Source organism: Talpa europaea, assembly GCF_964194135.1.
Source record: "Talpa europaea genome assembly, chromosome: 10".
Taxonomy (NCBI): Eukaryota; Metazoa; Chordata; class Mammalia; order Eulipotyphla; family Talpidae; genus Talpa; species Talpa europaea.
In genome coordinates this window covers 111,514,980-111,791,318 of record NC_140077.1, presented here as the reverse complement: position 1 = coordinate 111,791,318, position 276,339 = coordinate 111,514,980, and the positions used below count along the sequence as shown (strand labels likewise).

General features: G+C 47.5%; 2 protein-coding genes across 4 annotated transcripts; both read right to left on the bottom strand.

Moving 5' to 3' along the window:
• Window positions 1–16,266: 16,266 nt before the first annotated feature.
• TBC1D9 (TBC1 domain family member 9) lies at window positions 16,267–84,028 on the bottom strand (the record flags this gene model as incomplete). 2 transcript variants are annotated; one of them, XM_084244963.1, is made up of 21 exons in its annotated part: window positions 16,267–16,977; window positions 18,076–18,179; window positions 18,274–18,348; window positions 18,844–18,930; window positions 19,759–19,824; window positions 21,158–21,398; window positions 22,112–22,180; window positions 22,334–22,432; window positions 28,556–28,685; window positions 28,985–29,270; window positions 31,173–31,290; window positions 33,408–33,622; window positions 35,016–35,166; window positions 35,398–35,568; window positions 36,362–36,568; window positions 40,206–40,413; window positions 41,226–41,487; window positions 41,910–42,138; window positions 48,005–48,123; window positions 52,873–52,983; window positions 83,902–84,028. In XM_084244963.1, the coding sequence occupies 21 exons, from the start codon at window positions 84,026–84,028 to the stop codon at window positions 16,267–16,269; spliced, it is 3,786 nt and encodes a 1,261-aa protein (XP_084101089.1). The 2 variants fall into 2 exon arrangements, with proteins under 2 accessions (XP_084101089.1, XP_084101090.1); XM_084244964.1 differs by lacking the exons at window positions 40,206–40,413; window positions 41,226–41,487; window positions 41,910–42,138.
• Window positions 84,029–125,756: 41,728 nt separating this feature from the next.
• Window positions 125,757–248,840, bottom strand: RNF150 (ring finger protein 150; the record flags this gene model as incomplete). 2 transcript variants are annotated; one of them, XM_084244789.1, is made up of 7 exons in its annotated part: window positions 125,757–125,939; window positions 142,908–143,130; window positions 147,562–147,658; window positions 166,604–166,686; window positions 167,551–167,622; window positions 171,025–171,275; window positions 248,360–248,840. In XM_084244789.1, 7 exons carry the CDS (start codon window positions 248,838–248,840, stop codon window positions 125,824–125,826), a joined length of 1,323 nt encoding a protein of 440 aa, XP_084100915.1. In that variant the 3' UTR covers window positions 125,757–125,823. The 2 variants fall into 2 exon arrangements, with proteins under 2 accessions (XP_084100915.1, XP_084100916.1); XM_084244790.1 differs by having other exon boundaries at window positions 142,920–143,130.
• Window positions 248,841–276,339: the final 27,499 nt, after the last annotated feature.

Here is a 276,339-nt window from a genome sequence, read left to right as displayed (position 1 = left end):
CGAGGGAACACTGGGGCGCTCCTCTTAATCTTCTGACTCCACGGAGCCCTGCAGCCCCTGACTTTCCTTTGCTCTCCTTTAACTTCTCCTGTCTCCTTTCCAGCCGAGTTCAGATGGAAAGTGCCCAGGCAGGAACCAAGAACACTCTGAACTTTTAAAAGAAATAGTATTTCATGAGAACTTTTTTTTTGTGGGAGCTTGTCAAATGAGCTAGCGGTCACACCACAGGGCCCCAAGGGAGCTGCATTCCTCATCACCCAGGCCCGGTTCCCCTAGGTGGGGTTAGCTCAAAGTCTGTGTCCAAAAACCTAGAGATAAGCGTAAGTGAAGAGTCGCTGTGCTAGAGAGCAGGCAGTTTCCCAAGCACTGTTGTTACAGAGTGAGCTCTCCCTGCCCCCTTTAATCCCCTCCTTAGGGTGCCCTGTGGAGGGACATGCAGGCCTTGGCTCCAGGCGCCTCTGCTGTCCCCTCCTCTGGGACCCTGTCCTGTCCTCTTACCCGGCTTCTGCCTCCATCCAGGTACAACTACCCCAGTCGGGACTATCACCGAGATGAAAGTGCGTACATTGTACGAAAAAGTAAAATGATGTAAAAATACATATATTACAGGACTCTTAGTTTTCAGAAAAAAAAAATAAAAATAAAAGCACGACCCCAGTTGGCTGGCTCCTGACCTGCAGGGATAAACCCCACTGGTGATGGGGCTTTGCTCCGAGAGGAGGCACTTTCCCGACTGTCCTGGTTAAAGATGGATTTTGAATGTTCATGTAGTTTTTCCAGGGGCCTTCATATTCCTTTTGAAAATTATGGAGGGAAGTCACGGGAAACCAGAGCAAGAGAAAAGGGAGCGGACCTGGCTCCGGTTCCTCCCAGAGAAGCCAGGGTGCTGGGGGACGACAGCCTCAGCACGTCAGGCGCTGCTGTGCTCGACTCTGAGCTGAGCCCCCAAAGGGCCCAGGAGAGTGAGATGGGAAGCCCCAAGAGAAGCCCCTCCAAACTCTCGACAAGAAAAGGCTGTGCGCAGACGACACCTCAGAAGAGGACAGAACCGAAGAAAAATGTGCTGTGTTTGGCTCTGGCCTCACTGTCACCCCCCGGAGAGCAGCTGGGGTGCAGTGGCCGGGCTGTGGGGCTTGGTGAAAGTGGGGCAGCGTGAACCCCCAACCCAAGCCTATCCGGGGCCACTGTGTCAGAGATGCAACTTCCCTGAGCCGTCGCTCTGAAGGGGCTCCGGGTGGCCACTGACACCCTCCCCCGGGGCGCGGACACGGGAGTAGCCACCCTGGACTCCAGATAATCCCGCTCGCCAGCGAACACCATCACGTGATTCCGGATGAGGACGTGAGAGACGAGTACAGGCAGCCAGTCAGGTACAGGATGCCCCAAGCACCAAGCCCAGGTGCCCCAAGTCCATTTATCAATCTGATTGAGAAACAATCAGTTGAAGCCAGGGTGCCCCCAGCACGGTAACTCGCTGCTGCTGCAGTGGGCCCGAGCTGTGCGGGAAGATGGGCCAAGAAACCCGGGAGACCCCACGGGCCCCACCCATCAGCCAGAGACACAACCCCAAGACACCCAGCGGCTGAACCCCGACTCCTGGCCCCCTAGACCCACATAAACACCTGCTTTTTGCCCCCTCGGTGGCTACCCGCTTGCAACCCCTCTCAGCTCAGAGAGCTTTCCTGTCCTTCCTCTTATTTGTCAGTAAATCTCTTGCTTTGCTTCCTGATTCTGGTCTCGATGTTGAATTCTCTCCTCGCAAGATGAGCGCTGAGAGAGGCCCCGGGGGTCTCCAGGCCCCCAGACTGGATTTATTTCCACCCACACTGGGGGGACAAAATCATCATCCAGCATCCCTCCGCAATTCGTGACCCGTAAACTGTGAGGTCCACGAAAGGCAGTTGTTTCAGGCTCGCGCCGGAGGGCTGGACGCCAGGCTAACTGTCTCTTGCCCTTTCTTCAAGGGCAAAGTGCGAGTGTGGAGTTGGTACAGAGGGGGGTGTAGAACTTTGGGATGTAGGCTAGGAAAATATTCACAGTAGCTCTTTGAAGAAGAAGCAGGATCACTAAAAGTTCTATTGTTTTCATAAGAAAGTGTTCGCAAGTTTTAAAGGCAGAGTAGGACCATCGGGGTGGGAGTCGGATGTGGGGGGGGGGGGTCAAGGAAAGTGACTGGAAGGGAAGGAACCAAGGGAATGATCTGTCACAAGGCCGGAAAGGTGGCGTCCAAAGCAGACTGCACAGGTGGGGAGAGGAGCCGTAGCGGAGAGGGCCGTGTACGTGGACCAGAGAACAGGGGTCCTCTGAGAAGGCGCATCTGGCTGCTGCCCACATGCTGGGAGGGAGACCCCCTTCTCCAGCACAGAGTGGGCTCGGCGCGGTGGTGACTGAGCCCGGAGATGCTCTCCAGGCGGCCACTGAGCGTCAGGAAAGAAGCCGAAATCAAACGCCTAGTTCCGGAGCCCTTGGGAGGTCACAGGAGTTCAAGATTCGGAAAATGACTCTGGATTCCAAGGAGCAGGTTACCTCACCCTTACAGAGGGGCTGGAAAGTAGGGGAAAGTTTGCCTCAGGTTGGAGAGAACAGTAGGGGAGAGGGTGGCATCCCCAGAGGGCCCGATTTCTGCTCTTCTGGCACAAAGAAGAAGCGAAGAGGTAAAGAATAGGTCACTGCGAGCAAGGGCGATGGACTGTGTGATGTGGCCAGGAGGCAGCCTGTGCGTGCACCGAGCTTCCTCTTTGCAAACTGATTGCGGCGTTGACAGTGCACTTGCTCCAACTGTGACCAGCCAGAGGCCGCTGAGCAGGGTCCTCCTTTAGCTGATCAGAGTAGCGGCGCTTTGCGTTTGAACAGTGTTCTGCTCTGCCCACCTCTCCCTGCTAGCCCCCGGGGGGAAACATCATGTGGTGATACACACAATGTGCAAATGGCAGCTACAAAAGAAGGAAGGTTACCGAGATAAGCCAAATTTAAATTATGACAATAGCAAAAGGTTTAGAACATTTTCTATGTTTCTGGTTTATAACAAATTATTTAAGATAATTTTAAAGTTTATTCATTTTTTCAGCTTAATGATGTATAAGTGATAAACTTTTAAGATATATATATATATAGAGAGAGAGAGAGAGAGAGAGAAGGTTAGCATTAAAAAAAGAGTGGACATAGTATCACTAACAATTCTCTATCTTTCACCTAATAAATTATTATGTGGTCCCAACCAGCATTATAATTAGTTTAATGTGTACATATGCATTATAAATGTAGCACTATAAATATAAACAGATTATGAATATGGTAATAACAAATTGTGGCTGTTGAAAACTGATTGTCTTAATAGCATTGCTGTATTTATGGTGGTGTTATAAATTTGCACAGTTCTTTGGAAAATGATTTGTCTGCATCAAGCATGGTTATACATCAGGATATGGTCCCTAGGATAATTAGCCAAAATATGAAAAAAAAAATCCCATGTGGAATGATGCTTATATGCTTTAGTGTGTGTGACAGCAGCTTAGTGGCAGTGCTGCATGCTTTGGGATTAGGTGTGCATGTGTGGGTTGGCCTGAAGACCCATGGGTGAGACCAGTAGCCCATACGTGTCAACTGGAATGAATTCATATAGGCAGAAAGGAAAGTCCCTTGGCCATAGGGAAAGAGCAGGGAGAGAGCAGGAGGGGGTGTTCCTAGTCTAGCCCAGCCAGGAGGGAAAGATGCTGTGTCAAATTCTGTGTCAAGGAGAAACTATTTCATGTCTATTCAGATGCAGGTGGTACAGTAGTGTGGTTAAGAGAACAGCAGACCCTTGTTTAAATTCTGTCCTAAAGCCTTACCAGCCAGTTGAGTTGGATAAACAACTCCTGAAGCTCAGACACCTCGCCTAATGACTATTCCTCATCATCAGGTTACTCTTATTACATAGACCTCCCTCCCTTTGTGCTATGCCCCCTGCGTACCTGATCCTCACAACCTAGGACAGGCCTACCCACCTCCAGCATTTCACACGTGTAGAGCATCTGAAAGCGCCAGGCACCATTCTAAGCAGTTTACAAAATTTCGCACATTTAGTCCTCATTTCAGTCCTCTGGGGAATAAACTATGGTTTTCACACTTTGGTACCAGGGAGCTCAGAGGATCCGAGGTATTAAGTAACTGCTCCTAGGTCACACAGCCACTGAGTGGAACGTTCAGGACATGACCCTCCAACTCTCAATCACTGGAGGATACCCAACTGCCTCTCCATTGTACTTATTAACATTCATTTTTTTTAAATTGAAATGACTGGTTTCTAACGCTGTGTATAGGTTCCAGGCGCACTGCGTTAAAATCAGCATCTGTACAAACTGTGTCATGTTCACCAGCGAAGCTCTACTTTCCATCCTCATATGCACCTGATCCCTTTCACCTGATTTCATCCAGGGTCCTTCTCTGCCAATATTTATGACAGGATCCTTTTCAAGGCTTTGAAGATGTATCATCCCTGGGAATATTCATGTGCTTTTTATAAATCATATCAAAAAATTTATAATCGCTTGTTTATGAATTATTTGATTTGGATACATGCTAGGGAACTTACAAAGAATAAAATGTTCTTTAAAAAAATCAGCCCACTTAATTTCAATTTCAGCATGACATTCTGGAAGAGGGCAGGAAGGTGACATATGGGACTCAGAGAGTGAGATTTATAGGGAGTGAAGCCCCACAGAGGAACCAGAAGCTGGAGAGGAAGAAATGGTTTGGCGCCCAGGACACTGCTGTCTTCTGGCACCTGGAGGCACGTCCCCCGGGCAGGGTAGTTTATTCTGTACAGTATTAAGGGCAACATAGTGCTAAGGGGCAGAAATTACAGATGGTCAGATTTTACATAAGTTTAAAAAATGTTTGACTAGTCAGTGTGATTGGAGACAGAATGCAGCGCTACTTTGGGTGATGAATTCTTTCTCGCGCAGGCCCAGGATTCAGGCAGTTAGGGATAATAGGCATCTAGAACATCAGATTTTTTTGGTCAGAAGGTCCTGGATTTAATCTGCCACTTGCTCCCTCTATGACCTCAAGCAACTTATTTTATCTCTTTACACTTGTTTTCCTGTCCACAAAACGGGGACAGTAACGATTGTACTGTGAGGACACGCAAGAGCCATAGTACAGAGCACCTCTGTCCAGATTGGGGAGGACCAGAGCTTTGTGCTGGAGGCTTTACTGAAAGATGTGAAAGGTCCCTTCAGGCTCTGAGACCCTGAGCCCGGGACTGGGCGACCTGGGACACAGCCATGACGTAGGGCAGGCAAGATGGGACCCCAGTGCCTGTTCCGCTGAGGACAAGGGTACAGTTGTCAGGTCAGAGGTCACAGCCAGTTCCAGGACAGGACCCTCTCCGCGCCGCCTCCTCCTCATCTCCCAGACAGGGAAATTGCAGAGCAGGGCGTCCTGCCTGGCAGATCCGGGACTTGGCCAAAGGTCAAGGATTGCAGCCGCAGGGCGAGCGTGACGCGGACACCAGGGGAAGGGGCAAAGGCCGGCTGAGGTTACCTTGTGAGGTCTGCGGTGGAGCTGCAGGCACCTCTCTGCGGGGAGTCAGGGCTGAGCCAGGACTTGGAGGCTGGCGCTGGGACTGAGCAGACCTGCTGCTGCCCTGGGGTGGGTGGGGGGGTGAGCTGACGGCCCCAGGTGTTGTCCATGGAGACAGAAACAGCAGTCCTGCCTTCAGCTGTCCTCACTTTGTTGTTTGAATATGGTGAACTAAATGCTAAGGGCGCATAAAGGGGGAGCCCTGCCCCCCCCAAACCGCCTGCCCCAAGGGAATTCAGCATCTCCCACATTGCTGGTGCCCAGGTGCTTGTCTTGACTGGAAAGGGCAGGAGGGAACAGCCAGGGTGTCTGAAACTGGAAAATGTCCACATATATTTGTGGGCTTACACGTCCATAAAAGCTCTGTCACCTTCTGCTCGTGGGCTTAGAAGCCCTGTTTGGAAGCACACGTGCTGCCGAATATTTTAAATGCCCGTATCTTGTAGGTAAGAAAATAAAGCTTCCTTCCCCTTATTTGCCTATAACCCGCGGACCGCAGGGTGATTTTCTTCACCCAGCTGAGTGGCACCGAACCCCCCTGGAGGCTGCTCTCTGGACGCTGTCCTCTGCGTCGCGTTCCCTCCAGGCTCTGGCTTCTGTCCTTCTGAGCTGTCCTCTCTGTCCAGACTGGGCTCACCTCTGTGTGGATCATCTCCTGGGGGCTCCACTAGTGGGGCTGCTCTCTGCCAGGCGGGGCTGGTCTGGTATTCTTGGAGTAATTGTCTATTGCATGAAAGTGTGACTGTGTGTGCATTTATTGAATGCCCACTGCATGCCCTGTGCTGAGCTTTGAGGGTACGGGCAGCTTCGTGATTGTAGAACATGCTTCGTGCCAAGTGAGAAACGCACCCAGGTGGCCGGGGAGCCGAGAGGAAGGTGGGGTGGGCCCTCACTAGGTGGGGTGGAGCCAAGTCTTGAGGAGCAGGTAGGGAGGACCCGTTTGGGGACAGAGGCCAGGGTGTGGGGAGCAAGGCCATGCCTGGCATACGGACAGCACGGCCAGGACAGGGTGCCAAGGACCAGCTGGGTGAGTTTGGCTACATCAGAGCTCACTGGAATTTCTGGCCCATGAGCTGGACCATCATGGGGCACACCAGAGCCTCGGAGGCAGTTCAGGCCCGGGTGGTTTGCCGTCTGTCCTCTTGCAGGCATGAGGGGCTTCAGCAGGGAAGTAAAGCTCATGGCTGAGAGGGATTTTCGCGGCTCTGAGTGGAGTCTTGAGGGCTGTGAGAATCTGCTCATGCCTTTCCTCCAGCTGTGGTGGTTTGCTGCAATTTGGGGTTTAGAGGTCAGCCAACTCACACGGGTTCTACGTGTGTGCCTAGAATTCCCTTCTACGAGGACACCACCGTCAGGACCATCTTTTTTCATCCATACTGGTGTCGCTGTGATGGCTGGATCACTAGTGAGCCGATCACTACAGTCAGGCTAATTAACAGCCTTCCCCATTCTGCAGGGCAGTGTCCGAGGCCAGCCCCTCCACCCTGGGCCGCAAGACCAGGGCGTGCTCATTCTCTGCCTCCGTCACCTGCCAGCAGGTGGGTTAGCAACTCTCCCCTTCACACCTTCACACCTTCACACAGTTCCTGCCTTGCCCAACCTGGTCAGTTTGGGGGCCCCGTCATGTCCCAGGTGAGGAGCCCGCCAGGTGTGGAGGCTTCACTGTCCACAGCAGGGCAACACCAGCAGGGACGGAGACAGGGAGGTGGAGAATGAGCCGCAAACAGAAAAATTCACTGTGATTCCAAACCACGAAATACCGTCTGCTATTAGAAATACCCGCTGCCGGAGTTGGGACCTGGCAAATCAAGCAAGGGGCAAGCACTGCATGACACCCGTGTGCCTTTCAGCAGTGCTCCTGAAGCTTGACCTCGGGGTGTGCCTTCTGTATCCCTGGAGAGCTGTTCTTGCCAGCACCGGCACCACCTGGCAAACCACCCCCCAGCAGGTAGCTGCCCCCGGTATTCTTGAGGCTGTACTTGGGGAAATACAAGGAAATCTTGTAAAAAGGAAGGTGAAAAAAATGCCCGTCCCAGGCTGTGCTTTGCAGTCGCATCTTCTAGTGGGTGGGACGGTGCCAGGCCCCGGAGTTTCACCGCGCACTCTGGCCCCGCACTGGTGGGCACACAGCAGCACGTATAGGTTCTAAATGACTCATTCCTGAGGGTAAGTAACTTGACTGGGGCCAGCTGACAAGTGAACTAAGTGTCCTTTTCCCCTTACTCAACTGTTCCAGATATGCCACTAACCACTGGCAATGACGATTTCAGGGATTCTTGGTCCAGCCCTCAGCAGTGGATTGCACCCACTTGGTTTCTAGGTCATTTGTACACAGATCTGTTGCCTGAATACTTCATCATCTACATTTTTAATTATAATCAGCTACAAAAAACCCTGAGTCTTTAAAAATTTCAGCCAGTCCTTTACATGCCAATTAAAGCTTTCCTAATATAAATCATAAATCTTAATAATCTGGGAGCTGCTGGCAATGACTACTCAGAGTTGCTGTTCTATAGAAATTTGTGAACTGCGGCATCTTCCATCATCACGGTGCAAATGAAAAGGAAAGAAAAGCTTAGACTTGGGGAGGTGGACTCATTTAATATTATTTGTGTATATATATACACACTCATAAAATTGAGTTAATCTGAATCATTCTGAGTCTCAGTTTCCTTGTCTTGACTTGAATCAATTCAAGAAAAACTGGGGAACTTGGACTGGGATCTTTCAGATCCTTTAAAACATTAAACTGTTATTATCTTCAGTCCCAGGTCGGGCAAATTCCAAGGACCCCAGGGCAGAAGCTGAGTTTCAGGCCAGGGGGTCGCTGGCAGAGGGTGTGTGCCCAGCGGGCAGGCCTCAGGCAGCGGCTCAGAAAAGCTTGACTCTGAATCTGGCTTTACTACTATTTGCATGCTCTGGGTCTGAGCAGGTATCTAGCTCACTTTCCAGGTGGAAATAGTAAATATTCCCCTTGCCTAATTGTTACAAAAATGAGAACTAATACTTTGTACATAAGCTGTTGATACAGTCAGGACAGACTAAATGGAAGCTATGGTTACTGCTCCTGGAACAAGCTAAGGGCTGCTATCAATACAAATCTTACTTCTAGAACTCTGGACGGAAGGAAGGGCAAAGAAGCAGGTGAAGGCAAGACAGATGGATGGCCAGGGCCTGCTTTGGAAGTGGAACAGGCAAAGGAAGCCCAGGGAGACGCAGGTGTCGGGGAGGGAGGGGCCATGGGCGCCTTACTCCTGCCCTCCGGGAAACCTGTAAAGGCCCAGCTTTTCTCCCTGGAAGTCACCTGCTGCTCCTGGACCAGCTGACCTTGATGGACCAGGGCACTAGCCTGTGACCCTGAACCTTCCTGCGCCCTGGCTGTACCTGTGTCCCCTGGGGCAGAGGGCTCTGTGTTGGGAATCTCAGAGGGAGAAATGGAAAGTGGCACGCAGATTGGCACTCAGATGGCAAGTGGTGTGGCAACTGTGGCTCAGTTTAAAAAGTCCTTTAGGGATTTCCACTTGGACTTGCTGAATAAGCACCACCGCTGCTGCCCTTGATGAAGGGGTCAAAGTCGTTCACTTTCACATGCATCACGCCATGTACAGGGCAGACGCCCTCTCTCCAATGCTCTCCCCTACAGCCATCCTCACACATCAAGTGTTTTATTTATACGTCTGTTTCTGAGCTCTTCTTTTTTTCTGATCCATTGGTCAACTTATCTACCCCAGTGCCAATGTGACTGCGTCTTCATCATCACAGCTTTAAAATAAGATTTGGTATTTAAAGTAAGGGTTGGTTAGTTCTCTAACTTTGCGCATGAAGATCACCGTGGCTCTCTCGACCACTTGTGTTTCCCGAGGCGTCAGGCTTGTCACCAGGTGAACAGTAAGGCTAAGCAGGGGATCCATTCAGATGTCAGCATCATTTATTGGGCATCAGCGGGGGGCAACACTGATGGAAGGCCGGGTCCAGTCACAGCTGGGCGGCCCTCCTGCCCTCCCCTCACCTGCTGATGCATCTGGTCTCATGTTTCCTTTATAAATTGATTTCCTATGAACAGATAAATGATTGTGGTTCCTTTTTAAGGAAGACTCTTCACCCAAGCGTGGCCACTCTGAGCATTTTGGGATGGGGCAAGAATACACAAGGAGGTGGGCTCGACCCCTCAACTTCCCCCTCGATGTCTCACTGAGGACCTTACATTCATGGTCACTCCCCAGCTTTGCCTGCCATGCTGCGGCTGTGAGCTTCCCTGAGGAAGGCCCCTTGGGAACAGCAAATGCCTCTGGAAAGGATGCGGCTGCGTTACTTTACAAGCAGCACCCCAACATCCCCAAAGGAGGGTCTCATTTAATGTGGGTCATTTTGATCTTTGTTGAAGTTTCTTCACTCGGCCTTTTTGTGTTTTTAGAGGAGAACTTAAAAGAGCACCTGAGGGCCTCCCCGGTGGCGCAGCGGTTGAGCGCTGGGTTGCGAAGCTGCCCGCAGCCTCTGCGGTGCCGGTTCGATCCCCGGCTGCTCCCCGGCCACCGGAGGAGGGTCCCGCATGGCGCGCAGACCTCTCCTGCCGCCCGCTGCTCCCCTCAGCAGTGTACTTCGGTCCTTCTGCCTGCTCTGCTCTCTGCTCTGCTCCCTGCTCTGGCTCTGGTGAATTCTCTCACCCTCCCGTGCTTCTGACTGTGCCCAGTGCTTGTATGAATAAATAAATCTTAAAAAAGAAAAAAAACAGAGCACCTGAGGTGGCCGCCTTGGCAGGGCAGGAAAGGGGCCGCAGCCACGGTGGAGAACTTTCCAAGGTGAAGGGGACTCTGTCTAGATCAGGCCTTTGTCCATGATTGTGAGAACAGGAAAACTGGCCTCTGCCCACTGTGTCCTGAGCTGGCCTGTCAGGGGAGGCCCCTGGCGGTCACCTGTGTCCCAGGCTGCGCCTGGCTGGCGTGGAGGACGGCGTTGCCCCCTGAGACCATCCGGCTCAGCAGGGCCCAAGGGAAGTTGCCCAAGGGCAGGAACCCAAGAGGAAAGAAAATTTTAAGCAGAAACGTGGAACTCTGTAGTGTCAGGCAGTGTGTGTGTTGTGAAGGCCTTCACCCCTCTGCCACCTAATCTCTCCTTCCTTCCATCCTGGGCTTCCAGTGTGTGTGACACAGTAACATGCCTTGCCTGCTGAGTGTGGCACGAGCAGATGCCTGTGTCCCTCTGGTCCTGACCACATCATTCCAGTTACACTGGGATTCAGAGCTCTGCATTTCCTTTCTGCCCTAATTGTCTTGAGCACGAAGAGGAAACACACCCTTTGGGTTTGACTGGAGAAGTAAAACTTTCACCCGAAAATACGGAATGTGGGCCTCAAATTGAGTCCCAGGAATGGGCCTCGGCCCGGCACTGCCCCCTGGTGGGGCGCAGTGGCATAGACAGAACGAGGTTGCTTACGATGCCCAAGCACAGGACCAGCTGCAGCCTTTGCCTGAGCTCTGCTCAGTGACCTATTCAAAGCGGCTGTTAAGAATCTCTCTTGGGGCCTCCCTGGTGGTGCAAGGGGTTAAGATGAAACCTATGAAGCAATCTGCAGCCACTGCAGCACGAGTTCGATCCCTGGCCAGGGAGAAACCCACATGGCGCATCAGACCTCTCCTGACTCGCCTGCTGCTCCCCTCAGCAGTGTACTTCAGTCAATCTGCCTGTTCTGTTTCCCACTCTGTCTCTGGTGAATCCTCTCACCCCACCCCCACAACTCTGGCCTGTACCCCAGCTCCTATATGCATAAATAAATAAATCTTAAAAAAAAAAGAATCTCTCTTAAAAATGCACCTCCCATTTAAAAGCTCCTGAGACGACCTCCTCCGCAGAGAAAGTAACCGTGTGAGCGGCGTGAAGCACCGGGTGAAAGTCACTAGCCTTCGGCAGGAGCGGGCAACTCGAGATATTGGGCTTAATAGGAAGGAGGCTTTAGTAACCTCGTTCTCTCTCATTTGATTCTTTCAGTGTTGCCATAGTGGATGACATTTAAGAGCCAGAGAAACTGAAACCAGGAGCCAGATAGAAAAAGAGTAACAGATTTGATCTCGTGAAAATCACACCCTGGTGGAAAACAAGACACCAACAGTTAGAAGACAAATTCAAAAGAAATCTGTGGCAAGGGAAGGCAGCCCAGGAAAGCGGGTGAGGGATTTTGTTAGAGAGAAAAAGGAACCTGGAAGATACTGGTGTCCCAGAAACTATGCAAGGGAGGGGACCGATCACAGGAAGAGGAGGTAAGTCAAGAACTGCGAAGCCTGCGTTGGGTCCGGCCAAAAGCAAACCTCAGTGCTCTGAGAAGCAGTTCCAGGCTTCAGGTGAGCTCAGATGTCAGGCTGACGTGAACCAGCATCAGTCAGGTAGCGTGTGTTCTCACAATCTGAGGAGATGTTTTGGTTGAGTTTTGTTTGCTCCCTAGTTTTGCTTCGTTTTGTTTGTTATTTCTTTTTTTTTAGTGTTGAGTGTTGATAGCTGAGGTCGCCATTTTCCCATCTCACCAGCCTCTCCCTCTTTTCCCTGCCCCAGCACTTGCAACTCCCCTCCCCTTCCTTTTTTTTTAAAAAAAAGATTTATTTATTGGGCCTCCCTGGTGGCGCAGGCAGGTGAGTGCCGTACTGAGAAGCTGTTCACAGCCTCTGCTGCGCGGGTTCCATCCCGGCTGGCCGGCTAGTGTCCCACACGGCGCAGCAGACCTCTCCTGTCTCCCCGCTGCTCCCCTCAGCCATGTATTTCGGTCAGTCTGCCTGTTCTGTTCCCTGCTCTGTCTCCGGTGAATCCTCTCACCCTCCCACACATTTGGCCTGTACCCTGTACCCTTTAAAAAAAAGAGATTTATTTATTTATGCATACAAGAACTGGGGCACAGGCCAGAGGTGCTGGGGGTGTGAGGATTCACCAGAGACAGAGTGGGGAGCAGAACAGGCAGATTGACTGAAATACAAGGCTGAGGGGAGCAGCAGGAAGACAGGAGAGGTCTGCTGCGCCATCTGGGTAGCTCCCCGGCTGGGAATTGAACTCATGCTGCAGTGGCTGCGGATAGCTTCATAGGTTGTCTTCACCTCCTGAGCCACCAGGGAGGCCCCCCTTCTTTTTTTTATTGCCTACGCCACCATCATATGGTTACAGTCTATCTCCCTCATCAATATAAATAGCCCTGTGGACCAGGATATTTGCTTTGCATCGGTGCATTTGCTGCTGTACCCTTAATGCCTAAAGTAGTACATAGTAGGTGGTCAATATTTATGAAATAAGTGAATTCAGTAAACTGATTTTAGGTCTCAGAAGATCATCTCCAGCCCGGCCCTAACAAGGTGGCATCAGTCTAGCTGGCTCTTGACCCTGGGAATATTCTAAAAAAGGTGCAGGACTGAGGGCCTCGGAGTTCGGCCTCGCTGTGAAGGGTGAGGGCAGGTGGTAGCCTTGAAGAGGGCGCTCGGCCGTCTGTGCAGGGGTGGGTGGCTTGTGAGGGTGGGAGTCCCGGTAAGGAAGCTCCGGCCATCTATAAAATGTGCCTCTGTGCCGTCTATAAAATGCCTCGGTCTGGAGCCCTGTGCTTTCCTTTTAAATAATTAGACTACCCGGAACACTTCGAACAGAAGGCACAGGGGCCTAAATCACGTAAGAGAGTCATTTTAAGATGTGAATCGCTTTGTCCTCACCACGCCAACTGCTATTCTTTACAGGCCAGCAGTGGATGCCGTAGCCGGGAGCGTGTCAGGAGGGGTGGGGCATATGGGGCCAGGGAGCCTTAACCAGCTGCCCGGCGCGTGCGTCACTATCACATCGTGACCTAAGGGCTCTGCTTTAGGTCTGCGGACCGCGCCTCACAGAGGCCACGGCTGACACAGGACAGCTGAGCAGCACACAGGGACAGGGCAGGAGGCTGTGACCAGAGCATGTGGGGGAGCCCCCCCCAACCCCTGGCCACCCAGGTCCCGTGGTCCACACTGAAGGAGAGGACGCGTCTCCTCAGCTCCCGTGGCTCTGCGTGGCACATCCACGTAGCCCAGCCCCTCGAGTGCACAACCAGAAGTCACGCTGAAGGGGTGTGTGGTAGGACCTGTGGTTCCTCTGGCTCAGCCACTTCCCGGCCTCCAGACTTCACGTGGGTCTCCCCGACCCTGTGGATTTCTCTCGAGTCTCCCGAGCGAGAGCTCCGAGGCCAGTGCCGCACACGGCTGTCAGGCGCCGAGCACACCATTTACGATGCTTGACGACGGGTCTCGGGTGATGTCCTTTATTTAATGTCACTGCAGCGTAGCACCGATGAGGAGAACAGCAGCCCAGTGAGGGCTGAGAAAACATGACTGAAGGATGTGCTTCCTCTGGCTGTTGCGATTCAAGTTGCAGATTCCAAGAAGCCATCCACCACCTTCAGCGAGACCCACCGAAGCTGTCATGGCATAGCTAGGCTGAAAGCGGCCCCTCAGAGAAGAGAGAAAATCTCAATAAGCTGAAATGAAAGAGGAAAACCCAAAGAGAGGCGGTGGAAGGCGTCACACAGCCGCGGGAATATAGGCGGGACACAAATCTTTTCCAAGAGAATGCACTTTGAAAACGCAGAGGAAGAACGAGTTGACAAATCTCTTTGTCTTAGAAACTTAGCTGGAATAACCAGCTCAAAGGCTCAGGGTCCTCTGTGTGCAGCCTGTGGAATCCAAGTGCCCCACACCTGCAGAAGGCAGAATAATGCAGCTGTGTGATGAGAGGTGCTCAGACGGGCTTGAGCAAATGAGATGTTTCCACAGCAGACACTGTGCCTTCTGCTGATGCAGTATCCAGGCCCCTTCTCCCTGCTAATGGAAGGTTCTGGGTCCTGTTTTTCTGGGGCTATGAATTTAAACACATGCTTAGTCCTTCCAAAACCCATCTTGATTTTGATGAGGTAGAGTGGGTGAATGTCAGATTTCACAGTTATTTTTTGAAGCATTTTTTTCAGTGACTTTAAAGATAGAAACACATGCCGGAATAACATGTAGCAATCTAGAGTCCAGTTGAGTAAATGACTAGTTACTCGATAAAATATACACGTGTCACCACGATGCACCAGTAAGAATTAAAAAGGGATGTCCAAGCTTTCATGGCTTATGTTAAAGAAGATAATTAGATAAGTAGTGATGAAAATTCTCTTCCTTCTTGTCAATACACATATTCATGCACACATCACTACCTATTCCATTTCTTACCTCAAAATATTTGCCCATAAAAACGTGTTTACGTAGTTAAATGGTTGCCTAATATAATTTCCTTTGTAAAGTTGTCAAAAGAATAATGTATTGCCCTAGGCAGGAACTCAAACACAGATAAAAGTCACATCTGAGTATCTGATGTATTTTATTGGTTCACATTTATCCTATTTGAGGTTAACACTACTTCATTTGACAGCTTAAAAATCATTCTGTAAACAAAATTAAAAAAAAAAAACGGCAGCAACAGCTAAAATAAGGACACATGGATAAGAAAGTAAAGGGATGTCTTAAAAGGAATATTCTGAAAAAGCAAAGAAAATGTGACCATGATTACAAATTCAAGAAAAGGACAAAAAAACCCTCCAACATCTGTAAAAGACAAAATGAAAATAGTAATTTTTAAAAAAGCAAGAATTCAAAGTGCAGGTGCGCTAATTTCCGTTCCACATCCATTCGGGAAACAGAGAGAACAGACTACTCTTTCATATAAAGTGACAGGTTCTGCTTAAAACACCCAGTTATCTTGCAGGCTTTTTTTTTTTTTTCCCAGTTTACACAATCTCTACATTGATTTAGCGGGAAAGATGTTCAGATGTGTGATACATGGTATGATTTCGTGACTCTACAGAAAGTATGGAAATGGTAAAGTTTATTTTTTTATTTTTTGCTTTATTTGCAGTAACAAGAAGCTGAAAATCCTTATCAGAAGCATCAGTACTTTTACTCTTTCAAAAAAAAAAAAAAATCCCGAGCCTCCTTATCACCTTTGTCGCCACATTGAGATTGTGATAAAACAGAGTTTCCACTGAATTCTGGCAGCTGATATAAATCATCAGAACAGTTTTTAATGCAAAATGGGTCTGGCCTTTGTCCGAATTGGTCAGGAGAAGTGTGGTTCTGGCATCACATAAAAATCACCCCATTCTCATAATTGTTTAGGACTCTGACATCTCCCCTTGAAGGGGATTATTTGTTCAGTGATTTCTGAATAGAGGAATTTATGAAATATTTTTCAAATCTTAAAAAAAAATATTTTCATGCTCCTTAAAGTGGTGCAGGATTTACCCCAGCGAGGAGGCGGTTCCCATTTAGGAACATTCCCGGGCTTGTGGCATCCCATCTCCCTACAGCTCTAATTGTATTGAAAAAGCCCCAACCCACCAGGCCGCGGCCCTCCAGAGCGGTAGCACTATTTTTTAAACCATGTATAAGCTCAACAGCAAGCTTTAGGAGTTATGATACACACATATCACGGACGGAGTCATCTGTTTCTGGAGTCACGGAATAAACTGTATTCTGGAGGACCCTCTCCCCAACAAGTGAACTGTACCTAGACGGAGGTGTTTAAATGTTTCTCCAACAGTTTTCATTGTATTATATTATGAAAACACTGGGCTTCAAGCCGGATACTAATAAATATTTAATTTAAAAGAAAGACCCCCCCCAACAACATAAAAAAGGCCCCCCCACCTCCCCGCTCCCCGAAGGCGCTAGCTCAGCCCGACAGGGCAGAGATCTCGTAGTCACTGGCGGAGGTCAGGGGCTTGCCCATCATCCGGATGTTTTTCGCGCTGGTGATGCGGGCCATCATGCACACCGGCTTGTCGAAGTACTTGACCAGGGCGGGCTCGGTCAGGAGGGAGGCCAGGAACTGCTCGAAGGTGATGGCCCAGTCCCGGTCCAGGCTGGTGCTGCGGGGCAGCGCCGCGGTGCCCTGGCCGCTGCGCACCAGGACCGTGTCCTCTCCGATGTCCTCGCACTGCAGCTTGTCCTCCTCGTGGGAGCCGGCGCTCAGCACCGAGTAGGAGGACATGGAGCTGTCGTCCTTGGTGTCGTCGTCGGAAATCAGCATGGAGGAGCAGGCCCCGTTGTCTCGGGGCGAGGAGTCCTCGAGCTTAATGTCCTCCATCTGTCCCCCGAGGGATGGCTCCTCACCCTCGCCTGCCAGAGCGGCCGCCAGGGGCTCCACGGGCTCCACCGTATAGGGCTGGCCCGGGCCCTTCTTGGGGAAGAAGACTCCCGGGAGGGCCTGGTGGCAGGTAGGCCCGCTGCTCTCCTTGGCCGGCTGCGGGGCGAAGAGCTTGCCCACCTCCCCGATCTCCAGCAGGAGGCTGGTCACCGCGGCCGTGGCGTGGTATAGCTCCTGCTCGTTGGGGTCCTCGCTGAACATGTTATACATGGTCTTGCACAGTTCGATAAACTGCCCCTGAGAACACAAAGAACGTGACCTTGGCTGGGGAGCACAGAGGTGAGAGGAACCGACTTTCAATTGGACTTTATCCAATGAAGGGGACTTTATCCAATGAAGGGGATCCAATGCTGTTGGTGGAAATGTGCAAAGCTGTACAGAGATTCCAAGTTAAAAGTGAAAATTCCGAAAGATCCAGTTATTCCATTTTTGGGTATTTAACCAAATAATACAAGCACGCTAATTTGAAGAGATATGCACCCCCATTTTCATCACCGCATCATTTACAGTAGCCAAGAACTGTAGACAACCTAAAAGCTCATGGACAGAGGAGGGGACAGGGAAGATGTGGTATGTACATACTGTGGAATACGACTCAGCCATGAAAAAAGACGAATTCGTGACATTTTCAGCCACATGGATGGGCCTGGAGGGATTATGTTTAGTAACAGAAGCCAGGCAGAAAAAACCACCTGATGTCACTCCTAGGAGCTACACAGAGAAAACTAAGAGATGAACTAAATGAAACAACAATAAACATTTGGGCTACATGAACTATTACTGGCTACCAGAATTGGGCGCTGGGGGAATGGTAGGTGTGGGTAAACTGGGAAAAAGTGAGTAATGATATGGTGAAGGATAGATTGGAACTTTGAACTTAATGGTGATTCTCAATGATCACCTGTAACATACAATGTTATACTGCATGTTAATTCCATTAAAACCCAAATACTAGGATTCCTAAAAGATCTCCAATGTAGGCTGGATTAATGTGATTTTTTATAAGTCTCTTATTGAGGTTTCCAGTCTTTTATTTTGAAATTTTTCTAAGATTCATGAAAGAAAGAATGAAATCTTTGTGTACCCATCATTTCGAATCAAAACTGTGCCTTCATTCACTGTTTTATCCTTTGTTGAGTAATTCATCCTTCGCATTTTCTTTGGGGAGGCCAATTCCTTACAATTAAACACATTTTGATGCACAAAAACATGCGTAAAATAGATCCAAGCAGATAAGTTACCATTCTCTACGAAGGACTCACTCTCCATTTATCTGTCACTGCAAAACAGACCTTCAAGGTTTGAAATGAAGGAACTGGACTATTCAGCACTTACCTGATTCAATTTGGGTAAATCCTTTGCATTCTTTGATTTAGATTTATTTTCTGGAGTCCAGAGCCTCAGATAATTGCGATTCTCTTGAGAATTTGTCCTCTTCCCTAAAACCCAAATGTCAAGAATTAAGTGTTCACAGGTCAAAAAAGAAGCGTGGAGCTAGTAGGGAGGCAAACAGAGAGAGCAGCAAAGCTGTACCTCTGTCTGGCTTCAGGCTGACAGTGACAAAGCCATCATCTGCCCCGTGCTTGCTCCTGCTGTCCAGTCCAACCACTGCCAGAAACATCCGGAAGAAAAAGTAAGATGTTATATAACATTCCCAGAGATTTAGCACTGGGTGGCAGAAAAGCTGCCTCTGTGTCACGATGCCTCATATAACCTAACACACTGAAGCCAAGACCCCAGCACACCGAGTTAAATTTGAATTTGGGATAAACAAGTAACTTCTTTTAAACTATACATGTGTCCCAAATATTGCATGGGATATACTTTTGCCAAGAAAATTATTTCTGAAATCAAATTTTACTGGTTGTCCCTACTTTATCTGACAATCCTATCTCTAGGGGAAACACTCCCCCAGAATTCTGTTCCATGAGTGGGGCTCAGACTATAGTTAGGAACGTAAGGGAAGATGTCACAAGGGCTGGCCCCATGCTGATTTCCCTCCCTTCTCTGCTGTTTCTTCCTCTTAAGCTTGACACATGCAGCTATTCTCCGCCAGGTAAGCACCGATGTGACGTGAATGGCATGAGGAGGAGAGTCACGTACCATGTGTGCATTCTGGGGTGATGTCTTCAAAGAAGTACTGAGTTGCTTCAAAGGCAGAATCTGGCTCATCTTGGTCAGAGGATGGCTCTAGAGAGAGGAGGGAAGGTCACCCCACGTGGCCAGGCCCAAGACGCCATGACAGCACGCATTCGAGGAGACCGTGCTGACAGAGGAGCAGTGGCTGCAGTCGCTCAGGCAGGCGGGGGTGCGTCCTTGCGGCTGTGCATGCCTCCTTTGTCCAGAACCTGACAGGGTCACCCCATTTCTGACCTCACCTTTCTTTTAATGCCCCCCCCCCCGGTGTTCCTTCACAACTTCCTTTTTGGGGATATTCCTCAATTCTGTGGAATGATGAGGCAAATTTTAGGAAATTGTATGCTGTGAAGATTTTTTCCATTCATCCACCCACCTCCCATCCATCCACCATCATCTACCCATCTATCTAGGTTTACCCTATCTCTGTTTTTCTTTTTTTTCTTTTTTTTGCATTTGTTAGATAGATCCTAGCTGGGAGGTCACCTTTGTTTAAAATTGAACTTAAACCTGACCATCTTCCCCACTTGCTTCTGTTGGTAGTAAAACTGTCCCCCAAGACTCAGAATTTCAGTCTGCTACACCCTCTCCCCCCTCAACCTTTGCACCCCTCAACCCTTATACCCGTCCAGCTGCCAATGCTACTGAGGGTTTCTCTTGCAAACCTGCCTTTCCCATCCTACACCTCCCATCTGGCCCAGGCTGATCCCCACAGAACCAGGCATGTGCCCACCCAGGAATGACGTGAACAGTCTTATTCAGTTTGTTCTTTGTGGCCAGTGAAGGATTTTGTAAACCAGAGGAATGCGGGTCACACCAAAGGAAGGCGTTTCAGGCCTGGTCATGCTGCAGGCACACAGGCTACCTTCGTGGCTCACTTACCAGGCAAGACGTGCATTTTGTACAGGAGTTTGAGTTTCTCTGTGAGGTCCCCATGGCAGGCAGCACCTGGAAACAGGTAAGCACCAATGTGAATGTATCCTGTGTGCAGCAACACTTCCTGAGAAGCCTCCCCTCACTAACCACCACTAAGACACTGCCAACAGGGTGAACAGTCACCAGTCCTTTGGGGCAGGCACTGTGCCGGGAACTGTAGGTGAATGAGCTCATTTGGTCTTGGCAATAACTGCCTTGCAAATGGTGGACCAATCCCAGAGGGTAAATCCCAGGCCCCAAGTACTAGGGCGCCCCCAGGTGAAACTGGGCTGGGGACCATCCCGCTGTGGTGGGGGCACTGTCCCCCCATCACATCTTCCATACCCGTGCACTGGTCACCTGTCAAGTGACCAGCTGCTTCCTGGCGTCTGGACATGTTTGGAGAACCTGCCTCCAGCAACATGGTTGCAAAAAGAGACAGCTAGGGTGGCTTCTGCTAGCCATAGCTCATTTCTAATTCTACAGAGATCATCTATTCACCAGATTCCAGAGGGATCTTCCTGGGATTGACCTTAAAATCACAGACCCATATTTTCCAAAATTCACGTTTTAGTTTGTAGAACTTGATTAGAACATCTCTCTGGTCTCCTGGTCCATCCACATAACTTAAAGAGTTATGGCCCAAGGACTGGACCAGCTCTGAAGTCCCCCAGGGACCTGGGTGATGACAGTTCCTTGCTCAGGAACTCAGCTGCATTTTAAGACGCTCAAGTACTCTTCCTCCCTTGCCTCCCTTCCTTTTGACTATCTGGAAGAGTATTTTTCTTGTTGGAGCAGATGGAACTGAATGAAATATATTTATCCCTGTCACTATCTATATGCAGAATGCATCCTTTTTCTTCCTCTTTATTTTCGTGTGAGTTGTGAGATGTGGATGAGAGGTATGGATGTGGGTGTGAAGTGTGGGTGTGAGGTGTGGGTGTGAGGTGTGGGTGTGAGGTATGAGGTGCAGGAATGAGGTGTGGGTGATGCGGTGGGCTCTGCTTTCATGATGGATGCTTCTTTCTCTTGCACAATGCAGAAAAAGGACTTTCATTTAGACTGAAGAAATGTAAGTTTTCTCTACTTTTTAGTTAAATACTATTAAATGTTTCTATAAAATATATTTTTAACTACAGCTGAGGACTGTCTAATGGAGAGGGGAAGATCTAATCATAAAAGGTCCAGTCACTCAAAACACATTTTACAATCCATTTGCAAATGTTAACATGTACCCCTCTGCCCAGAACCCCAGCATTGGAGCCCTATGTGCAGCCCTCAGGCAGGGAGGGAGGTGGACAGGTGTGGGGGGGTGTTACTGCCCCATCTTCCCCTTCAAACTCATGCAATAACATCATGTCCTTACTTAGCCCTGAGACAAACTCTCGGAAGTTAATCAGAGAGTCTCCATTTTCATCCAAGAGCTGGAACAGGCGGGATGCCAGCACGTCCGAGTGGGCGCCGCACGCCCAGGGGAAGAGCAAAGCGAACATGCCCTTGAACTGGTCAAAGTCGATGCGGTACTGCTCCAGGTAGGGCAGGCTGGGGTCGTGCCGGTCCAGCGCGTTGCTGCTCCCGCCCCAGTAGCAGCTGGTCAGATGCTCTGCCTGCAAATCAGAGGAGCAGGACGGTCACCGGGGACTCATGTCCCGGCAAATCCCAAGAAGAACAGGTTGGCCCCACATGCTCAAGCTGAGAGACGACCCAATGAGGGAGCGCGCCAAGGCATGAAAAGCATCTTGCAAAACTTTTTTGTTCTCAATTACACACTTGCCTATGATGCTGATACTGACAATCATTACAAAAATATTTTTTTCTAGGAGAACCTACAATGTTTTGTTTACTAACACGGTATTTCTTATTTAGGATAAGATTGGTATAGGCAGAATTATGAAGTGGAAATCACAGAAATCTAACCAATTAGGTTTTTCCTTAGACATCTGAACAGCTTTATTCTTATTCTAACTACATATCTCCTTTTAAGGCTGTGTTGCAGCTTAACACAGGCAATTACAATTTGCCAGAGTTTCAGGCAGAATTTAAACTTGATTGACATAATTCTGATGTGTATTATAAAGTCACGTTTTCCAGGAAAACAGCTAAAAATACGATATGGAGTAGAAGAGACTTAGGACGTCAACTCCAGTGACCTATGATCATGTTTATTTTTCATATTACACACCCACTGGTGTGCCCAGCCCCATCTTCCCATTATGTGTGCTGAGGTAAGTGTGATCCCTTACCAACCAACCAGACACAAAAATTGGATTATTAACCTGAACTCACTCCTGAATCTACACAAATCTACTTCAAAACTCACCTTAAAAAGAGCATAGAGTTCTTCTAACTCATCGATGGAAAAGGAAGTTTCTGTCACAATGGTTCGTACCTACAGAGAGACAAACACGATGAAGTTCACAGACTCAAAGGTCCCTATCACGGAAGTTCCTGATTTTCTTCTTTTAAATCTTCGGTCTGTCCAGCAGGAGTTGGGATGGGCATGAGGAAGGAGGAGGGACCCGGTGCCACTTCTTGGACTCACCACGTTGCGCTTCGTGGTGTCCTCCAGGCTCTGGATCACCTTCAGCCTCTGCTTGAACCGCATCTGCTCGATCAGATCTGCCCGGATAGTTCCAAACTTCTGGAAAGGAGCAACACCGGCTTTTCTGAGAAGGCTGCTATGGTACTCAGGGATGTGTCCGCAGGATTGACAGAGACACAATCCAGACATGAGGAGCTTCCTGTCATAGGAGCAGGCGTCCTATAATCGCCTTTGTTCCCACAGGAACTTTATGTTAAAGCCATTTAACAACCGTAAGTAACAGGAAATTCTCATGTTTGCTGGTGGCTGAACTGCACTCAAAGTCATCCATGAGTCTCCCTCAAATCAATAGTTCATGGGGAGAAGAAATGTTACCTAAGGCTTTAAAGGCCATTTGGGTACGGAAGAACAGTGCCGTTATGGAAGAATTTTCTAAAAGGAAGTATCAAAGGCTAACGATTAGACGGGGAGGTTGGGGGAACACTGGTGTGAGGCTCCCCGCCTTGGTCTCTGGCTCCATAGCATCTGTGCTGGTCAAGAACCCACGCTGTGTGTCTCCGAATGGCAGACCTGTGGGCTGGGATCTGTTCACACGCCAACATGACTAGTGCTGCCTGAATGCCTGTTCAGCTGAATTCGGAAAGACAAAGGAATCTTCCAGTCTGAAGGTAGAACAAGAATATGGAAGAGTTTACATATCTTGGTGATGCAGGAGCAAAATGAATAAATTCTGCTCAAAGCATGAGACTTAAACCTGTAAGAGTAATGATGCAATGGAAAGTTCACTTAAGGGGTAAAGGAAGAGTTGGTGGACAGAGTCAAGTGTTGGAAAGGGTATGGTACAACCAGACTCTCACATGCCGCTGCTCAAAATATCCAGTGGTCAGCCATCTTGGAAAGCTGTCTGGCAGTATCTAGTACATCTGAACAGATACATACCTATTACCCAGATATTCCTCTCCTAAGGTATGCCTCAAAGAAAAGTGTGCATATTTTTACTTATTTTTTTAAAGATTTATTTATTTATACAAGAACTGGGGCACAGTCAGAGGCACAGAAGGGTGAGAGAATTCACCAGAGACAGAGTGGGGAGCAGAACAGGCAGACGGACCAAAGTACACTGCTGAGGGGAGCAGTGGGTGAGACAGAAGAGGTCTGCCATGCCATGTGGGCATCTCCCTGGCCGGCTGGGAATCGAACTGGCACTGCAGAGGCTGTGGACAGCTTCACAGCACTGCGCTCAACCCGCTGTGCCACCGGGGAGGCCCGTGTATATTTTTAAAGAAAGACATATGCAAGGATATTCACAGTGACACCATGAGCCCAAAACAAGAGCCCACTCAAATGTTCCTACACTGTAGGTGAATAAATGGTGACCTTATCCCACAGGAATTTATTATGCAGCAATAAAAGTGAACAACATGGAGAAATCTCATAATCACAACACCGAGCAAAATAAGCCAGAACTGGATAGCGCATCCTGTATAATTCCACTTTTATGAAGTTCAAAAACAGGTGAAGTAAGTTGATGGCATTAACATTCAGGAGACAGGGGCAGAGAGGACGCATCACAAGGGCCTGAGCCCCGGCGCCTGAGCCCTGGCGCCCCCTCTGCCTGGGGTGCTTTTCTCTTCCCTCAGACCCCCTGTGTTGGCGCCTGTGGGCCGCTTGTATCTGTTACCTGTTGCTCTACAGCAACGTAAACCTTCAGAGCTGGGGAGGGGCAGAACAGCTCCTGGCCACCCTCTCTTGCTGTTTCCTTCTTACTTGAATTTACTGTTACCTTCCCTTTGGTTTTTACTTATCATCACCCATTACCCCCTATGAGGGCAGAGACACTGCCCACGTGCTGAGGACTGTGCTGATTCATGCTAAGTGCAGATGTTTGCCGGGCACACAGAATCCCCGCAGTAACCCAGGAGGTAAGTGCTCCTCTCATCTCACTTCAGGGATGAGGCAATGGAAATTTCACAGAATCACTGACTTGTCCAAGTGCACAGAGGCGGTGGTGGCAAAAGCGGGGTGCTGAGTTAGAGCCTGCAGAAGGAGTCGCACGCCTGGGAGGTGCCCAGCAGCTGGGCTCTGACCTCCAGCAGGACACACAGTCTACATTTTTTTTTTTTGAGGGATGAATAAATGCTTTAAAAATTAAAACAGGAAATCCAAGCTGTAGATTAGCAAAAGCTATCATGCCCCAATGCCTTTTCTTTCAAGGACACAAGAAGAAAGTGTTTATAAGTAAAATAATGTGGTGTTAAGGGTTTTATTTAAAATATTTCAGAAAAAAAAGGTAGATGAAATAGAGATCATGAAAATGCTGCTCACTGTTGGGACTGGGTGTTGAGTGACTAGAAATACATTACATCATCTTTCTGACTTGCACCGTGCTTGAAATTATCTATACGTTAAAAAGAAAGAAAAACACGTCAAGTGTTGATTGCATCCCCAGGGCCAAGTGTGAGGTCTGGCGGAGACAGACACGCATCGCATCTTAAAGACTTTCTGAACAAGTGAACAGAGGCTGTTTCTTGGGCCTTCCCCACTGGCACCACCCCACAGCTCTCCACGAGACTTCTGCCCCCAGGGCCATCTACTGCGCGGGAGCTGAAATAATGCAGTGAAGGAAAATCCTCCACTTGCATTGGCTGCTGGGAGCCTTGCCGAGTGATGGGTGGTCTCAAGGCGGCCACCTCCCGGCCTCCACTGGGTCAACTGACCTCATGTGCACATGTCCACCTACCCTCCTGTCTCCACGCGACCCAGACAAGCTCAGGTGCTGGCTTTATCACTAGGAGATCTTATTTGCACCCTAACTCTCACTTTCAAGCTGCATGGTTTGAAACAACTAGTTGGTTCACCTCTTTTCACTTATGTTTTCACCCTCATGTGGGTCCACAGTTACCTGGTGGCAAAGCCCACAGCACCCTCCCCACCCGGGGGCGCACCCAATGAGAAGAAGTGGCTGCAGCGTCCTGCAAGGCCTGCGCCCTCTGGGAGGCCACCTCGGGCCACCTCGTTCCAGGAGTCTGACCTGAAGGCAACTCTGGCCTCTATGTCTATGGCACCGCAGTCTCACATTTAGGAGCCACACCTAGAAAATTGGCTACACTGCGCCCTTCAGCAGGGACTTGAGAGCAATTACAAGGCACAAAATTTCCCCATGCAGCATTTATGAATGAAGATGTCATTTCTACTCCCCAGGCACAATCTGAACAATGCTAGGGAGCCCGTCGTGACCATATCGCAGAGCTAAATGTGCTTTCAGTCTTTTCCTACTTTTCTAGTTTCCTGGCTAATTATCTTAAGGCACAGGAGGAAACACACTGCCTGCTTCAGGATGCTGGTGTCACCCTCAGCCTGAGCCAGGCCGCTGTCAGCGTCTGCAGAGGCTGACCCCATTATGCATCTAGGGCAGCGATTCTGAGTCCACCGGGTACCAGGATCACCTGGGGAACGTCAGAAAAATACTTGTTCTTGGGCCTCCCGCCAGAGGTTCAGATTAAATTGGTTTGGAATCGAGCCTAGGAATTTCTATTTCTAAAGGATTAGCTTTAAGAATTTTTTTTTAAGTGATTTTAATGCACAGGCAGAATTGAGAACCACCAAGCAACTGGCTAGGAGGGGAGAAGACAGGCAGGCAGGACCTCCTACCTTTAGGCCGACCCGAGGCACTGGGCAGCCGCTGGACACTCAGGCACAAGATAGCGACACTGCGCAGAGAAAGATGATAAAACAGTGGCACGGCAAGGCCAGTGATGATGCAGCAGGGGCCTAAGAAAAAGGTGCTGTCTTCCCACACACAGGAAGGAAACTGCTGCCATGTCCAGTGATAGAATATTTGGCAGTCTAGGGCCCCCCGCTAGGGGTCAGCCGGACAGGACGCAGGTGGGGACCAGCATTGGTCTGTCTCATTCTCTTCTTTTCCCCATTAAAAGTGGGCCAAGACCTGACCTCAGCACGCTGGTAGCCTATCAGCTGTCAAGGTCAAGCTCAGTGTCCCAGGCGAAGCTGTATTACTTGGTCCAGAATTCTCTTAACAATAGGGGTTTCAGGGGGGTGCCTTTAGAAAAACAACAGTGGCAATGAGAACTACCACCTTCAACAACATGAGTGCTTTTTTGTGGAGAAATTGTTAGGGGAAAAAGGATGTCCCAAAGCAAATTCCATACAGGCTTTGTGGACTCCACCCCCACCCCAGGTCAAAGCCAAAGACACTGGGAATTCCAAATCCCATCACCACCAAAGGGAAGGTGGCTGGGACCTGAGGGTGGGGTTAAGCAGCCAGGTGGATACAAAAGGCAGACACGTGGGCTTTGGGGGGCTCTCTCTCCATTTTTGGGCTCTTGGCCAGCAGCAGCGTCCGGCCAGCTCTGAGAGTGACTTTGGGTTTCCAGGTCGGCGGATCGGGTAGGACGCATTAAAGACTTTATTTCCCTATTTTCTCCCTGAGTTGTACATTTTCCTTATTTCCTTTTCTCTTATAAATAAACCTTTTATTAACCCTTTGGCGTGTGTCTGTAGTAGAGTATTCATAAGTCCCTTTAAAGCGCGCGGGTGAGGACCCACAGCCAGGAACCCGTTTAATATCGGGGTTGCTCTATAACAAAATCATCATCCAAAATTGCTGACAAAGTAGTATCTACAAGTCCCGAGGCCACGTTTTTTTTTTGTTTTTTAAATGCATTATGATAACCCATTTTCCAGACTGGAGTGAAGCAGCTCCCCTGAATCTCCACTACTGGAAATATAAACTGGGACAATCTTTATGGAAATTGCCTCGTGTGTGCTAGGAGCTTGGAATTAATTCATCCTTTGACCTATTGCTGTAAATCAATCCTAAGAAGGGCTCTGAGAGAATCATCAGAGATGCGAGTGTGTACAAGCTTATCATGTAACAGCGCGATACTGTCTATCTCACGTATGTAAAGTAAGTCTGCTGCAAAATCCTGAAAATTTGAAAGCAAACAAAACAAACACCCAACAAAAGGAGACCAGTTACATAAATTTTGGTACTCATTAAAGCAGAATATTAAGAATCTACTAAAATCATGTCTTCAAACTATGTAATATATCAGAGAACGCTTGGGGTATATTTTAAGTAAAAATGGAATGTTACAAAGCACTTTTATAGTGGGAACTTTTTAACTACATAGCGCCAATATGAAAGCATACTTGAGGGAAATATGGTGAACTGTTCATAGGATACAATTCGCTTTTTCTTTGTATTTTTTCTCTTTCTACATTTTCAATAATAAACATTTTTAGTGTTTTGTGATTCCAAAACACTAAAAATGTTTGGTCCTCAGTATACACGGAGCAACAGCCACTTACCAGTCTTTCTGCCTTTACAAGCTCAGGACACACATTCCTGCAAAGGTTTCTGGATCCGAACCATTTTTTACAAAACACCAAAATTTTGATTCCAAGAGTGACTTTTTGACCTCAGCCACCCCCCCCCAACCCCTCCCCATCCCCCCACCCCTGCCCTTATCCAGCTGCTGCTAGCTGGGACCCTGACATCACCAGTCATCCCATCCCACCTGATCTGGGCTGGGCAGCGCATGTCCCAGCTGGGTACCCATACATCTGCCTTTCCCTCCATGATCATGTCTGTAAAAGTTTGCAGAGCCAAGGACCAGGAAAATGAAGAAATGGTGATGTTCTGGGGGCCCCAGAAACCACACATGCTATGGGGTCCACAGCATCTAGTTCTGATTTGGGATTTGGGGCTGGACTGGGTCACCGTGGCCCGGAAGGCATCCCCCCCACCCAGCCAGCACTTTACGAGGACTCCAGGACACTGGCTTTCCTCGAGTGCAGTAGAGGGGACCCCCGGGTCTTGGACAGAAGAGGCCTGGCTGGTCTACTTCAGAGGGACCTGAGGACTGGGCGTGGGAACAGGAAGAGGATGGATTCCCCAGGCCTGCTCTCAAGAGCCCCTCCTTTACCCCAGAGTTGAACCTGAGCTTCTACTCAATCAGGCTACAGAGTGAGCACAGCCAAGGACCAGTGGCCAGCGTTTGCCTGCCATCCATGCGGTGGCCCGAGCCTCATTCAGTGTCCAGCTCTGGAGCCCGCAGCTGCTCGTCTCGGCCACCAGTCCTCAGGGGGAGGAGGAAGCAGACGCACCTATAGGTTGGCCTTGGCAGCGTGTGGACACGGCCGCTGGCCCTTCATTCACGCCTGGACTGCCCTCATGCTCAGCCAGGAAGTAGCACCTACCTCGTAGGAGGTTCTGATGAGCCTGAAGATGTCCACCTCGGGGTAGGGCTCCACGTCGTCGCTGAGCAGGGAGTGCAGGTGGGGGATGGGAGGCAGCGTGCTGTCTTTGTTGGTCACACTGTCCAGGTACCTGGAGACCAGGGCATGGACCACAAGTCACCGGAGGCGAGTCTGGCGCCCTCCCCTTACAGCCTCCACCCAGCTCCTGCAAGCTCGGCGCCTTACAGCCAAAGACAAGACTCTCCTTCAGCTCGGAATGAAAATCCTTCGACCTCTAAAGATACGGCCCATGAAAATAAATCCTCAGGCTCGAGAGAATCGGGCATCATCATCCCCGTCAGCCCACTAAGACTCACAAACCCAAGGGGAAGGTGGGCGTGAGCACACAGGAAGACCCCAAAACACTTTCAGAGTGAGGCTGCACCCCACCTTCCCAGGACGGTCATGGCCTCTCCATCGTCCTTGCAGTTCAGCAGCTTGTCCACGTTGGCATCCAGCACGGCCAGAGCCAGCTGGAAGATCACTTTGATTCCTTCATAGAAGAAACAGTCGACGACCACGACTGCGCTCTCGAAGGGCATCACGCTGAGGAACAGGGTGAGGAACCAGGACAGGGAGATGGTGGAGATCACGCCCAGGTCCTGCATGCAGTCGTACAGCTGCGGGACGTAGTCTCGCGCCAGCTCCTCGAAGACGCCCTGGTCCACCAGCGCACCTGCGGCACACCAGGGGCGTCAGCCGGTTCCGCCTGCCCACAACCCAGGCCAGCCTGGCCCCGCCCCCCAGTTCCCCCAGTTTCCCCAGTTCCCGGCTGGCTCAGGCGAGCGGCCGCCAGATATGCTCGGAGTGTGTGTCTCAGCAGCTCCCTTTCTTGCAAACTCTTATTTAAAAAAATCGATCTTCTGGATACATGGTCTCCACGTGCAAATGTTTTTGTTTTTTTTTTAAATAACTGTTTTATGAACTTAGAAGCATGTCAGCTGTACAGGTGTGATCACCTTAATGAAATTTCTGGAGACTATTGCCAGTGAATCCAAGTAGTGTACCAAGGTTTAGAAATAAAGACAATGTAAGAGGAAGGCAGAAAGCACACCTTTTACTACACTGGCAATGAAAAGCTTGTCCTGCTAAAATGATGATCTGATTTAACATTTGAGGGATTGCAAGGAGGAACAGCATTGATTTGCTTAAATATCACAAGAGTGATTTGCTTTGTAATGAAACCTGCTCTGAAAAATACCTTAGAAATCTAGCTTTGGATGAACTTTCTCCTGTGTGTGCCACACAGCGCTTTTTTTTTTGAATACTTCTGCTTTCCGTCTGTTTGGGTTCATGGTCGGTGTGCGTGGTGTGGCGTGATGTGACGTGACAAGGAGTGACGCCACATCCAGTGCTCTAGAATTGTAAGGGGGAAAAGGCTGTCCCAAAGCTAATTCCATACAGGCTTTGTGGACTCCACCCCCACCCCAGGTCAAAGCCAAAGACACTGGGAACTCCAAATCCCATCACCACCAAAGGGAAGGTGGCTGGGACCTGAGGGTGGGGTTAAGCAGCCAGGTGGCTATAAAAGGCAGACACGTGGGCTTTGGGGATCCCCCATTTTTGGCTCTCCGCCAGCTTGCAGCGTCCGGCCAGCTCTGAGAGTGACTTTGGGTTTCCAGGTCGGCGGATCGGGTAGGACGCATTAAAGACTTTATTTCCCTATTTTTTCCCTGAGTTGTACCTTTTCCTTATTTCCTTTCCTCTTGTAAATAAACCTTTTATTAACCTTTTTGTGTGTGTCTGTAGTAGAGTATTCATAAGTCCCTCTAAAGCACGTGGGTGAGGACCCACAGCCAGGAACCCGTTTTAATATCGGGGTTGCTCTATAACAGAATCACCTCTGTAACAGTGACACCTGTGCATCCTCTTCCACGCCATGGGTCTCCTTTGTGTACAGTCTATTTATTCAAACCCTCTGTGAACACACTGTTCACAGAATGTTTACAGGGACCTGGCTTCTGAGGCCCCCGACCCGGGTCTAGCAGCTGGAGAGCAAAACCGTCTGTATAGACTTGAACTCAGAACAGGCTAGGCCTTGTTCTGTGAAGCAGTCAAGCAAAACTCTGCCACCTGAGAGTAAATCAACCTTTCAACCTCCACTGAAGACCAAGGAACCAATAAATACAGAAGTTAGGGGGTACCCGGCCTTTGCTTTCTCTAGAAATTAGGGACAGATTAGGTCGTGGCATCTGCCTTTCTTTGGGGATAGATAACACCAACACATCTTTAGATAACTTTGGAAATTGAAAGCTCTACACCTACAGATGAAAAACAGAAGCTCTCCCAACCCCCCTGAAATAATTACATTTTTTGAGATAATGATTTATTGTTCCTAGCTATATAAACTGAACTCAAATGCGTATTTGTTGGAATAGTTTGCAGAGTAAAATTTGCTGAATCCTCACTTTGAATGTCTAATAAACTTTTTATCTAAGATCACTGAAACTTTTTTCTCAGTCTTCCATTTTGGACAAATGGAAGTCTGAAGCACCAGTGGTGACTGGGAATGGTGTGTCAGCAGCTATGGGGGCTCCAGAAATGTCCCCGGCTAACACGCGAGCTGCACCCCACCTACCCACGACCCTGGTGTTGTAGTAGTCGGGAAGCATGCGTTCACACAGCGCCACCAGCAGCCAGAAAGCCTCCTCTTCTTTGGCATAAAGCAGCAGCACTGATGTGACAATATTCATGGCCTAAAAAAATGAAAGAGGATGTTCCCAAGTAAGTTTTAACCTATACGCAATTGTCTTAGTCTGAAACAAGAGGGCTGAATTATTCTCACAGGGTCAGCAAACTTCTGTAGAAGACCACATGATAAATACGTAAAGGCTTTGCAAGCCACACCCACATATTTTTCCGAGTTTTGTTTTGTTTATAATTTTTTTTTTAAGATTTATTTATTTATATAAGCACTGGGGTACAGGCCAGAGGTGCGGGAGGCTGCGAGAATTCACCAGAGACAGAGCGGGGAGCAGAACAGGCTAAAGTACACTGCTGAGGGGAGCAGCAGGCTAGACAGGAGTGGTCTGCTGCACCATGTGGGAATCTCCCTGGCTGGCTGGTAATCGAACCCATGCTGCAGAGGCTGTGGACAGCTTCACAGCGCCTTGCTCAACCTGCTGCGCTACCAGGGAGGCCCTGTTTATAATGTTTTAAAGATGTAAAACCTCTTCATTCTGTAACTGTTAAGGGTCTTCCTGAAGCCCTAAATTCACCAAGAACTGAACTCTCCCTCCAGGCTAACGCTAAAACTTGGCCCAAAAGCCTTTGTTTGGCAAAGGTTTGAACCTGCCCAAATCTAGATGTTTTTAATCCTTAACTCAGTGAAGTAAATCTTTTCTTTTTAACCCTCCATGAGGGTTTCTATAACCAAGTACCTGTGGCTTGAGGCTCATTCAGAGAACAAAGAAGCCTTTCAAAGGTGGAGCCCTCGCCCATTATTTTGTCTGGATAAGGATGGCCGGTGATAAGTAACAGAGATTGAACTTCTAAAGCAACTACTTTATTAAAAGATAATATCAGATAGCTCCTAACCACTCATGGCTCAACTACTTTAACAGTCCTATTAATTAAAAAGATGAAGATCAAAAGATAAATGTGAACTCCATTACAGTAGAAGTCAACTAGCTCCTGGATTTTGTTTGATCTTGTAGAAACCAGTAACTGTTCATCAGACTTCTACAATGGAAATGTCAAACAAGAGTTTTGTTCTAACAGGCTCCTTATGTTTGCCTTAGTATTTTCCCAAGTGCAATCATTATTAAAGTCCCGCTTGAGGAGTACCCTTGCTGGTTCTAGCAGATATTAATGATCATGGGGCGCTGCTTAATCATTCCATCCAGGTAAGTTTCTGACGGTCTGTTTGTAAGAGGCTCTAGACTGACTAAGAACTGAGGGGGACACCCTGGTAGCAAGTTTCATAGGATTTAAATGCTGGTTACAAGAGATAGAATAAAGATGCAAAGGTTAATTTATCAATTTGGGGGTATGTTTAATTAAGTGCTAACAAAGAGATAAAAGAATCTGGTACAGGAGACCAACACCGTGTGTGTACATGTGTGTTCACATGTGCACACCTATGCCTGTGTGTTTGTGTGTGTGTGTACAGAGTTCAGTCTGTTTCAGCTTTTAGATGGATAGTGAGGGAGCCTTCTCTGAATATGTGGCCTTTAAATGTTAGTATCCTAAATTGTAGTGTAAGTAATTTTACTACAAGAGATCCTTTTGGTTGGTATATATTGCAAACACTTTTTATACTGAATTAAATATTCATTGTGATGTATCTAGAATTATAACCATCGCATACAAAAGCTCCAATCCCAAGGATATTATTGCTCAGGAGGATGCAAAGCAGAAGCACTGGAGCAGCTGGAATCCCGAGCTAAGGCCAGTGCTCAGACCGGCTCTCTATTACCCAGAGTGGTGGAAGTGACTTTAAGGTCCCCAGTGGTGGAAGTGACCTGCATGGTGGTGGGCTAAGGAACCTCATCTCCTGGCCCCCTGTCAGTGTGGTGGTTCTCAGCCCTGGAGATTTCTCTACCCACAGACATCATAACACCAACAGGTGCTGTCGGCTGTCATAGTCCAGAGGTCTTACTGGCATTTAGTGTGTAGATGCTGTTAAGCATGTTATCAAGCAGGGATGTCATGGAGCACCCTACACCCTACAGCCGGTCAGCCGCGCACAAAGAATCACCAGCCACAATGTCGATCGTGCAGCAATAGTTAGGCTAACCACAAAGCCTTTCTCCTCGTTATTAACTGGTTAAGAAAATAATTGTTCAAAGTATTAACCACCTGTGACATTTACCTGGCAATACCCTATGTTGGGGTTTCGAAAAGCATAAGCGGTTAGGACTCTCCGCAGAGCCGCGATGCCCATCTCATTCTGGAAGGCTGGGTGTTCTGGGAGGGAACGGTGCAGATCCCGCTCAATCTCCTCAGTGGCGAGATTGTACTTCCCCATGGACTTCTCCACAAGGTCCTCATAGTACCCAGGGTGCGTGGCCTTCTCATTGATGGCACCTGGGAAATACCCAACAGATACAATGTCAACAGGTTGGAAGCTGAATTTTCATGAAGACAGGAAGCAAGTATTGGGCTGGGTGTGGGGAGGAGGCAGCCCTGGTGCACTGCTTGGCAATGTTAAACCCTGCAGTCACCTTGGAAAACAGGGTGGAGAGTCCCTAAAAAATTAAGACCAGAAACGCCATATGCTAGAACTATCCCTGGCATTTATCTGACAATATTAAAAACATCAACTTGAAGAGACATAAGCTCCCCCATAGTCACTGCAGCACTATGTACAGCAGCCAAGAGCTGGAGACAACCTAAAAGTGCCCACCTAAGGATGAGTGGATAAAGACGATGCCGTGCACAGGGGGATGCTACTCAGCTATTAAAAAAAAAGACGAGACCCACCATTTGCAGCAAATGGATGGCCCTGGAGGGATGATGAAGTGAAGTAAGTCAGATGGAGGAAGACAAGCACCCTATGATTTCATTCACTTGTGGGAAGATAAAGAAAATAAATGAGGGCCTCCCTGGTGGCACAGCGGCTGAGCACTGGGCTGCAAAGCTGCCCGCAGCCTCTGCAGCGCCGGTTCGATCCCCGGCCATTGGCAAGGGTCCCACATGGCACGCAGACCTCTCCTGCCGCCCGCTGCTCCCCTCAGCAGTGTATTTCATCAGTCTGCCTGTTCTGTTTCCCGCTCTGGCTCTGGGGAATTCTCTCACCCTCCCGTGCTTCTGACCAGTACCCAGTGCTTGTATAAATAAATAAAATAAATCTTTAAAAAAAAAAAAGTTACTAAAAAAAAAAAAAGAAAACAAATGAGCAAATTAAACAAAAGCCCTCATGCTACAAGGACAACATAAGGGTCACCAGACGGGGGGCGTGTACAGGGGTCACCTGCATGCAGGGAGCCAGAGCTGAGCTGGCAAACACAAGGGAGTGTCTACAGGTGCTGGGGCAGACGGCTGCACACCGGAAGCCCATGTAATGTTAAAAACCAATGTGACTCCAGAAGGGGAGCCCTGACCTTGGTCTGCACCCACAACGTGCTGACTGGGGCTCCCTACACTCCTCTCAGCGGAGAGACACTCGCGGGTTGACAGTGGCGTCCCAGGAGGCACTATCGGGCACCTTGCAAGCCCGGTGGGAGGCACGGGACCCCGTGCCTCCTGCTCTCTTTCACTCCAGAGCAAGCAGCTATTAAAAAACCTCCTAAGGACAGATTTCCAGGCCCAACACTGTTCCCAGGGACTTCCACGGTCCATCCGGAGAGGCAGGGAACCAGGCAGGGCCGAGCGAGCCTGCCCCAGCAACACTGGCCTGGAGGGGCGAGTTGGCTCCGGGTTGGGGGTGCGTGTATGAGGAAGCAGGGGCTGCACACCTGGAGCCATCATCCCGCCGTACCTGAGAGCAGCAGCCAGAGCTCCCCCCGCATGCTCTCGGGGATACCCTTCAGCACCAGGTCCCGAGTTTTCTCCGTGCGGTACATGCAGACCCCTTGCCCGTACTCGGCGAAGTGGATCTTCCAGGCTTGCTCTTTCAAAAACTCTTTGGCCTGAAAAAGAGAACACAACACCACTTTATAGAAAGTCACGGCACCTTCATGTGTGTTATGTTAAGTGTGCCTGTGGTGTATGCCTGTGGTGTATGTACACCGGGGTGCTCGGAGGATGGTGAGAAGTTCCGGGAGAAGCAGAACAAGCCCCCCAGTGACTGGCCTGGCTATGTTCTGGAAAGATCTCGGGAAAACAGGAAACTCAGCTTTTCTGGAGCAGGAGGCACCCACCAGTTTCGGGTTGAACTCCTCGGGGGACCGCCGCCGGTACATGGTCATCAGCGTCTGCGTGGCCGTGGGGATGCTGTCGCCGTTCAGGTTGAAGGGGCGCTCTCCGTCGGCCTCAGAGCCCGTGCTTCTCTGGGGGCTGGAGGACACCAGGCTGCTGGGCCGAGAGTACACCTAGGAGGCACAGGGACAAGGTGGAGGTGAGTGGGGACCGACAGGGTCCCACCAGTGCTGGGGCGTGGCTCCAGGGGTGTCCTGCAGGGCCAGACGTGCCAGGGTCCCAGCCACACCAGAGCTGCAAAGCTCAAAATAAGTTTCCTCTGCATTTTAGATGCATTTTTGCAAACACAATGGTTGACCATTTGCTCTTCTGAGGAAGACCCCTTCAAAGTGCATCAAGATTAAATCAGCTGCTTAAGGGACCACCTCTGTCATCTCCTCTTTAGCTTCTGGCACCTCAAAAATGCCCGCATGGGCTTGTAACAGGTGGGCAGGGGCATCACGTGGGAGCTCACCATCTCTACAGTGTATTTTAGCTGCCAGGAGCTGGCGCTATTGCTGGAGCTGTTCACGTATGTTCTGGGCTCCCGTTTCCTGGAATATTTGCTCTAGGAGAAGGCCTGGCTCTACAGGGAGGTAAGATGTACTTCATCATCGGAAGTACGTCAGGTATGAGACTTTATTTAGTGACCTTTGTACCACTCCCCATAATGTCACCATAGGAATCGGAGTCGCTGGATGCATCTTCTGGACACTTAATTTCACTTAATTTCTTCAAGTGTGGAATTTCAAGGGTAGACCAGATGATGCATATGGCCCCAAATATAAACTCCCTGAGATTTAAATGAGCTGTCGCCTAGGGCATCACAGTAGGTGGCTGCAAAGGTCAAAGATCAAACAAAAGGAACTGGAGGTGATCTCTTGGGGCAGGGACCAGTAAAGCCCCACGCCCAGGGTCTTCACCGACCTCGTCGTCTGAGCTATTGTAGCTTCCCGCCAGCTCTCTGTCCGAGTATATCCTGGAGGTTGTCTGCTGCAGGAAATCTGAGATCCTCTGCACCAGAAAGTCTCTGTCTTTCAGGTTGGCAAATAGGAAGGTCATCTTATTCCTGGTGCTGATGGACAGGGGGCTGGGCAGCACGCTGGAGCTGTCGGCCTTTTCTACAATCGTCACCTGCAGGGAACAGGAAAAAAAGAGGCTTACTTCCCACCCAGGGGCGGCCCCAAGGCTGCCTCTGAGCACCTGTCTCTGTTTTCCAGTCACCACCCACCTCTTATTGAGGCAAATGGCAATTCTATGATTCTGTTCCCATAAAACAGTTCATAACAAATCAAACTGGGCTCGTACCAGAAACTGGCATCGTCTTGCTGGGCTTTCCCAATCGTTAGTTCTAACCTGGGAGATGTTTCACCCCCGGGAGGCATTTGTGGGCATCGAGAGGTGCTTGGTGGAGGGGACCACTGGCACCTGGTAGGTGGAGGCCAGGGACACTGTCAGACAACCCCACGCCAGTTCCCAACAAGTTCCAGCCCGACATGCCACAGAGCCCAGACCGAGGGACCTGCTGGGAAGGTAATTCGTTGATTTTCATTAAAACTTCATGGAGCCACAAGCGAGATCTATCACTGCGACATCACCCACAAGAGACAGAAAACACCCAAGGTTGGTGAAAACCAAGTTTCAAGATAGGCGGTCTTCAAAACACCACCGATCCTCAAGTCTCATGAGTGTGCAGGGCACGATCCCTTCACCTCTAACCACTTTAAAGATTTAAAGGTGCCATTCCTGAATAGGTGCAAACAGCTGAGCTGCAACCCCACACTGGCTGCTGGTGTGTGCGTGTGTGTGTCTACCATATCGGGAGAGAAGTAGGGGGTGACATCTACTTTACCTCTGAAGACACCTATTTGGTGGGTTATAATAAGATTTGTACCCATGATGGAAAAAAGCCTCAAGGTGGCCCTAGATAAATGCTCCTTTGCCCTTAACTCTAACTCTGTCAGAGTTAGGTTTCTTTTCCCCTCTGCACGTTCACCTGCAAGCTGTCTAGATAGGGTCAACTCTACCCTGTGTTCATCAGCATTTGCTTGTGACATATATTTCCTCCAAAGCTGAACTTTAAAAATATCACCCCTCAAGACTCAGATGCTTATAGGAGCTGCCTAAGAGGTTGTGCAGCCCCCAGTGCACACAGGAGTGGCTGGGGCCCATAAAGAGGGAGATTGCAGGGTCTGCCATCTATATTTTATTTCTATATTGTAATTCATTGTATATATACACTTATAAAGGAATCTGCTGAGATGCCTGGAGCAGTGCATACAAACTTTTTCACAAAGATAGCAAGTGATACAGAAAAAAAAAAGTTATCATTAAAAGGGTTTCCCCATTACATGTAAGACATTACACACTTCCGATAGTTTAGCCATGCTGAAATACACACTGTTAATGTTTTGGTACATTTCCTTGCAGACATTTTCTATACCTACTAAAAAAAAAAAAAGACTGATACAAACTCGTTCTTCACAACACATTTTTTCCTGATTCTTTTGGTCACCTGGGACTAAATGACAAATGCCAAGGGTTGAGGTCACTGCCTGAAACACAGATGGTCTTGAGAGTCCAGATGAAGTCAAGCAAGTGTCCTTTATCCTTTATCCCACTGACAGTGAAGACAGAAACAAGAGCCTCCCGCGTGCAACCTGCAGATGCTCACTGGCTCTGAGATAACCTTCCTGTGCCAGGTGAGCTGGGGCCAGATGCTGTCCCCTCAGCTTTGTGCCTTTGGGAAGGGGTAACCCCCCCACCCCACACACAATTTATTCCTCTACTGAGATAGCTTTTGTTATCAACTGGGTCATAAAATAGTTTAATCAAGCCTTGGGAGGCAATATGGAACACTTACAAGGTAAATTGTGCTGGGGGGTGGGGGGAGAGGCTTCTGGAATCTCTATCTAACGAGGAATCTAATCCAATCTCTCCTCCTGCTTTGCAGCCTCTGTGATTCTTTAGATCTACACCCAATTCTGCATAAACACTGAGCATCCATCTCCTCTCCCTGGAGTCTCCTTGTGGAATATATGTTGACAGTCTTCAGTCAATACTTCAGCTTATTTTATTTTATTTTATTTGGACCAAACAATATTCTGTGAATATGTCCAAAGCAATTATCCACAACATATTTTCAAGCAGCTACAATGACAATGGAGATCATGACCGCAATTCAGTGAGTTAAGGCATGTGGTGGTGTCTCCCCACCCCCATGTGTGCCCACCTGTGTGTGCCCAAGTTGCTCACCTCTGTGAAACATGTGTGGACCCTTGTAGCTGCCCAGCATAAGTTAAATCTAACAAGTGAGCAGCCCTCCTATGTCTACAGTCTGGTGGGCCCAAGTCTGGGTCATCTACCATTTCAGAGCAGACACCTTCTTAGGCGATTTCCGCTTCAGCTTTTGCAGATGCACAACAAACCCCCAGAGGATGTGCATGGTTTCCTTTATTATTTTTATTGAGGTCATGCTGGTTTATGGCACTGACTCCATTCACTTTTAATAATTAAATAAAATAACAACTCCTAGTCTATACAACCCAGGTCCTTCCAAGATGGATGAAACCTCCTCACAGTGACCCCCGCCGAGCCTCAGCCTAACCAGCTCCCAGAGGCACCTGCGCGAGGACAGTCCACTCTGCCCAGATAGAGCTGGCAGAGGGTGGGGCCACCCAGGGTCTTTATCCTTCCCTAAAGGTAATAAAAATTACATTAGGGTTTTGCTTCTTCCATTAGTTGGGGTTAGGGCTCTACCATTAATATTCCTCAGCGATTCATCGGGTTCAGGGGAGCATTTCTTTAAAGCTGCCTCCTCCAACCACAACACGCTTCATTTCTCCATGTGGCTCCGCTCTCTCCCTCCTCCATCTACCCTGAAATAAGGCTCTGCCCCACCACCTCTTAGGGAAACCAACAGCCTCAGAGGGCTGAGCGTGCCCATCACCACTCCTCACCCCCTGGGCCACCGCACTGCTGTACTGCAGATGGCAGCAGCTGACACCCCACGGTGGGGAGCAGGAAAGCAGACGACAGGCCGGGGCGCTCTGCAACTAGCCCCCTGCACATCCGCGGAGCACGCTGCTCCCAGAATGGGTTTCCCGAGTGGTCCGGGTGACTCTGCTACTATATTCGGGCAGAACTTAAAGAACAACATTCAGTTTAGTAACAGTCCATGCAAAGAAGGCAAATGGGTTGGAAAAGGTTACAAAATGCATTTCAGAGCCAAATGTATGAGCTGTTGAATTATCCGTTCCAGAACTCATCCCAACAACATATCTTGGCCTCAAAATGTGTCATAAACCAGTTAGTTCATCCTATAAGATGAGAAACTAGATTTGTTCACTGCTTAACATTTTATATTCTTTTTGATCCAGTAATTCAATGTCTGCAAATTTATAATGTGAGGAAAGTTATACATATGACTGGAGGAAAACTGAAAACAATGCAAACAGCCAACCCCGGGTAACTGAATAATCTCTCTATATGTTTACATCCATATAATTATATATAAATGTGTACATATAATACAATTAATCAAATAATATGGAATCACGAAAACTTATATTACAAAAGAATATTAAATAATATGTGAAAGATTTAATGTATATTCACTGGTAAGGGAGATAAGCAAAAAATAAAAATCCCCTGTGCTTGACAGCTCAATTATATAAATGACCTAAAGAAAGCAATAAAGAGGAAGCCATCCCTGGTTCACACAGAGACGTACAGATCAACTCCAAAGATGCCCGTTCTCCCTGGCACTCACCTCACGGAGTGGGATGATGAGGCTGCACAAGTTCTCCTCCTTGCTGGTAAAGCAGATGTAATTGGTGGAGACAAACATCTGTCCCAAAATGTGCATTTTGTTAAACGGGGTCCAGAGGGTGCAGTCTGTGTGGCCGTCCAGCTTTTCATCCTTGGGCAGCCGGAAGAGAGCGCGGTACCTCTCACTCTTCGCCCGGGCATCGAGGTCCCTGCAAGGCAATGACAACCCTATCAGGCCCGAGCAGGCTCCCGGGCCTTGCCAGATATGCCCCCACCTTCCCCCATTCATCGGTGTCCATGCCCACCCTTGTGTCGAGACCCAGAAACGCACATGGACCCTTGTAGCTGCCCAGCATAAGTTAAATCTCACAAGCGGGACCTCCCCTGGTGGTGCAGCGGTTGAGCGCTGGGCTGCAAAGCGGCCCGCAGCCTCTGCAGTGCCAGTCTGATCCCTGGCCCCTGGCGAGGATTCCACATGGTGCAACAGACCTCTCCTGCCACGCCCACTGTTCCCCTCAGCAGTGTATTTCATCAGTCTGCCTGTTCTGTTCCCCACTCTGGCTCTGATGAATTCTCTCCCGTGCTTCCGACTGTACCCAGTGCTTATATAAATAAATAAATAATTCTTAAAAAAAAAAAAAAAAATCTCGGGCCTCCCTGGTGGCGCAGCGGTTGAGCGCTGGGTTGTGAAGCTGCCCGCAGCCTCTACAGCGCCGGTTCGATCCCCGGCTGCTCCCCGGCCACCGGAGGAGGGTCCCACATGGCCCGCAGACCTCTCCTGCCGCCCGCTGCTCCCCTCAGCAGTGTGCTTCGGTCCTTCTGCCTGCTCTGCTCCCGGCTCTGGCTCTGGTGAATTCTCTCACCCTCCCACGCTTCTGACTATACCCAGTGCTTGTATAAACAAAACAAACAAACAAACAAATAAATAAATAAAACATGCCTCTATAAAAAAAAAAAAATCTCACAAGCAAATGGTCCTCCTATGTCTACAGTCTGGAGGGCCTAAGTCTGAGTCACCTACCGTTTCAGAGCAGACACCTTCTTAGGCGATTTCCGCTTCAGTTTGGGCAGCGACCGGTCCTGCTCGAAGCCCTCGTTGTCCAGTAGCTGCCTCATGGCAATGTTGGCCAGCTGCTCCATCAGCTTGAAGGTCTCGTTGATGTTGAGAAACACGGAGAAGAAATGTTCGCTGGACCTTGTGCTCACTTTGATCACGTCGGGCAGAAGCAGCGTGGCGTTCTTCTCCAGCTGCGTGATGTCCACCCACCGGATCACCAGCTTGGCTGGCACAGGGAACAAGGCTGGGTCAAGGCCTGACCCGGGAAATCCCTTCCAGAGGCTGCCGCCTTACCACCCACCTACAACCTCACAGACTCACTGAGCTTGTGCACCCATATTTATTATTGTTTTGTGTGCCAGTTTTAAGATTCAAATTCTGTCCACCACATCCTCTGTTCATAATTATTATGGATATAAGTCTATGCTTACTAAGCGAAAGATTCCTTTGGTGAATATTAATTGACCAAGTTTTTTCAGACAAATGTTAGACTGATCATTACTGAATTTACTTGGTTCAACAGTTCAAACACAGCATTGAACCAGTCATCACTACAGATTTAGTCTTGATATTTTGATAGGATGTGCAAGTTCAGGGCAAAGTGTGTAGACTTTGCAAAGCTTCCTTCTGAAATTCCAGGCCACTTACCTTCCCTCCCCATGAGAAAGGAGTAAAAGCAAAGGTGGTTAATACTGAGGTACATCCAACCCTGGCGGGGGACCTTCCCCTTCCAGTAGCTGCAGGAATAGTAGTTGACGAGTTTCTCTTCCTCGGGCATCCCAAACAGCCTGTGGAATTTCACAATTGCTTCTTTAAACTTCTCTGTGTCATCGTCTTCCTTCACGTCATTGATTTTGTTGTATTCTGCTATGATGCCCTAAGCAGGGATAAGACATGAAGCAGAAAATGGTCTTAATATGAACAGATGACTTTCTTCTGCATATTGTATTCAGTGAAAAGGGGAAAAAAATATCTAAGGCTCAGCATTTAAAAAATTTTGTAAGTTATTTTCAAAGGCAACCCTCGAGTTCTAAACTAATACCAAGTAGGATTTGCATTCTAGAAGATTTTCAGTTACACAACAGGGGTTTTATTATTTTTATTGGTGATAATCATGTATTATGTATTATGTTCACCGAGAATGAAGCCCATCGTTCTATCATTCTATTTCACAAATGAGATGTAAGGATGTTGCTACTTCCGCTCCTTGCCCTGGCTCGTGCTGATAGAGTTGCCCTCGTGTCAACTGCGGCCATTCTGCAACATGACCAAACAAAATACATCCTGAACAGCCAGGGCTGGAAAAGCAAAGCAGCCACTAACTGCCATTGGCCACAGGTCCACTGCCTTGTGGTCATGAATAACACCAGGGAACACGCAGTCAACTGAACAGAAAAGGGGTGGATACGAGAGCTAAAGTTATATCAGACACACAAATTTTGGTCAGTTGGTCAGTAAATGAATTATTTGCCCAGCAGGTGAGGTCTTACTGCTCCGTCAAATAGTAGCCGGAGGGGCAGCTGATGGTTATCCCGTCTCTCTGCAATTCCCTGCAAACCGGCTCCTACGTACAGTAAGTCTCCCCAGTGTGTGGGTAGGTTCCTGGAAACTGGAACTTTTAAGTGGATCCTTTTTTCTCCTCAAGGTTGTAGCAAAACAACGACAAGTGTCAAGGTGTTCCTCAAAGATCTGCTGTCTATCTCACAACAGAAAATGCCCCCTCGGATTCCACCTTGGACTTCAGAACCATCAAGTCGCTCTCACTTCGTTGCCATGCGCTCCGGCCTCAAGGTAGCCCTGGGAAGGCCTGAGCTGTGGACCGTCAGACACCAGGGCTCAGCTCCCCAGTTGTTGCTGCAAGTCTGCCAGCCCTGGACTCTGGGAAATCCCTAGCCCCTGCCACCCGCACCAGGGGTGAAGTCCCCACTGCCTCACACCTGGTGTCCATGCCTTGGAGCTCTTAGGCTTCCAGTGCATCCTGCACACACCTACAAATTTATCTTCCTAAAGCTTTTTTCAACTACAAACTTCTTATCAATATCTTGAGTAGTTCCCGACTGCCACCAAGGTAAAATCCAAAATTCTAGACTGCACATTTTTTATTAGCCCAGAGGTCTTTTTATTTTTCTTTTCACACCTGTCATTCCATGAACACAGGGAATGGGGGCCAGCAGCGTGGGCTCCTCTCCTTGGGGTCTCACAATGAGCTGCTCTGGGGGGCGGGGAGGGAACAGGTGGGCGCTTCAGTGGAACCCGGGACCTTCTCTTTGACTTCCTTTTTTTTGGATTATTTTCTTTCACACATTTATGAATCTGTCTTGGCTCTAAGAATGCTTAATATACTCAGTATGAACAGTATGAACTGATTCTCTTGGCTTTTGCTCGTTTGTTTACAACAATGCCAAGTGCGTGCTGGGTAACAGTATGGCCTCTTCCAGCGTTGCCATGGTAACGCTTTCCTGTGGGGTTTTCCTCTTTGAGCAGTGCCCATGCCCTTTATGTGGACACTTTTCGTGTGGAATCAATTGCGTGTCTGTGGTCCAAGGCGCACCACCATGTTTTCTAAAATGCCTGCAGGACACATAGCGGGGCCTCTCTCTCCCTGCCTGCTGGTGGTTTTGGCCACTTACTGGAAGATGGTGGTTCCTACTGGAAGATAGCAGACCCCGCTGAAAGACCTGAGCACACTTTGGATCCAACCACCACCACCACCTTTCCCCTCCCTGTACTGTATCCAACCCAAACTCCCATGGGCAGTCCTGCCCCAGCCAGCAGCCCCTTCTAACAGAGACCCCCTCCAGCCCCTCCACAGTCCAGGAACCACTGCAATAGCTTCCTGACTGCCTCCCATCAAGGGTTTTCCCACTTATTTTGTGCAGCCATTTTCTGGGCGGGATGTGATTACAGCATTCCCACCTTAAAAATGCTCACAGGCTATCAGTGAAATGGGGAAAAGTCCAATCTGGATCTCATGCCGTAAAATCCCATCCCCATCTGCCCAAATCAAGCTTGAACCAATACTAAACCAAAGTTGAGCATTCCACATCTATGTTCTCTTAAATTATGTGTTGGCTGAAAATATTTTTTATATGATCATCCACCACTAAATATGAGTTCCAAATATAGTGTCTTGAACATTGTTAATCACCAGTATCTAGTACCTACTTGATATCGATAAAAGATAATTAAATGAGTATATGCTGTCTTTCCAAATTAGCAGGCATGCTAAGGGGTCATATCTTATTATTTTTTTATGTCCTCCAGAGTTGCAGGTTTCTAAATCTAAAATTATTGAAGAGTTAGCAACCCTTGGGAAATTAAGTGCCAAGTTGCTGACTCCTGCTCATACAGGAGGGTACAGGGCAGACACTGGGAGGGGAATATACTCCCCCTAAGGGTATCCAAGATAAGTTTGTCTCCTCTGTTGGGAGAACAGAGATGTTGGCTTTCATGGAAGCCAGGGATATGCATTTTGGATGCAGGTTATTTTAGGGGTGAGCAGGCTTTGGTAGGATGCTTATTGGGAAACTTCAAACAGGAGGCAGCATGAGGACACTGCACCTCTGGGGAGGGAGGAAAAGCCAGTTCAGAAGGAAGAGGGATGAGATAAACCTTCCCAGCGGGGGAATGGACCTACAGCCTATGATACATCACAAGCGATCAGGCCATTAGAGAGGGATCAAAAAGTAGACAAGAATGGAAGGAGAAATCAAAGAATCGATAAAAGTCTCTGAACAAGAACCACTGATAAAGAGCAGCTGGATCCCTCAGCAATTTTTTTTTTTCCTTTCCCCCTCAGCAATCCTAACAGTCAACTCAGCGAGCATGGGGCCTGGGAGTGGGCTGGGCTGGATCTGCTGTTCTCGGCAGCTGGGACAGGGCTTCCTTGCAGTCAGGGTAAGGAGAGCGTCGGAAGGGCGTGGCGTGGAACAACTCTGATGTGTTGAGTGAAAAATTAGTCAGTTCAGATTATGCTAAATATCTATTAAGTGCCACATTTCTAGCATGTTCATTTAAAAGAAAATGTTTTTAAATATAAGAGGATTCGTGAAGATGTAGAACTGAGACACACCTCTGGGGTCAATACAACAGACCAGTTCTGCCAACTAAGGTCGGCAGCAAGGGGACTAGTCCTTTGGAGGGCCCCTCCCGACCTCCTCACCTTTGACAGAGGGTCTAGCATGCAGAACTGTTTCTGAGTTGGCTATGATTTTTGAGCCAGGAGGATAGGATGATGGAACACAGGATGGAATACCGCCTTCCTGGGGATTCTACAGTATAAAATAGATCCCCCTGGTTCTAGGCAACAGGTCCACTTAACTGAAAAATGACCCTAACCCAAATATGCAGCATGTCTAACAAAAGTTTAAATACAAAAAAGGTAATTCACAAAAACAGGAAAATTAACTGAGCAAACATGAAGACTTTCAACCTCATCATCAATCAAAGATAGAAAACTAAAGGAATGGTACCAGTATTTACTTATTAAATTTGAAAATCCATCTAAACAATTAGAATGCCAAATTTGAGCAATGACATAATCACACAGAGGTTCTTATATATTGACGATACCTACCAAGGTCCATTAAACATGTGTAAACTGCTTAATTCTCCATAAAGATTTTATAATCCATGTCAAAGGGGAAAAACCTATAGGAAAATTTATATGAACAAAAATGTTCACTGTATTATTTATTGTTTGTACCCCTCTCCTCTCCCTACTAATCTAGAGGCTGATGAAACTTCTAGAAAGGGAATGAAGAATGGTAAGGTTGTTACAGGGCAGCCCCGATACAAAACGGGGTACCTGACTGTGGGTCCTCACCTGTGCGCTTAAAAGGACTTATCACTACTCCACTGCAGGTGGACATGAAAAGTTAATGAAAGGTTTATTTACAAGGGCAGGGCAAATAAGGAAATGTACAACTCAAGGAGAAAAGTGGGAGATTAAAGTCTTAAATGCTTGCTACCCGATCTGCCGATCTGGAATCCCAAATGGCACTCTGAGAGCTGGCCGCGAGCCAGGAGCCGTGAAGCCAGGAGGCGAGCGACAGAGCGAGCCCCCCAAGGCCCACGTGTCTGGTTTTATACCCCACCTGGCTGCTTAACTCCAACCTCAGGTCCCAGCCACCTTCCCTTTGGTGGTGACGGGATTTGTCTTTCCCAATGTCCTGATGGCTTTGGTCTGGCGTAGGGGTGGGGTCCACAAAGCCTGCATGGAATTAGCTCAGGACATGGTTTCCCCCTAACAAGATCAATTACGGAATAATATTCGGTTATTAAAATAACTAAAAATTATGTAACAATATAGCTCATATTCATCGAGGGAAAAAGACATGATACTATGTGTACGGTGGGGCTACAATATGATAAAATACATATTAGAAATTAGGGAAAAAGCAAAATGTTACCTATAGTGCTTGGATTATGCTTGCCTCCTGTTAATTATTACCTTTATTATTATTATTATTATTTTAATTATATATATTTTTTACATCATTTATCATTTTTACACAGTGTATGCATTTTCATCTTGGTTATAGTCCCCATACAATTCCCACCCCCCCCCTTGTTTCAATCCTATTCCCTCCTCTTGCCCCCCCACCCCCACCCTGTAGTGTATCTTTGGGTCTCTAGTTTATAGTTGTTTGTTGATTTTGATTTTTTTAATCTAAATAAGGAACCAGGAAAAAGACTAATTATTACATTTTTAATTTATAAAAGATAATTAGATTTCAAAACAAATATGTTTGTTGGTTCCCTTTAAAAATCTGTGAATTTTTAAACCATTCATTTGCACATGAATGACATTCTTTCACACACAATTGCAATTCCTTCCTCATAATTGGTTTCAGGGGATTAAATCTGACATTTTTGGTGTAAGGAAATGAGAAGAATGGCTACTTGATATAATTGGTCCTTGTTCTATTTTCTGTTTCTTTTTTTCCTCCCACCTATTGTCACTTCCAAACTTCACTTCCTTCCTGTAATTCTCTGTGCCCACTTCCCAAAAATATCATTTGAGGCAAGACAGAAGAAGGCAGCTGAGCCCTCATAGTGGTTCTGCTAGGAGGAGGCTTCATGTCTGCCTCCCCTTCCAGATGGGCCTGGTTTTATAGGATGCCAGGGCGCTGAGTGTGGAGCCTAGGCGAATTCCTTGCTCTGTCTTTATAATTCTTCAGTAAATCTAAAAGTTATTTCAAAAAAGTTTTTATCTAAAATAAAAACACAACTATTTAAGTAAAAAACCACAACAACATGGAGTGTTGTCCTGGAAGTATTAAGTAGAAAAGCAAATACACAGCAGCATCTACATGGGTGCCTGAAGTGTGAGAAATGAAGAGAAGTACACCTATCTGTTATTTTCAGTTCTTCTGTAAAATTTAAATTACAAGCAAACCTCAGAGATATTGTGGGTTTGGTTCTAGATGTCACAATAAAGTGAGTAGAGCAATAAAGAGAATCACAAGAATTATTTTGTTTTCCAGTGCATATAGAAGTTACGTTCACACTACACTCTAGCTTATTATATATGCAAGAGTACCATGTCTTAAACAATGTATATACCTTGACTTAAAAATTCATTATTGCTAGGAAATGCTAACCATCACCTGCACCTTGGCAAGCTATCTTTTTGGCAGAGGGTCTTATAAAAAAAAAAAATGCACTCTTTATGAAGTGCAATACAGTGAGGTACGCCTGCATTTGAAAGTAAAATGTTTTTAAAAACAAAGCACCCAAACCTGTATTTTTCCTCTCACAAATGTGGTGATATCGTTTTCATTTTCAAAGATAGAGAGTGTCTGCAGTAGATTCTGCTCAAGCCATTCCCAGTGTTCGGTGATTTCTTTTCTGGAACCACCTGTATGAAAGCAAACACAATAGTAGTAAATGTCAGCCTTTAAAAGATATTTTAAAAAAAACAGGCTTGCGTCATTAATAGTCAATGCCTTTAAAGGAGCTATGGCTCCATCCAGCTCTGCCTTTAATATTTTCTCTTCCCCAGAGGACACATACGCAAGGACCTAGAGCCCAAGAGTGAGCGTCGTATTAGGCTGGCGTCTGCTCAGGGGGGTCCAGAAACTCATAGGATGCTTTACAGCAGGAAGGCAGCAAGTCTTCTCATCCACTCTTCTGTGCAGCACCTTCCCCGCACAGTGGGAGGCGCCTGGGTAGGGTGCTGGGTCACAGTTGTTAAGTTGCAACAGTAAGAGAGTTGTGGCCACAGAGCTGCTGTAACCGCCTCCCATAATGGGCAAGAAATCAGCCTCCCTCGCTTCAATTATGAATGAGACATGAAATGGGCTATCACTGGGGAACAGGGCCCGATGCTCCCCAGTACGGCTGCCCCCCTGTAATGGGCTGAGCTCATCCCTAGGCCTCCAAGTCCTACATTTGGTTAGCATAAGCCAAGTAAGCTACTTCGCCTGGCACCTCGCCGGGCCACCTCGGATTTAAGCAGCTCTCTCCCTGCGGCAGAGTTGAGTGGCGCCCCTCCGCCCAAGACACACGTGACGGGGGCATCAGGATGTGGTAGGAAAATATTAAATTCTCTTCCCCGTTTTCTTGGACTGGGATCTTGCAGAATAAAGTTTTGTTGTTGTTTTTCTAATATAAGTCACCTGTGCATCATATATATATATATATATTGTACATCACACACCCACACAGGAGGTAATACACTCATTCCAGAATTAAAGAATGACTTTGTGGTTGCACTGCTTCACCCTCAGTGGCTAGAACTCGTGGCAGAACCACACATGTGAGACAACCACAGAAGGTGGCGGCTTCACCTCAGGAACCAATGAAAAGAAAAAGACATTATGTCCTAACTGACGTTCTCAGTGCCGAGGACATGCGAAAAATGAATTTCTTCAAACCAGTCTGGGGTAGATGGACGATAATAAAAACAAGCACATGGAGATTATGTTTCATCAGGTAATTCTCGCCGTTCCCCACGCCTCCTCCTGTATGGTTCGGATTGCCCTGGTCCAGGTGATTATTCTGTGGGGAGTTGGTCAGACCAGCTTCCGAGGACCCCTCCTGTGGTCTTCCCGTGACTCCAGAGTAAGGCAAACCCCATGCCTAGGCTTCACCACGAAGGCCACCTCTCCCCTGCAGACAGCGGGCTCCTGAAGACACGGTCAGGTGCTCCGCGAATCTGACTTGCATGTGCCGAGGACTCCCAGGACTTGGACAGACAGTCTTGCCATCACTTGGGCTCCCCAGGGCGATGACTTCAACCCACCCAACATTCTGCCAAAGCTGCTCTTCCAACCATGATGTATGATATTCAAGTAAATTAAAAAGCTTTCAACATACTGTCCCACCAAATACCAACTGTGTAGTTTATGGGGGGAAAAAAGCACTAAAATTACAAAATGAAAGGTCAGCACATCAAAGGAATCTTTTTAAGGTAGCAGCTTCCGCTCTCAAAGTCTTCTCATGAAAGGGAGCCAGCAATTTGGGTTTTAAGTGGGGAAATCGATCAGAGAGAATAACTAATGGGTGAATGAGACTTTCACGTGGTTGTCACTTCCGTGGATCTTCTAGGAGGAGATTCTGGAGCTGTCTCTATGGGTAATCAATATACACAAAAGCTAAAACCATTCTGGTTTCTTATAACAAGATCCTGAAGCCATGAGAGGCTTTATTTACAGGGGAAATGAAAGCACGGGCCTTGTGGTATAAATGGTGCCAGCACCAGTGCTGCCCAGTGTTCTATAGGCTTGGATGGGCAAGGAATTCGGGAATGATCCAGCTCGTCACTCTGGTCCCCTTCCCACTTGAGCATTCAGAGGAACACTGCTTCATAGAAGGGCAAAGCCCCAGAAACAGCCCGGGTTGTATCAGGCAGTGGGGAGAAGGCTGGGAACGCAGAACAGAAACGCCTGATACAGCCCATGTTTTCCCAGGAAGCTGTTTGGGTCTCAAGCAGAACAACTTTAAGGGGCCACAACTGCACTGTTAGAATTCCACGGACTATCAAATCCTCAAGAGAGTGTTGCTGGGCACCAGAGTTTTCCAGCAGTCTGTTTCCTCACCATGCAACTTCCCTACTCTGCAGCAGGCGGGCCAAGATTCCTGGATTGAATTGGGTCCCTGCAATCGAATGGCACTGGGGGTCTTGTTCACGCTCTCTGTACGTGGGTATTTACTTGTGTTCTCAAGAGCAGACTGGATCTGTTGTCTGTCTCGTAGCACACTTCCTACGCGGCAGAGATCAATTTAAAAACTTAATAAAGTCAACTGAAAGAGCTCCCAGTGGCCAAAGCTGGAGTGATTTGAGTAACAAAACAAATAAATTTGTATTGGGCTCCCCTAATGTGTAAGATAAATATTCATGATTCCATCGTGATACAAGCAATTGAAAACATTCAAACTCCCCACTCCCTAAATGTGGGCTGTGCGGTGACTTCCTTCCAAAGACGACAGGGTGGACAGAGGAAGAAAAACAGAACGTGATGATGGAGACACTTGACGTCACAACCAAAAGGATGGTCATGGCCATCGTCAGCCACAAATGGGGCTGACAGTGTGCACCCTGGCTTGGTGGGAGGGGGGTGAAAACAACAGTTAGCTCTGTCGTGAAAATCATCACCCAAGCATATCATGAGAAAACACAGAACCAATTCCAACTGAGGGCTGTTTGGACCCAAACCCACCCCCAACGGGACCAACAAGAACAAGGCAAGTCTGAGAAAGTTCCACAGCTTGGAGTCTGGGAGCCAGATGCCAAAGGGCTCTGGTTCTTGTCTCAGGAGGAAAGGATTTCAAGATCGAGACCAGAGTTAGGTGGAAAAGCATTAAGTTTATTGACAGCAAAGAAAGACAAGAAAGGTCTCTGAGCAGGGAGCCCTGAGTGGGTAACTGCTGAGGGGACAAGAAGCAGGCGTTTATGGGGGCACAGTGGCCAGGAGTGGGGGTTCTACTGTCTCCTTGGGTCTTGGCGTTGTGTCTCTGGCTGCCTGGTGGGGCCTGTGGGGTCTCCTAGGTTACGGAGGCCTGATGAGTCTCCCAGGTTATCTGGCCAAAGCTCTGGTCCTTTGCTTTGGCACTGTGGTGGTATTCTGACCATTCCGCCTTTCACTGGGTTGGGGGCACCCTGACTCCAACCCCTTGTTCCTCATTTAGTTTGATAAATGGGCTTGGGAGACCCTAATCCTAACTGAATGCTCCTATTTCCAAACTTCCTCACTCATGAGGAGCCGGTTAGAACGACTAAATATAGTACAGATTTACAACACAGAGCTGGTTGTGGGGCAGAAAACAGGACATGAGGCAAAAATTAAGGAAATCTAAATAAACCATGGACTTTATTTATAATGGTGTTTCAATTAATGAAACAAATCTTCTGAAGCAAGATGTTAATAATATACGTGTAGAAGCCTATGGGAGCTCTCTGAACTATCTGTTTAGCTTTCCTGTGAATCTAAAACTTTTCCAAAATATAAAGACTATTAATTAAAAAAAAAAAGGCATGTGAAAACAGAAATGAGATTGTTTTAAAGGTGTTCAGTGCCCGCGTGGCACCATCCTGGTAACCATAATTGCCCGTTTGTCTTGCTCTCCTCCTGTTTACCTTTTCTTGCAGACAAAACCAGAAAACCAGGCAAACGGGCAGATGGAGGCAGCAGCCAAGGGAAGAGCCACAGACTCATCATGGCAAAAGGCAGCCCAGCAGCGCCAGACCCAGCCAGGACCACGCTCGGAAGGGCAAGGGGCGTGGATCTCCTGCCTCCTTTGCCAGAACTGCTGATGCCCATGCCCATCCTACCCGCCCCCCATCGGAGCACCTGTGCTCCCCAGTCTGGGGAGATGGCCCTGGTCACAGCGGTGGGTGTGTCCTAAGTCCACCAGCTCCTGATGAAACCTGATCTTCCACCATCTCTCACCAGGTTTATGGGTGGTGAGCAGCCCGGCCCCAAAAACTCCTGTAACACTTGGGGTCCAGTGTGGGGCTGATGCACTCCAAGCAATGAAGCCCGCTCTGTGGGCTTAGCCCCCTAAGGTTAACTGAAAGCCACCTACAAACAGATAGCTACAAAATCTTGGCCACTCTGGACGAGACACTCTTGTGAGTCAGCCAACGACAGCAGCTCCTCCCCGCCAGCACGTTACTCAGACCGTCACCAGGAAGGAACACGATGGTCCTGTTCAGCAGAAAGCCCCAGGCTAGGATATCCAGAGACTTCTTAGAACACACCCGTTCTCCACTGTTCCTCTCATCCCAGCTGGCCCAGGACTTAGGCTGGGGCCGTGGGGCTCGTTCTAGCCAGTGGACTGTGATGGATGTGAGGGGTGACCCTTTGCGGCCCAGGAAGTTCAACACAGGTGTGCCTCCACTTCCCACCTCCCCCTCCCCCCAGGAGGCTGACTTGGCAACTCTGAACTCAGGAGCATGTCGCTCCAGGTGAAGGGGCCGCAGGACCCCAGTGAGAAAGGAGCCTTCATTGCGCTAAGCACTGAGGTTTGGGGTCCATCTGTCAAGCTGGCTGTGGTTACCCTAAAGTACCAAGTGACTGTGCCCTACAAAACGGTCCTTTTCTTTCTGGCAGGAACTTGTTAGTCCTAACATTTCTCCAAGTTTCCAGATGCCAGGAACACTCACCGCAGGCGATGGTCCAGTAGACCAAGGAGTCCGGGGTCTGGTACAGGATCCGGTAAGGGGCCACCCGGGCGCTGGAGTCCAACACGACGTCAAGGGTCCCCACCAGGAGCCCTGAGGACAGAGAGGGTGCAGGCGGGTAAGTCCCCTCCCCGCTTGCCCAGATGCCCAGAGGCTGCGCGAATACGCCCCTCCTGTTGGGTCCCGTTCCCACAGCCGCTCCCAACAGGCCCTCTCCCACCGCACACACTCGACAGAACCTTCTTCTTAGACATGATGATGGATGCTGCTTGCTCCAAACACCACCAGAGCCACGGCACAAGCTGAGTGATAGATTGTGGGTTTCAAAAATAAAGGAAATTCAGGCCTCCCTGGTGGTGCAAGGGGTTAGGTTGCAGCACTATGACGCTATCCCCAGCCACTGCAGCAAGAGTTTGATCCCTGACTAGGGAGCTACCCCCACGGCACAGCAGACCTCGCCTGTCTCGCCCGCTGCTGCCCTCAGCAGTGTATTTCAGTCAGTCTGCCTGTTCTGCTCCCTACTCTGTCTCTGGTGAACCCTCTCACTCCCTGCACTTCTGGCCTGTACCCCAGTTCCTGTATGCATAAATAAATAAATCTTTAAAAAAAATAAAGGAAATTTAGCAAAACTTCTAATTCCATCCCTGGATACAGTGGTATTTCTAAATGCCTATTTCAAATAAAAATAAATAAGGAATTTAGCACATCTACACTGGAGTCTCCATTATACACTGGGTGTGTTATTTTCTCCACTTTTCCATCTAAGAAAGTCAGCCTTAACCTGAATAACCGGACAGTGGCCTAAGGCATTGTTAGCCTGTCATGTTCGATGCTGTGTTTAGAACACAGGCTGTGAAAAAGCCCTGTCCACATTGGCAGCAGGGCCCTCTGCCTCTTGTCACACCAATCGTTATAACCAGAGGTAACTGGAGCCTGGTCTACACTCTGCAGAGATGCAGTAATCGGGCTGGGGGTCTCTGGGCAGGGAACTTCAAGGGCCTGACCAGGCCCCGGGGAAAAGTGTTCCCTTCACCCAAGTCCAGGTGAGGCCGAACAGTCCACAAATGAATTTGGCAACTTATTCTTGGGAGGTAAGATGACCACATGAATATTAACACTCGGAACCCTATTTAAATGAAGTCGGGAAGCTAGAAGGGGTGTCCATTCTTGGGGGATGGACGTTGGGGGAATCAGCAAACTACAGGACCCGACATACCTTATCTCATGTGGCATGTGAGGCTTCCCCTTTGAGTGGAATGAAGACGTGCTTTTGTTAGCCTTGGATTTGGGGATGTATTGGTATGTGGGTCTTGCCACGAACACTCTCCAATATGCCCTCTTTTCTGTTGTTCCTGAACAGAACTGTTTTGTTGCTGGAATAACTGATGGCTTTTTGTTTGAGGTCACACCCATGACACCCCGCTGGTCAGGAGGCAGTGTCTTCCCCTTCTGCAGTGCAGGCCCCTATAGCCCCTTCACCCAAGCCCCTTCCAGCTGTGCCTCCTACATCCACCTCGAGCTGGGGCTGAACACCTGACAGTCCTACACTAACTCACGTGCATCTTGAGGGCTGAACCACATCGCTTACTTGCAGAATGAGAGCAAAAGCTCCCTATTAAGTAAATGCCCCCTAGTTAGTCCAAATCAGAAGGGCAGCCAACAGCAGGGTTTGGACTCAGAAACACCCATCCGAAGCTCTGCTTAGTTGGATCATTTTGGGGAAAGAAAAGCTCTTTCCAAAGCCTTGTCTTTTCTCAGTTGTACAAGGGAAACAATGATCTGAACAGGTTGTTTAGAAGACTGAATGTGGTAGGGTTTTTCAGGCAAGAGACTGGTTGGAATGAGGGCTTAGGCAACCGGTCTAGAACCTGCGAGAGCTCCTTTTTCTATTTTACTTAGATGGAAAGTTTCGGAAGAGTGGCTCTGGGAAGAACAGACGGTGGTTGAGGTTGGGACGGGGAAACGACAGGGACTGGCTCTGCTGACGTCAACAACCCCCTGGCAAGCTCGGGGTCCGCTGCAGACTTTTTGTGACATTTTCTGGAATGTGAACCACAAGTCCTAAGCTGTCACTGCTGGCCGCTCGAGGTGTGTTGTCACGGAATCATGTCCTGAGGTCTGGATCTGACCAGCTCTGCATGATACCTCGGACAGTCCCTTCCTTCCACACCTGGGTTCCCGGGAAAGCGGGGAGCAGTCACCTTTCTCACCAGTTCTGCGTCTCAGGCCATTTCATGTCTCGTTGCTTTGATTGCCCCAGTTGTAAAGTGACGGGTAAAGCACTGCCTTCCTGAACTAGAGAGATCAATCTAGAAGCCTAAGGGAGGTCAGGAATCCACTCAGCTTCACTCCAAACCACAGCGGACATCAGTGGCCCTGCGCACATCAGGAAAAGCACACTTTCATCAAAGTGGCAATGAATTCATTTCTTTGCTCGGGTCTGTGTGCAACACATTAAAAGTAAAATCCTCAGAGTCTGCACAGCTTTCTAAGGGGTGAATTTGCAACCAACACTGTGCAGGTGCTTTTTAGTTGTCTGTGCTGTGCCTTGGGTTTACTGCACAGACCTCTAATTATGCTCAGATCCTCAGCAGATGGATGAAGCAAAAGAGCATGTGTCCACAGTGACTTTCCTTCCCCGTCAACGAGAAACACAAACGCACGGCTCACAACTGAATGTCCTCTCTGAATCGAAACAAGAAATAAAATGCCCCAGTGCTGGAGGTGTCACAGAGGCTGGCTCTAAGGCGCACACACAGACTTTGAGGTACCAGCGCTGCAGCCAAAGGGTGGCCACGTGCTTTATTGGGCATTGCGGCAAACAGCTCCTTCCCAGGGCACGTGGCACCCGGGCAAGGCTGTTGGGTCCTGGACTCTTCACTCCCGGTTCTGCTCCCAGACCCAGCCTCCCTTAGCCTCAGTTTCCCCAATCTCAACATCTCAATTGACTTCTGTATTGTAATGTCCTGTCACCCATGGTTTCACTTTCCAAGGTTGCAGCTACCCGCATCCACCACAGTCCAAAAATACCATGTACAGTAAGATACTGAAGGAGGCCACAGCCATATAACTTTCATTATGTATATAGTTATAATTGTGCTATTTAATTATTAGTTACTAATAATCCCTTGCTATGTGTAACTTAGAAATCAAACTATTACAGGTATATATGTATTGTAAAAACATACAATCTGGGGCGTCCTGAATGTATCCCCGCTCGTGCCAGGCCCCCATGGAGGCAAGTCTGGTTGATCCTGACTCCGGGGCTTGTCCTCTGCCGGGAGCTCTAAGCCCTCAATGCCTTTGCTGAAGGGACAGATAGGTATTTTTTTAAAAACCTAAGGGGCCTCCCTGGTGGCACAGGGGTTACAACACAACCTATGAAGCTGTCCGCAGCCTCTGTAGCATGAGTTTGATCCCTGGTCAGGGTGCAGCCCACATGGCACAGCAGACCTCGCCTGACTCGCCCGCTGCTCCCCTCAGCAGTGTATTTCAGTCAGTCTGCCTGTTTTGCTCCCCACTCTGTCTCTGGTGAATCCTCTCACCCCCTGCACCTCTGGCCTGTACCCCAGTTCTTGTATGCATAAATAAATCTTTTTTTTTAATATTTTATTTGTATATAAGAACAGGGGTACAGGCCAGATGCGTGGGAGGGTGAGAGGATTCACCAGAGACAGAGTGGGGAGCAGAACAGGCAGACGACCGAAAACACTGCTGAGGGGAGCAGCAGGTGAGACAGGAGAGGTCTGCCGCGCCATGTGGGATTCTCGCAGGCTGGCCGGGATTGAACCTGTGCTGCAGAGGCTGCGGACAGCTTCACAGTGCGGCGCTCAACCGCCTGCGCCACTAGGGAGGCCCAAATAAATAAATCTTAAAAAAACCCCAACCTAACAGCTAGGCTGTCACCGAACTGCCTAAATGCTACTGAGACAAGGGGTCAAGACTTGAGGAAAGGAGATACTTGGCTTCCGCAGCCCTGTCCCCACAGAACACCAGCAGACAACACTCGGTCTGGAGCAACAAAAATGAAAAAGAAAGAGCAACAATCAGGATTTTCTTAGAAGTCTTATTACTCATCCTCTGAAAAAGCTGTCAAAACACTGAACCTTCCCTTGTTCCCCACACAAATGCTGTTTTAGCAGCTGTTCTAGTCAAGCTATTTCGGGGGTTAAACAATCTTTGATCTCCTGAGATAAAGAAATCAAATTTTGGTCCTTGAAATAACTCTTGTCTCCATCTACCTGTGAGTCTGGAGGCATCTTGTAATAGAAAAGTGTGGTTTTCAGGGAAACGCAGAAAACATTCTGCAAAACTGGTACACGCAGGCTCTGCACGTGGGGTGGGCACCAAGGGGGTGGGGTCCCCGGAGGATTGTGTCCACTGAGGAGAATGCTGGACACATAGGAACAAGCCTGTCACGACACTCAACCCACCCCGATGGCCTGGGGTAATTCAGCACCTCAATGCACAAAGCTAGACGTCAAGCAGCCTCCCCGATACCCAGATTCCAGGGGCCCTGCACCCCTCAGGAGGGGGCTGGCCTCTACAGAGACCAGGCCAGAGTGGCCAGCAGAGGGAACTCACCCTGTCCTGATAGGGGAAGGGTGACCCTCCACTCAGAGAGTGCGGTGTGTGGTAAGATCATTGTTTAACGAACCACAGGCCTCCCTCCTGTATGGCACTTTATTGTGCTCTTTACAAAAAACAAATTGAAATTCAGCGGCAGCCCTGGCTGGAGCTGGTCTGTCGACATCATTTTTCCAATAGCACCTGCTCCCATGGGTGCCCCCGTCACATTGGGCTGAGGTAGGCCCAGTGGTCACTTAGACCTCGCGCTACTGCACACCTCACAGACGGCAGTGCAGTGCGGTACAAGCGTGACTTCCAGACGCACCGGGAAACCAAAAGTTCACGTGACTGTCTTTCTTGAGATACCCGTTCATGGCAGGGGTCTGGAACTGAGCCCCAATCTCTCAGAGACGTTTGTGTATTTCAAAACCACAGAAGGTTCTGGAGATTACAGAAGGCACATAATCACAGCTCTGGCTTTAACATTTGCCCTTATCTGCTTAGAGCTGGTTTTTTTTTTTTTTTTTTTTTTTTTTTTAAATTTTTTTTTTATTTTTTTTAATTTTCTAGAGGCATGTCTTATTTATTTATCTATTTGTTTGTTTGTTTGGTTTATACATGCACTGGGTACAGTCAGAAGCCGGGAGGGTGAGAGAATTCACCAGAGCCAGAGCAGGGAGCAGAGCAGGCAGAAGGACCGAAGTACACTGCTGAGGGGAGCAGCGGGCGGCAGGAGAGGTCTGCGCACCATGTGGGACCCTCCTCCGGTGGCCGGGAAGCAGCCGGGGATCGAACCGGTGCCGCAGAGGCCACGGGCAGCTTCGCAACCCAGCGCTCAACCGCTGCGCCACCGGGGAGGCCCTAGAGCTGGTTTTTTTTTAAAAGACAGGAAATGTAACACCCACAGCCAAGGTCCCCTTGGAGCCGCCATCCTAGTTCTCATTTTCTAGTCACTATTCCCAACCGTTTTGTAATTTTCCATCCAAGAACTTACACTTTTATCAACTGCCTATATGTCCGTGAATATAGACTTAGTGCTGATGTGTATTTTAAAATTTATATGAATGATAAATAAATAAGTTTTTTTTTTCACCCAGTCATATGTTTGTAAATTTTATTCAGGTTATATTTGTAAAGCCAGTTCATTTACTTTAAATATCGTGTACTATTCTATTGCATGAATATACCAGAACTATTCTATTGTCCTAAGAAAGCACATTTGGGCTTATTTCTAATTTTTTCTTTCTTCTGGCCCTGAGATCATTTTCTTTGCACAGGGATCCTTTAAGCAGGTGAGCTCATCACTCGAGGTGGAACTGCTGGATCCCTGGCTAAGTGCATTTTAAAACATCATTAGATATTATAAAATGGCTTTCCAAATGGATTCGACGTTTTACACTCTTACCAGGAAAGTGAGAGAATATCTATTTCTCCATAATATCGTCAACACTTGGTATTACATATATATTTTTTGCCAACCTCAAGGATGTGAAATGGTATCCATTTGATGTAAAAATTTGCATTTCTCTGATGATGAGTGAGTCTGGGTAGCTGTCGTGTAAACCCTCAAGGGGGGGCTTTCCCTTAAGTCGTGCAAGTGCCCACCTGAAGCTTTGCTACAGAGACAGCCACTTCCAAGAGGGCTCAGCGCCAGGCGCACCACCCACCCCACCCCAGATTGCGGCTGGTCTCCATAACTGATCCTTTGGTGTCACTTGTGGGTATGTTTTCTTTTTCTTTCTTCCTCTCCCCCAGATTTAAGTCCCAACTCTTATTTTTTAATTCAATAAATTACTCTTTATTTTTAATTCAATAAAGAGCGAGCCCTGAAACCCTTGGCTCCCCGCCCCTCCCTCCTTGTGACCGTAATGTAAGGCCACTGTGTAGTTTTTTTCTGTGTCATATAAACAGTAAATCTCCATTTCTTCAAAGCATCTGGTAGTTACAGCTGAGGGCAACTTGCAGTCATAACAAGCCAAGGCGGTGCAGCCACACATCGGTTACAGATAGGCTGAGACCAGTGCCAAACTGATCTTTTCCTGTTTGCCCGCCAGCCCAGCTTCCTGGTCTGTGAGCTGTCTGCCTTCCCCGCTGTGTGACATTTGCTGAGAGTTCTAGGTCAGAAATAATCTGAGTTTACCATTGAGAGGCTCCCACTAACACACACACTCTGGGTTTTGATTGAGTTCAGCAAATCTACACTGACAGGTCTACAGTCAGGGAAGCAGTGCACTTGCGTTTACCTTGCGTGTTTACAGAGACAAGCTTGGGTCAGGGCCCACACCTTTGCCAGGAGTCCAAGGCTGCTCTGCTATCACCCCGTGATGACAATGGACTGGATTTATTAAACATTTTAGACACCTGAGCAAATCAGTCCCTCGAGCAGGGCCTGGGTGCAGTAAGAGGAGGTGTCTGCTCTGGTGACAGTCACCGCTGCGGCCGTCTTTGCAGCTGGATGGTGCATGGTGCAAGGCGCAAGAGACGTCTACAAACCTGCAATCTCAAGGCCAAGGTCTGCCTTGAGAGACAGGCTGGAGAGGCCATTTTGGTGCTGGTGGGAGCAGCTCATTGCTGTGAAGTCCACCTGTTTCTAAGAGTTAAGCCTCCCTCAGGGCTTTTGTGGATCAGCCTATGACACCCCAGGGCCTGTCAGGTGGGCTGCGTTTGCAAGAGCAACCACCTGCCCCAGATACCTACCAACCCTTCCGATTTGCATCACCCCTTCCACAATAAATATGAAATAGGAAAAACTGTGAACTTAAACTTACAATAAGATAATAGCTAGGATGTCTAAATGCGTTACAGCATATCATATGATGACACTTAGATGTTTAAGATCATGTCCTCATATAATGGAGCCAAATGTATCTAGTATGTTACAAGGGGAAAAATGCACAAAACTGTAGTTTTTGTTCTATATGATTCCAATCTGTCAAAATACAAGTGCAATGTTACCTATATTATAAAATAGATGCATTATTATAAATCGTGTATTATTTTTTAAGATTATAAAAATTACCATGCAGTTGGACAAACTGATAATATTTTTCTTCTGTGTTTTCAAAACTTTCTTAAATGCACATTCAGTACTTTCATAAAAAAAAACTTCCCCTCAATTACTTCCACCCTTCTACTTCGGATTTTATTCAAAGACCATGAGGTCAGGTAAGTAGAAGGTTACTGTGTTTATAGTAAGGCTGCTACTTCATTTCTGTAACCATGGGTTAGTAATCTTGTTGCTAGGATACAGCAAGCCAGCTAGGGGTTTGTATCTAAAGAGTGGCATTCTCAAAGATGCACTTTACTGGAGAACCGCCTGGGCTCTGCCTTCTAGAATTTGTTTTTGAAGCTCACCTTTCCCCTCTAATATATGAAGAGCATCAGTGCTACACATTCTCACATAGTCACGCACGCAGCACATACTGCTTAACCCTCTCGTAAAGACCAGGTGTTGAGTAACTGGCTTATCTTAAGTCTGCAAGTTTATAGTCTCAAGACAAAAATTATAAAAATTAAATGAATGAAATTGCTTTCACCTTCCTTGATCACTATTTATTAAATAGGTAAGTGCCCCTGGTGTTGCCTTGGGCTGTAGGCAAAAAAGGGGTTATAGGTGCTAATAATACCTACCCTGGAAATGCTGGGGAGGTTGTGCTTTCAACTGTAATAAAGGGGGCCTCTGGGAATGACGGTGGTGGAGACACCCCAGAGGGAGGGAGTCAGAGGCTCCTGACTAATAGATCTGATTTTGTAAGTAATTTTTGTATTGTTCTAAGTTTTAATATTGTTCTAAAACTCTGTAGTAACCACGATTGCCCATAATGTGCATGTATTATAATAAAGCAACAATAAATGAGTTAATAAAGGAATAACAAGATAGGATAATGATGATCCTGCTATAAGAGTTTATCAAAGATGAAACTGTGGAATCAGCAGACCCCCTTTCTCGGTGACAGACACAGAGTTAAAGAGGAGCAGGCCAACCGTCCCTCTCAAGGGCGAGGGAGCTGAGAGATGCTAAAGCAAAGCCACAGAGCTGTAGCACAAAAGGGGGTGAAGGGCTCTCTGAAGCGGGAGGGAGCAAGCGGCCAGATCACACTCAAGCAGGAACACCAGCGCTTTGTGTGTGTGTGTGGGGGGGGGCGTCGTGACACACACCTGCAGAGGCTTGAACCTGCACACCTAGAACACACCCAGAGCTGTAACCAGTGCTATACCTCAAACGTAATTTAAAAAATGAAGACATGAAGCCGAGGCTGAGGAAGCCAGTCATCAGCAAGGAGAGATGAGGGAGCAGAAAGGTCAAGGGCAGATAAGGGGACCGCGGCCCTGGAAGCTGAGGGGGGCTGAGCTCTTCCGCCGTTGGCCTTACCTCCGTCAGCTCCCGGGCCTGGTTCCAGGTGGCCTGTACCCTAGCCAGGAAGCCCAGGTTCTCCGGGTAACTGAGTCTCCGTGTTCCCAGCATCCACACGTGCTCAGCTAAGACCCTAGCTCACCTCTTGGCTCCCTCTAAGATGGCTTCTGAGTGAACATTCCTTCCATGCTACAGCAAGACAAGTGTTACATAACAAAGAACCAGGGCATTAGCAGCAATTTAATAACATGCTTTCCAGCCTTGCATCCAAATATTCCCAAACAGATAAAAATAGCGGCTATAGAGCTGCAATTAAGACAATCCTGCTATTTACAGGCAAGAGACACTGCAGCAGCAGGCAGGTTACACGGAGCCCTGACTTGGGGGCACCCGTGGCCCTCTCCAGGAGGATTCCACCCCAGCTTAGCCTGGAGTCCCTGGCGAAGACTTTGCAGAGGTGAGTCGGTTTGTGATGGGTCAAGTAAGCGCCATCTTCACCTAAGTCCACATAAAGCTTTCGAGAGAAAACTGAGCTGGGAGGGCCTGAAGACAAAGAGAACTCCCAGAAGTTGGGGACCAAATGGGAGGCTGCAAAGCCAAGCACTGCCAAGTTCTGGCCAGGTGTCCACGCTCGTGAGTGGCCTGCAACGTGGATGAGTCCTCTAGATACACGACACCCAACTGACGTTTCCTAAGAGCGAGTTCAGGTGGGATTTAGCAATAGCTTGTAAACTATTCTGAAAACTCCAGATAAAAGATGGAAAGAGCCTCATCAGCATAACAACAATGTTTGGAGGCACATTTCTTTGCACAGTGATTGAAAGTTATTTCCAAAACCATTTCCCTGCTATAAATAATGTCCTGACCCAACAGACCCAGCATCGCCATCAACAGCCACGCTGGCAAGTCCCGGAGCTTGTCTTCAATTAGAGGCTGATGAACAAGAATGAAAGGTGGGGGAAATTATTTTTTAAATTACTGTTTAGTGAATGGGGAAATTAAATTAATGACGGTCTTGATAGGTTTCTTTCATCCACAATCCTTAATCTCTGAGCAAAAATGACGTGCACACGTGCACGCACATGCAGATACAGGTGCATGCAGATCACACGTGAAAATATATGTGTGCAGACAATGTGCAACACGCACACTCATCTGAACTGAGGTGAGAGTTGTGAGGGCTCTAAAAACCCCTCAAATTTTGCTTTCTACCTTTGGATTTTATGAAACAATGATGCAGTGAGAACAGGGTTACAGCAAAATATTTTAAATTTTTGTCAAAAGATCATCAAAAGCAAGAATTCCTTTCACGCCAATGTTTCTCAGCCACGTACTCGGAAAAAAACAGAAGTTTCGCTCTCTCCCTCAGATTCTGTTCTGCCACCCGAAACACCACGATTCCAGAGAATCAACATATGTTCCCTGAACTCAGGAAACACAAACAGAAGACATGCGCCAGCTCTCCCGCCTGTCATGTGGCCAGGGAGACGGACAGGAGGAGAGAGGAGGAAGGAAGGAAAAGATACAGGCGGAGGGAAAAAGTCCAAGTTTCATTTTTTTAACTCTCCAGTTATAAAATAAAAATATTTAAGTGGCTTATTTCTTCCCCCTTTTATTATTATTATTTTTAAAATTATATTTATATATTTTTACATCATTTTTCATTTTTGCACAGTGTTTGCATTTTCATCTTGGTTATATTCCCCATACGATTCCCACCCCACTTTTTTGATCCTACCCCCTCCTCCCCTCCCCTGTAGTGTGTCTCTGGTTTATAGTTGCTTGTTGATTGTGATTTTTACGTTATTATAATTAGAAAAATACCAGATGGTCTCGCTCATAGCAGAAATTCAGAAAACCTAAATAAGGGACCGGGAAAAAGACTAATTATAATTGAGTGGCTTCTTTGAACAGCATGGGCCTCCTGCCGCACAGCCACGACATGAATGATTCAAGAAGGGCCATAATCTCACTTCTGCTCTCAGTTTCCCAGCTGCAGGTGGCTGTGGCCAGAAAAGGCCAGGACACGGACACGGCGCAGCACCTGGAAACAGGAAGGGCAGGTCAGCGACTTGACCCAGCTTTCTTTGCTGGATAAGGGCCAGAGCCTCTGAGAAATCTAGAACGCAGATCAGGAAAATAGGTTGTTTGCACAGCTCGGTCATGGCGTGAAGATGATGTGACGGGCGTGTGAGCTGCAGCCTGAAGGCCTGTGAGAGGCAGGTGGGGGTCGGGGAATTCCTGCCTCTGTCAGGCCCAGCCCACCAGGGGGGCGCCAGGAGGTGGAGATGAGCAAGGTAGGCCCCGAGAGGTCCTTTGAGGGGCCTGACTCCCGGGAATCCCACAAACTGTTTCCTGAGTCTGATGTGAATGTATGTGAGAAGCTCTGTACGCAGCCAGAGGCCCTCAGCTGGGAGCACATGACGCGATTCTGTCCCTTTACTGTTTACTCACACTGACGTCATTCAGCTGAGCTGATCGTATGCAGCTTTTCCATAGTTTGCCTATGACAAATGTACTTCACTTTATTTAAATGCAACATACATATTTTTCTTATAAGAAAAAGATGCATCTAAATATATACCTCGGGAGGTGACTCATGTAACAGATGCTGGATCTTTGCTTCTCTTTGTGCTAGTTCTGGGGAAAACTTTATGAGAAGGGCAGCCTCTAATAGTTTTTGGATCCTCATTCCTCCGAATGGACCCTGAAGAGAGTGAGTCTGTCCCCCCACCCCACCCCCGCACCCCCCCAACCTCTGCCCCGGGTCACAGGCCCTGGCCCAACCCAGAGAGGCCAGTGCAAACAGTCATAAGCATGAGACCCTTTCACAATAAGCAAGTCCAACCATTAGGACATTACCAGCAGGCCCATTTCAAGTAACTTCCCAGAAGATGATCAGGGAATCCCCTAGAAAAAGTAAGCCCTCTCACCCAGTGAGCAGAGAAAGCACCCAACCACGCTTGCACTGGTCCTGCTCTGGTGGGAGGGCAGCCTCGCAGCCCCGGCAGAGCCCACCTGTGTGGGCGGCGCAGCCAGAGGCCATGGGTTCAAGTATCCACGGCCCCCTCAGGAGCTGTGTGACTTCAGATAAGTCACTCAGCCTCTCTGAGTCACAGTTTCTGCCATGAAGTCAGGGATAATTTTATCTTCTCTGCCCATCTCCCAGGGTGTTGGGAAGAATCAGATGACAAACTGTAAGTGCTACCGAAACTGCTGAGTGTCCTGCGTATGTAACACATGGGGTTTCTATATACGAGAAGGGACCCTCAGGTCACACACGCCCTTCTTCTACCCAGAGGGACCGGTCATTAGAGGAGGTGCTTGCCAAGCTTATGTTCTGGGTCTCAGCAAGCAGTCGCCACGGCTCTTGGAGGCTAAAGAGCTGGAGCACTAAACACAGTCAGCCCGAGAGGAGCGTGTTTTCATCCGCATCATCAAGAGCACCGCGTAGAGGGTGCCCGGGGGCACTGGCATCTGACCTATCCCTGCACTCTTGGAAAAGAACAGGATCTGGTTGGGAAGCAGCATCTACAAGTAGCACCCATTAAACCATCCTTGCTCAGCTGGTTCAAGGGTGCACATAGTGGATGTCACGGGGCGACTGCCGAGGGCGGGGCGGATCCTGAGGATCTGGGACAAGCCCTGGAAGGAGGGAGCACGTACAGGCACCGAGACCTGGGGTGGACCCCAGTTTGAGTGTATTCTAGTGGTGATGTCTTTCTTGTCTCAAAACCTTGGGGGCCTAATAATCTGGCTTCGCTGCAGGTTGGGTGGTGAGCCTGTGGCTCGGTAAGAAGGAGGCTTTGCTCACTGAGCCCTTTCCTCCATATGAGAACATTCCTTACATAGAATCACCTCCTAAATCCTTGCAGGGGGAAACCCCAAAGAACAGTAAGTTCTTATCCCCAAGATCTCCCATTTCATAAACAAGGAAATGAGGCCCAGAAACAGCACGTGAAGCTCGGGTGAGGCTGTCCACAAGAGTCCAGTGTACCCCTCCCTCCCGCCCTCTCTCACCCCATTCTATCTCTCTGTCTCTCTCCCACCTGACACCTGACAGGCAGCAGATAAGCAGAGCTAAAGGGTGAAGGAAGTTCTGGAATTCTATAGCCCCTCCCTGAGGGTTTGGGGGAGGGTTCAGGAACAGGCCGTCCACATTTTGACTAGAAGATGAAATGAAAACATAGACCCCATATGCCTCCTTACAGTATCACTCTCAAGGACCCCAGAAATGACCACAAACAGCACCATGAGGGCTACGAGGAGCTGGCACCTGCCAGGGCCCCCTGGGCGGGTGTACACCTCCCCAATGTAACCCTTACCACACCTTCTGCCAGACAGACACCTGTCATCCCACAGGACAGATGGGGACACCAGGAACCCCACCTTGGCGAGGAGCCACACAGCTGGCAGCCCTGGCCACTGGTCTGAGGGCAGCGGACTCCAAGCCCGAGATCATTTAACTGCATCGGTTTGTGGATTAATTTCTATAAGGAAGTTGTGGGTGCTCAGAGGGAAGTAGTGCAAATAAGAGTAATACTGAGGAATTTCTCCAGTTTCTAGAACATTCAACCTCATGTCAGTCCTTTGTTACTTGAGACCTCACAGCAATCCATCCATTTCATTTTTTTTACTGACAGTCTATACAAACCCAGCCTTCCCCACACCCCCCACTTGCATGACTACTAGAAATTGTCGGAAGTGAAGATGCTTAGCAGCTAAGACGAAACATAACAGGCACAACCCTGGAAACACTGAGCTGGGAGGAGTGGGGAGCCCGCCTCTGACCTGGAAGCCCATCACCGTCCGTCCCCGGCCCCAGGTTCGCCTCGAACTCTCCACCCTCCTTTCGTACCAGACACTGGGCTCCGCCAGCAACGCACCTGCCTGGTCCCTGAATGCCAGAAAACTTCTCTCTGAGCTTCTCTCTGAGCTTCTCTCTCATCAGCTCTCAATCCCCACCCTCTGCCCTTCTTTATTCCTCTCCCTATTCTTTATTCCTTTCACCCTCCTTTTGGAGGGGATGAGCTTTTTATTTTTCCTTAGACTATTAAATTACACTGTATGATGGAATCGCAGTACCCCCTCATTAGCATCCTTGCAAACGAGAAAGGCCTCTCTGTCTCAGTGATGATGGCATCTTGAATTACAAACTCTAATAATTCCCAGTAATTACCCGCTATGCTCTGCATTCTCAGCTTCTCTTCTCAAGACCCCGGGTGGGTCGCTAATTAAGAGGGATGTCTATGCACCACAACGTCACCATTATGCCTTCTCAGGAGCAGACACCACCATAGGCCAGGCCTCCCCCTGATGGGTGGACATCATACTTCTGAGCATTGACAGCTCCCTTTGATTCTGGACAGACTCTCAGAATGACTGAAAGGAGAAATATGACTGTATAGGCACCATAAGAACGTCAAGTTAATGACCAAAGACCTATTTTTTAACTAAACATTACTGTCCAATTTATAACATTACTGTCCAAAGAAAATAAAGAGAATAAAGGTCACAGAAATAACAAATAATGGTTCCTTAGTGAAATGAACTGACTAAAGCCAACAGGCCTAATTAGTGCAAGCGTAAGGGTCAGCTGCCATTTCCGCTCAGCCCTTCTCTCTGCCTGGCCTCTCCAAGAGCACCAAGAAGAAGACACAGGATGCAAGCTCAGGGAGGAGGCAGTCTGACTGGTTCACCAGGCAACTGAAGATGCCCTCGTCCACTTTTGGCCTGAAACTGTGCTCTAGCCTGGAGCGGGCAGGACGAGCCACAGCCGACTGCCACGTCCCCAGCTCTGCTGTTGCTCAGGAAAGCAGCCTTCATCGGCCTCGGGAGTAAACGTCCTTCCAAAGTCCTGTAGATCTCGCATGAAAAGGCTTTCTAACTGTGATTCATAATCCAGAATCCACTGCATGTTTACAGATATTCATCTACATACCCCGACCCTCCCAAAAAAACCCACAGGTGTTTTTGAGTTAAGTGAGAAAGACAGACTGGGGAGAAAAGATATAATTCAGATCACAAAGGTCTACATTCCTAATAGACAAACAGTTCCTAAATGTTAGCCCAAAAAACACAGTCGGTCCCCCCTCCAAAAAAAAAAAAAAAACAAAAAACAAGCAAAGAACAACAGTTTGAAGAAGAGGAAACAGCAATAGCTTGTAAATAGATGAAAAACACTCAACACTCCTTAAAAGAAAAATGCAAATTTAAAATCCACCGAGATACTGTCTTTACTTATCAGAATGGCGAGAATCCAGAGTCTGATAACACATTCTAACAAGACTGGGTAAACAGGCACTCCTCACACATCGCTGGCGGGTGTGTAACTTGGTAAACCCCCAAGAAGGGTGTTTGGCAATACCTACCAAAATGCCAAATGCATGTACCCACTGGCCCTGCAGCTGCACTTCTTATTACCTGTTCTACAGATGTTTCCCGTGGATGCATGACAGGTACAAGGTTACAAGGTTACTTACTACGGCATTAGTTTTATAGAAAGTGTTTAAAAACATCAATGTCTATTCTTAGGGGAGTGGTTAGATGATGGCATTACCAGATAATATAATACCAGCTATAAAAAAGAAAAAAATCATTACGGAAAGCAATCTGAGTTTTCCATGAAAAACTAAATACCATAAGACCCAGCAATCCCACTTGCGGGCATCAATCCACAAAACTCTGTGCTCTGCAGTGTCGATTACAGAACCATTCACAGCGGCGAGGACGTGGAAACAGCCTACGCGCCCACTGGCAGAGGCCTGGCCCAAGAAGACGTGGTCTGTCCACGCTCTGGAACCCTGCTCAGCTGTGTGGGAAGATGGAATGTTGCCATTTGAGCAAAACGGGGGGAGTGAGGGTATCATGGGGAGTTGGACGAATACTGGATATTTACATAGTGGGCAATTTGACAAAATAAAATACATACAGAAGCTAGTGGACACTAGTCAATGCCATGAATGAGGTTCCTGAGGTTGCAGGGAGGAGGCCAAAGGTGTAAGGGGTGGGAACAGGGACCAAAAAAAAAAAAAAAAAAAAAAAAAAGACACAGCACTGGCAGAGATTATGAAAATTTGAAATATATATATATATATAATTGAAAAAGGAAAGGTGGCATTTTATGTCCTGATACAGGAAAATACTCTGTTCAGTAAAAAGCACAGTGCAGAAAGACTTGTCCATGGGATATGGGGGAGGCTCTTTATTGCCACGCGTCTGCAGGTGAGGAAGGATCTGGGAAGACACGGTCTCGGGCAATAGGGCGAGAACTCCAGTGTGCACTTGTTAATATCTTTGGGTTTTTGAAATGTATTCTTAATAAAAACCTACATTTTAAAAATTGTCTTTACGACTATGTCGAAGGCGGTTACTTTGCTGTGAACATTAATAAATTTAATCTCAGGATGGAGGGAGATTTGCAAGAGAGCCACTAAGGGCCCTTAGCAACAGCCCCTTCTTTTCCAGCAGGTCCCCAATTGCCCGTTAGGACCTTGGAGCTAGAAACACTCTCACAGCCCCAGGGCTGCCTGTCGTTAAAATGGTACCACTTAAACGCACACCCACAGAAAGCCAAGGACAAACTCCTTGTGGGCAAGCTCATCTGCAGTTATAAACCAAAACATCTTACAAGCTAAAGACAGCAAGATGACGCCACCAGTGAAAGGCTGGGGGAGCCAGCCTGAGCAGGATGGGGGCTTGCTTGAATCTGACCGCCTGGAGCGGGTCTGTGCCAGGCTCCTGGGCTCACCTGCCGCTACCGTCTCTCTGCCAGGGGTGTGACCTCCTTCTCCTCCACTCAAATTCCAGATGCCTTAGGGAGGCCTGTGCTGAAACATCTGGCCTTTTTTGGGCCAAGTGCATCTTTTACGAATTGGAGCTGCTTGTGCCATTTTCTCAAGGACTCAGAACAATGGACACAAAGCTTCAAGGTCATAAATCCAAGGTCATAAATCCAAGCGCTGATGCGAGCACTGGCATGAGGTGTAATCACAAGGCAATCTTTCTGATAACCCAGAATAAACTTGTATTGAGAGATTTTACCATGTTTTTGATCATTAATAAAAGTGGACTATCACATCTAAAATTAGGGCGAGAACTCAGGCTCAGGGGGTGCACAGACCCCCATAGTTCCTGCCGTTGAGAGGACGCCTCTGTTCACTGCCCCAGTTAGAGGCTCTGCCCTGGGCCTGAGTTCCAAGTCTCTGAGGGGTCAGTCTTTCGCCTCTGAGTCTGCCTCTGACCTTCGAATCCCAGTTCTTGTCACTGCCCACCATGGTGGAGCAGCCTGATCCCCTTCTTGTACCCCCTCCCAGCCAGGGGCAGAGTCCCCAATCCTCTGGCCCACCATGTGACACTCAGAGTGGTCTACAGTGGCCTCGAGGTTCCGTGACAGTATCATCCCCATTCAGCACCAGTAGCAATATTCATTGCAGAGAGTGAATACACACTGCAGTCTGCACTTCCAAGTGTCTCTCATTAAGTCTTAACAAAAACCAAGAAACTAATTCAGTATTAAACATCTGTGCAGATTCTTGCTGAATCCAGTCTCCTACACACAGGGATGATGCATCTTCAGTGCCTAACATGTGGTAGAGACTCAACATGGGTTTGATGGGTGCCTGAGTGAACGGATAAGTAAATGAATGAGTGATGAGGTAAAAACAGGGAAAAAGGCATAGAAAGAGCTCATGGAACAACCAAGACACTGGCTGGATTCTCTTCTCTTAATCTCTCTCTCTGATTATACAGAAGCGGGATCAGCTTTTACTAATTAAAGTCTTTCTCCACATAGAATGATCTTTACAAACCAAAGTCTGCCAGAAAATGATAGAATTCCCTGTGCATTTATTTTTCAAGGCAGGTACAGAAGGAGTCACTGTGATACTGGCCTGTTGTCAAGGCTAAAGCTAAAACACACAGACACTGCTGGCTTCAGCTATTAAAGAACGTAACGTGGTAAGTAACACCTTCCACCCCAGCGCAGGTGACAGTACAGGTCACGGCTACAGACTCCGGGCATATCATCTGAGGTCAAGTTCAGCAGCAGCCAGGAATGCGGGCCACAACTCAACACGGGCAAGAAGGAAACAACGACCTCTCAGATTCAAGCAGTTTCTGGATGACATGAATTTTTAAAAATGTGAAATGGTAGAAAAGTAACAGTTCTACCAAATTGGGGGGGGGGGGCTCAAACTAGATCTTTCCAGCATTGCTTTGTTTGCCCTTTGTAGCCTTAGTTATTACTCCTTCTTTCTAGAGTCCCTTATGTCACTCGGTCCTCAATCACCATAGCCAGGAATTGCCATCAAAAGTCACACCCGCTCTCTGCTGACATTTCAGATTGTGATTTCAGAATGGGAAGTGCTCACAAAAGCAATGAATACAGATGGACACTGGCTTTGATCCTCATGGACTGCTAGAAATAGATGGTTTGAACACCACCAGCCCCCGCCCCGTTTTCAATGAGATGTCTCTTTTGCTAAAGAGTCGGAGGGTGTCAGCACCAGCTCGCGCCCCACCACCCCACCGCCGCCATTCCCAAAGCCCCTCGTGTCCATCGGCCCAGCAGAGAGCCCAGCGTGGGCACGGAGATGAGGATGCCAGGGGTTCTTCCTCCACCTCCTTTGTAAAACTCCCCTCTCGAGCAATTCTTTCCCTGGGACTGAGCTCGGGCTCCACGTGGACACAGCACCGCCCCCTGCTCAGACACTGTGGCGTGGCCTCTCTGTAGAGGCCACAGGCTCAGGGCTGGCTAGCCGCAGGGGCGACGTCTCCCCCCAGACTCTTGGCTAATCAGATCTTCAACCCCTTGAGCTCTTCTCAGAACTACACAAAGCTTCACCCCTAGTTGAACTTTGACTCAAGCACTTAACAGCGTGGCCTGGAGGTCAGTCCCCGCCACAGTGAGCAAGCAGCACGCATCCAGCACGACCAGCTCCTCCTCAGGACAGAGAAGGCTGCAGACAGAACCTCTTCAGGGGAAGCAGTCACGCCCAGAGCCCGCCCACCCCATCCACTCAGCCGCATCACTGCCCAGGCCACGGGCCGTTGAAACTTGCTTCTGAGATTCCAGGAAAGCAAGGCGGTGGGGGTGGGCGTGGGGGAGGCCAGCTACAGGCTTTCGAGGCCAGCATCTGGGTTCACAAAGCACCAGCCTGTGTACCCACCGGCTATATGGCCGGCTATATGGCACAAAGTCCCCACATAAGGGTGGATGGAACTGAGTCCTACTCTGCCTGGGGGCTGCTGGGGTGGTGGGGCGGCTGAACCTTCTCAGTGCTCAATTCAGCAGGACCCCTCCTACTAAATGCCTACAGCCCCAGGTAGGAGCTGCTCCAGTAGACCCCAAAGCCAGGCTCTTAACCACAAGACTACACTCTTCGACACCAGACTGTCCTTAGAGGGAGCACCAGTTGAAAATATGAACTCACCAGAGTCCTGATGTACGTATGAATAATGCACATCATGTAATGGCTCCATGGTGTTAAAGGGGAATAGGACTCAGAGGGACGGGGCAGCTGGTGCCTCCCCTCCCCTAGCTGTCTTCCAGGACAGCGAGTCTTCCTGGACAGCTGCTTGGCCCTGTCGGACTCCTGTCCTAGGTCCTGTTTGGAAAGAAAAGTTATCTCTGTACAGTTGCAAATATATTCAAACATAAAACATATTCTGCCTTAATAGCCACATACTGATGCAAGTGTCTCAAATGCCAGACTTTTGGGAAATCAGAACAGTTTCTCAATTAGGACATTGTACTATTTTTCCACCAAGTAAGTGCTCCATGTCCTAAATAAAACACTATTCAGTTCTCATCTCATTAAGTGTTTACTTAATGAACTGAAATGAAATGAAAGCTGGTTTTGGTCAAGTAATATCAGCCACACCATGGCCAGTTAAAACTGGTTTCAGTATAGATCTCAAGTCTTTCCAGAGCTGTTTATGCCATGGGACACATCACTTCCCCACACCGTAGAACAGAACTCCCTCACTATTCTCAGGAAACCAGGTTTTCCATGCAGTGTGATTATTTGATCAGTAACACTCTGGGGCTAATAGCAAAGAGGATGAATGAAGGTCAGTGAATGAACACTCTTATTAATAAAGTTTAAGCGACAACATATATTTGTACATTGCAACAACATGCATCATGGTGACACGATACAGCTGCCAGTGTAAAGAAGGACTTGCCACTAGCTATTTCCATAATGCAAGAAAAGCACAATTTGCCTTAATCCCAAATTCCTCCCGATTGTATCAATGACATCAGAGTTAAACCAATTTCCATTTATTACCTTGGATTCTTAAATACTACCACAATCATGGTTCACAGCAATGAAAGGTATCTCTAAAACCATCGACTACACCGCGTGGAAAACAAGAGACTAGGAGAACAAGAAGTTTCAAAATACTTGGGAAAAGAGCTTTTTTTGTGCGATGTATTTTTAAGTGTTTAATGTTTGAAAACACTGACCTTTACAACATAAGTAACACCCTCTGTCCTCCACTCCTTCTTCAGTCCCCCTCAAAAATAATTATTTGAGTTTCAAATGTCAGGAGTTATTAAACACCCAGGTACTAATCCCTCCTTAATTTAGCTGGTGTCAGGACCAGACTTGCCCAGGAAAACAAGAAAATGTTTTTCCAGAGAAATTTCTCTTGCTGAGAGATGTTTTCCAGATCCTTCAGGGGTTTCTTGGGACTGTAAGTTTGATGCTGAATGCCCGGGTCTTCGGGTTCCCTGTTAATTTCAGCAAACATCCCTACAACTTCAGACAACGTTGAGATTCTTGCTGTGTGTGTTTACACACTTCTTTCCATAAAGTCAGAGTTTTCCTGACTAAACTTGGAACAAAAAGCTCCTGAAAACAGTGAAGCAGGCTCTCTCTCTGCTTCCTACCCAGTCCTGGAGTGAAATCCTAACAAGGTACATGGAACTGCCTGTGTGATGCAAAAATAATACCAGTTTACGATGGCCAAAAATCAGTTCACCTGCATTGAAAAGACAAATGGTCTGGTAAGGCACAAGCCCAGTGCTGGTGTTACCATCAACAAGCAGTTTTCTTTTTTTTTTTCCTTCCTCTTCTTTTACCTTTCCTCCTTTCATTCTCCCTTCTTCGTGTCCTTCCCTCCTGTCTTGCTCCTCGCGAATCAGGGTGTTTTACTTACAGACTATTTTTACTGGGGACGCGTTGCCATGGAGCTGATGGAAGCTCAGTAGATGCTTGATACTGCCACTGTGTTTCTCCTGATTTTGTTAGCAGGCAGAGGATACTACGACACGAGAGGACTGCTCTTGGGAACACAGAATCCAAAATCACATTAAGCCTGACAGATGCTTTTGGCTTTCAAAGGAATATCTCACCTGACCCTCACAATAAACATGCAAGGCGGGCAGGACGAACCATCCCTATTTTCAAATGAAAAACAATCTCAAAGAGAAACCATGGGCACACATTTAAGTGATAGTACGGCTAGGTTTCCTTTCATTCCAGAAAGTTCAAGGTAGCAACCATCAAAAATGCTTAAACTCTTATCACACCAATATAATTTACAATGAAAGATGGCGTTTCTTTTTTATCAAACTATCTCTATAAAAGATCTCAAACAGGAATCGATACTGACATTTACGATGTGAAGGACATTTCCAAGGTCCTTTCAAAGAAGATCAGCCCCATTTACCAAGCTTTCTGAAAACACTCTCTCCTATTCTGTGAAGCATGATGGGGCCTCTAACAAAGCAAAGATCCAGTTGGTGAGTAGCAGCAAAGAAGAAATTATTCACCTAAAAACTTTAGAAAATCTTGGTGCTCATCTAAATAAAAAAAGAAGTGGGTCATAAGTACAATCGAAATAGAAATCGGCAAGTGGCCTTCAGGTGCACTTGTGCTGACAGCCCTTGTGAGGAATGAAATGTCTCCAAGACAGAGAGTTACAGGCGTCTCTGAGGCCAAAGTTTTTATTGGCACAAGAAGGGGGAGGGGCCAGATCATAAGTCATAGACTTAGACATTTTTACTGAAGTGACGTTAGTGACAACATCATATAGGCTTCGAGCGGACAGGCTGATACATCAGGGCCTGTCCATGCTACGTTACGAGCGAGTCTGATTTCCCTCCTCCACCCGACGACTGAACCCTTTACCCAATTTTCCCACCTCCAAAATTACAGCTATTTCTACCAAGGAGACAACTCAAGTAATTTGAGTTATGGAAAAGCTGTAGGATGCCTGTTTGGTCAAATGTCCTGGAATCAGGATACATGCAAAAACAGTCCATCCCTTCATGGGTCTCTTCAAAACAAAGCTACCTGATGCCTTTATGAAAACACTGTAAAGTCCATGTTACTTTTTTCATTTAGATGAGGTTATGTAGCGGTTTTCAGAGGGAAAACTGGCTTTGGTCAGGGAGAGAATGAGGGCAAAGGGGACAGAGGGTTCAGAGAAACAGCCAAGAGCAGACACATGCCTCAAGTCACAGACACACAGCACCTTCTTCCCAGGCGATCGCACTCAAGCACGCCACAGTGGAGACTGTGGTGGCCCAGTGACAGCAGAGAGCGGGAAAGAGGAGGGGTCTGCAGTTCTCGTCCTGAGGATGAGCAGCCTGAAGCTATTTACGAGCACATTTCACTGCAAGTTTAAGAGCGAGGTCTATCTAGTATGACTGGCCGGACCATCCAATCAGAATTGCAGAGATCAGGTTGACCGCTGAATTTAGGCAGCTGAGGGAAGGGCCTGTTCTGTATATGAAGCCCATTCTCGCCACTCACCTGTGGGGAAGGAGAATGAACAAGGGAGAACCAGGGAGTGACCCACCAGATGCCTACTTGACATCACAGAACATCTGAAGGACAGAGGCTGCTCCCGAAGGAGCATCACCAGGGAAGGGAGAAGTTGGCAACATACGTCCTCAGAGAGGTGAGACCTTCCACTGGTTTATCCAGGCTTCACTGCCCCCCCCCAACACACACACACACACACACACACACACACACACACACAGGCCCCAGGCCCTTCCCAAAATGAAAGCCTAGATGTGTAGCTGAAGGACCTCAATCTGGGAATCAGGCTAAGAGGAAGAAAGAAGCACTCAATTTTTATCATTACCCTATTCAAAGACAGTCATAGCGAACTATTGCTTAAACGTAAGTAGTAAAAGGAACTTTTGAAACTGGTTGGAAGGCTTAGCAGAATTACCTGGAAATGATATAAGACTTCTCACAATTTATAGTAATCCTGCTGCAAACAACAATAAATTCCTGAAAATTGCTTGGGCAGAAATTTCAGAGCTGAGCAAGGTAAGACCTCAGGGTATTGCCTCTTCATTTTGCTGACTCACAATCCGCTTTGGGGAGCTGATGGTCATGGCAGTAGCTCAGCTCCAGAGGAATGCATATGCCAAATGAATCCCATAAATCTTGTACATAATTTCAGGTTGTTCAAGGACTTCCTGCTTAAGGACGCCCAACAGGTTTAAGTGTCTCTAAAAGAAACGGAACTAATGCAAGTGATCCCATTAAAAGAAAAAACTCAATAATATTTTTATATCTACAAAGGATAAAAAACAGGCACTAAATAAAATCCTTGGGATACCTGACACAAGTCACATCCATAAAGATTTGCATGGAATGGCTGATGGAGATTTCCCTACTCTGGGAGCCAGACCCTCAGGGACTGCCGTCCTTGGGGTATGTGTGGATCTCTGCTACTTTGTGGAAAAGCCAGGCACACAGGCCCTTCTTTTGCCTGGTCCTCCAGCCCAGGCAAATGCCCTCTTCACTGCACAGCGAGGAAGGCCTCCCTGTCCTGGTCCAAGGCACAGCTTTGCAGAAGGCTGGGAATGTGGCAAGTTTGCAAACCTCTGTAGGGAAACCCAGAGATGGCTTTTGCAGACTCCCTGCCTGCACAGGTGCAAGTCCTGCAGCCGGATGCCCGGTGCCACAACCGACAAGTTAACAGGCACTTGCTTTTGGGAAAAATGCTTCCATTTTGCTAATCAGTAAGTAAAGCTGTGAGTCACTTAACAACATTTTGGTCGAGGATGGACCACATCTGTGAGGGCACTGGTACCCTGGGCTGGCACACGCTGACCTTCCGTGATGATGGGGTTCTCAGGAGGCACTCCCACTGTTAAGGGATGCAGGGCCCTATTAGCAAACTTGCTACGAGTTGCATTTAGCAGTCGATGTTTTTCTTTGTAGACCAATTCCATATACAAGCAAGTAAACTTGGAGTAAGTTCCTAAGAGAGCTTTTAACATTGTCACTGATGACTTTTTCGCAGTGGCAGTTGGTGCCCTTTATTTCAGTGGAACAGTGACAGTGTGGGCCCCTGGGACTTCTGAGGGTTGGGATGGCCAGCAGCTCATGAGGCCGCGGCTGGCTGGTCAGGCTCCTACAACAAGCAAGTGCCACTCCCAAGAAGCAGGATCAGACTGAGCAGGCTCCTTCCTGGCCAGGAGGCTGCTGGGAGGGCCCAGGCTCTGGCGACAACCCCACCCCTGGCTGCTCTTAGCCCCTTTTTGTATTCTTCTCCCCAGTCATGGACTCCTCTCTTCAGTCCCTCCCTCAGGCAGACAATGAGATTCAAATCCCAGCCCCATCTGTTCCCAAGAGACACAATTGGGTTCCCTTCCTTTCTGAGCTAGATTTCCTTATCTGCAGCAGCTTAACAACCTTCCGGCCTGCTAGGCTCAAGCCTTTCAAGATCAGTTCTGTCAAATGCAGGACACCTGGGGGCCATTACAGATGGTGGCATCGCTTTGCTGGCTCTGGCCAAGCAGCCACCCCCCCAGGGAGTCCTGCAGAGACACAGTATTTTCTTTTTTTTTTTTTTAATGTTTATTTATTTATGCATACATGAGCTGGGGTACAGGCCAGAGGTGTTGGGGTGAGAGGATTCACCAGAGACAGAGTAGGGAACAGAACAGACAGACTGACTGAAATACACTGCTGAGGGAAGCAGTGGGCGAGATAGGAGAGGTCTGCTGAGCCATGTGGGTTGCTCCCTGGCCGGCTGGGGATCAAACTCGTGCTGCAGAGGCTGTGGACAGCTTCATAGGTTGTGTCTTAACCCCTTGTGCCACCAGAGAGGCCCAACATTGCATAAGTTTAAGGTGCACAATATGTTGATGCTAGCACACCCAGGAAATCACTGCCAAGACTAATGCCAAGGAATTTTCCCCCTACACTTTCTTCTGTGTTTTACCACTTCAGGTCTTGAATTTAAGACTTTAATCAATTTTGAGTTGGTTTGTGTGTATGGTATAGACATCTAATTTCATTCTTCTGCTTGTGGTAATTCAATTTTCACAGCACCATTGTGAAGAGATTATCCTTTTCCCATTGAATATTCCTGGCTTCCTTGCCAAATGTGTGAAGGTCTATTTCCAGGTTCTCAATTCTTTTCTATTAGTCTATATATCTGTTTCTCTGCCAGAGACACGGTATTTTCAAAGGGGGCTGCTAGAGCAAGTGGCTAGCTGTGTGCTATTTAGGCAGTTTTAAAAGTTTAGTCAAATATTCATAATTTTAAATATTCTCACAAAGAAAACTTCCAGGCCGGACAGTTTCACAGTGAATTTTGGCAAACATGCCGGTGTGAAATACACTATCACACAAAACAGAAACCAGAACAAAGAGTGAGCATTCTTTATCTTCTTTTTTAAGGTAGTACAGTATAATCTAAATACCAAAACAAGGATGTTATGAAAAAGAAAAATTACAGGTCCATCCTACTAATTTGAAAGGATCCTCAGTAAAAGACTAGCAAGTGATATTAAGAGACATATAAAAAAGTAATATATCACAACTGCTTTGGATTATTTTATATTTGTAAGTTTGGTTAAACATTTCAAATCAGTCAATGTAAATGACCGCATTAACAAAATAAAAGAAAAATCATACGATTACCTTAATGGATACAGAGAAGCATATGAAAGAAATCTACCTCCATATATAATTAAAAACTTTTGGCAGGGCCTCCCCGTGGCACAGTGGGTTGAGCACAGCACTGTGAAGCTGTCCACAGCCTCTGCAGCAAAGGTTCGATTCCCAGCCAGCCAGGAAGATTCCCACATGGCGGGGCAGACCTCTCCTGCCTCGGGAACTTAGGTCCTTCTGCCTGTTCTGCTCCCTGCTCTGTCTCTGGTGAATTCTCTCACCATCCCGCGCCTCTGGCCTGTACCCCAGTGCTTGTATAAATAAATAAAATCTTTAAAAAAAATGAAAACTTTTGGCAAACTAGTAGTAAAACTTCCCTTAAAATGAAAAAAAGTGTATTCACAAAGATCATCCTGGGAGGTAAACAGATGTTGAGTCTTTCTTTTAAGACTTAGAAGGTCTTAGGAGCTGTACAACCAGCACATCTACTCAACATCACACATGACATCCTAGCCGGCAGAAAAAGGCAAAGAAAAAAATGAAGGCATACATGTTAGGAAAAAAGAAACAAAACTGTCAATATTCTCAAATGATATGATTATATATGTAGAAAATACAGAAGACTCTACACAGATAAAGTGCTAGGATTCACTTTATAAGTCTGCTAGGTTCTGAATACAAGATCAATATAAAACACAACTATATTTCTATAGGTCAGCAAAAAAGAATTGGAAAATGAAATTTTAAAAAGGTACAATACAGCAGGTACAAAGGTATAATACATGCTTGAATAACATGGTTGCATTCAATGAAGTTTCCTAACATTGTTGATGAGGAAGAGATAATGGTGGACAACACTGAATTAAAACATGTTATTCCAGGATCTGTTCGTGTTATACATTGTTTCACTTAAAGTCACAGTTTCCAAGAATCTATCAACAGCCATATTAAGTTAGATTTACTATATACCACAAAGTGAAGAAACAGGAAATACCTAGGAATAAACCTAATAAAAGAGGTGTAAGTTCTCCACACAGGAAACTATGAAACATCACTGATAGAAATTTTAAAATGTCCAAAAAAAAAATTTAGAGGCACATACCATGTTCATGGACAATTATTACAAAGACATCCATTTTCCCTAAATTTATCTATGGACTCAATGCATTCTCAATTAAAATCACAACATTTTTAATGTCTTCATTACTATAGTTGTTCTGTTTTTGGTGGAACTTAAGAAACTGATTAAAAATGTTGTTTAAATGTAAATAAAAGGCAAAGAATAACCAAGAAGCTCTTCTAGAAGGAAGAACACAGTCTGAATATAAATTCTTGTTATGAAATTATGGTGTGTTTATTAACAAACAAAAGGAATAAACTTGAGCGAGCCCCAAACAGACACACCCAGGTACCTGAATGACACACCAGTGCCACAGAATGGTGGGAACAGGTGGTCTCACCCATAAATCAAGCTGGATGCCCATAAAATATTTTTTAATAAAACTTATCTTACCTCATATAATATGCAAAAATGAATTCCCAGTGAATTATAAATATAAATTCTGGGTTGAAACAGGAATGTTTCTGTAGGCTAATATGAAGATCTTTATAACTTCAGAGTATGAAAGGACTTCTTGAATGGCACACAATAAAACACTAACAATAAAGGAAGCAGAATCTATAAGGAGTTGGATATTGACATTAAGAACCTGTTCATCACGAAAAGAGTAAACAGACAATCAACAAAAAGAAGATTTTACATCACATAAACCAGTAAGGAGCTCACAGCCAGAACATACTAAAATGCCTACAAATCAGTAAAAACAAACCATTTGGCAAGAGATTTGAACAACCATATCATAAAATAATTCAAATGGCCAATAGACATGAAAGGGTGTGCAACCTCATCAGGCAGAAAGGCAAATTAGCCCACAGTGCTATATCACCACCATCACCAGAATGGCTAACGTTACAAAGAGTGACAGAGCCGGTAAGGACACGGACCGGAGGAAAGGCCCATGTTGCTGGTGGGAGGTCACTGGTTGGCACAACTGTAGGTTTCCCTGCTATCCAAAAGCAGAGGGTCCCCAGGAAACCGTCCCTAAGCTTAAGTGACCTAATGCGAAGAAGCAATGAACTCAGCTGGAAACATGTTTGCGTGTTCCCAGACCCAGAGAGGAACCTCCCACATCATTCTAGACACATAAAACTAAAAATAACACTAACATATTGCAAAAGCAGGAAAGCTGTGAGAAACACAGTCCATATAGTTACCAAAGCCCATCAGGATGGCTGTGCTTTCCTTTGGGGGAGGGGACAGTAGTGATGGGGAGATGGTCCTGGGGTGCACCCTGGGATGGACGTGTTCTATGTTGTATGTTGGCGTAGGCAGCAAAGTGATGAACCACCGCACTCTGTATGGCTGTTTCACACACTTCTGTATGCAGGTGAAGTCCCACTTCAATCTACCCGATGCACCTGCAGCGCAAGACTTCGTGGCCTCCACACCTGTGCACACTGTCTGGACTGGGGAGAGCAGCCCGGCTTAATTTAAAAACCACGGTGTGTGTCCTCACGGTGGCCCGTTAGCTTTTATAGCTCTCAGCACTGACATCTCTCCAGGCCCCACACAGAGCCTGCCTGGCCACTGCACGCGGAGCAAACTCCCCTCCCCTGCTGGAGGTTGCTGAATAGAAGCCGGCGGCTGGCCCAGGTAATGCACAGGATGCAAAGGTCCTGAGACCCTCTGGAGCCCCCCACAATGGATACCCAAGCATGCTTCCCTCCTGTCCTCGGCAACAGGCCTGTTCTTCACTTCCCAGCCAAGTGCCCTTTCTCAGGGGTCTTTCTTTGTCCCCACCCCTCCTTCCCCAACCAGTCACTAGCATCTCCCTTTGCTATTAGTGCTGGCCATTCTCAGCTTGCCCCCACCTCCCAGGCCCACCCTGGGAGGCTGATCCCCGGACCTGATCCCCATGGGGCTCCACTGTGGAGGGCAGCGGCAGAAGCTGGGAGGGGAAGAGAGGGTGAGCAAGCATGTCCTCCCCACTCACTCGCAGCTGCAGCCTGCATTTCTGAGACTGCTGCTTCCCTGGAGGACCACATCCTCCGGTGGCTCAGCTCACAGGGGCTCCGGTAAGATCATGTTGCTCCTTGGCTCAGGCCTGGACTCAGCACTGCCCTGCCTGCAGCGCCTTTCCCAGGCTCAGGAGCCCCTGCCTCTGCCTTTTTAAGTTGTCTTTTCACTAAACTCTCTTCCTTTGAACTACGTTGGCTTCCATCTTCTGCTGGAAGCCCATGGAGTGGCAATTTTATATTAAATTTATATAATGATTTTATCAGCACTGGTCTTCTCCCGCTTGGCTGTGAGCTCCATGACACCGACACATCAGAAGGCGCCAACACATGTTTGTTAAATGATTTAGTGAGTTAGTGAGCGCGTGGATGAACTCACATCAGAACTAGAATACACCAAGCCTGGTGCGAGAATCCCTGAAAGGTTCCTGTGACGGTGGACGTGGCACCAAGCTACTAGAGCAGACCTTATCACAGTTGAAAAGAACTTTTGTTGGCAGGAATATTTCTACTCAGGATAATTTTAATTATTCTAGCAATATGTGAATAAAACTATTATTTCCCCACTATAAAGACAGACTATGCATCTGACGTCAATGAAGAGAATGAAAGTGAACTCCAGTTACAGCTGAGTCAGGAGGGGCGCAAAAAAATATTAAGTAGAAAAAGAAGACTCTGATTCTGTGTTTTTTTATAACCTACAGTGAGTGATACTAGAAAAGAAATAGCAGTTACGTGGTGGAGGAGGGTGAACTCCAGGCAGAAAATGTCCTTTGTTAACACATTAAATGACGGTTGCTGCATCATGCTTCATACTTAAAGAGGGACAGTCCAGGCCGACCCCCACATGAGACAAGCGATTCCCTGTCAGTATAGATGCTCCCACAACATCTACAGAAAGAACTGGGAGATTCTGATTCTAAGCCACTGATCAGAATTTCCAGATCAGGGCCCGGAGTTCTGCAGATTTCCTTTCTCTTTTTTGCTACAAAAAATGTAGAAAAACCAGATTCCCTAAAGGCCCTCCAAGGCACCAGCTGGATCTTTCAAAAACCTTGTACCATGAGACGCTTGAATTGTAGTCCTGAGAAAACTGGGAAGCGGGTGCCGCTGTTGGGGCTGAGATGAGGGAGCCTGGGGCCGGGGAGCGCCAGCCCGCGGGAGTCGGGTGCGGTCATCTGCACCCCCTTTTCATCGCGCTTTATGTATGGGCGGGAGCGGTGGCCGGTGGCTCGCTCCCTGCTTCTCTTGAGTGAGAATCACACTAAATATACACCAGATCAAGAATTTTTAGTTTACAGCTGGCTGTTCTGCAAGCAATAATTTACCTAGTGGGCCAGGTCCGGGATGGGATACAGCCTCAATCTACAGAGGTCAAGGTTGACCTCTCTCTGCAGTCTCTTTCTTGTGAAACCTCTGCTAGTTCTCCTCCTAACTTTTCCACTGTAGAAAGTATTCCCAGTTTTCTGGACATTCTAACCAGGAGGTCCAGCCTCTCTAGTATGGCGTGAGCTCCAGACTGTCGCCAGGCCTGTCAAGCGTTCTCAGATGGCACCACTGGGATCCGACTGGTCTTAAATCAGCAACAACAGACCCGCCTTTAGCTAAAGGGTTAGGAATGCCCGGTGGAGGGGCCGGGGAAGGAGAGAATGTGTTAAAATTGTTAAACTGCAGTTAGTTACACAGCCATTTCTTCCACAACACATCACCTGCCTTGCTGCACGTCAACTTAGATGCACCAAAAAAAAAAAAAATGCATTGTTCATCATGCACTGGCGTGGGTCACACTAGCACAGGCAATGCCCACCGCCAGCTCCTCGCTGCCCGCGTCCCTGGAAACAAAAGGGCATCTGACACCTGGTCCTGCCATCCCCAGGCAGAGAAGCAGGGAGCGAGCCACCGGCCACCGCTCCCGCCCATACATAAAGCGCGATGAAAAGGGGGTGCAGATGACCGCACCCGACTCCCGCGGGCTGGCGCTCCCCGGCCCCAGGCTCCCTCATCTCAGCCCCAACAGCGGCACCCGCTTCCCAGGCCCCGCGCCCGGCAGGGTCCGCAAAGAAGCCCGGCTCGGGCTCCGGGCGCGCTGGAGCCCCGGGGGAGCGGGCGGCGCCCCCATTCCGGCGGGGTGCTTACCGGCCAGCCCTCCGCCGCCGCCGTCGCCCGCGTGCCCCTTCCTGCGCTGCAGGATGAAGTAGGGGTTGGCCCTCTCGGTGATCCACAGCGCGTTGGCCAGCAGCACCTCTTCGGGGTTCACCCACATGGTCCCGGCCGCCGCGCGCCGCCGGCGGGGGGCGGCAGGTGGGGTCCGGCACCCGGGGCGCGCCCGGCCCTAGGCTCGGCGGCGGCCGGCGCCCTCAGCAGCGGCGGCCCGCGGCGCCCGGGTCAGCGGCGAGGGCGCGGGCGCGGCGCGCACCATCCTCCCGGCGCCGCGCCCAGGCCCGCCGCTCCCCGCCCGGCCGGGCCCGCGCGCCGCGGGGAGCGCGGCTGCAGGAGGCGCGGAGCGGGGGCGCTCAGCCCCGGGTCGCCCCCGAGCAGGCGGGGACGCGGCTGCGCCCCCCGAGCGAGCAGCGCGCGCTCCGCGCCCTGGAGTCGCCGCGCCGCCCGCGCGCGCCGGGGCCCCTCGCCGCGGCGCACCCGGCCCGGGAAGGACGCGCGGGTCACGGCGAGGGATGACGACAGCGCGGATCCGCGCCCCGGGCTCTGCGCACCCGGCCCCGCCGCGCCGGCGGCCTCGGGCGGAACCAGCGGGGCACCCGGCGGCCGGCGCGCGGCCTCACGCCCACCCCAGCCCCGGGGCGCGGCGGGCGCGGCGGGGGCGTGTGCCGGGCGTGCGCTCGCGGTCCCCGCCCCGCGGCCGGCGCCGCCCCTCGGCCCGGGCCGCGCGCCCCGAGGGTCCGGCCTCCGGGCGCACGGCGGGTCGGAAGTGGACGCAGCCAATGGGCGGCGATGTTTTTGTTTCCTGCATCCCTGGGGCGAGTCCTGCGCCAGACTTGTCGCGCCCGCGACCCCTCCCCCGCGCCATTCCTTTGTAATTCCAGCGGCCGGGCTCGGGCCTGACATCACCGCTCTGCGTGACCCGCCGGGCGCCCCCGGAGGAGCTGGAACCCGCCCCGGCGCTCGGACCAGGCGTCCACACCGCGGCTGTCCCTGGCAGAATTCGGGGTCTAGCCACACTTGCTAGATGGATGAAGGTTTTAAAAAATCAGTGAAACCTAAAACTCGAACACCAGGCCCCTGCCTTATCCAGGGAGAGCCCTGCACACCCCCAACCCCGCCCCCAGTCTGGGTGATTGCTGTCCCCAGGTGATCACACCCCCTCGGTCTGCACATCTCATCAGATCTTTCTACACCCAGCAAAGAGGCCCTTCTTCCCAGGTGATGGGGGTTTGTTTACCAGGCTCCGCTGTGGACACCCCGGGGGTGCTCCCTTTCCAGAGCAGCGGAGCGTTGGGTGACACTTGCTGTGAACATTGGCCCGCGCAGCTGACTTGTTCTCTTGGTTTCCTTCCCAGTGGGAATGGCAGGCCCTTTACTCCCTCACACTGACTGACCTTGGGCTCTGTAGAAGACATTTCAGACCACCAGCTATTTGCGAGGAGTTCACATATTTAACACCCGAGAATGACACCTGCCTCCTTGGGTCGCACTGCTGTGCCTTCAGCCAAAGAACCTATTACAAATAAAGCACAATAAGCACAAGGCGGTCATCTTATGTCCGTTACAATTGCTTTAATAATACATGTATATATTCTTGAAGTGCTTCTGTAGGTGTTATTTTACACAATTGGTATTTTTTCAGGGTAAGTATACCGGTTGTAGAGCAACCCCGATACAAAATGGGGTGCCTGACTGTGGGTCCTCACCCGCGCCCTTAAAAGGACTTATCAATGCTCTACCGCAGGCGCACGCGAAAGGTTCATAAAAGGTTTATTGACAAGGGAAGGGGAATGGGGAAATGTACAGCTCTGGGAGAAAAGTGGGAGACAAAGGTTTAAATGACTCCTACCCGATCCGCTGATCAGGAATCCCAAAATGGCACCCTGAGAGCTGGCCGCGAGCCAGGAGCCGTGAAGCCAGGAGGCGAGCAACAGCGAGCCCCCCAAGGCCCACATGTTTGGTTTTTATATCCAACCTGGCTGCCCAACTCCACCCTCAGGCCCCAGCCACCCTCCCTTTGGTGGTGACGGGATTTGTCTTTCCCAATGTCTTGATGGCTTTAGTCTGGAGTGGGGGTGGGATCCACAAAGCCTGCATGGGATTAGCTCAGGACATCCTTTCCCTCTAACATACCCAGAGCCTTCACGCTGTCTTTTGAGGACCCTTATTTACTGCTCAGAGTAGACCTGGCCACATCTGTCCTCCAGCCAGTGTGTGACTTTAGCTTAGCTTCTTTAATTTATTGGTGCCAAAATACTATTTACTTTTATCACTCTTTCAACATGTAATTATAGAATTCCTACTGTGCTCTAGACTAGGGGGAAAACAAGTCAACAAAACACACAAAAATCTCTGCCTGCTTGCTTGGGCTCATGGGAAGCTCCAGTCAGGACTGAGAAGACTCCAGACACTGGAAGGGAACAGAAGGAGACAACACTTATTTAATAAGCAAGAGAGTATTTTCAGAGCCCAGACCCCCACCTCCCAAGCGCCTCCCTCACACTCAAGTCTTACTAACCATTCTATCATCTAGCATTTGGTCAAGAAGAAAAATTCAGCTCTAGTGTCGGCAGAGAGAATTCACCTAACCAGTGAAAAAGAAGCCAACTCCTCCCAGAGTCCCCTAGCTGAAGGCAGCGTGTGTTAAAAATAGAAAAACAGTTCCAAAACGGAGTTCTTCAGGCTGGGCCCCTACCCATACTTAATTATTACCTATTGTGCTTTCAACCTCTCCAGAAGGAAAGATATTAGCCAATCAATCTGGAGTGTCCTATCAGCTCCACTGAGGTCATCTGCACGAGAAGATCCACTTGGCTTCTCCTGACGGAAGGAAGCTTTCCCTGGTAATATTTTCTCTGGTCCCACCCTCCATTTTATGAAAATCGTTGCATTATCTGGACCTGATGCTGACCATTTCATAAATCCTTGAAGAAAGCCAATTAGATCTCTAAATTCGTGAGTTTTGTTTTAAACACGTGAACAATAATTTTTTTTTTTTTTTTAAATGCACAGACCTTCTCTGCTCACCATCTAAGGGCAGGAGTTCTAGTAAGGTATGTGGGATTTCTGTGTCTGGTGAGGTAGAGGAGGCGGGGCGACCAGTTGGGACAGAAAAGCTTATTTGGTTTCAGAGATTCAAGCCTTGGCTGTAGCTTTGATATCTGCTGTGGAGACCTTCACGAGGATCTGAGTTACTAGCCCAACTGGAAAAACTAGATCAACCAGTTACCACAGTGTTGACCTGGCAAGTCATAAAGCTCCTTGATGATACAGAAGCCATGGTTTTGTCATATCAGCTTTAAGAGGCTGACCAGATCTGCAGCCAGGACCATTCTCATAGGTAGTTTACCCTTGACCAGAGGGACTTGAACTTGCAAACAACTGACATCAACATACAGTGTTGATGTATCTTCTCTTCCTTTTGATGTTCTCAGTAACACTTTCTTTTCTCTTGCTTACTTGATTGTAAGAATATTATTAAAATATTGAATTATTAATATCACAATGTTAAGTATTTACTATTCAATTAATCAATTATTTACTATAGCATTACATTAAATTATTTGATTAAGTGATTTAATCATTTAATAACAATTACTAGATGACTTAATAATTATTTAATACATGTAACGTACAAGATGTGTTAACTGACTTTACATTATTTTAAGGCTTCTGATTAACAACAGACTATCATTAGTTAAGCTTTGGGAGAGTTAAAAGTTATATGTAGATTTTCAATTTGGGGTGAGGAGAAACACCCCTAACTGTGGCATTGTTTGAGGGTCAACTGCAGTGTGGTTTGAGCGAAAAAAATCCTTCAAAATAGGTTTGATCTGTGATAGAACTACCTTGCTTCCACTCAGGGGCCACCCCCACTTTTTGAATTCTGTGATGTTCTGTAAATCAAAAATGAATAAAGCACTGTTTCTCTTACTGCTGGAGAACTGGCCAGATGACCCCATGCCCCACCGCCCCCCCAGAAGAAAGCATGAAGCAAGGTATGAGCAGAGATTCATTTTCTGATTCACTATCATGAAAAAGAGCAAGTGTTAGTGTCTGGAAAAGTGATAAGCTAAGGGTTTTAGACCACACGGAAGGGTGGGGCACACCTGGCCTTTTCCAGAATCCTCCACTGCAGCCCTGGGCTTGAGACTGGGAGAAGACCCTTGTTAAATCCCAGACTTGGCTCCAGGTCTCTGTCAAGCCCAGAGGAGCTTCCTGAGTGCTGAATTTCTCAACTTAAAACAAATTTAGAGACTTGGGAAGGAAAGGGGCTTAAAGAGACTCTGACAGTGGTCATGCTGAGCCTCTCACCTTCTATACAAGGAGCCTGAAGCTCAGAAAGGGAAGGGGCTTTGTTCCAGATGCACCTTCGTAAACCGGGAGCAGCATCACAGTGCAGTGGGCAGCGCCCTGTTGCTGCCCCACTTGCATGCAAGACCCAGTACGCCCCAGGGGGCTTTCGGCTGGGGCGGCTGGGAAGAAGCAAGGTGGATCTGCAAAGGGAGGTGGAACAAAAGGGAACGGGACTTAGAGGGGGACTCGTGGGAGGAGACACATGAAGGAAAGAAATGTAGAGACACTTGGAAGAGATACTTGAAGAGACACAAGGCGAGGGACACACAGGAAGCTGCCCTGCTCCGCGGCAGAGATAAAGGTGGCCACTATCCTGACTTCATCGTGGATTACTATGTGGTGTATTTAGAATTTTGAGTCTCTCCTGTCCCAGATCTTTGGGGCCTGCCTGATACCTGTCTTGTGATGTATGGCAAATTTTGGGGTCTCAGCAGTCCCTTTTGGGCCAAGTTGTCTGGGCATTTGCTCCCGAGAGGGTAATTTTTGGAGTTTTCTAGGGAAAGCTCTATTGAAACACCTCCCTCCCTCTCTCCGCACACACCAATTCTATTAAATTCCACCTTCCACATTAAGAGTCTGCTTCCTTTGCCTTTGTGTGCGCAGGTGGCCGGCTGCTTCTCAGAGCACGCAGCCCCTCAGTTTGTGGGCCCTGGGTGCCCGGCGGTTGCATGCTAACAAATTTGGCTTGGTTCACTTGGGTAATTAGGAGCAGAGATAGAACCTCGTCTTCCTAATTAGGAAACTATTATGACCCCAAATCTAAATTGCATCTTTTCCTTCTTCTCTGCATCTTATGTGTCACATCTTTCTGAGGAATGGAAATATGTACAATTATATCAATTGTGTGTCAATTGCTCTATCAATTATATAGCACCATGATCTGGGTGTTAGGAGCCACTCATTGGCTACACCTGCGCCAGCAGCCCGCCCCGGAGAGTGCTCACAGAGGACAGGGCCTGTCGGGGTGTGTGGTCCCCAAAGTAGACTCAGAGAGGTCTTATTGGAATAAGGTGACAGGGTTGTGGGCCAGATAGTCGATAGTGGACAATTTGTTTTCAATGTCTCTATCAGCTTGGTTGTAATACTTTGTATTACACATGTAGAAAACTTTTTCTCTCTCTTTTTTTTTTAATGCTAACAAACCTAGTAGTCTGGTGAGAAGTCACTTAAGTTGCCTTTAAAAAAAAAAAAAAGGAGGTTATTTATTAAAAAGACTCAGACTAAACTAGGACAGGGAGCATGGGACCTCCTTGGCCCCGCCTGCTTCTCCATTTGCCTCTATACATTTGTTCTGGTGATTTCGCCACGCCTCTTCTCTCACCCAAACACAGGTAGATGCACAACAAAAGCCCCATTAACCACATCCACATGGCGCACAGATGCCTCCCTGGATCCATCTCTAAGGTTGCTTTCATGCTGTCGTTCTCACCACTAGCGAAATGCTTGTCTTGGGGTTTCTTAGCTGTAATGCATGAGGGAAACCCATCGGCTGACCTCATCTTGTTGCCCAGGCCACTACTGGTCAGCTCCTGAGTCTGGCGGTTGGGTATGCACATTTTATGCCACCAATACTTTATAGATTCCCACTAAACTTAATTTTTGGTATAAAATTAGTCATTTTGAGAGTTAACCCATTACATGGCCTTCAAGCACCCTCCATCCAGGAAATGTCTGAAGTCTCCCCTGGTTCACATAAGCGGATCAGCCACACCGATTAAGCGGACACACTGGTTCATGTGGGTACTGTTGTGAGACCCGAAGCCTATAAAATAACCTCCTCGATCCTTTTAGGGATAAAGTTTTCCCCCATCGTCATGTTCTTCTTTTGCTAGTTACTCACATGTCCAGTTTCTCTCATTTGAAACACAAAAGACCCATTAACCAGATTTTTTTTTTAAGATTTATTTATTTATTTATACAAGCACTGGGTACAGTCAGAAGCGCGGGAGGGCAAGAGAATTCACCAGAGCCAGAGCAGGGAGCAGAACAGGCAGACTGACGAAGTACACTGCTGAGGGGAGCAGCGGGCGGCAGGAGAGGTCTGCGCGCCATGTGGGACCCTCCCTGGTGGCCGGGGATCAAACCGGTGCTGCAGAGGCTGCAGGCAGTTTCGCAGCCCCGCACTCAACCGCTGCGCCACCAGGGGAGGCCCCCCATTAACCAGATTTTTAAAATCACCCCAAGTACTAGTACCAAGCATGTCAAATTAAAAGTAGTGTTTGTCTGAGTTGTGCATGGCCCTGTTAACTAATACATCCGTGTTTTCATTTTTAAATAGAATACAATCTCTTAAATCTGAAGATAAGAACTAGCATTTTTATCAACCTTTTTGGACTAAACAGTTTTATTCAAACACTTTTTTTTAATGATGGTTAGCTTAACACAGATTTTCTAATTTAAGACTTTAGGGGAAATTGCAGTTTCCTTTTTAACTATCTTATTTTTACATTGGCGATATTCTCATTAGAGAAATACTAATTTTATCTTGAATCTCAAATCTTTAAAAACATTTTATGGTGAATTTAGCTAAATGATATAAAAAAAAAAATACCCAGGCATCAGTACTGACACAAAATAACAAGTGATAATGTGTTCATTATTTAAATCCTTTCCTTTTTGCTGTCCAGCTCTTCAGAGCTCCCGAAGAAGACTACAGATTGTAAAAGAAAAAAACCACTTGAAGATCACAAGTCTTTGAGAAACACGTGGTACAAAACACTAAGTGAGAAAATGGACTTACTGTACCCACAGAGTTCAGGTCACCTCAACCCCAAGGGACAAAATTTTGAGTAATCAGGATTAAGAAAAGGCAAAACATTACTCTCTGTATTTGTCAGTCTTCTTTTGTCCCTGCCTCTCCATGCCCTCTCTTAGGCATGTGTCCCTGGGATTTCTCTTACAGGACATATCACCCAACAGTGACGTCTTTTATTTGCCCTATGAAGGCTAGAAGGAAATCGACATTTTTCATCATAAATGGTACTGGCGAGAATTTTCATCTTTTGTCACTTGTGATCTTCTTGGCTGTGAAATGCAATCTTCTACACAAAGGGATGTGGTAAATCACGATTTCTATTCCAGTGAAAATTACAGTTTGTTTTAATGGGAATGACTCAGTCACTCAAACTGGAAGCTTAAGACATTCTGTCCCAGAATGGGATTTTTTTAAAACAAAACTTCCCCTTTCTCTCCTTACACATAGAAAACCCTCACTCACCTGAGAACGTTGTGGTGGGAAGCACTTATTGAAAAGAAAACTAAATAGCTAGAGAAAACCTCCTTCTCCATTGCTCTGGTCCTCAGGTTGTAAGTCTCAATTAAGAAGCTTTTTGAAAGAAATGAGAAAATCTATCTTGACCGTGCAGGAGTTCTCAGAATTCCAGACAAAGGTAGCTGATTGGTGACTGAGTGAGCAGTACAGGTGAGAGGTGACCTGGAGGAAATCAACTTTATGTACCGGCTTCTATAGCAGCAGTGAGACAACTTGAAGCTAATGCCAGATTATATAGTCTAGATTTTACTAGAACCTGGAGCAAGTAACCACCTGTAGTATAGGGTGTGTGTGTGTGTGTATGTGTGTGCGTGTGTGTGTGCGCGTGTATGCATGTGCATGAGGTCACACGAACTACTTTGCATATCTGAACATCTCTAATTAATATTCTTTCTGATATTTAATTTTAATCACATGAGTAAGTTGTATTGACTATAGAAAAATTAGAAAGCACAGATAAGCAAAGAGAAAAAAGTAAATTTACAAATGCGTAGAGTATCTTGAAATAAGTTCACAGGACACATGAACTTTTGTAACTTGCTTTACACATAACGGTGCTGTGAACACGTTCCAGATTTTTTAAAAAACGTACCTTTATGCCATTACTTTATTGATCGCATAGTATTTAATTATGTGGTGCACCTTCTTTTATTTAGTTCATTTGACATAATTGTTTGCGTCTTAAGAATATTCTTACCACACATCTCTGGTGAACATGTCTGACTGTATATTTGCACATCTGTCTAGTTGTTTTCTCTTAGTATAAATTTCTAAGAGGGGAATTTCTAGGTGATCTAGAACATATCTTTGTAGTGTTCTTGAGCCACCCTGGCAAATCTCTCCCTGTAAAGATGGGCTTGGACCCCGGACCCCGGAGCTTGGAGAGTACCTGTTCCTCCACCCTCATCTAAAATGTTTGGGTGACAGTGTCTCTTGCTTGGGGTGGCATAAGAGAATGTGACTCTGCATTTTTAATACACTTAGAGCTCTCAACAGACCTAACCATACTTTCCCCCAAGATAAAAATAGTTTTGCTTTTCTGATTATAAAAATGTTTATCACACAAAGGGAGCGTGATAGACGAGCATTGGAGAGAAAGTAAGGCTTCTCAAAGTATCCCTGAAGATGTTCGAGAACATCTTTCTGAATATCAATTGGTGCCTGTTAACACACAGACCGAGGCGCATCACCGCCGTGAAGGGCAACGCTCCACAGAGAGGACTGGGCCCGTGGCTAAGGCTCCTCCAGACGCACAGCTTTGGCCCTGTTCTCCAGGGGTTCCGCACGTTTCTGTGTGGAGAGTTAGCCTGAAGCGTGGAATTAGGGCCTCTTTCTCTCCGCCTCAGGGCTGCTCCGGGGAGGGCGGGCCCATGGAGGCAGTAAATGTCTCACTACCAAACTCAGGGGAAGATATTTCAAATGATGCTTATTTCAAATATCCAATTAACAGAAAATAGAAAATATTAGCAGGAGGAGAATGCTCAGCGGCAGCACCAAGAGCCCAGGAGCCCCGGCTGCTGATGCCCAGGAGATGTGGGGTTGCAGGGGTGACGAATCCCCTGCGTTCTGTACTTTGAGCCCCCAAAGCAAGTCCTAAAACATCGCACAAAAGTTGTAAGAATTTTCTAGGCTTATTTCTCACTTATACAGGGCATCCCCTTTGGTAGGGAGAAAGAGTCCATAGAGAGCTAAGAAAAGTCTGGTCTTCCCAGGTTTCTTGGAGAACCACCCATTCTAGTCACGCTGCTCCTCCACGGGGGAACAGGAGAGCACGAGGCCAGGCTGTCCGCCTCACCTGAGCACACCCGCGCCATCCTCTGACCTAATCCGCACAGCTGCCATCAGTGTCGAGGACAGGACTTCTCAAGAAATGATCTCCGCTCCCCAGTGTTTGTTAAAGATCTGAGCACATCCCTGAGAGTGTGGTAGTGAGATCCAACCTTTATCTGACTCCCTTTCTTTTCTAGTCCAACGTCGAAGCTATGAAGACCTTGACAAGTTGAGGTAAAGAAATTCCTGTGGCGGCAGGTGGAAAAGGAGGAGGATCTGGGCAGGTGTCATCACGGGGCTGCCTGTCTCTCTGCAGATCAGATGATACCCGTGACCCGGCAGCCAGGGGTTCCTCCCTAGGTCAGGTGCAGGCTGGCGTTAGTCACAAGTGTTTGGACACACGGAGGCTGTTGAGGAAAGACCTTAGGTAATGACATCATGGGGAGGGGTGGCCGTGTCACTGAGCAAATGCTTCCTGCTGGTCCTGGGAATTGGAAGAGTTCCTGTAAGATAAACAGACATGATCCAAAAATGCAAATACCTTTGACTCAGAATCTCATGTCTAGGAACTGATCTTACACACAGACTTGGATGTGTGCAGAGGTGAATGCGTGTCTGCTTTCTTGTGTTATATGTCAAAAAAAGCAGGAATGTGGATAAGCATAAAGACCGAATGGCCTGAATGTTCTTCTGCCAGAAGAGATGATATGAATTGTGCTAAATTCTTAGAAATGATTAAAGTCACAACTTTGAAAATACGAGGCCCTTCTACATGTCTCTTCACTATGAAATGAGCTTATAAGAAATTTTGATAAATCAAAATATGCAAGATTTGAGGCACTATAGAGTGCTGCTGTTGGTTAAAAAGGGGGTTCATCAGGCCTCGCTGGTGGCGCAGCGGGTTGAGTGCAGCACTGTGAAGCTGTCCACAGCCTCTGCAGTACAGGTTCAATTCCAGACAAGCCAGGGAGATACCCACATGGCGCAGCAGACTCTCCTGTCTTGCCCGCTGCTCCCCTCAGCAGTGTATTTCAGTCAGTCTGCCTGTTCTGTTCCCTGCTCTGTCTCTGGTGAATCTTCTCACCCTCCTGAGCCTCTGGCAGCTACTCCCTTCAGGTGATTCCAGCCTCCATTCAGATGTGCCCAGGGTGAAATCCCCTTGCATGTGCCGTGGTGTTGCTAACTGTCTCATCTTTCAACATTCAGCAGGAGTTGTTACCTCCTCCAAGCCCCTTAGGTCACAGGCTAAGTACCTCTGTACTGTCTCCTCCACTCTGACCACTTACTACCTTTCTCCTCCGTTCCTTTCTCCCCCGCTCCCTGCTGCTCCCCTCCAACCTCCCTTCTACCCCCGCTCTCTCTTCATCACTGACTTTGTGGCTTAACCAGCTGGCACAGTGCCAGGTGCACAGTAGGCATTTTAAAATGTGTGTTGACTTGAACAGGTCACATTTAATAACGCATCTGACAAGTCTGGTAGTTCTTCACAGCAACCAGATCTTTCTTCTAGTTAAACCAGTGATTGGAGAAGTCCAGACAGAAATAGAGGTGGATTTTCTTCATATAATTATTATTCACCGAAATTCAGCACACGGAGGTGCCTGGCTGCTGGCTGTCTGTGTTCTGGAAGTACAGCTAGAGAGATGCTTCCCCATAGAAATAGTGAGAGCAGTTACCAAGCCAGGAGGTTTCCCCCCACCCCCACCCCCAGGCTGGTAAAACTCACCAGCCCTCACTCACCACAGCCTCACCCTGCAGGGCCTTCAGGATGCTGGTAACAAGGACACTGTGCTCCTGGATTCTCCATCTTGTTTGGCTGATGGATGGGTCAACAGACACAAAGGCTCCTCCTCCAGGATTTGAAGCTCACTGTTCTGGCCAGGGGTGCTTGCTGGGTAGTGATCTGTCCTCCGCCAAGATCTGAGCATCAGAGAAAATGAACTCTCAGCTAGTGAGTGAACCTGTCCAATAACCCGCATCTCAGCCTGTGTTGGCTCTAATCTTTCGTGTCCATCTCTCAGAATTTTAATATATTAATATATTCCTGAGGGGAGAAAATAATAATTTTTTCTATACTGCATTTTATGAGAAAAATATGTTCTATCCTAATTTTGGGGAATTTAGACATGTGCCAGGCGTCCGGGAGGCACTCTGCAGCGACGGCCCTGTGCTGTGTGCATACTGTGTGTCTGCAGGCCGCTCCTGTGAAAAGAGGAGACAGAGGCAGATGTTTTGTGAGGAAAATAGCAAATAAAGCAAAGATCCTGTTTTCAACAAGAAAAACATGACCTGCTTTATCCAAAAAGCTCAGGCTTCTAATGAGACTTATTGGCTCCTAAAGAGACGTGTTTTCCCCAGAGCGCGATTTAGGGCTAGCCACCTAGTCCTGACACCTAGGGCATACCTCCCTCAAGAAACACATTCTTGACTCTAGAGAACAGGAAATGTCCCTGTCCCTGGAAAGCTCCATGGGACAGGTTGGGGGGGGGGTGCGGGGGGGAAAAAGCCAGGACTGAGGGTGTGAGATTGGGAGGAAGATAATCTGGACGAAACTTCCAGGTCCATCCTCCGTTTGAAATGGTGGTTCTCTGGCAAGGGCAGAGGTGCCCTTGTGTTTCCACAAGGCATAGCAAAGGGCGCTGCTTTGCAATCTTGAGAAACTGCCTACTATGTGATTGGGGCAAAATGAAAACACTTGGCTTTGAAAGGCCCAACTAGACAGTTTGTGAATTTGAGTTATGTAAATTTGGAAACTGCTACATAAATTTGGAAGTTAGATTTCTTTCCCTAAGCAAATGTCACTTTATGTATGGCAGGCACCTCTCAGTTCTGAGAACTGGCACATTTGCAAAAATCTGCATACTTCGTTCAAGAGTAAGAAAGGGCTGCATTAACTTTGGTAAATTCTACGCTATCTATTTAAATTAGTCACAGCTGTGTTCCTCTAGCACCTCCTCTTGACCTGAACAGTAGAATTCAGTCTAACACGCTCGTCTGACTCAACAAAGTCTCTATATATAGTCATTGCATTCAGTACAATCTAAATGTTAGAGTGATCAAATAAAATGTAGTCTGGATAATTAGATTCTATAAATAGTTCAAATGGAAAATTGGTTTTCTTTTTGAAAATTAAGACTTCATAAAACAAAATTTTATCCCTAAGACTTAGTGGAGTCAGTGCCGTGTCTGTTACTGAAGCTTAAACTGTCCGGGTTAGCAAACCCCTTATATACCCCTCATTTTAGACTTCATACTTAGGATCTTGCAAGATTTTCAGATTTCAGATCTTCTCATTTTCTCCCTGACTCCAACAAGGGCCAAACAAGCCCTCCTCTTAGCCCAGCTGAAGCAGACTGGGATTTCCCAATTTCAAATGCTAAATTACTAAACCTAAGAAGATCCAAAAGAGAAACAAATCGCTTAGGAAATACTTGAAAGGGCATGACAGTGACTAGGCTCTTGCTGCAATCCGTGGGCCCTCTGCTGCTGGACATCCTTTTATGGATCAGTTAATTCTAACACTTGGACACCTAACCCCGCCTGTCCTCAGGTACTATCAGAACCAAAACATTGCTTCTAGATTCTTAGGCTGCCTCTCACATCTTACTTTCATTCTACTCCAACATCGTATCCCACAAGACCATAATAAATCCCAGTTCCACAAATCCTCAGAAACGTGTATGCAAGTCAGACTAAGGGGGATCATGGCCCATTTCTTGATGAACAAGGAAACTTTTTTGTCGTTGTTGGTAATGTTTATGTAGAACTCAATATGTCTGAACCAATTTAAACTTTCCTATTTCTCAAAAAATTTAAGAAGCATTTACTTCCTCCACCCCCAAGGAAATATAAAGGAGATACGTGTCAACAGGGGTTTTTGAAGAGTGATTTATTCCTGGAAGTTGAACAGTCTTGGTTGCAGAGAGTAAAACACTTATGGTCAAACCCTTTTAGTCGAACTGTGATGGGATAACTTTGTGACTGTATTAGTGTTCACTTAGTTCCCCCTTCTCCAGGCCCTTAATTGGAACCCTAACCTGTTTAAAAAGGTTGCCTGTCTTTCCCTTCAAAAAGGGAAAGCTTTCTTCCTGCTAGACCAGAAGCGAAAACCTTTGTCAAGTGCGGAAGCAGATTATACCATCCTCCTATTGTTCTTCTAGATTGGCAAGTAATCGGACTAGCCTCAGCTAGATTGATAAGAGAAAAAGCCAAAAAGTCTCACGATAACATGCGTTCCTCCTGTGCACCTGAACCGTCCCCAAAAGCCAGAACCCGCCTGCAGTATCCTGCATCCTTTCTGCCCGGAGCTGGGCTAGTAACACTTTGAACTGATCCTTGGTTTTCAGCCAGACCAGTGACCTCAGCGAACTCCTGACCGCCTTTGCTACAGTGCCGGACTACCTGGTGTGGTTCTACACTCAACTATGGCAGCGGGGGGCGTTTGGGGAACGGTGGGCACGGAGGGCCTCGCCAAGTCCGCAGTGCTCCCAGCTGACCCAAGCAGGTGGTCGTGGAAGAAGGGGGGAGGCAGAGAGAGGCCCAGAAGGGGCCACAGGCCTCTCTCCTCCAGGCGTGACCGAGCTGCCATGCGTTTTCTGTGGGTATATTTAAGGTTTGGTTTGCAATGTAGACAAGGCGAGAAGGTAGAGTCTCCTGTGACATGATGGAAAGACAGCTGTTGTGGAGCGCAAGGGCCTCTTCCACAGCGTGTGGGGCCAGAGATTTCCAGAGGAGAAAACTCCCAAATCGCACTGTCGTGTTGTGAAGGACACGTAAGGCGCTGCTCACGTCCTTGAGACAGGACAGGAGCTGGAGTGTTCACGCTGACAGCTGCCCGGCACAGGTGCGGGACGCTGGGCAAGCTGGGGACACGGGCGACTCCCCACGGTCGGTGGTTTCCAGACGACGGAGCGAGATGACCCGAGGGCCGGTGATAAAGCCACACGTTATATTTTTTCAAATTGCGTCTTGTTTCATGGGCTTTACTTTTTGTCTGGCATTAGCAGAGAGAAGATGTGGGGTGCACCTCGTCTCACCGTGCTTCCCTTATCGCCCCCCCAGATACTGCACTTCTACAAGTCGAAGGGCTGTGGCCACCTGCTCGCTGCACCTCCGGAGCCCTTGTCCCGTGGCTCAGCTGGTGGGAAGTTATTTCTTTTTTGACGGATGGTGTTTTTTAGCAATGCAGTGCTTTAACTCAGGTACATCATAGCTTTTTAGACAAGGTGCTGCGGCACATCCAGCAGGCTCCAGTCTAGTGGAGACATAACTGCTACGAACTGGGGATCCAGAAATCCAAGTGATTTGCTTTCTTGAGCTATTTGCTTTATTGTGGTGTCTGCAAGCAAACCTGCCTCACCTGCGCGGTGCACCTGCCCAAGGTGGAATTCGAGTCAGGCCTGTCACTCCCAGGTTGGGGATGACCTTACGTAGGAGTGTGCCTGGGCCAGTGAGGGGCTGGTACTCAGCGTCGAGGGTTTTATAGTTTTCTGATTCTTAGCAGATCTTTACAAGTGGGATACTTTTATCTTTATTTTGAAGACATTAAAACAGAGAGAAGCTAAGGGAGGGAGCCGAGGGAGAGGTGAAAAGTGTATGGTTCTGGAGAGACCCTGCAGGGTTCCTGCCCGGCCTGGCCTGTCCTCAGCTGGTGGTCTTAGGCAAATATTTCAACCTCTCCTGACACCTCAGCAGGGTTTGAGCAGTGCTTAGCACATGGGGAGCTTATTAAACTTGCTGTCCTCGGGATGCAGTGAGATGGTGTGTCCCTGTTTGTGAAGTGTGAGTACTGCATGGTCTTGAGTGACCTAGAGAGGGACTGGCCTGGTCTCTGCACTGTCTCAGGAATCAGGGGGTTCGGGGCTGTGCATAGGCCCCTGGTCTGTCTCTATTCCTCTGGGCTGTGTGTTCCTCTTTCAGTTCCCCTTTTGGTGTTGGGTTGGGTGGGGTGCCTTGTCCCTGTGAGGTCCCTGAAGAACAGACAATGATGCAAGTTGAGGCCACCACCAGCATCCCCATGGGGGGCGGTGACAGCAACACCCCCAGCAGAACCAAACCTCATTAATGCCTGGGGGGCTCTATGTGTGCTCTAGAATGCTAAAACCCAATGGTTGAGCTCATCAAATAAACACTCCTTTATTCTGTAATGCTTAGAAGATTTTTAACTCAAATTTGTGAACAAAAAGACTGGTTTAAAGGATAAAACTTTCACTTGTAATGAAGAATTCATGAAGCATTTTTATTGATCCCAATAAAGTGATGAATTGGATTTGTGCTTATGCTCATTTTCAATAGTAGTTCTTGGATTTAAAATATTATATTTAATTATCAAACCACTGAGGACTAAGACTGGAAGAAAAGACAGCTGGTGTAAAGGCAGTTATTTAATTTTTTTATGGACCATAAAATCATTCTTGCTTCTCCTTCTAAGGCTCTTTAATTTTGAAGGTTTTATAATGGCTGTGGATAAAGACTCTTCTGGACCAGCCCAGATCCCTTGCCACGTTGACAATCGAGACTGAGGTCCTGAGCTGGCCAGCCCCACTGACAAGCTGCTGGAGACCTGTCCTGGGGTGTCTTTTTCACTGCTTTGACATTGCTGCTCTCTCTGTCCTTGGGCTACCCCTCCCCCAGGTCTGGCCTCCAGCCTGGCAGGGTATGGCTTTGGCCTATACACACGTGGAGACCACATGGTAATGTGTTTGGAAAGTATGAAGGGGTCTTTTTTAAGGCCAACTGGAAAGAGGAGGCATCTCCCCAAGTTTGGAGGGCAGACTGGCATCCTCCATGTTCTGATGTGAAAGTAGTTGAGCAAAAAATTGAAATGAGCTGACAAGAATAATTGAATAGCGATTGTGTTACCAAGCAGAAGAGGTTCGTAGTCTGATTGCATCAGCCACTTGACAGACCAAGCCTAAGATTCCAGGCAAAGATAATTAATTACTTGAATCAAGTAGGAAACAGAGGGTGGCTTCTGAGGTATCGTCTTGCTTCCTAGAGTGAGTTAGGCTTTCTGTGGGCTTCTTGGTGTTTTGAGTGGGGGGCAGGGAGGAATAACCTAGTTTTGGTTGCCCAGGCAGGTAGTAATTCCACGACAACATTATGCCTTTTCGTGGGCTGCATGTCCAGAAAATGTCAGCCTCGTCATTCTGGAGGCGATTTTATTAAGTAGGTGGGTCTAAGGTGACAGGTCACTGGACGGTCTTCTTTGTGCCTGTTGATTGAACTGGTTTGCACTGGAACAAACATCTAATCCCTCCTCTAAAAGCTCTAATTACATCTAAGGGTTATTTGTAATAATGCACTTTCGCTTTATAATCCTTCTGCCTTCTAAGTAACCATTGCAATGTTGAAGAATGACTATCACCCAATAAGTTAAAGCACAAACAATACTTAAAATGACCTAAGTTGTATTTTTTGAAATTAAAAAATCAGCTCAAATTCTTATAAAAAAAATATGTGCACCAGGTATTTCCTAAGGGATTTAGGTACCTCTGTGCAGCAGAAACAGGTACAGAGAAGATAAATAGTTCAAGTTCCCATGGGTATAAAATAACAAACCTGGGCCTCAAATTCACACTCTGGCCCCTGAGTCAGTGCTTTCTGCCATTGTCTTATGTGCCTCCCATTCCTTTTTTATATTGGATTTTTTTTTAGATTTATTTATTTATTTATACAAGCACTGGGTACAGCCAGAAGCGTGGGAGGGTGAGAGAATTCACCAGAGCCAGAGCAGGGAGCAGAGCAGGCAGAAGGACCGAAGTACACTGCTGAGGGGAGCAGCGGGTGTGGCAGGAGAGGTCTGCGCGCCATGTGGGACCCTCCTCTGGTGGCGGGGAGCAGCAGGGGATCGAACCGGCGCTGCAGAGGCTGCGGGCAGCTTCGCAACCCAGCGCTCAACTGCTGCGCCACCGGGGAGGCCCTATGTTGGATTTTTAATGGCTGTTAAGTCCATTGACTTTTTAAATGAGGATGCGGGTGTTGAATTTGGGTGCTGTTCATAGAGTTGAAAAGCTGTTCTGTGCGGAGCAGCTCGTCTGAGAACGTTTGAACCCCCCACCTCTTGGAGAGGAGTCGCCTCCCCTGTGCAGCTCTGGTCTGTGACAGGTGGCCCTACCCAAGTCCAGCCTCCAGCTGTCCTGTGGTGGTGCCTTTAGCCAGAATGCCCCGCCTAGTGCTTCACTGCATCTCTCCTCTAGGTGTATTCTCCTTTTGATGTGCTCATGTTTTTCTTCTAGAAGGTTATTGATTCTAGTCCAATTTTTCCAGATTTCCTTGCCTGGAGAAAAATGGATCTGATCCAATGTAACTCCCACGTTACGTGGACATCATTACCCGATTTTTCACGTAAGGGTTAAATTTTATTTTAAAAACATACGCTGTGGCTGAACAGATTTTTCTAGTTTGCTCTTGCAAGCATTTCTGCCAGTGATGCTCCAGCCAGCAGCCTCACTGGGGAGCCGGCTGAGGCCGCGCTCGGACACGTCACCGCGGGGACAGGCCCAGGTGGACTCGGGGTCACCAGCAGCTCTGCAGCCATAGGGCGGTTTATTCTGCAGCTTCTTTCAGGATGATGAGATGGTTCCTTTGTGCCGTGAGATTGATTTAGAGGTCATAAGATTCCTTCTAAATGGCCTCACTTTTTTTTCTTTCAGGTTCATGCTCCAAACCAAAGATGAGTCTCTTTAACAGAAAACATAGAATAAAGCAGGAGCTGGACTCTGGGTTGTCTGGGGTGTGGACACGCGCTGTCGCAGCCGTCTTGGTTTTCAGTGAAATACCTTCTTCGCCCAGACTTTGTTTTGGCCGAGGCTCCCGCTCACGCCCTTCTCACAGTTATCAGAAGCTTCAGGCCAACCGCGGTCGTTTGCTGCACTCAGTCCTGACTTCTGGGGCCTCTGCCTGGATGGGGCCGCCGTTTTCTGTGCTGCCATTTTGTGTGCACTTCTGTGCGGCCGAGTTCTGTCAGAGGGGTGGAGGCAGAAAGGGCCGGTGTCTCCGGGAGGCTCTTCTGCGAGCTCTGGGGGCCCCCAGGCCTGGGGGTCACTGTTCGGACACACACAGGGCACGGAACTCATGTCTGTCTGAACGAAGCTCACCACCCTTGGAGAAGGAAAATGGAAAGAGCTTGCAGGGCCCTCAGGCCCAAAAGCCTGCAAGGAGCCTGCAATGCATAGCTTAGTCAGAACTGAACCCACGTCTACCAAATGGCCGGCCTGTTGCCCCGGGGCTTTTTGTTAGTTCCTCTATTCCCTCTGCTCCCTCTCCCCTCTTGATTGATCCCTTCCACGTGTCTGCCTTGCAGAACCTCTGAATAAAATGATCAGTCCTTTGCAAGGGAGATAAAGTTGAGGCCTCTGCAAGGCTTCTGTAGCTGGGTCATGACTCGTACTCGCCTTGGCCAGCGCTGGGCCAGCTCCTTGAGGTTATTTCTCTACTAAGACTCAAAAGACTGCAGACTCCTCCCTCCCCTGGCTGCAAGGTATGCAGTACACACACACACACACACACACACACACACACACACACACACACCCCTCCCTCCCTCCCTGATTCCTAACAGCTCCAGGCCACACCCACAGAACGACAGAACGACTCCAGCCCCCTTTTAAGTGCCTGCTTGGGAAAGCTCAGGGCTGCAGGAGAATGTACTGTTTGTTCCAGTCAATTCCTGCAACAGCCAGACCTCTGAACCCCCTCCTAGAACAGTTTACTTACCAAGGATGCAATTACAAACCCTTTCTCTGCCTTTTTGGAATCTCCCACTACCCAGAGCCGTGTTTCTGAGGACCCAAGAGCCCTGTTTGAAATGCAGAGACCCCAGGAAAGACTCACTCTTTCTCCCAGCCTGGTGGGCCGGAGGGTCCAATTTGCATGGCTGCATCCTGGTTTTCCTCTGGATAAGCACCAATTAGCGCACCCTGAAGGCCAGATCACAGGGACGAACCCCTTTCACCTTCTCAGCGCCTCCTTGGTCCTCCACCCTGCCTTGTGTCCAGCCGAGTGGCGTTCTGTCCACACTGGGCTCTTCCCTAGAGCAATAGCTGGGCTCAAATAGACCTCCCCTGACCGCTTAACTCGAGTCTGGTTTTGTTTCTCCTGGATGGCTGGAGTGCTGCTTGCATTCAGCTTTCCCTGACCTCCACATGCCCTTGATGTGTGCTCATTCCTCCCGCATTTTTATCTTTCTTTTTTTTTTCTTCATTTTTATCTTTCTTTACCGTGCAATGTTGGAACTGCGATGGGCAGACTTTCTGGACAGAAGACAAATGTGAGTCACACAGAACTCTGGTCAGTGCGTGGTGGCACCCTGGCTGGTTTTACTCATTAGCGTATTATCTGATTTTCTCTGAATGATTGACTTATGCCGGGTAAGACATAATAAAAATTCATTTTCTCTGGGTTATTTTCTTTCTCTTTTCCTTTACCCTTTTGTGTTCTTTCTGTTTATCTTCTTTGCATCAGGGTATACTCAGAATGTCACATTAGGGGTTTTAAACTGTTTTTGATGTATCAGAGGAAGCGCTTGTTCTCAACATAGCTCTACGCAATTCGAGCAAACCTCTCCACACCAGTTCAGAACTGAAGGGCGCCTGAGAGTCCTCGCCATGGCCCAGTGGACCCAGCACTCTGTGCGCTGTGACCTTTCTGACTTTGCCTTCTGAACAACTGGAATGTTTACTGGAAAAATGAATGCACTGACTGCACTTATTGTAGGTATACTTATTCACCTGCTTGTTATCTACTAGTCTCCACCTGAAGCTCAGCACCCTGGTGCAGAGACAGGCGCATAGTAGGCACCCGAGAAATGTGGGTAGAATGAGTGGACATGCAGGTGGCCCACACTCCAGGCCCATGAGCTTTGTCCAGTGCACATCATGCCACATGCACGTGGGCGTCAGGGTCTTGGGCCCCTGAGACCCGTGGCTGCTGATTCTGACATCTGTGCAGCGATTCAACACTATATCCATCTGCTTTTCTCTCCTAAAGGTTTCATGGCTTTATGAATTTTTGTTCCATGTGAATCGTTCCAAACCTGGTGGTCCAGCTTCCAGATCTGAACTGTGAAACAGCTGCTGTGCTGAGGCCTGGCCTTGAGGACAAAGGCAAAAACTCAGGCTGAGTCTCATGCTGAGGGCCGGCCTAGAGGTGCAGCTGACACGGGCCGTTCACTTCTGTGCATCAGCATCAGCTCAGCTTAAGCTGGGGTGCAGGTGGGGTGGGGGGCCCAGCATTGCAGTGGCTCTTTGGCTTGCTCTGTGCTGCTCTGGAGGCTCCCCTCATTTGCATCAGCCTTCAGAACATGGAAGTGAAAATGTGTCCTCTGCTACCAGCTTCCTGCGAGGCAGCAGGGAGGTGGGCTGATTGGCAGAGACTGGGGGGGTTCCCTGGGAACCTGGTGGGTTCTCCTGAGCTCCTGCTCAGTAGGGGGGTATCCCCGTTTGCAGGTGTTCATGCAGGTCCATGAGGTTGGGGGCCTACTGTGTGTTTAATTGCAAAGGCAGAGCTCAGAGCTGTGAGCAGGGTGTGAATGCCATGGCCAGACCGTGTGATGCCGCCAAAGGGACGATCAGAGGCAGAGAACAGTGCGTGGCTGTTCACGCGAACCTGGTGGCAGGTAAATTACTGGGCATAAAAAAATCATAATAAAAAATAATTTGCAATTATTTATAATAAATAAAAGAAAAGCAGTAACCCATGACAGAACTGAAACAACCCCCCCCCCCCAGCCTAAAGGTCATCTTCCTGAAAATGTCAGTGAGGTTGTCCTGGAATTTAGCCTAGAAAGTACGAAAAAATTCCATGGCTGTAACTAACTGTCTTACTGGGAAAAATGAGAGCAGAGGAACCAAACTTGCAGGAACTTGTGAGAATGTTTCCCAGCTCACACAGCGCAGCGCACGCTCAGCCCCCCGGGTGGATGCTGGCCAGTTATTTGCCGGGAACCTTGCTGCAGGGTCCTCCCCCGTTTCCCTGAGATGTGCTAAGGTCACGTGGCCTCATTGCAGAGGAAATTTCCTTGATTTTAAGTCCTCTTTCCTTTTTTCCCTGGGTCGGGTCCCCTGCGCTAGGGTCAGTCTGTTCTGATGTTCTGAGTCGGCGTCGTTCTGTGTGTGAAGGGACGGCTGCACGGCTGAGGCGCTCCTCACACCCGGCTGTCTCTGCGCAGGGACGAGAAAACTTCACCCTGTGACCTGGCTCCCGAGTTCCTCCGGCAGGTTTCACTTCCCCCTTCTGGCCCGCCACAGCTCATAACAGCTGACGCGGGGGGCACATCGCTTTCGCTTTTAGTGATGAGTGGGAACTACAAATTATGCAGCCGAGTTCCCCCCATTTTGGGGAAACAGTGGGGTCAGCATGGATGACACTCACCTGGGAAACCACCTCCCTGGCCACGGGCTCCCCTTGAGGTCAGTATTCGGGGCACATAGCTTTGCTCCGAGTGCTGGGCTCCTTGTTTTAGGTCCCAACATGCAGCCAGCCCCCAGGAAGCCCTGAGACCCAGGGGGGGACTCCCCTCCTGCAGGCTGCTGCCCCCACTGGGTGTCCTGCTTGTTATCAGTCTCCTGTGCATCTTCCCTCTGTTGGAATCTACACTCAGGCAGGAAGGGGTCCTCTATTTTCTGTTCTCCTGTACCCCAAAGCCTAGAGCATAACCTGCCACACAGTCACTGCCCAGCCAGCGTGCCGACGGGTGCACTGAGCCCTGCCAGGTCAGCTGCTTTTTCGGGCCCCACTTCGTGGTGTGGGAACGTTTTCATGAAGAGTAGAGATGCAGAGGAAAGCAGGGGTGCACCCAGCTGTGGAGCCAGATCATCGAATGTGTCCGTGGGGCTCAGGAATGAGGCACCGTTGGTCACTGGCCAGCGGGGGCTGCGCACCCTTGCCCGGGCACTCTCTTCCGTGGAGTCCGGCCCAGGGCGTCTGCTTTCACGCGGGCCCAGCAAAGCCCCTGCCCAAGAGGGCCCACGAGGGCAGGCGGCGAGGCCGCGAGGCAGCAGGCCTAGGGCCGCCTCTGCATTTGAAGGCGGTTGTGTCTCATTGGAATGAGCAGCTCTCACCCTTTCCCCCCACCCCCAAAGAACGGGGAGCTGCTGGGGAGCAACAACTGCGCCCGGCCCGCAGTTCAGAAAGTTTCTCCTGGTCTCGCAGATGGTAGGAAGTGGTTCTGGGAAGTGAAGCCACGCTGGCTGCCCCGCCCTTTCGGTTTGATTTGCTTCTCCCTCGTGTCTTCTGTGCTCTTAATAGGGTGCTTGATGGGAAGCCTCATCCCGCAGCTGAGCCCCTCATGAGTTGCTGGTTGGGGAGCCGGTTACTGAGTCTGATTTCGTTGGTGAGCTGAACCACCCGCCCATCCAGACGGTGAGAAGCACCCGACTCTGCCTGACTCCTGGGGTGGCTTCAGAGGGGAGCAAGGCTCCCCTGCTCCTGCTTCCCGTCTTCTCTGTCCCCTCAAAATCTCACTTCTGCTTCCTCCCTGCTGGCCCAGGCTGCCAGTCATTAATTTCAGTTCACTTTGAAGTGGTGTCAAACCACGAGCAACCAGGCGAAGATGGAAAAGGGCTTGAGGCCCAGGCTGGCTCCTGGCCTGAGTAACCGCACCTGAGCAGGAACAGGTGCCGCTCCTTTCCCTACTCAAGGATGCCCCGCTCCATCCGCCTTGTCCTTCTCCAAGTCCCTCCCCCGCCCTCCTCCTGGAGTTCTCTCTCCTCCCCTTTCCTTCATGTCTCTCCTTTCATTTAGAATGGTCCAGAAAAGGGCCTCCCTGGTGGCACAAGGGGTTAAGCTCTGCACTATGAAGCAATCCACAGCCTCTGCAGCAGCAGCACAAGTTCAATCCCCGGCCAGCCAGGGAGAAACGCACATGGCGCAGCAGACCTCTCCTCTCTCCCCGCTGCTCCCCTCAGCAGTGTGTTTCAGCCAGTCTGCTGTTCTGTTCCCCACTCTGTCGCTGGTGAATCCTCTCACCTCCCCCCTGGTCTGTACCCCAGCTCTTGTATTAAATAAATAAATCTTTAAAAAAAAATAGAATGGTCCAGAATGAAGCGGACATGTACCAACTAGTTGTACTTCTGAGCAGTTAAGAGTTCTTAACTGGTGGGCACATGCCTCACGCCCCTGATGCGTTGGCCTTTCTTCGTGGATTAAACCTGACTGTGACTCCTCCAGTAAGGTACTGCGGGCCTTTGGGATTTTAAGCCCCTAACTCCATTTGCTTTTATCCCTGGATAAACTACAAAGGAATATTTTTTTCTCCATCCTTATTTTTCTTCTTTTTCATTTGTATCTTGTTTTCATTAAACGTGACTTTTTCTTTCATTACCAAACACGTCATTTGTTTATTGAAAATGGGGAAATAAAGAAGCATAAGGAAAAAGTTAAAACCACCCATAATTTCACAAATTATAACATTGGTGAGATTGTGGCGTGTGATTGAATTAGGTCAAGGTGCTTTGTAACTGGTGTCTTAGCCACATGCCCCTTCTCTTCCCCACCCATTTCCTGATAATCATTTCTGAGTCTCTTTTTTTTTAAATTTATTTATTTATGCATACAAGAGCTGGGGTACAGGCCAGAGATGGGGCGTGAGAAGATTCACCAGAGACAGAGCGGGGAACAGAACAGGCAGAGTGGCTGAAACACACTGCTAGGGGAGCAGCGGGTGAGACAGGAGAGGTCTGCCGCGCCATGTGGGTTGCTCCCTGGCCAGCTGGGCATCAAACTCGTGCTGCAGAGGCTGAGGATTGCTTCATAGTGCGGTGCTTAACCCCATGCGCCACCAGGGAGACCCCCGTTTCTGAGTCTCTTAAAGCCTTTCTGTAACATACACAGCGACAGTGCACAAACGAGGCAGCTTGTTCACAATGTTTGCTGCTGTCACTGTTTTTTCACTTTAGCCACGTGGCTGTATTTTTCATTCATGTGTGTGTAGCCAGAGGTGTGTTGGAGTATCCCGTTGTGATTTAATTTGCATTTCCTTGAATGACTTCACATATTTTTTTAAAGATTTATTTATTTACTTATTTATTCAAGAACCAGGGTACAGACCAGATGCGTGGGAGGGTGAGAGGATTCACCAGACAGAGTGGGGAACAGAACAGGCAGACTGACTGAAATCCACTGCTGAGGGGAGCCGCGGGCGAGACAGGAGAGGTCTGCTCGCCATGTGGGTTGCTCCGAGGCCAGCAGGGATCGAACCGGCACTGTAGAGGCTGCGGACAGCTTCACAGCGCTGCACTGAATCGCCTGCACCACCAGGGGAGGCCCACATATTTTTTTTTCATCTCTTTCAATGTAAGGTCTCTCCATACATTTTTCCCTTCTTCTAATTGGATTGTTTGCTTTTATTGTTGATTTTGAGAGTTTTTTAGAGTCCTCTGTTGGATTTGTGATTTGTACTTAGTACAATGCCCCCTAGAGCCTTTCCTATTGTTGCAAACGGCAAGATTTCATTCTCTCGCATGACTGAGTGGTATTCCTATGTGCACATTTCTTCTATATACCACATTTTCTGTACTCATTCATCCACTGATGGGCACTTAAGTGGCTTCCATGTCTTTGGCAATTGTAAATAATGCTGCAATGAACATAGGAGTGCAGATATTTTTCAAAGATGCTGTTTTTGTTTTCTTTGACTAAATACCCCAAAGTGGAATTACCCAGTTAAATGGTAGTTCTTCTAACCTCCCTAGTGTTTTATAGGAAGAAACTCCCAGTACATCTACCCACAGGATTCCTTTTCCTCTAGGTCCTCATCAGTGCTGGTTGGTCTTTGTGTTTTAACAGGTGTGAGATGACGCTTTGATTAGCATTTCCCTGACGATGAGCAGGCCAGGTGGATGAAAGGGTCCTGGCCTGCAGGAGAGTTTGGGACAAGAAAGTAAATGGGCAGGAGAAGAGGAAAACAGAGACCTAGATCTTAAAATTAATCTATAAGGAAAGGTGTGGTCAACAGCCTCTTTGGGAGCAGAGACAGCTCAGGCACCCCTGGAAAATGTGCCCTGCGGACTTCCCTGTGGCGCCCGGAGGCGGGTCCTGGCAGGTAAGTGGCTCCAGCTGCAGGCCACGAGGGGCTCGGCAGAGAGCTGTGGGCAGCACAGGTGCAGAAGCCCAGGCCGAGGCCAGCGCCCAAGAGCAGGAGGTAGCCCAGGGCCCTCTCGGAGCTGGGAGCGCCCCCTCTGCCTCCTGCTGCAGCCTCAGGAAGGTAAGTGCTGCTCCTGGGCCTGGGGGCCTGTGAGCACTTGGGTTTTATCCTGAGACTGTGGCCAGAAAGTGCAAGGAGGTAAATCAGGCACGGGGCAGTCTCGGGCGGGCTGAGTCCTCAGAGACAGAGAGTGCGCCTAATGCCAGCTGGGGCCCACAGCGAGGAAAGGAGAGTAAATAAATATTCGGGGACATATAAACATAGATGTGGGTCAGGAGTGACTAGGAAGAGCGGGTTCTGTTCGTGCAGGTGCATGGCCCTGCGTGTCCAGCTTAGAAGTGTCTGCGTTTCCCTACAGCAAGTGACCTTGAGCTTTGCCTCCTGTGGCCCTTGGGCATCTGTGTGTCTTTGGAGAAGCGTCTCCTTAGTCTCTGGCCATGTCTCAATGGTTGTGGAGTGCTGAGTTTTCTGAGTGGTGGAGACAGCCTCTCGCCCGACTGCTGTGCAGACGCTCCTGTTGCTCAGCTGTTTGCTGCTTTGTGGTAGTTTCTCTTCAGCATGCAGAAGCCTTCTCGTCTGATGTGGTCCTGCTGGTTTATTTTTGCTTCTCTTTCTCTTCCCTTTGGGTCGCGTCCCCAAATACATCCCTGCAGTTGATAGTTGGGCTTGCATCTCCTGCGTGTTCAGTGTTTCATGGTTGCTGGTCTTAAACCCAAGCCTTCAGTCCATTTGAATTTCTGTGCTTGCAGTTAAGTTAGGGTCTGGTTTCGTGTTTTTTGCATGAGGCTCTCCATGTTTCCCAGCAGCATCCATCAAAGAGCTTTTCCTTCCTCCCTTGTAATGCACACATTGAAAAAATAACAAAAAGTAATAGGCAGAATAGAATCTGGGTGAAGAGCCAAACTTACTAAGCAAAAATCACCACTGAGCTGTTTACAACACAGGTGAGCTTGTGCAAATCACTAAATTTCTGCTACTTGTTTCCATCAACTGTAAAATTGAGAGAGAGTATAGAGCCATGCAGTTAGGGTGAAATGAGTTTATATTCATAAATGCTTACAGCAGTGCCTGGTTCGTAGCAGGCAAAATACCACGATGTTCCCTATTAGGATAAGTCTTAAAAAAAACTCCCTGTAAGTCAGTAGTTCCCAAACATGTTGAAATCACCTGGGGATGTAGGGTACCTGCTCCCACCCCCAGACACTGATGGAGCTAAAGTCTATGCAGCCTGGGCATCAGGTGGTGGAAAATCTCCCTGGATGGTGCTAATGGGTTCTCCAGCTTGGAAATCACTAATGTAAATAAAGGCTCCCTTGCTTTAAGTAATAAGTTCATTTTGTTTAATTAGATCATTTTATAATAAAATTACAAATGAGTAATCTTTCCACTGATGATAGTTAATCAAACTGCAGAGATAGAACTAATGGGAAAGAACCAGCTCTGTAACCCAAATTTGGAAGGTGACCGCATTGAGCCCATAATGGATCCTCACATCATGAAAAAGACCATTCAAACTGGGCAAACCAATAAATAATTGGCAAATCGATGGAGCCGGGGATTTATTGAACAGATGCTTTATCAAGGGAGCTCGAGGGTGAGAGGTCCGCTCTCCTCGCAGTGGCGTGTGCACTCAGAAGCCTGCATTGTTCCGCAGTTGGTTTGTGAGGAGGGTAACGTGGTTGTTGCTGTTGTCAAGGTGTGTGGCCCACACACTACTGGCTTTGACAGACATTTCCCCGGGGCTACTTCTGAGACGCTTCTACAAAAATAGTTACTGGTGCTCCATTTTCTGGGAACTGCTGGAGTGTCATGGAGTGGGAAGTCAGCTTTCAGTTCAGAGTCTGAGAGCCAATAGGTCTTCAAGCCGAAGGAAGATTAATGTGTTTACATCACCCATTAGCACAGCAGAATCCCATGAAGGCGGACACCGCAGCCACGAACCGCAGGCCCGTGGGATTAGGGAGTTAGGAGCTGCGGAGTCCCCGAGGTCGGTGAGCAAGGCACGCAGCCAGGATTGTGTGCCATGTTTTGGAAAGAAGCAACGCTTTTCTGAATAACCTGATTGCAATCAGCTTAAAGATGAAATTTAGAACAATAAACGACTCCATGGTTTGTAGTAGGAACGGAACAGAAAATGGGCACTGATTAGGGGAGGGGTCTTGAGACTGGTGAAGCCTCCGCAGGTTCTTTTATTTAATTTATTTAAAGTTTTCCCTTTTTATTGCTGTAACATGAGCTCATAAAACTGTACTGGTTTCAGGTGCACAGTTTTTATTTTTTTCTTATTAAAATTTTCTTTTTTATTTTTTAAAGATTTATTTATTGATGCATACAAGAACTGGGGTACAGGCCAGAGATGTTGGGGGTGAGAGGATTCACCAGAGACCGAGTGGGGAACAGGCAGAATGACTGAAATACACTGCTGAGGGGAGCAGCGGGGAGACAGGAGAGGTCTGTTGTGCCATGTGGGTTGCTCCCTGGCTGGGGATCAAACTCATGCGTCAGTGGCTGCTGACAACTTCATAGGTTGTGTCTTAACCTCCTGTGCCACCAGGGAAGCCCATGGTGCACCGTTTTTACCTGGTACCTGTTTTACCAGGTACCTGGTACCTGGCTCCCTGTTTTCCAGGTCATTTTGTGTTCACTTGTGTCTAGTCTACTGTAGCTCAGTGAGTGGGTCTAAATTTTGGTGATTTTATTTCTTATTTATAAAACTTCCATTTGATCCTCCAGAAATTGTTCTATGCTTTATAAAAGTATATATTGGATATTAATTTTCAAACAAAAATTTAGCCGGGACTACCATAGTTTATAGTTTGTTTCTATAGCTTAATGTATAATTTTCACTTATGGTGAGTATCACATATAGTATTTACTTTCTTTATGTACCTGATTATTTTTGACTTAATCTTGGATTTAAAAAATTTGTTGGATAAATTATCTGAGACTTAGTAGGAAAATGACTTTTTCCAGAAAGGATGTTGCCAGGCCCTTGGAGGTATTACTGGGTTAAGAGAAATGCAAATGAAATTCAAGTATTAAAATTCCCTGGAAAATAAAGGCAACACTAGGGTCCCTTTGACTGGGGGGGGGTGACAATTCTGGTTTGATAGGCTGCATGGGGGTGCAGCCCTTGCACCCTAGATTATTGATAAGGGGAATCTCTTGTTAGATCTCCTTTTCTATGTGGTCTCTTTAATGTCTCGTTTCCTCTCCCACAAGGCCAGCAAAATGAAAACCCAGAATCCTTATGGTGGATAACCGCTTTCAGAGGGAAAACCCTTCTGTTTTTATTTGCACCCATGGGGTCTACATTTCCCATCATTGTAGTCCTAGTAATTCCTAACTAACTTGTTTTTTGATTCTTTTAAGTCTTTCAAATTGCATTGTGTGTGTGCATGTTGTATATATTTTTTAAATTAAGTTTTTACCTGACGCATTGATCTGGTTTGAATAACCTAAGAGCTTGTCAGAAAACAGGCTACATCTTGTCACGAGAATAAATGTCACAAAACCTACACATTATGGGCAAAGATTTTCTTTTGTTGTTTGTCTTCCTGGCTTTACTTCCTCGGAGGTCAGTAGCAATGGTTTTTCATCTCATCAGAAGTAAGTTCTGAAGTCTAAGCGCTTTTGAGGTGTGTGTGTGGGGGGTGGGATGGCATAAATGAATAATTAAAAGCTATTGTCAGGGCCTCCCCGGTGGCGCAGCGGTTGAGCGCTGGGTTGCGAAGCTGTCCGCAGCCTCTGCAGCACCAGTTCGATCCCCGGCTGCTCCCCGGCCACCGGAGGAGGGTCCCGCATGGCGCGCAGACCTCTCCTGCCGCCCGCTGCTCCCCTCACCAGTGTACTTTGGTCCTTCTGCCTGTTCTGCTCCCTGCTCTGGCTCTGGTGAATTCTCTCACCCTCCTGCGCTTCTGACTGTACCCAGTGCGTGTATAAATAAATAAACAAACAAATAAATAAAATTTCCATCATTTCTAAAAAAAAAAAAATAAAAAAATAAAAAAAGCTATTGTCAGTCTGTCATTCCCGAGTACTTCAGATTCAGAACTATCATCATGGAATAAAGAAGGTGTATGTAGGTGTAATAGAGAAATGCTTAACTAAAACACTTTGTGGTGCTAAACTTGAATGTGTCAATATGAATTTGAGTTTATTTAAGAAAAAATCACCGAGGAAGCATAGAAGCAATAACCAGGCTGGTAGCAGTGGGCATTGGCAGTGACAGCATTATTTTCTGACATATGGCTAATTCCATGTTTTGGCATGAACTTTCTGCCCTAAAGTTACTGCTGTCTGCTAACCTGGGCACATGCGTATAGGCTGCTCTTGTGCTGGGTTTAGGTAAAGACTTAGTGCATGGTCTATTGTATATTGTGAATTGAGTCCTAGGGCAAGTTAGGGATAATTAGGCAGCTTCAGGGCCAGTGGAAAAAGGAACTTCAAGAGCATTAAGGAAGGCTCCAGAGATACGGGCAACAAATTCCAACGGAGACTAATCAAACCCCCCACCCCCAGACTAGGGGCAACAGGATATTCTGGAACAAGGATGATAAAGAACAGTACGAGAAGATAAGGGGTTGGGACACAGAGACTTAGTTCTGGGCACAGAGACATTAAGGCAGAGGGAGTGAGACCACCGAGAACTCACCAATCACACAGAGACTGGCGGAGCTTTGGAATAACCAGGGGGGGCAGGTGTATGTTCCCTGAGACACGACTCCACTTCAGCTCCCTTGCCCTCCCTGGCCTGGTTCCATCCACCTGGGAGTCCCACTTTATTTCTGTTCCTTTTCTCCTTAATAGACTTTTTCTTTCTCTAAGCAAATCTGCCTCTTTTTGCTTGCTTGCCTGAGCATCAGCAAAGTTCCCGCTGTGGCTTTGTGAGACACCAACCTGTGGTGGTCCAGTGGCTGGGCTCAGCACTGCCCCCGCAGCCTGGGAGCTGCTCCTGGCTGGGAGACTAGGCCTCAAAGCCTGAAATTACAGTATCAAAATGCTATGTTACAAAGCGTTTGCAGTCCTTTGTCAAATGATACTCTAAGAACATTCCTTCCTGGTGACTGTTCAGGAACACAGGTGTGACCTAGGAGGAGGCATTTTTAGTCTTGGCATTTCTTAGGGGCTTTTCACTGGGACATATATGGTTTCAGTGATACCCAGGACTAAAGTTTCCGTTTTTCTAGTCTAAAGTACCTTCTCTGTTCTGTTGAACACCTCCACCCAACCAAGTTCGTTGCTGTTCCTTAATCCCTCTTCTTACCGCATAAGCATTACTGGAAAAGATTTGTGAATGGCCAATGTTCCTCAAAGTTACCCTACAAACACTTCACCGTGGAATCCATGCACCTGAGTCTTCTAAGCCAGGCATCTTTTCCATTTGATGGTCAGCAGCGCCGCCTACTGGGAGAAACAGCGCAGCTATGTAAAAACCAACACAAAGGGCAAGAGCCTGGTGTCATTTCATGCATTTGTGAGTGGTCCTTCTGCCCAACATGAAGTGCTGCCCCACCTACAAACCCTACTCATTACCTTTTCAGTAACTTTGACATGTAGTTACAAATATTAGAAGTCTCACTGAGTACACTTTCCAGTTGCTCTGGATTGAAGTCATTGTAACAATACATATTATAAATTTATAGTCTAAAAATTCTGGAATAGACATGGAACTAATCTGGTGTAGTCTCCCATGTTAAGAGAAAGAACATGTAGCCTCTTCCGGACACTGAGTTCTCTGTTCCTGAAGTTTCCAGAGAAGGACATTCCACACTATCATTCAAAAAGTCATTTTTTAAAAAAAAAAGATTTATTTATTTATTTATACAAGCACTGGGTGCAGTCAGAAGCGCGGGAGGGTGAGAGAATTCACCAGAGCCAGAGCGGGGAGCAGAGCAGGCAGAAGGACCGAAAGACACTGCTGAGGGGAGCAGCGGGTGGCAGGAGAGGTCTGCGCGCCATGTGGGACCCTCCTCCGGTGGCGGGGGGGTGGGGTGGGTGGTGGTGGTGGCCGGGGAGCAGCCGGGGATCGAACCGGCGCTGCAGAGGCTGTGGGCAGCTTCTCCAGCCAGCGCTCAACCGCTGCACCACCGGGGAGGCCCCAATTTGTTTCTTGTAATCCAAAGGGTTCTTGTCCTTGATAATGTATTTTTAGGTATTAACCCTTTGTAGATGTATGATTTGTAAATATCTTCTCCCAAGGTAGGTTGCCTTTTCATTTTGATGCAATTTGTTTTTGGCCATATGAAAGTTTTTAGTTGAAAGCTTCCCCTTTGTTTACTTTTGCTTTTGCTTCCTGTGCTGTACAGTAAAGTCCTCAAAGGCATCTCTGAGGTTTGTCAGGAGATAATTGTCTGTTTTCTTCTATGCATATTATGGTTTTGCAACATGCATTCAAGGTTTTAATTTATTTTGAATTTTTGTGAATGGTCTGAGATAGTCATCTGGTTTCTTTCTTTTGCATGCCACTGTCCAGTTCTCCCAGCACCATTTATTGAAGAGCCATTTTTCAGTCCCTTCTCCTTTGTCATGTTGTTCATATATGTGTCTTTATTTCTGGTCTCCCAATTCTATTCCATTGATCTGTGTGTCTGTTTTTATTTCAATACCATGCTGCTTTGATTACTTCCATTTTGTAATCTAGTTTGAACTCAGGGTGTGAGATATCCATTTATGTTATTTCTCTCAGGATTGTTTTGGCTATTTGGGGGGCTTTTTTTAGTTCCAAATTTTATGACTTTTTGGTTTTGTTTCTGTTGAGAATGCCATTGGGGTTTTGATAGGGATTGAATTGAGTCTGTATAATGTCTCAGGCAATATGAAAGATAAAATCCTGACATTTGTAACAATGTGAAGTGACCTACAGGGAATTATGCTTAATGAAATAAATAGGATGAAGAAAGATAAACTCAGTATGATTTCATATGTGAACAGGAACATAAAACAAATGAATAAACAAAACAAAGCAAAATTAAACGTAGACTAAAAGAACAACATAGTGGTTACCAGAAGACACTGGTAAGCGCTGTCCACATACCAGAAGGGAAGGGAGGAGGGGTAAATTGGGTGAAGGGCTCAAGTGTAGGGTGATGGCTGGAACTGACTCTTGTTCACGAACATCACGTGCTCTCTGGGGTCTCCTGGTTCACCCACCATGGCGGGTGCAATGTGGTTCCAGTTTCTGATTCTGAATCTCAATTCTGTTCCTGTCCCTGTAGGAGCAGCTCAAACATCCCCATGGCCTTTTTTTTTTTTCTTTTTTAATAACCTTTGGGCTAAGAACAGTTTTTACATTGAGAAATGGTTATTTAAAAATACACAACAATGAAATAAAGTGACAAATAGCAGGAGAACCACTAAACCTAATGTGTGGCTCCCGGAACATTTGGGGATCAGCACACACTCGGGGCAGACTCCTTTCCTGGGGCTCATCTCCCTTGTGGGTTCTGCTTTCTGACAGTCTCCGAATCCCATGAATTTCTCTTCCCTACCAGCTTAGCTTGTCATCTTAAAGGTGATCTCCAATACTCTACCCCATATCATTAAGTGTTCTGTAGTTGGGGGGTGTCTCTGGACATTTAATCTCATGTGATATTTGAAAAAAGAAGTTCTCCCTGTACAGTTCCTGCCAAACAGGTTTCAGGAGCTAGAGCAAGGGAAGGCTGTTGCCTGGGAGCCAGTGTTGGAAAGCACAAAATCAATCTTATGAGTCTGGGAAGTAATAACTCGCATTGCGATCGCTGACTCATGACATCCTTCCGGGAGCCAGCCTGTGCTGCACGAAGCCTTACTCCACCTGAGTTGACCTCGGGATGCTGTGCTGTGGTTTCTCCCAGACCCCAGGGCATGGCACCTTCCCCCCCCCCACCCCGCCACTCAGGACACCTTTCCCCATTTGGGAGCCCCTGGTCTCCTGGGAGGCTGTGGACGCCAGAGCTAGGAGGAAGCTTCTAGATCTTGGGTCATAGTGTCACCCCCCAGTCACTGCTCCTGACAGGCGGGCAGCTGAAAATAACAGATCTCCTGACAGGGCACTGTCGCTGCTGTTGCCAACAGCCGTCTTGCTACCTGTCCTCTACCTGTTCTCCCAGCGGGATAGGCCCAGTGCCATGCCCAGCGCTGTCCACATGGCAGTGGCATCTTGGTGGGGAAGGACCCAGAGGCCACAGCCCTTTGCAGTTTGACATTTGCCAGCAGACGTGGAATTCAGTTCCCAGAAGGCTGCCTGGCCGGGGATGGGCTTCCATCAAGGGCCAAACTGCCCTGGGGTGCCCAGCCCACCTGCAGCCTGGGGCCCACAAGGTGCCGAGCCACCAGGGGCCTGCAGCATCCAGTGGGTGGAACAGGGAAAGGGGCACCTCTCTCCTTGCCCACCATCCCAGGCTGGCAGCTCTCATCTTTTTTATTTGCTTAGCATTCCCTTAATGCAAAGGAATTGCACTGTAAATCCCGTAATGGTGCACAAGTAAATATAGAAAAGGACTTGGCCGCCCCATCTGGCTGGCTCCAGGGTGCTGGCGTCAGGAAACTTGCCCCAGATGGCTCAGAACAGGCCCCAGGTCCCACTGAACAGATGTCCTCAAGCTTGGCCTCTGAACTGCTTCAATTCCCGATCGCTTCCCTCGGCGGCTCAGGCCTCGGGGTGGTTCCGGCACCTGGCGCTCACTGGCCAGAGAAGGGAAAAAGCTCTTAAAATCTCTATTAACATAAAAGCGATCTAATGATAAACATCGATACAGTAAAAGCCGTGGTGCCACCTCCAGAGGGGGCGGACAGAGAGGAAATAAGGATCACACGCACATCAGATTCCATTTTATTAAAAAACAAAACCAAACAAAATTCTGCAAGGAGGTTTCCTGGAATTCACAATTTTTGTCAAACCTTAATAGTTGCAAATTTTTGTAACTGGTACATAAGAACACAACTGCACTTATTTACACAATCGTCTCCTAGGTAACAAAAATAACCCAGTCATATCATTATCGACTGTCCCACTGTCGTCCTAAATGTCTCCCCGCCAGCCTGGGTCAGGCCGGCCGCTCACGCCCTCCAAGCACACTGAGAACAGAACAAAGCAAAGCAAAAGTCCTTGTCTCCTGATAGAGACAGACCCTTTAAAGACAGCTTTTTAAAACTTCTGTGTAATTCAAGAGAGAGATAAAGTGCTTAGGAAGGAGTCGGCAGGTGCCAGAGGTGAGGAAAGAGATTTATACGGGGGAAAAAAAACCAACACTGTCTTCCCTATTTTAAATATGCCTGTGACTTTGTCCAGAAGATGCTGCTGGGACCAGATGGCTACTTGGCCCACTACATCTTTCCGCAGTGAGAGCAAACCAAAGTCCAAGTGCCAAGTTGCCCACACACCTGGCAAGAGGAGTAACTTTCACGGTTTTGAGTCATGTGGCAATGAATCAAGGGAGCTTTGTTCTGTGACCTGGAGAACAGGTGACAGGAGAGGCCAGCAGGCCAGCTCGGGGGCGGGCTGCGTGTGACATCACCTTATAGCAAAAACATACAATCTGCGTTTAGGAAGGAAACATAAACCCATGGATTTTTTTTCTTCTTGCTAGTGGGGAGGTAGTAAAACACACTTAGGATACCGTGTCTGACCATTTCATTCTGGCAAATTCATCCTGTGGGGTAGATGTGTCTTTGGGGGTAGGTGAAGTGCTGGGTGTGAAGGGGTTCCAAAGAAGTTGGGTTTTCTTCTTTTCACATTTTTGAACTGGCAATTGCTGGTCATGGCCTGCAGCCTCCAGAACCGGGTGTCTCGTCTACACTGGAAACCAGAGTGAGCCTCCGCCCAGCTCATGAATATTTTAAAGAACAAAACCCACTTTTTTTTTTTCAGGAAATGAATGGAATGTAACTTTTCACAAGTACAAAATTACTTCATAAGGGATATCCCATTATAAAAATAACAGCCCCTCCCCACCCTCAGCTCTTTCTAATTAGAAAATGGAACCACCATTTCAGTTTTCTACTGTGAAAGCAGGAAGTAAATATATTATTATGTACATGTACAAAACACATCCGTATCTCACGCCATTTACATTCATATGAAAGAAGTTTGTTTATTGACCTTCCCGGCAATTTGACAGAATAAAGTTCAGATAAGTTACAAAACCACCAGGCCCTTGCCTTGGAGGGTCACGTACACGTTCCAGCCGGAGGCGGCTCCTCTGCCAACAACTCGCTTTAGCATACTGCAGAAGCAAAGGCTGCTGACCGCGAGCAGGTCTGGTGTGGGGGTCGCCTTCAGCTTTCCCGAGTTTGTGACATGCTTTCCTTTTTTGATAAACGTGGACCAAATTCTCAACTGAGGACATTGCAGGATGAAAGGCAGGTAAGGGGAAGAGCAGGAGATCTGGCGTCCCAGGCAAACCTGCCAGCTGAGCGCCTCCTGGTGCTCCTGCAGCAGAGTGTGCGCTGCACCCTCGCACTATCATCCACTGACCCTCGAGAACCGCAGGCGCCAGGAGTCCCAGAGAGCTGACCCCGGCCGTCCCCCCGCACCTGCTCTCCACCCCTTCAGTACAGGCAACGGTTGTGTCTTCCTCAAATGAGCGGGATGGGCTGTAACTACCTAGCTCTTCCATATGAACATTCTTTGGCTACTTAAAATCTTCCCAATTCTCAAAGAGAACAGGATTCTGAGTTCAATAAATTGCTAGATTTGTCTGAAACTTTTGAGGGAAAGAGTGGGCGGGACCCTGGCTTGCGAGATGGTGCGGCAGAGACACCACGAGACATTCGTGTTCCAGCTTCTGGAGTCAGCGAGGTCAGCCTCGGGAGGAGACCCCATAAGGGTTTTTATAGTTTTAATTAACCAGGCGACCCTCCTTCACTTGATTAGAAAACCAGGCGAAGCTCGGGCTGTCACTGCGGGGAGTGTGAGCCGCTGGCTGGGGAGTGTCTTTGGTTTACATTTTACACGTGGCCCTGCCTCGAACCCTCCCTGCCCCGGAGGCGGCCGTGGTGACTTTGGTAACTCGGGCTGACCACCTGGGCTGGCAACTGCTTTCTCCATGGACTTCGGCCCTCGCTCTGCCAGGGCCCGCAGGCTTCTCCGGAGATGTCTGTTCGTACCTTGTCAACAGGTGTCGTCGGGCGCACCGGGCCAGCGGCTGTGAGCGCCAGCGTCCGCGGCAGCCCGGGACGAGGGAGGCTTTGACACGGAGGTTCCAGGAAAAGCCACTTGATCGTGACGTCCTGGAGGCGGGCAGAGCTGAGAGGGTGACACGGAGAGGGGTGACTGAGCCCAGAGGTTCCCGCAGAGCCAGCAAGGTTTGCAATGCAAGGGCTCCACGACTCAGGCCTGCATCTAGGACCTGGAATCGCTTTCGTTTCTCCGAGAACATCGTGCCATCGAAAGCCCGAGAGCCCACACATGTGGCCACTGGCGTCGGGTCCTCATGAGCTATTGTTCCTATTGCCAAGGACTGGAGTTGTGAGATGAGAAGAAAAATGGGGAAAGGGAGGTGGTCAGATAAGGAGACACTCCCACCTGCTTCCCAGGGTGACAGTTTTTCAGTGACCCCAACCTTCTTTGCTATTGTATTTTACCCTTAAAGCACATCCCCACCCCCAAACCAGATCAGCTGGAGAGGCAGGGGTGAGCATTTATTCAGAGTCCAGGTTCTTTGAGCTTTCCCGCTCTGCTGCCAGCTCCCAGGAGGGGGCCCTACCTCCTCCTCCCTGCTGACTGCCTGCGGGGGGTGGCCCTGCACGAGGGACACCTGTGCACGAGGGACGCCTGTGTCAGCGCACCCCCGGGAGGGTGGGGTCTCGGTGTCTCTTTCTCAGCCTTAAGGAAATGCGCCCTCCTGGCTCACTCAGGAGGGAAGCGCGTGCTGAGATGGTCACCAGTGGATGCTGGACACAGCCCAGCCCGCATGGGCCTGAGAAACCCTGGCCCCTGGGAGCCCGTGATCACCTCGACCACCTCGCAGGACCCGGCGCTGTGGACAGTAGGTGAGGCACACCCTGCAGTGGCTCCCTGGCCTTAGGTGCCCAGGAAACTTCTGGCAAGGACATCCAAAGAGAAGAAGTAAGGCACCTGCTGTGCGTGTCTGAGCCGAGGCTGTACTGGGAGGAGGAAACAGACTACATGGGGAGGAAGGGCCGCGGGCCGCCCCCTCCAGCGAGCTGCCTTCCCCATCGCTGCAGACACAGCTACCGCCACGCGAAGCAGCGACCACGGGACCCCAAGGGTGTGACTCTGGACCCACAGCCGCCAAGGTTTCCTGTCCTGGGAGATGGGAGCAGGCGGGGGGTGTATGAGGGACACCGGCAATTGGTGAAGGCAGAGATGGAGGCACAGACGGAGTGGGGCCGTCGGGGAGACCACGCAGAGCATGAGGCCCAGGAGCCCCTGTCCTGGGGAGGGCTGGGAGGGCTCCCTGGAGGGGGTGGCTCCATCCAGGTCTTCTGAAAGAGTTTCCATTTAATGAGATTTCCTTGTTTTCAGTCAGGGAAGCGGTCAGTGGATAAGTGCATGCCATTTTGATTTTTATGCTCTGTAAGAATTTTCACTGAAACAAAACTCAAAGAATCCTGTCCTGGGCTGTCTCCGCTTCTGTTTCTGAGAGGGTGGCAGCCGCAGTGATGTCTGGGTGTTCTCTGCAATGGCCAGCAGGCTGTGGGTTCTCGGAGGAGCGGCCCAGACCCCTGGACTTGCAGGGCTTTTCTGTCAGGACCAGGGAAATGCATGGGAGCAAACAAACAGACCCCCAGACAGAGTGGTTATGTGGTTATCATGGCGCCGCGTGCTGGTCATGACTGACCCTCCTGCTGGCTCCCTGCCGGTCACCTCTTCCTGCTAACAGAGGCGATGGCATGTCTGGGCTGGCAGGTCCCTGGAGACTAAATCAACATTTGGTTGTGGTCTCCATGAGGATCAGGGCTCGGCTTGTCCCATGGGCCCAGCCACAGGAGGTAGCAGTTCTTGGAGGTGACCTGCACTGTTCCCAGGGGAGAGAAATGCTGCTTCTCTTATCCTGAACCTGGGCTGGGGGCGGAGGCATGACCGCCATGTCTGGGCCAGTCGAGGGTGGATGGTAACAGGCCCCCAAGGCTTCTCCACAAGGCCAAGGCCAAGGCCAAGTGAGGTCTGGTATGTCTCCCTCCCAGATCCCTGCAATGTCAACCCCAGCTGTGGGGCTCGGGGTACTGGAGCTGGGGAAGGACCTTCAGCTGTCAGGGAAGGCGGCAAACTGGGAGTCGAGGCCCAGCTGGCTGACTGCAGCCCGCATTCTCTCTGGCTCCTGGGTGCCTTAGCCTAAGGTTCTCTCTTAGCAATGGAGGGTAGGATTTTGTTTCAGCACCAAAACAACATGGTTTGTGTGACTTAAAAAAAAAAACAAAAACAACAAAACCTGACTGGTCAGAAGTAACAATAAACAGTAGCAGCAGCAGTGGTTGCTTAGAAAGGTGAAGCTGAAATTTCAAAAAGGCCACCTGAATATTTATTCATTACAAAACAAACCGGTTCTGGCCTTTCATTAGGCAACTTGGGTGAGGTCGAGCTTTCTGGAGGCGACTCAGCCTTTAGCCTTTTCTCTTGTGATGGGCAGGGGCTTGCGAGGAGGCTGGGGCAGCTCTGGCCCCAGGGCTGTGGGTGCTGAGGGCCTGCGGGCCCACACAGCTGCACCCGCATGGCCTGAGAAGACTTCGACAAAAAAAGACTGAAGTGTGTCATTTCTACTTCTTACACTGATTCCATGGCGTGGCAATAATGAGACACTTATTAAAACGATCTCCCCCCGTTTCTTTCCCTTTTAAAATGTGGCTGGTCAGAAATTGACAATTACACGCCTGACTTGTATTTTACTTCTCTTGGACGGACAGAACACGCACGTCTGCAAACAGAGGCTGCCTGGATGTCCAGCGGGCCCCTGCCCTTGGGGGTCTGTGAGTCACGGGGTCCCGCCTCAGTGTGTCTTCTTATGGGGGACGTGGTGAGGAAGACTATGGGCAAGGATAGCTTCTGCCAGTCTTGATCCCTTGCGTGCCAGTTCAACTTTGTTTGCTGCCGGAGTCACAGGAGAATCCTCTAGAACGAACCTTTGGTGATGGAGAACTGCCAAGACTTGGGCTGGCAGACCCCCGCTGGGGTCGGATCCGCAGGCCCCTGGGCCCTCGGCACCTGCATGGCATCCTGCGGTCACAGACACACTCAGGGCCTGGCGAGCTGGTCGCCGGCTGCAGCGAGTGCCCCGCCATCAGGGATGCCCAACTCAGAAGGCAGGGAATATAATTTATATTTCTTTTGCTGCTAAATTATTGTCATTCCACTTGACTTAATCTAACAGTTGGTGGGACGTTTGGCTGGAGAGGGGGAGGTGGCGCAGGGCGACCTTAGGTCAAGGGTGAGCACTGAGAACTCGGAGCTGAAGGGATCAGCGATGCCGGGCCTGAGACAAGGTGAGCCATTGCGATCCCACCTGACTTCCGGCTCCAAGCACTGAGCTTTCGGTCCTCAGCAACACGGGTGCTGGATCAGAAGCGCTGTTCTCGTCCGGCAAGTGATCCTGCCTCCCCAAGGTATGGTGCCTGCTCCCCGACAAGGCTTTCTGCAAAGACCCCCCCCTCCGCCGCCCCTGTGGTTGCAAGCCCAGAAGCATCTTGTGGGCCTCGTGCACTTGACAGTTGGAGAAGCTCAGCGTCCGCATGTGCAGGCTCATCTTGGCCCCCACGTCCTGGCTGGGAAACCCCTTCACCCCCGCCTTCCCACGCCAGCCCCTGCCCTCTGGCCAGGAAGTGCTGGACTCTGAGCGATGACCTTTCTGAAGAGGGATCATTCTCCTCGCCTTGCTGCCTACTTCTAAGCGCCAACCAGCAACTGGCTAATGGGGAAAAAGTGCAGCAGTGGTGTCCCCTGAGGACCCAGCTCTGCTTTAGGACGAGCATTCAGGGACCAAGGTGCTGGAGCCCTCATCAAATGTGCAGGTACCTCGGGGAGCAAAGCTGGTTTTCCTGGCCATGGACGCAGCAGCAACAGGGCCCAGGTCCTTACTATTGTCCAGATAGCTACCCACTGCCTGGTCACCCCTGCATCTGGGCGGCTGCTGAAGAAATAACACAGCTCTATCATGGTTGCAGAGAGAACACAAGCAGCTTCTAGCCAAGGGCAGGTTTCCCTGTGCATTTGACGCTTCTTTCTCTTTCCCTGGTACTTTCTTTCTGTCGGGAGAAACTTGATTTAGCAAATTTCCACTATTTAGAGCAAAGGGTTTCTCAAAGCACACCTCCTGCCTTGCTTGGTGTCAGGCCCCAGAAGCTGCCTGCTGAGCAGTCATCTGGATCTCCCTGGAGGTCTGGTAGGTGTGACAGGGACAGGGGTTGATGGGGTGCCCAAGGCCTGTGGCTGCATGGTGCTGAGTCATTTCTGATGCTTCCACCTCCAGCAGAGCCTATTTTGGGAGGTCACCAGAGACTGTTGTGGCCTTGGAGAAATCAACACAAGATTCTTGCTTTCCAGAGAATAGGTGGGATCCTGTTTTAAATGAGGCTTCAGGCCCAGCTACCAGCCCTGGAGCCAGGAAGGCTAGTGTAGGCCCTGGACAAGATTTCAGAGTCCCCAGCCAGAGGTACCGGGACCTGGAGACAGCAAAGGGCCTCCTTGGGTCTTACATCTCGGGTGCCAGAGCCTCCACAGAGCTGGCCGGGGCAGCCGGTGCGTGTAGCTGAACGGGCAGAGCCGGGACCTTGGCAGATCCAGAGATCAGAGCAAGTCTCTGGCAGCTGGAATCCTCATGATCCACTGGAACTGAATTTGGATCCTCAAGGACAGCGGGCCTGGGCCTGTTTCAGGGTGCTGAGGCACTTCCCAAGGTCATGCACACTTGTCCAAAGGTCAAGGCCATTCATGTCAGAGATGGAGAGATGCCTGATCAGACCAGGAACTGGGGTTCCTAAACGGAAAGCCAGGGTGAAAAGGAAAAATAACAAGGTGCACATAAAACAAACTACACATCATCCTTAAAGAAACTGGCAAAGAAGTCACACCACATTCCCCGAACGTGAAAACAAGACCTGAAGCTGATAAGAAACTGAGAAGGCCAGAAAGCATCTGCTCAGCCATTCTCAGGCCCTGTGGCCGTGGGCTGCGAGGACGGGCAGGGGCTCTGCTTCAGGCTCCCCCGAGCTGCCAAGGACACGGGCTACGGCGAGATGGAGAAAGCGCAGCCCCATGAACGTGACTTTGGGTATTGCTTTTCGTTGCCATTCTCGAGCGTGTCCTGGGGGGTCCTGATGTGCTGGAGGCCCGTGCGTCCAGTAGCGTCCAGTCCAAGATGTGGGGCACTCCCCCCCCTTCCCTGTGGGTCCTGTCACCCTGTTTTCCGCAGTCACCATTTCAGGATTTCACCTCTTCGCAGTCTTGGTCAGTGGAAAGTTCTACGTCGGACAGTCCAACCTCCATGGCCATGATGAGCGAGATGTCGGAGTCGCTGCTCACGGCCGGCTCCTCGCCTGGAGGAGAGAGCACAGTTCATCGTGAGGGTGCCTGGGGCGCTGGCTATGCCAACACGGTGGCTTTTAATAACATTTAAGGTGAGAGAAGGTATTAGAAAACTTGGCTACTTTGTAAAACAAACAAAAAAATCTAAGCATCGTCTTATTCTGTATCTCTTTTAATTGGATAAGAAAAATCATAGTCCACCAGAAACATGGGCAAACGTCACTGTTAGGCGGTCCAGAGGATCTAATGTAAATGACTGATAAATACAGGTAAAAGGGAGCGACTTAAATTGTTCATGAAATTTTCAATCTTTAAAAAAATAGGATATTGCACTTAAGACTGAGGTGGGCACTGGCACATACTGCATGCGTAACTGTGAAATTGTCACCCAGTAATTACGTTTCCAGAATTATAGAGAAATCATCAGAGATGCAAAAATATTCCCTTAAGTCTTATTGATAGCAACAAAAATTGCAAGTAACAAAGTCCAATGATAGTGAATATCTGAATTAACTTATTCCTAAAGGACAGTCTTCTTAACAACAAAGCGGTTTCCAAAGAATGCGCAGTTACATATGAAAACAGTATGCAGTGAAGCAAAAACAGAAGTACTCGAGGCTTTCTAGGCAGTGAGCTCAACAGAGAAAGTTATCTGGAAGCAAAGGAATAAAACATTCTAGTAAGAGTTGTCTCAGGCTTTGGGAATTATTTTCATTTTCTTTAAAACATTTTTCCCCCAGTTTTACTCCCAAACATTCTGTAAGTGAACACCCGTGACTACCTTATTCACGAGTCCCTACTACGTGCTAAGGCTTATGCTAGATGCTAGGGATACAGGTGAGAGTAAGACAGCTCCATCCTCCAGGAGCTGACTGTCCAGTGGGCAGGCTGGTCACTAGTCAGACACCACACAGTGGGGTGACACTCAGCAGCAGGAGGTACCACCTGTTGCAAGTGCCCTCTGCTGGGTCAGAGGTGGCTTCCCATAGGGTGCCAGGTCGAACTGATAATTTGTGTCAGCCAGATGAAGAAGGAAGTACCTTCTGGGCATTGGCAATAGCATATGTAGGTGGCTGGGGGGCAGGGAGCCTGCGTGCAGGTGGACATGAGGCTGTAACTGGCTTACACAGTTTGTGGAGGTGTCAGGGTCAAGCTCGTGTACATCAACAGTAGGGTGGTCTGAGCCAGAGTCTGGTTTCCATCCGCCACTGGACAACGGACGCCCCTTTATCTGGGTTGACCACCCTGCCCTCTTCTTTAGATATAACTAAGCGCAGAGCCAAGCCAGGAGCCAGGCAGGGCGGGGGAGCTCAGATGCAGCAAGACAGCCCACAAGCCAAAAAGATCTCGTGTGTCCCATTATCCTGTGGAAGAAACATGCAGCTAACTGACCAGCAAGATGGCTGAGAACCTCGGAATATTGCTGGTTATGATACTTTTGCTCTGACGATCGCTTATTTCTTTCATGTTGAGGTACAGTAGGGAAATGAGTTTCATAAAGGGCAGTAAACTTTTTTTTAAGATTTATTTATGCATACAAGAGCTGGGGTACAGGCCAGAGGCACAGGGGGTGAGAGGATTCACCAGAGACAGAGCGGGGAACAGAACAGGCAGACTGACTGAAACACACTGCTGAGGGGAGCAGCGGGCGAGTCAGGAGAGGTCTGCTGCGCCATGTGGGTAGCTCCCTGGCCAGGGATCAAACTCGTGCTACAGAGGCTGCAGATTGCTTCATAGGTTGCATCTTAACTCCTTGCGCCACTAGGGAGGCCCAAGGGCGGTAATCTCTTAAGATATTTTGAAGAAGACATGTAACCCAGGCCACAGTTAGCGACAGCGTGGTCTTGGAGGAACGGGGTGTTTCCAGGAAGACACCCATCCTAAAGCACACCCTCGTGTGTCTCCCGGCGCCGCGGGTACGTGGCGTTCACAGGAACATCAGGGGACCGACCGCTAGGACAAAGCATCAGGAACAGCTTTGGGAGGGTGTAGGCAGTAGTTGAACGTGGTGGCTTTCAACAATATTTGATGAAATGAGTCATTGAGTCAACAGTGAAGTGGAGTCTCTCCCTCCCCAAAATCTGTCTCTGCCCCCATCTTTATTTTGAGCACTTCTTATATATCTTCTCCGAGGCAGCAGCCACCAGAACCGTCCGCCCTCTGGGGAACCCTTAGCCAGGAAGGCGGGGCTGGGCTCGTGCCGGCTGGAGGAAGCCCCGACTCTGCACCGCGCAGCTCACGCCAGGCGCGGGGCTCACGCTGGGTCAGGTGCAGGGACCTTTCATCTGCCCAAGCTGTGTGACTCTCTCCTCACCTCCCTCCCTGAACGCTTTGGAGAGGAGTTGCTTTCATTGGGTTCTCTCAGAAAACCACAGAAGGCTGAGAAGCACTCCCGCAGACTGCGCTCTGGTGAGCTGCGCGCGCTCACCACACAAGACTGGCGTGGCTTGTTTGTAAATGCATATTTTGGTTTACGTTTCACCGACCACGTGTTGTCCATTAACTTGACATGACACTTTTCACACAGTCTCTGCCTTCCTATTTAATTGCCTCCGACTGTTATTCAAAGCCAAAGGAAATTCTCCCCCTCAGAGTGGGATTTGTTACTGATGCTACTGCCGGTTTTATGAGAGGAGGCGCAGGCCACAGAGGCCTGGTGTGCACAAGCCTCGCCCGCAGAGCCCATGTGCTGTGTTGAGAGACTCAGGTGGTGATGACTGTAAACCCCAGGAGTCCTGCTCAAGCAGGAGGTTTGGGGCTCACGCACTGGGAGATGCTCCCTTCGTTATATAAAAGCTGAGTTCCCCATGTACTTGAAAAATAAGACTTCAAAGAAAAACAGCATCCTTCCTGCCACGCTAGTGATGCTCGTCTTCTTGAAAACAGGACATCTTCTCCAGTCAACCCCGTGGCCTGCAGAGGCTCCCAGGGGTTGGCTCACTTACAAAGTTGCTTTTCATCTTAGAATTGAGGTTTCTCAGAGCTGGGACATTGCCTGGTATTGACTGTCAGGATCTTAGTGCGAAAGTGAATTAGACTTCAAATGCAGAGTGTTTTGTGTTCATTTGAATTCCTTGGCTTCACAAGAATTTCTAAGGCAAGAAATCCCTGGTTTGATTTAAATTTTCCTTCTTCTTCTGCAGGGAGAATGGCAAGGTTCTGGCCTGCAAGTCTCAGGTTGAATAATAATAATAATAATAATAATAATAATAATAATAAATAGCTAGAACATACTGTGGTTTCCTTCTGCCAAGCCCTGTGCAAAGAAATTATAGGCTGCTTCTGCTGTGCTCACACACACACCCTGAAGTGGGTGCACATCACCCCCAAAGATGGGTGAATTGGAGCCCCCACTCTCCCCCGCGCCTCCAGGCAGGGTTGTTGACAACTAGGTTACTCCAGGATGTCAGCGCTGCAAGATTTCTACTTGGCTGTTAATTTTTCTCACAGACACCACTTGTCCACCTTTGGGAAACATTCCAGGCTTGCGATATAAATTTACCCGTTTGGCCAAGTGCCTCCTAAAATCATTCGGGCATAACAGGCATGTTTGCCTTTCTGCATACTTGCTCTGTAATTCTAAAGATGCAGGTAATGAGCTCCGATCGGGAAGATTCTGTCTCACCTTCCAGACGGGGAGGTTGGAAGCTTTGTTTTTATTTTGACTTGGAGGAGGAGAATTCCCTGCAAGCTTGTCATACATTAAACTAGATCACGTAGTCATAATTTCACTGTTTTTCTCTCTTCAGCCTCAGTTTTCTCTCCCAGTGACACTTCACACCGTGGGAGGTTTTCTCTACTTGCTGAGACACTGACATCCTTCATGAACAGCCCTTCATGGAATGAGACCTTATCAAGCGCCCAGAGGACAGTGTGGGTTTTGTGCTCATTTTACAGTAGTTTTGGCAGGAAAGAAGGCAAAGCCCAGCTCACATCCATGAGGTCAGCGGCGTGTTCTGACCACCGCGAGCACTACCTGCGGAAGCCATCCCCTCCTGGCCGTGCACCTGATACAGGAGTGTCCCCAGGACCGTGCAAAGCATCGGAATAAAAAATGAAAAAGGGCCACTGCCAGAGGGTTCGGAGAGGCAGGCAGAGATCACGCAGCCGCGTGCATTTCTTAAATTGCGTCAAGCTAGAAGGCTGGGACTGCATTTCCCAGTCCCCTTTCCAGCCCATTTATCAGGCCCTGCCAGGGAGCCTGGAAGGCGGAGGACGAGCAGGCAACTACCCTTCTGCCTCCGAGAGGTGACCGGGCTCCAGAAGTGTTGGCAGCGTTGTCTTTGTGTGGCTTTGGGTATCAGGATAACGCTGGTTTCATAAAACGAGTTCAGAAGTGATCCCTCCTCTTCGGCTTTTTTGGCAAGTGTTTTAGGAAGCCTGGCCTTCATTCTTCTCTGAGTGGTAGAATTTTCCAGTGAAACCATCTGGTCCTGTGCTTTTATTTATTTTTTTTTTGAGAAGCTTTCAGTGACTGAGTTCAGAAGTAATGCAAGAACCTCCATCTCTGTGGGTCTGCTTCTGGAGCTTTAGTTTATTTCTGTGGTTGAACATGCCTTTCTGTTTCTCAGGATGCCTTGTGCCTTACCCGGGGCTCTGGCATTTGAAAAAAGCAGCACCTCTCCTGGCTTGGCAGTCTGGGTTTGTACAAGAACGTTCACCAATCTGCCCCCCTGGAGGCACTGGGCAGCCTCAAGCCTTTTCTGGGGATGTGTCCCCTCTGGGCTCCTGGGAGCTCCCTCCTAACTGAAGACATTCCTGTGTCTCCTCTGGGGGTCCCTCTGGTGCTGCAGCAATTCAGGGGTTTGGCGCCCTCTAGTGTCCACATGTGGTACTGCTGAACCCGGGGGACCTAAGCCTCAAGGCTGCTTGGTCCATCCTCAACCTGGTGTCTGTCCTGTCCACAGGCAAAATAAGAATCGGCCCTCAGGCAGGCCCCTGACAGGTCAGAATGTTAGAAGTACATTCTACTCTTCTCTTTCCCTCTTCAGGAAGGAGTTGGGATGCTGAGGAACACAGGTGAGTGATCCAACAAATTTCTAGATTTTTCCAAAAGGCACTGAATTGTTGAGTTAGCGCCTCCAGGGTTGGGCCTTATGTCCCCTTGCTGATGTCACCTCTGCTTTGGAGTGTGGCTCTGCTATTTCTCATTTCTACATAGCCTGGAAGGGTTCGGTTCCTTGGCATCCTTGCTGGAGGGTCTACAAGTGTTTCCCTGACCATGGTTTTATTCTGTGTGTTTTTAAAGCAATGTGTGTGTCATTGTTTAAAAAGTGTGCAAGTTCTTTGCTCATTTTCCCCCTTCAATCAATGTCAGCTTTATTTTTTGCTTATACTCCGTGATGTTCTAGACCAGAGGGAGGTGTGTGTGTGCACGCTCGTATGCAAACATGGATGCACATGTGGACGTGCTGAGTGGGGTGAGCAGTAGAACAGGGAAAGCTGAGCCCCATCAAGCTTCCAGCATGACAGGACTCTTGACCACACGTCCTGCTCATTGTTCATTCGGGCATTCTGTCTTTCGCTGAGCTGTATGTTTATTTTACATTCTCAGTGCAAGTTGTTTATCAGAGACAACCACTGCAATGATTTTTTTTCTCAGTCTGTGGCTTGCCTCTTTGTTTGCTTAAGGATGACCTTCAGCAAGCCAAAGGATTTAATTTTGATAAAAGCCCACTTGTCCATTTTTGTGGTCTGTGCTGCTTGCTTTTTGGGTCCCAGCTATATAATCTTTGCCTACCCAAAAGTTGCAAGTGTTTATTCCTGTGTTTTTCTCTGGAAGTCTTACAACTTTAGTAATTACAGTGAGCTCTCTGGCCCAACATCAGTTAATTTTGTGTATGGTGCCAGGTAAAGGCTGATGTTCATCTCCCTCAATGTTGTAACCAGTTTCTTTTTTTCTTTTAAAGATTTATTTATGCATACAAGAGCTGGGTACAGGCCAGAGATGTGGGAGGGTGAGAGGATTTATCAGAGACACAGTGGGCAGCAGAACAGGCAGATTAACTGAAATACACTGCTGAGGGGAGCAGCGGGGAGACGGGAGAGGTCTGCTGCACCATGTGGGTTTTTCCCTGGCTGCCGGGGGATCGAACTCCTGCTGCAGAGGCTGCGGATTGCTTCATAGTGAGGTGCTTACCCCCTTGCACCACCAGAGAGGCCCCCCAGTTTCGTGATTTAATTTTATGTTGACGCACCTACAGTGATTTCCATTTTCCTGACTGATTTCACTAAACATGGGCAGTGGGGTGGAAGATGTGCCCACGAAAGCTGCGTGGAGGCAGGTGCACCGTGGTCAGAGCACACACACGTGCTTCTCATCTGCACGCACATGTGTGCCCAGGTTGCCTCTCTCCCACTGTGCACATGTCCCTCAGTTTCCTAACAGGAAAGACATGCTTTTTAAGCCATTGTGTTCCTGCTGAAAAACTTGGATTTCCAAATCCAATTTCTGAATGAACCTATTTAAAGAACCACTGTAGGATCATTATGGTCTTGTCTTTCCTTAAGAAATCCATTCCACGGAACTTGCTGTGCAGGAGCGGGGAGCAGCTGGCTCTTCCTGTGCTGACAGCTCTGAGAAGGCGCGTCTTTATTTATATATATGAATACATATATATGAATGAGTTGTTTGACAAAAAATTTTTGATGGAACTTCAGTCCATAAATCTACTAATTGTTGCTCCCTGTGGTGAACATTAGTTACTAGTGAGAGTATTAAACGTGTAGCTGCTCCTCAGCGCTCACACTGGGTGGCTTCTCCAGGAGACCTTTTAATGAGCTCTCACAGGATAATTCAGGACATTGATCTGCCCCAGTGCACAGGAGGGGTCGCTGATGCCTGAGGCTGCCCTGACTCTGGGGCTGCAGCTGGTGAGGAGCTGCCCAGCATGTGTGTTGCCTCGAGGGAGCCGCCTGCTCCCAGGTCTGGTCAGTTTTCACTGCCAGGGAAGAGGCCCAGCTTGCTGCCATTTCCAGCATTTTCAGCTAAGTTCAGATTTGCACGTAAAATCCCGTCATGTGCAGGTGTTGGCGATCAGCTGAACACAACAAGCACTGCCAGGGCCAAAGCAGCCATAGGACCACAGTCAGCAGCAGCAGTTTTCACGTGAGACAAAAATGCACCTGCTGGCTCTGCCTAGGATGATTCCTGTGCATCCCAGTGCTGTAATTCTTGGTGGATGTGGATGGTGAGCTGGACCCCTGGGGACTGGTGGTGTGTGTGCACACACATGCACAGGCATGAACATCTGTGCACACTCATGCGATGTGCAAATGTGTGCACCTGCACAGAAGCCAGCTGCATGAGCACACGCTGGCACTGACTGCCAAAGGGTGGGGTGTGCAGGGATGCTGGCTCACCTTGCCCCTGTGTCCTGGTGAAGCGTGAGGAGGGACAGTCGCCCCACCTCCTGGCATTCCCACACTCATCCAGACCAGGGGCGTGTGACCATGATACCACCACAGGGGTGTCCTGGGGCTGCGACCGGAGTCTGGCTAGATCACTTACCACAATCCACCTTCTTTCCTCCAGAAGATTTCTACAATTTCTCCCTAAAGGGAGGGGGGAGTACAACGAGGACCCCTGGAGAAGAAGCTGGTGAGTTCTGTCCTTCTGCATTTTCAAGCATCACCTGGTGGTTGTGTGGGACCCATTTGCTGCAAACTTGAAGGTTTATATCAATGGGTATTTTGCAAATTTTTGCTTCAAGCTGTCTCTTGGGGTTTGTCTTACAAACACAGAGAGGACAGCAAGCCTTAGCAAATGTGAAATCACAAATCATCTGTCTGGGAGGTCTTTATATGGAAAGCACTGAGACTTGAGACTTGGCTGGGCGGCTGTGTGTCAAGTAGAGCCAAACAGAGCCAGGGGCAGGGAGGCGTGAAGACGGCATTAGCAGCTGTGGACGGCTCGCGGGCTGGCCAGTGATGACCTGGACCCAAGTGGCCTCTCTACAAGCAGGACTATCAGGACAGTCGCCATTTTACATGAGATCATAGTAATAAAGATGGCAGTGGATAACAGTAGCACTGACATGATCACGGACAAGGTGAAATAACACGTGCACACAGTTCCGGCTCAGGAAGTGACGTGGTCCTGGTAACTGAAGCCAAGGAAGGCAGCCCCAGTTCATCCCGGGCAAATGGTTTTGGACTCAACCTAGAGCTAATGGGTCTTGGGCTCCACCTGACAAAGGCTCTTTGTAGGTACTTTCATAAAATCAGGACGTTTCAGTGATACCAGTTATATAGGCATGTGCATCGCGCGTGTGTTCACGAGGGAGGGGTGCAGTGCATGGCCGGCAGGGGCGACATGGTGACTCCCCGAGGCTGGGCTCTGACCCGGCAGCTGCACAGGCGTCCATGCACCTCCCCTCGCGCCCCCCCTGTGGCTTCCATCTGGACAGTTCTCAGGACGAGGGAAAGGAGGCCCATGAGGGTCTGTGGGTCGATCACAGCTGCTGAGGCAGAGGCCAGGCCAGGACCTGAGCCCAGCTCTGTCCAATGCCAAGGTCTCGTGGCTTCCCCTTATCTCTGGGAGGGTCAGCTTTGCTCCTCGTGGCTCACACTGATAATAGCATCGATGGACTGAAACAAAAATGCATGGCGTCTGGGCTCGGTTTGGGGACGACACCAGGGCATTGCAGAATGGACGCCGGGGCTGGCCGAGCCCTTCCCCGAGGCTTGCCCTCGCTGCCGCTCCCCCGCCGCTCCCCGCGCAGCCTCTACCCCCATGGCTGCTCCCCGACACAGCCTCAGTGGTGAGAAATAATAAACCACCGATACACTTCTACAAGGCACAGTCCTGCTCCCTCCCTGCTACTGGGGACCTAGTCACATGGGGCGAGGCCGTGCTGTTGTCCTAGAGGCTCTGGGGAGGCTCCTCAGCTGGAGCCTCAGCTCCTGCTTGGACATCTGTCCTGGGGAGACTGTGTGCACACACAGGTTACTCTTTCCACTAGCAGACAAAATGCAAGTGTATGTTGCACCTTCTAGATGTTACTGCTGTTCACTTTCTTTAAAATTTTAAAATTTAAAATTCAGCACATTGCTCATTTAGTCAACTGACACCGAGTCTGTGCCACCCGCCGCTGGCTTCTGTAACGTGAAGGTGAAAAGTCACAGTGGGAACTCTTTAAGGACATCTGACACCAAGTGTGCCATCCCAGGCTGTACCTTTATACATTTAGTGGGTGACAGATGCTTTTTTTTTTTAAAGATTTTTTATTTATTTATGCACACAAGAACTGGGGTGTAGGTCAGAGGTGAGAGGGTGAGAGGATTCACCAGAGACAGAGTGGGGAGCAGCAGGAGACAGGAGAGGTCTGCTGCGCCATGTGAGTAGCTCCCTGGCCAGGATGGAACTCACGCTGCAGTGGCTGGCAATAGCTTGATAAGCACTGAGTCTTAACCCCTGCACCACCAGGGAGGCCCAATAGATGCTTTCTTGAGAAATCATAGCAGAGGGAACTGTCTGAAAGGAACTGATTATAGAAGGAGCAGCAGAGATTGATGCTCAGGATACACAGCGAGGACCTGTCTCGAGGACAGAGGCGCGACAGGCAGGGGAAGCAGCAGGGCAGTGGGGAGGCTTTGGAACCACAGGGGCTCAGAAATGCCTGCATGCTAAGAGCCAGCCTGGCGGGGGACAGCAGTGAGAGAGGCAGAGGCCAAATGCTAATGACTTGGTTAGATGAGCCAGCTCACAATTTCAACCCATCCGTGGAAACAATGTTTTGAGCAAAACAGTGACCTGATCAGATTTCAGTAGATTGATCAGGACGGCTAAGACCAGATTCAGGGAGAGTGAAATGGCAGCTGGGGCAAAACTCAAGGTCAGAGAGGACAGGGTCTTGGCTATGGCGGTGGCAGAGCTACTGCCCGGGGATGCTGAAAAGGCAATGATGATACATGAGGGAATCGTTTGACTCTGAAGGCGACAGAGTGGAAGGAATATATTGTGATGCCCAGGATTGGCTTGAGCGCGGGGAAGTGATTTTACTGTAAAAACTGAAAGCACTAAGACAGCAAATACACCCACGCACGCGTGTATTGTAAATACAATACAAACGCAGCATGCAGGGGGGAACTCTCATAAAAGTTTGGTGCCTTACACATTTTCTGAACCAAGTGTGCTGTCGCCACACACCTGACTGCAGCAGAAAGCACGCGTGGGCGGGGGAGGCTGCTGCAGCAAGCGGTGGTGAACAAGCGGGTTTTTCAGACATGTCGCTTGCCTGTTTTCCCCTATTTTTCAAACTTAATTTGATAGAAAATGTTTTTGTCATTTCGAGTTCACACCAGAACAAGACAAATAGTATTTTATCTTAATCCTTTAATCATTCTATGGGGATTTTTCTCCTTCCCCATCCCCTGTGCCCACTTGTCTTTCCCCCTCAACCTCAGAGCCACTAGTTTTTGAAAGTGTTTTATCAAATTTCTTCTATGTAAATGTCCAGTATTTTTATCATTGTCTTACTTTGCTGCACAAAATTCCCTACATTTTGTTGACAACAGCTGCATTTCTTATGGCTGTGTACTATTCCATCGCGTGCACGTACCACATCTGCGTGATCCAAGCATCTGTCGATGGCCATTTAGACCACGTCCATGTTCCAGCGGTGGGAAATAAAGCTGCTGTGAGAACCGTGGGATGAGTTTTCTGATGGACGGTTTCATATTCTGTGTCCATTTGCCCAAGAATGGGGTTGCCAGATCATATACAGCATTTCCACTTTTAGTTCTGAAAGGCCCATCCAGATGGCTTTCATGATGATTGTGTCAGTTGCCGTTTCCACCAACAGTGTAAAGCGTTCCTCTTTGTCTGCATCCTCGCCAACACTTGTTGTTGGGGGCATTTTTCACACGAGCCATTCTCACAGGTAAGCAGTGTTCTGTCACTGTGGCTTTCACCTGCATCTCTTATGAGAGGTGATGGTGAACATTTTTCCGTGTCTTTTGGCCTTCCTCTTTGGTGAATTGTTCACACCTGCTGCCCATTTATTGTTTTTTCTTTTAATTGTTGAATTCTATGAGTTTTTGGAGTATGTCTTGAATGTTAATCCCTGATCTGTGGGGATCTTCACTCTGCTGTAGTTGTTAATTTCCAAGAGCTCTTGCTCAACCTCTGAAAATTCCTGTTTCTAGCTCATGAGTGTATTATTGTCTTATTTCTCTGTAAGGATACAAATGATATTTAGAGAATCCTGTGTGCTGAATTATCCTGGTTTCCTTGGAGTTTACAAAAATGTTTCAGTCTCTAATTAGGTGATTTCCACAAATGTCTCGCTATCCTTGCTCTCCATTCATATCTGTGGATGCGGCCCTAGGATTGAGTGCATGGTGGGGGTGGGGGGCGCTGCTCACAGGGGACGGGTCCTGGGTGGGAGAGGGTAGTGGACACATGGAGACGACTGTGGGGAGCAGTGGCACGCTCTGCAGCGATTGCACTTCCGACAGAAGGAGCTGAAGGTGGTTCACTCACTTCTTAAACAGTTGCCTGATTCTGTTGTCTGCCACAGAGGAGAAGCTCACAAACCAAGCAGCATCTTTCCAGGGCTAACGTGACTCTTACGGGCACCGAGGGAGACAGTTTCCATCACAGGCTCCAGCCAGCAGACTTATTGGCAGTCAAGGGGAGCTGCTGTGCCATTCACGGTTTTGATGCAAGTGGAGAAGGCAGACGTGGCCACTGCCTTGGTCCTGCCTTATAAACCCTGGAAAGCCATATCTAGACATGCTTATTTCTGGATGCACCCAAATATTTTGCAGTCACCCCAAACCTTGACATTGCTACTTGTCCCTGCAGCAGCAAGTCTGGAAGCAGAAATCGGCTGTTTGTGCCAGCCCTCCTGTCCTCTGTCATTCCACATCAACCCTAGAGGTTCACACTGGGCCCCAGGAGAGCCCCAGCCCCGCTTTGTCTTGTTCATGTTTGGGCAGTGGTCAAAGCGAGCTGAGGGGCTGTTACAACTTGTGTGTGTTCTGCAAGCCTCATCGCTGTTCCCAAAATAGCCAATCCAGAACTTAGAACAAAGCAGCGTGAATGTCATTTCTGGCCTCGTTTTCAGAGCCTGTGCCTGTAGGAACGGCGCATCCCCCGAGAGGTCTATATCGAGTCCCTCAGATGACAGAGTGAATCATCCCAGAGACGACACCCAGTCTCTGAATGAAGAGTCTGGAAGTTTCTTCCATAATTAGCATGGAGTGTGTGTCCCCGGGGAGTGCTTGGTGATGGCGGTGCAGGCTGTTAGTGACTTATTTTTCTCCTAACATGAGTGGTTTCTGGGCTGCAGTTTTGGCTGTGCTTTGACAATTATTTCTGTCCCAGCAGAGCTTTCTGAAGCATGTATTTCCCCCCACCGAAGGCTGACCTCTCTCCAGGTTCTTCCAGAAGCGACGGCAGCTAAGGCGACCAGCAAGTTGTTCAGGATGCATCTCTCCAGGATGAATTCTCTGCTGGGACATTCCTGCCTCTGCCCACAGAAGAGCTGTGGACGGCAAAGCATGTGAGGCGGCCTCCCTGGGCCCCGTCCCTGGGCCCGTGTTCTGCTGTCAGTTGTGACTCTGACCTCACTAACCACTCAGAGACATAAACAGGAGAGAGTGGAGGTGAGGAAGGCCGGGACCTGGGAAACAGTCTGCAGAGGCATTTCCATGCTGAGTAAGATCGAAGGGGGGGCACTGCCACACCCAGTGATGAGGGCCCCCAACAGACTCTGAATCATGTCCCCTGGAGGTGCGACTCAGAAACTGGCTCAAGCTGGAGCTGACTGGGGCCTTCGCCTCTGCCTGGCTGGGGTCTGCAGGGAGAAGGCTGAGTGGGCTGGGGTGGGAGACAGCTGCTGCGAGGGAGAGGCGACGTGGGAGGGCGAGCACGATGGCCTCAAGGGACCTCCTGGGGCATGAGGGGACCTCAGCAGACGGAGGGCAGCAGGAGGCCTGTGAGTAAGCAGGAGACACCCCTCTGTCCTGACTCACAGGCATCACAAAGGAAAAGCCGTCAGGGAAAGCTACCCATTGTACTTGGGCCTAAGGAGACTGTCAGGATTGTCAATTGCCTCAGAGTAGAAAACTCTGGGCCTGCAGGGGTCTTCACACAGGGCCGGGGGTCCTGTAGATGCTCAGTGTGTCTAAAGTGGCTGCAGCAACACGGACCCCTGAACACACCTCAGCAGTCGGGCTGGCGGAACATGGGCCAGCGGTGCCCCGTGAAGCCGAGCTGAGGACGTGGGTGGCTCCCGGTGCTCCCGTGGCAGGTGGGCAGCTTCCTGCCATTGCCATCTTGATTCTGTCCCCTGCACGTGCCTCCAGCTCCCCACCCCCGGGGGGTCTGCTGACTCCTTGCAGCTTGAGGAAGGATGGCAAGCGGGGCTGAGCTGGCGGCTGTGCTAGACCTGGTGGGGCCGCAGCTCCGGTGGGCAGCTCCGAGAGCCCTCAGAGGACACATGGAGGCGCAGGTGTTTGGGGAGGGCGGTAGCCTTGTCCTCTGTGTCTTTCTCTAGCTCCTGCCTGGAGGCTGCAGGACCACAGGGCTGTTGGTTTAGCTGTGTTTTCCTTTGGGTCGAAGGAATGTTTTTCCTGCTGAAGCAAATTCCACAGTCTGCTGTCTGGGCTGGGAATTCAGAAGGCAAAGCTGTTCCCGGGCACCAGGCATGCAGGTAAAGAGGGGCCTGGGTGGGAGTGGGGGAGACATGGGGTGGGGGCTTCCCATCGGAGTGTCGGGGACACCTCAGGCCTGCACACGGGCGCCCCTCTCCAAATGTCAGACTGGCCACACGTCCAGATTGCCTTGGCTTTGTAAATGCTTTTCCTTTTGCTGGGAAAAGGATCTTTAATGCCGGCTCTTCCACTGTCTCCCTAAAGGCAGCCTGCTCTCCGCTCTCCCCTTTAGAGCTGAAGTGGCTTCTGTGTGGACTCGAAGGACCCCAGGAGAGGAACAGGTAGGGATGACAATGCAAGGAGGAGCCCAACCTTTTAGATTTTTCAGTAATTTAGATACAGGGAGGAAGAGAATAAAGGAGAAGGGATTGAGCAACACTGGCCATCTGTCCCCTTGGTCGTCCTCTGGGCACTGTGGAGCTGGAGGGGCTCACTAGCCTGTGACCGGGGTCACTGCATTAATCTCTGTGCCTTTATCCCTGCATCAGTAAGAGGAAGGTAATGTTACTGACATCGTAGGGTTGTTGTATCGTATCGTACTGTAAGTTTGCAGGGTTGTTGTAAGCTGGTATTTCCAAGGGTTCCCAGTGCACAGGTGGTGCTATGTATTTGCTAGTTGATATTCCTCATTTTCTAGTAATTTCCTGGGTCTGCAGACATGTGCGTTCCAACCTCCACTGAGTTACTGTGACTTGCAGCATTCCTGCATCCAACTACACTTTTTCCTCCATGTTATTTTTAGACACCATTAGTGAGCTGGCTGCAGTAATGTTGATGAGAATGAATCTTTGTCCTCATTTAGTCATGCGTTTATGTTTGTATATTAGTTATTTATTTGACTAGAACACTAGGCAATTTACCAGCCTGTACAGAGAAGAGAATTTCCCTGCCAGGAATCTACAGCCATTTGGTGAATGGTATAAACCATGAACAGCTAGTCAGAAACCAATGGTCTAGGAAAAAGAACCTGTCAGAAAAATCCCGTTTCTGTGCTAAGATGGCTATCTCTAGCCACATTGATATCCCCCGTCTGTCTTCGACTACAGTGGGGTGTCTCCTGTTGTATCTTGGTTTTACCAAATGCTCTCCTTTGAAATCAGCTGCACTTGATCTTGTTGTGAACAGAGGCCCCTGCTTCAAGCTTAGGTCAAGTCCTCTCAACTCATTCAAAACACATCTACCAGCTGCCTCTATGTTAGAAACACTCAGCAAAACCCAGTGGGACTAAGAATGATGTGGACATAGACCATCATTTTCTATTTCATCTTCAGATTTGTTTTAACCTACCATCTGTGCCTTCTTATATGTCCCCTGGGCGTCACTAAAGTGTATGGAGGATGTGGCCTCTCTGCAAAATAAGGAATCTGACAAGTGACGCATTTTCTCTTAAAACTCAAATAATCATTGTATAGCCAGGAAAATGATCCAGTTTTGATTTAGCTCTTCTTAAGGGCTCAAAAAAGTTTAAGGATGCAGTATTTGGAACTGCTATCAGAACTTGAGCAGGCCTCTGACACTCCACTTGCCTACTATGGTGATATATTGAGGCTAACTGAAGCTACCCATTAAATGGAGAAATTATGGGACAATCTTTCTCTGAAAAGAGAATCTATTGCTTAACTTGAGTCAGCCACAATTTGGTCAAAATGAGAGGGTTGTTGTCATGACGAAGATTTAAGTGCTTTTCTGACCCCTAAATTAGCAGGCTTCTGCGTCCGTGTTCTCCAGCACGGAGCCACATGTGGCTCCTGAGCAATGGAAACAGGGCTGGCCCGTCTTGAGAGGAGTGGTGAGTGCACACTATACACCAGATTTTGGACTGTGAAATATTCTGCATTAAATAAGACATATTAATATAAACTCCACCCATTAACTATTTTAGCATGGCCATAGAAAATTTTAATTACGTATGTTAATACTGGACAGCATCACTCTAGACCTTTAACACAAAGGGATTGGAATCTCCTTTAAAAACTTTCTGTTGTGTAATGGTCAGTGTTTCAGTGCTGAGGCTCATGTGCCTCTAAGCTTTAAGGTTTCAAAGTTAAAGCTCTTACCTATCTCCAAACTACTATCTCCAACTGTACGTGGGTGGATTTTTGCCGGAGTGCCTCACGTTACTTTTTGTGTAGGCTGCAGATTATAATACTAAAAGTTCAACCCCCATGGCTTTGTTTCCAAAGATTATCAGGAAAAACACCAAAATATTATGATTTCCCCATAGTTGGGGTAACTGAGTGATTTTTGCATTCTTTTTTTCATCTTTCAATGAGGTATGTACTTAAATCACTATGATTTTATAAATTCTATACAAATCACAAATATATATATATATAAAGCAATATCCCAAAATGCTTTAATCTGCTTTTCTGTATTTCCACATTTTTATGGCACACAGGTTGCTTCTAGCAGGGGGAGAAGAAACACTTTGAAAATTGCAACATCCCCCAACCCTCTCACCCTTAAAGGTAAGTTAATTTGCATATTGATTTTCTCAGCTCCTGAAACTTTCATCCTGGCTGTATTTGACTGAAGAGTAGTAGGTACTTGAGATTGTGATGCTAATGCAGCTATTTTGATATTTTTATACCTTCTATCAAACAGAATGGTATTTACAGCCCATGCAGGAGAGGGGGCAGAAACACCCACAAGATAGGGCGCTGGCATGGTGTGCGCAAGTACTGAGGCTGCATGTGAAATACCCATAAGGTGGCGCAGCGGTTGAGCGCTGGGTTGCAAAGCTGCCTGCAGCCTCTGCAGCGCCGGTTCAATCCCCGGCTGCTCCCTGGCCACTGGAGGAGGGTCCCACATGGCGCGCAGACCTCTCCTGCTGCCGCCCGCTGCTCCCCTCAGCAGTGTACTTCGGTCCTTCTGCCTGCTCTGCTCCCCGCTCTGGCTCTGGTGAATTCTCTCACCCTCCTGTGCTTCTGACTATACCCAGTGCTTGTATAAATAAATAAAAAAAAAAAAAAAAAAAAAGAAATACCCATAAGGTGCTGTGGTTTACACGCAAGACTCTCAGCCACTGGAGCAGGAGCAGCCCTGCCAGTCCGGCTCGGCCACAGCACCCCTGGCAGCTGCTCTTCTCACCTGCCCTCTGCTCCCAGAGCCAGATGCACCAGCCTCAGGCACCCTGGGGTGTGGCAGGAAGACAGAGCCAGGCCTGCTGACTGTCCCTCCACTACCCACACCCCCCACCTCTACAAAGAGCTAGGGGTCTGGCAGTTTAGCCTGGTCACGGCCTATGCACTGCTTGACAAAAGTGTTTCTTCAGCCCCCCCAGGTAACAGCCCTTCTGGCAACGCCACGGCCAACACAGCAGCACTTACTGTTAGCAGTGAAGATGGCGTCTCCCTCCTGAGGAGCTGGGTCTGTGTCCTGGACAACCTGCAAGGCACCCACAGTCCGGACGGCAGGGTCCAAGGTGACTGAGCTCTCATTCACGGTGGTGTCGCTGGCGCCTGTGATCTGGTTGGTTGGTGGACCCCCCAGGGAGCCCTCAAAGTCGGTGGGCAGGTCGTCCATGCAGTCGGCGTTGGGCTGACGGGAGGAGGAAAGGAGGTGTGTGACCACATTGGCAGGTCCTCACATTCAAGGTGAAATGGCTATAGGCTACTTCCTGAATCATTTTCTTTAAAAATATTCCATGCATAGTTTTTGTAGTTAGTACAGAAACAACTTTCAAAGTTCCCTTTCCAATGGTTCTGCTAGATGAGTATCTACATAAAGTTTTAATTCCAGGAATAGCAGTGGAATCCATTGACATAACTACTTAGGGGACAATATGATATTTATTTGTAATGATAGCCCTTCCTTCTCATAGTATCTGTTCTTATGTAGGAAGTAGCTGACAGACTGCTAACTAGCCCCAGGCGTTGTTTGCAGATATACTGACAAGAGATAGGAGGAGGCTGGGCCTGCCTCATTTGAATGGCTCATTAGTGAGGCTCACCACAGGGCTGAGGCTACTTGTTAAAAATAAGCCAAAACCTGCTGTAGAAAAAGCCCTATTTACGTAAAATGCAGCTGATTGTACAGTAAGTTCAATAAATTAATCTCTTACACTCATATAAGTGGGGGACCACCTAGTTTAATAACCTACTCATTACAGAACCCCCAGTATCCCAGCACCACCACAGAACTGGGAACACTCTGCTTTGAGAGGCAGCCGCGTGGCCAAGCATGGTTGTCATGCCATTAGAATATTTCTGTAATAGTCATAATTCTATCTATTAGTGGTCAAGTTTTACTCTTTAGTTCTGCTGTTGAAGTGATTATGAACAAATTTCTATGCCTTCCACACACACAAAAGTTGTTACCCCTGTGCCCAAACTTATAATAAAAGTGGCTTTAGAAGGGAGGTACTGGAGAAAGTCTTAGAAACACTAAACACGGCCATTAATCTTCTTGCTCTGATCTGAAAATCAGCATTGCCCTGACACTCATTAAATGGTTTTACACCAAAAAGGATGAAGACCAGGCTGGGAAAGATCAGGTGAGAATCCCGAGTTCACACCACGATGAAGACATTGTGCTCAAAGTTCATTCAAAGAGAAAACCCGCCCTTGGGGACGGAGCTGGAGCACAAAGCAGGAGTCCCATGTCCTGATCACAGCTGTCTCCAGTGCCCCCACCTGTGCTCCAAGTAGTCAGGATGGAAATCCCCATCACCCCACTAAACCCTCAGCCTCAGCTCACTCCTTCCCCTCTATATGCTTTTTGCCTTCTGTCTCTGCTGGCAGCAAGCCAATTCACTGACACAAGCCAGTTCACTCCGGGCCAACCCTCCACAACAGGCCGGAGGGCTGTGCTGAGGTTTCCTCTCCTGTCCCTGCCTCTCCATTCCCCTGCGGCTCCTCCCCCGCAGGTGCCCTGCCCTGCTTCTCCCTGGAGCACGCCTTCCCAGACCCACAGGTATGAATCTTTTTCTTCCCCGACAGCACCCCGAACCCCACCTGGCCAGCCCCACCTTCAGCTTCTGGATCACACACGTATCCTCCTCCCAGTTAGACCAGCAGAAACAAAATAAGCCAGTGTAATTTACAGGCCCCGGGTCAGAGAATTGAGGAGGGTAGAAGGGAAAATAATTCTTTTCCTGCTCTACATGACGCGAGGACGCTTGTAAGTGGCGCCATTCATGGGGGGAGAGAAGACCCCCTGATGAGATGGGTGCCTGCCTTTGAAGGCAGCCACAGAAATACTTGTCCCTTTATTTCTGTAAAAATAGTGGTTTTGATACGGGGTGTTTTGTGGGCTAGTAAGAGCATTGCCTCTTGAAGGGGATGGAAAGAGTTAGCTCAATAAGCTGGCAGGTGTGAACAATAACTGGGTTAGAGATACTTAACAGACCAAGCTCACAGTCTCTCTCTGCTCTAAATGATTCAAACAGGATAAGATTTTTGAAAAACCCAAGTTATATGCCTCTAAGAGAAATGACAGCCCAACTCTTTACAAAGACGTGGTACATGCCATCTTGAATAAAGGGATCCAGGCTAGTCTGGGGAAACCTCCCCACTGCCACAGGGTGAGGGGCTTGTGAACACCCAGCCATGTGGGTTTCCTTTTATTCACAGTCCTACGCAGCCTGCCGGTGACGGAGGTGTTCGCTGGGGCCTGGGAGACCCGGGCAGCTTATGGGAGTCCACGCAGGTGCACGGACGCCAGCGGGACGGGAGCGAGACGGAAGCATCGTGACACCGCAGAAGTGAGGAAACACACCTGACCCCAAAGGCCCCATCCCCGCCTTTTAGGTCAGTATTTTATTTCTCTTTGGCCAAAAATGCATTGGTAAAGGGCTCCATTGTGATAAAAATGTCATATCCCCCATCTGCTCCACCCTCATTCATCAACTAAGAAACAAAAATGCCCTCAGCCCTAGCTTTCCAGCTCGCCTTTTAGCAAGAGGCAGGCACCAGGGCAACCGGTTAACACCAGGAATCCTTGCCCCTGTGCAGGAGAAGCTCGTGGGTTGGGTCTACAGCTAAGTCCTTGGGGAGTGGCTGCTGTCCAGAGGAGGATGGGGGAGCGGAGCTCAAGGGCTGGCAGCCTTCAGCCTCGGGAGGGAGGAGCAGGCACCCCTAGCAGACGCCAGAGGCAGAAGGACCGCAGCGGCTTCCCAGAGAGAAAGACTCGCTCTTTTCACTGTGCCTTCGGAAATGGAGTAGAAGGGGCTTAGGAAAATTGTACAACAAATTGTTTAAGCTGCTTGGAAAGGGCCCCAGTGAGCTATACAGAAGCATTTTCTAAGTGAGAAGGCTGTGGGCCTGGCCGGGGACATGGGGAGTTGAGAGAGAGGAGCCAACAGGTCACCTCTTTGGGACAGCGGAGACACATGCTGGCCAACAGCGAAGCGTGCAGTGAGTGAGAACAGCCCAAGTTACTCCCAGAGCCATACTTCAGAATCGCCACCCCCCCCCCAAGACAAAGCCAGAAATGCGTGGAGGGGCATGGTGTGCACAAAGCACCAGCCCACCTGCCTCCTCCCTCCTGGGGGCGGTGGGGGGCTCTGGGATGAATCCGATGCCTGTCATGTTCCTGGTCCCCTGGCTTCAAGAATCCTTGGCAGAATCTAGAAGATGCTACGATGTTTTACTTTCCTGGCACTCAGTTGTCCTAAGTAAAATGCTGCCCAGACTTGGGAGGCGTCAAGCCACAGCCAAAACGCCTGACACCCAAAACGTTACTAGTTTTGGAAATAAGACAAAAGGCCACCGAGAACTATATTTAAACAACAGTTATTAGCTGGAGCCTCAACTGGTTGGCAAGTAGCTTCTGGCAAAGTTAGAGCCCCGGGAAAAGCGTGGCGGCCGATGCTATTCAGTGCCTGATTCAGCTGGCGCAGGCCATTCGGCCTTATTGCCCTGACCCAGCACACGGGGTCCATGCTGAGAGCCTTGGAAGTGTTTTGAGCAGTAGGTCCAGGATGTGGTGGTCAGCTGCAAGGATCTAAAGACGCCGGAGACCAGACCCCCACGCGCGTGCACACCTTCACCCACTCCCTCCCCCGAGAACAGTCACAGCAGAACGTGAGGAGTCCTACCTGGTGCGTCAGCAGCACCTGCTGGAGGTTTGGGCTAATGTCTCACACCCGCTGTCACTGATTTGCACCCTGAATGCACAGCTCTGGTCGGAAAACCGAATTCATCGCCTCTCAACAGCGAGCCCAAAGCCAGAGTCACCAGGTCGATGTGAGCTTGGTGCATCCACCGTGAAAATCAGCAGAGAGCACAGGACAGGGTGCCCCCCCTGCAGCCTGCTGCGGGTCCTGGGCGCGCCCTTTGGCATTGAAGAAACTTTGAGATCTGACCTTCCTCCAGTGACAGCTTCAGACTGTTAACACTCTCATGTTCGCCTGGAGGAGAGACAGCGGGGTGGGGAACAGCTGGTCCCTACGCTCTTTGTCCAGCTGCTTTTAGACACTCCTGTGTCCTGCTCTCCCCTAACCCCAGGCTGGCTTCAGCACACCTGGTCTGGCTGTCCCGGGAGGGCCCGGCCAGCACGTGGGCTCTCTTGGCACGGGAGGAGAGACTCAATGTTAGAAACCAGCTAAGGGCACAGGTGGTGGCGGTGCCAGAGCCCAGCGGCTCTGGTGTCCTGCTCCTGGGGGCCCCACAGGCTCTGAGCTAGTCCCTGATGGTCTCCCCCCCCAGACCTGGGCCAGGTGCCTCTGGGGCCTGCAGGTCTCCTTGGGTGATGGATCCAGGGGGGGGACACAACGTGCCCTGGGCCCCCAGACACCCCGGAGCCCCTGCACTCACAGTGCCCGGGAGGGGATCCGCAGCAGCAGCATCGACACTCAGACAAGAGAGGGCGGGGGAGGGGGGTGACGTGCTCCATTTGAGAGAAGCGTGACGGGGCGCTCCAGGGCCCTCCTCAGAGGGGACACAGCAAATCAGGGGTGAGGCGCTCTCCCTGCCGAGGGATGATGCAGAAAGACAGACATAGCGATGCCGCAGGCTGCGCCGTGCTTACCGGGATCCCTAGGGCTTTAAGAATGTTCATCTTGCACATGGGGCAGGTGCGGTGGTCTAGAAGCCAGGGGTCAACACAGGACTTGTGGAAAAGATGCCTGCAATGAGAACCACACATCTTAGAGCGGCGCAGCTGCGCAGAGTCCACCACAGCCCGAGCCGGACGCCGCCCTCCAGCGCCCGGCACCGGGGCCGTCCTGCCCGGCTCACCCCGGGGCCGTCTGGTGGGGCTGACCTCTGAGTCGTCCGAGGCTCGGAAAGTGGAGAGAATGTCAAAACCCAGGTTTCTTTCTCCCTGGGACGGATATTTCCTGGACAGAACGCAAGTGAGGACTCTCAGGCAGACTTCAGAGACCCCGTGGGTGCTGCTTGTGCATCAACATCAACCCGCCATTTCTTTCCCTGCAGTCGGAAGACGAGGGCAGGGTCAAGGCTCACTGCACTCGCCGGGGCACGAAGGGCAGAGGGGCGGGACAGCTGACTGCACGGGCGGCGCTGGCTGTCCGGTCAGACGTGGAGCGGCTGCGCGGGGCCCTCTGCCTGTCCCACCGATGGGTGACTCCTGCCCCATCCTCATCACACCCTCTGGACGCATGGTGGGACCACGAGTGACTCGGTAAGTGCAGGGGCCTCCAGATGGAACCTTCTCTCAACTTGGCTCCCAAGAGCCCACGCGTGGAAGGACACCAGGGTCGGAAGCCTTTGTGCCGACCACAGGCAGAATTCCCCACCTGGGGCAGGACGGGGGGCTCCTAAGGGGCTCGCAGCAAGCCCACTCAAGGCTCTCCCCTCTCCCTCTTCTCTTCCTTTGTCTTTGTTCTCACGCCCCTTTGTGCTAAGGGGCGTCAGGCTCACGCTACCCCGACATTAGAAAAGAGCACAAGAAAAGCTGCCCTGGGGACCCAGAAGAAGCCGCACGCCAAGGGGGGGATCAGAAGAGGTTGCACAGCAACAGGATGTGTCACTGAAGACGTGTTGCTGGGAAGGTCTGTGTCTCATTCCTCTACTCGTGCACAGAACCCACAGGTGGCAGAGGCCAGCGATCAAGTTCCATGTCAGGTCACCAGCGAGATCTGACTCCCCTCGGCTGTAGAGCAGGAGAGCCGGACATAAGCCACCAAGAGCCACAGGGAGCCGGTGGGGCTTATAACCCGGAGATTTATCCTAGTTCAGGAAGGTAGGGAGGCTTCCCAGAAGCATCGGAGCCGAGATGTGGGGCCCACCTACTCGTCGTCCACACGGGGGAGGGCATGTGCCAGGCACAATGACTGACTTGCACAGAAGCTCGGGACCAGACACCCAAGGAAGCCACCTGGGGGTGGGGGCTGGTGCTGGCTGAAGCCACCCGCTGCTCCTCTGAAAGCAATCCGTGCCTCCCTCTCTTTAAGCCCCACACTCAGGTCCCATTCCTGATCTGAATTTGCTCACGAACTGGGGCTGCTCCTGGGAACAAGGGGTGGGGGTCCCTCCATTGCCCCGGGAGGCCGGCTTCTGGCTTCCTGCATGTAACTGAGTCACAGGGACAGCAAGGCTGTCGTGAGCGTAAATAGGTCGATATCCCCGAGTCATCTCATCTGTAAAATGGAGATGCATCCATTCACACCAAGACACCTCCCCGAGTTGCCAACCACGGAGGCTGGCAGTTATTTCCTGACATTCTAAATTTCTCTGTTCACTTGTCATTCTTACACCACCCGTGGGATGGGATAGTTAGCCCGCAGTACTCAGGTATTCAATCAATTGCTATTTTAAATAGAGGACATTAATAATAATAATCTGGGGAGGGGCTCAGTCAACAGCTGGAAGGTCTGAAGAGCAGAACTAAGGACTCCCTGTGGAAGAAGGGATCCTGCCTCAAGGCCGCAGCATTGCTCCTGCCCTGCAGACTCGACTTGCCACCTGAGTCAATTCTCTGACAAACCAATGCCTTGAAAAGATGTCATATTTATAGAAACACAATAGGATATTTATTAAGTCTCTTGGTGGAGGTTCTGGAGAACCTGGGCCCAGCCAATTCATTCCCCCAATTAGAACCTTAAATTCCATGAGACAAAATACAATACTTCTCTGCCTAATCCACTGTCCTGTCCGCAGCGCCCGGCATGGATGCAGCACACATAGGATGCTCAGGGAGAATCTGCTACAAGAATGGACCTTTACCAAGGGCCTGGTCACTCACTCTCCCAAAGGCTGTCACATGAGTGCTGCTCATTCATACTCTCATTCTGTAATAGCTCATTCTGTGATGCTGCAATAGCACCTGAACCATTCTCCATGCCCCCGGGCTTTGCAGCCCACTCATCCTCACCAGATTTATCTTCCTAAAATAAAGCACTGGTTATGTCATCCTCTTGTTCCATTCTGTTCTGGGCGACAGTGAATAATACAATGAGGTCCCTCCCTCCAAGGCAGGACCACTGCCCTTCAGAGGTCCCCCAGGACCTACAGCGAAAGGCCCCACTCCCCGACTCATCATTCTTTGACTTTTTGATCTTCGCCAAGTAAGCGCAGCCTGCAAAGACTCAGCTCCTCATGCGTGAGACGTTACTTATTGGTAAGTTGGCCAGTAAACGAGCGCGTGTGTGTGCATGAGCAGGAAGAATGCCCGCAGAGCTTCTAACAGGCCCTGAGCCAGCCCCCACGCCCAGCTACAAGTTAATCTTATTACTACTACTCTATTTTATCTCGTTTCTAGACAGTACGTTAGAAGACCCTCTTCAGAAATAACCTTTCAGATGTTGAAAACAAGTAATTTCAAATTTTAAAAATCAAAGGGTGAACTAAGGGCAAAACCCCGGTGTGTTCATGTGATTATTTCTGGCCCCATAGTTTTTGTGTCGACCATCAAATACGAAGTGTTTGTAATTTGGATTGCAAGACAGTATTTTCCCTCCCAAATGGAAAGAAAAATGTCACAGGATTAAATAAAGGAACAGGGGCAGAATCTAGAGTTTAGTGACATGCATCAATGAGTTGGTAAACAACTCCAAGGCAGAGCCAGTCTCCACTCATCCTACTTGCACAATTCACCGTCAAGCACTGTCCCTTCCGTGTTTTAGCCAGGGCTGTGTGACGAGAAACTACGTACCGGGGACAAGGGGACAAGATGTTCTGTTAATGACCTTGACAAGCTAGAAGTACAACAGAGGGTTGAAGAGAAAACTCTTCTTCCTTATTCACAAAGGGAAGCAACCATCTCAGAAAGAAAGCGTCGTTCCAAGAACCTGACACACGTGACAACTGCACAAAATGCTTAGCCCATTATGAGTAACAAGTTCACATTTCCCAGCAGTCAGGACAAACCCAGCTAAGCTCATTTCCACCTGGATCAGTTCTTGTTTTCTGTTGTCTTTTCACCTTATGTCCACCTCCCTCCCTTACATGACCTCTCCCCACCGGGAGGAGAAAGGAGCTGCTGTGGGCTTTCCAGCACATGCGCTGTGTGGGTTTTTTTTTTTGACCCTGTCACTCTGTCATTGAGAGTAGAGTCATGGTTTCCTTTTGGCCCCAAGGCCATTGCACTCCCTTTGGTGGGATGTTCATTAAAGATGTGACTCACATCCTCAATGAACATGGATACAAAAATTTGCAATAAAATGTCAGCAACCAAATTCACTAATACACTAAGATGCTCATACACCATGATCAAGTGGGATTTATCCCAGGCGTGCAAGGATGTTTCGGCATCCACAAACCAGTCCATGTGCTCTTTACATTGACAAAATGAAAGATAAAAATCATGGTCATCTCAATAGATGCAGAAAAGCATTTGCCAAAATTGAACACCTTTACGGTAAAAACTTTCAACAAAGTGGATATAGAGGGCTTGTACCTCAACACAGCAAAGACCGTCAGTGAACACTATACTCCACAGTGACAATCTGAAAGCTTTTCTTCTAAGATGCTTCTTAAAGACAAGGATGCCCACTCTCTCTGCTTCTGTTCAACCTAGTATTGAATGTCATAGTGCAATTAGGCAAGAAAAAGAAATAAAAGGCACCCACATTGGAAAGGAAGTAAAACTGTCACTTTCTACAGATAACACATTATACACAGAAAACTAAAGACTCCACCCAAACGCTATGAAACCTAATATACAAATTTAGTAAAGTTGCGGGATACAAAATCATCATAAAAATCTTGCATTGCTATATCCAAATAATGTGCTCTCAGAAAAATTAAGAAACCAGTTCCACTTATATTGGCATCAGAGACTAAAATATGTGGGAATAAAGTTAACCAAGAAGGTGAAAACCTATAGACTAGAAAGTATAAAACACCAGTACAATAAATTAAAGACAAAAATTAATGAAAAGGTATTACATGCTCATGGATTGAAGAAAATTTATATGTCCACACTACTAAGCACAATCTAAAGACCCAGTACAATCTATTAAAATTTCATTGGCATTTTAAATAGAAAAACAGTCCAACAATTTGCAAAGGCTGTCTTTAAAGAGTATTCTGAAATATATAAAGAACTCATACAACTCAACAGCAAAAAAAAAAGAAGCAAAAAAATGAAACAAATGGGCAGAGGCTCTGAATAGATATTTTTTCCAGAGAAGACATACATGTGGCCAGCAGGTACATAAAAATGTGCTCAAACATCACTAGCCCTCGGGCAAATACAAATCAAAACCACCACAAGCCATCACCTCACACCTCCCAGAATGGCTATTACTGAAAAAGACCAGAAAGAACACGTCCTGGTGCAGATGCAGAGCAGGGGCCTGGTGCACTGTGGGTGGGGTAGAAATGGGTGCAGGTCCTCAAGAAAGTTAAAAATAAAACTACCATATGATCTAGAAATTCTGGGTATTTATTTGAAGAGAACAAAAAGACTAAAAAAGACATCATCACCCTGTTTACTGCAATACTATAGACAGGTGGGAAGACGTGGATGCTGCCGCCTCGTAGAGTGAGCATTGGGAGGATGCGGGACAAGGGGAGATTCTCAAGGTCCAAAACTGGGCTTTGATGAGAAGCCTAGAAGGACTATGCCAGACAGTGCAGCCCTGACCCAAGACAGTCTTGTTTTTTATTTATAGTCAGGTTCAGAGAAGGTAGGCCAGCATGCAGGGGATGGACATGCGTGGGGGCGTGTCAGTGGGGGTGCGTCGTTGTCTGGTGTCTGCTGGGGTGGAGTGACCAGGGGCTATTGCTTGGGGCAGGGGGTGCCATAGGTCCTGCCAATCAAAGCATTGGGTCTCTGTTCCCTATTCTTACCTAACTTTATCCTCATCCTTACAAGAAAGGTGTTCTAGCTGATCTTGCTAGTATGGCCATAGTATCTGCCTGCTTTTTCAGCAGATGCTGGTTTCCTTATACCGGGACTTTTGTCCTGGTGAGAGGTCCCCTGCCTGCCTGTTTGCTTAGCTGACCATCAGGAACTCTGGGCATCAAGACAATAGCCCAAGAACAAGGAGGGTTGGGGATGCCACAGGAGGCCACCTATTGTTCATCCAGGGATGGATGGACAAGGAAGGTGTGGTATAAGTACAACACTGGACGTTGTTCAGCCATCAGAGAGAAGGAAATCCTGTCATTTGTGCCAACATGGCATTATATTAAGTCAGAGAAAAACAAATTGATATGATCTCATTTATACGTGGAATCTGAAAACAAAAGAAAACATGCTCAAGAATACACTAAGCTCTGGAAACAACCCAAATACCCAAAAATAGATGACTGGATCAAGAAGATGTGGTCCATATACACCATGGAATATTACTCAGCATTCAAAAAAGATAAACACATGCAGTTTGCAGCAACATGGATGGCGCTGGAAGGGATCATGCTCAGCGAAATAAGCCAGAAAGAAAAACACCGGATGGTCTCACTCATAGCAGGAATCTAGAAAACTTAAATAAGGGACCAGAAAAATGAATAACTATAAGAAAGTGAAAATCAAAATCAACAAAAAACTATGAACCAGATACATTCTATGGGGGGTAGAGGGCGGGGAGAGGAGGGATTGGGGTCAAAATAAGGGGGTTGCAATTGTATGGGGAATATAAAAATAAAATTTATTTAAAAAAAATACACTTGGGGAAAAGTGGGCAAAATGAGTAAAGGTTAAAAGTACAAACTCCGGCCTCCCCTGGTGGCGTGGGTGGTTGAGTGCCGCACTGTGAAGCTGTCCACAGCCTCTGCAGCACTGGTTCGATCACAGCCGGCTGGCAAGGGTCCCACATGGCGCAGCAGACCTCTCCTGTCTCACCTGCTGCTCCCCTCAGCAGTGTATTTCAGTCAGTCTGCCTGTTCTGTTCTGTCTCTGGTGAATCTTCTCACCTCCCACGCATCTGGCTTGTACCCCGGTTCTTGTATAAATAAATAAATCTTTAAAAAAAAATAAAAGTACAAACTCCCAGATCTTAAATAAGTCAGTGATGGGGATAGAATATACAGCATAGTGGTGATAATAACAGTTAGTGGTGAATGCAATACAGTTGGTAATACTGTATTGTAATATTTGAAAGTCACTAAGAGTAAATATTAAAAGATTCATCACAAGAAAAAAAAAAAACTTGTCACTATAAATGGTGGTCCTGACTGGACTTACTGTGGTCATCATTTGACAATATATAAAATATTGAATCATCATGTCATACACTGAAAGGAACATGTCAATTATATCTCCCAGACAGGCTATCGATCACTATAGGATCTAAGAATCCTGTTATGCAACATGCATCTAACAGGGTAGCCAAATGTTTCTCCAGATAATCTGAATCTTGTTTTCAACGTTGTCAACCAAATGAGTGTATTTTAAATTAATAAATACTGACCCAATTAACAAGTAGTCTCTATCGGTTGTTCACTGCCTAGTTTGAACCAGGCATATTACCTATATTATCAATTCACAGCAACTGTAAGAAGCAGAAATTTCCTTCCTTTGGAGGAGGAAGCTCAAGCTTGTTAAAATAAATGGTCCAAAGAGCTGGTGAGTTGTAGAGCCAGGACTCAGACCCAGCCCCAGCAGGTTCTAGAGTCAGTGTTTCCCCCAACTCTACACGTCATCACCTCTTCCCTGCTAGGGAGCTGTCACGGGCAATGTGGGAGCTGGAGCAACTCACGACGCCCCCCCCCCAACTTCAATCAAGGAGGCAGCCTCTCAGTCACGGGGCTGGGGACAGCGAGCCCAGAGGGAAGGGCCTGCGCCTTGTGCTCCCTTGGCTACAGAAGGGACAAGCTGCCACGTGCTGGCCTCGGCTCTGTCGCTGTGACTCTGCGTGACTTAAGCGTGAAGAGGGCAGTGCTGCCTCATCCTCTGGTCTCCACTGCCCAGAGGCTCTGGGGAGGTGGCCTGGCAAGCACGGCCCTCCCCCAGAGCGTGCGCCTTGGCAACAGTAAGCATCCCGCAAAGTCATGTTCACTTTTCATGACACTCTTCTCCATCAAGTCTGACGTCTCTCTCTCGCTACAGTTTTTAAAATACAGATGGGGTGTTGCTCCCCAGCCTGAAGTATGTCAGCTGCTCCCCCTGCCTGCAGCGCAGCCCAGGGCCTTAGCCCCCAGGGAGCGGGTGTCCGGGATGGTGGGCATCACCTCCTCCACGCGCCTCCTCGCAGACCCCACACTCTCACCAGCACTCAGCAATGGCTTGTTTTTTCTGGCATGCAAAAATACTTGTTTTTTCTGGCATGCAAAAATAAATCTTGCCCAAATGTCAAGTTACGGCTCAGATGTCCTTTCTGGTCCTGACACCCCGCCCCTTTCCTCTCAACAGCCAGGGAGAGTTGGTTCTTTCCCTCTTCTGAGTCCCACATGGGGCACAGCAGCCAGCAGGCGCTGGTGTCAGCATGTGGGGACCACCCTGGGTGCTAAGAACAGGGTGTGGGGGTTCCCTTTCCCCTCTGCTGGAGTCTTACAGGGACACACCCTGACAGTCACCTCTTAGGCAGGATCGTCCTCCGGCATCTCCCTTTAGAGGGTTGTTGCTACACTTTAAGGATAAAGGACACGGGCCTGTGGAGTACCCTGGGCGAGGGGCCTAGAGCATCGCGGTGTGTCTGGTTTCCCATCATTTGACCACGACGGTGCCGGCGCGTCCTGAACAGGGCTGGACAGCATGATGGATGTTGCAGGGGAGATGCAGTCCACCCTGTCCCACCCAGAGACCAGAGGACTTCAAACTGCTCTCACTGATTTCCTGAAATGGGATTCCATTCAGCAACTCCTAAAGCAGGTGACTTCACAAAGAACTTCACTAGCATCCTGATGGCCCTGGCTTAGGGAAACACATGCCTTTGCTGTGCATTCTCTTTGGCTCAGATGCTGGCTGTGGTCCCGAACCCAGCCGCCCAGATGGCCACGCATCACCCATTTCCACCACACTGTACTACGTTACCTTGCAGCGTTCATCGCCATCGCCATCCTACTAGTGAGCCAAGTGCCTGGCTGACATAATGGCTTCGGGACAGAATGAAGCCGCAGCTCCTGGGTGCACATGGGGAGGCAGCCTCAAGCGGAAAGACAGGAGTTGACCCCCGACGGCAGTAACCGTATCTTGGCTACTGTCACAAACGTAGTTACTCTGTTTTGCAAGGCCATGTGCTACGCTGGGAGCCTTCCCGGACAGGGCAAAAGCAAACCAACCAAAAACCACGCTCGGCATGCAAACCACTCTCAGGTAGAGAGCCGCTGTGCCTGCGCCCAGCACTGCCCTTCTGTGAAGCAGGCTGCTCCGTCCCCAGGCCCCAGTAACCATCATTGCTGAGAAAGTAAAATCCTTAAAGCCGGACAGACCTGATTTGGTTTCCTGGAGGCTCTTGGGCGTTTAATGTCCAAGAGCTTATAATAAGGAGCAAGATGAGGATTTCTGGGGCAGAATTTTGGACAAAACTAAATTCCTAGGGTACTAGGTGTCCAGCAGAGCCACCCGCTGGGGCAGGTGAGGAGGGACGAGGTTGTCCACCCACAGCCAGCAGCACAGTGGCAAGATTCCTGCGTAAGAAATCAGAAAGCATATGAAAGCAGAAGAGTGGATCCAGAAGATGTGGCATACAGACACAGTGGAGTACAACTCATGCCACTTGGGGCCACGTGGGTGGAGCTGGAAGGGATGATACTCTAAGAAGTCAGTCAGAAGGAAAAAGATAAATATCAGATGGCTTCACTTAAAGGTGGAATAATCAAGAAAGCCTGCAACAGGTCAGGGAAAAGACAAAACCCACAGCTGACCACAGATGTGAGGCACACGGCAGGGTGGGCTGGGGGAGGAGAGGGGTCAACACGGGAGGGAAGACCCCCAAGGGGATGTGGGGGTGCGTCACGGTGCTCTGGCAGTGGGAGACCTACGGGGACTACACCTGACAGGAGAAATCGAATACTGTCCAAATTTAACAATGATGTAATAAATTAAAAATTAAACCGCCTCCCCGGTGGTGCAGCGGTTGAGCGCTGGGTTGCGAAGCTGCCCGCAGCCTCTGCAGTGCCGGTTCGATCCCCGGCTGCTCCCCCGGCCACGAGAGGAGGGTCCCACATGGCGCGCAGACCTCTCCTGCCGCCCGCTGCTCCCCTCAGCAGTGTACTTTGGTCCTTCTGCCTGCTCTGCTCCCTGCTCTGGCTCTGGTGAATTCTCTCACCCTCCCGCGCTTCTGACTGTACCCAGTGCTTGTATAAATAAATAAATAAATCTTAAAAAAAAAAAAATCAGAAAACCTGACTTTGCTTTGGGTCCTGTGCCCAACTCTCCCAGGAAAGTCTTGCTTTTAGCAGAACACAGGGAGCGGTGGGGCACAGTGTGTGTGGGAGCTGTGAACAGAGCAGCGGCTTTCAACGTAATATAGTAAACAGCCACTTGTCTTGTCCAGTTGCCCACAGCACTGGGTTGAAACATCGTTAAAGAAAAGAACAACTTAAAAGTGTGAGACATTGCATCGGCTCCTCTTGCCACCAAACTCGATGTCTTTTTTAGCGACCATGGAGGGAATATCGCTTTTTGGGGAATGCACTTCGGGGGGACCCCAGGAGGAGCCCTCACTGTGGGGGGGTCTTGCCTCTTTGGCTCTGGAGGAGGGAGGCCCTGTGCTTACAGCTGACCCCTGTCTAATTATATCACTTGGCTGGGCAGCGATGCTGCTTGGCATTCTTCCCGCGTGTCTGTGTGATTGATGGAGCCGGGCATCGGGACAGCTGAAGTCAGGATGCCATATTTAACAGGGCCGTTACGGTTCAAGACTTTTCTCTGCAGGCAGCGTTTGCTCTGCTGAACAGACAACACAGAGCGACACATGGGGCCTCCTCTTCCACCACCGCGTCTCCTTTCATGGCCCTCCTGGGATCCCCTACAGTAACCGAGAGCTGGTTTTGGACCATGAGTACCTACATAGCCATCAAAGAAAGATGACTAGGAAAATGCTATCAGCAAACTTTGAAAATGTTATGTAATTTTGATCAATGTGCAGAATGAGAAAAATTTTCAAGACCACAGCAAAGTTTCTGTGGTACTTAAAATTTCCCCCATTGTCTTAAATGAATATCCAATAAAAAGCACACATCTTTAGCAATATGATTTAAGTATGTATGTATGTATGTATGTACGTGTGTACACACTGCTTCCATCACCCCGGAGAGTTCTAGAATGCTCCTCCTCAATCTCTTGGCTCCCACAAGTTAGCTTTGCCTATGACTGTACATCACATAAATGGAATAATCAGATATGTATTCTTTTGTGTCTGGCTTCTTTTGCTCAACATATTTTTTTCATGGATGTCAATAGCTTGTTTCTTTTATTTATGAGTACTTTATTCTGTGAATGTGCCACAATCTGTTTATAGACTTTTCTGCTTTAGACATTCAGATGATTATCATTTCTTGGCTAGTATAATAAAATGGGATATGCACTCTGGTCCAACTCTGCTGTGAACACATGCACTCGTTTCTCTTGGGTGTACCTCCAAGAATGGAATTGCTAGGTTAGAGGGGAGTGTGTTTAACATTGCTGGGAACTGTCAAACATTTCCAAGGCAGTTGTGTTATTTTAAACTCCCACCATACCACATAACTTTCAGTTTGGCAGAGTATGTAAAATTATATATCTGAAAGAATGAGGCTCTAAAATAATGGTTATAAACAATGACTGTTGAGTGGGTTGTTACAGGAACAAATTTCAGATAAATCTGGAAGATATAGTTTAATGATCTCTTAGTTTGGGGGAGGAAAAAATTAAAAAGGTCAAAACAAAAGTTCATAAATTCTGTAACAATATTTTTCTCTTAAGAAGCATCATAAACTTCAAATTAGAAAATGTACTACTTAGCAAAAAAGGGAAATGGTAATTCTAACAATAGTTAACAGGACATTTTACAATATTTAGTTCATACTATTTTCCTGCCATAATTTAACATCTCTGACATTTGGAAGGATCCTACAACCAAGGACAATTAGCATTAGCTATAATATATAAAGAGCTCCTGTGAGTCAACAGTGTTATCTCACAGAATCAAAGACATGCCAGTGAAAATTAGGTGCTACCTTTACGTGAAGATGGTGTTTACAATAGTACTACTTGGTTCTGAAGGAACAATACTCAGACATCCTGCTTGTAGGATATATGTCATGGTCACCTTTCAGGAAAGCAGAACAAATCTTATCAATACCTTTAAAGATCACTTCTGACACCGTAAGTTTACTTTTAGGAATGTATCTCAAAGAATAAATAAAGGGGAAAAAAGGTCTTTTTTATCATGATGAAAATTAGAAGCAACTTAGATACTGACCAATAGAAAAGCAGTTAAATAAATTCTAATGAACTGCGATGCAGCCACCACAATATTTTAAAACAACCTCAGAAGTTAAAACACTTTTGGAGGTTAAATAGAAAAGTTTTAATGATAAATAGTATTGGCCTGAGAGATGCTTTGGGGGACCTAATTCTGGTGGAAAGGGAAACAAAAGCAAAAATAAATGGGACCACCTCAGACCAAATGTTTCTGGGCAGCCAACGAAGCTATCATCAAAATGAAAAGTCATCCAACTGAAAGGGGGAGATGTTTGCACATTATACATCTGACAAGGTGTTAACATCCAAGGTATACAAAGAACTCATTAAACTCAACAAAAAAGAAACAAGCCACCCAATTAAAAAATGGGCAGAAGATCTGAAGAAGACAAACAGATGGCCAACATGCACATGAAGAACGCTCTCTTCTTATTATTAGGGAAATGAAAATCAAAACAATGATGAGATATTTGTGCCTGTGAGAGGTGCTAATATTCAAAAAGACAAGGAGCAGCAAATATTGGAGAGGATGAGGAGAGAAAGAAACTCTGTGCACTGTTGATGGAAATGTAAATTGGTGTGGCCATTATGGAAAGCAGTTTGGAGATTGTGCAAGAAAAGAAAAGTCAGAAATTCTATACAATCCAGTTATCCTACTTCTCAGTATCTGCCTGAATAAAACCTAGTAATATGAAGAGAGATATTGAGTCCCTGTTCACTACAGCACTATTTACAATAGCCAAGAGCTTGAAACAGCCTAAGTGCCCATTGATAGAGGAGTGGGTAAGGAAAAAAGACGAACATCTAATTTCACTCACAGGCAGTTTAGAGAGAAACCAAACAAATGGATGAAATAAAAACTTTTAGACTATAAGATCAATTAATGGCAACCAAAAAGGAAGGGGGAAGAGGTGGGCGGGGAAATTGGGTAAACGGGATTAATGTGGGGGCCTCCCTGGTGGTGCAAGGGGTTAAGTGTCAGCACTATGAAGCTATCCGCAGCCACTGCAGCACGAGTTCCATCCCTGGCCAGGGAGCTGACCCACATGGCGCAGCAGACCTCTCCTGTCGCACCCGCTGCTTCCCTCAGCAGTGTCTTCGGTCTGTCTGCCTGTTCTGCTCCCCACTCTGTCTCTGGTGAATCCTCTCACCTCCTGCAACTCTGGCCTGTACCCCAGCTCTTGTATGCATAAATAAATAAAATAAATCTTTAAAAATAAAAGGGATCAATGTATGGTGACAGACAGAATTGTACTTCAGGGGTGAACTAAATATACAGATGATGACTTGGATTGATTCACACCCAGAGCTTAATATAATGTTACAATGCGATGTTACTTCAAATGAAAAAAAAAAAAAAAAAAAAAAAAAAAAAAAACAAGGTAAGTGCAGAGATTGGTAGAGAGCCTGACCTGGTGTGCGGGCTGCAGACATCCCGCTTGAGGACGTGACCCTGGGTGTGAACTCCCTGAGGAAAGGCACCCACAGGCTCCTTTCAGGCTGCCCACACCGCCCACCTTGGAATAAGGGGACTATTCCATTTACAGATTCAGCTATTTTGTTAATAGTCTGCGCCCCCCCCACTTGTCAAGGCAACCTCTGAATACTTGAAGTACTGCTTAACAAATACAGATGTTTCATCAGGTTAAAATCACATTTGTCTCTTTTAAAAAATTAGAATGGAAAACAGTATTAATGATCTGGCTATCACATTTTTTAAAAAAGTGCATGTGGTTTGTGTTTATATACATGCATTTGAAATATACATATATTAATAGTGATTATTTCCTGGTGGTGAGACTTTTGCTTTTATTTTCAAAATTTCCCACAGTTGGCTGTGAAACCCTAAAAGTGTTTTTAAAAATCACATCTATAAACAAACATTGTGAATAAGATCCCTGGTAATCTAATTTACATAACATGGATAAGTTGGACTTTATGAAAATGAGCCAACACGCATCACTCTTTCCAAAAAGAGAGGAAAAAAGAACTTGGGAACTCTCTGCTCCTCATCAGGCCTCCGGAACAGGCAGGGCAGGGCGGAGTGAGGCCGGGACAGCCGGTCCCTGGCCCCAGAAAGCATCCTTTGTTCTCAGCTCCTGTGTCTCGGGGCTCCCAGGAGGGTCCCGCACACACCCCAGCAGCCTGCCAGCTTTTTTACTCATACGGGATTTGGAATTTTCCGTCTACAAAGACAGTCAGTTCATTTGATTCATCTGAAAATTAGATGGGTCCCTGGGTTGAAAACATCTGGCTAGTGTCTATTTTTAGTGCTTTCTGGAAAACTGGATATAGTTCTTGGAGTTTCCAAATATTACAGCAACGTTTTTTAAAATCAAGTTCTAATTCTTATCTCATGTTGCATCTGGCGGGGAGAGTGAAGGAGAGCACTTCCCCGACCCAAGAGGGAGGATCACGAGAGAGTGTGGAGCTCAAATGTGGGGACCCTCGGGTGCATGGAAGCGTCATGATATGGGGGCCACGCTGGAGGGTCAGGAGGAGCAGGGAGGCGGCAACTGGCCAGGTGGGATGGGGGGACACAGCCAGTGAGAACAGGACACGGAGAGGCCGAGCAAGCAGGCTTCGGGGCAGGCCCAGACAGGCCATGGTCAGGGAGGCTGCACCCCGCCCTCTCACCGCCATAAAAATAGTGAAAATAGTGAAATAATATGGGCTATTATCGACCAATTAAAAATGATGTTGACAAAGTTTTAAAGACATGGAAATGTTTGTTCTAGAAAGGACTTAAGGTGACTTAGAAAATGCAGATGTACAAAAAGGATGTCATTAATGTAAAAGAAGAAAGCAAAATAGGAGGAAGGAGGGTAGAAAAATCCTCTTTGGCCCTGGGTAGTTTGGTTCTTAAGATCCTATCAAACATACAAAAACAAAAATCTGGAGAATTTTGCTTATGAACAAGTTAAAAGTTGGGGTGCATCTACCAAAGGTAACAACTGGAGTCTTAGAGGATTTTATTTGCAATCCCACCTGGACAATGGTAAGCCAGCAGGACTCTGACCTCTCTGGGCCACTGGGATACAACCCGATGGTGCTCTGGGTTCAGAAAGCAGAATTTCTGTCTTCCCCAGTGTGGGGGAGAGGTGTGGATGGGGAGGGAGGGACAGGGGAAGAGAGGGGTGGACAGAGAGAGTAGGTATATGTGTGGTGATGATGTGCCCGCAGGTCCTCAACAGGATCTGAAGAAAAAAGCAAAAAGGAACCAGGCACGTTCCTGTTCTACCTTAGTGGAAAACTCTTCTTGGCTCCTGAAAAGACCCTGACTTTAGAGGAGCAGGTTCTACAAAAGCACCCCCGCCCACATAGTCTGGTTGATCTATTCAACTTAGAACTTCATCAGCTGCTGCCAAGAGGGAGTCTGAGGCCAAAGGAATGTCAACATAAGTCACAAGTGATCTAGGACCACGTTGAGCAAATTCTTGCAAATTCCTGTAATCTTAAGTGCAAAGAGAAGGCTGTTAAATGATGTTGACATCAGCATCGCAACCACTCCAGAACAGGCATAGGGAATCAAAGGCACAAGATTAAAATGTTCACAGTTGTTACCTCTTCGAGGGAGCAAGGCAGGTGAAATCCATATTACACATTTCCTCCAGCAAGGATGTACTAGGCAAGATGGACCATTGCTAGAAAATACGAAGACATTCCCCTTTCTCTGGAGCCTTTATGAACTTCCTTGAGTGTGATATTAGTCCCCCTGAATTTTTGTCCATTTTGCTATTACTGTTGTGCATATCACTTCTGTGGCAATTGCTTATCTCAAGTCCTGTCCCTCCCCACTGGACAGATTCCTTCAGAGCGAGGTTCACCTCTCTGACACATCATACTCTTCTTGACATACATTTGCTGCAGGTGTTTGTGGCTGCCAACGAGGCAGGCAGGGTCAGGGACTAGAAAGTTTATGGCCTGCATCTGCGTGTTACCAGGGAGATCTTCAATTTTTTGTAAAAGTGTGGAGGAGACTTTGCAAAATCAAAGGAAAAGACAGTACAGGAGCAGCTCTCATCCCTGCAAACTGGTGGTGATGTTATCGTGTTAAGTCAGAAGGAAGCATGTCATAGTCTGCACAGAGAGACAGACACACATCTTTGTTCTTAGAAAAGGCACCAAGGACTTCTGCTCTGCCCACACAGGTCCCGTCCTTCCCAGCCAGTGTCTGAATCGGGTGGTTAAAATGGAGAACAGCAGAGACAACACAGGCAGAAAGCCCTGGAGAGTCAAGGCGCCCAGCTTATTCTCCAGACAAGACAATACAACCTCCACCAGGCATCTGGTGGCTGAAACTCACACTCAAGAATACTGACAGAGTCACCAAAAACCAGCCCCGACATAGACGGAAAGTATGTTTCAACACATCTACGCTGTAGGAACCCCAAAGCTCCTTGGAAAACACTGTGGTGGTGTATAAAGAGCAAATCTAAACCAAAACTAAGAGATGCCTGGCCCTGTGGGCTGTGTGTGCTGCCTGAGCTGGGGCCTCCAGCTCTCCCCAGGGGGCCTGACCCACACTCCAGGGGACAGGGAGGCTGGTGGGTGTGACCGTGCAGGACTAAACTTAGTGATCTCCATGGCGACACAGCATGAGGGTAAGGCATTTCCCATGTCATCTGAGTTTGGCCAAGCATCGCCAAAAGAGCTAAAATGAGAGTAATTTTAAATAGATCATTGTACTAACTCCCTGGGTGACACCCTAAGTGGCACCAATAGAGGAGCGGCAAGCCATGCGGGGTTCAGAGGTCACAGGGAAGAGGAGGAGGAAGACAGCTAGGGGCACAGTTTTGGTCACAGCTTTTACTCCAAGGAGCCAGGAAGAATTCTATGAGTCGGCCTGGAAATAATGGGAAAGAAAGTCTGGTGTTCACAGGAGCAAAGGCTTAATAACATGCCCGAGGGAGGCATTCAGCAAAACGCAAATGCCAGGGCACTTGATTGGTAACATGGCATTAGTCCACACGGTCCGGCAGAAACCAGCAAGGGGCATGCGTGCAAGTAACTTGGTTTGTAAATCAGTATGGAAAAAATGTGTGTGCTCCTCGGGGTGGCCAGCCCAAGATCACACAGTAATTAGCTGTTGTGCTCAGGAATGCGCTGTCTATTTTGTTATCAAAGGCAAGGCCCACAAAAAAGAAATAAAAACAGATGGACAGGAAGGAGCTGAAAGCAAGCAGAATCAAGACAGCGCTGAAAACCAAATACCGACGCACAAAGCAGAGCCTGAGACCACGCTGAGCTGGGCATGGGCTGTAGCATCAATATGATGAGGGTGCCTAGAGGCTTTTTTTTTTTTAATGCCAAGTATTAAAATGCTATTTTCTTGTGATGAATAATTCCCCCAAATGATATTGTGAAAGCAACCCGGAATAATAATAATATATCCTGAAAGTCAAAATACTGCTCAAGTTATGTGAGATATCATCATCAGACACTGAAATCAGCCAGTACTGCTCGCAGCGGGGTGGGGCGGGCCGATAAATGTTGGGGCTACGTTGCTGCCACAGTGCGCCACCCCTAGGTGACTCGGGAGGAGCCTCACCACCGAGCCTCACCTAACAAGCTATTTTATACGGTCTATTACAGAGCTAAGTCATGTTACGTATTGTTCTGATTATGTTTGTAAAGTTCTTCAGCGTCCCGGGACAAGGCCTTGGGTATTTTTTATTCTCAGCAGCCTCATGGCCGCTAACAATCGCCAAGCAGCCAAGTAAGGAGCTCACGCGAGCTTGTCACTATGAGGCTTGGAGAACCCTTAGTAAAAGGACCAGGGATGGAGACCAGGCCCTGTAAGGCTTCTGTTGTCTACATTTTGGGCCAGTGTCTCTAGAAATCACCAAGGACAGGCCTAGTGTCACGTGGAGAGAGAACTTGCTTGGAGTGGCTCATGTGAGGACACGCCCAGATCTTTCCTGGAGTGTCCAGATTTGTGACAGGCTGAGCAAGGTCAAGCATCTGTGGCCTTCCCTAAAGATGCATTTTCCTCAGAGCATTTCAAGGACCACCCATACCTTGGGCGCATTTCTGCCTCTATTTGAGTATGATGTACATTTTTTGGGTCTTTTTTTTGTCATTTTGGGGATTATCACACCCATTCCTCTAAAGACTTACTTTATTTCTTTATATTTCTAGTGGGTGTTCAAGTGCGTTGTTTTGTGCAGGAAGGAAGTATGGGTTGCTTGATAGCTGTGCGATTTTTTTCTACTTTTTTTTACTTAAATACTCTAAGAATTTGAAAGCTATTCTACCTGAAGACCCGTGCCTTCAAGGCATAATTTAACTTGTGTTTTTAGGACTTTGCACAAGTGCAAAAACACTAAAAAACGACTTTCGGCTTCAGGAGGACAGCTTTGATGCAACTTAAAAATATTTGACTATCAAAACATGCAGATTTAGATAACTTTAACTATATAAAGAGGATCCAGAAAACTCAATGGTGCGCTTCAGTTGGGGGGAGTCCATGATCATCTGGGAATGGCTCCAGCTACAAATGCTGGCACCCTCTCCCCGATGCTAGAATATCTGAGGCGACTGTTAGTGAAAAATCAAGGCAAGTGGAATCTGCCTTTGCCTTCCCATCCTCTTCTGACCATCTTCTGGCTGCTCACCCTTCATAAAATATTTTTAGGAATTTATTATCTTCATGCAAATAGCACTTGTAAAATCAAGAATTCTTCTGTTCTCTCAGATTTGCTGTTGAGGAAAACTCGGGCCCCTCATTGGATCCCGCATCCTGGGTCCTGGCTCCCAGGGGCAGGAGGCTTCCTTTGGTATAAAGAGGGTCTTAAAAATCATTCTAATTTCACAAGATAAAATGTTCCCTAGGAGACGGGTCATACAAAACGAGCAGCCTGAGGTTGTTTGCTGTTAAGGCCAGAGCCCTCTACGCAGGCTGTTCTGGCCCGAGTGGCCAGGCAGGGCCGAGCCAGCTCAGGACCAAAGGCACACCCCAGCCAGGAGGTGAACTTCTGCCATGTGTGTGGAGCTGGAGGGGATGATGCCAAGCGAAATAAGTCAGAGGAGAAAGGCAAATGGCCTCGCTTATATGTGGAATACAGAGAGAAAACCAAAGGGTCATATCAAACAAAACCGATATCGAACCCTAGAAATCTGACTATAAAATTGAGAACACAGAAGGGGAGGTGGCGGGGGGCATGGGGGAGCCCTCTGGCGGTCCTGGTGGTGGGTGTGGCTTGTGACATCCATTGAGGAGGTGCTGACCTGTACTTCTGAATCACAATCAGTGTCGGCTGACGATCCATAAAATAACAAACAAATAAAAACAACACCGGGCTGAGTGACTCACCGGCAGGGCAGGATCCGGACCACATCATTGGGCTTGTAGCCTTCGATGCAGACGGCACAGTTGTCGAAATCGGGCTCTGTCTCCTGCAACAGAGATCGTGCAGGTGAGCCTGCCCGCCAGCGTGCCCGCGGGAGCCGGCCCGAAGCGAACCCCCCATGCTCGGTGCAGCGTTCTGAATCTTCTGCACAGTGGCCGAGTTTCCCCTCCTTCCAAACTCTTTCTGTTTCTTTCTTTTGTAAAGTGCGTCCGTAAAGAAACAATGATTTAATGCATCATTACTACCAACACTATTTATTAGAATTTATTTATTAGAATTAGAGGGGACATATCAAGATCTCCAGGGTGAGAAACACTATTTGTGGAGACTTGTCTGAATGATACTTAATCTTTCCATTTGACAGGAGCGCACGTATACAGCTCTACAACAGTGGTCTAACATTTTTTCAAGTGACTATCTAAATCTCTTTAAATACCCATAAGACGTTACTTATGCCACGGCTCTTATTCTTTCATCGCTCTCTGTTTGAGGGGAAAAAGTAATGAGAAAAGTACTCTAAATTTGGAATTGCTTTTAAATGAATTTTAGCTTATTAAGCTAAAGTTTTAGCTCGATATTGCTTGACAACTGAACATGGTCCTTTGCACTGGCTGCTAGGAAGCCATTCTGGACACATTTCAGGTAACTCTTCTGTACAGTAACGTTATTCTGGCTGCATCTGTTTATCCTACAGTTACTTTTCAGTTTCTCCTGCTTTCAATCCAACGGCTCTGTTGTCTACATTTTATCAGTGGCTGAAATCATACTCAGTGGAGCAGGGTACAGGAACAACCCTGAGAGGCCTATCCTATGGGTTCCCTTCCCCAGCCTGTGCTCTGGTCTACCCTGGCGGCCAGGAGGGTTGGGAGCTTCTGGAACAAGCTCCTCACCAGAGAGAAAAGGCTGTTACCTTGTCACCCCTCTTGATGGTCCTGACCTGGAGCTTGCTGATGGCTTTCTTGGCTGCATCTCCCAGTCGACGCTGAAAAAGCAAAAGCTGCTTGTTAGCCACATAGACGTGCATTCCTGATACGCTTGCGGCTGGTGTTTAGTAAATCCTGGTAGCTCTCCCTGAAGCCGTGCACAAGTGGCACCTAGAGGCGCGAAGTGGGGGATTCTGTGCAAAGTGGGGCCTCCCCCACAGCTTTGTCACCAAGAAGCACCTCCTGCCCAGCAGCTCCAGCACAGCCGAAGGCCGCACAGACTGGCAAAGACAGGAGGGGCTTAGCCATGTGTTGCTTATAGCCGCTCTGTCTGTTGGTGGTGACAGCCACACTGGAGCAGCTGGGAGAAGCGTCATCTCTTTTTCATGATCATCTCTCATTTTTTTTTTTTTTCTTATAGCCTGCACATTCCTTTAAATTTGGACGTTTAAACGATTACCTGGGTTTTTCTAGCCCAAGCTAGGTTTACATTTGCTCTGTACTATCCTGTTCCATCTTTCTTACACGCCAGCTGCACTCCCTTGGTGTTCGGGTTTGTGTGAAGTGAGTGCATGTAGAGAAACACATAAAACGTGTTCAGTGTAACAAATAGTTATAAAGCAAACACCCGGGGAACTGCCACCGTCCTTGTCATAAAACATGATACACTCATTTTTCTAATACACAAAATTACTATCCTGATGAATCCTGGTATCTACAGAGCCAGGGCAGTTAGGAAGAGTAGACGAGGGGCAGGGCTAGAGAGGGTTCAGGTGACTCTGCCAAGGAGAAGGGGTTTGTTGTGGGTTTTCTGCGTGTTGTGTTTCCTCCTCAGGTCCATGCCCTTCTGCTCTGTAACAGGGGAGTATTCGCAGCAAACATTTGAAAGCTAAGTTAAGTAGGACAAACATTTAAACAGAATTACTATTTGCTTTCACTACTTTTGTTCCTTTTGGAAATAACTCTCAAGTTTCTTTTCTTTAAAAGAGTGAACACATACCAAGGGGTAGTGGACACAGACTGGGTCTCATGCTACAGCTTTGTCTACAACGTCACTTCTATCCTTGCAGATGCTTAGACAGACCTGCAAGCTACATCTACCTGTACAGGGTAAATCAGTGATTGAAATAATTACTTAAGTAATTCCAGCTTAAAACGTCGTCCTTGCCTCAGTTTGCAGTTACTACTGTCAGATTAGTTGAGTTTCTTGGTAACTCCCCAATTTCTGCATAGCAAACACGCATAGATAAATCAAAGACAAGGACAAGTTGGGGGCGGGTAAGAAACGAATCCTACATCACAAAAAGGGCTAAGTTTTTGACTAATAAAGGGTTTGTATGGATCGATAAGAAGATAGCTAGCAACTCAATTAAAAAGTGGTCAAATATTATAAGCATTTAGAAAACATTCACTTCTTCAATTTTACTTGAAAAGAAGTTCAGTGTTAGTGTTACAAGAAAAATGTGAGACCATTTTTTGACTTACAAAATCAAGTCATACATAGCATTTAAGAGCTGTAATATACTCCTGGTGAGGATATGGGGAAAGAGCAGAAGCTATGATAGCTATAAACTATACTGGTATAAACTATTAGTGTGTGGTTATTAAATGTATAAATCGCTGCAATCTTTTGGGCAGATAACTTGGCAGAATCTATCATCGTTTAAAATATATACACCCTCTCCCCAGCTATGAAACCTCTAGAATGTACCTTATAGACACCTTCTTCAATGTGCTCAACATCTCAAGTACATGTTTTTGGATTAAAAAAAATTTTTTTGTGTTTGGTAAGAGAAGACATGTCTATGGATAGAAGCTGGTTTAATGTTACTTGTATAGAAAATAAGTTGCTAATAGTCAGTAGAAATGAGAAAAGGCAGCTTGGTTGAGTACTGATATGAATGAATTTCCAAGAGGAAGTGAAAAATAATGGTATGGAGTGAAGAGTGCTATCATCTGTATAAAAACGTGCATATGCACGTATATGTGTGTGTGTGTGTGTGTAAGCACATAAAATACCATGGAAGAGAAGATATTCCAGGCGAGGACCTGATAACAGAAGGAGAGACATGGAAAGAGAATTACTTTTCATTGTGCACCATTTTATGCCATGTAAATATGTTATCTGTTCTTGACTGGATTAAGAAGATGTGGTACATATATACCATGGAATATTACTCAGCATTCAAAAAAGATAAACACATGCAATTTGCAGCAACATGGATGGCGCTGGAAGGGATCATGCTCAGCGAAATAAGCCAGAAAGAAAAAGAAAAATACCGGATGGTCTCACTCATAGCAGGAATCTTAGAAAACTTAAATAAGGGACCAGAAAAATGAATAACTATAAGAAAGCGAAAATAAAAATCAACAAAAAAACTATGAACCAGAGACACTTTTTGGGGGGTGAGGGGCGGGAGGGGGGGGATTGGGGTCAGAATGGGGGGGTTGCAATTGTATGGGGAATATAGAAATAAAATTTATTATTTAAAAAAAAAATGTTCAGCGCTGTGAAGCTGTCTGCAGCCTCTGCAGTGCTGGTTTGATCTTGGCTAGGGAGATACCCACATGGTGTGGCAGACCTCTCCTGACTTGCCCGCTGCTCCCCTCAGCAGTGTATTTCAGTCAGTCTGCCTGTTTATCTTCTGATGTTCCAAGGATTCCCTTTACTCAATGGGGTTCTATAATACACTGCCTTTAATAAACAGAGAATCTGCTACTGGGGGAAAAAAAAATAAATAAATGTTATCTGTTCCAAATTTTTTTAAAGATTTATTTGTTTGTTTGTTTGTTTGTTTGTTTGTTTGTTTATTTAAGCACTGGGTACGGTCAGAAGTGCGGGAGGGTGAGAGAATTCACCAGAGCCAGAGCGGGGAGCAGAGCAGGCAGAAGGACCGAAGTACACTGCTGAGGGGAGCAGCGGGCAGCAGGAGAGGTCTGCGCGCCATGTGGGACCCTCCTCCGGTGGCCGGGGAGCAGCCGGGGATCGAACCGGCGCTGCAGAGGCTGCGGGCAGCTTCGCAACCCAGCGCTCAACCGCTGCGCCACCGGGGAGGCCCTGTTCCAATTTTTTAAAGGTTATTTTAAAAAGCAATTACTCTGTCTTTTCTTCTGTTCACAGGAGGAAATCCTGGCTCTTTCCACATTATATTGCCACCATTAACATAATCTCAGCTCGCTTCCCCTTTCCCCTCTTACTACGTGCCTAATTAAATAACCATTCAAAACCTTAGCAGCAGGAATATGGGACAAAGCACCTAGGTGTTACAGAACAACATCAGTAAGCCATCAGAACATGGGCATTTGGAAAAGGTCTGAAAACACACCAATGGTGTTGACCTTGAGTGGGGGTTCCCCTGGGGGCTCTGGTTTTGTCTTGCTAATGTCTGAGCTTTCTGAAGTTTCTATGACAACAGGTTTTACTTTCTTGATAATTTCTTTTTCACTGTTTTGCTTCTTACCTGGTTCCTGTCCCTGGCGTTTGCATAGCGGAACCTCTGGATGTAATAAAAGACCAGCCAGGCGAGGGAGATGATCATCAGGACGATGAAGGAGATGGATACAAACACCACGGACGTGCGGCTCACGTATTTCTGCAGGTTCCGGGTGCCGATGGTGATGTACATGGTGACGGTGAGGTTCCGCTCCAGGAGGCTGACGATCTCCCGCCCTTTCAGCTCAGGAATCATTATGGCCACGATGTCCTCCACACCTGTCCGGAGAGGGACAGTAGGGGCGAGGTGAGAGGGGGCATCACAGGAAAAGGTCTGGACAAAGTAACCCCAACCCCACGATGATGGCATCGTGACAACTGACAATGGTCCCGGCAGCCAGGTCTGACCCCAGGGGCGTCTCTCCAGCCACCGAGGCTGCTGTCCTGCTCTGAGCACGGAGCCAAAACGAGCTCATGGTCTGGAATCAGCAAGGTCTGGTCAGGGCGGCCCCATCCCGACTAGTCCAGTTGACAGTTACATGTTACATTTCAAAGATCTCCCGGAGGAGGGGAAAGGGGCCTTTGTTCCCCAGGGCAAAGGGGTGGAATGCTGAGTTTTACACCCTCTGTCTGGGGACCCTCCTTCCCCTCACCGCCCCCCAGACACCGAGAACATTTGATCACAGAGCTCCAGCATTCCCACGGCGATTTTCTCGCACAGCAAATACCCAAAGCTGCCCAAAATAAGGCGTCCTAAAGACTCTCACACGATTTGCCAACACAAAGTGCTCTCAGAACTATTTCCTGCTCAGTCTGATTTGGTGTATTCAGCTGTGGGGGACCATCTGGCCGAGCAAGGGACGAGGGAGGCCAGACAGACAATTCCGAAATTATTTTCCCTCCACCCTCAAATATTCCCACCATGACACCCCTGCAGCTGGACAGTTTGAAGGGAAAAGGGTGAGTCCCTTGGGCTGAGTTAGCTGGTCACTGTCCTATTCTTCGTGACAGGCTGTGGGGCCTGTACAGCGTCGTGGGGGGAGTCCCTGAGCCTCAGCCAGTGGTTTCGGCAAAGATCCAGTGAAGCAACTGGACACGCCTACGTGACTGCTGCATGCACAGAACATCAGCCTCACTGGGATGGGTTCTCAGGAAATCCCCCGCCACCCACCAATTCAAATAATGCCCGCAGAACTCATGGGCCTCATTTCCACGGGGACATGTCTCATTACCAGGAGTCCCTGCACACTGCAGGGAGCAAATGAGGATGCCGTTAATATGTTGTAGGTCCTGGACAAGACTAACCGTTGCTCCATCCACTGCTCAGAGCTGGCCGTGGTCCATGCCGAGTCGGTCAGCAGGTGGAACAAGCGGGTTATATTTGTTCGGGCTGTTGTCAGTCTCTTAGAAGTTACTTCGGGCTTTCACTGGACCTTGATCTTTGTGCAGGTTTTCAATCCTAAACTCCTTGATGGGATTTCACTTAGGCTGAATAAATACTTTAAAAGCTAACCCCGCACAAAAGGGTCTGTGTGTGCTACGTCAATTCTGTATTTTTAAAAACTCCTACAACCTTTACATTGATCCTACTGTAAACCCATAAAGCCACATCGTGTTTAGATTCGGCTGTTATTTCTGGGAATTACTGAACCCGAAGGCTTCAATTTCAACTTTACAGAATTTATTGACAATTCCGAGGCTGCCTCTCTTTTCATGTTTACTTTGGCTAATGGGCTGAGTGTGGTCTGAGGTTTCTGCGAGGGATTTAGGCTGCTGGCAGGTTTTGTCTGCACAGAAATATGATCTTTGTAGACTGAACTGACCTGACCTGGTGAGGCTCATCCTGGCACTGTGGCTATTTTGTAGATATTTATATAATTTTTCACTTAATTTACTCCCTTGTTTTATAAATTTTAAGCATATCTTCTCAATCCCCTAGACTTAGACTTTTTATCTGATCAGGGATCTTGGGATTTTAAAAGATTTTGTATGCTTGGAGTTGCACAAGTCTTACATTTCTTGGTAATCAATATTTATTAATATATTCCTTTGTGGTTCCCAGTTCTGGTACTGTTTAGAAAGCTCTTCTCTGCCCAAGATGATAGAAATATTCAAAAATTGCTTTCAGAATTCTACAGCTTTACTTTTTCACATTTCAATCTGAAGCAACCTGAATGTCTTTTGTTATCAGTACAATGTTTGTAGAGCTCTTGTCATGTGATGGGCAGACAGGAGGCAGATAGGATCAACTCATTTTCCCCTTAAATTCTAGATACCCTTGCATCTAGCCTTGGTTTTTATAAGGTTCACCCATTCAGCCCGGTAACCTAAGTCTTCCTCCCCAACTCCTTCCCCAGACAATCCTCTTATTATTTGCATATACATCAGAGGCCACAGTCTCTGGTCTAGTGTAGCGCTGGGCCCTGGAACCAGGCTGCTTGTTTCAAAACCCAGCTCCAAATTTTATAAATAGGCTTGGACCACAGTTTGGCTATCCACATTTTCAATTACTCATCATCTGTTTTCAGGGATGTGAGAAAACATTTTCTCTTCCTGTCAGGTGACATAAAACTATTTTAATGCACTTATTTTAAACTTCAGGGCTTAGTGACACCACATGTGTCTGTGCCTCCACCGTCTGAGACACCCACGCGGACAGACAGACCGAACACGGGTCTCTTCACCTGGCTCCCCCCCTTCATTTCCAGTGTGCACTATGAACTTCAGGGTGCCAATAAAAAAATTACATGGCAACGTGGGCTCTTTTCTCTGTGAGCATGGTAAGAGGAGACACTGGGCTGTGCGTTTATCCCAATAGGAATGGTGATTTAAGAGTGGGGTGCTCAGGGGGGGTTCAAAAATGATACAGTGAGGCGGATCTGGATAAATAAGGTGATCAGTCTGATCACGGCACAGACCTGGGGCAAAAGGCTTCCATAGGATCGAAGCTGACAAACAAGACTTGTGCGTGGGGGTTGGGGGGCTGAGAGGTGGGGGAAAAGCAGGCTGTGCCCTCGATGAAATGGAATGTGCAGCTACATGCCAGGGAGAAGCCTGCAGACTCTCCAGGGATGGACGGTCCCACATGCCACAGCTTGGCTTTATGATTTTTCAACTTATTTCTAAATTTATTAATTTTCTCATATGATTGTTCATCTTTGTACAATAATTGGTATCTCCCCTCAGGTATAGTTCCATGGTTCTCCCACCGCCACGGCACCTGAGATCCATCTCCACAGTCCCTTATGCTCTTTCCTCCCCTGTTTTGACTCCCTCCCCTGCTGTATGCCTCGGTGCTATGTTGAGCCTGCAAGTTGTCTTTTTTCTTGACCTTTTGTTCCGTTTTCTCTATATTCCTTCTATAAGGGAAACCATCTGATATTTATCTTTCTCTTTCTGACTTATTTGACTTAGCATCATCCCTTCCAGCTGCATCCATGTTGCTACACGTGGCATGAGATCATCTCTTTTGATCGCTGAGTAGTATTCCATAGCGTATATTCCTCAAAACACTAAAAACGGATCTACCTTATGACCCAGTGATTCCACTGCTAGGAATCTACCCAGAGAACACAAAAACACTCATTCAAAAGGAACCTGCACTGGTCTGTTTACTGTAGCACCATTTAGAAACTGTACTTCAGATTTAAATACTGATCTTGTCCCAGGCAAAGCAACACAATCAGCGGCTAAGCTACGGGGTGTGGCTGGCTGTGTGTTAAATGTACTTCCAATGTGACAGCTGTGACGTACAGTGGATTATGGGAATGTAGCCCCCATTGTTAATCAAGGAGGATCTTATATTGTAGGTAATTGCTCCTGAAGGAGTGAGAGGGAGGGTGCGAGGGAGAAGGAAGCAGGGGTGAAGTGGGGGGTAGACAGTACCAGTGAAAGACCAGTCCAGTTTCTCCTCTAAGCTAAATTCTGTCCTAAGTGTCTAATCTAATCTATGATACTCCTGGCCTCAGGGAAGAGAAGCTAACATGTATGCTTGGCAGGGACAGAAATTACAGAGCAGCCTGTTATTTGGGCAATTCTCTGTTTCCCATGATGTCTACTCTAATATTGAGTGCCTCTATTTGCAGAATTATGTCAGCCTACCATCGATTTTCCTCCCAAAGGCACTGCTCACTTCTGGGGGATGGCTGTTATGTAATGACTGTGAATCTGGACAAGCTCTTCAGCCCTGGGAGAGACTGTGTGGCCAGGACACACATAACCCGCCAGACAGACAGCCGGAGCATCCTGTGCTCAAGTGCTTCCGTTTCCCAGGATATGCTTCGTGGCAACTCTAATTGGTGATATGCAGATAAGGAATCAAAACAAAAGTCCAGAAAGCCAGAGGATGCTCAGTAATCAGGAAAACCTTGTAAATTCAAAACCAGGCTGTTTTGAAACCTTACAGTAATAGAATGCCTGGATAGCCAGCCAAGGGCTTGGCATTTATACTGCAGCCTCCTTGTGCCTATTGGAGGGTGGTAACATTTGTTTCTGGGTTTATGTAGTCAAAAATCCTTTTGCAATTTTCCACATCCTCTCTCCTCCCTAATCAGTACTTTCGTCTCACTGAGAACCCTTAGAATTTAGGCAATAAAAAGAAAAGACTACAGTGTTTCATTTGTGGATCATTTCTATTTATAAACTTAATATCTGCTGTTTATTTTTACAGTCAGCTCCTGATTATCATCTGCTTTCAAGTGAGGAAAATGTAGGTGAAATGATTTTTAAAACTGCAAAGCAGCATATAAATGTGAAGTGTCACCATGTTGTGCCTTAAAAATATTTTAAAACTAAACACAGATGTAAAAATCCTAAATAAAGCTTTCACGAGTAGAATCCAAGAGTATAGTACAAAGTATGACCACATGGCAATGATCCAAGGAATGTGAGGGAATTAAACATTGGAAAATATATTAATGCTTTCTCAGGACATTAGCAAACAAAAGGATTCAAGCTCACGATCATCTTAGGTAGCAAGCTGTGCTAGGACATCTGGTCTCTCCGGAGCTAGTGTTTGGTAGGGCACTGGCTGTCCAGACAAAGCCTTCATCCACAGCCTCCCTTGCAGCTAGGTGTGGCTTTGTGGTTAATACCTGGCCATTGAGAAGTGAGAGGCAAATATGCTTGCCCCTCCTGATTCCTCTGCATGAAAGGACGAAGCAGGTGCCCCCCAGGTCCTCTCTCCCCTCTTCTGTGACTCCAGACAAAGGAGGTGGAGCAGCCAATTCTTAGGGAGGCAGGCAGTATGTCAAAGACAGCCCCATTCCTGATTCTTATCAAGAAGTATAAATTAACAGACTAACCTTCCTTATTGTGAAATTTCCTTAATGTGATGGAGGAACTTCCAGAAATAGTACAGTAAATAGAAACATTGAAAGTTTTCCAATTCAAATCATAAGATAACTAATCATGAATAAGATGATGAATTAGCCAACATTTCAAGCAGAAGTGCTATCTGGTGCAAAGAGGCATAGAAATTAGAGTGTTGATCTCAGAAAGGAGATTGTGATTATTTGGGGGAATCACATGACCACTTGAAAAAACCAAGATAATTCAACTATCAAAATTAGAAGAACACTCAGAAAAATCCAAGATGCAAGAGCGACATGCAAACCCGAAGAGCTCTCTATACACCAATAACACTGAATCAGGAAATAGAATGGAAAAAATGATCTATGCATAATAGTAGATACGTCAAAAAATATTTAAGCGTATACATATTAGATATTAGCCCTATATGAAAAATACTACATAGTCTGTTTTTTAAAATATTTTTAGTGCTATCTACTTAGTTTCCAAATTAACTAGATTTTTTTTATTGTTGTCTGCATTATGGTCAAGGAACACAGTCACTTGATATTGATCCCCAATCATTTAATGCATCTCCAGGTGGCGGTAGATTTTCCCTGAATGTTCAGAAACATTGTACTACAAAATCATTTCTGAAGAGGATGCATAGCTCCTTGATTGGATTTATTAATTGTATTCAGATCTTCCATATGTCAGCTTATTTTTGTTGCTTGAATGATTGAAAGGAGTGTGCTGAAATGTCTCACACAATTGCTGATCTGTTTCTCTTTGAAGTTTCATCAGTTGCAGCTTGATCTTTTGAATTTCTAGAGCTAGATGCACGATTCCAGGGGTTTCCATCATTGCCATCACCACCTCTGCAGGCATCAGCACCACCTCAGTTCTTGCTCGTTAGAAGTGGGCGTCTGTCCTTCCGCCTTGTGACCTTTTGCAGTTATATTTGAGCACGGTCTGTGATGTCCTTGAATGTCACCACCATTCAGAAGCTAGTACATGAATACTTTGAATCTGAGGTCTCAGATTCATTCTTTTATTCTAAAATAATCATCTTTATAGCTTATTCAAATATTCCCTCCTATATTTTTTCCTCTCCTGGGGTTCCTATTATCTTGGTGGCACTTATTCTTCTGTTTTCCATACTTTTTACGCTCTCCTCCTCCCTCATTTATAAACTTTTTATTTTGAGATAATGATACATGAATGAGAAGTGGTAAAAATAGCCACAGAGACCCCATTCACGCAGCTCCCTCCAGCGGTGGGGGCCTGAGCAGAACAGAAAACTGATGAGCACAATAGAATTAACTCGATTACAGTATTTACTTGCATTTAACCAGATTTTGGCATGTAAAGATTTTTCAAATGTCTTCGTGTAAACTTCTGTGATATGTTATCACACGTATAGTCACAGAACTATGACTGCAATTAAAATATTGAAATATTCCATCACCACAAGGGAATTCCTTCCTCTTCCTAACGTTTGTCCATTTATCTATTCTCAATTTCTATAAATTTTTTCCTTTCTAGAATGCTATATAAATGGACCCTGATAGTAATAACCCTTTGAGATTAGCCTTTTTTTTTCCCAATCAACATATGCCCTTAACATCATCCATCTTAGCATGCATGTCAGTGACCCCTCCCTTCCTGCTGGCTGGCGTTCCATGGCATGGAGTGTGCTCTGCTGCGGCTTGACTATGCACCCAGGAGTGGACAGATGAGTATTTCCTGTTCTTGACTATTAAGAATAAAGTTGCTATCTATAATAGTGGAAATTTACAGTGAAGCATTTAGCATGAGAACCGCCACATAAATCTCATAAAATAGATGTCGTTTATCGAGATCACAGCTGTTGCTTCACCACTGCCAAGCACACACAGGGGTGCATCTGCCCACCTTCCTGTCACTTTGACTTAGTGTCCCCTATGCTACAAAGGCCTAATCCTGTCAGGGTACAGCATACCACCCTCGCAGTCACTGGTGAGGGACACGGGACTTCTTCAAGATATGAAGAAAGCAAATGTCCTCTTTTCCTGCTGATGTCTACGGGGGCATGAGCAATGCTAAGCCGTGGGATCACTTAGCACCCTCGGGGAAAAGGCTAGAAACAGAGCTGATGTAGGAAGAGGAAGAGCTCCCAAATTTTGGGGCAAAAGCCTCATGGACCCATGAAAATGCTCATTTTCACTTATTAGGGCAAAGCAAACCCAAACCATATGAGAGACCACCTCACACCTGTGACAATATCCTGGAACAAAAAGATTAGAAACAACAAGGGCTGGAGAGGGAGCAGCAGGTGCCACTGTTGGTGGGAAAGAAAGCTGGTACTTACTAAGTGTAGATATTCCTCAAAAATCTAAAAATGGCAGTGCCATGTGACCCAGCAACACCTCTCCTAGGTGTTCTTCCAAATAACATGAAGACATGGATTCAAAAAGATATCTGCCCCCTATGTTCATAGAGGCATTATTCACAAGAGCCACGACATGCAAACAACCTTTATGCCTAGTGACACATGGCTGGCCAGAGAACTTATGGTATTTGTACTCAACAGAATGCTATTCAATTATTAAAAGTGATAAAATGTTGCCTTTTGGGACAATGCAGATGGAACTTGAGTTGATTATGCCAAGTGAAATAATCAGAAAGAGAAAGATAATTAGCGAACAGTTTCTCTCAACTATGAAATATAAATAACCAAAGCAAATGAACAGATCACAACAAAAAAAGTCCTACACTGTTGAAAAATAAGGGTTACTAGAGGGTAAGGGCGTGGGCAGGAAGGGTAGACGGCAGCAATCTGAAAGAGGAAGGGCTTCAGTGGTGGGTGAGGTGAGGCTTACACATAGTGGTAAGCTGGATCCCTGAAATATACATATAGTATTGTAAATCGATAATATTAGGTAACAAAAAAAAAAAAAAGAAAATTATCCTGACAGAACTTGAGCCTTGATCAAGCTGTACCTGAAGTTAGCCTACTGTTATGCAGTTATTTTGCTAAAGGCAATATGGGCTGAGTTTGCTGTCTTCTGCTCTGATGTTACATAAACAGGTCGTAACAAAAAAATTCTAAAAATCCAGGTCTTCCGAATCCAAAACCACTGTTAATGAAACTCATTGTACTTCCATAAACTTTCTTAGGTTTCAAAAACTTCACTTATTTGAATTCGCATTCATACCCGCTGTGTATTCATGTGTACATTTCAGAAAAGAATGTCCATATCCAGCAAAATGACTTCCTCACATGTATGATTCAAAGTCATTCTGGGTCATAAATGAGTCATCTTCCATACGGTTCCAAAGTTTGTCCTGTTAGCTCTTCCACCCTGAGGACAGCTAGTGCCAGCTAACCTGCAATGAAATTAGTTTTCAGGGGATTAAAATTTAAATTCATAGTAGGATTAATTTAAAAGTGTGAAAATTTATCACTCTGGAACCAAACTGATCATTGGTCGTGCAAGCTGACTGTCAATATTTCTCTGGAAGTCCTCGGAATTCGAATTGTTAAAGGTTCGTCTGGGTTGTAGAGTAAAAGCTGGTTAATCTGTGCTCCCACGAAGTGCTGCTGAAAATCTGAATTATGTCAAATGCTGCAGGTTACGGAGTGCATTTTAATTATGCACCAGATCCCTTAAGTGGAGATTTGTTATTCTAGTGAGAGGCAGACACTCAAGAACTAACTTTTATGAGAGCAAAACAATCTTTAAAGGAGATGCTACCAATAGCCAATTTTATTTTCTTTGCAGAGACTCTAGTAACTTAATTAACTGATGTCAGTTTCTCAGCTATACTTAAGATGATCAATGATTCATACTTTTAAAAAAATTCATATTTTTTCCCTTTTCTACAGTGTGTAGAATTTTCTATGCACTTATAATAACTGTAGGGGAGTGATGGATATAAAATAAGGTATATTATTTATAGCTTTATCTGTAGCATTTTCTTAGAACAAAGACAGTAAATGAGAATTAAAAATAACTTTTTAGTTTTTGTGATAATTTCAAATGGTTAAAAATAATATGATAGAACACAGGCTGAATTAAAACATCATAGAATCCTGCACCACTCTGATCTTTAACATAATTCAGTTTTTATTTGAGCAAATCAGGCTTAAAGAAACATCTGCTTATGTAGAAAATGTCAAAATTCTAAATTTGTTTGGACAAAATATACATGTAGTCTCATTAAAGAGCAGACTAACCTCCATTATTCACAGGACAGAAGATAGGACAGACCAAAATTCCCCAGCATATCTCTCTTCCTAATAATTTAATGCATGCAATTAAATGGCCAAATCATTTATCATAACTTCTAACTGGGTCACCTTGGAAGATGGACTAAATCTTTAAGGTTCAGGCTCATTATCTCCAAATCTCTAATTGCAAATGTAGCTAACCCAAAGGGCAGAGAGAGGATTAAATGAGACAATACATATCATTGCCCTAGGACATAGGAAGTGCTCCGAAAGTATTAGGTAGTATGATACCAGCATCACATCAAAGAGTTATTCAGAGCATCCTAGCTAGACAGCTGCCCCTGGACCACAGAAAGGTGGAGTTGGGATGGAGCCTACTGGTTTTGGCTTCCTCTGGGGCTCAGAAACAAAAGTGGGGTGTCCAGACACCTTTGTGAGGTGTCTAGAGCCTCGAATGCTACAGGACTCCCAACAGCCAGGGAGCTTGCCCAGCTATTCATTCCTGCAACGCGCAAGTGTTAACTTTCCACAGCACATTGGTCACTGAAAGGAAACCCTGGGGCAGGTGAATAGAAAACCAATCTTCAAAGGAAAAAGATAAACATAATAATCGGATGAGCAGGGACTGGCCCAAATCACTTGCTCTCTCTCTTTCTCAAGGCAGCAAAAAACAAAAGTGGTGTAATTTTTAGTTTGAAACAGTCACAGAGTCAAAGCAAATGTGGATTTGTTTTATTTTGCTTTGAATTACTGGGGGGAGGGGAAATCACATCGCTTACTCCCTATTAGATTATTTTTAACAGTGTCTGGCAAGAACTTCGAGGAGTTGCAGTTAAAACACAATCACAGTATCTTGGCTATCTTTGAGAGGTAGATGGCGTTATATTCTGTGGCGCTGCATAGAGGGGACACACCTGGGAAGCAGCGCCTCATGCTTTGCTGATTTGTTTGGCAGCAGCACCCTGGGAGGCCCAGGTCACTGCGTAACTAATGAATGCCTCATTGCTTTACTTGATTCATCTCTGTGCTTCTTCTTAGTAATCTCCAAAGTTGTCTTCAAAAGTCTTTGAAAACTGGACACGAGAAATCCCTTATGACAAGTACAGATTGGAAAATCCCTTTCTGAAATGCAACTGAAGTGACTATTTTGGTTTCTAGAAGCTGGGACTTCCCACACAGGCTTCCCCATATAAGATGATGTGGGCTATGGACGCAGCAGTAACATTAAGGTCAGTGAAAAGACCAGCGATGACTACATGGAGAACACAGCAAAAACGGGCCCGCTGGAGGCTGTGTCTCTCTCGGTGGAGCGGGGCTCCCGCGCCAAAGCAGCAGAAACTGCAAACCTTTCGGCTGGATCAGTGACTTCCAGTAACTGGTGTGGCAACCATTTATGAAATGCGTTTAGACAACCGTGTGCTGTCTTTAAGCTTCCTTGGTCTTCATGCCTCTGGCACAGATCTCTGGCTGCATTTTATAGGGTCTCACGTCTAAGAAGGTGGAAGGGCTGGCGGTTGAGCATGAATTTAGGAAGAGTCCCACAGGCCCTTGCGTGCCCTCCGGTGGGTGCCTTCCACGCTGAGTCAGAGTGTGCACAGCAGATGCTGTCGCTCTTCCCCTGCACTCCCTGGCCTGTATCATCAAGGTGCACACAGTCCTGACTTTCAGCTGCAGTGCCTAGATTTCCTTGCCTCTGTGGCTTCCCTTGACCACTTGAGTTCAGGCTCTGATAGTATGTGGGCCACAGGAGGGGAATGTCACCTGCACCCCAGTTAAGTCCTGGGGGAATGATGAGGAAGCTGGTATGGACATGGTCGGCTCCCTCTTGCCCATGCAAGACCTGTGGCTTATTTCCACACCATCTCCCAGGGCTCCCCAGGAGGACCAAGCTCCAGGGCCCCATGGTGGGTCGTACCCTGGACAGGCTACCCTCCCGTCATGTTTCTCCTCCCCAACCCCACTGGTGCTCCCTGCAAATGACTTTCAAACAAATGGCCTGCGGTTGAGTCCTTGTTTTGGGTCTGCTTTTGGGGAAACTCAAACTAAGACTGTACCAAAAAGGATTTCTCTTCTTTTATTGCTCTTCAGAATCCACTGACTATTAAGCACTGGTCTAACAGTTCCTGCCTTAGCACATCACCCAGCTTCTTCTTCTTTTTTTTTTTTTAATAGAGGCATGTTTTATTTGTTTGTTTATACAAGCACTGGGTACAGTCAGAAGCGCGGGAGGGTGAGAGAATTCACCAGAGCCAGAGCGGGGAGCAGAGCAGGCAGAAGGACCCAAGTACACTGCTGAGGGGAGCAGCGGGTGGCAGGAGAGGTCTGCGCGCCATGTGGGACCCTCCTCTGGTGGCCGGGGAGCAGCCGGGGATCGAACCGGCACCGCAGAGGCCGCGGGCAGCTTTGCAACCCAGCGCTCAACCGCTGCGCCACCGGGGAGGCCCTCACCCAGCTTCTTAAAGAAACTCTTCAATGGGTTTGCAAATAGAAAAAAAGCAAAGGCAAAAACATGAATTCTTCCCCACTTATTATTTCTAGCTGAAAAAAAAAAATCACCAGTAGCGGTTCTAGAATCTTCCAAGTCAAACCATCTCATGTTCCATTGCCCTGTTGTGGTTACAGTCACAGCTTCTGACCACCACCATCCAAACCACCCCCTGGAGTGAGCTGGGCACCCCACACTCAGCACAGAGAGGGGAGGGGGCTCTCTGCACGCTGAGCAGACACTCACTGGAATGACTGAGCACGTCAGTCCTTCTGGAAGGCTCGCTGTGCAATGCCCTCACTGCACATTGTTAATGAGCACTTGAAATGTAGCTAGGTTGACTGGGAGGTTGAATTTTTTTAGTTAAATTCTAATTTAAAACCATTACTCAGTTCAATCATTAGAAGACTTTTAAGTTTAGCTGAAACAACCTGGATGTGAGAAGCAACTTTTTTCAAGTGTTTTACAAAATCTAAATACAGATCAAATATGTCTGCTGACAGCCTAGCGTCGGAGTCGAGATGAGCTGACGTGCAATATGGAGCCGGTGCACAAACCGTCATTAGCGATCACGCAGAGTCGACAGCGATGAGACATCTTTACATGGAGGACATGTGCAATGACGCTCTTTTGGGTATATTGGGCCACAGAAAATGTTACATTTAGTTTCTTTTTTGTTTTTTTTAAAAAAAGGTGGCTGCTGGAACATGGGTCTTGGACAAGTGACTGGATCTCACTGGAGCCGTTGGTGCTGCCGGCCCCTGCATCCTCAGCTCTCACTTGCTGGCTCTGTGGGTGAAATCACCTTGTCTGAAGACAAAGATAAGAAAACAACATGCCCTGCTCCTCAGGAGCTGACATTTTAAAGGCGTGTCCCAGACTTGCTAACAATATTGAAGCCAAAAAAAAGCAAAAATACAAAGTGAAAGCATCTAAATCTCATGGAATGCAGCTGGCTTCTCCCCCAGTGACGAGATGACTGATATTAATTAAATCACAGAATGTGGTTTCAGAAACACAGCTCTGCCCTCTTCAGATGCCACACAAGCTTGCTCTGCCCGAAGTGACGTGAAGGCTCTCGAGCTGCCCAGAGTCACAGAACCAGGCGTCAGGCCCCGAACGTCAGCTCTGACACTATCTCCTCCTTCATTCTACACATACTCAAAAAGCGGTTGAGCCGGGTTGGCTGGCTTGTTTAAGGTGAGAAATTATTGTTCTTTCTTAAAGGAAAATCCATTAACCCTCAAATATAATTGATGTTTCCCTTAGTCAAAAGCTCTTCGCTGTGGCAAAGCTACGTTTAAACCTGTGGTTCTCAGAGGTACCAACTCTTCCTGATAGTCCCTTTCAGTCGCCCTTAATATTTCTGAATAACATGTTTATACGATTATTTCTTGGATTAATGCTTGTGGACACTTCTGTGGACCTAACTCCCTCAGGACAGGGCCTGGGTGTGCGTGCCTCGGCCAGAGATAAGTCTACCTTCCCTAGCCCTACTTCACCCCTCACTGGGCGTACCAGCAGAGCTCGGTGCACACCCTGTCCAGTGGTGCCAGAAGTGTCTATAATTATGCACCCTTGTCAGTTTTCCTTTCCTCTTCTGCCTGATTTGCCACATTTCCCTTGTTATTTTTCCTGAAATGCTACTGTCCCTGCCATATGCTCACCAATAACATTTTGCATCTTATTTAGACACATTCGCTCCATTTGTCTTTTTGATTGAGACCCACCCCTTCTGGAGCCACAGTTCCCCTCCAGCAGGGAGAGGTCGCCTTGCTTCATCCCGGAGCTGACAGCTGAGGCCTCATCTGTGGATGGTGTGCTTGACTTCACTTGTCCCTTTCACTTTAGAGCCAACCTTGAAACCGTCTCTTATTTTTATCTTGCAGACATTTATTAAAATCACTGCACAATGGTACCTCCAGCACTGCAAGGAAATGGCTTACACACTTGAAGTATCAGCCACAGTTGAGTACGCGCAGCCGAAGGGGCGTGTCCTTGCTGAGGCACTCGGTTGCCTGCTCAGCAAGCGCCTTGGCCTGTCACAGAGCTCCAGCCTTACTGCTGCCCAGTAACTTCCCAAGTGCTCTGAGACCCAAGAATTCAGGGGTGGGCTACACACTGCTTCTGGGATTCCGCTGTTTCTTCCTAACGAGGTAACTCATCACTTTCAGAATGGGCTGGGAGGTTTTTATGCCAAGACCGTGTAGACCCAGATGGAACATAAAGACAGAGGTGTGGGGGTAACCTCGGCTCACGCTGATCAGATCTGCTCATCCGACAAAAGTACCCACCAAAAGAGATTCCAGACGTGGAGAGTCACAGGACCATCAAGCTCTACTTCTGTGAGGAAACACTTGCCAAGCCCAACTCCCTATTTGGAAAAGAGAAGAAAACTGAAGTCTAGATAGAGACTGGCCCGCAACTGAATGGAGGCTGGTGGCAGCTTAGAAAACACTTAGAAGGAAACAACTGGTAGCTTGCAGATAAATTAGGGTCAGACAGATGGATGCTGTCATTTTACCCAGGCTAAGCTTCCCGGAAGAAGCAAAGTCATTTAAACAGTCATGGGCATTTTTCCTATAACATTATTACAACCAAATGTGTGGGCATTAAGTCACAATTTTCTGTCTAGTTGTGTTTTTACCACATAAATTTTTTTAAAGATTTATTTACTTATGCATACAAGAGCTGGGGTACAGGCCAGAGATGCAGGGGTGAGAGGATTCACCAGAGACAGAGTGGGGAGCAGAACAGGCAGATCCACTGAAATCCACTGCTGAGGGGAGCAGCGGGCGAGGCAGGAGAGGTCTGCTGCGCCATGTGGGTTGCTCTCTGGCCGCCAGGGGTGGAACTTGTGCTGCAGAGGCTGCGGATTGCTTCATAGTGTGGAACTTACCCCCTTGTGCCACCAGGGAGGCCCACCACATAAATCTTGAGGACTTAGTCATTGTTCACTGGCTTCAGACAGGACAGTAAGGAAGCAGGTGACAGGTAAATGCTGACAGGCTGGTTCTAGAAAGTCTCAGCCAGGCACCAGTCATTCAGCAAGCGCCTTGCCAATGGGGTTATGCCCACTGTGTAAGAGGCTGTGACCAGCAGCATGACGTCGGGGCATACACAGTTGTTGATTTATAATGAAGTGCAGCTAAAACATATACGGTCCTTTTTTATATATCCAAAAGAACAGGTTAATTATAAAGGGAGAGAACAGGATTTTGCACAGACACAAGTGGGCAGAACGAGATCAGCACATGATCTTATAACACAGTGTTACTTCAACAAAAAAATAAACTTTTTTTAAAAGCAAGTCACATGATATCCTACATAATAGATTTATGGAAAACACATGTATTTTCCAAATTAAACAAAAAAGTCAGTAATTAATAAAAAGTGAAAAAGAATTGTCCTTTCTTTTGGATCTGATTTTTAGTTTCTATCTGAATTTTCCAGATCACACCCAGGGTATTCTCATCCCCCTGCCCCTGCATGTTTCCTGGTCACATGTGCCCAGGGGCCACGTTCTGCACACACAGCCCCAGACGCTCGTGGGTCTCCCACGGGCCACCTTCACAGCCAAAGCCCCATGTCCATTAGCTGGTGCTAATTCATTTCCCTTGGCTCATTCTGGAAATTATGACTGTTTTTCTCTTTTGTAAGCAACTCTGAAGTGAGGAAAATGATAGCTCTCTTCACAGAAACAACTTTCATTTGGAAAATCACTTGCAAATATTAGTTTTTAGAGCTTCGGAACCAGCCGCAGAGATTACAACCGTCAGACTCCATTTCCTCACTAGAAACAGGGCTCTCTGAGTGCCAAGAATGTAGCAGTAGGTAGGATTCTAATTAAGGCAAAAGACAGTTACTGTTTAGGTTGCCGAGCAACCAGTAAAGCATCTTTTCAAATTGGAGGCAAATAAATATATTCGAACTGAACTTAAGAACAAAAATTATAAGGGAATAATATTAACTAAAGGATAAATTTAGAAAGCAAAGCAAAGCAAAGCACGGCTGCCTTCCTCAGCATGATGATAGAATAATCACACCCAAAGCAGAAAGATGAGAATCGTTACTGTTCTTGTTTTCAGATGGTCCAAGTGTTAATGAGGTCATCCAAGAATTAAAATTCTTAAAATAACACAGAATGTTTTCTGAAAATACATACAATGTAGAAAATCTGGCTTCTTCCTAGTAGGAAGGGATTTTATTGATTATATGAAAAATTCTTCAAGTCCTCAGATTCCTTGTTACAAAAGAATGGGTCGTCGGGATTGCAGGTTGGGCTCTCTCTGAGATGTCTATGCTGGGGTACATTTTCATGTACCTTGTTCTCAGCCTTCAGAGTTCCCACTTGAGTCCACGGGAATTTTCAGGCAAGCTTGCTGGGGATAACGAGACACAGCGTTAACAGGGTGATGAGGAGGAGGAAGAGAGAGTGAGCAGGAGTGAGCTGTTGTGTCCCTGGTTCGGGCCTGGACACAGGGAGGCAGCCGTGACTGCTCAAGCAGGCCCGGGGCTCCCTCCTGGGCTGTGAGCAGAGGGGCCAGGCCTGTGGGAGCTGTGGGAAGAGCCACTACAGGCTCCACCTGTGACTGGGTGAAGCTTTCTTTCCTGAGCGTGACAAAGCTCTCGGTGCTGGTCCTTCCCAGTGGGGAGCAGGGGCTCAGAAATGTATCCTCCAAAGGGGAAACTGGATCTGGCAGACTTTGTCTTCGATACTTAAAAAAGTATGACTACTTTTTCACTATTCTTTTTTACTGGCTATGTTTGACATAGAACTTTGTGTAAATTTAAGGTGTACAATATATTACTTTGATGCATTTATATGTTGTAACAAGGTTGCTTTTGTAGTGATATTTATCACATTATATAATTCTAGTAGCCCCTCCCCCATGAAAAGAGGGTGCGCTGGGCTTGCTAATGAGAACCTTGCAATCTCCTTCCCTCCCATACGCTAGCACGACTGTGGATGCTGACCACCCTACTGGAGAGGGGTCTGATGCTGGTTTGGAAAAGGACGGGAGTTTGATGGATTTGGTGGCATGTCAAGGGCTCTGAGGATGCCTGAGCTGGTGCAGAAGCCAACTGAGACCTGACTTCAATGACAGAACAGCCTCCTCTGCCACGGGGGTCGGGGAATTCCCTGGAGAAGAGTGACAGGGGGGTGGGACCAGGAACAGGGGCCTCAATCCTCTCCTGGGACGCATGAGGAATGTCGAGGATGGGAGATGACACTCTTAGGAGGGACAATCTTTGCTGGAGGGTGTGCTCTGATGTGACAGATTATTACAAATTCAGTGACTTAAAACAATGCTGCCTTAGATTCATACTGATTTGAGATCAGATGTCCGAAATGCATGTCCCAGGGCTAACACTGAGATGTCACAGCAGGACTGAGTGCCTTCTGGAGGCTCTGGGAGGATTGTTCCCTTGGTTATATGAGCTCCTGCAGGTGGCTTACATCCTCAGCTTGTGGCCGCACCACCCCAACCTCTGCTTCCTCTGTCACCTCTCCTCCCTCCCTCCATCTCCTTTTTATAAGTTTCCTTATAATGACACTGGATAATGCAGGGTAAGCTCAAGACTCTAATCTTAATCTCCGAAGTCCCTTTCTCCATGTAAGGCAACCTATTCATAGGTCATGGGGGTTGGGAACGGGCACTGCTGGGGCTGTCACCTGCCTACTACAGTGAAGGTGGCAGGAGGAGGGATTTCTGGAGGAGAGCACCCAACGATACATAACTGGAGCCAGATCTGCCCTGATCTGGTGCCTAGTTCTCCCCTTGTTCAGGCCCCATGATCTCCCAGCTGCCTATGTGGCCTAGAGAAAAAGACTGTGTTTGAGTCCCCAAGGTCTTCACCCTGCTTGACTTCAGCCAGGACCTTATTTCAATAAACATTAAAGTCATATTCTTTGCAATGCTCAGAAGGACAGTTAAGTTGCTGCTTCAACTCTCCTCTCACCTCCAATAAAAATTCTAGCACCTGACAGGCATTCAGCCATTAGCAAGAATTGGGGGAGCGGATTCTAAGCAAGGCAGTGAGATGTATCATGAAACACTGGGCAGGAAGGATGACAGGCCTGGTCCAGTCTGACATGCAGAACAACTGCACGTGTAGGTGTTGTTGGCAAAACAGTGATAACTGGCCGCTAGGGCCTAAAAATAGCTGCCATCAGATCTGAAAACATAAGAGCCTTCCAGATCATGGCCCACTCCATCTCAGCTCCCTCTAGCCCTTCAGAAGCTACATGGAGACTGAAGCTTCTTGTCTCCCTCCAAGAGAAGTGCTCGTAACCAGCGAAAACACGAGCCAGTTCATCTGGAGTGGACATCAAAGGTCAGGCCTGTCCAACCGACCCAGCCCAATCCTAAAAGGTCTTAAATAAGGTAAAGTGTTGAAAGTTGCAAGCAGATGAGCCTCTCCCTACAGAAGGGGGTCACTGGGTTGCCTCAAAGGCAAAAGCTCAAATCCAACAAGAGGGGTGCTCTCAGGCCAACAACTGTGTGCGTGTCTCTGTCCCACGATGAGTCTAGTCCAGTCCCTGGGGGCTTTATTTCATATTAAGGCCTTAACTGTTCCTGCTGATGTGGCTGCATTTGGAGACAGAGCCTTTAAGGAGGTCATTAACATGAAATGGGGTCATAAGAATGGAGCCCTAATCCTATAGGTCTGGAGTCCTTATAAGAAGAGATAACAGAGCTTTCTCTCTTTCTACCAGCTGAAGACACCAGGCAGGAGGTAGTCAACACACGTCAGGCTTACCAGAAACCAACCATGGCACCTTGCCCTTGGCCTGTCTGCCTCCAGAACTGACACAGAGTAAAATCCTGTGGAAGCCGCTCAGCGTGTGATGTTGTGTAGTGGCAGTTCCAGCTGACAGAGACAGGTGCCAGCCTGGATGCTCGGAGGAGGGAGGGCAGTGCCAGGAGAGGGCAGCTGAGCTCAAGCAGAACTATAATGGCTGGGCAGCAGGGGCACTGCTGAACGCCGCAACACACCCCTATGTACAACTGCAGGAACGTGTGAGGAGTAGCCCAGGGTCCTGCCCCACTAGCCCCCCAGACTGTTCCACTGGACCATCAAACTCTGTAGGATTTGTTTCAAGAAAAAAAATTCCTAAGCGCCCATTAATACATGAATAGATAAAGAAACTGGAATATCTACTCAATGGAATACTACACAGCTATTAAAAAGATGAAATAGTACCTATTGGAAAAAGATGGACAGGCCTCAACGTGATTGTGTTTAGTGAAATAAGTTAGACGTGAAGGACAGATATCAGATGGCTTCATTCATCTGTGCGACATAAATAACCAAAAACAGACACTGGCACATCCAGCAAAAACAACTCTTGGATTTAGTGAACACATTTACAGGTTACCAGAAGGGAACAGGGGGTGGGAGAGGAAGTAGACAGGGTGCTGGCACCTATGGTTTGGGGCAGGGTGGGTGGAACCTGTGCACTTATGGATGAGTAAATATGTAAGCCCTCAATTAACACAAAAGCCTACTTAGATGAAAAACAAACCACAACTAAATTCCTTCCAGCTCATGGGTTCCAGGATCTCTGACACAGACAGCAAAGTATGCCACTCAGAGTCAAGTTCACGTCCAAAAATAGGGCGTGTAACCGAGCCCGCCTAGGGAACAGACCTGCTGCCCTGACCACCGAGGCCCCTCCCGCTCTGTGGCGAGGCCTGCACCCTCCGAGGAGGGAAGCGGGCAAGCTATGCCCGAGGACCCGCTGCTGGGGACACCCATCCGCGAGCCTGGCCCTCAGGACAGGGCAGGAAGGAGGCAGCCCACAGCATGGACAGACCTGCAAGGGTCAAGGAAGAAGCAGCGGGGGGCTCCCCAGAGGCAACTGCACCCTGGGCGTCCCGAGAAACAAAACACTCCTGGGGAGGGGGCACAGGCCCTGCCTGGAACACACGGGGTGGACAGCGCCCGAGTGCCCAGGGCAGGAGCGGAGTGAGATGCATCTGCACAGTGAATAGTCACTCAGCTGTAAAAAAAACAACAACAAAAAACAAAAAGATAAAATCATGGCTGGGACTGGAGGGGATGGTTTCAAGTGAAAAAGGTCGGAAGGAGAAAGAGAAACACTGGGCGATCTCACGCCTCTGCAGAATGAGAGAAACAGAATAAAGGAAGCACCCAAACTCCCAGAGGAGGCCTGGGGGGAGCTCCTGTGGACTGCGGGTGAGGGTGCCTCAGGGGGGACGGGGTGCCGGGAACCTGTGCCTGCAAATCCCCACAGTGTTGGGAACCAGCATCACCTTAAAAAAAATGCAGCCCCAACAACAATAAGGATGAAGCCACAAGACCCAGGTGCCACTCACCCCCTGGAGGCCAGGGGCCTGCTCCTGGGCTGAGCTGCACTTGAAAGGGAAAGAGCCGGAAATATTCTTGTGGTTGACACGGACACATCACAGCTGAACAGCAACTCTGGGGAGCCCCACCAGAGTGCGGGTGCTGCTATTTTCAGTCTAAGGTTTGGATTCTTATTTTACAGTGTACCATGATGTGGCAACATCTAGGGACAAATGTCCTGGTGGCGGGGCAAAGGGGCGGGGGAATGGCAAGAGAAAATATGTCCCAGGGCTGTGGGCAACATTTTTTATCACTGGACCCATCCTGGGCGGTGGGCAGGACACACTTCTACTGTCCATTCCTAGCAAAGACTCGAAGGAGCATTATCATATCAGGAACTGAAATGGCCTGAGAACAGCTGGAAGGAGTAAACCTCTCCGGGGAGTCAGTTTAGGGAAATTCTGCTCCTATTTCTCTCCCAGATGTGGCAACTTTTTAGCCACTGAAGTAGTTTAAAAACAAGGACGGTTAAGATACCTAAGCACAGATTTCATAAAATTCATTCTAGATTCCTTGGGTCAGCATATAGGCTAGAGTTTTTAACCCTGTGAAGTCTCTAGAACTCTGGATGAAGAAAAGGTTTTCCTTCTGAGTCGTTCTCACATGCCGTGATTACACAGGACATAATTGTTTAATGGACCCATGGATGCAGTTTGGAGCAGCCTTGAGTTGCCATGCACATGGCAGACTAAATAACTCTTGGAGAAAAATTAAAAGTTACATGCAATAAAATTTTCCTGCACAAATCAAAAGCTGTTAAAATGTACACTCACTTTAAGATTATCCACGTTGGTTTAAAATAGTTAATGCTGTTCTTGGTAAACTTAGTCAAGACAAAAGTAATGGGGTTTGTTTGTTCCCCACCCTCACCCAAAATGAGATGTCGCCTTAAAGGTTGTATTTCAACATGCATTTTGTTTGGGTGGGGGGTTTCACAAATTTTAACCCCTTGAGACACAGATCCTTCATCAAGTTATTTCACTTTGCTAGAATTACAAATTGTACCAAGTATAAATAATACAGAAACTTTTCAGTTGCATTTTGTGAGTCTAATGTCATAATAACTATCAGAATGACTCACTAAGTATTAATTTATCTGTGGCCTTTTGAAAATTGCTACATGAAAAAGGAATTAAATAAATTAGCCTGACCTTACTTATAATTGAATAATTATGCTGGAAATACATTTGAGATGCACAGATTTAACCCATTAAGATAGAGGCCAGATATTTGGATATTTCCCGCGGACACACTGCTAAATTTTTTAACAGGACTTGTCATGAGAATTGCTCTTAAACCAATGGCAGAACTCAAGGAGTGCTGCAGCAGGGTCTTGAAGGCAGGAGGCTCGGGTTCTGTGCTGGCCCTGCCCTTGTATTGGGGGGTGAAATAGGCTGGAAGAAGCCAAGATTTTCTTAAAGTGTAGATTCTTCTTGCTTGGGCCAAAGAGCTAGTATTGAAGCTAATTTAATATGCATTAATCATGGAATATTTTTTATCTCAGGAGAATCTTCGGTTTTATTAGTAGCAATCCCAATTACCTACGCTAGAATCTGAACACAATTCTGCTACAACAAAAAGCCTTAAACTTTAAAGAATTTGTTGTAATACTAAGATACAACTAGTTACCAGAAGGCAAGCAATTTCACCTGGGCTTGTTCCTACTGTAATTCTGAGAGCCACAGACCTGGTGCCGGGTCTACCTCCTTCAGACTAATTCATAAGAAAAAGAGAAAATTGTGGATTTTCTTTAAAACCACATCCTAATGGGCGCTGCTGGCCAAATGGAGGATGAGTTGTCATTGGCAAATGCTTATCAGAAACTCGCTTTTCTGGCAATTGAACAGAATGGTCCATGCCTGCTCGATTCAGCTCCTCGAGGTTCTATGCTTCCCTCAGAAATGCAGATGTTAGGACATCAGATTTCTCTTCCCACTCTGAGAAAAACCAAAGCTATATCTAAGATACCTCCCTATCCGGATGAAATTCCCAAACAGCTCAAAAAGCAGCTTTGAAGTCTAATAGGTTCGACTGCATTTTAGCTCTGTCACTGTAGCAGAGGATATCGTAGGTTAACAGGACAAAGGACACAAATGCTAAGGGTTAAATAGAACCATCGAGATAAAAGGATAGGACACGGCACTGAGATGTTCAATAAGTTATCTTCTCCTGTCCTTTCTATTTCTCTTCACTGCGTTTGACTCAAATTTGTGAAGTCATCACAAACAGATCCATAACAATAAATTAAAAGTGACTTTCATGCACTCGATGGCTATAAATTCTGCATTAGGCCATGCGAAACCAAACGCAGAGTCACAGGCACAAAAAGCATCTCCGAGTGAAAGGAATTGTGAAAGCTTATCAAGAGCTATACCTGGTGGCCGCAGAGAACAAAGAGCAGGCTAGCAAGGAGACAGTGGGGGGACTCCTAGCCAGAGCTGGAGCCGCGTTCCCGCGCCCCTCATTCTGTTCTGAGCACAGCTCCTCTGTTCAGAAATGACTCACGAATTGCTGCCAATCATATTGAGGCTCTTGTGAAATAAAGGATCTTTTTTTCCGAAAAGCCACAATTCAAATCATAACACGGGGTGCTCCAATGAGCTATGAAAGCTCCCCAGATGTTGTCTGTCTTGGAGAACTACCTCAAAGCTGCTTGAAAAGAAGGGAAGAGACCCTGGTCCTGGGAGGAGGCCCCTGGTCCTGGCCTGGAGGAACCTGCACTGGCGCGCCCGGGACTCAACGTGCGTGTCCCTGATTGGACTTGCTGGCTGTGGGTGGGCGAAGGCATGGCCAGCTTCCTCTGTCCTCTTGCATGGCAATAGCATGGGGTGGGGGGGGGCAGAGCAGAGAAAGAGGGAGGGAGGGAGAGGGAGAGAGAGATACCATCTCAGCAAATGCAAAGATTCATAGGAAAAAATGGAGACTGTTAATATAAAGAAGTGTTGGGCCTCCCCGGTGGTGTAGTGGTTGAGCGCTGGGTTGCAAAGCTGCCCGCAGCCTCTACTGCGCCGGTTCGATCCCCAGCTGCTCCCCGGCCACCAGAGGAGGGTCCCACATGGCGCGCAGACCTCTCCTGCCGCCCGCTGCTCCCCTCAGCAGTGTACTTCGGTCCTTCTGTTAGGGGGAACAGGATGTCCCAAAGCTAATTCCATACAGGCTTTGTGGACTCCACCCCCACCCCAGGCCAAAGCCAAAGACACTGGGAACTCCAAGTCCCATCACCACCAAAGGGAAGGGGGCTGGGACCTGAGGGTGGGGTTAAGCAGCCAGGTGGAGATAAAAGGCAGACACGTGGGCTTTGGGGGATCCCCCCATTTTGGCTCTCCGCCAGCTCGCAGCGTCTGGCCAGCTCTGAGAGTGACTTTGGGTTTCCAGGTCTTTGGATCGGGTAGGACGCATTAAAGACTTTATTTCCCTATTTTCTCCCTGACTTGTACATTTTCCTTATTTCCTTTTCCCTTGTAAATAAACCTTTTATTAACCTTCTGTGTGTGCCTGGAGTGGAGTATTCATAAGTCCCTTGTAAGCGCGCAGGTGAGGACCCACAGCCAGGAACCCGTTCAATATCGGGGCTGCTCTATAACACTTCTGCCTGCTCTGCTCCCTGCTCTGGCTCTGGTGAATTCTCTCACCCTCCCACGCTTCTGACTGTACCCAGTGCTTATATAAATAAATAAATAAATCTTAAAAAAAAATAAATAAGTATTGTAGTGTTTTCTCTTTATATATGAAAAATGCTCTTAACTTTTTTACTCAAGAAAATAACTCCAAGCTGTTGTCACAGACACACCCATGTGATGTTTAAAGGAAACTGTGGGGACATGTAAATTTCCGGTATTTGTCTGCAAACAAGCCATCCAAGCCCAGTGCAGGTGCTGAGTGAGATCTGTGAGAAGCCTCAGGGCGGAACCCTCGAAGGTATAGGAGATCTTGCGAGGAGCACACAGGCCTCATGCTGAAGGCACGTCTGAGAACGTCTGAAAACCAACCCCTGTGACCAGTTGCCGAGGCCCTTCTGATTCAGCGTGAACCCTGGGGCGTCCGAGCTCCCTGCTGTGAACCCAGGACGCCAGGGACCACGTGCAGAGAAGCAAGTCCCCAGGACGATGAAGAACCCAAACGGGCCTTCCAATCGGGAGAAAGATTTATTTCTTCCCCAATAAATTAAAGGGTGTAAAGAAGTCAGTGTCTGATGGTGTAAATTCTTCTTTGAGCTAAACCAAAAGAACAACATCGATGCCACAATTTTAAAAAAAGACCGTTTCCCAGGGAGGACACTGTAACTCCTTCCTCACTAACATCTGAGAGGTTCCTGGACATTGGGACTTTAAGTAAAAGGACTTAATGAAACCAGGTGCTCGAATAGGGAAGGCTGGGATTTTTCTCATTAACTTTATGACAAGTGGAGCAAAAGGCCTTTATTCAAGGACCTGCCGGCATTTGAATCTTCAAAGACAAATCTGATGAAGATGGTTAGGACAAGCAAGAACAATGGGGTAGAGAGAAGAATCTAGAAGTGTCTGTCTCTGAGTCTCTGCTCTTTTTCCTCCTAAAGAGTCCTCTGTGAGTGGCCCCATGTAACGCCTTGCTGTACAGCCCCTACTTCCCCTGCTATGCACCCCAGGACACACGGGCCACCACCCACAATATCCCTGTAAATCTGCCGGCTCTGCCCGGCCCCAGCCGGGCTCTGCCCGGCCCCAGCACCGCCCTTCTCTGCCCCAGCAGGGCTGCAGCTCCCCACCACTTGTCCTGATTCTTGCAAATTGGGCCCCACGGCCCTGGTGATACCTGCGTCTGCACCTTTTGCTTTCTGGGGAGACTTAGTCAAACTCCCTCCTTTGGCATTTTATGTCATCTCACGTCCCTTCACTCGAGGTTCTGTGGGTCCCTTTATTTGTACGTAGATTTAAATTTTTTATTAGACTCAAATTAGATGATATCGAGCAGTGCTTCACTACTGTCTTCTGATGATTGAATTGTTGGCTTTGAGTTCTGGCTCCTACACTTGCACGAACTGTGTAACTTTAGGCAAATTGCTAAACCTCTCTGAACCTGTTTCCTCACCTATAAAATAGGGAGAAGAGCATCAGCTAACTCATAGGGTGTTGTGTTGAGTGACTGAACACACGAGAGTACTCAGCAGCACCAGCCACGTGGTAAACACCAAATAAGCACCAGCTATTACTTTGCAGCAACAGGATCTTCATTCTGTTCGTCCTGTCTGCCTCTAACCTTTGCCACCTGGTCCTGGACCTGGTACTCCACCACCTGGACCTCCACCAAGATAGGCTAAGGAGTTCCCCACTAGAGGATCTCACCCACCACCCCCCATCTCCAGTTGCCGGTATGGATAAAGCCACCACACACCCACATATTCACTCTTTCTGGGCTCTCCGGCGTTCTCTCGTGGTTTCTGCTTCTCCGCTGGTGGTTCCGTTCCCATGATGCTGCCCTTAAAAGCCCTGTCTCAGCCCAGGTGTACACACCTACGCATGCCCACACCCCCAGGTGCCCGCCATCAGGCCTGCATTCAGGACTACAGAGATCCATCATCCATCCTAATGGTGGGAGGGCAGAAAAACCTGACAAACATTTGCCCCACACCATGCATTACATTTAAAAAAAAATAAGGACAATAAAAAGACCCCGCATTTTTGGCTCAAAGAAATAAAGTGGGAAGGTGGTAATTCACTGAAAGGTTGCACACATCTTTCCCCCTGCAGTTGTCTCAATTATACAACATTGCTAGGTTTTTCCTCCTGTTTATCTGAAAAATCACCAAAAATGTCCCTGAATATACATATACATGTATATATAAATATATAAAACCTTATGCAAAGAATGTTTGAAGAAATGAATTGCAATGAAAATGAGCTCAGAGTTTCCTGAAACAATTTCTGGCTCCGGTACAGACCATATTAAGAGTTTTAATCTTGTTTACAAAAAGACAAATTCTTGGCTCTCCGAATATAAATAAAATCAGTGGTTTAGGATGAAAAGATGCATGTCAAGTGTGAAGTACCTTATAATCATTGTAAGGCCAGGAATGGACCACAGTGCAGGTTTTCTAGGATCCAGCAGACCGGGTAAAGGAGGTTTTTTGCAGGTCTTTTATTGGGATTACCGGGTACACAGCAGGCAGGGGTGCTGGGGGGCCGGGAGGCTGGCAGGCCTCCCAGCCCCCAGCAAATCCTCACTCTATCTGGGCTCTCAGGTGATCTCAACTTCTCTCTTGGCTTCTCTCTCAGCTTCTGTTCGTTCTTGGCTTCTGCTGACGTCCCTGTGACACAGCCCTTAAAAAAAGCCTAGTCTCAGCCCAGGTGAATCCCATCTACCTATGCCCACATCCTACTCCAGGTGCCCGTCATCAGGCATGCATTCAGGACCGCAAAGATCCTTCATCTATCCTAATGGTGGGAGGGCAGAAAAGCCCGACATTTTTCCTTACCCTACAATCATCAAGAAAATAATTTCACCTATTTGTGGCTGATACTATCCTAGTTCTATGTAGCTGATTGAAATTTCTTTCTCCAGGTATGAGGAAGGGTGCTTTTTAAAGTATCACTGTCATGCTTTGTAAGAGAGTCACTGAAAGACTATAGTTAGTCCTATTAGATGGAGAAAATCAACAACAGATCTCTTTCATTTTAATGGAAATTTTACTGTAAAAAAAAAAATATCTCAGAACAATATAGAGTGTTTTCAAGTGACTTCTCCAGCAAGCTGTTTTCAGGATCAGAAATATGTGCTCAATTTTCAAAATCATTACTGTCACCTCGCCCCACCCCCATTGCCAAATTCCCCAGCATATGTTTAAGAACTAAACAGAGATTTAAATATCTGCCATCTGGAAATGCATATGAAAACCTTTCCATGCTTCCAAGTCTGTAGGAGCAAATGTCTCTCTCATGAACCTTAATGCTAACTCAATGGTTTAATGCAACTCAAATGGTTTTCTGAACAACAGGTTCAGAAATGATAGAAGGTTCCAGCAGCAAGGTCATTGCTTTGTTCTTCGATAGACCCTCTCAAGTTGCCAGAGCAGAGAGCTGTAAATAGGCAAGACAGCCTGGCATTTTATAGTGAGCCTTTTAGATCCAGCTTACAAGCTGAAATTAGCCTGGCGCGCTCCCTGACTCACCTGTACAGGTGCAGCACAAGACTCGGTTTGTGTGTGTGCACCACCTGCCTGGCCCTGCTCCTTCAGCACTGAGATGTGCTGCCCGAGTCCTCGTGACTCCTGGGTGTTCACTTTTCTGTTCCTTGGTCTTTCTATTTTTTTCCTTGATTTGTTGTATTGGTCAATGGCAGGAAAAATCCTGACAATCTTTGCTACATGCATTTTATAGGCTCCTCTGGGGTGTGCTTGACTGCTTCGACCTGCTGCGCTCTCACTGACTGCTCAGCAGGGATATTAAAAGATATTTGTCTCTCCCCCTCCCCAGTAGGTAAGCATTTCATTGAGTCATTTATATGTATAAGGATACCTCTCCACATTCTAGAGTGAGCCGCTGGGAAGGGCAGAGCGTGCCTCGCAGGGCATGCAGCTAAGGGACCAACAGGTGTTGGGATGGTTTAACCTCTGTCAGCCGAGCCTCGCACCCATGGGAGAGGCCTCCCAGGAATGATGTGTCCTGGCTCTAGAAAGCACCTTCTTTGTCTGGTCTCTTTGTCTGAGGTCTCTTCCTACCACCCAGGATTCCACAGGGTGTGGGCATCTTCCTCCCAATCTTTCTCAAGTCAGGAGACCAGGCAAGGCCTGGCCGCCATAGCTGATAGCACAGTCGCTGCCGCCTCGGCACACAGGCCTGCCAGCCAGGCTGAAGCCAGGCACCGGCACTCGCACCGGCATGTCATGATGCTTTTGGTTATTAAAGCTCTTTCACTGATTAACTTATTAAGATCCACAGCGGGTGGAAGCTGAGGTCCTGCCTAGATTAGCCCTCCCGTTGGCCAGGAAGATAAACACGCACTGGCTGAGCCTCATGAACAGATAAGGCTCTGTCTCGTCTCTGCAGCCTGGCAGCACCCTCGGGCCACAAAGTTCACAGACATGACTGAGTGGCATCAGAAAGCAAAGGAGTCTAAAGGAAATGGCAGAAGAGAGTCATCGGGCTCAACCTGGCCTTCCACTGGGCTCTGGAGACCTTGTGCTGCCCGGCTAAGGCTGGAGGCACATAGCTCCTTGCTCGTGAGCTGGCATGTGGAGCACATGGATGGAATCAGGCGGACAGCTGATACGCGTTACAGATAATTCCACTTCAAAGGTAGCTGTGCCTTCCATTTCCAGAGGCTTTAATCATTTGGCCCGCATGCCTATTTCCCTCAGAGGCCCCAGGGAGCAGCAAGGACCCGCTGCTGCACGTAAGGCCAACAAGTGGGTGTCAGGCCATTAGTGAGACCCCGTGCAGATCTCCCCACCCGGCAGAGGCCGTGGATGGAGTCAACACCCGAGGCAGGAGGATCCAGAAGAGAAAACACGAGGTCTGCTCAGAGGCACCCGGCTTGCTGGCTCCCTGCACCCCGTGAGACAGAGGATCTGCACTGCAGCTCGTGCCCATTCCTCGGCTCAGCAGAATCCCGGCAGCAGCTGCTGCACCTACAACTGGAGACCCGGCAAATGTGTGGAGATATTGGTGCCAACTGACAAGAATAAGGGGCAACGAGAGAGAGGGGGCGCTCCCTGGCGAGAGGGGTGTCTCTCCCGCCTGTAAAAGAGCAGGCAGAGCTGGGGAGAGGGGCTATTGTGGGATGTGCCGAATGACAAAGGGCAAAATGCGACAAAACACCCTGACAAAGTTACGTTACTGGCCCAGTGGGTCTGTACAGACAGGACAAGCTGCCCCTTGCTGTGGGCAGCTGACCTTGGCAGGGCCAGTTCATTTCCCGACGTAAAGGCAAAATACCACCGGTGGCCAAGGCAGCATAAACGCCCAGGATGAAACAAACGCTTTGAGCTCACAGGGTTCCCCACCTTCTAGCACCTTCTTTTCACTTTGTATACCCAAATGGTGAATGAATGAGAACTGAGTTAGGGAAGCGGATTGGTTAAAATGTCAGAGAAAGTAAAAATCAAAATCAACAAGCAACTATAAACCAGAGACACTACTGGGGGGGTGGGGGAGCAGGAAGAGGAGGGATTAGGGTCAAAATAAGGGGGGTGCCATTGTATGGGGAATATAACCAAAATGAAAATGCATACATTGTGCAAAAATGAAAAATGATGTAAGAATTATATAAAATATTTAAAATAAAATTAAAAAAAATCAGTATCAAGAGAGCCTTTGGTCATGTTTTTGAGCTTCCTTTTCTGATGGGCTTGTCGTTGGATGTTGTGTGAAAACCATTGATCCTCATGCAACAAATGTGGCAAAGACATGGACGGCTATTCCTGAAGACAGGCATGTTCTTCTACTCAATGCACTGTCAAAACCACTTCTCTAAACTCACTTCCCCTAATGCTTTCCGCCCAAACTGGCCACACTGTCCTCTCCGCTCACTCCAGACCCTGACCACAGTGGCCCAGCAGGAGGCATGTTTGCAGATATTGCTTGACGCCTCGGAGGCCAAATGCAGAAATAGTGAGATCACGTGAGCGGGCTAAGCGCTTCCTCTGTCCACCGGCATTTGTTGTCGCCGACACAAATAGGGAACCATGAATAAAATTTTAAGTTTTCAGTGAAAATAAGGTGATATTAATGTCAAAGTTTTATTTTACCCAACATATCAAAATCATCATTCCAATACATTAGCAACATGAAAGTGATTGAGATGATTTTATTTTTTTTAGTAATAAATCCTCAAAGTCTCGTTTGCACTTTACACCTTAAGATGTCTCCACTCGCCATCCACAGCAACCACACAGACCCACAGGACACCAAGTTGGGAAGTTTATCTCTGGACAAACCTAATAATAACCACATCTGTGCTTCCTGCCTCTCTTACTTGTTTGCTGTTTTCTTCGCCAGAATGTTCTTACACAGTTGTTGCCCCTGACTTGCGGTTTTGCTTTCTGTGGTTTCAGTTGCCCTCGGTCAACCGCGGCCAAAAATGTGACATACAATAAGATATTCTGACAGTCAGAGAGGAAGAGAAAGAGCACATTCACAGAATATTTATTATCGTATACTGTTATAATTGTTGTTTTATTATTAGTTGTTGTTAGTCTCCTGCTGCACCTGACATAGAAATTAAACTCTCACAGGCACAGATGTGCACAGGGATTAGACAAGATCTGCAGCATTTGGTACCATCCATGCTTCCAGCATCCACCGGCCCTGGAAGGCAATTCCTAGGGATAAAGAAATATCCCAGGGACATGGCAGAATAAAGAGCCTCCAAACTGACCTCTAATATAACCCAAAAGAAGGTGTGGTAAAACACATTCTTAGAAACAGCTAGGATTGCAGGAGCATAAGGAAAATTGCCAGAGTCAGAGCTAAAGCGAGAGCTCAAGTGTAGTCAGTAGAGGTGGTGGCTGGTCCGAGCTGTTCCTGGCTGGGGCCCAGGTGACTAGAATCTGGTGTCCCCGTAACAAGAAATAAGGTTTGGCTCAAGACATGAGATCCACTGGTGACCCCTCCCCAGCGATGGGCACAGGATAATATTTCACAGGGAAGTGCAGTTGGGGGTCTCCCCCATCACAGCAGAAAACAACATGCTCAACAGTCTCAGCCCAGCCTCTAAGTCAGAACAAGCACCTGCTCCCAAAATTCTTATAGATAAGTCTAACCCATATTTAAACATACACATGTGTCCCGAGAGCCACCAGAAATACTGCAAAGCACCTCCTGGGTAAACCCTCATCCTGGGGTCACAGGATCATGACTGGCTCAGCTTCTTCAAACAGGAGCTCACAGCTTCAAAACAAGCGAGGAAGTTATGCCTCCCAGGTAAGACTGACTCCGCTGGCAGAGCAGGCAGTGGGACTAGCCCTCCTCAGAAATTTCTGAGATGGAAATATCAAAGTGAGCTTGTAAATTAACATACAACAGATATTAAAGTCATAAAAGGAGTTAGCAAACCATAAGAAAAGAAGATCATGAAAAAAGATCAGACAGGTAAAACAAATAGCCACATTATACTTGAAATGATGAATACGTCATTTAAAAACATTCAAGGATTGGGCCTCCCCGGTGGCGCAGCGGTTGAGCGCTGGGTTGCGAAGCTGCCCACAGCCTCTGCAGCGCCAGTTCTATCCCCGGCCACCAGTGAGGGTCCCACATGGCGCGCAGACCTCTCCTGCCGCCCGCTGCTCCCCTCAGCAGTGTACTTCATCAGTCTGCCTGTTCTGCTCCCCGCTCTGGCTCTGGTGAATTCTCTCACCCTCCTGCGCTTCTGACCTGTACCCAGTGCTTGTATAAATAAATAAATAAATCTTTAAAAAAAACAAAAAAACATTTGAGGATTGAGTTAGTTACTTAGATCCCATTTGGAGAGTTAGTGAACTGAAAGAAAATGCTCTATAAGTCCATAGCTTGATAAACTATCACTTCAGAATTATGTTGAAATAAGGGCGTTTTGGGGCAAAGATTTAGCATTTAAGACTAAAAGACCTTGGGCAGGAAAAAAACTAAAATACATTATTTAGGAATAAGGAAATTAAACCCAGAAGAAAGTAATGAGACATGAGAAAAAAAGGTAAAATGAAGAAATGGGTCAAAAAAAAAAAAAACACCAGGGGGGAGGGGGGCTTATATAAAACAAGAATAAATTGCTCTAAACAGGGAAAATAACAACTATAAATTTATAAAAATAGACCTAAAAAACAACAGGGGAGGGAGCTAATTGGAATGAAATTGTTCTAGGTTTCTTCTAAGATAGGGTACTTATGAGCTTTATACTTTAGGTGATCTATGCAAAGCAAAATCTTAAGTATAAAATTAGAACTTGAAATACGTTAACTTAAAAACATGCAGAGAGGACAGAGAGGACAAGTTAATCTGATTGTAACACTGCAAGCCGGGTACTGCTCTGTACGCTGAAACCCCCAGGCTGACTAAGGGAATTAGCAAGGAAAAGCCATATAGTATTTTTTTCTAAAGATTTATTTATGGATACAAGAGCTGGGGTACAGGCCAGAGGTGGGGGGGTGGTGGTGAGAGGATTCACCAGAGACAGAGCGGGGAACAGAACAGGCAGACTGACTGAAATACACTGCTGAGGGGAGCAGCGGGCGAGACAGGAGAGGTCTGTTGCGCCATGTGGGTACCTCCCTGGCCAGGGATCGAACTCATGCTGCAGTGGCTACTGACAGCTTCATAGGTTGTGTCTTTACCCCTTGTGCCACAGGGAGGCCCACATAGTTAATGAATAACAAACATAAGCAAATGTGTATGTGCAGTGAGAAAAGACGAAGTAAGAGTATGTTACAGGGAAAGATTTACTTCCACATTGGACACTCAGGGAAGAAACAGCAGGACTCCTGGGGCCCAGTTGAAACCTGAGATGTGCACTGAGGCCCTGGGCACCCCCCGTGGCCAGTGGAGACCCACACAGGTCTACAGCAGCCCATCCTGACTGTGGATCAGAACGATGACGTTTAGGTGGCATTTGCAGCGCACTTTGTGCCACAGTTGAGCTTGGTAAATTCTAGGGGATCAAAGCTACAGAGCTTCTCAGCGCCTCCAGTACACAGCCCATAAGAGGACATATGGTATGTGGTGTGAGTTCCATGTGTGTTTGCTCCTGTATCGCTTCCTGTCTACAGCACACCTGGTAATGCCTCCCAGAAGGATCTGGGAGGAATATCAGTCACAGGGGGAAAAAAAATCAAAGGAATTGGCAAGAAGTAAAGTGGGAAAGTAGGAAACTGTCAGATCAGAATTATATTTTTTAGGCTGAGTTTTAGCTCTTGCCATAATAAGCAATATGAAGCTCTGATGACGACTGAACAGGTGGAGTGAGGAGTGATGTCATATCAGGCCACACAAAGTGAAGGTGTACTTTGCAGCCACCTCCCCAGATTCAAGAGGACTGTCCTCACAGCGACCTGACTAAGGGGTTAGCTGGAGGCTCCCCCAGTTCTGCACGGTCAGGGAGAACATCTTTCTTGTAAGCTCATCACACCACCGTTCCTCTACAGTGCACCCACCAACTGAGAAGAGAGACGAGGGGGCATTCTCCAGGTATACCATGCAAAGCCTCAATCCCCACATGTGCTTCTGCCCAGCACCCATCACCTCTGTAGCTGAGACAGGATGCGGGTGTCTAAACCAGTGCTTCTTCCTCTGGGCACAGAGACTACAACTCCCAGCCTCCCTTGCAACTAGATGTGACGACCATGTGATTAAGCTTAGGAGGATGCCTGCCACCTCCCCACCTGGCCTGTTGAGAAAACCTCCCGCACTGCATGCGCCTTCTCTTAACCCACCTGCTAACTGAATGTCCACAACCACATCTACCTTGGAAGCACTGTGATAAGAAAGGTGAAGCCTTGGCCTTGGACCCTGTATGACTTGATGGAGCAGAGCAGCCCTTCCTGCCTGGCCAGACTGACTGTGTGGGTATAATCCACTTGACTCAGCCAGTCTCTTTTTCATGGACATATAGATTACACATTGATTTTTCATCTTCCTGATGCTACAATAGAATTCTTAAAGATTAGATGAGGGCCTCCCCGATGGCGCAGCGGTTGAGCACTGGGTTGCGAAGCTGCCCCGCAGCCTCTGCAGCGCCGGTTCGATCCCCGGCTGCTCCCCGGCCACTGGAGGAGGGTCCCACATGGCGCGCAGACCTCTCCTGCCGCCCGCTGCTCCCCTCAGCAGTGTACTTCGGTCCTTCTGCCTGCTCTGCTCCCCGCTCTGGCTCTGGTGAATTCTCTCACCCTCCCGCGCTTCTGACTGCACCCAGTGCTTGTATAAATAAAAATTAAATAAATAAATAAATCTAAAAAAAATTAAAAAAAAAAAGATTAGATGATGAACTTAGAATAGTTTTTTGTCCAATGCTGTTTGATCAAGATGTATACCTAATGCAAAGCAAATCTCTTAAAGCTAGAATATCAGATGAAGGACAACAAGGGTGAGGATACTATGGATGCAGATGCTGTTGAAATCTACCTTTGGCTCCTGCCCACACCATGTGGGGACAAGTTGGGACCCCAACCCCTCCGCTGAATTAATCACATCACTGCACAGATCACCAGACCATGGCTCATTCAGATGTTACTGATGTCAAGCAAAAAAAAAAAAAAAAAAAAAAAGGCCGATGGGGCTCACATTTGGCATTCATTAAATTTGACATTCACTTAGAGGCAAGACTGGGATGAGTCAGCCTGCGTGGTGATTAATCTGTGAGCGGCAAGGCCACAAGCTGTGTGCATTGAGCTAGTAGATCTTCCTTATGGAAGCTTCTGAAGGGTCAGAGCGGCTCAGAAACCATTTGCTTAGTCATTTAAGTGGAGTGTTTGCTTTTCCCAACAGCTCAACAGTTTACCAAAGAATAGTCTGTCTCCCCTGGACAATTTTGGGATTTTGCTATAATCAGTCTAGACAGTATCCTTAGGAAACTCTAGTTTTATGGTGCTTTCGACAAAGGGAGTATGAATTTTATTAGCAGAGAACACACACACACTCCTCAAAGTAATACAAGAAAGCAACATTGTAGGGCCATGCTCTATCTTTCTTTAAAATTAAAAATTGATTATGATTCTGTAATTTCTTTTCAAAGGAGACCTGCTGAGTATTTGAGGCTCTGGACTTCAATGTGGGAGCTGGGGTTATGGTGGAAATGAAAGGTTGCTGAAATTCACACCACCATGGAATTCCCATAGGGACTCTTTATACTTCATATTATCCAATAGTGAAAAATATTTCAAATCTTAAAACTGTTTTGTTCAGGAAGCTCATTTCCTACAAGGTAATATTTCTTGGACTGACTTTGATAGACATTAATTTAGGAGAAATTTGGAAATTAGTCATAGAAAATAACTGATAGTCTCCCAATTCAATATCATGTGTTAAACTATGTCATAAACATCACGGATCACCTGTTTTTCCCATGAGTGCTCAGGAAGGGCTGGGCTCTGAGAGTGGGTGGCCTAGATAGCGTCACAGCTATTCTGACAGTCACCCAAGAGCTGCATTTTAATGGAGAGGCTGACTATATATAACTTGTGAACACGTTGATATTCCTGAGATAAAAGGTTCTGCAGAAACCACAGAATGCACATATTTCCTTAAACAAGAGGGGAGGGGGGTGGGGGAGAAAAGCCTTTTTCTTGGAGTCTATCCTGGTAACTTGGCATGTTGTCTCCTGGATAACTTATAGAAACAGGCTGTATTCCCATGCAATGCCAAGGGACTTCCAGATCACCCCATGGGATCGCCTGTCTTTCCTAAGTACCTGGGTGAGGCCACAAGACACAAAGCAAGCACCCTCCATTACACCCCGAGCACATACCACTTAAAGCAAACAGCCTCCCTGCTCCTGCCCACCCCCTTGTTTATTGGCAGAGCACTTAAATCAGAGCACCCTTACCAGCTTATACCCACTACAATGACAAGTAATATGAGCACCTGTTTGCAATCCAGCTTCAGTGCACAGAAGTTTAAAAATATTACCATGACTACTGTATTGGTTATGGAAGTTGGGCAACCTTAACTGCACACAGAGCCGGTCAGTACTGATCAATATTTGGGCAGAGTGATAGGTTGTACATCAGCAGATCTGCCAAAGTCGGTTCCTGCGCAGGTGATGACATCGAGTGTTAAAGCCAGTCCTACTGAGCAAGAGTAAAAAGGCAAACTGTGGAAGGAGAGAAAATGTTGGCAAGTCACATCTGGTGAGGAGTTAAAATTCAGAATATACCTAGAACTAGCACTCAATCACACAAAAAATATCCAATTAAAAAGTGGGCAAGAATTTGCATAGACATTTCTCGAAAGACATAGAAATTGCCACCAAGCATAATGAAAAGGCGGTCAACGTCACTCATCATCAGAGAAATGCAAATGAAAACACAGTGAGGACTCGCCTCCTAGCACCGGGATGGCAACCATCAAAAAACCAAACACATAGAAAACATGTTGGTGAGAATGTGGAGCGACTGGCCCCTTGTGCACTCTTGGTGGGAGAGTAAGATGACGCAGCTGCTGTGGAAGACAGTTCGGCAGAGTCCCAAAGACCAACAGGATTACCAGACAATCAACAAACCCAGTTCTGTGTATCTGGTCAAATAACTGAAAGCGGCTCTCAAAAAGATGTTTGCACACTTATATTCACAGCAATATTATTCACAAGAGGCAAGAGGTGGACACAACCCCAGAGTCCACAGATGCACAGATATAAAGCAGATTCACGCCACAGACAATGAAATGCTCTTTTGGTCTCAAAAAGGAAGAATTGCCTGTTATGTGCTATAACAGGGATGAAAGTTGAGGACATTGTGCTAAGTGAAAAGGCAAGTCAAAAAAGACAAACACTGTATGATTCTACTCATGTGTGTTATCGTAAAGTCGTCGAATTTACTGGAGCAGAAAGAAGGGTGTTTGGTAGGGCTGGGTTGGGGAGGGTGTGGGAGCTATTGACTAGGTAGAGAGCTATAGTTTTGCAAGATGAAAAAGTTCTGAGACCTTTTGCACAAAAATGCAGATGTGCTTAATGCTACTCAACTGTACACTTAACACCAGTTAAGACGGTAATTTTATGTATTTTCTATCACAATTAAAACTGTAACTTAGAAAGAAAACCAAACACAGTCCTTGGGGTGAGTCTAAGAACCCAGCTATGAAACAACAGGAGACTCCATGGCTCACAAAGGTGGTGTTTAATGAAGCCATCCCACTTGAGGTGAGTACATCCTATTTAAAAGGATTTTAAGAAATCAATGAATAATGTTTATGGGGAAATTTTTTAATGTGAGGATAAACTGGCAATTAACTAGAGAAACCAATTTCATTATGAAAATTTGGAAGAAGACAAAACTCTAAACAGATTCTGATGAAACATTAAATGTTCATTTTTTTTTCCCCTAAGAAAATAAAATAGCTTGAGAGGATTTGGTATTTTCAAATGACTTTGAAGGTGTGTTGGTCCCAGTTTCCCAATAAAATAACATAACTTGCTTTCTTTTTTCATCGTGTGAACAGAAGCTTGAACCGTTTTGCAATAAACTGTGGGATCAAAACATCATTTTTCCCAAGATAGAAAGTTAAGGAGCTCAGTGCCAAAGTCCAAATTATTTCCAGCTGTAAAAGTTGATTTCAATTTTCCTAGTAAAGCTGGTAGCAGCCCAATTCAATGCCATTTAGTATTTAAGGGAAGATAATCAATGGAAGATAAGTGATGCAAGTTGGCCAGTGTCACAAATACACAAACTTACAAAACCATCAGTCAAAATATATTTCAGTTCCCACCTCAACATATCTAGGCGGGAGGAATTTGTATGTTCAAACAGTCAATGTGCAAATAGTCATAAGTGCTAGCATGTTAAAATGTGATTATACGCTAAGTGAATGGACTTCTTTTTTTTTTTTAAAGATTTATTTATTTATGCATACAAAAACTAGGACACAGGCCAGAGATGCAGGGGGCGAGAGGATTCACCAGAGACAGAGCAGGGAGCAGAAAAGGCAGACTGATGAAATACACTGCTGAGGGGAGCAGCAGGCAAGACAGGAGAGGTCTGCTGTGCCATGTGGTAACTCCCTGGCTGGCCAGGGGATCGAACTCGTGCTGCAGTGGCTGCGGACAGCTTCATAGGTTGGGTCTTAACCCCTTGCGCCACCAGGGAGGCCCGAAAGCACTTCTATTTTATAGAATTTTAATTATGCATAAGATGATCTTAATACGTGCAGTAAAGGGAGACTGTTCTGGATCCCCTGCCCTGAGAAACCTGGGATGTCAGGTCCCTCCCTCCCTCCCTCCAGGTGAAGAGAACGCTTGGCTGATTTTCAGGTTCCAGAATAAAAACCTCTAAATAAAGAAGGTTTGTGGTTCACAGTTATCCAAACATTGACCAAACTGTCAGTAAGCGTTAGGCCTACGCTTATAGTAACAGCCAAGCTCACAGCAAGAATCTGAATGTGGCTTCCCTCTTGGAGTTCAGGGCCCAGTGAGGAAGACAGACACACGGATGGCAACACGGTCTACATGGCACAAGTGCACTGACGCCTCATGTCAGCAGACAAACCACCACATGCCAAGGAGAAGGCCGCATAGAGACAGGAACAAGATGCCTGGCGTCAAAGTCAAAGAGGGTGGACTGACCCCCTGGGGTGCAGTGAGGAAGGACAGGAGGGTAGAGAGGACACTCGGGATGAGGAAGAGCAAGCATAAGGAGACAGGAAGCAGCCCCAAGGATCTGCAGGCAGAAACAGCCTCCCCTGAACCCAGCCAACAAAGAAATTGTGCTTTTCACACAAGCAGGGGCATCCGGCCCCAAGTACCCAGATACCACACATCTATAAAATTCAGTTCGGACAGCTCTCTCGGATGAGGAGCAGAATTTTTCAAATACATTTCTTCTGTGGGACATTATGGCTAAAAAAGAAGTTGGATGACCTCGGCTGCTACCAGGGACGAAATTCAGAAAAAGAAAACCACCCAAGAATGAACGCAAGTACACGGCGGCTTGGATGAGCTGTCAATAGGTATCTGCTTGGGATCAAATATAATGGGCGAAAATAGAAAAGATTTGAATAAAATTTTCCAACGTCCATTAAATAAATGAGTAATAAATGAGATCCAGCCTTTCCCCATCTGCAGTGGCCATGAACTCTATCTAAGAGCCAAGGGCCAGTGAACGCCTGTTACCTGTCTCAGTGAAGTAAGGTGGCTTCACAGCCGTTGTTTGTGCTTCAGAAGCACAGGGTCGCCCCCGATAGGTATGACCACCCCGCAAGACCCAACCCTGCAGTCGGCCACTACAGGTCCCTGTGCGCCCTTTGAAAGCATTGTATTTTGAGGGAATGACAGTTCCTAAAGAAAACATAAGCTCTAACTTACTTCAGGAAGGTCCATCCCGACAACCGCATCGTTGTATAATTGCAGCTCTGAGGGCCCAGACCGGAAAGAGTGATTTTCTGACAAGAGGTCACTGATTCACGGACATGGAATCATCAGTAAAAAATTAAACATGTATTTACTGGACATGTTTTTGGCATTGCCATTCACAGTTCACCTGCCTATAGGAAAAACAGGGAAGGAAAATCAATAAAACCCAATGACTTCTAGTGAATCACAGAAATTCAATTTACTTAGCAGTGTGTTGAAGGGGACATTTTGCATTTGGAGACTGCCAGTCTCATTACATAAAATGGGAAGCTCGTTTTATCTACTACAGAATTAGATTTCTCAAGGCAAAATTCTAAATCAACCAAATCTCAAAAGGGACAAGTCCACTCCTCTGGGTCTCTTGAACATGCCATCCAATACCTCTGGCATTATTATGAAAGAAAAATAGGAGGCAGTTTAAAAGCTGGGTACTTTCTAAAATTTCAACTAGTTTAATTCACGCTGGCTGTCCTTGAGGCTCTTTTTTTTTTTAAAGGTTCTTTCTATGCAAGATGAGATAAGTCTGAAAAAATGCAGTCTGGATCCATTTCTGCATCCCTCATTTTTCCTATGTCCTAAAGAAAACAGATCTTGAAATTACAAGGAAAGCAACAGACATGGCAATTGCCACCAGCACCAAACAGAAAAATAAATACCAGAATACAGAAATTGAACACTTCAAGTCAGAGCTAACTGCTAATTCCTGTTGAGGGTGGAGACTTCCAGCTCCCGCACCAATGATGGTCTTTTCCATTTTCTGATTGTCACATAATCATTCTCAGTTCCTCAGTCCCTCCTTTCTTGCTGGGGATGGTGGCGTCTGTCCTTCTTCCTCATATTCTCACCAAACATACACGTACAAAGCACCCTCAGGGAAGTTTCCAAAGTCCTTGTACTCCTTGTCTTCAGCATAGGATTTCAGGTAAACTGAGGATTAACTATTTCAGAGAGAACCTGGTAGCTTGTAAGATGGTCTTTTTTCAGATTCAAAATGTGTTTTGATGATGATTAGATCATTTGGGGGAAAGATGTCTTTTTTATTGGAAAATAAAATCTGAGTATCAATATGTAGGGAAAATGTTCAAGTGTGATTTACGGAAAGTGAGCCTTCTGATAAATAACACAGACTCATTTGGAAAGAAAACCGAAATGGTCTAAAGAGAGAGGTGGGTGATGAGTCTGGAGGCGTGTGCAGGTTTTAAGACAAAACATGGTGTTTGTGAAGCAGAGGGGCAGGCCCTGCTCAAACTGGCCCATGGATCTCTGATAAAGGCAAGATATCAGCCTACACACAGAAGGCAGCCAAGGGGAGTTTTCAAAGAGCCTCCTCACTAACACGGCAAAGGTTCACTGTTTCTTTGAATGAGAATTCACGAAGCACTCACTCCTGCAAAATGGCTGAGCACAGACATTCATTGCTCAGTAACATCGGGTCCAATTTTATGCCAAACTTGTCAAATTCACAAGATAAGTGAGTGGTAACCTCTTTCCTAGAGAAGTTCTACAAAAGGAGATGAAAAATATATAAATACATAAATACTTTCTTCTTACAAACATGATCTTGACATCTAAGCCCAGATTTCCAGCACTCAGTGTCCTTAAGCACAGCAGCCCTGGGGAAGCATGCAGAATGAAGCCACTTAGGGCAGGAGAAGTGGAGGCTGGAATAAGAGAAGGGAAGACACTGTGCAAAGGATGAGGTGGGCGGGCCAATGACACAGTCTCTGGATCCATGGGATACAAAGGTTTGATTAGAAATCATCCCTCTTGTATTACGGAAGAGTCAAGTCTACCCTACAGTGACAGTACACACAGAGGTAAAAACAGCACTCAGGAGACTTGGCCCGCACCCTTGATGTCATCCCAGACGGATAAGCTCCCAAGCCCAATACACAAGTGGCCGTGTTAAGGCTCAGAGCACCCCACGGCAACCAGCAGTTGGGAGGTACTCAGGCCCTTTGTAACCTCTCATTGGAATCGCAGGGTCTGGAGTAGGGTTGCAGTGAACGGTTTTTCTGGCTATCCACCTGTGGATATCACTGATTTTCTTCTCTTCTCTACGCAAGGTGTTTGCGGCGCCAGAGCCAGCACATCAGGCTTTTGGGAGGGGCAGGAGAAGGGACGTGCACACAGCAGCCAGCAAAACGCCTTGATGATGTTAAAACTCAAATTTTTTCCCTAATTAATACTTCATGGTTTCATTGATGAATTCTGTCTTACCAAAATCCTATTTTTTTGGTCAAGGTCAAGGGCTCATCACCACATGCGTTATTCAGCCACACATTCTACTGACAAAACCACAGAACAATCACATCATCAGAGGCGAACACCACCATATCCCACAAAAATGAAGTTAAATTGTCATTAACATCGGAATAAGGCTGTTCCAAAGGATCCCCACATTGCCTACAGGAAGAACATGGCTATAAATTCAAATATTTCAATAAAATCATACCCATTAAGTAACATGGACAATTACAGTCCTGACCCATTAGTGCCCTGTACACAGACCTGAGCTTAGTGGGCCCTCCTAACAACAAACTTCACACCCCACTGCCAAAGGCTCAAAGGCTGGTCTTCTTAAAGGAACTGTGGGTTGACATCCAAACCCTGGTAACAGAGGAGGGAGCACCCATTGTGTGCAACCTAATATACGAAAAGTGGACCCCAACCTTTCACAGGTCATTTTTGTTCTTTCAGCGTCCTCTGCTGAATATTTCCATAATAGGATTGTTTGACAGCTGAAAAACAAAACGACACAAGATCTAAACTCTGAAATCCACAGCATATCTTACTGGACACCTTTTGAGCTCAAGAGGTGTCTTCGTTCAGGAAGAGGACGCATCCACCAGCGTCCTCATGCATCCTCACAACTCCTGCCCGCAGAGTCTGCTCCAGTGCAGGGGCTGGGCTGAGCATTCTACCAGCTGACCCTTGGAGGCACCTGGCACAGAACACCCACGTTGGCTAAGAGAATTGGCAGCTTTGCGAGGGTAAGAAATTTATACAAAGGCCTTTGGCTAAAAAGTACTGGTTCCGGGAATGCAAGTCTGTTCTGAATGATTTTGCCCAACTGAACCCCCAAGACTGAAATGTCGGAGCCGCCCCTGCTTTTACATCCAACAGGTGGCTACACAGAAACATCTCGTCACGGAGCAGAGACACTCCTGTGTGCGTAGGTGTGTGTCAGGAGCTGGGTGAGTGTTGTCAAGATCACTTTTCCCAAGTTTTATTGATTTGCCACTGGTATAATTTTGGAAGTGCAACTTCACACTTCTGTGTGTGCAAAAGACTGGAAACAACAAATGCTGGTGAGGATGTGAAGAGGGAACACTCACCCACTGTTGTTGGGACTGTAACTTGGAGCAGCCTCTGGGGACAATGACATTTAGATCCTGAAAAACAGACCAAACTGGAAATGTCATCTGATCCAGCGACACCACTGCTGGGGATTTACCCAAGGATAAGAAAACACTAATGTGAAGAGATTTCTGCACTCCTGTGTTCATAGCAACCCTACCTGCTACAGCCAGAATCATTTTTTAATACAACAAATCTGAAATTAAAGTCAGTGAACACTCACTGCAGGTCCTATTCACCCAGAACTCTGCTTCAGATCTGGGGTCATAAACATTTATTAAGTCGCTGATTCAAGCAATTCTGCTGACGTTGTAACCGATGCAGCTTACTGACCCATTTTACCGCACAAACACATTCTTATCCATTGCTACTGCCATATTTAGATAAGGGTGAGAGGAACCCTCAAGTGTAAATATTACTTAAGAATAAATATCTTTGGAATATATTTTATGAGAAATTAAAATCCAGACATGGGATCTTGCTTGGCCAAGGTCTCCACAGGAAGGGTAGAACTGAAATAAATTATAAATGTAAGGGAAAATGACTTCATAGGAGGCCAAGGAGATGGGTACATACATAGGGGGGCATACCAGAAATGGATAGAAATGGGAACATTTTAAAAATGCAGAATTGCCGGGACCAGCTCTGAGCTAAGACGGGACGCAGCACCATGGTCCAGGGCTGTGAGTTATCAGTTGGTCTGATCAGTGGCGGACGGGGATTTCTCTTCTTATAACCTTGGACAGGGGCTGGGGGAACTATATTTCCACAAAGCTTTCTAATTCTGTGCCCTATGTAAGTGGACACCAAGATTCCCCCTTGAACAAAATGCTCTCTTTCCTGTAACTCCCACTGGTGCCTGGACGAGAGAAGGTTCTTGGGTTGCCAAGACTGGGACAAGTTACATAAACTTCTCACTGGAGCATTCTAGGAAACACACGACCACAAATCTGGAGGAAGCTGCCGAGGAGACATTGCTTTCATACAACTCTTACTGCTGACACCCACCAGGGCCGACACTGAGCTCCGTCTCCGTGAGTCACGGCTCCTGCCGCTGGAGCGCGAGCGACGCGGAATTCTCTCGAGCTGCGGTTTGCTTCCTCAGGCCCGAACATCTGTGCTGCTCTGCTCGCCTGGCTGTTTTTATTTTGTTTTTGGTTTTTGCCAGCTGATGATTAATCCAAATCAAAGGTGATCCATCACGCTCAGCCTTCACATTTATTCCAGTGGTGAGAGGAGAGAGCGGAGGAAGAGGACTGGTTCCTGGCCTGGGAGGCAGGAGGCCGCTTGTCAGCCCTGGGGAACAGGTGCAAAGATACAGGAGACAGCCTGCTGTTGCACCCCTTGCAGTACATTTTTGGATCACATGATTGCTTTGCTTTTCAAATTGCCATGTGCCCTAGATACCAAGATACCTCTTCCCCCCTTCTGGGAAGGAAAAAAAAAGCTCTCAACCTCCGTTTTTGAAGTCCTGTCTGAATCGTCCCCAGCCCGTGGGGGGAGGGAGGGAGAGAGAGAGAGAGTGTGTGTGTGAGTGTGTGAGTGTGTATGTGTGTGAGTGTGTGTGTGTCCCCGCTGAAACCTATCACAGCTTGCCTACATCAGAAAGAAGTCCAAAATAGCATGTGAAGGTTGACCTTTTCAAGCTGTTAGCTTCTGCACATGTTAAAGCACCATGACTGTGTTCTAGGGGTGTTAATGTCCCCGCCCTCTCCCACTGACGGAGCAGGGAGGCCCTCTGCCCCCAGCCCCTCCCTGGTGCACCCCATTTCCTTTTGTAGCAGAGAAAGGCAGGGGCTGGTCCAGATCCAGACCCTGGTCATGTAACTCCAAGCACAATTCCAAGCTGATTGCAGACTGGCCCCACACAGATGGGGACACGGGATACTCTGCGTCGAAACAAACACATTCCAGCGATCTGTCCACAGATGTTGGTCGTAAATCATTTTACTTTGAAAAACAAAAAATGGGGACCTAATACTTTTAAATGCCCAATTTCCCTTAAAATTAATTTCAGATGGACTCCAGGAATGTCCTTACCCAGTTGATCTGTATTTCTAGGGGAGGAAATTTTTCCTGTGGTCGCTCAAAGGTCGTGGAAGCTTCCACTTGCAATGAAGAATTACCCAGCAGCCCTGACCTGTCCTGCCGAGCCCCCCAGGAGAGAGAGAAGAGAGGAGAGGAAAATGAGGCTGTGCTGGTCCAGAGCACATCTGCTGGGGGCCCGCCAAGGTGCCAGAGAACCGAAGAGAGGAGAAAGGACTGGGTCCCTGCTCCACCTGCACCCCACTTCACCCTCCTGGGTCCTTTCACCCATGTGCCATCACCTCTTACACCCCCAGAAACACAGTCCTGCACAGAACAGTGAAAGCTGCTTGCTCTAACACAGCACCCCACATGCACACAGCAAGAAGGGGAACAGGGGGGTTGATTCACAGCAGCTGGTCCCCATCCAGGGAAAAGCACTTGAGGGAATGAAGCAAGAAGCCCCAGAGAACATATGCATTTATAGACTGAGACTCAGAGAAAGGGACAACTTTTTTTTAATTTTATTTTTATATTCCCCATACAATTACAACCCCCTGATTTTACCCCAAACCCTCCCTTCCCCGTGCCCCCCCCCCCCAGTGTGTCTCTGGTTCATAGTTGTTTGTTGATTTTGATTTTTTCTTTCTTATAGTTATTCTTTTTCCTGGTCCCTTATTTAGGTTTTCTAGATTCCTGCTATGAGTGAGACCATCCGGTATTTTTCTTTTTCTTTCCGGCTTATTTCGCTGAACGTGATCCCAGAAAGGGACAACTTTACTGAAGTCACTGATGGTCTGGCTGGTGTAAGAGTCCCTCTCAATGAGCAAATACTCAAGAAAAAATTTGGCTCTTGTCAACTTTCTCTTCAGAAACAGGTGCCTCTACAGTCGATGAGTGTAGTATTTAACAGAGGTCTGTAGGTAAGGGATGTTTATGCAGAGACATGTTTCTCACTGGCAAAGAGCAGAACTATGTGTGCAATGCATAATTACATATATGCACACAGCACTGTGCACACACACACACACACACAATCCAGTCACACCACATGTGTTCAGAGAGTGACAACTGCTGAAATTCAGTAAGTGCGTGAAATAGTGGTAGCAGAATCCTGTGTTTGTGTGTCCTGCCCTGGCCACATTTGTTGTAAAAACCATAGAATGACATTTAGGGAAATGTCTCAAATAAATAAAAATAACTTTCACTCCAAAAGGTAACAATTCCATGCAATGCAGATGGGCCCATCTAATTCAAGTCCGTGTAGTTCATCAAGTCCACTCACCTTCACCTACACGAGGCGTCTAAATAAGGCCATTCTTTTCTGTCGCCAGCAGTGCTCCCTGCACTGAGTTCTGTGTTTATGCTCTTGGGCAATTTCCTCAGGATGAATTCAAAGGAGCAGGATGACTGGGCTAAAAGAAACCCACATTTTAATTTTCCTTTGATTTCTACATCAGAGGAGAACACAGATTATAACATTATGGCTGGAGAACCGGGGACTCGGATACATAACCAGATGCCTCGCCTGGAGCGTGATTCATGTACCTCACACCTCAGTTCTAAAAACACCCCCTGACCTCATCAGGGTCTGAACACACTAGAAATGGGCTGTTTAACAGAGACCAGCTGAATGTCAGGACAAGTCTTTCCCCTTAATTCCTCCTACAAACTTAATGTGTTGATAGTAAAGACTTAAGTTGCAATTTTCTCTCTTTAGATGAACTGCTCTGGATGGCTGAGCTAGAGGATCTGCAGACCTTACAATCTAATGAACAGGAATGATCCAACACTGAGAATTAGGAGCAAGACATTGCTTTGGACTGCACCGGGCAGTGGAGGGATGGAAGGGTGATGTGAGTGCACACATCTAATTGGAACTATAAATCATATTGAGTATCTGAGAAACTTCTAAAGCAAACGTGAAAATGAATAAAATTGGGGTCACAAAGCCTGAGATGGTTCATAAAGCCATTACGCTGAAATATACAAAAACATCTCAAAGTTATTACTGTTGATGAACGTGATTAAAGTGACACAACTTCATCTATTGTTTTTAGTTGAACAATTGGCAATAAAAAATGGTGTGGAAGGAAAATGGTACATTTTGATCAAGACAGAATGCCTTGGGGATAATTATTAAATCATGCAGGCAACGTGAAACAGAAGACTTTCAATTTAAGAGCCAATTCTGTGAGACTCAGAATTTAATTCAGCCAACTGGGGTGATAAAAACATAATTTATTGCCAAGATCCACTGGTGCTATTTGCTTATAAATTGGGGATAAATAAAATGTACTCTTAAAGAAAGGGGGACTTGGAAATAGGAGTTCACTGTTACCTAATATTTCATATAACAGAAATAATCCTTGAAAATTGTTGGGCCAGTGGAAATGCTGGTTCACAATAAGCAAAATGCAGCACTGTTCTTCTAAAAGGCGGCAGAATGGAGTAGAGAGTATGTGAGTGAGAAAAAGCCATCAAACTCACGATAAAAGAAGTCTCACTTGGTTTCGAGAACATCAGGTACAGCACATCAAAGAAAAATGTCAAATTCTTACTGCATCAAGGAACCCTGGCAAATGCAGGCTCTCTCTGCTGAGGGGGACAGTGGCAACTGCACATGAAAAAAAAATTAAGAAATAATATACTCAAAAATATAACACTAAAGCTATTTTATCATACATTATATGAATCATTAGCAAATTTACTTATGATAGCATATTCCACCGCCTCACAAAGGATCAGAATTAAGTAGATTCTGCCTTTAATTGATATAAAAAAACCAAACTTCAAAAGGAAAGGAAATGTCTTCCAGAAGCACATAGATTTTGAAGTCAGTTGAAGCAGTTAAGGGAATCAGATAATCATGTTCAACAGAACTGCTGGAGCACACTGAACACTTTCTCAACTTGTAGTTGAGTTGGTTTTGATTCTTTCATTCTTAAGATTTGAAGATTTGGGAAGCTTATTTTTATTCTCAGCAGGAAAAAAAAGTTTTAACCTAAAAAAATAAAATGAACTATTTAGCCCAAGGTAAACTGAGATATGAAAGTGAAGAATTATGTTCAAATCTGTTTCTTAAATGAAGTTTCCTTTGTAAAAAATTGATAAGTTTAATTTTCTTTGTAGATATGTGTGTATGTGTGTGTGTGTGTGTGTATGTGTAAAGCACCTGGAGGGAAAACCCCCTTGTAACATTTCATGTAGAAATAGCACCTCTGAGCACGTGGCACGCGGCCAGCTGACCTGTTCTATGCATTCTTCAGATAGCTGAGATGCTATGTGGAGGCAATTTTGTATTGTTTGGTTTTTTCACATTACATTTGTTGTTTAAAAAAAAAAAATCAAAGTTAAAAAACATACCTTCCTAATTAAACCATATGAGTCCAGCAGTCCTTATTCTTTCAGCTTCCTAGTGCTGCTCAATAACCCCACATACGTGCTGATCCTGGGCTTTGTATTGGCTATTCTAAGCACTGAGCCCACCACAACCAATTTGAGGCTGGCAGCAGCCCGAAGAGCTACAAACTGTTAAGGCTCACGTTTTATGTCTGGGGAAGCAGACCGCACAGTGGGTAAGTGGCAGAGGCAGTGTCTGAAGCTTTGTGGATTAAATAAACACTCACGCTCTGCTGTCCACAGGGTAGGGAATCTTCCTTCACATGATGGGCTGCGATGCTGTGATTTGCCCTGTAGGTTGTGAATCCTGAGGTAGGTCCACGGTTTTGACTACTGTGTTTTGTATTCACCTTCCTTCCAGCATAAAAAGCTAATGAGCTAGAGCCTCCCTGGTGGTGCAGGGGTTAAGTCTCAGCACTATGAGGCCTGAGTTCAATCCCCAGACAAGGAGCTGACCCACATGGCACAGCAGACCTTTCCTGCCGTGCCAGCTGCTCCCCTCACCAGCCTATTTCAGTGGAGCTGCCTGTTCTGCTCCCCACTCTGTCTCTGTTGAATCCTTTCACCCCCTATGCCCCTGGTCTACACCCCAGCTCTTGTATGCATAAACAAATAAATGTTTTTTAAAAAGCTAACAAGCTATATTTATATTCCATTCGGGTTAAAGAATCAATAGCAACAGACAAAAACTGTGGTGGTGGTGGGTGTGCACAGCAGAGACTGAGCGTGGTGCCCTCACTTCATGGGTGAAAGGCAGGGCGGACGCCTGGCACTGAGCTGTGTCTTTCAAAGCAGCCTGACAATTCTGAAATAAGCAAGATGTGCATCACAAGGCAAGTCTCCAGATCAACCCGCTTCTCTAGTATCAGCCAGGAACCCTCATGCTGGGCTTACTGCTCCCTAAAGGTGGAATGGCCCCAACATGGATGAGAGTGGCTCGCCGTCAGGTGACCCTCAAGAGATGCTTGCTAGTGACGGCAAGTTTTAAGAGGCAGCACATTAGGGTGTGTGCATGCTAAGAAATTCATTATCATGCACTCTTTGAAGATAAATTGCTGAGTTTGGATTGATGATGTTTCTGCTTCTAAAGTCAAATCCTCTAAACACTGACTTTGATTTCCTCCCGACTGGGGTGTGAGAGCCATACTCATTTCACTTTGTCCATCAAACTTCAGTTCCTTCCACTTGTGAGCTCCTCATCTAACCACACCAAGTGACGTGACTGGCATGCGATCCCCGAAGGGAGATGATGTACCATTAGCAAATCCCTCTGTTTTGATGCTGAAATCAGCTGGAGTCTTAGACCTTTAGAGAGTAACCTCAGAAAAGACCGACATGCTTGAAGCTGCTCGAGTTGAAATAAGACGCGTCAGGCATTCTGCCAGCATGGGTAGCTTCGTCCTCCCAATCTCCTCTTTGTGATTATCTGCTCACCCTTCCCGACATTATTTGATTCATCTGATCCAAATGTGTTCAAATTGGAAAGGGATGAAGCAGCATGAAGTCACTCCTCCTACTGTGAAATTATTCCTTTGCATGACTCGCCTCCTCTGGATGCAAGAACAGCAGAGCCAGGTGCAACTATTAAATGCTATTGCTTGTCACTATCTGCATTAAAATAATTAATCTATTAATAATTAATCTTCCTGAGTGATCCTAGCACTCTCCACGGTCTACTTCAAATTTCAGAAATGTGCATCTCCACAGTCTGCAAGGTGAGTTTATTCTTTGCACCAATGTCAGTGCTTCCTTTCCATGGAGAAGATGTGGAAAGCGATGCATGAACCATGAACAAATGAGCAATTCAGACGCTGAAGCCTAATCTGAAAGCAGCATACTAACGCCGCCCCTAGTGAAGTTCCTAGTTTACACTTTCAAAATATTTTGGATGCACACAGAAATATGAATTGATGCTGAAGCAGTTATCCATACTGAGGATAGACAATGTCAAAAGAAATTATTTTAATTCAAATATACATGTTCTAAAATTTTCTAAGAGTTAACAGCACCTTTGTAGCATTCTGCTGTGACAGTTTATGAAGTCAAAGGTCTCTGGAATATTCATTCTAACATTTTCGTAATTGTTTTTGCAAAGCAGATTTCCCCCCTAAACATGAAAAACTTCTAAAACCACGAAACATAAATAATGTAGACTACTTGGTGGACTACTAATGTGAGTGAGCATGAAGTCTGAATAATTTATACCAAGAGCCACAGTACTTGACATAAGTTTTTATACCACAAATGTTTTTTAATAACTTCGAATTATTTACTTGTACATCATAGCCTGCTAATTCAGTTTTTATGTGAATTGCTTAAATAATGGATAAAATAAGTTGTCAGATGTCAATCGATTATTTATAAAATCATGTATTAGCATGAGCAAGGTTACCTATAAAATATTCATGGGCAAAAATTCGAGATCATCCTTTCAAGTTCTTTGCACTGTAAGATAAATCTTTCGGACAGTTCAAGCAAATGAACTTACTGTAGCTCTTGCAATGAGAGGCCAAGCTATTTCAAGTCAAAGTCTGTAGCTGGTCACATCTATGGTATGTGACCATATGGTGGTATGCAAGAAGCAGACTGTTCTAGGTAAGCAACTGGTGCCTGTCTTGACACAGTCAAAAGCAACAGAGGGAACGTTGATGTGACTTGGTAAATCTCCCTGCCTTGCAAAGGGCAGTGTCTCTGGTCTCAATGAGCCATACTGGCTTTCTTGATCAGTCAACATCGCTGCATAATTGTTTGCCAGAGGACCCCACTCAAAGGTGGGCTCTCACAGCCTTCAGCCTCTAGTCTTTTTTCAAGGTCAGAGGAGATCATTTTTCATAAAGGCCTTTTTGTGGTAGATGGAAAATATTTCAACAGGTGCACAAAAAAAAGCCAAATGAAGTGTTTGACAATCACCTAAAGATACAAGTAAAAATTAAACATCTCTAAGAAAAAGTGACGTATAAAATACCTTTTTCTATTACTGGGATTGGGTGAGGATATACTTTTCTCAGTGAACAAAACTGGCTCCATTGTTGGAATTATATGGTAAGTTTTATCACTGAGATGGCACAAGCAAAAAGTATTTCCCAGGTTCTTACTGGTGAATTTTGTCTTTAAAAAATTAGAATAAGAAAAATGAATAGCATTTCTCATTAATTCTCAAGAGCTGAAGACCTCAAATACTTTTGCATTATCAACAAGGAAAAAAGCAGACAGAAAACCAAGGGAGGGGGCGAGGAAGGAAGGAAGTTAGGAGGGAGATAGGAGGGACACGCTCATTTACTGCTGGGAGCAGCAGGCAGTGTTCTGGCCTATGGTCTAATTAGCTTATGACAGAGAGTTAAATTCCAGGTTTCTGGGTTTGGTAACATTGTCCCATGAAAGCACCACATCCTCCAGCTCTTGAAAGGACGGTGCAGAGAGCCACGGGGGAATTCTACGGGGGAGCAGAGCCACCTACACACTTGCAGAGCGAAAGGCTGTTTAAATCCACAGATAGCAGGATGGGGCCTCTTGTTCTGCTCAGACAAAGGCCGTTTTCTCAGACCTGCTCACACTGCATCTGCACAGCCCCACAGGCCGGAAGCCACAGTGCGGGGCTAGCACTGCTGAGTCCTGGTAACATTTTTTTATTCTTCAAGAGATAAAAAAAAAAAATCAAATACCAGCGGGAAATTCTGCCATAATTCAAAGCAACTTCTAGAACAGTACTATTCAAACTTCAATGTGCCCAGGAGTCACGTAGGGGTCTCATTGGAATCCAGGTTCCAACCCAGGAGGTCCGGGCCCTGAGATTCTGCTGTGAGCAGAGGCTTCTAGGACATTAGCACTGAAGATCGTTCTCACGCCCACAACCAAGCCACAGTGTCTCAGGAGCTGTCCAAACAGATAGTTTTGTATTTTGAAAGGGACTAAAAAAAAATGTGCTTTATATATGCTGAAAGGATGAAATGTTCTGCTACTTACTGGTTCCCCTTCCTCCTGGGTTTTGCAGGCAGGGAAGGAAGCACGACTTTACAGGAACCACAGTATAATTTAATGCAATTACTGATCCTGAACTCTGAGAATATTTTCAAACCCCATCATGAATGACATCTATCAAGCACCGAAGTGGCTGGTGGAAGCAACACCCTCTAGCAGAGGAAGTTGCACATAGGCCTGAACTGATCTCGGAGAATACGGTCCCGAATGAGAGCCATGGGCCTAGAGGTGCCTGGACTTGACCTTCCTGGGGGGAAATGCTGAGAAGGCCAACAGGACCTCAGTGACTAAAGGAGCAGGTGTCTCTTTTATCTCCAAAATCTCAGAGGACCGTGTGGGATTTCTGATAAGGTGTGCTGGGGAGAGCTTTGCTGCTTTGCCAGGGAAATGATTTCACTCTCTCCCATATTAAATTATTACCAGGCTTGCTTTCAGAATCAGAGGAGACTGTATCTATAAATAGTTTTTAAAAGGAGTTTAAGATTAAAGATAGGCTCCTAAAAAGTCTCCCATTTCAAATGCAAACTATCTCAGTGCAACTCACAGAGGTGGGGGTTTGGAGGCTTATCTGCTGGAGCCTGTTCCCAAGCTCTAAATGCTCCCCTCGGCTTCTCACGGGACAGTTTGTTATCAGGTGTCTCTGACTCACGTGAGAAGTGACGAGGGCTCTGAGCTGCTGTGGCGGCCTGGTATGGAATCCGCCGGGACAGGTCATCTCTGCTGCTGTGTGGGCTCCGCTCTCCCAAGCCAGTTACCTGCACTGAACATATCCTGCCCACCATTTGGTGATCAAACCAGCCTGGTTTGATTCTCAGGCCATGGAAACCCTGAGAAAGTCAAAGGGCTGCTTTAATCCTTTCTCTTCTTCACTTTGCCCCATCAGCATTTTCTGAGGAGTGTGTTTAATGATTCCCTGCTGGGATCAGACACCCCAGGCCCAAATTCCATTCCGCTGCTTCAAAGTCAAATGACCTGGGGTATCAGTTTCTTCACTGGACAAATGGAGCTAAGGACATGTCAACGATTGGGGAATTCTACAAACAGCCCGCTCAGTCACTAAAGTCAATGCTGCTCAGATGTTAGGTGAGCTGTTCTTTTGAGCTAGTTGTCGTCCTCTGTCCTCTCTGGGCTCCCTCTAGCTCCAGTTACAGAGGACGACATTCCCAGCAAGCAGATGGCAGGAGAGGCCACTTCTGTGGACAGACTGAGAACAGGACACAAGGGAAGCTCAGGAAGACCCTCTCCACCAACTGGTAGAACCTTACTCCCCTGTCTGAAGTGAACCAAAAACCAGCATTACTAACCACGAGAGGGATTTGTGTTCCACCTCTAGATATTTTAGATTTATGAACTCTTCTTAGTAAAGAATTAAATGCATCTCTTCAAAACTTTATTGGGAGAAACCACCCTAATTATCACTAACCAGCATAATATAGAAATATAAGCAAAAGCGTAGATATGCGTGAGGCTCAAGAATTTCTAGAACAAAAGTGTGTGAGCAAGTGTGTCTCCTTATATTTAGGAGGAAGGAGAGATTGATAATTTTCTAAAACTGACAGTTCCTCTAGAGATAAGCCATCTTTTGTGCATTCAAAGAACCACTTCCACTGACTCCTTCACTTGCATTTGTATGACACATGCCCCGCCATTCAACAGCAACGGAATAGAAGAGCTTTCAGTGCTCAGATTTCCACTCCCTGTGGAGAACTGTGTTTAATTTTTAAAACCATAAATCGTTCTGCATGTGCCCCTGGGTTCTCAGAATTTTCTGGTCACTCTATTTGATGCTGTTTCTCAGTCAAAGTATAATTACACGTTTGTACAAAAACCTCCAGGAGCATCTGGCCCCCCAGGCACTGCAGCTCTGCTTTTGGGTGAACACCTGGGGTCACGCGCACAGGCCGGAGGTGCCGCCTGTAGGGTCGCCCCAGCTTTGCTGCCGCTCGGCCCGCTTCACAGAAAGGGACTGTCATCTCCACAAGAGCCAGGCAGATTATTGGCCATACTTCCTGAAGGCTTCTATTTTTAAAGATGTATTTATTTATACATACAAGAACTGGGATGCAGACTAGAGGTGAGGGGGGTAAGAATTTAATTGGAAGTCGACAAGGTTTCATGCTAAAGAACTGGAAAAGGGAAAAGGGAAAGAAGTCTCCTCCCTGCCCCTCCGGCCCGCAGGGAGTCAGGACACAAAGAAAGGACGCTCAGTCCAGGGGGGGGGAAGGAAGAGCTTCCATCTGAGGCTCCAGAAATCTGCCCAGTGGAGGGGTTCCCAGAGACAGTCCCTTTACCAGAATGCAGATGACAAGCGCCAAGATCCACACGTCGTCTGTGTAAGTGGATGAAGTGTAAAGCAGAATCGCCCTCTGGAAAGAATATATAAAAGCAAAAGAGAGGGCCATGTGCTCAAGATTTATAGGGCATCTGTGGTTGCCAGGCACAAAAAGCAGTTTCAGAGAAAAACCTATTTAATATGACTAATTCCTCCTCTTCCTTCTTGTTTCCTGCCTGCTCTGAACTGATTTATCTTCTTAGAATTCATACTTGAAGCTCTAACCCTTGGTGTGCCCACATTTGGGGACAGAGCCCAAGAGGAGAGGACCAGGGTTAAGTGAGGTCGCAGGATGGGGCCTGATCCTTCCTGACTAGAGGAAGAGCCACTCTCCGCCTAGTGAGGGCATGGCATGAGGTGGCAATCTACGAAAGCCACTGTCTGCTAGTGAAACCAACCCTTCAGCCTTGACCTTGGTGGTCCAGTCTCTAGAACTGTGAGAAATAAATTTCTACTGTTTAAGTGCCCCCGTGTATGGTATTTGCTACAGCAACCAGAGGCGTCTAACACCCTCCTGGATCCAAGCATTTGTTTGGTGTCTTCCTCCAAACCTCACCCTCACCCCTTGCAAGGCTTTGTCCAGGCCGTGGGCGAAAAAGACATGGTCCCAAAGTGGCCAAGATGGTTGAGGGATATCCTCATGGTCACCAAGAAGTTTAAAGTTACCAATGGAAATATTTTCAGTAAGAGTTGACCCAACTCTTTATTAAAATACTCTTAGTGGATTCTTCAACTGTGTTTCAGTTTCATTGTACTTATGTGAATTTAACATATATAATAAAGGAAGTTACTTGGGTACAGCTGGCTAATTAACACCTGTGCAAAATACTTCAGGGGAAAACTGAAGTGTAAGTGTGGTGACCTGGAAGAGAGTTTGCTAAGTGGAGAGCCAGGTTACGCTGGTCGATGGGACTCAGAGACTCCCCAAGAGGCTGGGCTCCATCCGCCTCTGATGTCTTGACTCCTCTCCAAAAAACAAACACGGGCAACAAGACTAAAAACTGAAAACCCTGGGGAAACAACAAATCGCTACCAGCTAGAAATGGTCAATGAATCCAAGGATATGAACTTGAACCAGAGGACTTAGCTAGAAGGGTCCTTTGAGGTCATTTAATCCAAACCTCTCCATTTATAGATGAAACACTTGACAGAAGAATCTCTCAGGACTTTGTGGCTCCTCCCTCCCCCTACAGTGTCCTGCAGCATGCCCACTAAAGGCAGGGTGAGGCAGAAGGGTTTCTACCTCGACTCCAGATTTTCATTCACTCATTCACTGTGCATTCATTCAACACAGGCATACAAATGTAAATTACAAAAGTAATTTGCGTAAAAGAGGAATAAATTGCAGTTCACAGTGATATAAACCCTAGCATGTGGTGGGAAGCATTAAAGTCATAAGTGCAACCAGCACGAGCGAGGCCTTATTCCTAACCCAGGCGCGGTGACAAGCCCACAGCAGAGCATCATGAAACTAAAGGATAAGCACAAGCCCCAAAACTTCCGAAGGTGAAAAAAAGTACATCTTTCCTAAATTCTGACAGGTAGTGAAGAGGTAACCACAGTGCATAAAAATTCCTAAATATCCTCTTCTGTGCTCTCTAGCGGGTTGGGAGGGGGGCTCCTAAAACAGCATGCCAGGCCCTAACCCTGGACTCTGAGGAGGAGACATTATTTGGAAAAAAAGGTCTTTGTTGATATAACTTAAGGACCTTAATGTCCTTCTAAGAGGAAAGAGGAATATTCAGGAGCTGGACTCAGAGACAGGCCGCATGAAGACAGGCAAGCTCAGGGCGAGGCAGTCTCAAGCCAAGCAAGACCGAGAGCCACCAGAAGCTTCGGGGGCAACGGCACTTTTCCCCAGAGCCTTCCTGAGGAATGCGACCCTGTGAACCCTGTGACTTCAGACTTTTGGCCTCCACAACTGTAAGAATAATTTTCTAGCATTTTAAGGCACCCAGTAGTGGGAATCTGTTATGGCAGCCCAGGAAAAGGATCAGCTCCTTCTATCCAGAGGCCCATTAGACACAACAGCTGCTCCCCACAAAGTCTCTTTTCCTTCCCAAACCCCAGCCAGCCTGGACCACTGCTACTCCCCCACTCCATTCTACTCTTCCAATGTGTCCTTTTCTCCAAAAGGTCCATGCTTCCTCTCTTTTTTTCACTTAGTAACTGTTCCTAACTCTCTACGTCCTTCAAATCATATATTTTGCATTATTTATTTCTCAAGAATGTATGCTAAAATGTGAACTTCTAAAGACCACGTCACAAGTCCACTAGATTGCCTTGGTTTAGCACCTAACCCTGGGGTCTACAGGCTGTGCCCCGCCAGCCCCTTTCTTTCAGCTCAAGGCCAACTCCCCACACACAGGAAAGCAAGAGCAAGTGTCCACGAGTGAGACACAGGCGGGCAGAGCACGCAGGCAGCAGCTGGATGGTGAATGGACAGGTTATATTTAAAAGTGTGAAAGGTTAAAAGTATAATGTAAGATCAAAGATCTGATAAAAAAAACGACTAAATAAACTTAAACAAAACAGAAAGCAAACTTTCAGAAATGAAACCATCTCAAGTCCAGGGAGGGCTTGGTAGGTGACACAGACACAGTGAGAGGGACACCTGTGAAGCCTTCGAAAATGGAGCCAGGAGCCATTACTGAGAAATTGCATTAGCTGTTTCACTTGAATTGGGCCAAAGACCTTTGAACTGGTCAAAAAGCAACGGCTTTAAGAAACCATCAGGCTTGAGAACGGATGAAAAGTCAAGGATAGAATCAAGTCAGTTCCCTTTCTATCCTTTCCAGAACATTAGTAGCTGATTATATGGAGCCAAGAATAGTTGAAGCCCGTGAGCACTCATCAGCTCTAGCCACTGGCCCCTTCCCCTTGCATGAGACCTCGGGCTTGTCCCTCCTGGGGGAGCATTCCATGACTTACATGACAGCAAACTGCACCAACATCTTAAGTCCTGATTAGCCAGTTGGAGAAAGTACTCTGCACACTTGGCTGAAATTTCCAGAAACTTTAAGAACCATGAGTGCTGTCTTTCTTTTATCCTGAAGTGACTTCAAAATTCCTCTGTGTGATTAACAGTGGTCAATAACCAGAGGGAGGAGATCTTGATGTGGGACTTAATGCTCCCTAATGCTCTCCAGGCTAAAATCTTTTGGGCTTCATTTGAATGCAGCCATGGCCCCAGTAACTGGAAAATGTAATGCAATTAGACTCTCTTCATGCGGCTTCCCAGAGACCAGCTGTTTCCCGAGCCGACCACAATCTGCAGGACTGTGTGGTTTGGCATCTTGACTTCTCCCAAATAGGACATGAGTCCACAGGACAGGGGACCTGGAGCGAGCCTCCCAGCGCTGCATGGCCTCGCTCTGTGCCAGGAACACCCTGGAACCAACGACTGCTGAGCGTATTTGCTTGCTTTGCAGCCCAAGAATTTCCTTCATCATCCATCCCTGCATTTGGGTTGGCTGGTGCCAACTCTGAACCAGGACAGCAGTAGATACTGATACTAAAAATATGATGAATACACTTTGATCTCTTTTAAAAGTTTAGTCTCTACCAAAGTATAGTTTAAAATTATATGATCCAGCAACGACACACACAGGCCTCACAAACACCACGTGTAGGCCAAAGTGCTGGACTGAGGAGAAACTTCTGCAAGGTGCTGCTTACAGAAAGTTCAAAACTAGACAAACCTTGTCTATGGAATCTGAAGTGGAGCCAGTGCTACTCCTGAGAAGATTAGGGACTAGAAGTGGTCATGAGGGGAGCTAGTGGGTTAGTGTTTTGATTTTTAATTTGGGTGTGATGACTTTCAAACTCCATTAAATGATGTGTTTGTGATTTGGACACAAATCACACAAATATACACATATTACACCTTAATATGAAGTTCACCTTACAGAAGGGTCACACTTTCAGAGAAGCACATGGCTCGTGTAAGTGATTCCTCTCACTGCTCACAGGACCCCAGGGCATGGTCAACCCTCCCTCCATCCTCTAATTCTTATGCCAGGGCCCTGGGCCTGATTGTTTTCCCTCCTCTAAGCCACCTCTGCACTTTGCTTGTGCCTCTCCCCACCACCATTCCCACCCAGCAGGCTGCGGCCTCATACCACCTACCACAGCGCTGTGGACGTACTGAGTGCTGAGAATTCTCCAGCAAATAGACACTGAACATCCCATTCCTGGACTGTCCCGCCTGGGGCCCTGCGCTCTGGGGGCTCTGTAACCTTGTACTCAGCGTCACAACAATCTCTATGCTGTGGGTAAGTTTCCAGTCAATGGAAGGCTGTTAGTTAAGTTTGGGGGGAGATGAGATTTATGGCAGATTTTCTACAGCAGGGGGGTCGGAACCCACTACCTTATCTACCACCACCACCACCCCCCCCATTGTTCAAAGGTCAAGGGTAGCTTCACTCCACCACCCCCAGCTATCAGCCCCTGACGTGGCAGGCAGGCAGGCCCTGGCGCTGTGGCAGGAGGGACGCCCAGGTCACAAGCACAGCACAGCCCCGCAGTGTGGCCAGACCCCGGAGGCAGGCTGGTGGGCTTGGCCGTGTGCTGGGGCCAGGAGTCACGGTCCTGACCTTGACTGTGCCCCTGACTGGAGATGGGACCATGGAGTAGTTTTACCTCGCTGGGCCCAGCTGGCTGCTGTAAGCATAGGAGGGTGGAACGCTGGATCTCCAGGGTCCTTTCCAAAGACCAAGTTTCTGGTTTTAGGACAGATATACACCTAACTCAATCTGCCAATTAAACAATTGCAAGTGTATCTTTCTCCAAAGGTGTGACCCCAACATCTTGCTACACTGTCTCACCTTCACAGAGCAGTTTGATCTGTTTTCCTTCCTTTCACAAGGACTGGGCTGACTTGAAAGTCAAGGTTAGAAACCTCAACAAACTTTGTTAGATTTTTGACCCACTCACCTCTGCAGCTGCCCAGGACAACATGCCACCAGCAAGATCCTCGGTGCAAAGTCTCTGTTTTCTGCCTGAGTCTGGTAGAGCCAGTGGCAGCCAGAGCTGAGTAGCAACTCGGGCAGAAGAGCAGTGAAATATTCCCATGCTTTAAGGGAAAGAATTAAATGGCTTTACCTTTAGATTTCTCTATACATCAGGAATGGTCCCTGGAAACCTGCAGAATTGAGGCTCCTAGAGGGGGTGAGTGGGGAGCCCAGCTCACAGAGAACTCTGAGAGCTTTGGGGGTCGGCCTGGTGGAGACACACATTCCAGGAGGGAGCCAGTACCCCTAAGTCACAGCGCTGTAAGTCAGCACGACCTCAGCACCCACACACTGCAAAACAACCAGGAGGAAGGGAACAGTGAAGCCGCATCCCCTGCCGAAGCCGTCAACGACCCAGTGTGAAAACACAACCACAAGGATGGTGTGAGGGTGCCATACCCCAAGCCCCACACTGGCTGTAGTCTGAAGAGAAGCCCCAATTGTCAATCTCTTTTTGCAAAGAGAAAGTGATGGTTGCTGAAGTACCCGCAGTTGCAATGGGACAAACAATGATGGTCGTTCAAGCCACGCAGGTTCTGAGCGCCCGCTTACGACTTGGTGAGCCTGGAAAGGACGTGCATGTCACAATCCAGCAAGGCCCAAATGGGAATTCAGATGCTTTCAGCACCAAGGTGGGGATGTACTGATCTGTCTCCTTCTCTCTCCCCCAAACCCACCCCTGCACCTCCATACTCCACCTGCAGTTTCCAGATCATCACCCCATCACGACCCGGCATCCAGATATTCGTGATACCCTGTGTCCTCACATAGCCCCGACCCTGAGTGTTAATTTAGAGCGTATTCTGACTTCTCTACAACTAGCCACTAACAACATCCTTTCTGGAGATTTCAGAGGCAGCATTAGCAATAGAAGCCCCAAATTCCTACCCAGCAATGGCTTATAAATGAAGTTTTCTCCAAAGTGACTAACTTACCTGATACTGTCTTTGGACCAATCCAGAGAAAGATTCCAAATTAAGGGTCAGTTCCCTCTGCTTAAACGACTATCCCCACCTTCTGCTTTTCTCACAACTTGTATTTTACAGTGACCTTCTCTACAGAGTTTCTCTCAAGTCTCAATCAGCCCTGGATGTTCCCACAACACTAGATTCACACTAGTAACATCACACATCGACTCTATCCTTCTTGTCTGCTAGACAGTAACCCGCTTTAGTGAAAAGGCGGTGTCCTGCTGTTTGCATAGCAAGGACTTAATATACCCGCACATACTAAGTGCTCAGTTAGTAGTTGCTAAATAAATGTCCACCCAGTGAGAACCCCTTTTGAATTAAGAGTAAAGAAGATGTGAATCTGAGTCTACTTTGGCAAGGACTCAAACGCTGTGAGCTTTAATTCCTGCCTCTGTAGGAACTGCTGAGATAATAGCATCTTACCCAACTATGAAGTGCTGTTACAACAGCCAAATGAAATCAAAGAGAGGAAAGTGCTATGTCGAATATAGAGACAAGTATATTAAATATAGTCCAAGGGTATAATTTTTGAAGGTTCATTCTTTTACCTGAAACATATCAAAAGTTAAGAAATTCTGGGCTAATGCACAAATTGGGATGGCTATACACATGATGAAAAATAGGGCTCTTAGCACTGAGTGTTCTTTGAAATTAAGGGTGACATCAATTTAATGTAATCTCTACAGGGTAGTGGTATCATGCATGAGCATGGAGAAGCACCCCGCTAGAGACAAAAGCACACATGTAAGCCCCCTCTTCAGCACCTGCGCATGGATATATCTCACATCTGGAGACCACCCTTGGGGTCGACCAGCCCTCCTCGGAGTACTTCCAACTCGGTAGATTCTGACAGGCCCTCTTGGCACCAGCATGCTCTTGGCTGTCTCCTTAAAGCAGTTTTTTTCTAGTTTAACACCAAGTTCTCTTTCAGTACTTTCCGTGTTCTTCCACACGGTTACACAGGCTCCTTAGAGGGCGCACAGGCCTGGAGCCAATACTGTCAGTCACGTAGCTAATAATTATTCAGCACTTAGCATGTGCCAGCTTCTGCACTAAGTATCTTCTGTGCATCCTCTCATAAAGCTCCTGTAATGAAAATATGGCGTGTATCCATCAATTCTAAGATTTCATTCTCACACTTCACACCTCTGAAATCAGGATGCTCCTACAATTAATACCTGTCAAAGGTGCAATAGTTCCCCCACCCCAAAGTACACAAAATATTGTTGCATCTTAACATCTGTGGCATTTTAGTACCAAAGAAATTTGGCAAGTACCATACTTATTCCCATTTTCAAGTTAAAAACAGAGGTTCGGTTATATTAAGGAACTTGCTATAGATTCATTGAGTGTACACAGTAAGCACACAGACCTCTGTGCACTTCAGAAGGAACCATGAATTTCCTTTTTAACCATTAACTGTAGGATGAAGAGAAGACATTCGACCCACAGCTCAGGCTCTGGGGTTTCACTGTGACTCAAGACCTAATTCTGCCACTGGACTGTGTGACTTGGGGCATGTTGTTTAAACTTATTAATCTCACCTGTAGTTACAATAAAAGCCTAAACCCCAGAGGGATCTGAGACTTTTCAGTGAGCTCATCTGGGTGACAGCTCACTGCACAATACAGTGATCAACAAGTAGCAGAGATGATGAGGATGCCATTAAATTTAAGAAAAAAGGGGTTGATTAGGTCTGTTTTGCTATTTACTCCTGGCCCAATTTTATCCCTAGTACAGTATTACCTTTGGCAGGATTCTGTTTCCATCCTGCCAAGAACACTGAGCAGGGTATACATTTCAGCCCCGTGCCCGCGAGAGGTCTCCTCTAGGTAGTGCCTTGCAGGCATCTCGACTCTAGAAAACATTCTGAGCACCTGCCTGTGTCATGTCCTGGTACAAAGGAATCAAGATGAAGAAGGAATTACCCGCCTCCCAGGCATTTACAATCTAACGAGCAGTGATGGAGACACACACAAATATACCAAAGTAAAATACAGAACATTCTGAGTTGAGTAAAGCATCATGTCAAGAAATCTAACAGAACAAGTAAGGGTGAGTTTCCATCTAGGAGGGAGCAGAGGGGAAGCCTCAGAAAAGAGGCAGCATTTCAAAGGCAAACATGTGCAGGATATGGAAGACTCAGATAAGAAATCAACTTGGAGTAATAACTGTATTCCAAAGGAGATCTCTTTTGCCCACTTTTCAATATCTCTTATGTCCACCGTGTGTACTCTCATTTAGTTCTCTCTCTCCCTTTCCCTCCCAATCTCCACCTCTCCCTCCCTCCCCCTCAGAAGATTTGCTTCTTTATATTTTATTTTATTTTTTAAAAAAAGATTTATTTATTTATTTATATAAGCACTGGGTACAGTCAGAAGCGCAGGAGGGTGAGAGAATTCACCAGAGCCAGAGCGGGGAGCAGAGCAGGCAGAAGGACCGACGCACACTGCTGAGGGGAGCAGCGGGCAGCAGGAGAGGTCTGCGCACCATGTGGGACCCTCACCTGGCCCCAGGGAGCAGCTGGGGATCAAACAGGTGCTGCAGAGGCTGCGGGCAGCTTAGCAACCCAGCGCTCAACCGCTGAGCCACCCACCAGGGAGGCCCGCTTCTTTATATTTTAAATTAGCCCATTTTCTTTGTAAAAACAAAGCATTTATAAAGGAAAAATAAAGGATTTCCATTTAAAAAAAAAAAAGAGGCAGCATTTAAGGTAGACTGGCCGGTTAGGCAGACAAGGGCAGACAGGTGCATTCAAGTTCATGCACCAGAATGAGCTCCCCACTGATCATAATAAAACTGGATCAAGCAAATATCAAATAGCTATTTAAAAGATCAAGAGAACAAAGCAATGAGGACAGGAGGGACCAAGATCCTAGACAGGGAAAATACCCTGATGAGCCTGTATTTGCTGCTGGGTTTGGGGTTTTTGTTCTTGATGCGGGAAGTTGCCAATTTCCATTGCAAACCATGGGAGCCAAAGAGAAAGGAGCAGCCTGGGGCTCACTGCAGTCACCCAGGACTGGGGGGGAGGCTTGGCACCCCAAGCTGCCAGGACCTGGGGCCCAAGAGCCAGGAGGGAAGTCCTAACAGCATCCTGCATACACTTTCCTCTCCAAGTGTCTTGCTGGCTCCCCTAAAAGGCTCATGATGAGGCAAGATGCTTGGAAGCCAGGCAGAAGCAGCACTAGTAAGAGGCTAAAAAGAGACCCGTGTTTCTGGCAGTCTCAGCGCACGTGCTGGAGAACAAATCTTGCAGCTGATCCCCTGAGGAGGGGGTCATCCCTTAAGCTGCCTGAGTGACAAGTCCCAGGAGGAACCACAGACCCGAGCTGAGCAGTACGCCGAGACCCAGTGTCCCGGACAAGAAAGGACTTGCACACAGAGGGTCATCGGTGCTGAGGCTGGGGGCCCCGAGCCTCTGGAGGGGTCTCTGGCTCTTTCACAAAGGAGGACAGTGAGGTTCCCCCCCAGCCCTGCTTCTTACCTGCTGGGCCACCTCCAGCAAGGTGAGGAAACTCCTAGGGCTTCCTGGTTTTTATTGATATGGTGATTAATAATTTTAATCAATAAAATGATTAAACTTGATCTTTAAGGTGTTTTTAGCCTGTTTTATTTATATTTATAATTTATAAAATGCCTATTTTTATTTTATGGTTAATTAAAAAATATCTGGGAGGATTTTGATAATACAGAGAGAAACAATATATCCACTCACCTACAGGTAGACACAAACTCACAATGTGATGGCCTTAATGGCTGACTTGTACTTGAGGAGATTTTATGTACAACATATACATGCTCAGAAGAAAAAAATTAAGGGATACTGATACTTCCTAATAAGAACCTTACAAGTGAAAGCCCTGGGATTTATGTTAAAATAAGTAGCAGAATGAACACTAAAAATAGACAAATGAATTACTGAGCATGAGTAACCACAAATGCAATTAAAGAAAATCTTATTTAAAATCAAGAATGCAGCAAGTTTTTTTTTAAAGATTTATTTATTTATACAAGAGCTGGGGTACAGGCCAGAGGCGCGGGAGGGTGAGAGGATTCACCAGAGACAGAGTAGGGAGCAGAATAAGCAGAAGGACTGAAACACACTGCTGAGGGGAGCAGCGGGGAGACAGGAGAGGTCTGTTGTGCCATGTGGGTTGCTCCCTGGATGGCTGGGAATCGAACCCACACTGCCGAGGCTGCGGACAGCTTTACAGCACTGTGCTCAAGCCGCTGCATCACTGGGGAGGCCAAGAATGTAGTAATTTAAGGAGCAAGCGAAGCTGCTCTGAGTTTACATGAATCAGGCACCATCTATGCCCAATTAAAATCCTAAACCAACTGTATACTGCATACACATGGACACACACAGTTTTGATTCCATGTTGACAGTGACCACATCATTCTTTTATTTTGATCCATTGCAGGTAAATGGGATTTGTTACTGTTCTGCAAATGTTAATAGTAATTAGAAATTCAGGAAAAACACAGTAAGATGAACATCGCAAGAATGATTTCTAAAACTAAAAATATTTAGGAGGAGAAATACAACTAGATGCTTTTCTTTTAATGGCATTAACAAAAAGGAGTCTGATTCAATTTTCTCAGAAAAGTAATTTTTAACTAAGGGCAATAAATCACTTTATGAAAATATGTAGTTTGTATAACATTCCAAAAACACTGCCCTACTCACAGGGGCAAGGCTTGACTAAGATTAATTCCACAATAATGTATACATTATATATTCAATAACAAATATTTTTCATGTAACAAAAGAATTGCATTGCTGAAAATATACATTTTATAACAGTAGCAAGTTATTATGTTACCCAATTTTATGGGAAAAAAGTGTTTCCAGACAGTTTAATATCTCCAAGAAACGTTTTTCTCATAAATATATTGAAACATGATTCATAGAAGGGGGAAAAAAAAAAAAAACCTCAGCTCAAGGATACTGTGTCCATCAGTGGATTTCCAGATGAGATGTGGCAGGCAAAGGCAGGTCACACTGACTTGCATCTGAACTGTTACCCTGTGACCTTTGGATGACACTGGGTTCCTGTATCTTGGGTTTTTCTCAGTGTGGAACGGTGGTTAAGTGTGTTATGTGAAGTGTGCACCTATGGGTGATGAGCTATATGGTGTTGAAACAGTATCTTATTCAAATTGTCTGCAAGCTACAGATGGGTAGAGTCTCCACTTCACCACATATTCCTATTCCTCTAAAAGCCAGGAAAGGATGGAATCTCACCTGAGCCAGTGCATGGCCAGTGATGGAGAGTCCCGTGGTGCCCACCCCACCAGCCTCCAGCCAGGATATGCATGTCTGTTAGCAAGATGGCAGGTACCAAACAGACCAGGCGCGGCGATGTCCTATTTCAGGCCTATTGGGGGCCCCTGTTCCTTTGAAAAAATGATGCCCCATTTCAGTGACCAAAACTCAAATCAGTCAAGGGCCAAAGTTGGAGCTGTTTTTCTTTTTCCTTATGTAAATTGTTCTAGAGGTACATGTGATGAACTACAAACAGGAAACAGCAGAATATATTTTCACAAATCAATGGACCACAACTGTTTTAACATAACAGTGATAGCTTGCTCTATTCCAGTATCTTAATCTACTCATACAAATGTTCACTTTAATGCCAAAACACCTCTCATTCTGGAATGCACAAACTGTTCTGTAGTAATTATGTGCTACCTTTTCAAAGACTAAATATAAAAATAGCGAGCAGGCTCACAGTTATGCTGTGGTTCAAAATGAATTCTAATTAGCTTCACTAAAGAAAATGTCTTTTCCTCCTTTTTGCCAACAATGTATTTTTCACAATATGACTAAATTAATAAAACACAAAAGCCATTTTATGAGTAATAAGCTAAGATATACTTAATATAGTAACTTGATAGAAAAGTTGATTAGTTTCAGACAGGAGTAAGCAAACTAAGGCATTTAGCATTACCAAAAAGAGTAAGACTTTCTCATTTAAAAGAATGGACTTTTAATTAGGTGGGTAGGTTTTCAAGACAGACTCAAAGGTCAAGGGGCTGGCAGAGACTAATGACATCTTAACTACAGAACTTGAATTAGAACAAAGCATCACATTCTGCCTCTGAGCACTGCCCTGCTAGAGGGTCATCTATCTCCCTGTGCAGAGTTAGAGTTGCATGGCATGTCTCATAGGTACCAATCATGTTCTTTCAATAGTTGGTCTAAAATCAAGTACCTACCACTAGGTAATAGGTGTCAAAATGGATCCTGATTAATCAGAACAATTAGCTAATCTTACCATAGATGGAGTCATTCCAGAAGCATGTTGCCAGTTGCAAGAGAGGAAGGTGCTGGCTGCATAAAGCACCCTCACTCAGCTCACAGTCCAACCAGAGAACCAGCCAGGTAGGGAATTAACCTCAGAAAAATGGGTTATTACACATAGCCAAGGCATTTATGAAAGGAAGACATCCATGAGACAACATGTGTTTTCTTTAGGAATGAAATATTAAACTCATATGAACAACATCACCTATTTGCTTGAAGTGCTCTATGCACAGTTTTCTCCAGACTAAAAGGTGAAGGTATGCAAATGCACAGATTAAATTCATTCTAGGGCAAACTTCAATTGCCGCAGCAAATAACTGCTTCAACCAATTCCTCTTATTTAAGAGAAAACTCGAGCTTTCTCTCATTGTCCAAAAGGTCTATCTGAAGTGGTCATTTGCTATTCCCTTCATTTGGAAAAATCCTGACATCCTTCTAGTCCCATTAATTTTAAATTCTCCTGGAATGAAGCTGTGTGCACCTAGACAAAGTCATACTTGACATCTATACAGGGAGAGCTTACTGCCAACCTACAAGATTTCCTTCCAGTTGCAGTGGGGTCCCTTTGATGTACCAGGTCTACCAGATGTCTTACTCCCAGTAACAACACCCAGGCAGTGCTATTCCCAGCTGCTTCTTTGTGTGACAATAGCTGACTCCAATGGATAGCTCTAGTCCATCACCTATAGAAAGCCCCCTTAGAGACCACCAAAGCAAAGCTCGCAAAACAGAGATGCGCATGCATGAGGAGACGGAATCCAGGTTTCCTCAGAATGCTTAGGGTCAAAGAAGCTCTTGGGAAATCATGACTGGCTTCCTGCTCCGGATCTCCCACCAACCCTAAAGGGAAGCCAGAAGAGAATGGATACAGGGGCTACCTTTGCCCTCTTCACTACACTGAGCAGCTAGAAAACGTCTCTCAGGAGGTAACTTGTCAAGAGTTCAGTTCACGTTGGAGAGCAGAAGAATCCTTTACCCAGGCCCAGCAAGAATAGCTCCACTGTGCCCAGGATAAGGAATCAAGTTTTTTTTTTTTATTTTTTAATTTTTTTTAAGTTATTTATTTTTACACAAGAACCGGGGTACAGGCCAGATGCGCGGGAGAGTGAGAGGATTCACCAGAGCCAGAGTGGGGAACAGAACAGGCTGACTGACAAAATACACTGCTGAGGGGAGCAGCGGGCGAGACAGGAGAGGTCTGCTGCGCCATGTGGGATTCTCGCCGACTGGCCGGGATTGTACCCGCACTGCAGAGGCTGCGGACAGCTTCACAGTGTGGCGCTCAACTGCCTGCACCACCAGGGAGGCCCAGGAATCAAGTTTTTAATCAAGTTAAATCTTGTCTTCAACTTAAGTACACATAAGATAGTCATTGCCTCATCTGCTAAGTGAGCAATGCAGCTGAGATTCATGGACGGGGACACATTTTTATTTAACAGATATATTTTCTGGAATCCTTTCATGTACCAGACTGTGGGAATACAGCTGTTAGCAAGACAAGAACCTCGTTCTCATGGAGGTCATTGTCTCATAGGGGAGACAGACAGTAAGTAGTCAAGTCAATTACTGAAATGATGACAACTTCCAGAAGTAATTATTTTCAGTAGCGCTAACTACTATGAAGAAAAATAAAGGCAAGAGAGGCTGAGGAACAGCTGAAATGTTTACAGTAGTCAAAACACTCAGATGAAGGGACTGAGCAGGGATCTATGCAAATACCTGGGGGGTAGATTCTGCAAAAATTGATGGTGGGATCTGGTTACTCTCACTGGTCACTTAAGCAATAAAACCCCAGGATTCTAAGTAATTTTAAAAATCTTTTCCATGTTGGATTTTGAAATCCAGAGCAACCAGGGTTTTGATACCAAAGGAACAGGCATATTTCTTTCACTAGTAAAGAATCATGGGCTACAGGAATCTGAGGGGCCAACAGATTCATTTGTCAACCGGTTCCACATTAGAATCACCTGGGGATTCCCCCGCACCAATGACTTCAGTACCTGCATGTGGGAGCAACAGCACTTCAACTGCCGGGTGATCATAATAGGCAGCTAGGGTAGAATCACCATCTAAACCAAGTTCCCCTCCAGGAGTACCTGCCCATCATTGTCCAAAGGAAGAAAATGAGACCCAGAGGGAAGACATGACCCCACCCACGGTAAAGGCAATTTGAGGCAAGGCCACAACCCAAACTGGGTTCCCGAACCCCCCATTCCATCTGCATTTAACATGCCCCAGGTGTGGAAAATATGGGGAAACGGCAAGGGAGCGCCCCACGCGTAAGGCCCAGGACTCCTGGTCCGGGATTCGCCACCTCCGGTGCTCTTGTCCCTGCCGCCAAAGTGGCCTGACTGGCAGCAGGTGACGCCGAGAAGTAGCATCAGCAGCACCGAACGGGGTCACGTGGTGACGTGTCCCCAGACATCACTAAGTGGGCCACCAAGACTCCAGCTCTGCAGCTCCTACCTGCAGGGGACAGTCCTCCATGCAGGGACTTGACCGGGCAGCAGTCATGCAGACGCGCCAGTGTTGGGTACGCAAGGACGCGTGAGGCAGCTCTGTTTGTGTGGGGGAAGGGGAAACAGCCTAGAAATAGGGCACATTTGGAAATTTCCTTGCTAAATTCGAAAAAGCTACAAAAACATACCTGTGAAATATTCCCACACGGGTAGAAGTCTACACCACATAATAAAAAGACACTAGCGTTGAGTGAGTGGCTGGATGATGCCTGGTTTCTATTACCTTCCTCTTTTTAAATGCTCTGTATTTCCAGCTTTCTATAAAGTAAATGTTGTTTAAAATAAGGTGGGGGGAGGGCGTTACATGTATTTTAAATCTGCAAGACAATAAACACAGGCCCACAGAGTTGTATTTGGTTACAGTTTTTGAAGCCTGTGTTCCTCTGCTTGTTACCAGTATGTCTTTTTCCTCTTCTGCCCAAGACATAAACCAGGCACCCAGCTCAGGCCACAGTCTACAAGACGGATAAACACTTTAATGGGAGACTCCAATTAGAATCTCCCTGACTTCATTTATACATGCCAAAGTCACAAATACAACTGCATCCCAGCTTTACATTTTTTCATGGCATTAGAGACTAATATTAACACAGTCTGTGTTTCTGGGCTCCAGGCTACTGAACAGATCTCAGTATTTACTTGAGTACTTTCCATGCATCCGGGACTCTTCTAGATTTGGGAACTTTGCCACTCACTAAGACAATGTCTAACAGCCATGTTTACTGTGGCGTTTACATTCTGGTGGGAGGAGACAGAAGCCAAACATGTGAATGACCAGTCAAATGAGGCAGCAAGGTAGGTGTGAGCAGCGCTGGGAAATAGGGAGGGATGCTGGTATTTACAGAACAGCTGGGGAGTCTTAGTGATAAGAGAGGACCCCAGAGAGGCAGCTAGACCTGGGGGTCTCAGGGAGAAAGAACATTCCAAGCATCTTCCTGCTAAATCAAGGGGAACATACTTGTCATCCCCCTACTCTTCAGGTCATGGGAATCACATTCCTGATGTGGATTAGTCAGCTCATGGCAACAGAAGGGCCAGGCAAGAATCTTCTGCAGAAAGTAGGAACCAGGGAAAAGAAAAACTTCAAGGTGAAAAAAAAAAAGGCATTTGCGTATGTTTGGACACCTCTGACAGCCCTCCACTCTTAGCCCCTCCACAGTGTGGAAACTGAATGTGCAAGGAAAAGCCAGTCATGCTGGAGAGAGCAGGCAGACGCGGGTGAGAAACAAGCCATTCGCTGGGTCTCATCTGATAGGAGCACTCCTGTATCGGTACTGGAAAGGACATGAATGAGCCACATATTTCATACAAAATTGTTTCTCAAACCCTTTTAAAAAAATGAATATATGAACTATATGAAAATAGGAACTATATGAAAAGATATGAAATATATGTTCATGCACTAAATATGGAAAAACCCAACATTTCAATGCATAAGCTTTCATTTGACAAATGATTCTTTCTGCTGAAAGTTTTTCTAAATATCACTAATGAAATTGACAAAACATTTTAAAAGGATACTTAAATCAAGCTATCATCAATGCTTCTGAAACAATAAAAGAACTTTCCCTTTCATATAGAAATAAAAGAACTAGATCAAGTCATCATTAATATTTTGAGTTCAATCTAAAAACCACACTAACCCTACACGAAATAAGCTGCTAAGTGATTACTCTCTGGAAGTTTAAAGTACAAGATAACATAATACCTGCAGGCAAGGTTTCCCTTCTACAGAGCCACCACAGTTGAGGCTTGGTGGGGGACAATCGCACAGCACAAGGCTGCCTTGTTTCTCTGGGTTTTATATTACCAACGTAGTTCTCAAGGGCTAAGATAAAATGAAATTCAAATCCTATTCAGTTTAATTCAAAATTAGCATCTCTCAATTTACATGATCAAACACACAGAATCCAGTGTCACGTCAGTGACTTGGCCATAAGTAAAGATCCTCTTTAGCATACACACACAGGATACCTCTGAGCATAAACTGACTTTCTGGGCCTTATCAAAGTGTAATTTCCTTAGGCATGAAGTTTCATGTTCACAAACACACTAAATACGATCAAGCTCCTTCGCCTCACAAGGTGACCTGGTTTCTAAACAAATTAACTTTGCATCATCAGTATCAATCAACACTTTCTAAAAAAAAAAGGGAAGGATGAGTTATAAAGTCCCAGGTTCTTTCCAGATCTTTCCAGATTTCATGTGATGAAATTCCTCCCTTTTTGAGCAGAGGACTTTTAAGAACAGAGGCTTCAGAAGAGATGAGGTGAGGTTTTTACCAGAGATTAGAAGGCAGGATCTTTCCATATCCCTCAGATATGTGTTTCTGGGGCCTGGAATGAGCAGACAAGCCATAGTTCCTTGAAATGCTCAGGCCATATAAGTCCACTGCCAAGACTGTTACCAAAGCCTGAAGCTGAATGAAGGCTTTTAATAGCAGAGTTTGGAGTCCTGGGCTACTGGGTATCTCTGTCTGCCACTGCAGGGACAGGTGAAGAGCTACAGTCTAGCACTAACTAACTAACTAACTAACTAAATAAATAAATAAATAAATAAACAAACACTAAGTGGGGAGGGCAGGATTGTTCTGGGTGGGCAGATTAAGATAAATGATAGCTTTTCTGTAGGCATCTTAGAGAAAAGTGAAACAAACTGGAGACTCTCAAGAAATGTTCCTAAAACCTAAGGGAGGCAGTCATGAGTCCTCAGGCTTGGGAAGGGCCTTCAGGCATCATCTTCCAGGGCTCAGCACCCACAACCCTCGGGACCAGGTCCCACCTGAAGGCATGAGCAGCTTCAGGCCCACGGAAAGAGCTTCCATTTCTATGTGATTCTAGCCCAAGGGATTTCCCCCTTTACTCCACCCAGTCTGTTTTCAGTAACGTCTCCTCACTGACCTCACTTTCACTCCCTGAAGCTGGATTCATTGGCCTTGGGATGGAGGCCAGATGCGTAGTGAGTGGCGCCACCCCAGGGCACCCAAAGGCTCACGGCCCAGTTGCTGCTCTGCTGCAGCCACCTGCAGCCTCACAGGCACACAGGCCCCCTGCATGGACTTTCTGCTCAGCCAGAGATTTGAATTTCAGTAAAAATGTCCTGATCTTTGAAGACACAAGAATATACAGTTGTAGGGTGAGTGAAAATTATCAGGATTTTCCACCCTCCTGCCATTAGCATTAATGATAGAGCCCTGAGGTCCTACACGCATGTCTGATGGTGGGCACCTGGAGTAGGAGGTGGACCTGCATAGATGGGCACACCTGGGCTGAGAGATTGGGCTTATAAGGGCAGCGTCACAGGGACGCCAGTGGAGTAGAAGAGCAGAAAGAAGAGCAAGAGAAAGAACAGCAGAGAAGCAGAGCCCACAAGAGAACGCCAGAGAGCCCAGAAAGAGTGAGGATTCGCCGGGGGCTGGGAGGCCTGCCTGCACCCTCTCCCCAGGCCCCCTGCATGCTGTGTACTTGGTTGCCAAACTACACGTAAAATAATAAAAGCCTGAAAAAGCCACCGAGGGCTCCAGGACTCTCCTTTACTCACCTGCCTGGATCATAGAGATCCTGCTCTGTGCCTCACTGGCGCTACAACAGGGCACTCTTAGAGATTAATAAATCCAAATCTCTTGATTTATAAGTGAGAAAACCAAGGCCCAGGATGGAAGATGTGGCTGCCCCAGAGTCATGGATCACCAGCGAAGGATTTCAAGGCCAGGTCCCATGTCCCCCGCCACAAAAATGCAGGCTGCCCCTCAACAGTGCACTTGACCTTTAGGTTTGCTCAAGTATCCCAAGAGGATTCACTTCACTCACTTCCCATACCCATGAAGTCATCCAGCCCACACCGAGGGCTTACAGCAGCCTTTCCAGTTGGGACAGCACGTGGAGAGGTTACAGCACAGACCCAGAGATGCCTGGCCCAGGTGTGCGAGCCTGGCTCCACCCCTTCTACCTGCATGGCCAGGTAGAAGTCTCCTCCCTATTCTCGCCCTTAGTTCCCTGTCTGTTGTAGGGTCAGGAGTGACACAGGGCAGGTTTTCTATGATCCAGCAGACCGGGTAAAGGAGGACAGAGTCCTGGAGACCTCAGTGGCTTTTGCAGGTCTTTTAATGGAATTTACCAGGCATATGGCAGGCAGGGGTGCTGGGGGGCCGGGAGGCTGGCAGAAAGGCCTGATATTGTTTACCTTGCCCTACACTGTGAAGCAGGGACAGCAGCACTCCAGTCCCAGCACCAGCGTGAGAATTAAATAAATTCCTACACAAACGCTTACAGCATGACTGGCCCAGCGTGAGTGCCGCAAGGCCCATGTTATCGATACCCAAAAAGGTTTCCCTATGTAAAACATGCAAATATCCTAGAAAAATGTACGTCCTACAAAAAGATAGTAGCAGCTGGTTCACAGAGGACAAGGAAGCCCAGAGAGGTTGAGTAACTTGCCCCAAGTCCCACAGCAAGGAAGCAGAGTCTTATACAAGCTCGGTGGTTTGCTCGAGAGTTACTCCCCAATTCATGATTTTCCAAAATTGCTTCCCAACATTTCTGGTACCACTTTCCTCAGTATATTTACACCAGTAGATTCTCGAACATGGTTTGAACTGTGGTGGTCCATTAACAAACAGAATTTTTCGACCCTTGGTTCTGCCTTCAAGAACTCAAAACCAACCTCAAATGTGGGCTGGCTGAATCCCCCGGATGTGGACCTGTGTTGTCTGAGGGTCAACTGTATGAGAAGCTCCACAGGCGCGGGGCCGGCTCCGGGGAGGCCATGCCTGTCTGGCTGCCTTTCCTTTACCTGAAAGTTCACGCCCAGGGCTTACACCAGGTGGAGACCCTGCTCCTGCCTGGCTTTCCACTCTGCCTTCCTGCTGCTCCTTCACAGGCAAACATGGCAAGGCTGGCTAAGGCATCCTTCAAGGGGCCCAGAAATGTCAGGTCCATTGGGATTTTATTTTTAATTGGAAGATGTGGATTTATTTTCTGTATTAATCTCTCCCTCCCTGTCCCCCCTCCCCCGTCCCCAGGTCAAAAAGTGTATGAGCTGAAGTTCAGAAATGACAAGGGAGACGGAACAAAATGTAAAGCAGGAAAGAATTAAGAGTGTTAGAAAGTAACCATGTCATCAGGGAAATGCAGACGAAACCACATGAAGAAGCTACTTCTTAACCCCTGGGATGGCCCCAAATGAACCGTGACAACAATAAAAGGCACTGACTCTGCTGCTGAGGATGTGGGGAGACACCCTGCCCAGCTGATGGGACTAGAAAAGCTGCAGTCACTTTGGAAAACAAACTGGCCGATCCTCAAGAGGTTAATCCGCAGCGACCAGAGGACCCCCACGCTGCACACCCAGGTATGCCTAACAGAAACCACACACAACAATTGTAGGTGACCCCCGACAGTACATCACAGGGAGGAGCCCAATGCCACTGCCGGTGAGCGTGGAAACTGGTGCGGCCATTCTGGAAAGCCGTCTGGGTTTACCTTGAATAATTAAACATGGAAATAGCATTGACCAGCAATCCCACTGGTGGGCCTTTGAAGAACATGAAACCACCAACTCAAACAATTCCGTGCTCCACAATGCTGTGGAGGCATTTCCTACAATAACTAGGACGTGGAACAACCTAGGTGCCTGCGGATGGAGGACAAGGACGGGCGGCCCAGTCACACCCTGGAATATTCCCCAGCCGGAAGACAGGATGCGGCCATTTTCAGCAATATGGACGGGGTTCGAGGGAGTTACGTGTGGTGAAGCAAGTCAGGATGACTGAATTCTCTCTCAACAAAGCTGTCACATTTCTTAGGAGATATAAAACTGGTTAGAGTCAAATCCCTAGACTATCCCAGGAGAAGTTGTGTTTTTGTGAATGAGAAATCATAATTGCAGAAGTGGCAAAAACCCAAAAGCAGGTAAAGAAAAAAAATCAGAATGTCTACACAGAATGGGGAGGGGGAAATGATTCCTATTTGACACAATTTCATTGCGTGGAGATTACATGATCCTAAAATCAGACCTTCTCACCTGAAACTCTCAGTTCCAAAAATAAAGGATTTAGAGGAGAGGTGAGAGCAATAATCTAAAAAAAAAAAGTACAGACTAACTTTTGAGACTGAATATAAAAATTTACAAGTGTAAGAATCCTCTGGCATATCATCTCCATGTTTACAAAATAAGATTCTGGCTGGCATCTAAAATGAATCTAGAAATTGAACTGAAATTGAACTACTAAAAGCTAAACCTTCACGTTCTGGAAGTCAGCAAAGGAGACAGAAACACTGGGCTGGCACCATTTCCGATGCACGCAGAGGAATGTGAGAGTAAGTGCAGGTGCACCAGGCTACCCGCCCAGGGCTCCTCAGTGGGGCAAGCGGAATCAGCGCCTCTCAGACCACAGTGAGGTCTCCAGCTGCAGCGGGTCAAGTGATGGGAATCCACGGGGCCTGATTATCCCAATAATCAGCACATTACTGGAAACAGAACTGTAAGACTGCAGAGAATTTCATGTTTTGGACTCTTCAGCTGCCCATTTATTAATAAAATGTTCTTTTACGGTGTGTTAAGCATCATTTGTATGGAAAATCAGCTTACCGTGTTTTTTAAAGCTGGGCAAGGGAAGCACTTGCAGAATCCTGCACTCAGCTCACAATCTCGGAATTTACAGAACTAAAAAGAACCTCCTTCACCTCCCCTATCAAGGTCTAGGTAACCCCTAAGTAAACGCATTTAATATTTACACTTCATCATTCTCCAAATCCTTGACTGAATTACTCGGTTGCTATCCTGTGGCTCAAGGTCAGAGTACAAGCTCCCCCCATGCCCCCCAAAAACCATCAAGCTCAAGAGGGTATGGAATGTCCCTAAAGCTGGCGTGGGGAGCCTGTGGCAGAAGCATGGAGGCTCCCCCACCCCACCTGTTGGTGTTTGGGCCACAACTTCCTCGTCCAGCACAGCAGGTGCTGATTACCCACCAGGGAAAGCTCCTCCACCTCCCCAACAGGTGGCTGAGCGCTGAGGGTGAGAACTTGGCCCAGGAAGCACCTCCCTCCTGCCATGGATGTTGCCCAGCCCGGTGGTCCCTTTCAGCAGCTAACTTCATTAAAACCTGGCTTTTCAGGAAAATAATGGTTTTGAGTAGGTGACTGTGGTCAGCAAAGGCATCTCTCACCTCTGTTCTGCCCCTCCCTCCAAGCCACCCCCTCAGCCCAGCAGAACTCTAGGGGAGGGTCCTGCTCAGGCCCAGAGAAACCAGCAGCCGCCTGGCCCCAAGCAGGCGCGCAGCTCAAACCGCTGCTTCCCCGGCAGAGGCTGGAGAGGACCTCTGGTTTTGGTTCCTCCCCTGGCATCGGGGCTACACCCCGCAGGCATACGCATCATGTTTGAGTTTTAGGGAAGCGAGGTGTTTCTAGTTCGGCACCCTGTGATTGTTAAGAGAAGCTGATTTTCTTTTTTTTTCATTCTCACCAGAAAGCAAAACTCCGGCATATTGACCTCACCTTCAGGCCTAGGGTCGCGCCAGCCCGGACTGGCAGCGCCCGGGAACCAGGCCGACTGCCCGGCCGCGGAGATTGTTATTCCTTGCCCCGCGCCAGGCCCCAGCAGCCCAGGGTGACAGCTCGGCGGCGCGCGGGGCTAGGCTTTACCAGCGAAGTGCGTCCACCCAGCTGGGGACTCAGACGCGCAGAAGAGCCGAAACCTGACTTGAAGAAGCAAGTTCGCCGCGCGGAGCTGCGCGCCCCAGAACCCTGCGCGCCCCAGAACCCCGCCCGCCTCGGGGCAGGCAAACGCCGGCACAGACGCGTCCTCGGTGCCCGCGCCGGGCGCAGAGCTCGGGGTCCGGCTCCCCGGCTTCCAACAGCCGCGGGCCGGCGCCCACGACGGCGGTACCCGAGCCGGCCCGCCGGCCCCCACCTTCCAGCGCCGCCTCGGACAAGCGAGCCCACCTGGGCGAGCCACGACCGAGCGGCGCACGCTCTCCCCAGAGTCCACCCCAGGGGGGCGCCGAGCCAAACTTCCCGGGGCGCCGGCCCGGAGCAGCGCCCAGCGCGCCGCGCGCCCCCAGCCCCGGCCCGGCCCCCGCGCGCGCGCTCACCTGCGTGGGGCATGGTGATGGTCTCGTTGGCGCCGGAGCCCACGTTGAAGATGACCACGGCCGAGGCGTTCTGCAGGGACGCGGTCCGGATCTTCTCCCTGTAGGTGCAGTTGCCCTTGGGGATGAGCGCGATCCAGCTCCTGCCGCCGGCCGGCGCGGCGAACTTGGTGTTGGGGTCGCAGGCCAGGCGCTCGTGCGCCGAGCTCGCCAGGACCACCTCGCCGCGGGCGTCCTGCTTGGGCGAGTGCTCGCCGTAGCGCCCGCACTCGCTGCGCTCCGAGCGCAGCTCCGGGCCGCCGCCCGCCGGCCCGGCCCCGGGCCCCGGCGCGGGCTCGGCGTAGGTGATGTTCACGAAGGCGGTGTACCACTCCTCCTTCTCGGCCACGGTGAAGTCCAGGCAGAGCAGATGCACGAAACAAAAGGAGAGCAGCCATGTTGAGAGCGCCAGGCTGCGGCACGCCTGGATGAGCGACATCGCCATGGCGAGCCGCCGGGGCGCCCGCCCCGCCCCCCGCGCGCCCCCGCCCCGTGCCTGCGCCCCGGCCCCGGCCGAGCCCGGGCCGGCCGCGCCTCCCGCTCACGCGCCGGCCGCAGGGGCCGCGGCTCCGAGCGCGCGGGCGGCGCCGGCCGCTTCTTCCCCTTTCAGGCCGAGCGCGGCGGCCGCATTTCGCCGCCCGGGCGCCGGCGGGGCGCGGGGGCTGGGGGCGCTCGGGGCGTGCGGGGGAGCCCAGCTGCCGAGCGTCCTGCGCCTGGGCCGGGCCGCGCCGTCTCTCATGGGGTGGCCGGGGGCTCGGCGCGCGCGCGCGGGGGCGGCCCTGCGCCCTCCAGCCCCGGCGGGCGCGGCTGCTCGCCCGCCCCGAGCGTGGCCGAAGGTCCCGGCGCCGGACCGAGCGCTCGGGCGGGCGGCGGCCCCGGCGGCGGCGCCCGGGGACCCTCGGCGCGAGGTCCTGGGTCCGGGGCGCCGGGTTCCTGGCTCCGCCGGTGCCGGCGCCGGGCGCGCACTGGCCGCGGGAGGGGCGCGCGCGGGGAGCCGGAGCCCGCGGGCAGAGGAGTACGCGGCCGGCGTGTCCGCCTGTGTTTGTGTGTGTATAATGTGTGCGTGCAAGGAGGAGCTTGGTGTGATGTCAAAGACCCGGGGCCCGCTCGCCGCGCTCCCCGGTCTCGCTCGGTGGGCAGCAGCGACCTCTGGCGGCCCCGCGGCGGCCCCGTCTGCCACGGGGTCCGGGTGGAGGCGACCGGGCAGGACCCCCGGACCTAGGAGCGCAGAAACAATTTCTTGCGCCTTAAATACGGAGGGAAGCCTGTGACTCCCTCGTAAAGAGCCTTTCCGTTGGCTGGGGGACCCATCGCGTCCCCCTAGAGCCCCCACCCCAAAGCCAGAGGGCTCCCGGAATGTGTGGGGCACAGAGGGTGAGCTGTACGCGCGCAGGAACTTCTCCTGGGGGTTGTTAAACTCGGGCGCGCAGCCGCAGTTTCTGATTCAGGACACCTGGGGTAGGGCCCGAGCCTGCTTTCCCGCCAGGTGCCCGGGTGATGCCCGTGCCGTGGTGAAGGTGGGGGGCGCACCGAGTAGGACGAGGACAGCTGGAAGCCAGCTCAGCTCCTTAACAATTAAGGAGGTGGAGAGCTTTTCACACCCACAGTTTCCTTGGCCAGAGATACCTGCCATAGCAAGTCTCCAAAGCAATTAGTAGGATGATTCTCAGTCACCCACCTGGGCCTTCCACCCGCTCTTTCAGAGGCCCCAGGACCCAACTCATGCTCAAACTCGAGGCCGGTCCTCCCCCTCAGGAGCTCGGTATGGTTCCAGCTTTGTGTTAGTCTGTGAGTGACGGGCCACCACTGTCCTGTCCGCTCAAACTCCTGCAGAGTACCCAGCTACCCCAGTATAGAAGCGGACACAAAAAGGACTTAGGAGAATTTGTCTCTGTGGTGTTGGATGTATTGGCTGTGTATGTTTTCCTGACTTTTCATTCCAGAAAATAGGTGTCTGTGCCACTGGGACGTGGCTTGCTATAGTGCCTGATGCCAAGGAGGCAAAGTGGAGAGTCCTGGCCGCCTGTCCCTGAGCCACCAGAGATGTGAGGGAGCAGCCCATCAGCTAAGCCACCAGCAGGGTCTGCATGGAAGCCATTAGCAAACCCAAGAGGTTCCCCCAACCTCAGAAGCTCTTACATATTTTTCCAGCTAAAACCCTTGGAGAATCTGCATCCTAGAGAATGCATAAGTACCCCTCTTCATTTCTTTCTCTTGAAGAGTTAGATACTGGAGAGATGGCAGGACCAAGGAGGCATCCTCAAGCCTGGGCGATGGGTTAGTTACAGGGGCACTGGGCATATAAGTAAAATATTGAGTATAACGGCATCTAGGTTTCTGGTGTTGGAGAAGTTTACATATAGGAGGAGCAGGCTATGAAGAACCCCGAAATGTTTCATTTAGTTAAATGAGTATGAAATGATTTTTCAAAAGCTACATATGTGTGCATAGATGTGTGTGCACCTGTGGCATGTGTCTGCAGCAACAATGTGCCACAGCTGGCTGTGTTCAGAGGCCAGAAGCAGTGGACACATTGAGTGGCCAGAAGATCCTGGTTTCTATGCACCAACCCCTGTGAAAAGGAACGAGGGCTGATTCCAGAGTTTGGCCAGGAAAGCACACATCGAGCCTGGAAAGTGAAAAGTGAGCCAGTTAGCTGGAGGGACATACGGTGTGGCTGAAAGGACCCTGGAGCTGACCATTAGGTGCTCCCGCTGGTCAACTCTAAGACACCGCAAGAATAAAATAATGACAGTAACTGCAGCCTGTTAAGAAAATGGAACCAGGAATCCTTGCTGATATTGCTGAATAAATGATGCTAGAATAAATAAATAAAGGGGGAGGAAGGAACAGCTCTTGTGATGGAAGAAAGCCAGCTTTCTGGAAGTTGGTGGGGAGTCCCAGCTGGTGGGGGTGGAGGGGCTGTCCCAGCAGCAGGCAGCCCAGCCGGGCTAGAACTAGCCAGCTTCCTGTTCCTGGTGTCTGGAGGGATTCTGTTTTCAGACAGGGAAGAGGCCATTTGTTGAAATGCATGCAGCAGATAGGTGTCTGAGTCAGAAACAGCGGCCACAGCAGAGAGGAAGTTACTCCAATTCTTGAATGTTAGCCGACGGGACTCGCCTTACCAAATGCTGGGCCTAGACCCATTCTTCATCTCTCTGCTACCCTGCACCGCTTCATGACAGGAAGGCTAGGTCAGCCTGAGAAAACAATGAAAACGTTTGAAATTACAATGCTTCTACATCTATATATCGCAATGGCTCAGTAAAAGTGTCATGTGGAGGGGCCTCCTGGTGGCGTAGGGATTAGTCTCAGCCCTATCATGCTGTCATTACTGCAGGCTGAGTTTGATCCCCGGCCAAGGAGCTGACCCACCTGTCTCGCCTTGACCCACTTGACCTCGCCTGTCTCGCCCGCTGCTCCCCTCAGCTGTGCATTTCAGTAGATCTGCCTGTTCTGCTCTCCACTCTGTCTCTGGTGAATCCTCTCACTCCCTGCACCTCTGGCCTACACCCCAGTTCCTGTATGCATAAATAAATAAATAAATAAATCTTTAACAAAAATAAAACATTAAAAAAAGTTTCATGTGGAGACGTTAATGTGCAGGACACTGTTTGATCACATTGTATTTTTTTATTTTACACAGATTGATTTGTTGATGGGCTTGTAAGCAGGAAAGCTTGCTCAAGCATCAACAAAGGCCCTCTCTTCAGAATTAACTCAAATAACTATCCCAATGACTAAAACTGGGGAAAACCCTACACAGCATATTCCACTAGCTGGAGGGTCCAAACCCCTATTACAACAGGGGAATCACAGCACCTCGAGAGTCATGGATGCCATTTTTATTTTTAAAATCCATTTCCTGTATTCCTGCTGCTCTGTTTGCTTCTGCATGGCCTCTCCCCCCACTGTCCATATTTGTTTGGAAATGATGTGCAGTAGGAACAGGGAGTTTGGCAGGAGGCAAGCCAGGGGCAGAGTCAGCCCTGCCACATGGGCCTGTAGATTCTAAAGGGAATGTAGATTGTGCATGTGGGGGAGCCAGGGCGACTCCAAGGTCGGGTCAGGACACGTGCAGGAGGAGGAGGGGACAGAGTCTAAAACTTTTGATGTCCGAGCAAACGTGTTCATTTGCGCATATGCGACATAGGGTGACCCAGGCTGAGGTGACCCAGGCTGAGGCAGGCGTTGTTGGAGGCTGTGAGGAACAGATCCAGTCCTCCTGGGAAGTTTAGAATCCAGTTTTGGAGGCAGAGATCATCACCAAAGAAGATAGCGTGCAGTCATTTTAAAATATGCACATAAGAATTGAGAGGGTATGTAATAATTCTACATGAAAAATGATAACTACAGGATGTTCATCAGCTGGATTCTGGATCCCGTTCAGTGCGGGTAACCTTACAGAGGCTCACTCTCCAGGGCTGGGCTGGCAGGCGCCTCCTCCTGACTATACCCCAAGCCTCCAGGCAGTGTCTGGCCCCTGTCAGCACCAGTAACTGTGTTGAATAATAAATAGTAAGGAAGAGCTGTGATTCTGGAGCACTTCCTGTATGTGCAATAAGCACTTTACAGAGGCATTTCATGCTGGGGAGGACGATATGAGGTGGGTAGCTGTAGTCCCATTGCACAAGGAGGAAACAGACTGCAGAAGTAGAGGTAGTGTCTGCGGCCTTGTCTCTAGTAAGGGAGGGAGTGGGTGTTGCATTGCTGGAGTCCGCCCCAGGATGTGGTGGTAAGGTTTACACTGTTGCCTGGCACCACTTTGTCTTAAAAAATCACAATCTTGGGCCTCCCTGGTGGCGCAAGGGATTAAGCACCGCACTAAGAAGTAATCTGCAGCCTCTGCAGCACGAGTTCGATCCCCGGCTGGCCAGGGAGAAGCCCACCTGGCGAGGCAGACCTCTCCTGTCTCGGCGCTCCCCTCAGCAGTGTATTTCAGTCAGTCTGCCTGTTCTGTTCCCCACTCTGTCTCTGGTGAATCCTGTCACCCCCTGCATCTGTGGCCTGTATCCCAGCTCTTGTGTGCATAAACAAATACATCTTAAAAAAAAATCACAATCTTGTTGATAACTTGATTCTAATTTTTAACTTCATGTCTTTTGCTTCTGGCTAATTCCTTTCTTCTTCATTGCAGTTCTCATGCTATCGCTTTTCCCTGATTTGCACCTTCCTAGTCCATTTGTCTTCTATTGATGATGGACTGTGCTTTTCTGAGGTCATGCACTCGCCAGACAGCAGCACAGAAGAACTTTCAAGAAGAACAATTCCTGTCAACTTTGGCTGTAAGTATTGCAGTTGGGAATGGAAGGTTATGGAAAGGTTTTCTGGAAACTAATGATATTCATTTCTTTGCGCTTTGTTCCCTTACTAACTTCTCAAATTTCAGAACAATAGGTTATTTTGCTAAAAATAACCTTTTTTTTTTTCCTTTTTTGCTCCTTTGAATTATCTAATGAGTTCTTCTGATTTCAGACTTTGAGACAATTTTGACATTTCATTTGGCTGGTGCTTCTTTCTTCCCGTTTTTTTTTTTTTTTTTTTTTTTTTTTTGCTGTTCTTATAAATCAGAAACTTTCTAAGCAACTTTATATCTCAAAATTTTTTGAGAGAGTAGATATAGAAAGTCAGAGAAAAACTCATTTGGGACTTGAGCCAAAATCAACAGAAAATCTTTTCATCATGACATATCTGGTTTTGTATTTTTCTTTTTCTTCTGGATTTTTCACAAGTTTGTTTAAGTTATATCCTAAATTACTAGTTCTCCTGGGGTACCTTTCTAAATACGGGCTTCTCTTTTTTTTTTCTGTCCTTTTCAGGATCGTGTGGCCCCCTTTCACCAGAGTGGGGGTGAGGAGGACCCAAGGCCAGGAGTCGAGAGGCCCCAGGCTGATTGATGGAACAGCTGTTAGAGGCCGGTGTACTTAGACCAGTCTTCATCAAGATGTCCACAGGGGAGAGGATCCAGGCCCTCCTCCTGCCCTTTCCAGTTGGCTGCTTAGAAGGATGCAGCTATAAATAGTTGCCCTTTTGCGAAGAAGCCCATTCACAGGCTGGGAGCTGCGGCCTGCACACTTGAGAGACAACCTCAGGACAGAAGGGGTTTAATCCAGCGCTGGGCCTAATCTGCTATTGAGGTGAGGACTGCAGGATGACTAATCACTCACCTTGGTGCTGAGCTGTGGATTCTGGTGCCTAAACACCCAGAGCCCCAGTCACCTGCATCCTTCCAAGACTCAGCGCTATTCTATCTCCACTGAATGACAGATTCTCTCAGCACGGAGGTCACTGACAAGGAAGGAGGCAGGTTTAGAACACAGCACTTGTTCATTCTCCCTGCAAGGGGACGCTGGGCTAGTTTTCATCTAAGTTATCCAGGCTGAATTCTGGCCACGGTGCTCCAAGAAGCTAAGGTGAAACCTGGGACCTGTCGCTTCCTAGTCTCCTTTCTCCTCTGTAAAAGGAGGGGGTTAGAATTGATGTTTTCTCCACATCTCTCCAATTTTAACGTTCTGTAGATGTCATGAGTCTCTTAATTGGGCACATGCAGCGAATGTCTATTTCCTTTTCTCGTCGCTGCTGCTGGTCTTTGCTCTGTTTTGGTCTCCAGATGGATCTAGAGAACTTGCTCGAGATTTCTAATTCTTCAATAGCCTCTCAGTACTCTTAAGGACTAGGCCTCTGCTTTCTGGAAATGTTTTTCTCTTTGACCGAGTGTGGTAAGAATCAGACTGCAAGGTAGCTGATATTGGCATGGCCCACCTGTTCGTTCAGCGCCCCCAGGAAGAAGCTGGGGTGAGTCGTCAAGGCGTGTGCAGCACATGGCTGTCCTTCTTGTGGTCACCAGCTCACTCAACATCATAAAAGAGCTTGCTGCCGAGTGGGTCAGTTTTGCCTGAAACACATGATCAGACCTAAGGTTGGCATGTCCAGGCAGTGCCACCATCATGTTCCTCTAGTAGCTTCCTTTCCCGCTCCCCTTGGTGTATTGTCTCTCTACCCTCTTGTCACACCTGTACACACTCTTTAGTTCTTGAAGTTTGCAGTCTCAAATTTGATTTAGAAAAGAACCCTTCAGAATTAAATTCCTCACTCCCCACACATCTGGTTGAAAAGCAATGGACTTTTAGCCCTTTTATTCTTCTTCCTATTTAAATGAAGAAAATATCCTGCCTTTGGCCAAGGCCAACGATTCCACTTATGCTCAGAATCTTGTCCCTTTTGCCTTCCTGAGGATTGGGCTTTTAGAATTATTCCTTCCTTGCCCTGCATTGCAAATCATTTCCTTTTACCTGTAGTAGCCAATCAGCATACAAACAAGTACCACCTAACAAAATCAAACTTTTTACTCCAGCTACTCCCTCATTTCCCCTCTTTTGTAGGAAAACTTTTCAAAAGCATTGGTGATGGTGACTGTCACCCCACCCCATCCCCCACCCACGGTCTTCTGCCCAGGCCACTCGCTGACATATGTCTTGTCTCCAGTGGCCGCCACCTGGCGAGATCCAATGGAAATCTTTCTGTCCTCACCTCGCGTAAGCTCTCAGCAGCCCTTGACATGGTCGACTGCAGACTATTCCCTTGATTTTTTTCAGTATTACTCCTTTGGCTCCTCTGCCAAAAATGTTGGGGATCCTTAGGGCTTGAACCTAAAGGCTCCTAAGGGCCCCCATGGTAACTGGGGCCATTTTTGCTCCACTTTGTACTATATTGAGATGATCTGTTTCCAGTTTTAGTCTCCTGTCTTGGCACTGATGCTTCCCAAGTTGATTTTCTCAGAGCCCCAAACTCATTTCTTCCATTTGCTTAATGAAAGTGTCAATAGTGTTGATTTATAGATATCACAAAATTAAATATGTCAAATTCTGAGCTCCTAATTCTTCCCATTTTTGTGTTCATCCTATGGTGAACGGCACCCTCATCCACTCAGGTGCTCCATCCAGATGTGGGTCTTGATTCTTCCCTTTCTCACCACTTCCCCACTCATAGTGAGTCCATCAGCCATCTGACAATATATATAATTATCAGAGGAAATTTGGGAAAGGATTCCTTACACACTTTGGACAATATCCCTCTAGGGCTCTGTGGTTCTTCCTTAAATACTGAAAATAAAGGTCATGAAACTGGGCCTCTATCAATTTCTATGACTTAGAAGGGACTGGCATACAGTAGTAGAGTCTTTTTTTTTCTTTTAAAGATTTTATTTATTTATTTGTACAAGCACTGGGTACAGTCAAAAGCGCGGGAGGGTGAGAGAATTCACCAGAGCCAGAGCGGGGAGCAGAGCAGGCAGAAGGACCGAACGACACTGCTGAGGGGAGCAGCGGGCGGCAGGAGAGGCCTGCGCGCCATGCAGGACCCTCCTCCGGTGGCCGGGGAGCAGCCGGGGATCGAACCGGCGCTGCAGAGGCTGCGGGCAGCTTCGCAACCCAGTGCTCAACCGCTGTGCCACTGGGGAGGCCCTATATGGTAGAGTCTTAATAAACATATATGAAAGGAAAGAAGGAAGGAAGGAAGTACAAGCAAGCTAATTAGTCAAGGTAGGCCCAGTGGTAAACACCTTACTTAAGCTAATGATTTAAATTTGAAAATAGATTATTTGTATCTATAGGACAGAATAACATGTCCTCTGTCCTGAACTTTAAGTGTAGAAATTTCTCTAAGATCTAGATGAAATATAGTTTGGTCAATTAAAATATTTACTTTACCTTGTACTACACTTATTTCAGAAAATAATTGTATATATTTACACAATCCCACACAATAAAAAGTAGGGCGATTAAAAATGAAAAGGAAAACTAAATCAATTAAAAGGAGTGGGAATAAAAATGTGATCAGGACAAGTGCATAGGAATTGTTGTCTTAAGTGCTGAATGTAGTCAAAGTTTCCCTTTAGGGCATAAAAGGAAAACTATGGATGAAATAGTCTTTTGTTTGTTGGATGAAAGAGTGAAGAAAGTTTTTGTCTTTAGAGCGGTAGTTTTCCTTGCCACTGATTTGAATATATTCACATTCACTGTGGTTACTGTTCTAGCAAAGTAATCAATGTCTCTACATTTTTGTAAAAAAGCACAGTCTGTTCCAGTGGGTATTTTCACACTGACCCTTTATAGAATTCAGAGGAAATTATTAAAACATAATGTAATGAAGGCATTTGGGTGGAGCATATAAAAGGGAGATAAAAAGAATATCTACAAAATAGAAAAGCTAATGTTCACTTACATGAAGTGCATTTAGAACAGGAATGTCCTAATCAAATATTAAATAAATAATAACCCTTACTGTTATAACTTCCCATTAATTCTGCTGTAACACCTGCTTACCAGGCATTAAGTGAGGACCCCACACATGTGCTAATCAGTAGTGGAAACTCTTCCTATACTATTAAAGCAAATAGTTGGCAAGGACCCAGTAGTAGACGATGTGCAGACAATATGTGTGTATTTGCATATATCAATATATGCAACTTCCTAGTTAGTTGCTGAAGTCCATTTTGGAGATTTGTAAACTCTAAGTTCAGGTTCCAGACAGAGGGAAGGGAAGCTTGGACTGAACCCACTAATTCATTCTTCCAAACAGAGAAAGGGGGCAGAGAGTATTTCCCTCCCCCACCACCCTTTAAGGAAAATTATCTAGTCTGCAACATAATCCTGAATCTTTCCTGGCCTCCCCCACACTGGGACTGGAGGTCACCTCTTGGTACGGAAACCTGCAATGGTATTCTGGCTCCCTGAGGCCGAGTGGTCTGTATGGCCCTTCTTGAACCAAAAATGCCCCACCTCCCCACTCCCGCTGGCCACACACACACACACACACACACACACACACGCACACCTCTGCCTCTAGACATGTCACATTTGCTCTTACTTCAAGTCCACTGTACTGCCTGTTCCTTCTGGAAAGCTGTTCTTCAAGGTACTCCTGTAGCAAAGCCCCTCACCTCCTTCAAGCCTTGTTCCAATCCTCGTTTCTCTGATCACTCTGTGACAAATGGACACTCTTCTTGTTCCCTGATTCCGTTCCTGCTCTTTCCTCTCCGTGAGTCATAGTACAGAGTTGGCTTTCGTCTGTTTCCTTCCTCTATCTCCTGGTCTCCCCTGTTAGGATGTGAATTCTGAGAGGGCAGAAATATTCGTCTATGCTTGTGACTGCTCTAGCCCCGGCAGCTGGAGTCCTTTCTAGAACATAGCACAGAGGTAACAAACAATCCTAGAGTGAATGAAGACACCAGCTATAGTAAATACATTTTTTATATTATTCTATTTGTCAGTAAGTTTTGCTTTTTTAATAGTCGTATAAGAATTGTATAAATAGGGGGCCTCCCTGGTCGCGCAGCAGTTGAGCGCTGGGTTGCGAAGCTGCCTGCAGCCTCTGCAGCGTTGGTTCGATCCCCGGCTGCTCCCCGGCCACCAGAGGAGGGTCCCACATGGCGCACAGACCTCTCCTGCCCCCCGCTGCTCCCCTCAGCAGTGTACTTCGGTCCTTCTGCCTGCTCTGCTCCCCGCTCTGGCTCTGGTGAATTCTCTCACCTTCCCGCACTTCTGACTGTACCCAGTGCTTGTATAAATAAACAAATAAATCTTTAAAAAAAAAGAATTATAGAAATAGGGCCTCCCTGGAGGTGCAAGGGGTTAAGCACCACACTGTGAAGCAATCCATAGCCTCTGCAGCATGAGTTCGATACCCAGCCGGCCAGGGAGCAACCCACGTGGCACAGCAGACCTCTCCTGTCTCACCTGCTGCTCCCCTTAGCAGTGTACTTTCATCAGTCTGCTGGTTCTGTTCCCCACTCTGTTTCTGGTGAATCCTCTCACTCCCTGCACCTCTGACCTGTACCCCACAGCTCTTGTATGTATAAATAAATCTTTGAAAAAAAAGAATTGTATAAATACCCTTAGTTTATGTTTGAACTTATTTAACTAATATTATTATAAAAGTAATCTAATTAACCTCAGGAACTAAAGAAATGTTTTTCTTCAGAAGGTTTAATCATTACACCTTGCTCTTTGAAATACACTTTTCTAACTAGGTTGATGGTAATCTGGAAGAATCAGAAAATTGCAAGAATATTAGAATTAAAAGAAAAAAGTATTATCTAATTTAAACTTTTACCTTAAATAGAATAGAACAATACTGACATTATGGGAGGCTTCTTCTTTGTTTCAATTCTATGCTTCCTTGTTTGCCAAGTGTTCTAGATTTTTTTGTGGGTGAGGAAGGAAATGAGGTTCCTAATCTTTACAACATTTGTTATTACAATTTACTGTGTGGAATTCTCTGAGGAATGTAATGTGTTCCCAAGCTAAAATGAAATTCTTCAGATTCCCAGCTTCAAGTTTCATTCTGAAATGAAAAGCTGTTCTAATGATTTAATAAATAGATCTCATAGGGAAATATTTAATTCTTGGAAAACCTATGAGGTAAATTTGCTATGTGTTCTTTTAGAAACCTTTCATTTTTGTCCAAAATATGTACTTTAGTAACAGTGATAAAAATGTCATTTATTTTGTTTCAACAATGGCTTTTATTCAAGTTAGTCATCCCTCTCAGGCAATTTGGGAAGTGCCTCTATGAATCATTAGAAATACATGAAGGCTGGAGCTGTGAAGTTTTATTAGGGAGTTATATTATGCTACAGGGATTTTTCAGTGGGTCCAACGTTGCCAGGATGAAAGGCACTTAGGCATCCAGTTAGATTGCTTGGGTTCCTGGAGGGTGGCTTAAACACTCACTCTGGAATTTTATCCAATGACATGAAAAGAAAACATGAGAATTCCCTTTCGAAAAGTTAGTGCGTTTTGAAGTCTACATAACTAAGTAATTAGTGCTGGAAGAGTCCACCCTCTTGGAAGAATGAAGACGGAGTATTTGAATATTATTTGGCCTGTGACGTGAGTGTGTTACTGTAATCTAATGTGTTGCAAATCTCAAAAGTGCTTTCCATTTATTTAATTATTTTGTTATTTGTTTGTATGGAAAAGATGAAATGCATTCACAGGAAGCACTGCCCTTGATTTCACTGGGAACTATGAATGCCATGTGAATTCTGGAATTTCCACCCCTTCTATCTGCCGTCCTCATTCTTGGATCAACTCTTTTTTTTTTTTTCAGTTTTTTTAATATTTTATTTTATATAATTCTTACATCATTTTTCATTTTTGCACAATGCATGCATTTTCATTTTGGTTATATTCACCAAACAATTGCACCACCCCCCTTATTTTGACCCTAATCCTTCTCAGTGCTTATGCTGCCCCAGAAGGTGTCTGAGTTGTGTTAACCACAGGGGGAGGGGGATATAAAAAAGGGGGGCGTTCAACCTCTTTTTGTTGTTTTCATTAGGATAAACTACTCCTTGGCACACAGAGTTGTGCTATCTTGTGATGAGAACATTAAATTCACCTATGAAAACAATTCCAGACTGTGGTTTTTGAATAACCAAAAGCAAGTCCCCAGAAATCGTTTACAATATCTTAATTATTCTCTTTACTTGCAATATAGATAATTATGTTCTTTCCTCTACTTAAACTGAGAAAGGTTTTAATTCTTTTCAGTGCTGGGGTCAAAACGCTTTTTGGTGAAGTTGGTGGAAGGGGAAGTTAGTAGGGTGACATGGGCTGAGTGTGTCCACCTCAAATCCCCATACTGGGGTCCCAACCCCCAGTACCTAGGGATGACGCTGTATTTTGAGAACAGGCCTTTAAATTAAAATGAGGGCATTAGGATGGGTCCTGACCCAATCTCACTGGCTTCCTTTTCTAAGAGGAAAAGCTCTGCTTGCAGAGCTGTCGAGAGGGAGACCCGAGTAAAGACACGAAGAGAGAAGCTGTCCCTCTACAAGGAGGGAGTCCTCGGCAGAGCATCCTGGCCACACCCTGTCAGGGACTCTGGCCCCAACAAGGGTGAGAAAATCGCATCTGTTGTATAAACCACCCAGTCTGCAGTAGTTTGTTATGGCAGCTGCAGCAGACTAATACACACAGCAAAGCGTCCCGGTTGAGCACTCACCTCTCCAAATAGGAAGCATCTAACAGGTAAAACAAAACACATCCTGTAACACTGAGGCCACTGGAGGGGGAGGGTACGGGCAGGGGAGCTGCTGGGAGGAGACACCTGGGACTGCGGTGGAGGACAGTGCAGGCACCTCTTCCCCTACGTCACACACAGGGCTGTCAACCAACGTTGCTACAATAGAAATAATTTATTTTCTTAAAAAGCTCAGAGAAGTTAGTGAGGGGGCAGATGACAGACTGGGTGAGCAGCCCAGAGGGGCGTGGGGCTTCTCTCTGTTGCCCAAACGGACTGCACTGTCACTCAGAGCCCGGAGAGGTCTGCTTTGCTGCAGGACTGCTGCCCGTTGGCATCCGCAAGCGCTCGCACGCGCCCGGGGAGCAGCGAGGGAGGAGGGCAGCCCCAACACGCACCGTGCCGCAGACCTGTGTGGGAGCTGGCTCCGCAGCGGGCCCAAGGTGGGGTCCCGGGGCTGCCTCTTCCTGGGTGTCTGCTCACAGGTGCGTGTCTCCTCGCTCTCAGCCTCCAAGTCCTCATGAGTGAACTGGCACCATCCTGCACCAACCTCCCCAGCAGTTTTCTGAGGAGAAAATGAACACACCCTCTCCCCTCCCCACCACACACACACACACACACACACGCACACACACACATAAATACACACGCACTTGGTGTGCTTGGGGCTGCATGAAGTGCACCCGGTAAGTCTCTGCTGTGAAGTTAGTCGTGTCAAGAATGTCCAGAGTTAAGTGACAAGGGAGTAAAGCCATCAAAGTTGACCTACAGCAGGACTCTGGGTGGCAGGATAATGCTATCAGGTCTTTGGCCAAACTCCAACTACGTCCTTCCCACAAGAGTAGCCAAGCCCTGCCCACTCTCCGGAGAGGAACTGGCTTTTATAAAGCTAAAGAGGAAGTTGGCAGCTTGCATAATGAAGAGGACGGTCCTTCTGCCCTTCCTCAGCCAGCCTTTGAGCTCAACACCAAGATGCTGCTGGGGCCCAGGCAGGCAGCTGTACCACCCATTGCTAATCACTGTGTTTAGCTCAGGAGGCTAAATACTGGAGGGTGGAGGGTGGAGAACACGTCCAGAAACCAGCAGAGGCCAAAGTCTCCACCTTGCTCGACCTGCTGGCAGTCCGGGTGTGAACCCCCAGACAGCAGCAGTCCTCGTGCAGCAGAGAAAGTGTGGGAACTCCTGCACAGGTTAGGAGTTAAAATGCACACCGTAGACTTGCGTGAGAAGGACACATAAATTAACAGGTCAATTTAATTTGGAGGAAAGTTTGTGTAAGAAGGTGAACTCTCAGTAGGTTTTGGTGGGTAAAGGATTTAAGTTGGTGTGAAAAGGGGACTCTGTTTTTTAATGAGAACCAGGGTATCAGATACAGCATCTCATTCAAGCCTGTCGATCAGCCTGAAGTTGGGTGTAACTGCCCCTCACCATAATGACAGGACAGAGGAACTGCGCGTGCTCACAGAAATAAAAGCAGGTGATGTCATTCTTCACTAAACGCAGGTATTTTCTGTGCACCGTGTCCTTCGTGAGACGCCCCATCTGCCTGAAGGCCGCTGTTGCACTAATATGAAAATCACACGAGTCTGCCCTTCTTATGCAAAGGCTCCACGTCTGAGGATTCCGGCGCCCACAGAGGGAAGGTGCGTGCTGTCTCAGCCCCAGGAGGTGTGTGGGTACTGAGCACATGCCGGCTTCCCTGCACTCTTCTGTGAACAGCACAGCACAGCACAGCAGCTCTCTACATGGCGTGCACTGCATCAGTGTCAGAAGTAATTGGGGCTCCTTTAAAGCATGCGAGGGACGTGCACAGGTTACTGCATTTTGTGGAAGGGGCATGAACGTCATACATTTGGGTGCCCCAGGCGGCCGGGGGCGGAACCGACTTCCCCGGACACTGAGGAATGGCTCCATGATGTTGAAGTATCACTGCCCCGGCGCTGGACATGACCGAGGGCAGCCATCCGTCAAGGCCAAGGCACTGCCCCGCCTGGAGGCATCGGAGAGTGGACGATGCCATGGCGCCTTCAGCTGCGAGTCGCTGAAAGGGCTGTCACACCCTGGAGCCCCGGCCCGCCAAGCCCACGTGCGCCCTGGCGCCCTGGGCCTGTGCGTTCCCTCCTGCGCTCTGCACCTTCAGTCACACATGGGGACAATCGAGGTACTTGTGTGTGACTCAAGGAAAACCAAGACTGTGCCTCTCCTTCCAGTGAGATCACACTCTTCTTTCAATTTGCTAAAACAGCAGTTACTCGTGATCTGGGCACTGGCCCCAAAGAGCAGGGAAGACAGACCCACAGGTGCCAGCTCTGTGGCAGCGGTGGGCTGCAGAAACTGGGGGAGCAAGCATCAAGCAGAACAAAATTCCCTTAAAAATGGGGGAGGAAGGGACCTCCCTAGTGGCGCAGGGGTTAAAGCCTCAGCTTTATCAAGCTATCCCTAGCCACTGCGGCCTGAGTTCAGTCCTGACCAGGGAGCAACCCCCATGGCGCAGCAGACCTCTCCTGTCTCGCCTGCTGCTCCCCTCAGCAGTGGATTTCAGTTAGTCTGCCTGTTCTGTTCCCTGCTCTGTCTCTAGTGAATCCTCTCACTCCCCCGTACCTCTGGCCTACACCCCAGTTCTTGCATGCAGAAATACACTTAAAAAATGGAGAAGGGGTTACTTCCTATAAATCCTTTTCAAGTAGCAAGAAAAACCTCTCCTGCTTGGGCCATGCCTGCCGCAGCCCCCAGGCCCCACGACCTGGGTTGGGTCAGTGGACATGGAGTCCAGTCCCGCATGAGCTGGCCCGCGACCCACCAGCCACTATGACTCCCAGCCGGGCAGGGCGAGGTCTGCTCTGAACTTGACAGAACTGTGCAGAGCCAGCAGCTGGGGAGGAAGTGGCCACCCCAGGCATCCATCTCAGCCATCCTGGTCTGGGCCGCAGGTCTCTCTTCTCCAGGCCATGCATACTTGGTGCTTCGCCCGCTGCTTCCCCTGCGCCTGGGCCTGGGCTGTTCAGTCGCCCGCCCGTGTGAGCCCACGGGGCTCAGCTTTGTCTAGAAAAGCTCGGGCAGGAACGTGCCTGGTGATAACATACGACCATCCCCTTCTGGCATCACGCGTGGCGCTCGGCCTACAACCTGACTGTGCCCCAAAGCACAGCTCGGAGAAGCCTGGGGCGGGCATGTGGGAAGGTGTCCTGTCCAGCCTCATAGGGCTTGCAGGCTATTATCTTGGGTCTACGGTTCCCTTCGTCTTGCTCCCCTCCGTGTCCTTTCCAGTGCCACCCCGTCTGCATGCCCAGGACAGGGCTGCACGGGTGCCAGCGCCCAGCACGATGTGCTAAATATATGGACCAACGCTTAAAATCTGGATTTTTTCTTTTGGTTCAGGAGAGGCCGAAAAACTAGACAGCGCTGTAACAAGATAGAAGGCCACTGGGGGGCGCTGTTATTTCACAGAAGGGGCAGGTGACTCTTGGAGCCAGAGCAGCCCCATCCTGCTTAAATCCCAGCGGGAGCCTGATGGACTGTCCTTATATAACATTTACTGACTTCCCAAGGTTTTAGGAATTTCGGCTCCAGACTGCGTGCTTCTCGCGGTCGCTGTTCATCCTGCTGAACTGACAGAGCCGATTTCCCCTGCGATGTTTCTCCTATTGAGAATTACTGTTTCTTTTTTATATATAATGTGAAGAGGGTAGAATTATTTTATCAATAAGAAAATTGCCTCAGAGTTGGTTCCCCCATTGAGAGGTCCCCAAGAGCCATCTATCCTTTCTTGGGTAAAATTTTTTTAGAGGTACCACTCGAACCCTCTTCTAACCTAGGCCATCCTTGCAATGCACTCACAGGTGGTGGGGTACCGGGTCAGGCTGCCCCAAGATGAGCCGTAGTGCATACTGGTCATTTTAAGTCCAAGAGACAGGCACAGAGGAAGGCATCACTGGCTCCCCTCCTCCTAAAATCAAGGCTTCTGGACGCTCCTTTGTGCTCCCCCTGAAAAAAGGAAATTCATGCCTGTGGGTATCCTCCCGGCACAGAGATGGGGAGATGATGCCCTTATGGTCAGAGACATTGTGGGGCCCAGGGACCTGGAAGCAAGTTCACTTCGCTCCATTCGTGGTTCCAAACCAATTTGGACAATTTGAATTTTGTGGTCCTGTCTCTTCTTCCCAGATGCATTGCTTCTTTGTCTAAAAACTGTATTAACTGGCCAGTTTAATCATCCCCTTCCCCTATGTGCTGTATCTATATCTTATGGGCCTCTGTGGGCACCAATTAACAGTCATTCTTGCTTGCTAATTTCTCTTGTCAATTTATTTTGAGACCAGCCAGAGGAACCAGAGGAGGGAGGAGGCAGCCCCCCAGATTCCTCCCTTACCCTTTTGAGGGTTTATCCTCCAGAAGGGCATTTTGCAGTTGGTGTTTTTCAGAAAATGTGTGGCAAGACAGAGTCCCGAAAAGAGACTTCCTCCCTCAAGTCAGTTTGGAAAAGGTTTCAAACAGTAACTCCTGGAGCTGGCAATGCCAGGTTAGCACTATAAATGAAGAGACACCCCAGGGCAAGAGACAGCGTTACTTGGTTTAGCAAGCTTTTTCCACACCAGAGTCATCCACTTAGGAAGGAGAAGCCAGACACTCACATGTTGAGTAGCAGGAAAAAGTCCAAGAATCATCCGTGATTAATGTTTAATTTTAAAGGAGAAAGTTTGACCTGAGATTCATAATATGTTTGCAGAGAGTGCAGAGGAATTTCGAAGTAAATTTCCTCATATGCTCAGCAATAGTCTCATCTGAAACACTCAACCTTTGAGTGCTCTGCTCAGGCTTGGGTCTACTTCATCTCAGTTATTAAATGCAACCCTCCAATTGTTTCATTTTCTACCCATTTTCACATTTTAGGTTTACCCTTTTTTTGGGTACAGTATTTGCCATCTGTTTCTTTTCACATTTATAATGGCACTTACAGTTCTTTGCACCTTTACAAAAACTATCTAGCTTATCATAGTGAGAATCATTTGGCATGGATGTCTAATCTCTCTGATCTCAAAGGTCCTTACTACCTAAAATTCTGTGACTCTACCATTTCTGATTTGTGAGTCTACCCTGGAAATCCCAAGAAGAAAACTCAAGGAGATGAATGAATTTGTTCAGGAAAGCATTTCAGAACAAGAATCCCAACATTAATATTTATTTTGCACTAAACTAAACATGAATCTAGACTTAGGGATGGCTCACTGCTCATATAATTAAGCTAATGGTACAGAATCATGAGTCTGCAAATAAAAAGAAATGGAGATACGGAATCAAATTTAGACTTAATGAGCCTTTTCAGCTTCCATCGTGTTAAACAATATATTCCATTATTACAAATATTTGTAACGGTTCTAAGTCAGATGATATGTAATACATTGATGAATGCACTTTGGACCAGTAGCCTGGAATTTCTCAGTTATTTTGAGGAACTTTATCATATAGATGACATTTACTGCATATCCGGGGGGGCACCTGTAGATGATTTTTTATTGTGACATGAATCACCATATAATGCTTGAATGGCTGAAGGTTGCCTCAAGATTATCCGAGCTGTCAAAATCCATTTATACCCATAGACTGAAAAAATAATAAAAAGTAACTCCCTTAATTCACACTTGTTATTTCTATTATTGTGATAGAGCTTCTAGTCTGCCTAGGTAAGAGGAATCTATAAGGATTCTTTTTCTGTCTCAGCAAAGGGGAATTTATTATCAAAGCAACATTCAAAACTTGTCTTGAGTCCTGGTTCTATACTTGTGCAAGTGTGCTCTCCCTAGGTCATGCTGGATGGGTGATGTGACATAGGAGATTTAATTTGGGGTCCCAGTTTTTCACCTCTATCCACATCTCCACTCTTGCCACAGTCTCCAGGTGGAGAGGGCATATTTCTCTGCCTCAACTCTAGGCTTGGCCAGGTGCTTGCTTTGGCAAATGAGTAAAAAGATTAGAAAGATGGTGTGGACTCAACTGTCGACCTTACAACGTAGCGTTTGTGTGAGATGTGACCTGACTGGATATGGATACCCAGCTTTTCATTTCACCAACTGGTCAGTGTGGACCCCGGGTGCCCAGTCACCTGGTGACCCTCTAAGGTTGACCTGCCTTCCTCCAGGCCCAAGATAATAACAGTCACTTGGGCATCAATAGTCTGGAGAAGCTGAGTTCATAAAGACCAGGATCATCACATTATCTTGAAACCAAATGTCACCCACACTACTTGTATTTTCAACATTTTATGTGACCAGCTCAAAGCTTTTTCATCTTTCAAGTGTTCTTTATTAAACATGCTTGTATCTGCTGGTTTTAACTCCAGAATTAATAAAAACTTAAAGATATAAAAAGTTGACTTCTACATCGCCATCAACAATGATCTGCAGTGCCGTATGGAACTAGGGATATCACAAAAGGGACGGCTATCTGATAAGAAGGCACACGGCAGTGTTCACATTGAATGGTTTCTGATTCCCTTTGGGGACCCCCCACCCCGTGGTGATAGGAAGACTCTCGCTGCCCTGTCCTGTTATCGCCTACACTTGACTTCATGTTTCTCCCCAGGATCGTGGGGCTGGCGACGTACGTGTGGGCATCACAGAGGAGCATGGTGTGGAATGTGAATTTGAGGTCTTCCCACTCCTTCTCTTTCAAGATCCAGCCCCAAATACGCATGAATAGCAGGACAGAAATGATGGCATAAGGCACTTCATTGTCCAGGAATGTCAGGCTCTCCTAAAAAGCCAATTTTTCTTTAAGAGAATTTCCACAATCTGGATGCATTCTTGTTCCTGGGTGGATAATTTCTCACCCTCAGTTCTTGTTCTGTTTTCTCTGACGTTACAGAAGAAAATTAATGGAACGGAATAATGGGAGAGTCCTGGTGCTTCATCATGCCAACTGTACAGCTCCCCTAATTGACACTTTGTGGCGCTCGGGAGATGCTGGCTGATTAAGTCCCAGAGCAAGGGGCTTGTGGCTTGTTTGTTTTTGTTTACTTTCATGTTCTATTTATCATAATCACATGCTGAGGTAGTGCTGTATAGATAATAAATACAATAGCAAAAAGGGTAACTAAAGTTTTGGAGGGAAATGATAGCTTTATACTTTTTAAAGTAAACTACATTATTTTGTCCAAAAATACCTGTAGACTTGATGGATGGGGTCGTTAGATTAGAAGGAAGTAAATTAAAAATCTCTAGGTTTTATTGAAAATTCTAGAAGATTTGTAACAGTGAAAATCCTTAGGAAGGTCATACAAATTCTCTTTGGGGGTGTATGAAGAAGAGTGTCTTTATTTCGGAGTGTCAGAGCTGAACCTTAGGCAGAATATGTTTTCACTGTCTGTCGTAACCTGTGTGTGTGTGTGTGTGTGCACGCACGTGTGTGTATTTGAGAGAAAGCGAGCGAGAGCTCACAAATACACACGCACAAGCTTTTCTCTCCAGCTGAACAGCAGCGTTAGCAGATTGGAGACTTTCTATCTGACTGAAGACCCAAAACCTTATCAAGGTCAAAACTGATAATCTTCTAAATGAGGAATAAAAAAGTAATCCTTGTGCTTCAGAATCAAAGAAGTCAATTTTCTCTAAGATCTTCTTTATTTTCTTTCCATGAGAGACATATGTCAGAAGGAATAGCTTCTAGTAGAATTTCAGGGCAAACGATCGGTGGGGAGGGCTGCTTCCCAGCTGTTCAGAAGGAGGGGTCCGCTTGCCATTTGCTTTCTGCCACGGACTTCCTGGGGTTGGCGGCCCGGGGAGGGTGGCTGAGACCAGCACCAGGCTCAACACCAACAAGGCCAGCAGGGCAGGTGGGATTCAGACCCACGCCGGTTTAGATTCTCATCTGCTTTTTACTGTCAAGCCTAAAAATTCTCAGGTCCAATGATGCATTTTTGCAGAATTCCTGCAAGGCTGCGTTTTCCCACCTGGAACGCCAGCCTCCCTTACCTCTGACTAACACTGGTGAGCTCTCAGGTGGAAACTCAAGGTTTGCTTCTCCAAAAATCCTATTTGACCTCTAACTTAGGACCCTCTTTTATTTGTGTGTTTCTCTCTTAGCACCCCACTCCTTCCCCTCTGGGGGATCTCTGTAGAAACGCATCTATAGGATTGGAATGGGTGACTACACAGCAAGGTCTCCCATCTATCACGAGCTTCTCCTGCAGGGCTGGGACCCTCTGGACAGCCATCCCGTGTCTCCTGAGTGACTGAATCAGTCAGCATCACCTCACTTTCCCTACTGCAATCTGTGAGGTTTTTTTGTTTCATTTTTAATTCACCTTTGGTCCACAGTTTTGCTTCCAGTTTAGGTTAAGTGTTGATGGTTCTTCCTCCGTGGTCAAGGGGATTTAATATTTCAAGAAGATCAATAGAGATCTGGTTTGTGAGGAAAAGAGTCATTTGATTGTACAAATAGCCTAGATTGTTTTAAAGGTTAAATTTATTTTCTTACCAGTGCTCCTTTTTTTCTGGGGTTTTTGTTGCTAGGATGGGGTTCAACTGCTTAGGCCGGCTCTTATTTCAATAAGGGACACTTTCATCCCCTGCACCCCTCAGCTCAGTTATGTGGGGTTTGGGGAGGTCTGTTTCCTTCTTGCTTGTGGGTGGCCACAAGCAGGCAGTCTGTCCCTGTCACCTCTGGATGCTCAGTAGCTCTCAGGCGGAGCCTGAGGGGAGTGAGGAGACAGATGTGTTAGCACTAAGGACTCCTGACTCAGGGGATCTGCTCTGAGGATGACAAACACCATGAAACCCACCTCAGAGCTGGCTCACAGGCAGGGCAGGTGAGCTCCTGACCGGGGACCAAAACACAGTCAAATAAATCAAAGCCCAGCCCTTGAGCTGGCTCTGCTGTCGCCACTGCTGACCAGCCAGCCTGTCTCTTCCCTCTTACTCTCAAGTATCTCCAAGAATTCAGTCTCCATTAACAAGGCTTTGGGCTGCTCAAACCCAGTCAAATCAAGACTACCAAGTACGTGAATTTCAAAAAATAATAGTTTGGTGTGCAGAATTCATGTATTATTAATTATACACACACACACACATAAACTACCAGTTCAATGAAAATCTGTCCTGTTAGAAATGGTACCAGATACTGTATCTCACATGCCATCCCAGCTATAGGGCTGCCATCAACTCTTAGCATACTGTCACCCAATCTCCGCCTGTGGTTTCTGAAGTCACTGGGTGTCCCTGAAGGGTAGGTGGATTCACATTTCACTTCACCAATAAGGAAAAGAAAGAATGGACAACTGTTGTTGGTAATTCAGTATGTAATGTTATCAAGTCACCTGTTGCAACATTTCCCATCAAAGAATGAGTATAGAATTGGTATAATCTTCCTACAATTGTGATTAGGTGTAGAAATTGATTGGCCTGAACTGTTTAAGGTTTTTCATCTGCCCATAATTAATAATACATGAATTCTGCACACCATACAATTTTTTTTGGAAATTTGTTTATTTGGTAGTGTTGATCTGACCTCTTTGAAAATAGCCCGCAGCTCTGCTCTTTCTTTGCTCCCTTGATTGGGCTTGGGAAATCACTCATGCATGGACATTCTTCCTGACTTGCTGACACTTTCTCTTCTGCATACAAATGTTCTCTCTACTTGTTTTTGTTTTTTTGGGGGGAGGGCTGTCATCAAATGTCCACGTGACATGATCGGCAAATATGAAGACAGTACTCGTCAGGAGATCAGTGTCGAAAGAACTACAAAGGTAATCTGACACCTCTTTAATGATGTGTGTCATTGTCATTGTGCTGCATAATTGGTCATAAATGGTAATTTTCAAAAATGTGGGTTGCTGGAATAAGGATTCCCCTGTTCCCCTGCAAAAAGAGGGCTCAGTCTTTTCAAAAAGAAGCAGCCCTACTTCCTCCCCCCATCCTTTTTTTTTTTTTTGATCTGCTAATCGTCTGAAGTTGCCCTTATAAATAATTTTTCTTCATTGTCCTGCCATCAAGATGATCCTGTTCTCAAAATATCCCTCTGGGTGTTTACCACCTGTCAGCAGAGCAAACGTGCCTTCCCACAGATTCTTAGGGGCCCGAATAGGCTCCTTCATATAGTAAATCTGCAGATAGTTGCATGATGCTGTGGAAAGGAAATGTAGTTCATTTCATTTGTCAATAAGTGGTCTGCTCTCCCTCATAAGCTCACACTCTGTGTGACACAGTCATTTGAACCGCCCTTTTGGATAGCACCAAAGACTAAACTAAATCAAAAATAAGAATGCATATTTCCTCATATTTCCACCCAACACCTGTCCAAGAGGGCATCTGTGCATTTGGAGTGGTGGTTTAGCTTGAAAATGAAGGCGAGATAGAGTGCTTGGTCCATGTGGTGCTTTATAAATAGTCAATACAATAGCAATGCAAATGATCCTTGCAATACTCATATATAATATATTCATGCATAATATCTCTGTGTATTTGTCTGTCCATCCATCCATCCACCCATCCACATATACAAAATATTATTTATAAAGCATTAAAGAATAGCTTGGCAAGGGATGCTCCATGGCTTCGGGCTCCCCATTTCATCTTGGGGGCTCCAGGGGTGTGTGTTCCCGCAGCCTGGCTAATATGCCCCAGCCTGTTTTCTTATCTTGGTAAGCAACTAGTAGACTCCCCTCTGCCTTGGCCCTTCTTGTATTCACTGGCTGGTGGTCACTCCTGCCTCCACCTGCCCCTTCTTGCCTTCCCGAGGTTCCTGTGAACCAGATGGAGCTTAAATTGGCCTATCTTTTTTTTTTTTTTCTAGGTAAGATTTCCAAGAAATCATAATGTTACGGAACAGCCCCGATATAAAATGGGTTGCCTGGCTGTGGGTCCTCACCCGCGCGCTTAAAAGGGACTTATGAATACTCCACTGCAGACACACACAAAAGGTTAATAAAAGGTTTATTTACAAGGGAAAAGGAAATAAGGAAAATGTACAACTCAGGGAGAAAATAGGGAAATAAAGTCTTTCATGCGTCCTACCCGATCCGCCGACCTGGAAACCCAAAGGCACTCTCAGAGCTGGCCGAGAGGCACGAGCTGGCCGAGAGCCAAAAAAGGAACCCCCGCCCAAAGCCCACATGTCTGGTTTTATACCAAACCTGGCTGCTTAACTCCACCCTCAGGTCCCAGCCACCTTCCCTTTGGTGGTGATGGGATTTGTCGCCCAATGTCCTGATGGCTTTGGCCTGGGGTGGGGGTGGAGTCCACAAAGCCTGCATGGGATTAGCTTTAGGACATGCTTTCCCCCTAACAATAACTGTTTGCTCTCCTGGGCCAATTTAAAGATCTGAATCCTAAACACTTGGTCTTGGTTTGCTAAAAGAATTTAGAAAACAGATCTCCCTGCAAGTCTATTCCCTTACTGAAAAAAAAAAACGTATTTTGAATATTAGAAAATGAAAATTAATTCTTTAATTCTCCATTCCTAAGGTAATAATCCCAATGCTTCCTCCTCGCTTCCAGTAGGAAGTCAGACAGATCAGGCCAGTTAGAGAGAAATTTGTGTAGACAGAAATGAAAAGAAAGCACGGGGATGTTTCTAAGGCTGTTACTTAAGCCCACAGAGTGTTCAGTAATGAATACAACGGAAAGCTCTGCTTCATGGAGGTCACAGCTTCCCAGGGGAGGCGGATATTGTACGGATAAGCATGTGATGCTAATTTGTGGTGGGGCATAGCAGGAGAGCCGCTGCCAGGGGAGAGGATGCCTGGAGCTGGAGGTGGGAGCACATGGGAGCAGGACTTTGCTGAAAGGCTCCTCTGAGCACGGGATGGAGGCCTGAGGGCGTCAATGCTGATCAGGCAAAGCACAGGAGGAGAACACCCAAGAGGAGGCAAGAGCAAGTGAAATGGTTTTACGGTGAGAAGGCGGCCATGGCTTCCTCTGCTTCTTACTCAGGGTAGAAGTCAAAATCCTGAATCACCTGCAACACTCTGTGATGTAGAATTCTGTGTCACCTTTTCAACCAAATGCTTTGATGACCTTCTATCTCTCTGAACTCACTCCCTACTTCTCTCCTTTCCTTCTGGAATAGCCATTCTTGCCCCCTGCTGTTCCTCAAGTCCAACAGGCCAGCTCCAACCTCAGGGCCTTTGCACTTGCCATTTTCTCTGGCTGAAGGCTCCTCTTCCCACTAACTGCGGGGATAATTTATCACATTCTTTCAGTGTTCGCTCTGAATGTGACCTTTCTATGTCACCTGTCTGCCACCACCTTTCTTGAAATGTCACTTCCTCCTGCTGACATTTCATGCGTCCCTTCCTGCCTTGAGTTTTCTTCCTACTCTGGTCTATCTAGTGGACTTATAGATTAATACATTTTATTTATTGCCTGTCCTGCATGAATGCAAGCTGTGAGGAAAGGGATTTTCCATATTTATCCAATACTGCATCCTAGCGATTAGAATAGGGCCGGGCACTATAAATAACCATTTGATGAGTTTGTTGAATGAACAAATGAAGAGCTGACACATGGGTTATTTTCTGATCACACTGCATTTGTTTTTTCCCTGCTTCATGGGGTCTGCGGGACTTTGCTCCCTCCTGCCCGCTAAGGCCTTAACCCACTCGACCTCAGCTCCCTCTCTTTGCTTTCAGTTGCCCTGACAATCTGACACCTTCCCTAAGATGTCAGTTAGAAATGCATATTTTCTTTCTTTTTCCTTGCCTCTAGGGCTTACTTGGGGAGCACCCATCTGTGCATGCCAGGCACTGCTCTGGGCACTGGAGATACAGGAACGGGGAGGCTCTATTCCCGTCTCCCCCATGCTTAGATTTGAAGCCAGTTTTCTTTCAGAGATTCTGTCCTGTGGCAAACACGTAACTCTGGACTCTCTCCTGCTGCCACCTGCAGTGGCGCAGCAGCTAAGCTGACGGGCCTCCCCACTGCTGGAGTCACTGAACACGGCTCAGCGGAGCAGGATTTCGGGGCAAGAAATGAGAGACGAGGTGCCTGGTGCAAACCTTCCAGAAGGAGGCAGGAGGCCTGGGCGATACTCCCAAAAGTAATCACTCATCTGGTCGGGGAGTGAGGTGAATTCCCAAGCTGTGGGTGAATGCAAGCCGGCCGTGCAATTCCCCATTACTGTTCAACTCCCCCATTTCATGATAAGGAGGATTATTTTATTCTAAATTTATTTTTAGATAAATTAGAATGGCCACCGAGGAAGAATGGCTACATCTGTGTAGGCCATAAAGAGCAATGGAGCATCATCGTTCCAATTCCCTGAAGCACATGGTTTTATAAGACTTGATTGCTCACATTTGGACACGCCATTGTAAACACTCCCGCTGAGCCTTCCACACTACGCTTGCGTGGGCCGACGCTGCTGGACGCCAACTGGACCCTCTGACCGCCCGGGTCCCAGTACCAGGCAGGTTCTGGTGCGTCCGGGTAACAATGAGCCTGAAAGTGGAGACTTAGCGGGACAAAGAGTTGACAGGCAGGTGAGGACATTTTGTGTGGGATTAACTTGGGTTAACATGGTATAGTTGATAAAAAGGATTAGCAAGCTTATATAGAAGGTGTTTCATTTTTAGACATTGCATTTTAATGAATGAACAGTATTTTCACACACAACTGCATCTTAACCACTAATGCCATGTTCGTATTTTAGATCTGACCACATAGAACGCTAAGCTAATGAATGCCAGGTGTTTGCCATCACGACGTCCAATTTTTGTATAATTATAAAGAGAGACCCACAGACACTTTTCAGGTCAATTTGACAAAAATTGATTGCTACCACACTGCCTGTTTAGGTATTATACTTGTAAGCTCCCCTGGGGTGTGGATGGAGCTTTATTCATGCTTGTTTATCCTCAGGCCAAGCCAGAGCTCTGAGCAGAGTCTCCGGCATGGAAAGTGTTGGGTGTGGGTGGGATGGGTCAGGAAGCTGAGTGCAAAGAGGCTTAGAGAAACAGGACTCAGCGCACTCCTGTAAACACGGAGGCTGCTGGTGCCTGGGTTCAAATCCTGATTCTGCACTTTTGCAATCCTGGGTCTCCGTAGCCTGCTCAAGAAAATGAGGGTAACAGTGGTGAGTGCCCACCTCACAGGCTGTGGTGAGGAGGCCACGACTTAGTTAAAACATGCAAATCATTTACAAGGACCCCTGGCACAGAGGAAGGACACATTGATATTAGTTACTGGTATGGTAGTTGAGAGCACACACCCACAAAGAAAATATGAAATGTTTTTCTTAGACACATTTCCCTACCCTGCCCCCTACAGACCCACTGTCAGGTCTCATGCACACACACGCCCATGCCTGAGCACAAGCACAAGTCCCTCATGATGATAAAAAAAAAGAAAGAAAGAAAGAAAGAAAGAAAGAAAGAGGTGCCTCCTGGGCCTCCTGCTGCACTCTGCCCCTTTAAATGAACCCAGCCGGCCCTGCTGGAAAAGTGTAAAAAGGCCCCTCATATTATTCCCAGTCGTTTTCCATGGGTAGTTTTCCATGGGTAGTGCTAATCCTCGCTCTTGGCTGACAAGATCTTCTCTGTAGATATTAATTTATGTGGCTTCCTCTCTGCATCCTTTTCTTTTACAATATGTCTGCCCACCTCCTCCCGTGCCCGTGTTAAGCTGCCCCTGACTCTCAGCCCTGTGGCTGCTGGGGGGGGGGGGGCCAGTAGGGCAGGTGGGGGTGTTGTTAGGAGGGAAAACCCTAGCGTCCCACAAAATGTCCTGCCCTTTGGGCTCAGATTATGACCTCTTGGATGTGAGGGTGGAGACAAAGGGAGGTGTGCTTCCTGCTGCACCCGGGAAGACCTGTGCGAAAAGTAGCCATGACCTTCCACTAACCTTGTTTAAAATGCATTCATTGGCTTCCTGTTGATTTTTGACAAAAAGACAAAGTCCCTATGTATTTGCCTTTGCATCCCTGGTAGT